The sequence below is a fragment of the Phyllobates terribilis genome, unplaced genomic scaffold (genome assembly GCF_046119375.1).
Source record: "Phyllobates terribilis strain yellow unplaced genomic scaffold, ASM4611937v1 Scaffold_1__5_contigs__length_1240528914, whole genome shotgun sequence".
Lineage (NCBI taxonomy): Eukaryota > Metazoa > Chordata > Amphibia > Anura > Dendrobatidae > Phyllobates > Phyllobates terribilis.
This window is the reverse complement of record NW_027362761.1, coordinates 760247407-760535764: the sequence shown is the minus strand read 5'-3', so window position 1 is coordinate 760535764 and position 288358 is coordinate 760247407. Positions and strand designations below refer to the sequence as shown.

Sequence of the window (288358 nt, the reverse complement as noted above, 5' to 3'; positions counted from 1 at the left end):
TGCATGTAAATACAACCGAAATCTTTGAGTGTGATGGTGCAATATGTGAGCATTTAGGGCCACACATTAAAGTTTTGCCTAGGGCCCCACTTTGCCTAAAACCGGACCTGTGTTTAACACATTGTTAATTTGTTATCCAACAATCTTCTTCATAATAAAACTATTCACTTTATTCCACTAGGTTAAAATCATCAGAACAGAGGATAATAGAAAGACTTAAAGGGGTTGTACGATCTTAAACTACAAGTCTGCAGTCATTCTAAGTGACTGTAGACTTGAGGATTCTCTGGTGCCGACGCCAGGAGCAGCAATCATGTGACTGCAAGTACGCGATATGCATACTCCCGGCCACATTCAGACTAGACTGTTTCCAGCCTGGCTCAATACATTTGGATACTGTGGTCATATGACCGCCGTACCTGGCACTGGCACCGGAGAATTTTCACAGCATGCAGTGCGTTCTATATGAGGATACACAAGTCTGCAGTCACGTAATACCGGACAACCCCTTTAATGTGATTCAGACCAAACAATTGGTCCTTGGTCATAACCATTTTTGAACATACACCTAAGACTTATTTTTTGATGCAGTGTTTCACAATCCAGACCTCAAAGAACACAAAAAGGATGTCATTAATATTGCACTAGTGCTTTAAAAAATATCTCCTGACATGTTTAGAATGTACTTCCATTCACAATTGTTAGAGCTTGACTTTTGTGCTTTTTTTGTTATTCCTCCTGAAAATATATGAATGTATTGGTAACTGTGTGTATCTATTCCTCTTGCCAATAAGGGAGCAGGGAGCATTAGCCTGTATCACTGTCCAATCAGTGGTGACAATATCAGGTTGTGTAAAGGTATATCCTATAGACAAGAGAAATGGAAACTTGGGAACTTATGCATACTTATCCATATTTACTATAGCAGACATGTCAGAAGAATTGATACAGTAGTGTTCAAAATAATAGCAGTCCAATATGACTAACCAGATTAATCACTGTTTTTGGCATAAATTATATTACCACATGTCAAACAATTTACCAGTTGGTGCAGTAGATTCTAAGAAAACCAACAGACTCCGCATTTATGATCTGCATGTTTTTGAGTCTGTGTATTTGAATAATTAATTGAAAGGCGGTGTCTTCAAAATAATAGCAGTGTGGAGTTCAATTAGTGAGGTCAATTATTCTGTGAAGAAACAGATGTGAATCAGGTGGCCCTTATTTAAGGGTCAAACCAGCACATGTTGTACATGCATTTCTCCTTGAAAGCCTGAGAAATATGGGTCGTTCGAGACATTAAACAGCAAGGAGGTATCTCTAAAACGTAACCTTTACTAATATTCAGAAAACGTATACGTATACATCCGAGACTCCCTTAATTCCTATTAACATTAGGACCCAAAGTGACTCCTTTAGTGTATCAACAATCTTCCGTCACTTGGAAGATATATCCAGTCCTTAATGTTAGTAAACATAAACCATAATCTAAAGTGCTACTGTTGAATGGAGAGGGTAAAACTTATAAAGAAGTGAAGACAATGATAGGCTGTTCAGCTAAAATGATCTCCAATGCTTTAAAATGGAAAGCAAAACCAGAGAGACGTGAAAGAAAATGGAAGAGTAGCCAATGATCAGCTCCAGGATGATTAAAGACAGTCTCAAGTTACCTGTGAGTACTGTGACAGTTAGAAGACGCCTGTGTGAAGCTAATTTCTTAGCAAGAAGTCCCTACGAAGTCCCACTGTTAAATAATAAGACATGTCCTGAAGTGGATACAATTTGACAAAGAACACATCAACTGGCCTAAAGAGAAATGGAGAAACATTTTGTGGACTGATGAAAGTAAAATTGTTCTTTTTGGGTCCAAGAGCAGCAGACAGTTTGTCAGATGACCCCCAAACTCTGCATTCAAGCCACAGTACACTCTGAAGACAGTGAAGCATGATGGTGCAAGCATCATGATATGGGCATGTTTCTCTTACTATAGTGCCGGACCTATTTACTGCATACCAGGGATCATGGACCAGTTTGCATATATTATAATACTTGAAGAGGTCATGTTACCTTACGCTGAAGAGGATATGCCCTTGAAATGGGTGTTTCAACAAGACAACGACCCTATTCACACCAGTAAATGAGCAAAATCTTGGTTCTAGTCCAACAAAATTGAGGTTATGGAGTGACCAGCCCTTAATCCAATCCGATAGAACACTTGGGGGTGACATCAAAAATGCCGTTTCTGAGGCAACGCCAACAAATGCCAAAAAATTGTGGGATGTAGTCAAACATCCTGGGCTGGAATAACTGCTGACAGGTGCCAGAAGTTGGTTGACTTTAGGCAACATAGAAGTGAAGCAGTTCTAAAAACTGTAGGTGTACAACTAAATATTACGTTAGTGATTCACAGGAATGATAAGCCCTCAAAAAAAGAGTACATATTGTGAGTTTGTAAAGACAAGTGAAGACACTGCTATTTTTTAGAACAGCCCAATGTTCAGTTTTTGTTATTTTCTGTAAAGTAGTTAAAATTATCTTCATTTCTCTTCATGTTTTGAATTAGAAAACATTGTGCAATGTTCCAAATACATGGAAATAAAAACTAGTATAAAGATTTTGTGCTTAACTCATGTTTTTGAACACATTGATATTATTTTGAACACTACTGTATATCCTCTTTAATTTACTAAAGCTAGCACATTTATGGAAAATCCTCAAGGCATGACCTGTTAGGGCTGTCTAATGAGTAGATTGGGAAATACAGGTACTTTTTCATCTTTATGATTCCCTTTCACCTATCATCAGGTTATTTTTTAAAGTGCCATTGTTTTTGATTGGGAAAAGTTATAGTAATCTTTCCATGGGCAACAGCAGAACCCCAACAGAGCATAAAACAAAACATTTGTGAATAGACCCTAATATAATATGATCTTTTCATACGAATATCATCACATGATACAGATGTCCATTGGAATTACGTATGTTGTGATGAGCTGTTTTTGCAAACATTTTTTTGATTTTGTAAATATATTTTACGTCCATTTGACTGTTCAGACAACACTTCTCTGTTTTCACAATACTTGCCACTGAATTGAGTATTGTCTTCCAGTGTATTGGATCACTTTTGAATTTTGGATCGCCATACTTGTAGCCCCCTGAATGATTGGGAAAGTTTTGTGTACATAAATTCCAGGTTATGGCCAATCTTTTCTATTAGTTCAAGGCGTATATATTTCTGCATTTATAAGTACTGTATATACATAGAACTAAAGCATGGTTTATTGGATTGTTTAAAGACTATCATGTCATATTCGATCCGTGAAGAATGTTTGTTAATTATGCTTTGGATTATTAAGGCCTCCTTACCTTTGAAGATACGAGTTGCTTATCCGTACTGCTTGATAATCTTCTCCTCCTTCTGGAATCCATTTTATGGATCTATCTACACCAAATCCAACATGTCCTTCTGCACCTGAAGATATGGGCATTCTTCACAGAATTATTTGCTAAATAGGACAAATCTGTTAATCTCATTGGATAAATAAAAAAAAAAGTTCTTAAATGGATATCAACATCCAAAGCATACTAAATAAAACTGCTCAAAATAAATGAACTACTGATGAAAAATTCTTGTTACAGCATCAAGTAAAAAAGGCAGAAAAATCCAGGAGAAAATAAGTGTCTCCGTTACCGATAGTAAAGAAAATCTTAAATGTCTTGCTGCAAAGTAAATAAATATAATATGTCCTTAGGCTACAGGCAGAGATGGAGATTTTTCTGCTTTGTGACCTGCCACACACTGTGTGAATGATGTGTAGTGACAGTAAAGTGGTGTGTGTCTACAGTCTGTGAGCCGTCTTGCAGGCATTCCTTTGCTAGCAGTCTGTTTGTTAGTGTTGCTTTGACTACAGAGGCTCCGCGCGAGGTTTTAGTTACAACACCATGTGCATTACCAGCCAGGAAGACCTGTTGTTCACAAATGACTGAAGTTAAGAAGCTGCACTGGCTAAGCTTTAATCTTTAATCCCCTAAACCATAATGGAATCCATTTCTCTTCTTAATGACATTTACAATACGGAGTGAACAGAAATGTGATAGACTGCTGGCTACACGACGGGATTGGAATTTTTTGGTAAATACCAGATAGGCCAGTGAAAAGTGAACTGGTCCACCCACATGATCAACAATCAGCACATCAGCATAACACTCTCTTCACTTGCCCTCTCAATCTTTTCTCCTGAGACAGAAGTCCTGCCACAAGAGATTAGAAGAAAGGGTCTGATGCCTGGCAAATAGCAAAATTGGCTTACAGTTTCACACTGATGCTAATCGGTTCCCAGACTTATTATCTGTAAGCCTAAACCAATCTGTATGAGCCGCCATGGAGAAGGTACACGTCGCAATGTCTGAGCAGGTCATGTGTCTTCTTCCCCCTGAGCATATAAATCGCGTTCCGAATTATTATGCAAATTGGATTTAGGTATCATAAAGATGTAATTTTTTCTTTTTCAAATAATCTCATGGATAGCATTGTGTCTCAGGGCCCTATGGATCACTGAAATCAATCTCAGACACTTGTGTTAATTAGCTTGCCAGGTGAGCCCAATTAAAGGAAAACTACTTAAGAAGGATGTTCCACATTATTAAGCAGGCCACAGGTTTCAAGCAATATGAGAAAGAAAAAGGATCTCTTTGCTGCCGAAAAAGCGTCACACAGGGCAATGCCTTGGACAAGATTTGAAAACATTAGATATTTCATAAACATAAGCGTCATCATCGTACTGTGAAGAGATTTGTGGCTGATACAGAGCACAGATGGGTTTGTGCAGATAAAGGCATAATGAGGAAGGTTTCTGCCAGAAAAGTCATCGAATTAAGAGAGCAGCTGCTAAAATACCATTACAAAGCAGCAAACAGCTATTTGAAGCTGCTGGTGCCTCTGGAGTCCAGCGAACCTCAAGGTGTAGAATCCTCCAGAGGATTGCAGTTGTACATAAACCTACTAATCAGTCATCCCAAAACAGTGCTCATAAGCAAAAACCGTTGCAGTAGACTGAAGACATAGAGTGAGGAAAATAAGTATTTGATACACTGCCATTTTTGCAAGTTTTCCCACCTACAAGGAATGGAGAGGACTGTAATTTTTATCGTAGGATTTGAATTTTTATGTTTTTTTCCATTTTTTTCATACATATACTGTATTTTTTAATTATTACTTTTCACTGTTCTTAATAGTCCCCTTAGAGAATTTGAAGCTGCAAGTATCTGATCGCTTGTGGTATATACAGCAATGCCACAGCAGGGCTTCAAAGGAGCTCCGTAATGACAAGCATGGAGTTCTTCAACAGACCCTCTGCTGTCATAGCAAGCCATCGGAGACCCACGATCATGTCACAGCCACACCGATGGTCGCTTGGATTGACGCTCACCAATGCCGGTGCGTGTTAAATGCCATTGACAGAGTCTGACAGCGGCATTTAACAAGTTAATAATTGCTCCACCCGTGATTGTTAGAGGCAGGTCCTTGCTGTAATAAACAGCCATGACCTGCCTGGTATGGGGCGTGTGGAGACACGAGGGTTAGAGGGTGCTTTAGTCCGCTGGCCTGTCTGTCTTTAGAAAAACTGCACAGGCTGGGGCTCATCCCACTGAACGTCCACTTCTTCCCCGTGGGCAGAACACAACTCAGACAACACAGGATGAGGGTACCACACTCCGGTAAGACTTTATTGGGTTAACAACAGTTATCAGCATATAGTACATTCCCAGCAAGGACACAAGATGGTGCAAGTGACAGAATCTCACCCTTGCTCTAGCTCGCCAGGGATTAGAACCTCCGTGACTTATGGGCATCCAGGTCCTACTACCCAAGCAGCAGCATCCCGCTTTTGGTGGGCAACTGCTGAGAGGAGGTAGCGGCAAGCTTAAGAAACTGACCGAGATATGTGGCCAGGTGACTGGATTGTCCCAACCTGGGTTATCCAAACGGATGTGTGAGCTCAGTGTTGGGTTGTGGAGCAGTTCGGTAATTCACCAGCTAGAATCATAGGCCCTAGGCTGAAGTCCTGTAGAATCACACCAGTGACAGGAGCAGGCCACTTTTTATATACCTCAGCTCCCATTTCAGGGCATTTTGCCCCACAGGATTGAGGGGGGGGATAATCATGGCTGCTCCCTCATTATTCGCTAGATCAATTAGACTGCATAATTGTCCTCCAAATGATGCAGACTCGTACACCGCAAGGGGCTGATGCAATCCGTGATCAGCAGGTATTCCACAAATTAGCATGCCAAAAGGGGCATCAGACAGTCTCACATGAAACAATGGCTCGTGTCCCTTGACTTACTGAACAAAGGAATAGTATGTGTGGCATAATTAAGAATAATTCACCCTTTCCCCTCTGCACATGTGGCCAGATTTTCCGCATTGACGTTGAGTCGTCACAGGGCGGGCTCACCCCATGAGCCGGCTCCATACACCTGCTTCCGTCATGCGCCAAATATGTACGGCGCATGTTGTAAAGGGGTTAAATAATGCTGCAATTGACCCCCATCTACAGAATTAAAGGAATCACTTGTGTTTAGTGTATAGACTTGTGTGTCTATTTGTGGAGATGGAGTATGATGGGTTCTGTCCCACACAATCAGCTTTAGACCATTAGCAAATTTAGTAGTTGACCACACAGCAGATCCACTCTCCCAGTATCCTCTCCTAATGTACAATAAAACCTTTATTGGCACCACAATATAATTATCACTCCTAGAATATTTTTGTTTTTTTTGGCCATAAACGTATTTACATAGTATAGTATCCTCTCCTATAACAGAAATTGTGCCACAGGAGACTGAAAGAGTGGGTCGGTGATAGCAACACGGATTCAAAGTCTCGCACTGACACTGAATGACTCATACTTACAGTACGGGTCCTTTTATATAGATATGACTGCCACTTTTACTGATCAACAGTCATTTGAACGACTGTTTACACGGGCAGACCCAAGCAAATGATGCGCACTGAGCAATCTATACTAAATTGCTTGGTGCACATAGGTTGCCAATGCGAGTCCTGTTTGCACTGGACAATGCACTATCGAGTACAGTGATCTTTTATGCTGCAAAAAAGATCATTTCACCCTCATTTTGCTTGCTCATCAGGTTATCGGCCTATTTACACTTCAAAATAATTGCGAAACAAGCGTTTTTAATAACGCTTGTTGACGATTATCTTCCAGTGTAAATGCCTCTTAAGTCCTCCATACTGATTAGATAAAAGCAAAATCAGCCTATTTTGGGCTGTTGGAATACAGTTGCCTTTTCCTTTTGTCTTGCAAGATAGATAAGAGAATAAAGAATTTTATATTTGGCAAACTTTGTTTTATAGTGCTATTTACTAGGGGGGCTCCATCTTTATGGCACTCTCTATTGCAGATCATTGCCCGTATAGCGCTATTTGATGCACTTTAAAGGGGGTACTATTTGTATGTTGTTATTAATCATGGAGTAATATGTTGCTATTTACTGGGCAGCACTTTTGGGTGCAGTATGTGTATGACACTATTTATTGTATCAGAAAAAAATGACCGGCACTTCCAAAACAAGAAATAGGTGTGTACAGGTGCTTACTAGGAGCAGCTACCTCCATATATAACTAACAAACAAATTAGCGCACTGCAATGCTAAGTATGTGAACATGAAATATATGACATTTGAATATCATTACTGCTCTAGAAAATAGAAATAAATTCATGTGTACCTGGTAGCCACGTTAAGGCGTTTCTTGTCATACCAGGAACCTGCCTGTGTGAACTCCTCTCTAAGAGACATATACGTCTGCTTGTGTGTGGGAATGCAAGATCCTGCTGCAATTAAAACCACCTGTAGCCCAGTGGCTACCAGGTACACATGAATTGGCCAATTTATGTGCTAAGATTTCTCATTTATTTCTATTTCCTAGAGCAATAATTCTATTCAAATTTTATATATTTCATGTTCGCATCCTTAGCGTAGCAGTGTGCTACTTTGTTTGTTAGTTATACGTATATGGAGGTAGCGGTTCCTAGTAAGCCCCTGTTCACACCTATTTCTTGTTTTGGATGTGCCGGTCAGTTTTTTCTATTTCAATGTATAAGCTTTGACTGAGCACTCCGCCTCTAGGCCACAGGCGGTTTTAATTGCAGCAGGTTCTTGCTTTCCCATATACAAGCAGGCTTATGTCTCTTAGAGAGGAGTTCACACAGGCAGGTCCCTGGTATGAGGAGAAATGCCTTAATATGGCTACCAGGTACACATGAATTGGCCAATTTATGCGCTAAGATTTCTCATTTATTTCTATTTCCTAGAGCATAAATATTATGTTTATATATATATATATTATATATTATGCATATATTTCATGTTCGCATAGCGTTGCAGTGTGCTACTTTGTTTGTTGACTATTTATTGTATAACACTGTCTTTTACTGCAGTACACATTATGGAGGTACTGAGCCACCCAGTAGACATATTATTGAGTAAGTGCAGAATCTCACTATTAGTGGGTGGCATCAGGATAGGAGGTTTGTGAAAAGGGTGGGGATGTGCTTGAAAGACATGTAACAAAAAATGTCTGTGTGGCAAACTCAGAGTCTTGTCCAAAGTGGGAGAAGTTGTCATGGCAGTCTGCACCAATTAGAGGACATGTGTGAGTCACTGGATTTAATTGTTGAATTTGCTTTTGTCTGATCTGTATTTTATTATTTTGTCCAGTCTTCAGCATGGTGATAATCTGCAGACCTTCTTCATGGCTTCGGATCACTATATGATCACTATATTTAGCCTTAGGTCCCAATTCATAAAAGCTTTCACTCCAGAATTGTGACTTTTCAAAAAAAGTTTCAAAAATCAGGTGCAATTCAGAGTTGCGCCTAACTTTTGCAACTTTTGGCATCTTAACTCGAGTTTCTCTCAGCTCCACTAAAGTAGGTGAAGCTGGGACGGGTTGGGGGACGTGGAGTGGAGCGTTACGCCACAGGTTGTCGTTTAATTCAAGATGGGCTGTGGCATTCCGTAAGCCAGAAATCTCACTCCCGTGACACACACCACTCAGGAGCTCCAGATTCATGAAGAGGCGTGCACCACTTCCTGAATCAGAAGTGTCTGACTCCAGAATGCACCCTCATCAAGAATGGCATGAACAGCGCCGGTCTTGATGAGTCAGGCACTTAGTATTAAATGTCATGTAACAAGTGATACATGTAGTGGACTTACTAAGCCACAATCCATTTGGCACAACCTAACCCCAGATGTAGAACCTAAACCCTTTAAGCCCTATTTAGGGATCTAGACTTAGTTGGAAGAAGGCACCAGTTCACCTTCCTCAGTACAGTCTCAGATTAGTGTCATGCAGCAATTAAAAGTGTAGTCGAATTTCGAGATCAGAACAAAGGATCAATCCTATAATTGGAGAACAAAAGTCACATAAAAGTGGAATATAGCTCTTGATTGCTACCCCGAAAATGATCATCTTTAGCAGAGCTGCATGGCCTTAGCTCTGCATGGCCTTACTCTGAGACACACCTTCCACATGTAATTAATGGGTTTGTTCCCGGGGTGAGCCAAAGGAGAACAATTCATCAAAATTCATCAAATTCATCATTTTATGCCAGAAAACGGTCATAAGCTGCTTTGAAAGGTCACAAAAATTTTTGGACGAACATAAAAATGTTGACACCTGGCGTTTTTTCACACCATTTTGAAGCAACTCTGCCAAAATGGGTGGAGCTGGAGTGGAGTCGGGATCAGGATGGGTCGTGGCTATGTCTTCCCACAACTAACACTGTACCTCAACAAAGTTATAGTGCCCCTTTTATACCTCCACAAAGTAATAGTTCTCCCTTTGTAGAAGGGAGAAGTGCAGAAGTCATGATCCTTTTTCAATGGCCCCATTTATGCCTCATACAATAATTATGTCCCTATTTTTAGTCCCATACAATAATTATGTCCCTCTTTGCGCCCCATGCAATAATTATGTCCTTCTTTGTGGCCCATATTACAATAATCATGTCCCTTTTTGAGGCTCCATACAAGAATTTTGTCCTTCTTTGTTCCCAATACAATAATCATAATAATCTTGTCCCTCTTTGCAGCCCCACACAATACTTATTTCCCTATTTTTGCCCCCATACCACAATCATGTCTTTATTTGTAGCCCTATAAAACAACATGTCCCCCCTTGCAGTCCTATATAATAACTAAAATAATACCTAATTAGTGCCTTCTGATGCTCCAATTTTTAATAAAAAAATCATGCCCCACCACGCTCCCAGGACCAGCATGAACATCCTCCTTCTTATCCTGCAGCCTATAGCCAGGCACAGGTGACATCATCATGCTGCCCTACTAGTTCAGACTTTCCAGAACTAGTGACAGAGCAAGGAGCCAAGGGCTCACTGTTCCACCACAGTGTTTAACTGTATCCATGGAATGAAAACGTGGATACAGTGAAAAGCACTGGCCAGGAATTCAGGCCCCCTTTTCCTCACTGTCAATTTCCCTGCAACAGTAATCATTATGCCCCTACAATTGCTGAACTCTAAATATTAAGGAGATGACATCATTGATTGCACAGTTGACACTACTCATAGATTTGGTGGTCTCTTTGTAGAGTCAGAGTAGGCAACTTGTATCCTTGGTGAGAAGCTGTGTCTAATCTAAAAATAACACATACACCTTATAGCCTGATGCATGATGCTTTCATTGATCACTTTCCACTACTTGTACAGGCAGCCAAGGATATGCAAGGTGGATTTCCAGCAGGTTGGAATGTTGCAGTGGCAGACCGTAATATAGCTGCAAGTCCAAGCAGGCATTCTTAGCCATATAAGTCTGGCTGAAATGCACACACACTCTCCTGGCCAAGGGCACCACCTTCTTTAAGCCGCTATATCTTCAATCCAAGCAATGCAGGAAGAATGTGTTAGATTGCCCAACTGCAGTGCAGTCACAATATTCCTGCCATTCAGAGGCATAGCAAGGGTTTTGGCTCAGGGGGCAAACCTTCTGGGTGGGCCCCTAACCAGGTAACCCTGATTACAACTATGGTGGAGCTCCCAGATAGTGGATTAGTGGATGTAGGAGAACCTCAGCAGATGACCGTGCTGTTACTAAAAAAAATCTCTATACAAAGGCCAACACTGATAATACTGCTATATGGTGACCATATAGTGGTAGATACCAGTCCTGCAGAACACTAAAGAGATTACAGTACAGTTATATATAGTACCTTACGGGTGACGTTCTTTCTGATGAAATCGTTCACTTTTTCCTTATTTTCCATCTGGCCCAGACCGACACGACAACTTCTCCATCCAGGACTCATAAGCCGAGGTTATAACAAAGACACATTTGACTCCTTATGTGGCGCCCTTGAGGGTTCAGTCGCCACAGAGGTACTGCACCTCACCCAGAGGTGTGGTGTCTCCTTCTCTCAGGTAAGGAGGGAGTGCTGCCCGGAACCCCAACTCCTGCATTCAACACTACACTGCTCCAGGCCGGCTGACAGGGCAAGATGCATGTGCACAGTGCTGAGCCCTGTCCCTGGCTGGAGTGGGGTGAACCCAAAGGTAGGGGGTACCAGTAGTGGGTGTGGGTGGAGGAAGCAGTTTAGGGGAGCACCATAGAAGGAGGTATATAGAGGGAAGCCATCTTAGAGTGGCAGGTTAGTAGGACAGAACAGTGAGGACAGTCAGTCAGGGAGCAGAGTCTCTCTAGGAGCTCTGCTCCACAAGTAGGGCCTAGTGCTAGTGTGGCGCCCCTGAGGGTTCAGTCGCCACAGAGGTACTGCATCTCACCCAGAGGTGTGGTATCTCACTCTCAGGTAAGGAAGGAGTATGGCTCGGGACCCTAACACCTGCATTCACTACACCACATTTCCAGGGGACAGGGCGAGATTGCTCCTACGGGAGAGCACAGTCCCTGATCCCTGGCTCGAGTGGGGGGAACCACCTAGAGAGGGGGAACCATGTAGTGAATGGGGTGGAGGAAGTAGATCCTGGGAGCACTTGAGTAGGAGCAGTATAAAATAGAGACACCATCTTAGATCAGTGTGAAGTGGAGTCAGTCCAGTCAGAGGAGGAGAAGTGACAGGAGCAGAGGCTCTGTATGAGCTCTGCTCCAGAGGCGGGCCTAGTGTTAGAACCTTGCTGTTAGGTTTTTTTTCCTTTGCTGGTCACATGACCTTGTTGGCCTATTTAATCCTGCTCCGCCCTTCTGGCTTTGCTGGACTTCATTGTATATCTACTTTCTAGCTAGCCTGTGCTCTGTATCTAGCTCTGTTAGTTTGCTTGGTCTACGGACCTCTATGTTCTATCTATTTTGTTTGTTCGTCTGTCTGCTACTATTTCTGTTAGGAGGTGTCCCATATTCCTCCCAGTCCTTAGTACTTGTAGGGATTCCCTCCCCACATCTATAGGTCTCCGTACAGACTAGATTAGGACTTTAGCAGGTCTGATCGCAGGATCAGGTTCCCTGTTACATCGTAGGGATTCAGCTGAGTCCTATAGTAGGGACAGATCTCCTCTCTTCCCTTAGCTTTGGTAGCAGAACATAACAGTAAGTCCAGCCTGCAAATTCTCTAAGGAAAGATTTTTTTTTTTTTTTTTTTGTTCCATCATGGTGTCGGTTCAGGATTTGACTAAACACCTGCAGGGACTCTCTCTGGAAGTGGCCGAGCTCCGTCAGCACGTGAGTAACTGTCCTGGAGCATATTTCTTGGAGCCTAAGGTATGTTTGCCGGATTTATTTTTTGGTGAACATCGAGAATTTTTTTCATTTAAAAATGCTTGCTTATTGTATTTTCGTTTGAGACCCAAGTCCTCTGGGGATGAATCCCAGCGCGTAGGGTTCATAATGTCACTTTTGCGCAAAGAGCCTCAGGAGTGGGCTTTTTCTTTGCAACCTAGTGATACATGCTTCAGATCAGTGGATAGTTTTTTTTCTGCTTTAGGATTATTATATGATGATCCTGACCGTGTGGCATCAGCTGAGACTGAGTTGAGACGTTTAAAACAAGGATCAGGTAATGTGGAAAAATATTGTACTCATTTTCGTCGTTGGTCCACTCAAACAGGGTGGAACGATTCTGCTCTGAAAAGTCTATTTCTTGCTGGGCTCAGTGAAAGGGTTAAAGACCTGCTAATTGCTTATCCTACACCTGAGGATTTGCAACAGGCTATGCAATTAGCTATACGGGTGGATAGAAGACTGCGTGCTAGGGTTAATGAGAGCAAATCCTCTGCTATGTCAGTTTCTGGTTATGAGAATGTGTGTACTAACAGTGGTGAACCGATGGAGATTGGATCGGTGGCACCTCGCTCTCAAGAAAAAGACCGTCGTTTTTCGGAAGGCTTGTGTTTCTATTGCGGAAAATCTGGTCATTTGATTAAAGGCTGTGAGCTTCGTATGAAGAAAGAAAAAAAAATGGTCAGTCACGCCCGTATTGCCTGTTTAAATTCCAAGGGTATATTTTTAGCTGCTTCCACGATTGCTCAGGAAAAATTAATGGAATTTCGGGTGTTTGTTGATTGCGGGTCTACACTGAATGTAATTGATGGGGGATTCGTGGAAAAACTCAATTTAAAACCTGAACCTTTATCATCCCCCATTGCTGTGGTTTCTGTGGATGGCTCCCCTTTGAAGAATATTACTCTCAAGGTCAGTGAATTTCCTCTCACTATTAATGGTGTTCACCATGAGAAATTGGATTTGGTAGTGTTGAATAACTTGCCTTCTCCAGTAATATTGGGTTTGCCCTGGTTAAAATTTCACAATCCTGTACTGGATTGGTCTACCAGTGAAATTAAATCCTGGAGCCATAAATGTTATGACAAGTGTTGTAACGGGCGTATTGCAGCTTTGGATAGGGGAGAATTGCCTGTTCCTATTCAGGATTTTTGGAGAGTTTTTTCTGAGAAAGAATCGCAGGTTTTGCCTCCCCATAGAGACTATGATTGTTCTATTGAATTTGTCCCTGGAGCGATTCTTCCTAAAAGTCGTTTATTTAACCTTACTATTCCTGAGAGGAAGGCTTTGGAGAAATACATACAGACAAGTTTGGCCGCCGGTCACATTAGGCCCTCTAAGTCTCCTGTGGCGGTTGGATTTTTTTTTGTAAAAAAAAAGGACGGCGGTTTACGTCCTTGTCTGGATTTTCGTGAGATTAACAAAATTACGGTACGCAATCCTTACCCACTGCCATTGATTCCTGATCTGTTTAACCAGTTATTGGGGGCCAAGTGGTTCTCTAAAATTGACCTTAAGGGGGCATACAATCTGTTGCGCATGAAGGAGGGTGATGAATGGAAGACTGCTTTTAACACTCCTGTGGGTCATTTTGAGAATCTGGTTATGCCTTTTGGTCTTACTAATGCTCCTGCATTTTTTCAGAATCTGATTAATGACATCCTTAGACCTTTGATCGGTAAAAATGTGGTTGTGTATTTGGATGACATTTTGATTTATTCGCCAGATCTGGAGTCTCATTGGCGGAGCGTGCGTGAGGTATTACAGTTATTAATGGACAATTCGCTTTTTGCTAAGCTGGAGAAATGTGAGTTCGCTGTACAGAGAATTAGTTTTTTGGGCTACATTATCTCCAGCCAAGGTTTTGAGATGGATCCGGTTAAGGTTCAGGCTGTGCAGGAATGGCCTAGGCCTATTGGTTTGAAATCGATACAGAGGTTTTTGGGTTTCGCCAATTACTATAGAAAATTCATAAAAAATTTTTCTAGTATTGTCAAACCTCTGACTGATCTCACCAGGAAAGGTGCTGATGCGGTTCAGTGGTCTTCTGAGGCCATTGAAGCTTTTGTGTATCTCAAGGAGAGGTTCACCTCTGCTCCCATCCTTATGCAGCCTGATGTTACTAGGCCGTTTTTGGTTGAGGTTGATGCTTCCTCTGTGGGGGTTGGCGCAGTATTGTCTCAGGATAACGGGGATGGATTACATCCCTGTGCCTTTTTTTCAAAAAAATTTTCGGAGACTGAATTGAATTACGATATTGGTAATCGGGAATTATTGGCTATTAAACTCGCATTTGAACACTGGCGCCACTTCTTGGAAGGTGCGGAATTTCCCGTTCAGGTTCTTACGGATCATAAAAATCTGATATATCTTGATGCTGCCAAGCGCCTGAATGCCCGTCAGGCTAGGTGGGCACTGTTTTTCTCGCGGTTTAATTTCTCCGTTACTTACATCCCTGGTACTAAGAATGTTAAGGCGGATGCCTTGTCTCGCAGTTTTTCTCCCATAGTCGGTGCTGAGAAAGAGGAGAACATTTTACAAGAAGGTGTTGTGATAGCTGCTTTAGACTCCGTTTTGGAAGATGAGATTCTTAAAGCTCAGGAGAATGCCCCATCTAACACTCCTCATGGGAGGTTGTTTGTGCCTGGGACCTTTAGGAGAGATTTGTTTGTTGAGTGTCACGAATCTCGGTTGGCAGGTCATCCCGGAATCTCTGAGACCAAGAGACTGGTGGGTCGCAGTTTTTGGTGGCCTGGATGGCAGAAGGAAGTCATTAAGTGGGTGCGCCAATGTACTATATGTGCTAGATCTAAGTCCTCACATACTCCTGCTGCGGGGTTACTTTGTCCTTTGGAGAATTAATCCGGTCTTTCATGTCTCTCTGTTAAAAAAAGCTGTTGTGTCGGATGGTGACGCCTCTGCCTCTGTTCCTCCGGTGGTGGAGGACGGGGAATATGAAATTTCTCGCATCCTTGACTCTAGACGGTATAGAGGTAGTTTGCAGTATCTTGTGGCCTGGAAAGGTTTCGGACCCGAGGATAACTCTTGGGTGAGGTCAGATGATGTTTCCGCGTCCAGACTTATCAGAGCGTTTCACAGGAGATTTCCTGATAAGCCTGGTCCTAGGGGATCCGGAGGATCCTCTTAGAAGGGGGGGTACTGTTAGAACCTTGCTGTTAGGTTTTTTTTCCTTTGCTGGTCACATGACCTTGTTGGCCTATTTAATCCTGCTCCGCCCTTCTGGCTTTGCTGGACTTCATTGTATATCTACTTTCTAGCTAGCCTGTGCTCTGTATCTAGCTCTGTTAGTTTGCTTGGTCTACGGACCTCTATGTTCTATCTATTTTGTTTGTTCGTCTGTCTGCTACTATTTCTGTTAGGAGGTGTCCCATATTCCTCCCAGTCCTTAGTACTTGTAGGGATTCCCTCCCCACATCTATAGGTCTCCGTACAGACTAGATTAGGACTTTAGCAGGTCTGATCGCAGGATCAGGTTCCCTGTTACATCGTAGGGATTCAGCTGAGTCCTATAGTAGGGACAGATCTCCTCTCTTTCCTTAGCTTTGGTAGCAGAACATAACACCTAGCCAGTGAGGCCCAGGACTGAAGGAGAAGCAAGGAGGAGAGAGAGCAGGAAAAGGCTCCAGGAACAAGAAGAGAAGGGACCCCAGGGGTACGGGCCGTGCAGAAGGCCACCCGTACGCCCGCTGCTACCAGGAAGTAGAGGGGTCAGGCCAGATAAGAGGAACCTGTCCCTCAACAAGCGGAGAAACAGCAAGGCTCAACTAGAAACCGGAGGCTGCAGCATTTTATGTACCGTAAGCCAAAAGTCCACACCAGTCTCACTAAGAAGGTAGCCACATAGGACCCAGGGGACGGAACACACGTCGCCCGCCAAGGCCCGAGGGTACCGGATAGAAGTGTCACTGGGTGTGAGGTGCAGGGAGAAGGCCAGAGAAAGGACACACAGAAGGGGGTCCTGTTAAATACTCCGGAGTTACCTGGGGGTCAGCTGAACCCCTCACTGAGTGAGCACAGAACGACGTGGGCCATTACATGGGTCCCTGTAACAAGAACTGCAACAACTGTGAGTAAAGATCTTGGGACTGCATTACACGGACTCTGTGTTCATTACTGACTCCCTGCACTACAACCACCATCATCCACACACACTGCCCTGAAGCTACACTCTTCCTGTGGGGAGTTATACTACCCTTGCTGCCAAACCACCAGCTTCAGAGGACTGTTCCGCAGCGGCGGCCTCATTAGCCGCACTCCACAGGTGGCGTAGTTGGACATTATAAAAACCTATATACAAATTATCCTTGGATTGACTGCCCTGGGTCACGGACCGGGTCACCGCCACAGTGACTACAAACCCCAGCGTCTACCGGCCCGGCTCTGGGTACCCCACGGCCCAGGGGGCGCGTCACTAGAGGCCCAGGAGGGGAGCAGAGGAGAAAGGCTTCGTTTTACAGAAGGGATCCCAGGACGGCACCCGTACGCCCCGAATCTGTCAGGAGACAGAGGGATCGTAGGCCGCAAGAAGGGGACCGGCCCCTGGACCAGCCGTGTTACTCCAGGTCTCGGCTGGAAAAACCGGAGGCTTCTGGCTTTTATAGTCCAATTGCCAAAGCCTCATTCTAATCTCCATGAGGGTCAAGCAGGTCCGGGAACTCCAGTTAGACAGGAGGGTCTTCGGAGCACCCGAGGGGGACTGGGGGTGGGGAAGCGCAGGGCAGGAGGGAGAAGACCCAGCGTGAAGAAGGTCTAGAGAGGAACACAAGAAAGCGGGGTTCCGTCAGGTGCTCCTAACCTACCTGAAGAAGAGCTGAACCCCGGTCTGGTAAACGCAGCGCGACGTGGGAGGCTGACACCCATACAGTGCACCTGTGGAACTTACATAAGAACTGTGAGTAAAGACTCGGATGACTGCACCGCACTGCCTCCGTCCATTATTTCAGCTGCGCCATCTTTCCCCCCCTGCACTACAATGCCCAGCGCAACCAACAACACCTACACTGCCCTGGAGCTAGCTCTTCCTGTGGAGAGCCACACCTGCTGCAGTAACATCAGCTTCAGAGGACTGCTCCGCAGCGGCGGCTCCCTTTGGTCGCATTCCACAGGTGGCGTCACGAACACTTCCTAAAACTACAAACCCCTTACAAATAATATTTCCCCTTTTTGTTGACCGCCCTGGGCCACGGACCGGGCCAGCCACCGTGATATCCCCCCCCAGCATCCATAGGCCCGGCTGCCGAGTACCCCACGGCTCTGGGGGCGCGTCACTTACATTTCAGGCACCGTCCCCATCTATTCCCAACCTGCACAAACTCCTCATCCTGCTGATACCCCAATACTGAGCCGCTGCTGCAGTGTCCCTATTACTGCACCTGCTGTGTGGTACTGTGCGCCCTCTAAATGGTAAAACAAACCTCTAGATTATAGAAATTCCCTAGAAAACAAAGCCCACATTGTGCCCCATATAAAGTAATAGTACCCTCTGTGTGCCCCTTTGACAGACACAATAACCTGAGTTCCCCTATAACGATAAATGCCCACTTAACATTTAATAATGTCCTGAGTCTCCCCCCATGTACAGCTCCCCTCTACAGAGTATGATGCTCTCCTATACACAGTATAAAGCCACCTCACTGTATAGTACCCCCGACACAGTATACTGACCCCTTAGTAGCCTCCAAACTGATGGCTCCAACACTGTATGATGGCCTCCACACTGTGCAAAGACCCCACATTATCTCCCAAACTGTTAAACAATTTACTGACGCCATAAAGAAAGATAATACGGACTCGTCATAGGGAAAGCTCCCGAATATAAATACACATAATCAAAAGAGACAAGGAGCCATTAATCCCCAATATAAAATAAATATATGAGAAAAAATGTAATATTAAAAAATATACATTTTATTACAACTTACTCAAATAAAATTAGTAGTCATAATTATACAAACATGGATAATTGTAGGGTGAAGACACAGAATGTGACAACACAAACAGGACACATATCAATCATATAGGCAAAAAAGAGTAGTAGAACCATATAATTATGCAATGTAATGACAGGACAACGCTAACCCAAAAGTACTTGGAGTTATAATATCCCCTTATTTAAATATTCATATAAATGCTACCTAATCCTAGGAGTGCAAGTTTCAGAGGTAACAATATTAGCAGAGTCCTGACTAATTCAAATAGAGAATAAAGTGACACAGTGCAACCTATTTGCAATCAGTAAACATGAAGATACAAGCTGTAGCTAATATAACATTTGGCCAGCTATTGCTTACCCATGATTGAATGGAACTGCCACGTGTATCAAAAAGCCCCCACACTGTATAATGGCCCCCTACATATAGTATAATGCACCAGATAGTTATCAATATAGTATAATTCTCTCCCCATAGGCCTCTGTAGTATAAAACACTCCCCATAGGCAGACTCTATATAGTATAATGAAACCCCATAGGCCTCCATACAGTATAATGTACTCCCCATAGGCAGACTATATAGTATAATGTACCCCCATAGGCCTCCATATAGTGTATAATGCACCCCCATAGGCAGACTCTATATAGTAAAATGCACCCCATAGGCCTCTATAGTATAATGCACACCCATAGGCCTCGATACAGTATAATGTACCCCCATAGGCAGAGTCTATAGTAAAATGTACATCCATAGGCAGAGTATATAGTATAATGCACCACCATAGGTAGAGTATATAGTGTGATGCACCCGCATAGGCAGAGTATATAGTATGATGCACCCCCATAGGCAGAGTATATAGTATGATGCACCCCCATAGGCAGAGTCTATATAGTATGATGCACCCCCATAGGCAGAGTCTATAGTATGATGCACCCCCATAGGCAGAGTATCCCCATAGGCAAAGTATATAATATAATGCACCCCCATAGGCAGTCTATATAGTATGATGCACCCCCATAGGCAGAGTATATAGTATGATGCACCCCCATAGGCAGAGTATATAGTATGACGCACCAGCATAGGCAGAGTATTTAGTATGATGCACCCGCATAGGCAGAGTATATAGTATGATGCACCCCCATAGGCAGAGTATATAGTATTATGCACCCGCATAGGCAGAGTATATAGTATGATGCACCCCCATAGGCAGAGTATATAGTATGATGCACCCGCATAGGCAGAGTATTTAGTATGATGCACCCGAATAGGCAGAGTATATAGTATGATGCACCCCCATAGGCAAAGTATATAGTATGATGCACCCCCATAGGCAGAGTCTATATAGTATAATGCACCCCCATAGGCAGAGTATATAGTATGATGCACCCCCATAGGCAGAGTATATAGTATGATGCACCCGCATAGGCAGAGTCTATAGTATAATGCACTCCCATAGGCAGTCTATATAGTATGATGCACCCACATAGGCAGAGTATATAGTATAATGCACTCCCAGAGGCAGAGTCTATAGTATAATGCACCCCCTTAGGCAGAGTCTATAGTATAATACACCCCCATAAAAATACATTACAATACTCACCTCTCCTCCTTGTTCCCTGCGCTGCTCCGAGCTTCCGCACATCTCAGAACAGCGGGCGCCAAGTGAGGACATCATCGCGCCCGGTCAGTGTCTGCATCAGAGGACTGATGGGAGAGGGAGCATCGCGCTCCCTCTCTCATCATTGAACTTGGGGTGACTGGCGGGGGGCCCGATGCTGACACCGGGGGGCCCCCCTCCTGCTCAAGGGCCCCATAGCGGCCGCCTGGCAGTGCAGGAAAATCACGTCACCCTGCTCTGCCACAGAGTGTAGCTGTATCAGTAATAGTAAAATGCACCCCATAGGCCTCTATAGTATAATGCACACCCATAGGCCTCCATACAGTACAATATACCCCCATAGGCAGAGTCTATAGTAAAATGTACATCCATAGGCAGAGTATATAGTGTGATGCACCCGCATAGGCAGAGTATATAGTATGATGCACCCCCATAGGCAGAGTATATAGTATGATGCACCCCCATAGGCAGAGTCTATATAGTATGATGCACCCCCATAGGCAGAGTCTATATTATGATGCACCCCCATAGGCATAGTATCCCCATAGGCAAAGTATATAATATAATGCACCCCCATAGGCAGTCTATATAGTATGAGCATCGCGCTCCCTCTCTCATCATTGAACTTGGGGTGACTGGCGGGGGGCCCGATGCTGGCACCGGGGGGCCCCCCTCCTGCTCAAGGGCCCCATAGCGGCCTCCTGGCAGTGCAGAGAAATCGCGTCTCCCTGCTCAGCCACAGAGTGTAGCAGTATCAGCTTGCTGTGCATGCCCATACAGTTGCACTAGCGTAGCTCCGGGTGGGCCACAGCCCCCTCTGCCCCCCCTGTAGCTACACTGTTGCTGCCATTGTTACTGACTACATTGTCCAGTTGTAATTGGTTGAGCGACATCCAGCGAAAATATTTTGCTAGATTAAAAGGGACAAATCCTCCGTTGTGTAGCTTCTGTCATACATGCTCATCAGTTGTAAGACAGCATGGCAGCGCTCCATCTTGCTACACAATGACAATTCTATAGAGTGGCCAGTGTTCTGCACCACATTACAATACAAAGTAAGAATAGTTTTCTTGGAGCAATAAATGGTACCGTCAGGTGGGAATTCAGTTGGCACACAAGCAGAAGACTAGATCTGGTGTTTCCTGACCACACAATCAGGTATGGCTAACTGATGATGGACCGGAGGAGGAGTGCTACTAGCAATAGATGATGAAGATGTCGACGGTAATGATGACAATTACTGGATACTACTTGTGAATGACAAAACCAAAAAATTGAGCCACAGCATATGTTGGTATAAGTGCAACGTATAGGTGTGCATTCACACTGTGGCCATTTAACAAGCATGACCTAAGATTAAAAAAAAATGAGCAGATAAAATAATTAAAAATCATCACCCACTCGCGCTATACAATTGCTAGAAGAAATGCAGCTGCTGGTAGTAGAGCAGGTTTCGTGTGATCACATGCCTGTGGGAATAAATGTAGTGAATGGAGTATATACTACCGCGCTCAAAGACGTCAAAAATAAATGTCTGAAAGAATCTAGAACACCAGGGTAAACATATGTCAGGACTCGTAATCCGGCTAATGCCGTAATAGACCTACCTAAAATAGTGTCAATAATAAAATGGAAAAAAAAAAAAAAATCCCTGCACCTGCAATCCCCTATTGTGCTGCTATACGGATCACAGAGGCAACTGATAAAACCATTCAATTAGACACTACATATGGAGCAATGCAATGGATAGCACGATGGTTAAAGTACCTGTGGAGTTTGCTTTGTCCTCCTATATTGTGCTGGGTCCTGGAATCTCCGTATAATGCCTGGCGGTGAAAAAGTCTGTAATGGGAGCGTCCTCCCAGAGATGCCCCGTGCCATGAATATTCAGCTGGCGCTCGACCTGCGGCGTGCCCCAGCCGGAAGATACGCCGCTAGCTGATGCCGCACACGGGGGGGGAGTAGTTAGGGTGACGTCACTGCTCAGAGAACCTCAGAGCGGCCACAAAATCCAACGCGTATCAAAGGAATCACTGTCCTTCTTCTTCAGGGCTAAAAATGAGCAAATACCCTGCAGTAAGTAAACAGTAATAGTACATGTAAGTAACATAGGGTATTTAGTTAGCGTCTATGTTTTTTTTATCAAAACAATGCTATCTAAAATCCATCCCACCACGACAAGGTGTACCCCATTCGGAACTGTAACTAACTCTTGTGGCCAAACTTAGAATACTGTGTACAGTTTTGTGGGATCTAGCTCTAGGTCTATAAGAAGGACATAGCTGAACTAGAGTGGATTCAGAGAAGAGTGACCAAGGTTATTAAGGGAATGGGTGAACTGTAATACCAAGACAGGTTATCAAACTTGTGGTTATTTGGTTTGAAAAAACAAAGACTTAGGGGAGATCTTTCTTTCATGTGCCAGTGTTAAATAAAATCTGTCAGCAGGATTTGCTGAGTAATCTGAGGGAGGACAGCATGAGGTAGGGGTTAAAACACTGAACTCCAGGATGTGACACATGTCAGGCTTTGTGGTGTTGTTTAATTAGACTGAAGGATTAATTACCTGATGATTAACATTGCTGGGACCATCAGGCACATGGGCAATCGTCCGGCTCCGCCCCTTCCTGTGATAAGCAGCTCACTGTCTATAGACTATTTACATACTGAGCCTGGGGAGCGGGGTTATCTTTCTCAGCTCTGCTGCACTGCTAAATCTAAAAGCTCAGATTGCACCCCGTAAACTAAGTGATACACTGTTGGATTCAGGGTCTCTTTGCCTACATCATTTTGCTCTCAGATGAGTTAGCAAAAACCTGCTGATAGGTTCCCTTTAATGAAGGCCCTCTAGATGCTACTCCCAGTCACAGACTGGAGTAATTTTTCTAGCATAAGAAATGTCTTCAGTTTTAATAAATTTGACAGGCGGGCATAGACATGCCCTGTCACAGCCTAGCTTCTTTGCATCTTTGCCTATTTTGCCGTAGCTGACGGAATATGGCTAGAAAATGACCTGTTTAAAAAAGAGAGATTAACAAAGGGCCTCATCTCCATAAGAGGAACCCTCTTAGAGTGAAAGGTTGTGAGGATTTGACAGCGTATTTGTTTTACTTATAGCATTTAAGTAAAGTACTTAATTTGAAGTAAAGTTATTGCAGGAGACTGTGTAGAGCCTGTTCAGTATTTTGGTTTGTGTATGGGGGAAGTCTTCTTGCTAACACATGCCCTCTAGTGGTCATTATAAATATGACCAGTAGATTCTTCAAAACTATTGCACATGTGCTACTTACGATGTACAAAAAATATCATTAGATAGTATATTTACCATTACCTACAGTGGCATATAAAAGTTTGGGCATGCCTGATCAGAATTACTGTTATTGTGAACAATTAAGCAAGTTAAAGAAGAAATGATCTCTAAGTTAAAGATGACACATTTCCTTTGTATTTTAGGCAAAAATATATACATATATTGTCATTTTTTACATTTTAAAAATTACAGAAAGGAAAATGGGCCGATACAAAAGTTTGTGCATCCTTGGAGATTTATGAGCTCAGATAACTTTGACCAAGGTTTCAGACATAATTAGCCTGTTAGGGTTATGGCTTATTCACTATCATCGTTAGGAAAGGCCAGGTGATGCAAATTTCCCAGCTTTATAAAAACCCAGCCTGCTCTAACCTTATGCCAAAAAACAGCAGCATGGGTTCTTCTAAGCAGCTGCCTAGCACTCTAAGGCCACAGCCCCACTATCAGTATTTGGTCAGTATTTTTTCTCAGGAGTGGGAGCCAAAACCAGGAGTGGGTGATAAACACAGAATTGGTGACTTGTTTCTATTATACCTTTTCTCCAGTGGCGTACCGCCAATGGCGGCAGACCACGCCACTGCTATGGGGCCCGTGGCTGTAGGGGCCCGTGAGCCGGGAGGGCCCCAAGCAGCGTGGGAACAAGGAGCATACGTGAGTAGTAGGTTGCGGCAGTGGAGGAGCAGGGCACACGTAGTACCCCTGCCGCAGCTACTATGTGTGCCCTCTGCTAAAGGGACATGAATATTCCCTCTTCTCCACTCCCATGGGCGTGGAGAAGAGGGAATATTCATTCTCTTCAGCAGCGGGCACAGAGGAGCGCTGAGCTGCGGCTCCTGTCAGTGCCCGCTGCTAAAGAGAAAGCATATTCACACTTCTTCAAGTCCATAGTCCCGGCGTGGAGAGGAGTGAATGTGCCAGCAGCAGCATCAGCAGCTCACCTCTGTGTCGCAGAGCGCGCGCAGCTCAGATACCGACATGAGCTGCTGCAGACAGGACGCAGCGCTGGAGCAGAGGTGAGGAAGGAAGGTGAGTATAAGTGTTTATTGTTTTATGTGTGCAGTGATTGGGGGATGAGGGGGCCACACATGCCTGGATACTTGGATTGAGGAGGCCACACATACCAGGATTTGGGGATTGAGGAGACCATACATACTGGGAATGGGGGATTGAGGAGGCCACACATACCAGGATTTGGGGATTGAGGAGACCATACATACCGGGAATGGGGGATTGAGGAGGCCACACATACCAGGATACTTGGATTGAGGAGGCCAGACATACCAGGAATGGGGGATTGAGGAGGCCACACATACCAGGATACTTGGATTGAGGAGGCCAGACATACCAGGAATGGGGGATTGAGGAGGCCACACATACCTGGATTTGGGGATTGAGGAGGCCAAACATACCAGGATTTGGGGATCGAGGAGGCCACACATACCAGGATTTGGGGATTGAGGAGGCCACACATACCAGGATTTGGGGATTGAGGAGGCCACACTTACCAGGATTGGGGGATTGAGGAGGCCACACATGCCAGGATTGCGGGATTGAGGAGGCCACACATACCAGGATTTGGGGATTGAGGAGGCCACACATACCAGGATTTGGGGATTGAGGAGGCCACACATACCAGGATTGAGGGATTGAGGAGGCCACACATACCAGGATTTGGGGATTGAGGAGGCCACACATACCAGGATTTGGAGATTGAGGAGGCCACACATAACAGGATTTGGGGATTGAGGAGGCCACACATACCAGGATTGGGGGATTGAGGAGGCCACACTTACCAGGATTGGGGGATTGAGGAGGCCACACATACCAGGATTGTGGAGGCCACACATACCAGGATTGGGGGATTGAGGAGGCCACACATACCAGGATTGGGGGATTGAGGAGGCTACACATACTAGGGATTGGGGGATTGAGGAGGCTACACATACCAGGGATTGGGGGATTGAGGAGGCTACTCATACCAGGGATTGTGGGATTGAGGGGACCACACATACCCGGGATTGGCGGATTGAGGAGGCTACACATACCAGGGATTGTGGGGGCCACACATACCAGGGATTGTGGGATTGAGGGGGCCACACATACCAGGATGGGGAAATTTACCAGTAGCTGCTGCATTTCCCACCCTAGGCTTATACTCAAGTCAATAGGTTTTCCCATTTTTATGTGGCAAAATTAGGGGCCTCGGCTTATATTCGGGTCGGCTTATTTAAAATATACGGTATTTTAAAATCAGTGAGTACGTGGTGCCCATAATACTGCAGGACTGTGGTGTGCATTATACTATATGGGGGCTGCATTTTACCCTATGGGGTGTGTAATATACTGTATGGAGGACTATGGGGAGTGCATTATATTCCATGGAGGACCATGGGAAGTTCATTATACTATATGGAGGATTATGGGGGGCGCATTATACTATATGGAGGTTTATGGGGGGAGCATTATACTATATGGAGGATTATGGGGGCGCATTATACTATATGGAGGATTATGGGGGGAGCATTATACTATATGGAAGATTATCGGTGGTGTATTATACTATATGGAAGATTATCGGTGGTGTATTATACTATATGGAAGGCTATGTTGGGCCATTATAATATTTGAGGGCTATGTGGGGGGCCATTATACTGTATGAAAGCAATTATACAGTGTGAAGGTTTGTGTGGGGTTCATTATACTGTTTGGAGGGCTGTGTGGGGGCCATTATACTGTTTGGAGGGCTGTGTGGGGGCCATGAGAGTGTATGGAGGGCTCTGTGGGGTTCACAGTTGGGGGATTATATTGTGTTAGGGTCACCACCATACTTTGCCATGGGAGTTGAAGTGGGGTACAATAGGGTCATTATGCTGTGCATGTGGAGGCTAATGTGGAGGAATGCACCATAGGGGTATCATACTGTTTGGGGGGCACTTTTGTTTGCCCCATAAAGTATGATGCCATGAAAGAGGAATCTAGGACTTCAGAAGGAGGAAAATTACTATGTAAAGGCTGGAAAGTTATGAGATCTGCTCTTCTGTGACACAGACAAATATTTATTTTTTTGGGGGGGGGGCCCAATTAGAGCTTCTGCTATGGGGCCCCATGACTTCTATGTATGCCCCTGCTTTTCTCTGATTGTTCCTCACCTGGTTTTGGTTCCCACTTATGAGAAATAACTCCTGACCATATACTGATAGTCGGGCCGTGGCCTAAAAATGAAAATGGCGGAGGCCCACAAAGCAGGAGAAGGCTATAAGAAGATAGCAAAACGTTTTCAAGTTGCCCTTTCCTCAGTTCTAAATGTAATTAAGAAATGGCAGTTAACAGGAACAGTGGAGGTCAAGATAAGGTCTGGAAGACCAAGCTAAATTTCAGTGAGAACTGCTTTTAGGATTGCTAGAGAGGCAAATCAGAACCTCCGCTTGACTGCAAAAGACCTTAAGAAACGTTTAGCAGACTCTGGAGATGTGGTACATAGTTCTACTGTTCAGAGACACCTGCACAAATATGACCTTCATGGAAGCATCAGAAGGAAACCTCTCCTGCACTCTCACCATAAAATTCAGCCTCAGAAGTATGCAAAAGAATATCTAAACCATCCTGATGCATTTTGGAAACAAGTTCTGTGGACCGATGAGGTTAAAATAGAACTCTCTGGCCATAATAATCAAAGGTATGGTGTTAGTCACCATTATTTGCACCCCTTCATTTTTTTCATAGAATGTACAATATGTTCGCAATAAATAAAAAGAAAATTCGGCACTCCAAAATTTGATGCAAAAGTGACAAAATCATAATTTTGCAGACTGCACTGAGTAGAATACTGGTAAGACTATTTTTCTTATATCCTCTTTTATATACAACATATTATGATGTTCTGTGTCGTCCTACTATTTTGATATATTGTAATAATCAGCCCTATAACATACAGTACAGACCAAAAGTTTGGACACACCTTCTCATTTAAAGATTTTTCTGTATTTTCTTGACTATGAAAATTGTACATTCACACTGAAGGTATCAAAACTATGAATTAACACATGTGGAATTATACACTTAACAAAAAAGTGTGAAACAACTGAAAATATGTCTTATATTCTAGGGTCTTCAAAGTAGCCACCTTTTGCTTTGATGACTGCTTTGCACACTCTTGGCATTCTCTTGATGAGCTTCAAGAGGTAGTCACCGGAAATGGTCTTCCAACAATCTTGAAGGAGTTCCCAGAGATGCTTAGCACTTGTTGGTCCTTTTGCCTTCACTCTGCGGTCCAGCTCACCCCAAACCATCTCGATTGGGTTCGGGTCTGGTGACTGTGGAGGCCAGGTCATCTGGCGTAGCACCCCATCACTCTCCTTCTTGCTCTTACATAGCCTGGAGGTGTGTTTTGGGTCATTGTCCTGTTGAAAAATAAATGATGGTCCAACTTAACTCAAACCGGATGGAATAGCATTCCACTGCAAGATGCTGTGGTAGCCATGCTGGTTCAGTGTGCCTTCAATTTTGAATAAATCCCCAACAGTGTCACCAGCAAAGCACCCCTACACCATCACACATCCTCCTCCATGCTTCACGGTGGGAACCAGGCATGTAGAGTCCTGGTTCCCCACTGTTAAAGAAAATGAATATTCACTGCTCCCCACACCCATAGGCAAGGCGAGCACTGAATATTCATTCTCCTTAATAGCCGGCACACATCGTAGCTGCAGCACGGGCGTGGGTGAATATTCATGCCCTTTAATAGCGGGCACACGCGTTCGCCCGGCATCAGCAGGAGCCGCGCTGCAGCTACGCTGTGTACCGGCTATTAAGGAGCATAAAGTCACTGCTCCCCGCACACACAGTCCCGGTGTGTGGAGCAGTGACTTCCGCCAGCTGATCTCTCCTTGTGAGCCTCGCATGGCAATGATGTCATGCACGGCTCACGTGGCGAGATCAGTGTGGACAGACAGGACGCAGCGCTGGAGGAGAGAGAAGAAAGGTGAGTAAGAGTGTTTGTTTATTTTTTATATGCAGCGTGATGGGGATTAGGGGGACCATGCATACCAGGATAAGGATGAGGGGGCCATACATACCAGGATAAGGATGAGGGGGCCATGCATACAGGATAAGGATGAGGGGGCCATGCATACCAGGATAAGGATGAGGGGTTCCATGCATACCAGCATAGGGATGAGGTGTGCCATGCATACCAGGATAGGGATGAGGGGTGCCATGCATACAAGGATAAGGATGAGGGGTGCCATGCATACCAGGATAAGGATGAGGGGTGCCATGCATACCAGGATAGGGAATGCTGTGCCATGCATACCAGGATAGGGATGAGGGGTGCCATGCATACAAGGATAAGGGTGAGGAGTTCCATGCATACCAGGATGGAGGGGGTGCCATGCATATCAGGATGGAGGGGTGCCATGCACACCAGGATGGAGGGGTGCCATGCACACCAGGATGGTGATGGGGGCCACGTATATAAGGAAGGGGGGGCATATATACCAGGATGGGGAATATTATCAGAATTGGGGGACATTACCCCTATACCAGTGTCAGCAGCAGACCCCCTCCCCCTTAACAGTGCATCGTGACCACATTTTTTGCTTACATTTTTTTTTTCTCTTTGTCTCCTCTAAAACCTAGGTGCGTCTTATGATCCAGTGCGTCTTATAGTCCGAAAAATACGGTACTTCATGCTATATATGGTGCATTTATCCTTTATGTCTCTAACAAGACTGTATTTCATTTTTTATGCTATTTATTTCTATTATATGGTTTGTTTGTTTGTTTTTGCATGATGAACTATTGCATCCACATTTATCATTTGTATGTATATTTTACTTTATTCTGTTGTTCATTATTCTTAGTTCTGAAGAAGGCCAACATAGGCCGAAACGTTAGAATGGCAATCAGTGGACACTTTATGTAATAAAAAGATTTTTTTACTTTTGCATCAAATTTTGGAGTGACGAATTTTCTTTTTATTTATTGTGGAGTGGAAACCTATTCGTGCACCCTTATAGGAGTGCCACGCAGCCTTCTATTTTTGAACAATATCTTCAGAAATAAATGGAAATGTACCAAAGTTATAGCCTCAGAATTTTTTAATTAGTGGTCCAAAGTAATTGCAATTTCAAAGAAGAAACAGAATAAGCAGCATGTGCCGCAATAAAGGCATCCCTAATTAATACTTAGTTGCACACCCTTTGGCATTGATGATAGCCTCCAAACATTTCTTGTAGCCATCTATAAGTTTTTTGCACTTCTCAGCTGGAATTTTCTCCAAATCTTTTTCAAGCTCTTGAATGTTTGCAGGGCTCTTTTTCCCAATGGCAGATTTCAGCTCACCTAAAAGATTTTCAATGGGATTGAGGTCAGGACTCATTGCTGGCCATTTTAAAACAGTCCATTTTTTCTTTTTCAACAATTCCTGTGTAATTTGGGATGTGTGGTTTGGGTCATTGTCTTGCTGGAGTACCCATGATCTTCGACTCAAACCAAGTTTTCTTATACTGGGTAGGACATTTCGCTCTAAAATCTCTTGATAATTCTCTGATTTCATGATTCCTGTGATACGGTCAAGCCCTCCAGTTCCAGATGCAGAAAAGCAACCCCACAGCATTTTGGATCCTCCACCATGCTTAACTGTTGGTAAGATGAGCTTATAAGCTTCATCGCGCCTTCTGTAAACAAACTGTTGCTTTGCATTGCCAAAAAGCTCTATTTTTGTTTCATCTGTCGACAGAACATTTTCCCAGAAGGATTATGGTTTATCAAGGTACTCTTTGGCAAAGATCAGTGTAGCGTCGGCGTCCCTGCCTCCTGCTAGGCAGGGACGCTGTTCCACTCACCTCTCCACTCCGTGCCCGGCGTCCTCCTTCCGCTCTGCTGGCAGCGCGCGCAGCTTCCCGGCCACTGTGCTTAGGGCGCGCGCGGGGGCGCGCTCCCCCTCTCTTAAGGGGGCCGCGCGCGCCGTCCTAAGGAGTCCCCGGCCAATGGCCGGAGGACCTCACCATATATAAGGCACCTCCTCCAAAATGGAGGTGCCCGAGCAATGTTGTTGCAAAGCCTTCACTCTGCTTCAGCCCTCAGGTCCCGTTACCAGTTACCTGCCAGTCACCTGCCAGATTCCTGCCTGTTACCTGCCAGTCACCTGCCAGATTCCTGCTTGTTACCTGCCAGTCACCTGCCAGATTCCTGCTTGATACCTGCCTGATATCCGTTTACCTGCTTGCAAGCCTGCGGTCCGACGGTCTGCCTTCCGACACCTGTCAGTCTGTCTATGGACCAGCCTGCCCGCTCACCTGGGAGCGCTCATCTGCTACCTGCCTGCTAGCCTACCTGGAGGCTCCGCCGTCACTTGCCGTGACCACCTGCCTGTCCAGAGACTCTTGCCTGCTCACCTGGGAGCGCTCACCTGCTACCTGTCTGCTAGCCTACCTGGAGGCTCTGCCGTCACTTGCCGTGACCACCTGCCTGTCCAGAGACTCTTGCCTGCTCACCTGGGAGCGCTCACCTGCTACCTGTCTGCTAGCCTACCTGGAGGCTCTGCCGTCACTTGCCGTGACCACCTGCCCGTCCAGAGACTCTTGCCCGCTCACCTGGGAGCGCTCACCTGCTACCTGCCTGCTAGCCTACCTGGAGGCTCTGCCATCACTTGCCGTGACCACCTGCCTGTCCAAAGACTCTCGCCCGCTCACCTGGGAGCGCTCACCAGCCACCTGCCTGCTGTCCTTCTACCCAGAGACTGTCCCTGTCACTTGCCGTGAATACCCGTCCTTCTACTCAGAGACTGTCCCTGTCACTTGCCGTGACTACCTGCCCTTCTACCCAGAGACTGTCCCTGTCACTTGCCGTGACTAACTGTCCTTCCACCCAGAGACTGTCCCTGTCACTTGCCGTGACTACCTGCCCGTCTTCCCTGGGAGCCACCCGCTTTCTTACAACGACCGCCCCCTTGTGTAGTTGCTCAGAGGTTCCGCCTCCCAGACCCGTTACAATCAGTCGTTCCTTTTTATGTCTTTTCTTCAGCAATGGTTTCTTCCTTGGCTTTCGCCCATAAAGCTCTGCTTGGTTTAGTGTGCGGCATATGGTACTTGTTGAAAGCATGACCCCAGACTGTTCCAGGTTGGCTTTCTGGTCTTTGGTTGTTTTTTTCCACCATTCGCACAAACCTTTGAAGACATCTCTTGTCAATTTTCCTCTTTCTCCCGCGTCCAGGGAGGTTCTTGACAATTCCATGCTTGGCAAACTCTTAATAACATTGCACACTGTTGAAACTGGGATACCAAGGTCTTTGGAGATGGCCTTATACCCTTTGGAAGTTTTATGTTTGCTAATAATATCAATTCTGATGTCGTCAGACAGCTCCTTTGTCTTCACTATTGTGACAAAGGAGCAGGGCTTTCCATGTGGCTTTTTAAAACACTGAAGTCATCATTCTTTGGTTAATTCATGTCACATGGGCACCGACCATTAAGCACAGGTAAATCTCTTTTGTGATTTACCACAGGCGAGTAAAAAGTCAAAAGGCGCAAGCTGAAGGTTTTACAATGGCACAATCAGTCCCCTGATCTGAACATCATTGAAATCTGTGGCTAGACCTCAAAATTGTAGAGCATGCAAGATGATCCAGGAATCTCACAGAACTGGAAGAATTTTCCAAGGAAGAATGGATGAAAATCCCTCATACAAGAATTGAAAGTCTCTTGACTGGCTACAAAAAGCATTTACAAGCTATGATACATGCCACTGTATGCTTAAAAGCACTACTTTTGTGGAGGGTTTTGAAGAGCATTATTTATTTAGCATTGGTTGACGTTCTCAAAACACAGTACAATCAGCAAGACACTGAGCTTTGTTGTGCTACAGAGATATTGGGTTGACAGTGTGGTGAAATGTTTTTACCATTATGCAACACAATGTACACATATCGTTAATAAAAATAAAGGTGTGGATAAACAAAAAAGTAAAATGTTGCAAAAGTTAAATGCAGGCGTGAAAGAAATATGCCTTAAAAAATAGAAGTGATTGCATTTTGTTAATTGCTAAAATAAAACTTCAAAGTGAATAAATAAAAGAGAAATCTAAATCAAATTCCTCTCTCCCCCCCTCACACTTTTCCACCCATACTGTACCATCACACTTCCCCTCACACTTTTGCTCCATGGTGTCACCTCATTCTTTTTCCCCCATACTGTCCCCTCACACTCACCCCCATGCTATCACCTAACACTTTTCCCCATACTGTTTCCTTAAACTTTCCCCTCATACTGTCCCGTCAAACATCCTCCTCATACTGTACCCTCACACTTCCCCCTGAAGTGTCACCTCATACTTTTCCCCCATACTGTCCCCTCACACATTTCCACCCATACTGTCCCCTCAGAGTTATTAGTTACACTTCCCCCAATATTGCCCCCTCATGCTGTCTCCTCAACTTTCACCCCCTTGCTGTACTTCCCCCCATACTGTTGCCTTATATTCCTCCCCATATGGCTCACTTACACTTCCCCTCCCTTTCCATACTGTCACCTTCCACTCCCCCTCATAATGTCACGTCACACTTACCCCTCCATACTGTCCCCTCACACTTTTCCCACATACTATTCCCTCATACTTTCACCTCTTACTTTTTTCTACCATACTTTCCCCTCACACTCACTCCCATATTATACCCTAATATTTTTATTCCACACTGTCCCCTCACACTTTCTCTCCTATAATGTTTCCTTATACTTTGCTCCCTCGTACTGTGACCTCACACTCCCCCCCAACACAGTTCCCTCACACTTTTCTGCCAATATTGTCCCGCCACACTCGCCATACTGTCACCTCACATTCTCCCCACCCATACTGTCCCCTAACACTTTACACCTAATATTGTCCCCTCACACTTTCCCCCATACTGTCCCTTCACACTTTTGCCTCATAGTGTCACCTTATACTTTTTCCCCCATACTGTCCCCTCACACTCAACCCCTACTGTCCCCTAATACTTTCCCCATATCTTCTCCTCACACTTTTCTACCCTCGTATTCTCTCCTTATACTTTGCCACTTCATACTTTCCACTCACACTTTCACCACTCATAATGTACAATCACACCTCCCCTAATTGTGTCCTATCATACTTTTCCTCCATACTATCCCCTCACATTTCCCTCACACTATCCCGCACACTTTCCCCATGCTGTCCCCTCACACTTTCCCCAACCATACTGTATCCTCACACTTTCTCCCCATACTGGTCCCTCACACTTCCCCCCATAATGTCCCCTCACACTTCCCCCCATATTGTCCACTCATACTCATCCCACCACCCATACTGTCGCCTCACACTCTCCCCACCCATACTGTCCCCTAACACTTGTCCCCCCAATATTGTCCCGTAATTATTTCCCTTCACATTTACACCAATTCTGTCCCCTCAGACTTTCCCCCCATTCTGTCCCCCTCACACTCCCCCCCCCCTATTCGGTCCCTTCACACTTAGCTTCCCCTCCCATACTGTCGCCTTCTACTTCTCATAATGTCACCTCACAATTACCCTCCCATACTGTCTCCTTACATTTTTCCCCCATACTGTCCCCTGGCAAGATTTCCCACCCTTAATAAAAAAAACTCCATTGGAGCACTTACTTTATCTCCATCCTCCTCCTCTGCTGCACAGGGGTGACATCATCGGCGTAATTAGGTGACTTGATGACACTAGTTATGTCACGTTGACAACGGAAGTGTTGGCGGTCAGAGCTTACATTGTACTTGAGCCTGAAATATCCAAGTACAGTTGAATGCAGGCAACCAGCCTTTTACATGTTCTGAGAACCAGCTATCAGTTTAGCACAGCTGAATCCCACTTCAGTTGGGGTGTGCAAAATGCAGCGCATTGGAGACACCTCAGACCACCGCATTAGGTAGCTCAACAGCGCCTCCTGCTGCTTGCACTAGGGGCAAAAGCTGTCCCTGCCCCCTCCACTAGTTTTTCTCCTGACTGTGCCATGTATGAGATGCAGGCATGGCGCTCTATGTTTATTTTGTTGAGAATTATGCAGGCTGGTTCAGATCACAGGTCACCTGTGCAGGGTGCCGATAAGCTCCATTTTAGATGTGTCCAGAGTATAAAACAAGAGAGCAAATGCACCTCATGGTCAAAAAAAGTAGACGCTAGTTAAAGGGAACTTGTCATGTAAAAAAAATCTATTAACCTACAGATATGATGGTGATCTGTACCTGCCCAGTGCCCACACTGAGAGCCCAGCTGCTAGGAGGAAATGAACTTTATTTCTCCCGGCAGCGTTTGGCTTTCAGTTATAGAGGTGGCGTCAATCTGTGCATACAGAGCGGTGCCTGTAACCACTCCAAAAGCAACAAATGTGAATATCTCTGTAATGGAGTAATGCGGGGCAAAATGGAAAAAGGCAGAATCAGGGGAGATCACTGATTTTTACAAAGTGTTTAGCAAAATTTTTTGAGCAAGTGACAGGTCCTCTCTTAGAAAAAGCAATAAGCTGCAAGATTGGGGTGGAAGGGGATCCTGCGCCAATGATAATAAGTTGCGGCATGGTATAGAGGATAGTATGTAATCTGTTACTGCTCTGTTATGTCATTTCAGCCAGTTCGCATCTATATAAAAGCAAACTAAATAGTTTGTTAAAGTAGCTGTCCAACTTTGGGGATATTTTTTTTCTTACCTGAAAGCATATATTTTGGGCCAGAAATATTTTTTTTCCATTGGGTTTCAACTCTTTGGCTTTTCAGACTCTTTATTTCACAGTACATTCAACTATGAGTATAAATCAGCTGAGCGAAGCGCAATAAAAGACAAATTAAAGAGTTAAAAACTCTCCTGTCAGCTAGAACAAACTCACTGAAGAATTTTCATTCTGCAGCCAGCAATAGACAGTGCACACGGAGGCTATAGAAGGTAAACAATGCAAAATTTTTAATCAAACCAACTGCAAAAGTGATTTTTTATTCCGAACTAAAAGAATTTAGATACAACTAAAAAAAATCGAAAGTGGACAACCCCTTAAAATAAATATTGAGATGTTGCCTTTGTCTGTATTTGGTGCATTAAGTATGATGACAAGCACTGCTCATGTTCTGGGGAAGGGAACCACTCTATGGGCCCACTTGAAGATTCGCCTGTTCCCTTTTGAGCCAGTCTGAGCCTTTCTCCAACATATATTTTATCTTAATAACTGTTATTGGAGCAGAGATGCTAACTAGTAATACCAGATTCCTGCCCCAGTCATTTCTATCATACAGTTTATTGTCCTATGGCTTTTACAGCTGAAAGCTGCATTTAATTACATTGATTTTACTGTGAGCATCATCCTCAATCTCCATAGTGTTTGATGTCTAAAAACTTCATTGTGTGAATGGAGAAGGTTGAACATGTTACATAACATTGCAGTACCTCAAATGCATAGTCACAATTGGTGATCCCAGAAAAAAAATCTTATATATCTGTTGGCAGCGGATTCATCTCTGTACTGTCCAACCGTTCAACAGTGAATATATATTTATTCAGGAACAAAGATAAAAAAGCTTACAACTGGTATTTCTTATAGCTTAGGATCTTAGCATCTTATCTGTCAGCTTGCAAAGTGAAAGTAAGAGTGTGATCCAGCTACACACACAGTGAACAGGAACTTCCTGGTTCCATTTTTTTAACAGTGCTTTACTGACAATTATTATTATTACTGACTATTGATGGAGACAGAAATTCATGCACTATTAAAAAGTAGTAAATAGTAGTTGATGCAATATATACACACCCACTCAACAACTACTTATCCTGTTAGTCCCATAGTTGTTCTGAATTCTTCAAATTTGGCTCTTGGAAGTGGCTTTGTCATAACATCAGCTATTATCTGGTCAGTCTCACAATAAACTCAATTATGCCACGTTCTATCAAATCACGCAGGTGATGATGTTTAACATCAATGTGTTTGGTTCTCACATTGATCTTCTCACTGCATGCAAATTTAATGCATCCCTGGTTGTCTTCATAAACCACAGTCGGTTGAGTAGATGGCTTACCAAGATCACTTAACAATTAGTTTAACCAAGTGACCTCTTGACTTTACGCGTGGACTGCAGACACATACCCTGCTTCTGTAGATGACAAGGGTATAGACAACAAAAAACACGCAGGGATTGCCTGCCATACATGGGCTATCCCCCATGTTTTTTTTTGGGTGTCTAACAGCCGCAAAACATGTTAGTCATCTTGAGCATCTCACTCGAGCACCCACGATACTTGGTGCATACCCGAGCACCCGATGCAAACTCAAGTAACGAGCAGTTGCGCTCAACACGAATGACAAGATATTGAATATGATGACCCAATGTTATTAAATTCTGTGTCGTACCTCTGGGTTCAAAATGCTCACTATACCCCTTGGTAAAATCCTTGAGGGGTGTAGTTTACAAAATGGGGTCATTTGTGGGGGGTTTCCACTATTTAGGCACGTCAGGGGCTCTCTCAACGTGACATGGTGTCCACTAATTAGGCCAGCAAATTTTACAATCAAAAAGTCACACAGTGCTCCTTCCCTTCCGAGCCGTGCCGTGCGCCCAAACAGTAGTTTTCCCCTACATATTGGGTATCGGCGTGCTCAGGAGAAATTGCACAATAAATGGTGTGGTCCATTTTCTCTTGTTACCCTTGCGAAAATAAAAAAAAATTGGGGTCTGAAGTAAAACTTGTGTGAAAAAAGTTAAAAGTTAATTTTTTCCTTCCACATTGCTTAAGTTTCTGTGAATCTTGTGAAGGGTTAATAAACTTCTTGAATGTGGTTTTGAGCTCCTTGAGGGATTCAGTTTTTAGAATGGTGTCACTTTTGGGGATTTTCTGTCATATAGACACCTAAAATTCACTTCAAATGTGATGTGGTCCCTAAAAAAATGGTTTTGTAAATTTTGTTGGAAAAATGAGAAATCGCTGATAAAGTTTTAACCCTTATAACTTACTAACAAAAAAAAATTGTTGCAAAAATGGTGCTGATGTAAAACAGACATGTGGGAAATGTTATTTATTAACTATTTTGTGTGACATATCTCTCTGATTTAAGAGCAAAAAAATTAAAAGTTTGAAAGTTGCGAAATTTTCTAAATTTCCTTTTTTTTCACAAATAAACGGCAGTCATATCGAAGAAATTTTACCACTATCATGAATTACAATATGTCACGAAAAAACAAACTCAGATCAGTGGGATCCATTGAAGCGTTCCAGAGTAATTACCTCATAAAGTGACAATGGTCAGAATTGAAAAAATTGACTCCGTCACTAAGGGGTTAATCACTCTAGCAGAAAACATGGCTGATTAACCCTTGATCACTTTGTGTGCTAGAACATTTTCCCTATGTTTATATTACTGGAGCTAACAATCTCAGTTCTACATATCTCCCATCCAGTACTTTGCTAGTGACTTTGTCACACATTCCATACTTATTCAGAATTGAGTTCAGGGTCGGAATGGCATAGCAGGATACAGGTGAAATGAAGAAGGAGAGGGAGAGGAAGAGGAAAAAATTTTTTTTACGAACACCGGCCCTTTAAAAGCTCGGGAGGCAGGGGCGCGCACACGCACGCAGACCTAACCTGCCACGATGACCATGGCCGGCGTCACCCCTCGGCAAGTCCTGGGGCCCTGGGGGGAAAGGACACTGGTATGTTATTGGGCCCATGAGTCAGGGGAGGGAAAGTCCCCCCTCTCGAGGAAGAACGAGAGCTCCCCCACCTCCATATGCAGTATTGTATGGGGCCAAATACCGTATGCAGCATTCCATGTGGCCAAAGACCGTATGCAGCATTCCATGTGGCCATATACCGTATGCAGCATTCCATGGGGCCAAATACTGCATGCAGCATGCCATGGGGCCAAATACCATATGTCGCATTCCATGTGGCCAAATACCATATGCAGCATTCCATGTGGCCAAATACCATATGTCGCATTCCATGGGGCCAAATACCATATGTCGCATTCCATGTGGCCAAATACCGTATGCAGCATTCCATGTGGCCAAATACCGTCTGCAGTATTGCATGGGGCCAAATACTGTATGCAGCATTCCATGTGGCCAAATACTGTATACAGCATTCCATGTGGCCAAATACCATATGCCGCATTATATGGGGCCAAATACCGTATGCAGCATTCCATGTGGCCAAATACCGTATACAGCATTCCATGTGGCCAAATACCGTATGCAGCATTCCATATGCCCAAGTACCATATGCAGTATTGCATGGGGCCAAATACCGTATGCAGCATTCCATGTGGCCAAATACCGTATGCAGCATTCCATGGGGCCAAATACCGTATACAGCATTCCATGTGGCCAAATACCGTATGCAGCATTCCATATGCCCAAGTACCATATGCAGTATTGCATGGGGCCAAATACCGTATGCAGCATTCCATGTGGCCAAATACCATATGCCGCATTCCATGGGGCCAAATACCGTATGCAGCATTCCATGTGGCCAAAGACCGTATGCAGCATTCCATGTGGCCAAATACCGTATGCAGCATTCCATGTGGCCAAAGACCGTATGCAGCATTCCATGGGGCCAAATACCATAAGTCGCATTCCATGTGGCCAAATACCGTATGCAGCATTCCATGTGGCCAAATACCGTCTGCAGTATTGCATGGGGCCAAATACTGTATGCAGCATTCCATGTGGCCAAATACTGTATATAGCATTCCATGTGGCCAAATACCATATGCCGCATTATATGGGGCCAAATACCGTATGCAGCATACCATGTGGCCAAATACCGTATACAGCATTCCATGTGGCCAAATACCATATGCCGCATTATATGGGGCCAAATACCGTATGCAGCATTCCATGTGGCCAAATACCGTATGCAGCATGCCATGTGGCCAAATACCATATGCAGCATTCCATGGGGCCAAAATACCGTATGCAGCATTCCATGTGGCCAAATACCGTATGCAGCATTCCATGTGGCCAAATACCGTATGCAGCATTCCATGGGGCCAAATACCGTATGCAGCATTCCATGTGGCCAAATACCATATGCCGCATTCCATGGGGCCAAATACCGTATGCAGCATTCCATGTGGCCAAAGACCGTATGCAGCATTCCATGTGGCCAAATACCGTATGCAGCATTCCATGGGGCCAAATACCATATGTCGCATTCCATGTGGCCAAATACCGTATGCAGCATTCCATGTGGCCAAATACCGTCTGCAGTAATGCATGGGGCCAAATACTGTATGCAGCATTCCATGTGGCCAAATACTGTATATAGCATTCCATGTGGCCAAATACCATATGCCGCATTATATGGGGCCAAATACCGTATGCAGCATTCCATGTGGCCAAATACCATATGCCGCATTATATGGGGCCAAATACCGTATGCAGCATTCCATGGGGCCAAATACCGTATGCAGCATTCCATGGGGCCAAATACTGTATGCAGCATGCCATGGGGCCAAATACCGTATGTAGCATTCCATGGGGCCAAATACCGCATGCAGCATTCCATGTGGCCAAATACCGTATGCAGCATTCCATGGGGCCAAATACTGCATGCAGCATTCCATGTGGCCAAATACCGTATGCAGCATTCCATGTGGCCAAATACCGTATGCAGCATTCCATGGGGCCAAATACCGTATGCAGCATTCCATGTGGCCAAATACCGTCTGCAGCATTCCATGTGGCCAAATACCGTCTGCAGCATTTCATGTGGCCAAATACCGTATGCAGCATTCCATGGGGCCAAATATTGTATGCAGCATGCCATGGGGCCAAACACCCTATGTCGCATTCCATGGGGCCAAATACCATATGCAGTATTGCATGGGGCCAAATACCGTATGCAGCATTCCATGTGGCCAAATACCATATGCAGCATTCCATGGGGCCAAATACCAAATGCCGCATTCCAAGTGGCCAAATAACGTATGCAGCATTCCATGTGGCCAAATACCGTATTCAGCATTCCATGTGGCCAAATACCGTATTCAGCATTCCATGTGGCCAAATACCGTATACAGCATTGCATGGGGCCAAATACCGTATGCAGCATTCCATATGGCCAAATACCGTATGCAGCATTCCATGGGGCCAAATACCGTCTGCAGCATTCCATGTGGCCAAATACCGTATGCAGTATTGCATGGGGCCAAATACTGTATGCAGCATTCCATGTGGCCAAATACTGTATGCAGCATGCCATGGGGCCAAATACTGTATGCAGCATGCCATGGGGCCAAATACCGTATGCAGCATTCCATGTGGCCAAATACCGTATGCAGCATTCCATGGGGCCAAATACCGTCTGCAGCATTCCATGTGGCCAAATACCGTATGCAGTATTGCATGGGGCCAAATACTGTATGCAGCATTCCATGTGGCCAAATACTGTATATAGCATTCCATGTGGTCAAATACCATATGCCGCATTATATGGGGCCAAATACCATATGCAGCATTATATGGGGCCAAATACCGTATACAGCATTCCATGTGGCCAAATACCATATGCCGCATTATATGGGGCCAAATACCGTATGCAGCATTCCATGTGGCCAAATACCGTATGCAGCATTCCATGGGGCCAAATACTGTATGCAGCATGCCATGGGGCCAAATACCGTATGTAGCATTCCATGGGGCCAAATACTGCATGCAGCATTCCATGTGGCCAAATACCGTATGCAGCATTCCATGGGGCCAAATACTGCATGCAGCATTCCATGTGGCCAAATACCGTATGCAGCATTCCATGTGGCCAAATACCGTATGCAGCATTCCATGGGGCCAAATACCGTATGCAGCACTCCATGTGGCCAAATACCGTCTGCAGCATTCCATGTGGCCAAATACCGTATGCAGCATTCCATGGGGCCAAATATTGTATGCAGCATGCCATGGGGCCAAACACCCTATGTCGCATTCCATGGGGCCAAATACCATATGCAGTATTGCATGGGGCCAAATACCGTATGCAGCATTCCATGTGGCCAAATACCATATGCAGCATTCCATGGGGCCAAATACCAAATGCCGCATTCCAAGTGGCCAAATAACGTATGCAGCATTCCATGTGGCCAAATACCGTATTCAGCATTCCATGTGGCCAAATACCGTATGCAGCATTGCATGGGGCCAAATACCGTATGCAGCATTCCATATGGCCAAATACCGTATGCAGCATTCCATGGGGCCAAATACTGTATGCAGCATGCCATGGGGCCAAATACCGTATGTAGCATTCCATGGGGCCAAATACCGCATGCAGCATTCCATGTGGCCAAATACCATATGCAGCATTCCATGTGGCCAAATACCGTATGCAGCATTCCATGTGGCCAAATACCGTATGCAGCATTCCATGGGGCCAAATACCGTATGCAGCATTCCATGTGGCCAAATACCGTCTGCAGCATTCCATGTGGCCAAATACCGTATGCAGCATTCCATGGGGCCAAATATTGTATGCAGCATGCCATGGGGCCAAATACCCTATGTCGCATTCCATGGGGCCAAATACCATATGCAGTATTGCATGGGGCCAAATACCGTATGCAGCATTCCATGTGGCCAAATACCATATGCAGCATTCCATGGGGCCAAATACTGTATGCAGCATTCCATGTGGCCAAATACCGTATTCAGCATTCAATGTCGCCAAATACCGTATTCAGCATTCCATGTGGCCAAATACCGTATGCAGCATTGCATGGGGCCAAATACTGTATGCAGCAGTGCATGGGGCCAAATACCGTATGCAGCATTCCATATGGCCAAATACTGTATGCAGCATTCCATGTGGCCAAATACTGTATGCAGTATTGCATGGGGCCAAATACCATATGCAGCATTCCATGGGGCCAAATACCGTATGCAGCATTCCATGGGGCCAAATACCGTATGTAGCATTCCATGGGGCCAAATACCGCATGCAGCATTCCATGTGGCCAAATACCGTCTGCAGCATTCCATGGGGCCAAATACTGCATGCAGCATTCCATGTGGCCAAATACCGTATGCAGCATTCCATGTGGCCAAATACCGTATACAGCATTCCATGTGGCCAAATACCGTATGCAGCATTCCATGGGGCCAAATACCGTATGCAGCATTCCATGTGGCCAAATACCGTCTGTAGCATTCCATGTGGCCAAATACTGTATGCAGCATTCCATGGGGCCAAATATTGTATGCAGCATGCCATGGGGCCAAACACCCTATGTCGCATTCCATGGGGCCAAATACCATATGCAGTATTGCATGGGGCCAAATACCGTATGCAGCATTCCATGTGGCCAAATACCATATGCAGCATTCCAAGTGGCCAAATAACGTATGCAGCATTCCATGTGGCCAAATACCGTATTCAGCATTCCATGTGGCCAAATACCATATGCAGCATTGCATGGGGCCAAATACCGTATGCAGCATTCCATATGGCCAAATACCGTATGCAGCATTCCATGGGGCCAAATACTGTATGCAGCATTCCATGTGGCCAAATACTGTATATAGCATTCCATGTGGCCAAATACCATATGCCGCATTATATGGGGCCAAATACCGTATGCAGCATACCATGTGGCCAAATACCGTATACAGCATTCCTTGTGGCCAAATACCATATGCCGCATTATATGGGGCCAAATACCGTATGCAGCATTCCATGTGGCCAAATACCGTATGCAGCATTCCATGGGGCCAAATACTGTATGCAGCATGCCATGGGGCCAAATACCGTATGTAGCATTCCATGGGGCCAAATACCGCATGCAGCATTCCATGTGGCCAAATACCGTATGCAGCATTCCATGGGGCCAAATACTGCATGCAGCATTCCATGTGGCCAAATACCGTATGCAGCATTCCATGTGGCCAAATACCGTATGCAGCATTCCATGGGGCCAAATACCGTATGCAGCATTCCATGTGGCCAAATACCGTCTGCAGCATTCCATGTGGCCAAATACCGTATGCAGCATTCCATGGGGCCAAATACCATATGCAGCATTCCATGGGGCCAAATACTGTATGCAGTATTGCATGGGGCCAAATACCGTATGCAGCATTCCATGTGGCCAAATACCAAATGCCGCATTCCAAGTGGCCAAATAACGTATGCAGCATTCCATGTGGCCAAATACCGTATTCAGCATTCCATGTGGCCAAATACCGTCTGCAGCATTGCATGGGGCCAAATACCTTATGCAGCATTCCATATGGCCAAATACCGTATGCAGCATTCCATGGGGCCAAATACTGTATGCAGCATGCCATGGGGCCAAATATCGTATGTAGCATTCCATGGGGCCAAATACCGCATGCAGCATTCCATGTTGCCAAATACCGTATGCAGCATTCCATGTGGCCAAATACCGCATGCAGCATTCCATGTGGCCAAATACCGTATGCAGCATTCCATGTGGCCAAATACCGTATGCAGCATTCCATGGGGCCAAATACCGTATGCAGCATTCCATGTGGCCAAATACCGTCTGCAGCATTCCATGTGGCCAAATACCGTATGCAGCATTCCATGGGGCCAAATATTGTATGCAGCATGCCATGGGGCCAAATACCCTATGTCGCATTCCATGGGGCCAAATGCCATATGCAGTATTGCATGGGGCCAAATACCGTATGCAGCACTCCATGTGGCCAAATACCGTATGCAGCATTCCATGGGGCCAAATACCGTATGCAGCATTCCATGTGGCCAAATACCGTATTCAGCATTCAATGTGGCCAAATACCGTATTCAGCATTCCATGTGGCCAAATACCGTATGCAGCATTGCATGGGGCCAAATACTGTATGCAGCAGTGCATGGGGCCAAATACCGTATGCAGCATTCCATATGGCCAAATACTGTATGCAGGATTCCATGTGGCCAAATACTGTATGCAGTATTGCATGGGGCCAAATACCATATGCAGCATTCCATGGGGCCAAATACCGTATGCAGCATTCCATGGGGCCAAATACCGTATGCAGCATTCCATGTGGCCAAATACCATATGCAGCATTCCATGGGGCCAAATACCGTATGCAGCACTCCATGTGGCCAAATACAATATGCCGCATTCCATGGGGCCAAATACCGTATGCAGCATTCCATGTGGCCAAATACCGTATGCAGCATTCCATGTGGCCAAATACCATATGTAGTATTGCATGGGGCCAAATACCGTATGCAGCATTCCATGTGGCCAAATACCGTATGCAGCATTCCATGGGGCCAAATACTGTATGCAGCATGCCATTGGGCCAAATACCGTATGTAGCATTCCATGGGGCCAAATACCGCATGCAGCATTCCATGTGGCCAAATACCGTAAGCAGAATTCCATGGGGCCAAATACCGCATGCAGCATTCCATGTGGCCAAATACCGTATGCAGCATTCCATGTGGCCAAATACCGTATGCAGCATTCCATGGGGCCAAATATTGTATGCAGCATGCCATGGGGCCAAATACCCTATGTCGCATTCCATGGGGCCAAATACCATATGCAGTATTGCATGGGGCCAAATACCGTATGCAGCATTCCATGTGGCCAAATACCATATGCAGCATTCCATGGGGCCAAATACCGTATGCAGCATTCCATGTGGCCAAATACCGTCTGAAGCATTCCATGTGGCCAAATACCGTATGCAGCATTCCATGTGGCCAAATACCGTATGCAGCATTCCATGGGGCCAAATACCAAATGCCGAATTCCATGTGGCCAAATAACGTATGCAGCATTCCATGTGGCCAAATACCGTATTCAGCATTCCATGTGGCCAAATACCGTATGCAGCAGTGCATGGGGCCAAATACCGTATGCAGCATTCCATGGGGCCAAATACTGTATGCAGCATGCCATGGGGCCAAATACCGTATGCAGCATTCCATGGGGCCAAATACCATATGCCGCATTCCATGGGGCCAAATACCGTATGCAGCATGCCATGTGGCCAAATACCGTATGCAGCATTCCATGGGGCCAAATACCATATGCCGCATTCCATGGGGCCAAATACCGTATGCAGCATTCCATGTGGCCAAATACCGTATGCAGCATGCCATGTGGCCAAATACCATATGCAGCATTCCATGTGGCCAAATACCGTATGCAGTATTGAATGGGGCCAAATACAGTCTGCAGCATTCCATGTGGCCAAATACCGTATGCAGCATTCCATGTGCCCAAGTACCATATGCAGTATTGCATGTGGCCAAATACCGTATGCAGCATTCCATGTGGCCAAATACCGTATGCAGCATTTCATGGGGCCAAATACCGTATGCAGCATTGCATGCGGCCAAATACCATGTGCAGTATTGCATAGGGCCAAATACCGTATGTAGCATTCCATGTGGTCAAATACCATATGCCGCATTCCATGGGGTCAAATACCGTATGCAGCATTCCATGTGGCCAAATACCGTATGCAGCATTCCATGTGGCCAAATACCGTATGCAGCATGCCATGTGGCCAAATACCGTATGCAGCATTCCATGTGGCCAAATACCATATGCCGCATTCCATGGGGCCAAATACCGTATGCAGCATTCCATGTGGCCAAATACCATATGCCGCATTCCATGGGGCCAAATACCGTATGCAGCATTCTATGTGGCCAAATACCGTAGGCAGCATGTCATGTGGCCAAATACCATATGCAGCATTCCATGTGGCCAAATACCGTATGCAGCATTCCATATGCCCAAGTACCATATGCAGTATTGCATGTGGCCAAATACCGTATGCAGCATGCCATGGGGCCAAATACCGTATGCAGCATTTCATGGGGCCAAATACCGTATGCAGCATTGCATGCGGCCAAATACCATGTGCAGTATTGCATGGGGCCAAATACCGTATGTAGCATTCCATGTGGTCAAATACCGTATGCAGCATTCCATGTGGCCAAATACCGTATGCAGCATTCCATGTGGCCAAATACTGTATGCAGCATTCCATGTGGCCAAATACCGTATGCAGCATTCCATGTGGCCAAAGACCGTATGCAGCACTCCATGTGGCCAAATACCGTATGCAGCATTCCATGGGGCCAAATACCATATGTCGCATTCCATGTGGCCAAATACCGTATGCAGCACTCCATGTAGCCAAATACCGTCTACAGTATTGCATGGGGCCAAATACTGTATGTAGCATTCCATGTGGTCAAATACCATATGCCGCATTCCATGGGGCCAAATACCGTATGCAGCATTCCATGTGGCCAAATACCGTATGCAGCATTCCATGTGGCCAAATACTGTATGCAGCATGCTATGTGGCCAAAGACCGTATGCAGCACTCCATGTGGCCAAATACCGTATGCAGCATTCCATGGGGCCAAATATCATATGTCGCATTCCATGTGGCCAAATACCGTATGCAGCACTCCATGTGGCCAAATACTGTATGCAGCATTCCATGTGGCCAAATACTGTATGCAGCATGCCATGTGGCCAAATACCGTATACAGCATTCCATGTGGCCAAATACTATATGCCGCATTATATGGGGCCAAATACCGTATGCAGCATACCATGTGGCCAAATACCGTATGCAGCATGCCATGTGGCCAAATACCACATGCAGCATTCCATTGGGCCAAAATACCATATGCCGCATGCCATGGGGCCAAATACCGTATGCAGCATTCCATGTGGCCAAATACCGTATGCAGCATTCCATGGGGCCAAATACCGTATGCAGCATTCCATGTGGCCAAATACCATATGCCGCATTCCATGGGGCCAAATACCGTATGCAGCATGCCATGTGGCCAAATACCGTATGCAGCATTCCATGTGGCCAAATACCATATGCCGCATTCCATGGGGCCAAATACCGTATGCAGCATTCCATGTGGCCAAATATCGTATGCAGCATGCCATGTGGCAAAATACCATATGCCGCATTCCATGGGGTCAAATACCGTATGCAGCATTCCATGTGGCCAAATACCATATGCAATATTGCATGGGGCCAAATACCGTATGCAGCATTCCATGTGGCCAAATACTATATGCCGCATTCCATGTGGCCAAATACCATATGCAGCATGCCATGTGGCCAAATACCATATGCCGCATTCCATGGGGCCAAATACCGTATGCAGCATTCCATGTGGCCAAATACCGTATGCAGCATTCCATGTGGCCAAATACCGTATGCAGCATTCCATGTGGCCAAATACCGTATGCAGCATTCCATGTGGCCAAATACCATATGCAGTATTCCATGTGGCCAAATACCGTATGCAGCATTCCATGTGGCCAAATACCGTCTGCAGCATTCCATGTGGCCAAATACCGTATGCAGCATTCCATGGGGCCAAATACCGTATGCAGCATTCCATGGGGCCAAATATTGTATGCAGCATGCCATGGGGCCAAATACCCTATGTCGCATTCCATGGGGCCTAATACCATATGCAGTATTGCATGGGGCCAAATACAGTATGCAGCATTCCATGGGGCCAAATACCATATGCAGCATTCCATGGGGCCAAATACCAAATGCCGCATTCCAAGTGGCCAAATAACGTATGCAGCATTCCATGTGGCCAAATACCGTATTCAGCATTCCATGTGGCCAAATACCGTATGCAGCATTGCATGGGGCCAAATACCGTATGCAACATTCCTTATGGCCAAATACCTTATGCAGCATTCCATGGAGCCAAATACTGTATGCAGCATGCCATGGGGCCATATACCTTATGTAGCATTCCATGGGGCCAAATACCGCATGCAGCATTCCATGTGGCCAAATACCGTATGCAGCATTCCATGGGGCCAAATACCGCATGCAGCATTCCATGTGGCCAAATACCGTATGCAGCTTTCCATGGGGCCAAATACCGTATGCAGCATTCCATGTGGCCAAATACCGTATGCAGCATTCCATGTGGCCAAATACCGTATGTAGCATTCCATGGGGCCAAATACCGTATGCAGCATTCCATGTGGCCAAATACCATATCCTGTATTGCATGGAGCCAAATACCGTATGCAGCATTCCATGGGGCCAAATACCTTATGCAGCATTCCATGTGGCCAAGTACCGTATGCAGCATTCCATGTGGCCAAATACCGTATGCAGCATTCCATTTGGCCAAATACCGTATGCAGCATTCCATGTGGCCAAATACCGTAAGCAGCATTCCATGGGGCCAAATACCATATGCCGCATTCCTTGGGGCCAAATACCGTAAGCAGCATTCCATGGGGCCAAATACCGTAAGCAGCATTCCATGGGGCCAAATACCATATGCCGCATTTCATGTGGCCAAATACCGTATGCAGCATTCCATTTGGCCAAATACCGTATGCAGCATTCCATGTGGCCAAATACCATGTGCAGTATTGCATGGGGCCAAATACCGTATGCAGCATTCCATATGGCCAAGTACCATATGCAGTATTGCATGGGGCCGAATACCGTATGCAGTATTGCATGGGGCCGAATACCGTATGCAGCATTCCATGGGGCCAAATACCGTATGCAGTATTCCATGGGGCCAAATACCATATGCAGCATTCCATGGGACCAAATACCATATGCAGCATTCCATGGGACCAAATACCGTATGAAGCATTCCATGTGGCCAAATACCGTATGCAGCATTCCATGTGGACAAATACCGTATGCAGCATTCCATGTGGCCAAATACTGTATGCAGCATGCCATGTGGCCAAATAAAGTATGCAGCATTCCATGTGGACAAATACCGTATGCAGCATTCCATGTGGCCAAATACCGTATGCAGCATTCCATGTGGACAAATACCGTATGCAGCATTCCATGTGGACAAATACCGTATGCAGCATTCCATGTGGCCAAATACTGTATGCAGCATTCCATGTGGCCAAATACCGTATGCAGCATTCCATGTGGACAAATACCGTATGCAGCATTCCATGTGGCCAAATACTGTATGCAGCATGCCATGTGGCCAAATACCATATGCCGCATTATATGGGGCCAAATACCGTATGCAGCATTCCATGTGGCCAAATACCATATGCAGCATTCCATGTGGCCAAATACCATATGCAATATTGCATGGGGCCAAATACCGTATGCAGCATTCCATGTGGCCAAATACCATATGCAGCATTCCATATGGACAAATACCGTATGCAATATTGCATGGGGCCAAATACCGTATGCAGCATTCCATGGGGCCAAATACCGTATGCAGTATGCCATGTGGCCAAATACCGTATGCAGCATTCCATGTGGCCAAATTCCGCATGCAGCATTCCATGTGGCCAAATACCGTATGCAGCATTCCATGTGGCCAAATACCGTATGCAGCATTCCTTGGGGCCAAATACCGTATGCAGCATTCCATGTGGCCAAATACCATATGCAGCATTCCATGTGGCCAAATACCGTATGCAGTATTGCATGGGGCCAAATACCGTATGCAGCATTCCATGTGGCCAAATACCGTATGCAGCATTCCATGTGGCCAAATACCATATGCAGTATTGCATGGGGCCAAATACCATATGCAGTATTGCATTGGGCCAAATACCGTATGCAGCATTCCATGTGGCCAAATACCGTATGCAGCATTCCATGGAGCCAAATACCATATGCAGCATTCCATGTGGCCAAATACCGTATGCAGTATTGCATGGGGCCAAATACCGTATGCAGCATTCCATGTGGCCAAATACCGTATGCAGCATTCCATGTGGCCAAATACCATATGCAGTATTGCATGGGGCCAAATACCATATGCAGTATTGCATGGGGCCAAATACCGTATGCAGCATTCCATGTGGCAAAATACCATATGCCGCATTCCATGGGATCAAATACCGTATGCAGCATTCCATGTGACCAAATACCGTATGCAGCATTCCATGTGGCCAAATACCATATGCAGTATTGCATGGGGCCAAATACCGTATGCAGCATTCCATGTGGCCAAATACAGTATGCAGCATTCCATGTGGCCAAATACCATATGCCGCATTCCTTGTGGTCAAATACCGTATGCAGCATTCAATGTGGCCAAATAACATATGCAGTATTGCATGGGGCCAAATACCATATGCCGCATTCCATGTGGCCAAATACCATATGCCGCATTCCATGTGGCCAAATACTGTATGCACCATTCCATATGGCCAAGTACCATATGCAGTATTGCATGGGGCCAAATACCGTATGCAGCATTCCATGGGGCCAAATACCGTATGCAGCATTCCATGGGGCCAAATACCGTATGCCGCATTATATGGGGCCAAATACCGTATGCCGCATTATATGGGGCCAAATACCGTATGCAGCATTCCATGTGGCCAAATACCGTATGCAGCATTCCATGTGGCCAAATACCGTATGCAGCATTCCATGTGGCCAAATACCGTATGCAGCATTCCATGTGGCCAAATACCGTATGCAGCATTCCATATGCCTAAGTACCATATGCAGTATTGCATGGGGCCAAATACCGTATGCAGAATTCCATGTGGCCAAATACCGTATGCAGCATTCCATGGGGCCAAATACCGTATGCAGCATTCCATGTGGCCAAATACCATATGCCGCATTCCATGGGGCCAAATATTGTATGCAGCATGCCATGGGGCCAAATACCCTATGTCGCATTCCATGGGGCCAAATACCATATGCAGTATTGCATGGGGCCAAATACCGTATGCAGCATTCCATGTGGCCAAATACCATATGCAGCATTCCATGGGGCCAAATAACGTATGCAGCATTCCATGTGGCCAACTACCGTATGCAGCATTGCATGGGGCCAAATACCATATGCAGCAGTGCATGGGGCCAAATACCATATGCAGCAGTGCATGGGGCCAAATACCGTATGCAGCTTTCCATATGGCCAAATACTGTATGCAGCATTCCATGGGGCCAAATAACGAATGCAGCATTCCATGTGGCCAAATACCGTATGCAGCATTGCATGGGGCCAAATACCGTATGCAGCAGTGCATGGGGCCAAATACCGTATGCAGCATTCCATATGGCCAAATACTGTATGCAGCATTCCATGTGGCCAAATACCGTATGCAGCATTCCATGGGGCCAAATACCGTATGCAGCATTCCATGGGGCCAAATACCGTATGCAGCATTCCATATGGCCAAGTACCATATGCAGTATTGCATGGGGCCGAATACCGTATGCAGCATTCCATGGGGCCAAATACCGTATGCAGTATTCCATGGGGCCAAATACCATATGCAGCATTCCATGGGACCAAATACCATATGCAGCATTCCATGGGACCAAATACCGTATGAAGCATTCCTTGTGGCCAAATACCGGTGGCAGCATTCCATGTGGCCAAATACCGTATGCAGCATTCCATGTGGACAAATACCGTATGCAGCATTCCATGTGGCCAAATACTGTATGCAGCATGCCATGTGGCCAAATACCATATGCCGCATTATATGGGGCCAAATACCGTATGCAGCATTCCATGTGGCCAAATACCATATGCAGCATTCCATGTGGCCAAATACCATATGCAATATTGCATGGGGCCAAATACCGTATGCAGCATTCCATGTGGCCAAATACCATATGCAGCATTCCATGTGGCCAAATACCGTATGCAATATTGCATGGGGCCAAATACCGTATGCAGCATTCCATGGGGCCAAATACCGTATGCAGTATGCCATGTGGCCAAATACCATATGCAGCATTCCATGTGGCCAAATTCCGCATGCAGCATTCCATGTGGCCAAATACCGTATGCAGCATTCCATGTGGCCAAATACCGTATGCAGCATTCCTTGGGGCCAAATACCGTATGCAGCATTCCATGTGGCCAAATACCATATGCAGCATTCCATGTGGCCAAATACCGTATGCAGTATTGCATGGGGCCAAATACCGTATGCAGCATTCCATGTGGCCAAATACCGTATGCAGCATTCCATGTGGCCAAATACCATATGCAGTATTGCATGGGGCCAAATACCATATGCAGTATTGCATTGGGCCAAATACCGTATGCAGCATTCCATGTGGCCAAATACCGTATGTAGCATTCCATGGGGCCAAATACCATATGCAGTATTGCATGGGGCCAAATACCGTATGCAGCATTCCATGTGGCCAAATACCATAAGCAGTATTGCATGGGGCCAAATACCGTATGCAGCATTCCATGTGGCCAAATACCATATGCAGTATTGCATGGGGCCAAATACCATATGCAGTATTGCATTGGGCCAAATACCGTATGCAGCATTCCATGTGGCCAAATACCGTATGTAGCATTCCATGGGGCCAAATACCATATGCAGTATTGCATTGGGCCAAATACCGTATGCAGCATTCCATGTGACCAAATACCGTATGCAGCATTCCATGTGGCCAAATACCATATGCAGTATTGCATGGGGCCAAATACCGTATGCAGCATTCCATGTGGCCAAATACAGTATGCAGCATTCCATGTGGCCAAATACCATATGCCGCATTCCTTGTGGTCAAATACCGTATGCAGCATTCAATGTGGCCAAATAACATATGCAGTATTGCATGGGGCCAAATACCATATGCCGCATTCCATGTGGCCAAATACCATATGCCGCATTCCATGTGGCCAAATACTGTATGCACCATTCCATATGGCCAAATACCGTATGCAGCATTCCATGGGGCCAAATACCGTATGCAGCATTCCATGGGGCCAAATACCGTATGCCGCATTATATGGGGCCAAATACCGTATGCCGCATTATATGGGGCCAAATACCGTATGCAGCATTCCATGTGGCCAAATACCGTATGCAGCATGCCATGTGGCCAAATACCGTATGCAGCATTCCATGTGGCCAAATACCGTATGCAGCATTCCATATGCCTAAGTACCATATGCAGTATTGCATGGGACCAAATACCGTATGCAGAATTCCATGTGGCCAAATACCGTATGCAGCATTCCATGGGGCCAAATACCGTATGCAGCATTCCATGTGGCCAAATACCATATGCCGCATTCCATGGGGCCAAATATTGTATGCAGCATGCCATGGGGCCAAATACCCTATGTCGCATTCCATGGGGCCAAATACCATATGCAGTATTGCATGGGGCCAAATACCGTATGCAGCATTCCATGTGGCCAAATACCATATGCAGCATTCCATGGGGCCAAATAACGTATGCAGCATTCCATGTGGCCAACTACCGTATGCAGCATTGCATGGGGCCAAATACCGTATGCAGCATTGCATGGGGCCAAATACCATATGCAGCAGTGCATGGGGCCAAATACCGTATGCAGCTTTCCATATGGCCAAATACTGTATGCAGCATTCCATGGGGCCAAATAACGTATGCAGCATTCCATGTGGCCAAATACCGTATGCAGCATTGCATGGGGCCAAATACCGTATGCAGCAGTGCATGGGGCCAAATACCGTATGCAGCATTCCATATGGCCAAATACTGTATGCAGCATTCCATGTGGCCAAATACCGTATGCAGCATTCCATGGGGCCAAATACCGTATGCAGCATTCCATGTGGCCAAATACCGTATGCAGCATTGCATGGGGCCAAATACCGTATGCAGCCGTGCATGGGGCCAAATATCGTATGCAGCATTCCATATGGCCAAATACTGTATGCAGCATTCCATGGGGCCAAATACCGTATGCAGCATTCCATGTGGCCAAATACCGTATGCAGCATTCCATGGGGCCAAATACCGTATGCAGCATTCCATGTGGCCAAATACCATATGCAGTATTGCATGGGGCCAAATACCATATGCAGCATTCCATGGGGCCAAATACCGTATGCAGCATTCCATGTGGCCAAATACCATATGCTGTATTGCATGGAGCCAAATACCGTATTCAGCATTCCATGGGGCCAAATACCGTATGCAGCATTCCATGTGGCCAAGTACCGTATGCAGCATTCCATGTGGCCAAATACCGTAAGCAGCATTCCATGGGGCCAAATACCATATGCCGCATTCCTTGGGGCCAAATACCGTATGCAGCATTCCATGTGGCCAAATACCATATGCAGCATTCCATGTGGCCAAATACCATGTGCAGTATTGCATGGGGCCAAATACCGTATGCAGCATTCCATGTGGCCAAATACCATGTGCAGTATTGCATGGGGCCAAATACCGTATGCAGCATTCCATGTGGCCAAGTACCATATGCAGCATTCCATGGGGCCAAATACCGTATGCAGCATTCCATGTGGCCAAGTACCATATGCAGCACTCCATGGGACCAAATACCGTATGAAGCATTCCGTGTGGCCAAATACCGGTGGCAGCATTCCATGTGGCCAAATACCGTATGCAGCATTCCATGTGGCCAAGTACCGTATGCAGCATTCCATGGGGCCAAATACCGTATGCAGCATTCCTTGTGGCCAAATACCATATGCCGCATTATATGGGGCCAAATACAGTATGCAGCATTCCATGTGGCGAAATACCGTATGCAGCATTCCATGTGGCCAAATACCGTATGCAGCATTCCATGTGGCCAAATACCGTATGCAGCATTCCATGTGGCCAAATACCGTATGCAGCATGCCATGTGGCCAAATACCATATGCAGCATTCCATGTGGCCAAATACCGTATGCAATATTGCATGGGGCTAAATACAGTCTGCAGCATTCCATGTGGCAAATACCGTATGCAGCATTCCTTATGCCCAAGTACCATATGCAGTATTGCATGTGGCCAAGTACTGTATGCAGCATTCCATGTGGCCAAATACCGTATGCAGCATTTCATGAGGCCAAATTCCGTATGCAGCATTCCATGTGGCCAAATACCATATGCCGCATTCCATGGGGCAAAATACCGTATGCAGCATGCCATGTGGCCAAATACCATATGCCGCATTATATGGGGCCAAATACCGTATGCAGCATTCGATGTGGCCAAATACCGTATGCAGCATTCCTTATGCCCAAGTACCATATGCAGTATTGCATGTGGCCAAATACTGTATGCAGCACTCCATGTGGCCAAATACCGTATGCAGCATTTCATGGGGCCAAATACCGTATGCAGCATTCCATGTGGCCAAATACCGTATGCAGCATGCCATGTGGCCAAATACCATATGCAGCATTCCATATGCCCAAGTACCATATGCAGTATTGCATGTGGCCAAATACCGTATGCAGCATTCCATGTGGCCAAATACAGTATGCAGCATTCCATGGGGCCAAATACCGTATGCCGCATTCCATGTGGCCAAATACCATATGCAGCATTCCATGTGGCCAATTACCGTATGCAGCATTCCTTGGGGCCAAATACCGTATGCCGCATTCCATGTGGCCAAATACCGTATGCAGCATTCCATGTGGCCAAATACCATATGCCGCATTCCATGGGGCCAAATACCATATGCAGCATTCCATGTGGCCAAATACCGTATGCAGCATTCCTTGGGGCCAAATACCGTATGCAGCATTCCATGTGGCCAAATACCATATGCAGTATTCCATGTGGCCAAATACTGTATGCAGCATTCCATGTGGCCAAATACCATATGCAGCATTCCATGTGGCCAAATACCGTATGCAGCATTCCTTGGGGCCAAATACCGTATGCAGCATTCCATGGGGCCAAATACCATATGCCGCATTCCATGGGGCCAAATACCGTATGCAGCATTCCATGTGGCCAAATAACATGTGCAGTATTGCATGGGGCCAAATACCGTATGCAGCATTCCATGTGGCCAAATACCATATGCCGCATTCCTTGGGGCCAAATACCGTATGCAGCATTCAATGTGGCCAAATAACATATGCAGTATTGCATGGGGCCAAATACCGTATGCAGCATTCCATATGGCCAAGTACCATATGCAGTATTGCATGGGGCCAAATACCGTATGCAGCATTCCATGGGGCCAAATACCATATGCAGCATTCCATAGGGCCAAATACCGTATGAAGCATTCCATGTGGCCAAATACCGGTGGCAGCATTCCATGTGGCCAAATACCGTATGCAGCATTCCATGTGGCCAAATACCGTATGCAGCATGCCATGTGGCCAAATACCATATGCAGCATTCCATGTGGCCAAATACCGTATGCAGTATTGCATGGGGCCAAATACCGTATGCAGCATTCCATGTAGCAAAATACCGTATGCAGCATTCCATGTAGCAAAATACCGTATGCAGCATTCCATATGGCCAAATACCGTATGCAGCATTCCATGTGGACAAATACCATATGCAGCTTTCCATGTGGCCAAAAACCGTATGCTGCATTCCATGGGGCCAAATACCGTATGCAGCATTCCATGTGGCCAAATACCATATGCCGCATTCCATGGAGCCAAATACCGTATGCAGCATTCCATGTGGCCAAATACCATATGCAGCATTCCATGTGGCCAAATACCATATGTAGTATTGCATGGGGCCAAATACCGTATGCAGCATTCCATGTGGCCAAATACCGTATGCAGCATTCCATGGGGCCAAATACTGTATGCAGCATGCCATGGGGCCAAATACCATATGTCGCATTCCATGGGGCCAAATACCATATGCAGTATTGCATGGGGCCAAATACCGTATGCAGCATTCCTTGGGGCCAAATACCGTATGCAGCATTCCATGTGGCCAAATACCATATGCAGTATTCCATGTGGCCAAATACTGTATGCAGCATTCCATGTGGCCAAATACCATATGCAGCATTCCATGTGGCCAAATACCGTATGCAGCATTCCTTGGGGCCAAATACCGTATGCAGCATTCCATGGGGCCAAATACCATATGCCGCATTCCATGGGGCCAAATACCGTATGCAGCATTCCATGTGGCCAAATAACATGTGCAGTATTGCATGGGGCCAAATACCGTATGCAGCATTCCATGGGGCCAAATACCGTATGCAGCATTCCATGTGGCCAAATACCATATGCCGCATTCCTTGGGGCCAAATACCGTATGCAGCATTCAATGTGGCCAAATAACATATGCAGTATTGCATGGGGCCAAATACCGTATGCAGCATTCCATATGGCCAAGTACCATATGCAGTATTGCATGGGGCCAAATACCGTATGCAGCATTCCATGGGGCCAAATACCATATGCAGCATTCCATAGGGCCAAATACCGTATGAAGCATTCCATGTGGCCAAATACCGGTGGCAGCATTCCATGTGGCCAAATACCGTATGCAGCATTCCATGTGGCCAAATACCATATGTAGTATTGCATGGGGCCAAATACCGTATGCAGCATTCCATGTGGCCAAATACCGTATGCAGCATTCCATGGGGCCAAATACTGTATGCAGCATGCCATGGGGCCAAATACCATATGTCGCATTCCATGGGGCCAAATACCATATGCAGTATTGCATGGGGCCAAATACCGTATGCAGCATTCCATGTGGCCAAATACCATATGCAGCATTCCATGGAGCCAAATACCGTATGCAGCATTCCATGTGGCCAAATACCATATGCAGCATTCCATGTGGCCAAATACCATATGTAGTATTGCATGGGGCCAAATACCGTATGCAGCATTCCATGTGGCCAAATACCGTATGCAGCATTCCATGGGGCCAAATACTGTATGCAGCATGCCATGGGGCCAAATACCATATGTCGCATTCCATGGGGCCAAATACCGTATGCAGTATTGCATGGGGCCAAATACCGTATGCAGCATTCCATGTGGCCAAATACCGTATGCAGCATACCATGTGGCCAAATACCGTATGCAGCATTCCATGGGGCCAAATACCATATGCAGCATTCCATGTGGCCAAATACCATATGCAGTATTGCATGGGGCCAAATACCGTATGCAGCATTCCATATGGCCAAATACTATATGCCGCATTCCATGTGGACAAATAATATATGCAGCATGCCATTTGGCCAAATACCATATGCCGCATTCCATGGGGCCAAATACCGTATGCAGCATTCCATGTGTCCAAATACCGTATGCAGCATTCCATGTGGCCAAATACCATATGTAGTATTGCATGGGGCCAAATACCGTATGTAGCATTCCATGTGGCCAAATACCGTATGCAGCATTCCATGTGGCCAAATACCGTATGCAGCATTCCATTGGGCCAAATACTGCATGCAGCATGCCATGGGGCCAAATACCATATGTCGCATTCCATGGGGCCAAATACCGTATGTAGCATTCCATGGGGCCAAATACCGTATGCAGCATTCCATGTGGCCAAATACCGTATGCAGCATTACATGGGGCCAAATACCGTATGCAGCATTCTATGTGGCCAAATACTGTCTGCAGCATTCCATGTGGCCAAATACTGTATGCAGCATTCCATGGGGCCAAATACCGTATGCAGCATTCCCTGTGGCCAAATACTGTATGCAGCATTATATGGGACCAAATACCGTATGAAGCACTCCGTGTGGCCAAATACCGGTGGCAGCATTCCATGTGGCCAAATACCGTATGCAGCATTCCATGTGGCCAAATACCGTATGCAGCATTCCATGGGGCCAAATACCGTATGCAGCATTCCTTGTGGCCAAATACCATATGCCGCATTATATGGGGCCAAATACAGTATGCAGCATTCCATGTGGCGAAATACCGTATGCAGCATTCCATGTGGCCAAATACCGTATGCAGCATTCCATGTGGCCAAATACCGTATGCAGCATTCCATGTGGCCAAATACCGTATGCAGCATGCCATGTGGCCAAATACCATATGCAGCATTCCATGTGGCCAAATACCGTATGCAATATTGCATGGGGCCAAATACAGTCTGCAGCATTCCATGTGGCCAAATACCGTATGCAGCATTCCTTATGCCCAAGTACCATATGCAGTATTGCATGTGGCCAAATACTGTATGCAGCATTCCATGTGGCCAAATACCATATGCCGCATTCCATGGGGCAAAATACCGTATGCAGCATGCCATGTGGCCAAATACCATATGCCGCATTATATGGGGCCAAATACCATATGCAGCATTCGATGTGGCCAAATACCGTATGCAGCATTCCTTATGCCCAAGTACCATATGCAGTATTGCATGTGGCCAAATACTGTATGCAGCACTCCATGTGGCCAAATACCGTATGCAGCATTTCATGGGGCCAAATACCGTATGCAGCATTCCATGTGGCCAAATACCGTATGCAGCATGCCATGTGGCCAAATACCATATGCAGCATTCCATGTGGCCAAATACCGTATGCCGCATTCCATATGCCCAAGTACCATATGCAGTATTGCATGTGGCCAAATACCGTATGCAGCATTCCATGTGGCCAAATACAGTATGCAGCATTCCATGGGGCCAAATACCGTATGCCGCATTCCATGTGGCCAAATACCATATGCAGCATTCCATGTGGCCAAATACCGTATGCAGCATTCCTTGGGGCCAAATACCGTCTGCCGCATTCCATGTGGCCAAATACCGTATGCAGCATTCCATGTGGCCAAATACCATTTGCCGCATTCCATGGGGCCAAATACCATATGCAGCATTCCATGTGGCCAAATACCGTATGCAGCATTCCTTGGGGCCAAATACCGTATGCAGCATTCCATGTGGCCAAATACCATATGCAGTATTCCATGTGGCCAAATACTGTATGCAGCATTCCATGTGGCCAAATACCGTATGCAGCATTCCTTGGGGCCAAGTACCGTATGCAGCATTCCATGGGGCCAAATACCATATGCCGCATTCCATGGGGCCAAATACCGTATGCAGCATTCCATGTGGCCAAATAACATGTGCAGTATTGCATGGGGCCAAATACCGTATGCAGCATTCCATGTGGCCAAATACCATATGCCGCATTCCTTGGGGCCAAATACCGTATGCAGCATTCAATGTGGCCAAATAACATATGCAGTATTGCATGGGGCCAAATACCGTATGCAGCATTCCATGGGGCCAAATACCATATGCAGCATTCCATAGGGCCAAATACCGTATGAAGCATTCCATGTGGCCAAATACCGGTGGCAGCATTCCATGTGGCCAAATACCGTATGCAGCATTCCATGTGGCCAAATACCGTATGCAGCATGCCATGTGGCCAAATACCATATGCAGCATTCCATGTGGCCAAATACCGTATGCAGTATTGCATGGGGCCAAATACCGTATGCAGCATTCCATGTAGCAAAATACCGTATGCAGCATTCCATGTAGCAAAATACCGTATGCAGCATTCCATATGGCCAAATACCGTATGCAGCATTCCATGTGGACAAATACCATATGCAGCTTTCCATGTGGCCAAATACCGTATGCTGCATTCCATGGGGCCAAATACCGTATGCAGCATTCCATGTGGCCAAATCCCATATGCAGTATTGCATGGGGCCAAATACCGTATGCAGCATTCCATGTGGCCAAATACCATATGCCGCATTCCATGGAGCCAAATACCGTATGCAGCATTCCATGTGGCCAAATACCATATGCAGCATTCCATGTGGCCAAATACCATATGTAGTATTGCATGGGGCCAAATACCGTATGCAGCATTCCATGTGGCCAAATACCGTATGCAGCATTCCATGGGGCCAAATACTGTATGCAGCATGCCATGGGGCCAAATACCATATGTCGCATTCCATGGGGCCAAATACCGTATGCAGTATTGCATGGGGCCAAATACCGTATGCAGCATTCCATGTGGCCAAATACCGTATGCAGCATACCATGGGGCCAAATACCGTATGCAGCATTCCATGTGGCCAAATACCGTATGCAGCATTCCATGGGGCCAAATACCATATGCAGCATTCCATGTGGCCAAATACCATATGCAGTATTGCATGGGGCCAAATACCGTATGCAGCATGCCATGTGGCAAAATACCATATGCCGCATTCCATGGGGTCAAATACCATATGCAGTATTGCATGGGGCCAAATACCGTATGCAGCATTCCATGTGGCCAAATACTATATGCCGCATTCCATGTGGACAAATAATATATGCAGCATGCCATTTGGCCAAATATCATATGCCGCATTCCATGGGGCCAAATACCGTATGCAGCATTCCATGTGTCCAAATACCGTATGCAGCATTCCATGTGGCCAAATACCATATGTAGTATTGCATGGGGCCAAATACCGTATGTAGCATTCCATGTGGCCAAATACCGTATGCAGCATTCCATGTGGCCAAATACCGTATGCAGCATTCCATGGGGCCAAATACTGCATGCAGCATGCCATGGGGCCAAATACCATATGTCGCATTCCATGGGGCCAAATACCGTATGTAGCATTCCATGGGGCCAAATACCGTATGCAGCATTCCATGTGGCCAAATACCGTATGCAGCATTACATGGGGGCCAAATACCGTATGCAGCATTCTATGTGGCCAAATACTGTCTGCAGCATTCCATGTGGCCAAATACTGTATGCAGCATGCCATGGGGCCAAATACCCTATGTCGCACTCCATGGGGCCAAATACCATATGCAGCATTCCATGTGGCCAAATACCATATGCAGTATTGCATGGGGCCAAATACCGTATGCAGCATTCCATGTGGACAAATACCGTATGCAGCATTCCATGGGGCCAAATACCAAATGCCGCATTCCATGTGGCCAAATACCGTATGCAGCATTCCATGTGGCCAAATACCGTATGCAGCATTCCATGTGGCCAAATACCGTATGCAGCATTCCATGTGGCCAAATACCGTAAGCAGCATTCCATGTGGCCAAGTACGATATGCAGTATTGCATGGGGCCAAATACCGTATGCAGCATTCCATGGGGCCAAATACCGTATGCAGCATTCCATGTGGCCAAGTACCGTATGCAGCATTCCATGTGGCCAAATACCGTATGCAGCATTCCATGTGGCCAAATACCGTAAGCAGCATTCCATGTGGCCAAATACCGTATGCAGCATTCCATGGGGCCAAATACCGTATGCAGCATTCCATGTGGCCAAATACCATGTGCAGTATTGCATGTGGCCAAATACCGTATGCAGCATTCCATATGGCCAAGTACCATATGCTGTATTGCAGGGGGCCAAATACCGTATGCAGCATTCCATGTGGCCAAATACCGTATGCAGCATTCCATGTGGCCAAATACCGGGTGCAGCATTCCATGTGGCCAAACACCGTAAGCAGCATTCCATGGGGCCAAATACCATATGCCGCATTCCTTGGGGCCAAATACCGTATGCAGCATTCCATGTGGCCAAATACCATATGCAGTATTGCATGGGGTCAAACACCATATGCAGCATTCCATGAGGCCAAATACCGTATGCAGCATTCCATGTGGCCAAATACGATATGCAGTATTGCATGGGGCCAAATACCGTATGCAGCATTCCAAGGGGCCAAATACCGTATGCAGCATTCCATGTGGCCAAGTAGCGTATGCAGCATTCCATGTGGCCAAATACCGTATGCAGCATTCCATGTGGCCAAATACCGTAAGCAGCATTCCATGGGGCCAAATACCATATGCCGCATTCCTTGGGGCCAAATACCGTATGCAGCATTCCATGTGGCCAAATACCATATACAGTATTGCATGGGGCCAAATACCGTATGCAGCATTCCATGTGGCCAAATACCATGTGCAGTATTGCATGGGGCCAAATACCGTATGCAGCATTCCATATGGCCAAGTACCATATGCTGTATTGCAGGGGGCCAAATACCGTATGCAGCATTCCATGGGGCCAAATACCGTGTGCAGCATTCCATGTGGCCAAATACCGTATGCAGCATTCCATGTGGTCAAATACCGTGTGCAGCATTCCATGTGGCCAAATACCGTATGCAGCATTCCATGTGGCCAAATACCGTATGCAGCATTCCATGTGGCCAAATACCATATGCAGTATTGCATGGAGCCAAATACCGTATGCAGCATTCCATGTGGGCAAATACCATATGCAGCATTCCATGTGGCCAAATACGTATGCAGCATTCCATGTGGCCAAATACCGTATGCAGCATTCCTTGTGGCCAAATACCGTATGCAGCATTCCATGTGGAAAAATACCATATGCAGTATTGCATGGGGCCAAATACCGTATGCAGCATTCCATGTGGGCAAATACCATATGCAGCATTCCATGTGGCCAAATACGTATGCAGCATTCCATGTGGCCAAATATCGTATGCAGCATTCCATGTGGCCAAATACCGTATGCAGCATTCCATGGGGCCAAATACTGTATGCAGCATGCCATGGGGCCAAATACCGTATGCAGCATTCCATATTGTCAAATACCGTATGCAGCATTCCATGGGACCAAATACCATATGCAGCATTCCATGTGGCCAAATAGCGTATGCAGCATTCCATGTGGCCAAATAGCGTATGCAGCATTCCATGTTGTCAAATACCGTATGCAGCATTCCATGGGGCCAAATACCATATGCAGCATTCCATGTGGCCAAATACCGAATGCAGCTTTCCATGTGGCTAAATACCATATGCCACATTCCATGCGGCCAGATACCCTATGCAGCATTCTATGTGGCCAAATACCGTATGCAGAAATCCATGTGGCCAAATACCGTATGCAGCATTCCATGTGGCCAAATACCGTATGCCGCATTCCATGTGGCCAAATACCGTATGCAGCATTCCATGTGGCCATATACCGTATGCAGCATACCATGGGGCCAAATACAGTATGCAGCATTCCATGTGGCCAAATACCGTATGCAGCATTCCATGGGGCCAAATACCGTATGCAGCATTCCATGGGGCCAAATACCGTATGCAGCATTCCATGTGGCCAAATACCGTATGCAGCATTCCATGTGGCCAAATACCATATGCCGCATTCCATTCCATGTGGGCAAATACCATATGCAGCATTCCATGTGGCCAAATACCGTATGCAGCATTCCATGTGGCCAAATACCATATGCAGCATTCCATGTGGCCAAATACCGTATGTAGCATTCCATGGGGCCAAATACCGTAAGCAGCATTCCATGTGGCCAAAAACCATATGCAGCATTCCATGTGGCCAAATACCGTATGCAGCATTCCATGTGGCCAAATACCGTATGCAGCATTCCATGTTGTCAAATACCGTATGCAGCATTCCATGGGGCCAAATACCATATGCAGCATTCCATGTGGCCAAATACCGTATGCAGCATTCCATGTTGTCAAATACCGTATGCAGCATTCCATGTGGCCAAATACCGAATGCAGCTTTCCATGTGGCTAAATACCATATGCAGCATTCTATGTGGCCAAATACCGTATGCAGAAATCCATGTGGCCAAATACCGTATGCAGCATTCCATGTCGCCAAATACCGTATGCCGCATTCCATGTGGCCAAATACCGTATGCAGCATTCCATGTGGCCAAATACCGTATGCAGCATTCCATGTGGCCAAATACCGTATGCAGCATACCATGGGGCCAAATACAGTATGCAGCATTCCATGTGGCAAAATACCGTATGCAGCATTCCATGGGGCCAAATACCGTATGCAGCATTCCATGGGGCCAAATACCGTATGCAGCATTCCATGGGGCCGAATACCGTATGCAGCATTCCATGGGGCCAAATACCGTATGCAGCATTCCATGGGGCCAAATACCATATGCAGCATTCCATGGGGCCAAATACAGTATGCAGCATTCCATGGGGCCAAATACCGTATGCAGCATTCCATGGGGCCAAATACCGTATGCAGCATTCCATATGGCCAAATACCATATGCAGCATTCCATGTGGCCAAATACCATATGCAGCATTCCATGTGGCCAAATACCGTATGCTGCATTCCATGGGGCCAAATACCGTATGCAGAATTCCATGTGGCCAAATACCGTATGCTGCATTCCATGGGGCCAAATACTGTATGCAGCATTCCATGTGGCCAAGCACCATATGCAGTATTGCATGGGACCAAATACCGTATGCAGCATTCCATGTGGCCAAATACCATGTGCAGTATTGCATGGGGCCAAATACCGTATGCAGCATTCCATATGGCCAAGTACCATATGCAGTATTGCATGGGGCCAAATACCGTATGCAGCATTCCATGGGGCCAAATACCATATGCAGCATTCCATGGGGCCAAATACCGTATGAAGCATTCCATGTGGCCAAATACCGGTGGCAGCATTCCATGTGGCCAAATACCGTATGCAGCATTCCATGGGGCCAAATACCGTATGCCGCATTATATGGGGCCAAATACCGTATGCAGCATTCCATGTGGCCAAATACCGTATGCAGCATGCCATGTGGCCAAATACCGGTGGCAGCATTCCATGTGGCCAAATACCGTATGCAGCATTCCATGGGGCCAAATACCGTATGCCGCATTATATGGGGCCAAATACCGTATGCAGCATTCCATGTGGCCAAATACCGTATGCAGCATTCCATGTGGCCAAATACCGTATGCAGTTTTGCATGGGGCCAAATACCGTCTGCAGCATTCCATGTGGCCAAATACCGTATGCAGCATTCCATATGCCCAAGTACCATATGCAGTATTGCATGGGGCCAAATACCGTATGCAGCATTCCATGTAGCAAAATACCGTATGCAGCATTCCATCGGGCCAAATACCGTATGCAGTATTGCATTGGGCCAAATCCTGTCTGCAGCATTCCATGTGGCCAAATACCGTATGCAGCATTCCATGTGGCCAAATACCATATGCAGCATTCCATGTGGCCAAATACCGGTGGCAGCATTCCATGTGGCCAAATACCGTATGCAGCATTCCATGGGGCCAAATACCGTATGCAGCATGCCATGTGGCCAAATACCGGTGGCAGCATTCCATGTGGCCAAATACCGTATGCAGCATTCCATGGGGCCAAATACCGTATGCCGCATTCTATGGGGCCAAATACCGTATGCAGCATTTCATGTGACCAAATACCGTATGCAGCATTCCATGTGGCCAAATACCGTATGCAGTTTTGCATGGGGCCAAATACCGTCTGCAGCATTCCATGTGGCCAAATACCGTATGCAGCATTCCATATGCCCAAGTACCATATGCAGTATTGCATGGGGCCAAATACCGTATGCAGCATTCCATGTAGCAAAATACCGTATGCAGCATTCCATCGGGCCAAATACCGTATGCAGTATTGCATTGGGCCAAATCCTGTCTGCAGCATTCCATGTGGCCAAATACCGTATGCAGCATTCCATGTGGCCAAATACCATATGCAGCATTCCATGTGGCCAAATACCGGTGGCAGCATTCCATGTGGCCAAATACCGTATGCAGCATTCCATGGGGCCAAATACCGTATGCCGCATTATATGGGGCCAAATACCGTATGCAGCATTCCATGTGGCCAAATACCGTATGCAGCATTCCATATGGCCAAATACCGTATGCAGCTTTCCATGTGGCCAAATACCATATGCAGCATTCCATGTGGCCAAATACCGTATGCAGCATTCCATGTGGCCAAACACCATATGCAGTATTGCATGGGACCAAATACCGTATGCAGCATTCCATGTGGCCAAATACCATGTGCAGTATTGCATGGGGCCAAATACCGTATGCAGCATTCCATGTGGCCAAGTACCATATGCAGTATTGCATGGGGCCAAATACCGTATGCAGCTTTCCATGTGGCCAAATACCATATGCAGCATTCCATGTGGCCAAATACCATATGCTGCATTCCATGGGGCCAAATACCGTATGCAGAATTCCATGTGGCCAAATACCGTATGCTGCATTCCATGGGGCCAAATACTGTATGCAGCATTCCATGTGGCCAAGCAGCATATGCAGTATTGCATGGGACCAAATACCGTATGCAGCATTCCATGTGGCCAAATACCATGTGCAGTATTGCATGGGGCCAAATACCGTATGCAGCATTCCATATGGCCAAGTACCATATGCAGTATTGCATGGGGCCAAATACCGTATGCAGCATTCCATGGGGCCAAATACCATATGCAGCATTCCATGGGGCCAAATACCGTATGAAGCATTCCATGTGGCCAAATACCGGTGGCAGCATTCCATGTGGCCAAATACCGTATGCAGCATTCCATGGGGCCAAATACCGTATGCCGCATTATATGGGGCCAAATACCGTATGCAGCATTCCATGTGGCCAAATACCGTATGCAGCATGCCATGTGGCAAAATACCGGTGGCAGCATTCCATGTGGCCAAATACCGTATGCAGCATTCCATGGGGCCAAATACCGTATGCCGCATTATATGGGGCCAAATACCGTATGCAGCATTCCATGTGGCCAAATACCGTATGCAGCATTCCATGTGGCCAAATACCGTATGCAGTTTTGCATGGGGCCAAATACCGTCTGCAGCATTCCATGTGGCCAAATACCGTATGCAGCATTCCATATGCCCAAGTACCATATGCAGTATTGCATGGGGCCAAATACCGTATGCAGCATTCCATGTAGCAAAATACCGTATGCAGCATTCCATCGGGCCAAATACCGTATGCAGTATTGCATTGGGCCAAATCCTGTCTGCAGCATTCCATGTGGCCAAATACCGTATGCAGCATTCCATGTGGCCAAATACCATATGCAGCATTCCATGTGGCCAAATACCGGTGGCAGCATTCCATGTGGCCAAATACCGTATGCAGCATTCCATGGGGCCAAATACCGTATGCAGCATGCCATGTGGCCAAATACCGGTGGCAGCATTCCATGTGGCCAAATACCGTATGCAGCATTCCATGGGGCCAAATACCGTATGCCGCATTCTATGGGGCCAAATACCGTATGCAGCATTTCATGTGGCCAAATACCGTATGCAGCATTCCATGTGGCCAAATACCGTATGCAGTTTTGCATGGGGCCAAATACCGTCTGCAGCATTCCATGTGGCCAAATACCGTATGCAGCATTCCATATGCCCAAGTACCATATGCAGTATTGCATGGGGCCAAATACCGTATGCAGCATTCCATGTAGCAAAATACCGTATGCAGCATTCCATCGGGCCAAATACCGTATGCAGTATTGCATTGGGCCAAATCCTGTCTGCAGCATTCCATGTGGCCAAATACCGTATGCAGCATTCCATGTGGCCAAATACCATATGCAGCATTCCATGTGGCCAAATACCGGTGGCAGCATTCCATGTGGCCAAATACCGTATGCAGCATTCCATGGGGCCAAATACCGTATGCCGCATTATATGGGGCCAAATACCGTATGCAGCATTCCATGTGGCCAAATACCGTATGCAGCATTCCATATGGCCAAATACCGTATGCAGCTTTCCATGTGGCCAAATACCATATGCAGCATTCCATGTGGCCAAATACCGTATGCAGCATTCCATGTGGCCAAACACCATATGCAGTATTGCATGGGACCAAATACCGTATGCAGCATTCCATGTGGCCAAATACCATGTGCAGTATTGCATGGGGCCAAATACCGTATGCAGCATTCCATGTGGCCAAGTACCATATGCAGTATTGCATGGGGCCAAATACCGTATGCAGCTTTCCATGTGGCCAAATACCATATGCAGCATTCCATGTGGCCAAATACCATATGCTGCATTCCATGGGGCCAAATACCGTATGCAGAATTCCATGTGGCCAAATACCGTATGCTGCATTCCATGGGGCCAAATACTGTATGCAGCATTCCATGTGGCCAAGCAGCATATGCAGTATTGCATGGGACCAAATACCGTATGCAGCATTCCATGTGGCCAAATACCATGTGCAGTATTGCATGGGGCCAAATACCGTATGCAGCATTCCATATGGCCAAGTACCATATGCAGTATTGCATGGGGCCAAATACCGTATGCAGCATTCCATGGGGCCAAATACCATATGCAGCATTCCATGGGGCCAAATACCGTATGAAGCATTCCATGTGGCCAAATACCGGTGGCAGCATTCCATGTGGCCAAATACCGTATGCAGCATTCCATGGGGCCAAATACCGTATGCCGCATTATATGGGGCCAAATACCGTATGCAGCATTCCATGTGGCCAAATACCGTATGCAGCATGCCATGTGGCAAAATACCGGTGGCAGCATTCCATGTGGCCAAATACCGTATGCAGCATTCCATGGGGCCAAATACCGTATGCCGCATTATATGGGGCCAAATACCGTATGCAGCATTCCATGTGGCCAAATACCGTATGCAGCAGTCCATGTGGCCAAATACCGTATGCAGTTTTGCATGGGGCCAAATACCGTCTGCAGCATTCCATGTGGCCAAATACCGTATGCAGCATTCCATATGCCCAAGTACCATATGCAGTATTGCATGGGGCCAAATACCGTATGCAGCATTCCATGTAGCAAAATACCGTATGCAGCATTCCATCGGGCCAAATACCGTATGCAGTATTGCATTGGGCCAAATCCTGTCTGCAGCATTCCATGTGGCCAAATACCGTATGCAGCATTCCATGTGGCCAAATACCGTATGCAGCATTCCATGTGGCCAAATACCGGTGGCAGCATTCCATGTGGCCAAATACCGTATGCAGCATTCCATGGGGCCAAATACCGTATGCCGCATTATATGGGGCCAAATACCGTATGCAGCATTCCATGTGGCCAAATACCGTATGCAGCATGCCATGTTTCCAAATACCGGTGGCAGCATTCCATGTGGCCAAATACCGTATGCAGCATTCCATGGGGCCAAATACCGTATGCCGCATTATATGGGGCCAAATACCGTATGCAGCATTCCATGTGGCCAAATACCGTATGCAGCATGCCATGTGGCCAAATACCATATGCAGCATTCCATGTGGCCAAATACCGTATGCAGTTTTGCATGGGGCCAAATACCGTCTGCAGCATTCCATGTGGCCAAATACCGTATGCAGCATTCCATATGCCCAAGTACCATATGCAGTATTGCATGGGGCCAAATACCGTATGCAGCATTCCATGTAGCAAAATACCGTATGCAGCATTCCATGGGGCCAAATACCGTATGCAGTATTGCATTGGGCCAAATCCTGTCTGCAGCATTCCATGTGGCCAAATACCGTATGCAGCATTCCATGTGGCCAAATACCATATGCAGCATTCCATGTGGCCAAATACCAGTGGCAGCATTCCATGTGGCCAAATACCGTATGCAGCATTCCATGGGGCCAAATACCGTATGCCGCATTATATGGGGCCAAATACCGTATGCAGCATTCCATGTGGCCAAATACCGTATGCAGCATGCCATGTGGCCAAATACCATATGCAGCATTCCATGTGGCCAAATACCGTATGCAGTATTGCATGGGGCCAAATACCGTCTGCAGCATTCCATGTGGCCAAATACCGTATGCAGCATTCCATATGCCCAAGTACCATATGCAGTATTGCATGGGGCCAAATACCGTATGCAGCATTCCATGTAGCAAAATACCGTATGCAGCATTCCATGGGGCCAAATACCGTATGCAGTATTGCATGGGGCCAAATCCTGTCTGCAGCATTCCATGTGGCCAAATACCGTATGCAGCATTCCATATGCCCAAGTACCATATGCAGTATTGCATGGGACCAAATACCGTATGCAGCATTCCATGTAGCAAAATACCGTATGCAGCATTCCATGGGGCCAAATACCGTATGCAGCATTCCATGGGGTCAAATACCATATGCAGTATGCCATGTGGCCAAATACCGTATGGAGCATTCCATGTGGCCAAATACCATATGCCGCATTCCATGGGGCCAAATTCCGTATGCAGCATTCCATGTGGCCAAATGCCGTATGCAGCATGCCATGTGGCCAATACCGGTGGCAGCATTCCATGTGGCCAAATACCGTATGCAGCATTCCATGGGGCCAAATACCGTATGCCGCATTATATGGGGCCAAATACCGTATGCAGCATTCCATGTGGCCAAATACCGTATGCAGCATGCCATGTGGCCAAATACCATATGCAGCATTCCATGTGGCCAAATACCGTATGCAGTTTTGCATGGGGCCAAATACCGTCTGCAGCATTCCATGTGGCCAAATACCGTATGCAGCATTCCATATGCCCAAGTACCATATGCAGTATTGCATGGGGCCAAATACCGTATGCAGCATTCCATGTAGCAAAATACCGTATGCAGTATTGCATTGGGCCAAATCCTGTCTGCAGCATTCCATGTGGCCAAATACCGTATGCAGCATTCCATGTGGCCAAATACCATATGCAGCATTCCATGTGGCCAAATACCGGTGGCAGCATTCCATGTGGCCAAAAACCGTATGCCGCATTATATGGGGCCAAATACCGTATGCAGCATTCCATGTGGCCAAATACCGTATGCAGCATGCCATGTGGCTAAATACCATATGCAGCATTCCATGTGGCCAAATACCGTATGCAGTATTGCATGGGGCCAAATACCGTCTGCAGCATTCCATGTGGCCAAATACCGTATGCAGCATTCCATATGCCCAAGTACCATATGCAGTATTGCATGGGGCCAAATACCGTATGCAGCATTCCATGTAGCAAAATACCGTATGCAGCATTCCATGGGGCCAAATACCGTATGCAGTATTGCATGGGGCCAAATCCTGTCTGCAGCATTCCATGTGGCCAAATACCGTATGCAGCATTCCATATGCCCAAGTACCATATGCAGTATTGCATGGGACCAAATAACGTATGCAGCATTCCATGTAGCAAAATACCGTATGCAGCATTCCATGGGGCCAAATACCGTATGCAGCATTCCATGGGGTCAAATACCATATGCAGTATGCCATTTGGCCAAATACCGTATGGAGCATTCCATGTGGCCAAATACCATATGCCGCATTCCATGGGGCCAAATACCGTATGCAGCATTCCACGTGGCCAAATACCGTATGCAGCATTCCATGGGGTCAAATACCATATGCAGTATGCCATGTGGCCAAATACCGTATGGAGCATGCCATGTGGCAAAATACCATATGCCGCATTCCATGGGGTCAAATACCATATGCAGTATTTCATGGGGCCAAATACCGTATGCAGCATTCCATGTGGCCAAATACTATATGCCGCATTCCATGTGGCCAAATACCATATGCAGCATGCCATTTGACCAAATACCATATGCCGCATTCCATGGGGCCAAATACCGTATGCAGCATTCCATGTGGCCAAATACCGTATGCAGCATTCCATGTGGCCAAATACCATATGTAGTATTGCATGGGGCCAAATACCGTATGCAGCATTCCATGTGGCCAAATACCGTATGCAGCATTCCATGTGGCCAAATACCGTATGCAGTATTACATGGGGCCAAATACTGTATGCAGCATTCCATGGGGCCAAATACCGTATGAAGCATTCCATGGGGCCAAATACCGTATGCAGCATTCCATGTGGCCAAATACCGTATGCAGCATTCCATGGGGCCAAATACCGTATGCAGCATTCCATGGGGCCAAATACTGTATGCAGCATGCCATGGGGCCAAATATCCTATGTCGCACTCCATGGGGCCAAATACCATATGCAGCATTCCATGTGGCCAAATACCGTATGCAGCATTCCATGTGGCCAAATACCATATGCCGCATTCCATGGGGCCAAATACCGTATGCAGCATTCCATGGGGCCAAATACCGTATGCAGCATTCCATGGGGCCAAATACCGTATGCAGCATTCCATGGGGCCAAATACCGTATGCAGCATTCCATGGGGCCAAATACCGTATGCAGCATTCCATGTGGCCAAATACCATATGCAGCATGCCATGTGGCCAAATACCACATGTCGCATTCCATGGGGTCAAATACCGTATGCAGCATTCCATGTTGCCAAATACCGTATGCAGCATGCCATGTGGCCAAATACCATATGTCGCATTCCATGGGTTCAAATACCATATGCAGCATTCCGTGTGGCCAAATACCGTATGCAGCATTCCGTGTGGCCAAATACTATAAGCAGCATTCCATGTGGCCAAATACTATATGCAGCATGCCATGGGGCCAAATACCATATGCCGCATTCCATGGGGCCAAATACCGTATGTGGCATTCCATTTGGCCAAATACCGTATGCAGCATTCCATGTGGCCAAATACCGTATGCAGCAGTGCATGGGGCCAAATACCGTATGCAGCATTCCATAGGGCCAAATACCGTATGCAGCATTCCATGTGGCCAAATACCGTATGCAGCATGCCATGTGGCCAAATACCATATGCCGCATTCCATGGGGCCAAATAACGTATGCAGCATTCCATGTGCCCAAATACCGTATGCAGCATTCCATGTGGCCAAATACCGTATGCAGTATTGCATGGGGCCTAATACCGTATGCAGCATTTCATATGGCCAAGTACCATATGCAGTATTGCATGGGGCCAAATACTATATACAGCATTCCGTGGGGCCAAATACCGTATGCAGCATTCCATATGGCCAAGTACCATATGCAGCATTCCATGGGGCCAAATACTGTATGCAGCATTCCATGTGGCCAAATACCATATGCCGCATTCCATGGGGCCAAATACCATATGCCGCATTCCATGGGGCCAAATACCGTATGCAGCATTCCATGTGGCCAAATACCGTATGCAGCATTCCATGGGGCCAAATACCGTATGCAGCATTCCATGTGGCCTAATATCGTATGCAGCATTCCCTGTGGCCAAATACTATATGCCGCATTCCTTCCATATGGCCAAGTACCAAATGCAGTATGCCATGTGGCCAAATACCATATGCCGCATTCCATGTGGCCAAATACCGTATGCAGCATTCCATGTGGCCAAATACCATATGTCGCATTCCATGGGGCCAAATAGCATATGCAGCATTCCATGTGGCCAAATACCGTATGCAGCATTCCATGTGGCCAAATACCGTATGCAGCATTCCATGTGGCCAAATACCTTATGCAGCATTCCATGGGGCCAAATACTGTATGCAGCATGCCATGGGGCCAAATACCATATGTCGCATTCCATGGGGCCAAATACCATATGCAGCATTCCATGTGGCCAAATACCATATGCAGTATTGCTTGGGGCCAAATACCGTATGCAGCATTCCATGTGGCCAAATACCATATGCAGCATTCCATTTGGCTAAATACCATATGCAGTATTCCATGTGGCCAAATACCTTATGCAGCATTCCATGTGGCCAAATACCGTATGCAGCATTCCACTTGGCCAAATACCGTATGCAGCATTCCATTTGGCCAAATACCAGATGCAGTATTGCATGGGGCCAAATACCGTATGCAGCAATCCATGTGGCCAAATACCGTATGCAGTATGCCATGTGGCCAAATACCATATGCAGTATTACATGGGGCCAAATACCGTAAGCAGCATTCCATGTGGCCAAATACCGTATTCAGCATTCCATGTGGCCAAATACCGTATGCCGCATTCCATGTGGCCAAATACCGTTTGCAGCATTCCATGTGGCCAAATACCGTATGCAGCATTCCATGGGGCCAAATACCGTGTGCAGCATTCCATGGAGCCAAATACCGTATGCAACATTCCATGTGGCCAAATACCATATGCAGTATTGCATGGGGCCAAATACCGTATGCAGCATTCAATGTGGCCATATACCGTATGCAACATTCCATGTGGCCAAATGCCGTATGCAACATTCCATGTGGCCAAATACCATATGCAGTATTGCATGGGGCCAAATACCGCATGCAGCATTCAATGTGGCCATATACCGTATGCAGCATTCCATGGGGCCAAATACTGTCTGCAGCATGCCATGTGGCCAAATACCATATGCCGCATAATATGGGGCCAAATACCATATGCATTATTACATGGGGCCAAATACCGTATGCAGCATTCCATGTGGCCAAATACCGTATGCAGCATTCCATGTGGCCAAATACCGTATGCAGCATTCCATGGGGCCAAATACTGTATGCAGCATTCCATGGGGCCAAATACCATATGCAGCATTCCATGGGGCCAAATACCATATGCAGCATTCCATGTGGCCAAATACTGTATGCAGCATGCCATGTGGCCAAATACCATATGCCGCATAATATGGGGCCAAATACCGTATGCAGCATTCCATGTGGCCAAATACCGTATGCAGCAATCCATGTGGCCAAATACCGTATGCAGCATTCCATGTGACCAAATACCGTATGCAGCATTCCATGTGGCCAAATACCATGTGCAGTATTGCATGGGGCCAAATACCGTATGCAGCACTCCATATGGCCAAGTACCATATGCAGTATTGCATGGGGCCAACTACCGTATGCAGCAATCCATGGGGCCAAATACCGTATGCAGCATTCCATATGGCCAAGTACCATATGCAGCATTCAATGTCGCCAAATACCGTATGCAGCATTCCATGGGGCCAAATACCGTATGCAGCATTCTATGTGACCAAATACCATATGCCGCATTCCATAGGGCTAAATACCGTATGCAGCATTCCATGTGGCCACATACCGTATGCAGCATTCCATGTGGCCAAATACCGTATGCAGCATTCCATGAGGCCTAATACCGTATACAGCATTCCATGTGGCCTAATACCGTATGCAGCATTCCATGTGGCCTAATACCGTATGCAGCATTCCATGTGGCCAAATACTGTATGCAGCATTCCATGGGGCCAAATACCGTATGCAGCATGCCATGGGGCCAAATACTGTATGCAGCATGCCATGAGGCCAAATACCATATGCCGCATTCTATGGGGCCAAATACCGTATGCAGCCTTCCATGTGGACAAATACCGTATGCAGCATTCCATGTGGCCTAATACCGTATGCAGCATTCCATGTGGCCAAATACTGTATGCAGCATTCCATGGGGCCAAATACTGTATGCAGCATGCCATGGGGCCAAATACCATATGTCGCATTCCATGGGGCCAAATACCTTATGCAGCATTCCATGTGGCCAAATACCATATGCAGTATTGCTTGGTTCCAAATACCGTATGCAGCATTCCATGTGGCCAAATACCATATGTCGCATTCCATGTGGCCAAATACCGTATGCAGCATTCCATTTGGCCAAATACCGTATGCAGCATTCCATGTGGCCAAATACCGTATGCACCATTCCATGGGGCCAAATACCGTATGCAGCATTCCATGTGGCCAAATACCGTATGCAGCATTCCATGGGGCCAAATACCGTATGCAGCATGCCATGGGGCCAAATACCGTATGCAGCATTCCATTTGGCCAAATACCGTATGCAGCATTCCATGTGGCCAAATACTATATGCAGCATTCCATGTGGCCAAATACCGTGTGCAGCATTCCATGGGGCCAAATACCATAGTTACGTAGTTACATAGTTTATAATGCCGAAAAAAGACAAGCGTCCATCCAGTTCAGCCTATTTCTTTTACAGTATGCAGCATTCCATGTGGCCAAATACCATATGCACCATTCCATTTGGCCAAATACCGTATGCAGCATTCCATGTGGCCAAATATCATATGCAGCATTCCATGTGGCCAAATACCGTGTACAGCTTTCCATGGGGCCAAATACCGTACGTCGCATTCCATGTGGCCAAATACCGTATGCAACATTCCATGTGGCCAAATACCATATGCAGCATTCCATGGGGCCAAATACCGTACGCCGCATTCCATGTGGCCAAATACCGTATGCAACATTCCATGTGGCCAAATACCATATGCAGTATTGCATGGAGCCAAATACCGTATGCAGCATTCCATGTGGCCAAATACCATATGCAGCATGCCATGTGGCCAAGTACCATATGCAGTATTACATGGGGCCAAATACCTTAAGCAGCATTCTATGTGGCCAAATACCGTATGAAGCATTCCATGTGGCAAAATACCGTATGCAGCATTCCATGGGGCCAAATACCATATGCAGCATTCCATGTGGCCAAATACCGTATGCAGCATTCCATGTGGCCAAATGCCATATGCAGCATTCCATGGGGCCAAATACCGTATGCAGCATTCCATGTGGCCAAATACCGTATGCAGTACTCCATGTGGCCAAATACCGTATGCAGCATTCCATGTGGCCAAATACCGTATGCAGCATTCCATGGGGCCAAATACCGTATGCAGCATTCCATGTGGCCAAATACTATATGCAGCATTCCATGTGGCCAAATACCGTGTGCAGCATTCCATGGGGCCAAATACCGTACGAAGCATTCCATGTGGCCAAATACCATAGTTACATAGTTACATAGTTTATAAGGCCGAAAAAAGACAAGTGTCCATCTAGTTCAGCCTAATTCTTTTACCGTATGCAGCATTCCATGTAGCCAAATACCGTATGCAGCATTCCATTTGGCCAAATACCGTATGCAGCATTCCATGGGGCCAAATACCGTATGCAGCATTCCATGGGGCCAAATACCGTATGCAGCATTCCAATTGACCAAATACCGTATGCAGCATTCCATTTGGCCAAATACCGTGTACAGCTTTCCATGGGGCCAAATACCGTACGTCGCATTCCATGTGGCCAAATACCGTATGCAAGATTCCATGTGGCCAAATACCATATGCAGCATTCCATGGGGCCAAATACCGTACGCCGCATTCCATGTGGCCAAATACCATATGCAGTATTGCATGGAGCCAAATACCGTATGCAGCATTCCATGTGGCCAAATACCGTATGCAGCATTCCATGTGGCTAAATACCATATGCAGTATTACATGGGGCCAAATACCGTATGCAGCATTCCATGTGGCCAAATACCATATGCAGTATTGCATGGGGCCAAATACCTTAAGCAGCATTCCATGTGGCAAAATACCGTATGCAGCATTCCATGTGGCAAAATACCGTATGCAGTATTCCATGGGGCCAAATACCATATGCAGCATTCCATGTGGCCAAATACCGTATGCAGCATTCCATGTGGCCAAATGCCATATGCAGTATTGCATGGGGCCAAATACCGTATGCAGCATTCCATGTGGCCAAATACCGTATGCAGTATTGCATGGGGCCAAATACCGTCTGCAGCATTCCATGTGGCCAAATACCATATGCAGTATTGCATGGAGCCAAATACCGTATGCAGCATTCCATGTGGCCAAATACCGTATGTAGCATTCCATGTGGCCAAATACCGTATGCAGTATTGCATGGAGCCAAATACCATCTGCAGCATTCCATGTGGCCAAATACCGTATGCAGCATTCCATGTGGCCAAATACCATATGCAGTATTGCATGGGGCCAAATACCGTATGCAGCATACCATGTGGCCAAATACCGTATGCAGTATTGCATGGAGCCAAATACCATCTGCAGCATTCCATGTGGCCAAATACCGTATGCGGCATTCCATGTGGCCAAATACCGTATGCAGCATTCCATGTGGCCAAATGCCATGTGCAGTATTGCATGGGGCCAAATACCGTATGCAGCATTCCATATGGCCAAATACCGTATGCAGCATTCCATGTGGCCAAATACCGTATGCAGCATTCCATGTGGCCAAATACCATATGCACTATTGCATGGGGCCAAATGCCGTATACAGCATTCCATATGGCCAAGTACCATATGCAGCATTCCATGGGGCCAAATACCGTATGCAGCATGCCATGGGGCCAAATACCATATGCAGCATTCCATGGGACCAAATACCATATGCAGCATTCCATGGGACCAAATACCATATGCAGCATTCCATGTGGCCAAATACCATATGCAGCATTCCATGGGACCAAATACCATATGCAGTATTCCATGGGACCAAATACCATATGCAGCATACCATGTGGCCAAATACCGTATGCAGCATTCCATGTGGCCAAATACCATATGCAGTATTGCATGGAGCCAAATACCGTATGCAGCATTCCATATGGCCAAATACCGTATGCAGCATTCCATGTGGCCAAATACCGTATGCAGCATTCCATGGGGCCAAATACCGTATGCAGCATTCCATGGGGCCAAATACCATATGCAGCATTCCATGGGGCCAAATACCGTATGCAGCATTCCATGTGGCCAAATACCGTATGCAGCATTCCATGGGGCCAAATACCATATGCAGCATTCCATGGGGCCAAATACCGTATGCAGCATTCCATGTGGCCAAATGCCATGTGCAGTATTGCATGGGGCCAAATACCGTATGCAGCATTCCATGGGGCCAAATACCATATGCAGCATTCCATGTGGCCAAATACCATATGCAGCATTCCATGTGGCCAAATACCGTATGCAGCATTCCATGTGGCCAAATACCGTATGCAGCATTCCATATGGCCAAATACCGTATGCAGCATTCCATGTGGCCAAATACCGTATGCAGCATTCCATGTGGCCAAATACCATATGCACTATTGCATGGGGCCAAATACCGTATGCAGCATTCCATATGGCCAAATACCGTATGCAGCATTCCATATGGCCAAATACCGTATGCAGCATTCCATATGGCCAAATACCGTATGCAGCATTCCATATGGCCAAGTACCATATGCAGCATTCCATGGGGCCAAATACCGTATGCAGCATGCCATGGGGCCAAATACCATATGCAGCATTCCATGGGACCAAATACCATATGCAGCATTCCATGGGACCAAATACCATATGCAGCATTCCATGTGGCCAAATACCATATGCAGCATTCCATGGAACCAAATACCATATGCAGTATTCCATGGGACCAAATACCATATGCAGCATACCATGTGGCCAAATACCGTATGCAGCATTCCATGTGGCCAAATACCATATGCAGTATTGCATGGAGCCAAATACCATCTGCAGCATTCCATGTGGCCAAATACCGTATGCAGCATTCCATGTGGCCAAATGCCGTATGCAGTATTGCATGTGGCCAAATACCATATGCAGTATTGCATGGGGCCAAATACCATATGCAGTATTGCATGGGGCCAAATACCGTATGCAGCATACCATGTGGCCAAATACCGTATGCAGTATTGCATGGAGCCAAATGCCGTATACAGCATTCCATATGGCCAAGTACCATATGCAGCATTCCATGGGGCCAAATACCGTATGCAGCATGCCATGGGGCCAAATACCAAATGCAGCATTCCATGGGACCAAATACCATATGCAGCATTCCATGGGACCAAATACCATATGCAGCATTCCATGTGGCCAAATACCATATGCAGCATTCCATGGGACCAAATACCATATGCAGTATTCCATGGGACCAAATACCATATGCAGCATTCCATGGGGCCAAATACTGTATGCAGCATTCCATGTGGCCAAATACCATATGCAGCATTCCATGGGGCCAAATACCGTATGCAGCATTCCATGTGGCCAAATACCGTATGCAGCATTCCATGGGGCCAAATACCGTATGCAGCATTCCATGGGGCCAAATACCGTATGCACCATTCCATGTGGCCAAATACCGTATGCAGCATTCCATGGGGCCAAATACCGTATGCAGCATTCCATGGGGCCAAATACCGTATGCAGCATTCCATGTGGCCAAATACCATATGCAGCATTCCATGGGGCCAAATACCGTATGCAGCATTCCATGTGGCCAAATACCGTATGCAGCATTCCATGGGGCCAAATACCGTATGCCGCATTCCATGGGGCCAAATACCGTATGCAGCATTCCATGGGGCCAAATACCGTATGCAGCATTCCATGGGGCCAAATACCGTATGCAGCATTCCATGTGGCCTAATATCGTATGCAGCATTCCATGTGGCCAAATACCGTATGCAGCATTGCATGGGGCCAAATACAGTATGCCGCATTCCTTCCATGTGGCCAAATACCAAATGCAGTATGCCATGTGGCCAAATACCATATGCCGCATTCCATGTGGCCAAATACCGTATGCAGCATTCCATGGGGCCAAATACCATATGTCGCATTCCATGTGGCCAAATACCGTATGCAGCATTCCATGTGGCCAAATACCGTATGCAGCATTCCATGTGGCCAAATACCGTAGGCAGCATTCCATGCGGCCAAATACCGTATGCAGCATTCCATGGGGCCAAATACTGTATGCAGAATGCCATGGGGCCAAATACCATATGTCGCATTCCATGGGGCCAAATACCATATGCAGCATTCCATGTGGCCAAATACCATGTGCAGTATTGCTTGGGGCCAAATACCGTATGCAGCATTCCATGTGGCCAAATACCATATGCAGCATTCCATGTGGCCAAATACCATATGCAGTATTGCATGGGGCCAAATACCGTATGCAGCATTCCATGTGGTCAAATACCGTATGCAGCACTCCACTTGGCCAAATACCGTATGCAGCACTCCATTTGGCCAAATACCATATGCAGCCTTGCATGGGGCCAAATACCGTATGCAGCATTCCATGTGGCCAAATACCGTATGCAGCACTCCGCTTGGCCAAATACCGTATGCAGCATTCCATTTGGCCAAATACCATATGCAGTAATCTATGTGGCCAAATACCGTATGCAGCATGCCATGTGGCCAAATACCATATGCAGTATTACATGGGGCCAAATACCGTATGCAGCATTCCATGTGGCCAAATACCATATGCAGCATTCCATGTGGCCAAATACCGTTTGCAGCATTCCATGTGGCCAAATACCGTATGCAGCATTCCATGGGGCCAAATACCGTATGCAGCATTCCATGGGGCCAAATACCGTATGCAGCATTCCATGGGGCCAAATACCATATGCAGCATTCCATGGGGCCAAATACCGTAAGCATCATTCCATGAGGCCAAATACCGTATGCAGCATTCCATTTGGCCAAATACCGCATGCAGCATTCCATGTGGCCAAATACAGTGTGCAGCATGCCATGGAGCCAAATAACGTATGCAGTATTCCATGTGGCCAAATACCATATGCAGCATTCCATGTGGCCAAATACCATATGCAGTATTGCATGGGGCCAAATACCGTATGCAGCATTCCATGTGGCCAAATACCGTATGCAACATTCCATGTGGCCAAATACCATATGCAGTATTGCATGGGGCCAAATACCGTATGCAGCATTCCATGTGGCCAAATACCGTATGCAGCATGCCATGTGGCCAAATACCATATGCATTATTACATGGGGCCAAATACCGTAAGCAGCATTCCATGTGGCCAAATACCGCATGGTATTTGCATTCTGTGCAATTTAAGGGTGTGGCATCCCCTTTGTTGAGCTGACTGGTATATATGTAGCTTACCACGGGCCTAGGTGGTCTGGAGTTGGGACCCGGTCCTATTTGTCTACCCTTTTATATGCATTACTTCAACTTTGATATACAGTAAGGTTTTTAATATAGGCAGTATAGGTACCGTCCCAATTTAGGGTCACCTTGCCGCTGGTGGGACGGCTTGTATACTTTTTTTGATCAAAAATAGTTCACTAAGTACCCTATATTTATTATGCAACTTTGCTTTACATTTATATATAATGATGGTAGGGTATGAGATATATTTTTGTCTTTTGTAGGTTTTGCTTCTTTTTGCTAGTGTGAACATGCTCCTATTTCTTGCATGTCTACCATCTTAGACCTCAGTTCACATTGCTTGGTTTTTTGTCTTGTTTGCATTCTGTGCAATTTAAGGGTGTGGCATCCCCTTTGTTGAGCTGATTGGTATATATGTAGCTTACCACGGGCCTAGGTGGTCTGGAGTTGGGACCCGGTCCTATTTGTCTACCCTTTTATATGCATTACTTCAACTTTGATATACAGTAAGGTTTTTAATACAGGCAGTATAGGTACCGTCCCAATTTAGGGTCACCTTGCCGCTGGTGGGACGGCTTGTATACTTTTTTTGATCAAAAATAGTTCACTAAGTACCCTATATTTATTATGCAACTTTGCTTTACATTTATATATAATGATGGTAGGGTATGAGATATATTTTTGTCTTTTGTAGGTTTTGCTTCTTTTTGCTAGTGTGAACATGCTCCTATTTCTTGCATGTCTACCATCTTAGACCTCAGTTCACATTGCTTGGTTTTTTGTCTTGTTTGCATTCTGTGCAATTTAAGGGTGTGGCATCCCCTTTGTTGAGCTGATTGGTATATATGTAGCTTACCACGGGCCTAGGTGGTCTGGAGTTGGGACCCGGTCCTATTTGTCTACCCTTTTATATGCATTACTTCAACTTTGATATACAGTAAGGTTTTTAATATAGGCAGTATAGGTACCGTCCCAATTTAGGGTCACCTTGCCGCTGGTGGGACGGCTTGTATACTTTTTTTGATCAAAAATAGTTCACTAAGTACCCTATATTTATTATGCAACTTTGCTTTACATTTATATATAATGATGGTAGGGTATGAGATATATTTTTGTCTTTTGTAGGTTTGGCCAAATACCGCATGCAACATTCCATGTAGCCAAATACCGTATGCAGCATTCCATGGGGCCAAATACCATATGCAGCATTCCATGTGGCCAAATACCATATGCTGCATTATATGGGGCCAAATACCGTATGCAGCATTCCATGTGGCCAAATACCGTATGCAGCATTCCATGTGGCCAAATACCGTATGCAGCATTCCATGTGGCCAAATGCCATATGCAGTATTGCATGGGGCCAAATACCGTATGCAGCATTCCATGTGGCCAAATACCGTATGCAGCATTCCATGGGGCCAAATACCGTATGCAGCATTCCATGGGGCCAAATACCGTATGCAGCATTCCATGTGGCCAAATACCGTATGCAGCATTCCATGTGGCCAAATACCGTATGCAGCATTCCATGTGGCCAAATGCCATATGCAGTATTGCATGGGGCCAAATACCGTCTACAGCATTCCATGTGGCCAAATACCGTATGCAGCATTCCATGGGGCCAAATACTGTATGCAGCATGCCATGGGGCCAAATACCATATGTTGCATTCCATGGGGCCAAATACCTTATGCAGCATTCCATGTGGCTAAATACCGTATGCAGCATTCCATGTGGCCAAATACCGTATGCAGCATTCCATGTGGCCAAATACCGTATGCAGCATTCCATGTGGCCAAATACCGTAAGCAGCATTCCATGTGGCCAAATACCGTATGCAGCATTCCATTTGGCCAAATACCGTATGCAGCATTCCATGAGGCCAAATACCGTATGCAGCATTCCATGGGGCCAAATACCGTATGCAGCATTCCATGGGGCCAAATACCGTATGCAGCATTCCATGTGGCCAAATACCGTGTGCAGCATTCCATGTGGCCAAATACCGTGTGCAGCATTCCATGGGGCCAAATACCGTACGCCACATTCCATGTGGCCAAATACCATAGTTACATAGTTACATAGTTTATAAGGCCGAAAAAAGACAAGCGTCCATCCAGTTCAGCATATTTCTTTTACCGTATGCAGCATTCCATGTGGCCAAATACCGTATGCAGCATTCCATGTGGCCAAATACCGTATGCAGCATTCCATGTGGCCAAATACCGTATGCAGCATTCCATGGGACCAAATACCGTATGCAGCATTCCATTTGGCCAAATACCGTATGCAGCATTCCATGTGGCCAAATATCATGGGCAGCTTTCCATGGGGCCAAATACCGTACGCCGCATTCCATGTGGCCAAATACCATATGCAGCATTCCATTTGGCCAAATACCGTATGCAGCATTCCATGGGGCCAAATACCGTACGCCGCATTCCATGTGGCCAAATACCATATGCAGCATTCCATGGGGCCAAATACCGTACGACGCATTCCATGTGGCCAAATACCGTATGCAACATTCCATGTGGCCAAATACCATATGCAGTATTGCATGGGGCCAAATACCTTATGCAGCATTCCATGTGGCCAAATACCGTATGCAGCATGCCATGTGGCCAAATACCATATGCAGTATTACATGGGGCCAAATACCGTAAGCAGCATTCCATGTGGCCAAATACCGCATGCAGCATTCCATGGGGCCAAATACCATATGCAGCACTCCATGTGGCCAAATACTGTATGCAGCATGCCATGTGGCCAAATACTGTATGCAGCATTCCATGGGGCCAAATGCCATATGCAGCATTCCATGGTGCAAAATACCGTATGCAGCATTCCATGTGGCCAAATACCGTATGCAGCATTCCATGTGGCCAAATGCCGTATGCAGTATTGCATGGGGCCAAATACCGTCTGCAGCATTCCATGTGGCCAAATACCGTATGCAGCATTCCATGTGGCCAAATGCCGTATGCAGCATTCCATGTGGCCAAATACCGTATGCAGCATTCCATGGGGCCAAATACCGTATGCAGCATTCCATGGGGCCAAATACCGTATGCAGCATTCCATGTGGCCTAATACCGTATGCAACATTCCATGGGGCCAAATACCGTATGCCGCCTTCCATGGGGCCAATTACCTTATGCAGCATTCCATGTGGCCAAATACCGTATGCAGCATTCCATGGGGCCAAATACCGTATGCAGTATTGCATGGGGCCAAATACCGTATGCAGCATTCCATGTGGCCAAATACCATATGCCGCCTTCCATGGGGCCAATTACCTTATGCAGCATTCCATGTGGCCAAATACCGTATGCAGCATTCCATGGGGCCAAATACCGTATGCAGTATTGCATGGGGCCAAATACCGTATGCAGCATTCCATGTGGCCAAATACCATATGTAGTATTGCATGGGACCAAATACCGTATGCGGCATTGCATGGGGCCAAATGCCGTATGCAGCATTCCATGTGCCCAAATACCGTTTGCAGCACTCCATGTGGCCAAATGCCGTATGCAGCATTCCATGTGGCCAAATACCGCTTGCAGCATTCCATGGGGCCAAATACCGTATGCAGCATTCCATTTTGCCAAATACCGTATGCAGCTTTCCATGTGGCCAAATACCGTATGCAGCATTCCATGGGGCCAAATACCATATGCCGCATTCCATGGGGCCAAATACCGTATGCAGCATTCCATGTGGCCAAATACCGTATGCAGCATGCCATGTGGCCAAATACCATATGCCGCATTCCATGGGGCCAAATACCGTATGCAGCCTTCCATGTGGCCAAATACCGTATGCAGCATTCCATGTGGCCTAATACAGTATGCAGCATTCCATGTGGCCAAATACCGTATGCAGCATTCCATGGGGCCAAATACTGTATGCAGCATGCCATGGGGCCAAATACCATATGTCGCATTCCATGGGGCCAAATACCATATGCAGTATTGATAGAGGCCAAATACCGTATGCAGCATTCCATGTGGCCAAATACCATATGCAGTATTGATAGAGGCCAAATACCGTATGCAGCATTCCATGTGGCCAAATACCGTATGCAGCATTCCATGTGGCCAAATACCGTATGCAGCATTCCATGTGGCCAAATACCGTATGCAGCATTCCATGGGGCCAAATACCGTATGCAGCATTCCATGGGGCCAAATACCGTATGCAGCATTCCATGTGGCCCAATACCGTATGCAGCATTCCATGTGGCCCAATACCATATGCAGCATTCCATGTGGCCAAATACCGTGTGCAGCATTCCATGGGGCCAAATACCGTACGCCGCATTCCATGTGGCCAAATACCATAGTTACATAGTTACATAGTTTATAAGGCCGAAAAAAGACAAGCGTCCATCCAGTTCAGCATATTTCTTTTACCGTATGCAGCATTCCATGTGGCCAAATACCGTATGCAGCATTCCATGTGGCCAAATACCGTATGCAGCATTCCATGTGGCCAAATACCATATGTAGTATTGCATGGGGCCAAATACCATATGCAGTATTCCATCGTGCCAAATACCATATGCAGCATTCCATGTGGCCAAATACCATATGCAGTATTCCATGGGGCCAAATACCGTATGCAGCATTCCATGTGGCCAAATACCGTATGCAGCATTCCATGTGGCCAAATACCGTATGCAGCATTCCATTTGGCCAAATACCGTATGCAGCATTGCATGGGGCCAAATGCCGTATGCAGCATTTCATGTGGCCAAATACCGTTTGCAGCACTCCATGTGGCCAAATACCATATGCAGCATTCCATGGGGCCAAATACCGTATGCAGCATTCTATGGGGCCAAATACCGTATGCAGCATTCCATGGGGCCAAATACCATATGCAGCATTCCATGGGGCCAAATACCGTATGCAGCATCCCATGTGGCCAAATACCGTATGCAGCATTCCATTTGGCCAAATACCGTATGCAGCATTGCATGTGGCCAAATACCGTATGCAGCATTCCATGTGGCCAAATACCGTATGCAGCATTCCATGTGGCCAAATACCATATGCAGTATTGCATGGGGCCAAATACCGTATGCAGCATTCCATGTGGCCAAATACCATATGTAGTATTGCATGTGGCCAAATACCGTATGCAGCATTCCATGTGGCCAAATACCGTATGCAGCATTCCATTTGGCCAAATACCGTATGCAGCATTCCATGAGGCCAAATACCGTATGCAGCATTCCATGGGGCCAAATACCGTATGCAGCATTCCATGGGGCCAAATACCGTATGCAGCATTCCATGTGGCCAAATACCGTGTGCAGCATTCCATGTGGCCAAATACCGTGTGCAGCATTCCATGGGGCCAAATACCGTACGCCACATTCCATGTGGCCAAATACCATAGTTACATAGTTACATAGTTTATAAGGCCAAAAAAACACAAGCGTCCATCCAGTTCAGCATATTTCTTTTACCGTATGCAGCATTCCATGTGGCCAAATACCGTATGCAGCATTCCATGTGGCCAAATACCGTATGCAGCATTCCATGTGGCCAAATACCGTATGCAGCATTCCATGGGACCAAACACCGTATGCAGCATTCCATGGGGCCAAATTCCGTATGCAGCATTCCATTTGGCCAAATACCGTATGCAGCATTCCATGTGGCCAAATATCATGGGCAGCTTTCCATGGGGCCAAATACCGTACGCCGCATTCCATGTGGCCAAATACCATATGCAGCATTCCATGGGGCCAAATACCGTACGACGCATTCCATGTGGCCAAATACCGTATGCAACATTCCATGTGGCCAAATACCATATGCAGTATTGCATGGGGCCAAATACCTTATGCAGCATTCCATGTGGCCAAATACCGTATGCAGCATGCCATGTGGCCAAATACCATATGCAGTATTACATGGGGCCAAATACCGTAAGCAGCATTCCATGTGGCCAAATACCGCATGCAGCATTCCATGGGGCCAAATACCATATGCAGCACTCCATGTGGCCAAATACTGTATGCAGCATGCCATGTGGCCAAATACTGTATGCAGCATTCCATGTGGCCAAATGCCATATGCAGCATTCCATGGTGCAAAATATCGTATGCAGCATTCCATGTGGCCAAATACCGTATGCAGCATTCCATGTGGCCAAATGCGTATGCAGTATTGCATGGGGCCAAATACCGTCTGCAGCATTCCATGTGGCCAAATACCGTATGCAGCATTCCATGTGGCCAAATGCCGTATGCAGCATTCCATGTGGCCAAATACCGTATGCAGCATTCCATGGGGCCAAATACCGTATGCAGCATTCCATGGGGCCAAATACCGTATGCAGCATTCCATGTGGCCAAATACCATATGCCGCCTTCCATGGGGCCAATTACCTTATGCAGCATTCCATGTGGCCAAATACCGTATGCAGCATTCCATGGGGCCAAATACCGTATGCAGTATTGCATGGGGCCAAATACCGTATGCAGCATTCCATGTGGCCAAATACCATATGTAGTATTGCATGGGGCCAAATACCGTATGCGGCATTGCATGGGGCCAAATGCCGTATGCAGCATTCCATGTGCCCAAATACCGTTTGCAGCACTCCATGTGGCCAAATGCCGTATGCAGCATTCCATGTGGCCAAATACCGTTTGCAGCATTCCATGGGGCCAAATACCGTATGCAGAATTCCATTTTGCCAAATACCGTATGCAGCTTTCCATGTGGCCAAATACCGTATGCAGCATTCCATGGGGCCAAATACCATATGCCGCATTCCATGGGGCCAAATACCGTATGCAGCATTCCATGTGGCCAAATACCGTATGCAGCATGCCATGTGGCCAAATACCATATGCCGCATTCCATGGGGCCAAATACCGTATACAGCCTTCCATGTGGCCAAATACCGTATGCAGCATTCCATGTGGCCTAATACAGTATGCAGCATTCCATGTGGCCAAATACCGTATGCAGCATTCCATGGGGCCAAATACTGTATGCAGCATGCCATGGGGCCAAATACCATATGTCGCATTCCATGGGGCCAAATACCTTATGCAGCATTCCATGTGGCCAAATACCATATGCAGTATTGCTAGAGGCCAAATACCGTATGCAGCATTCCATGTGGCCAAATACCGTATGCAGCATTCCATGTGGCCAAATACTGTATGCAGCATGCCATGGGGCCAAATACCATATGTCGCATTCCATGGGGCCAAATACCTTATGCAGCATTCCATGAGGCCAAATACCATATGCAGTATTGCTAGAGGCCAAATACCGTATGCAGCATTCCATGTGGCCAAATACCGTATGCAGCATTCCATGGGGCCAAATACTGTATGCAGCATGCCATGGGGCCAAATACCATATGTCGCATTCCATGGGGCCAAATACCGTATGCAGCATTCCATGTGGCCAAATACCATATGCAGTATTGCTAGAGGCCAAATACCGTATGCAGCATTCCATGTGGCCAAATACCGTATGCAGCATTCCATGTGGCCAAATACCGTATGCAGCATTCCATGTGGCCAAATACCGTATGCAGCATTCCATGGGGCCAAATACCGTATGCAGCATTCCATGGGGCCAAATACCGTATGCAGCATTCCATGTGGCCCAATACCGTATGCAGCATTCCATGTGGCCCAATACCATATGCAGCATTCCATGTGGCCAAATACCGTGTGCAGCATTCCATGGGGCCAAATACCGTACGCCGCATTCCATGTGGCCAAATACCATAGTTACATAGTTACATAGTTTATAAGGCCGAAAAAAGACAAGCGTCCATCCAGTTCAGCATATTTCTTTTACCGTATGCAGCATTCCATGTGGCCAAATACCGTATGCAGCATTCCATGTGGCCAAATACCGTATGCAGCATTCCATGTGGCCAAATACCATATGTAGTATTGCATGGGGCCAAATACCATATGCAGTATTCCATCGTGCCAAATACCATATGCAGCATTCCATGTGGCCAAATACCATATGCAGCATTCCATGGGGCCAAATACCGTATGCAGCATTCCATGTGGCCAAATACCGTATGCAGCATTCCATGTGGCCAAATACCGTATGCAGCATTCCATTTGGCCAAATACCGTATGCAGCATTGCATGGGGCCAAATGCCGTATGCAGCATTTCATGTGGCCAAATACCGTTTGCAGCACTCCATGTGGCCAAATACCATATGCAGCATTCCATGGGGCCAAATACCGTATGCAGCATTCTATGGGGCCAAATACCGTATGCAGCATTCCATGGGGCCAAATACCATATGCAGCATTCCATGGGGCCAAATACCATATGCCGCATTCCATGGGGCCAAATACCGTAAGCAGCATTCCATGGGGCCAAATACCGTATGCAGCATCCCATGTGGCCAAATACCGTATGCAGCATTCCATTTGGCCAAATACCGTATGCAGCATTGCATGTGGCCAAATACCGTATGCAGCTTTCCATGTGGCCAAATACCGTATGCAGCATTCCATGTGGCCAAATACCATATGCAGTATTGCATGGGGCCAAATACCGTATGCAGCATTCCATGTGGCCAAATACCGTATGCAGCATTCCATGTGGCCAAATACTGTATGCAGCATGCCATGGGGCCAAATACCATATGTCGCATTCCATGGGGCCAAATACCTTATGCAGCATTCCATGAGGCCAAATACCATATGCAGTATTGCTAGAGGCCAAATACCGTATGCAGCATTCCATGTGGCCAAATACCGTATGCAGCATTCCATGGGGCCAAATACTGTATGCAGCATGCCATGGGGCCAAATACCATATGTCGCATTCCATGGGGCCAAATACCGTATGCAGCATTCCATGTGGCCAAATACCATATGCAGTATTGCTAGAGGCCAAATACCGTATGCAGCATTCCATGTGGCCAAATACCGTATGCAGCATTCCATGTGGCCAAATACCGTATGCAGCATTCCATGTGGCCAAATACCGTATGCAGCATTCCATGGGGCCAAATACCGTATGCAGCATTCCATGGGGCCAAATACCGTATGCAGCATTCCATGTGGCCCAATACCGTATGCAGCATTCCATGTGGCCCAATACCATATGCAGCATTCCATGTGGCCAAATACCGTGTGCAGCATTCCATGGGGCCAAATACCGTACGCCGCATTCCATGTGGCCAAATACCATAGTTACATAGTTACATAGTTTATAAGGCCGAAAAAAGACAAGCGTCCATCCAGTTCAGCATATTTCTTTTACCGTATGCAGCATTCCATGTGGCCAAATACCGTATGCAGCATTCCATGTGGCCAAATACCGTATGCAGCATTCCATGTGGCCAAATACCATATGTAGTATTGCATGGGGCCAAATACCATATGCAGTATTCCATCGTGCCAAATACCATATGCAGCATTCCATGTGGCCAAATACCATATGCAGCATTCCATGGGGCCAAATACCGTATGCAGCATTCCATGTGGCCAAATACCGTATGCAGCATTCCATGTGGCCAAATACCGTATGCAGCATTCCATTTGGCCAAATACCGTATGCAGCATTGCATGGGGCCAAATGCCGTATGCAGCATTTCATGTGGCCAAATACCGTTTGCAGCACTCCATGTGGCCAAATACCATATGCAGCATTCCATGGGGCCAAATACCGTATGCAGCATTCTATGGGGCCAAATACCGTATGCAGCATTCCATGTGGCCAAATACCGTATGCCGCATTCCATGGGGCCAAATACCGTAAGCAGCATTCCATGGGGCCAAATACCATATGCAGCATTCCATGGGGCCAAATACCGTTTGCAGCACTCCATGGGGCCAAATACCATATGCAGCATTCCATGGGGCCAAATACCATATGCCGCATTCCATGGGGCCAAATACCGTAAGCAGCATTCCATGGGGCCAAATACCGTATGCAGCATCCCATGTGGCCAAATACCGTATGCAGCATTCCATTTGGCCAAATACCGTATGCAGCATTGCATGTGGCCAAATACCGTATGCAGCTTTCCATGTGGCCAAATACCGTATGCAGCATTCCATGTGGCCAAATACCATATGCAGTATTGCATGGGGCCAAATACCGTATGCAGCATTCCATGTGGCCAAATACCATATGTAGTATTGCATGTGGCCAAATACCGTATGCAGCATTCCATGTGGCCAAATACCGTATGCAGCATTCCATTTGGCCAAATACCGTATGCAGCATTCCATGAGGCCAAATACCGTATGCAGCATTCCATGGGGCCAAATACCGTATGCAGCATTCCATGTGGCCAAATACCGTATGCAGCATTCCATGGGACCAAATACCGTATGCAGCATTCCATGGGGCCAAATTCCGTATGCAGCATTCCATTTGGCCAAATACCGTATGCAGCATTCCATGTGGCCAAATACCGTATGCAGCATTCCATGTGGCCAAATACCGTATGCAGCATTCCATGGGACCAAATACCGTATGCAGCATTCCATGGGGCCAAATTCCGTATGCAGCATTCCATTTGGCCAAATACCGTATGCAGCATTCCATGTGGCCAAATATCATGGGCAGCTTTCCATGGGGCCAAATACCGTACGCCGCATTCCATGTAGCCAAATACCATATGCAGCATTCCATGGGGCCAAATACCGTACGACGCATTCCATGTGGCCAAATACCGTATGCAACATTCCATGTGGCCAAATACCATATGCAGTATTGCATGGGGCCAAATACCTTATGCAGCATTCCATGTGGCCAAATACCGTATGCAGCATGCCATGTGGCCAAATACCATATGCAGTATTACATGGGGCCAAATACCGTAAACAGCATTCCATGTGGCCAAATACCGCATGCAGCATTCCATGGGGCCAAATACCATATGCAGCACTCCATGTGGCCAAATACTGTATGCAGCATGCCATGTGGCCAAATACTGTATGCAGCATTCCATGTGGCCAAATGCCATATGCAGCATTCCATGGTGCAAAATACCGTATGCAGCATTCCATGTGGCCAAATACCGTATGCAGCATTCCATGGGGCCAAATACCGTATGCAGTATTGCATGGGGCCAAATACCGTATGCAGCATTCCATGTGGCCAAATACCATATGTAGTATTGCATGGGGCCAAATACCGTATGCGGCATTGCATGGGGCCAAATGCCGTATGCAGCATTCCATGTGCCCAAATACCGTTTGCAGCACTCCATGTGGCCAAATGCCGTATGCAGCATTCCATGTGGCCAAATACCGTTTGCAGCATTCCATGGGGCCAAATACCGTATGCAGCATTCCATTTTGCCAAATACCGTATGCAGCTTTCCATGTGGCCAAATACCGTATGCAGCATTCCATGGGGCCAAATACCATATGCCGCATTCCATGGGGCCAAATACCGTATGCAGCCTTCCATGTGGCCAAATACCGTATGCAGCATTCCATGTGGCCTAATACAGTATGCAGCATTCCATGTGGCCAAATACCGTATGCAGCATTCCATGGGGCCAAATACTGTATGCAGCATGCCATGGGGCCAAATACCATATGTCGCATTCCATGGGGCCAAATACCTTATGCAGCATTCCATGTGGCCAAATACCATATGCAGTATTGCTAGAGGCCAAATACCGTATGCAGCATTCCATGTGGCCAAATACCGTATGCAGCATTCCATGTGGCCAAATACCGTATGCAGCATTCCATGTGGCCAAATACCGTATGCAGCATTCCATGGGGCCAAATACCGTATGCAGCATTCCATGGGGCCAAATACCATATGCAGCATTCCATGTGGCCCAATACCGAATGCAGCATTCCATGTGGCCCAATACCATATGCAGCATTCCATGTGGCCAAATACCGTGTGCAGCATTCCATGGGGCCAAATACCGTACGCCGCATTCCATGTGGCCAAATACCATAGTTACATAGTTACATAGTTTATAAGGCCGAAAAAAGACAAGCGTCCATCCAGTTCAGCATATTTCTTTTACCGTATGCAGCATTCCATGTGGCCAAATACCGTATGCAGCATTCCATGTGGCCAAATACCGTATGCAGCATTCCATGTGGCCAAATACCATATGTAGTATTGCATGGGGCCAAATACCATATGCAGTATTCCATCGTGCCAAATACCATATGCAGCATTCCATGTGGCCAAATGCCATATGCAGTATTCCATGGGGCCAAATACCGTATGCAGCATTCCATGTGGCCAAATACCGTATGCAGCATTCCATGTGGCCAAATACCGTATGCAGCATTCCATTTGGCCAAATACCGTATGCAGCATTGCATGGGGCCAAATGCCGTATGCAGCATTTCATGTGGCCAAATACCGTTTGCAGCACTCCATGTGGCCAAATACCATATGCAGCATTCCATGGGGCCAAATACCGTATGCAGCATTCCAAGGGGCCAAATACCGTATGCAGCATTCCATGGGGCCAAATACCGTATGCAGCATTCCATGGGGCCAAATACCATATGCAGCATTCCATGGGGCCAAATACCATATGCCGCATTCCATGGGGCCAAATACCGTAAGCAGCATTCCATGGGGCCAAATACCGTATGCAGCATCCTATGTGGCCAAATACCGTATGCAGCATTCCATTTGGCCAAATACCGTATGCAGCATTGCATGTGGCCAAATACCGTATGCAGCATTCCATGTGGCCAAATACCATATGCAGTATTGCATGGGGCCAAATACCGTATGCAGCATTCCATGTGGCCAAATACCATATGTAGTATTGCATGGGGCCAAATACCGTATGCAGTATTCCATCGTGCCAAATACCATATGCAGCATTCCATGTGGCCAAATACCGTATGCAGCATTCCATGTGGCCAAATACCGTATGCAGCATTCCATTTGGCCAAATACCGTAAGCAGCATTCCATTTGGCCAAATACCGTATGTAGCATTCCATTTGGCCAAATACCGTATGCAGCATGGCATGCTGCCAAATACCGTATGCAGCATTCCATGTGGCCAAATACCGTATGCAGCATTCCATGTGGCCAAATACCGTATGCAGCATTCCATGTGGCCAAATACTGTATGCAGCATTCCATGTGGCCAAATACCGTAAGCAGCATTCCATATGGCCAAATACCATATGCCGCATTCCATGTGGCCAAATACCGTAAGCAGCATTCCATATGGCCAAATACCGTATGCAGCATTCCATGGGGCCAGATACCATATGCAGCATTCCATGTGGCCAAATACCGTATGCAGCATTCCATGGGGCCAGATACCATATGCAGCATTCCATGTGGCCAAATACCGTAAGCAGCATTCCATATGGCCAAATACCATATGCCGCATTCCATGGGGCCAAATACCGTATGCAGCATTCCATGGGGCCAGATACCATATGCAGCATTCCATGTGGCTAAATACCATATGCAGCATTCCATGTGGCCAAATACCGTATGCAGCATTCCATTTGTCCAAATACCATATGCAGCATTCCATGTGGCCAAATACCGTATGCAGCATTCCATGGGGCCAAATACCGTATGCAGCATTCCATGGGGCCAAATACCATATGCAGCATTCCATGTGGCCAAATACCATATGCAGCATTCCATGGGGCCAAATGCCGTATGCAGCACTCCATGTGGCCAAATACCGGATGCAGCATCCCATGGGGCCAAATACCATATGCAGCATTCCATGTGGCCAAATACCATATGCAGCATTCCATGGGGCCAGATACCATATGCAGCATTCCGTGTGGCCAAATACCGTAAGCAGCATTCCATGTGGCCAAATACCATATGCAGCATTCCATGGGGCCAAATGCCGTATGCAGCACTCCATGTGGCCAAATACCGTATGCAGCATTCCATGGGGCCAAATACCGTATGCAGCATTCCATGGGGCCAAATACCATATGCCGCTTTCCATGGGGCCAAATACCGTGTGCAGCATTCCATGGGGCCAAATACCGTGTGCAGCATTCCATGGGGCCAAATACCGTATGCAGCATTCCATGTGGCCAAATACCGTATGCAGCATTCCATTTGGCCAAATACCGTATGCAGCATTCCATTTGGCCAAATACCGTATGCAGCATTCCATGTGGCCAAATACCGTATGCAGCATTCCATGTGGCCAAATACCGTATGCAGCATTCCATGGGGCCAAATACCGTATGCAGCATTCCATGTGGCCAAATACCATATGCAGCATTCCATGGGGCCAAATACTGTCTGCAGCATGCCATGGGGCCAAATACCATATGTCGCATGCCATGGGGCCAAATACCATATGTCGCATTCCATGTGGCCAAATACCATATGCAGTATTGCATGGGGCCAAATACCGTATGCAGCATTCCATGTGGCCAAATACCGTATGCAGCATTCCATGTGGCCAAATACCGTATGCAGTATTGCATGGGGCCAAATACCGTATGCAGCATTCCATGTGGCCAAATACCATATGTAGTATTGCATGGGGCCAAATACCGTATGCAGTATTCCATCGTGCCACATACCATATGCAGCATTCCATGTGGCCAAATACCATATGCAGTATTCCATGGGGCCAAATACCGTATGCAGCATTCCATGTGGCCAAATACCGTATGCAGCATTCCATGGGGCCAAATACCATATGCCGCATTCCATGTGGCCAAATACCGTATGCAGCATTCCATGTGGCCAAATACCGTATGCAGCATTCCATGTGGCCAAATACCGTATGCAGCATTCCATGTGGCCAAATACCGTATGCAGCATTCCATGTGGCCAAATACCGTATGCAGCATTCCATGTGGCCAAATACTGTATGCAGCATTCCATGTGGGCAAATACCGTATGCAGCATTCCATGTGGCCAAATACCGTATGCAGCTTTCCATGGGGCCAAATACTGTATGCAGCATGCCATGGGGCCAAATACCATATGTCGCATTCCATTGGGCCAAATACCATATGTCGCATTCCATTGGGCCAAATACCGTATGCAGCATTCCATGTGGCCAAATACCATATGTAGTATTGCATGGGGCCAAATACAGTATGCAGCATTCCATGTGGCCAAATACCGTATGCTGCATTCCATGTGGCCAAATACCGTATGCAGCTTTCCATGGGGCCAAATACTGTATGCAGCATGCCATGGGGCCAAATACCATATGTCGCATTCCATGGGGCCAAATACCATATGCAGCATTCCATGGGGCCAAATACCGTATGTAGCATTCCATGTGGCCAAATACCGTATGTAGCATTCCATGTGGCCAAATACCGTATGCAGCATTCCATGTGGCCAAATACCGTATGCAGCATTCCATGGGGCCAAATACCGTATGCAGCATTCCATGTGGCCAAATACCGTATGCAGCATTCCATGGGGCCAAATACCGTATGCAGCATTCCATTTGGCCAAATACCGTATGCAGCATTCCATGTGGCCAAATTCCGTATGCAGGGGTGGATTAAGAGTAGCAAGGGCCCCGGGCAGTTTAGAAGGCGCGGGGCCCCCCCACACACACACACACACCTGATGTATCACATGTCACATGATCCCCTGTGATAGATCATGTGATAGTTCACGTGAAATTAATTTGCCACAATATTAATATATTAATTATAATATTTTTTTTAGGCTGTGTGCCCACTATGCCTTTTTTAAGCGTTTCCGCAGCGGCAATTCAGCTGGAGAAACGCTTAAAAAACGCTTGGTAGAAGGCCTGCCATGTTCCCCAATGATAATCCACATGTGCTGTGCACATGCTGCGGAAATTTCCGCTGTGGATTATCATTGTGGAAAAATCCGCAGCATTACCAATTATTTTGCGGAAGCGCGGAATTTTCGCCGCCATTGACTTGCATTGGAACGCATGGAATCCGCATCACTGCATCTGCAGATGTGGATTCCATGCGTTTCAATGTGCGGATGGTACCCGGGTTTGGAGAAGAGGAGAGTCTCCTCCGGACCCGGGTACCATAGAAACTGTAAAAAAAAGAATAAAATAAAAAATAAATATTATACTTACCTTCTGATGGCCTCCGGTGTCTTTATCCGATGCGTCCTGGCTGCCGGCAGCTTGCGGTAGACTAAAGGACCTGCCGTGACGTCATTTAGTCATGTGACGGGTCACGCGACCGCTGACGTCGGCAGGCCATCAGAAGGTAAGTATATATTTATTTTTTATTTTTTACCATTCTTTTACGGTCACATGGATTTATATAGTGTGACCAAGTTGTCAAGCACTTTCCAAGTGATGCTAAAATCGCTTGGAAAGCGCTTGACAACCCGCTTGCGGAAATGCATGTGAAGAACGCTTCACTTCCGCTTGTCCCTGGCAGGAAATCCGCACACGTTTTTTCTGCCAGGGAGAGCAGAAACGCTCAAAAAAAATCCAGAGCATTTCTGCATCGTGGGCATATAGCCTTACATTAGTTGTACGGCTTAATATTTAGCACACGTAGCCGTCTATACACAGCAGGAGGCCGCAAGGCGCCATCTATACACAGCGGGAGGCCGCATGTAGCCATCTATACACAGCGGGAGGCCGCACATAGCCATCTATACACAGCAGGAGGCCGCATGTAGCCATCTATACACAGCAGGAGGCCGCATGTAGCCATCTATACACAGCAGGAGGCCGCACGTAGTCATCTATACACAGCAGGAGGCCTAACGTAGTCATCTATACACAGCAGGAGGCCTAACGTAGCCATCTATACACAGCAGGAGGCTGCACGGCGCCATCTATACACAGCAGGAGGCCGCACAGCGCCATCTATAAACAGCGGGAGGCCGCACGCAGTCACGCGCACAAACATATACAGACACGCATAAACACATTTGAAACACAAAAATACATATAAACAGACATCACACAATGATATCTGCCTGCACACACACACACTCACACTCACACACACACACACTCACCATCCCCCGGCTCGGCTCCCGTCGTCCAGCTCCTCTCCGGTGCAGCAGTGCAGCGCACACTGCGTGACATCACTCTAGCAGACACGGCCGCGCACAGGGCCATATCTCCTAGCAGTGACGCGGCCGGGCCAGCACTGCACCTGTTAACTTCCCTGTGTGCTGGCCGAAGAAGAAGTAGCGGCCGTGCGCCGCTGCTGGGGGAGCGGTCCGGGGGCCCCCCCACCTCTGACTGCCGGCGCCGCGCATATTATAATGAGGGCAATCTGGCCATGGACCGCCCGGAGCCCCGGGTCCCCTGGAGTCTCGGGGCCCTGGGCGGTAGCCCAGATTGCCCTATTATAATCCGCCTATGACTGTATGCAGCATTCCATGTGGCCAAATACCGTAAGCAGCATTGCATGGGGCCAAATACCGTATGCAGCATTCCATGGGGCCAAATACCGTATGCAGCATTCCATGGGGCCCATTATACACTGTCTCTAGCATTACATGGGGCCCATTATACACCATCTACAGCATTACATGGGGCCCATTATATACTGTATGCAACATTACATGGGGCCCATTATACACTATCTACAGTATTACATGGGGCCCATTATACACTATCTGCAGCATTACATGGGGCCCATTATACACTATCTGCAGCATTACATGGGGCCCATTATACACTATCTATCTGTAGCATTACCTGGGGCCCATTATACACTATCTGCAGCATTACATGGGGCCCATTATACACTATTTGCAGCATTACATGGGGCCCATTATACACTGTGTGCAGCATTACATGGGGCCCATTATACACCATCTGCAGCATTACGTGGGGTCCATTATACACCGTCTGCAGCATTACATAGGGCCTATTATACACCATATGCAGCATTACATGGGGCCCATTATATACTGTATGCAGCATTACATGGGGCCCATTATACACCATCTGCAGCATCACATGGGGCCCATTATACACCATCTGCAGCATTACATGGGGCCCATAATTCTGTATGGAGGACCATGTGGGGCCCATAATTCTGTATGGAAGACCATGTCGGGCCTATAATTTTGTATGGAGGACCATATGGGGCCCATAATTCTGCATGGAGGACCATGTGGGGCCCATAATTCTGTATGGAGGACCATGTGGGGCTCATTATTCTGTATGGAGGACCATGTGGGGCCCGTAATCCTGTATGGAAGTGATCACTGTATTGTGGTATTATTTGGACACACCTTCTCATTTAAAGATTTTTCTGTATTTTCATGACTATGAAAATTGTACATTCACACTGAAGGCATCAAAACTATGAATTAACACATGTGGAATTATATACTTAACAAAAAAGTGTGAAACAACTGAAAATATGTCTTATATTCTAGGTTCTTCAAAGTAGCCACCTTTTGCTTGGATGACTGCTTTGCACACTCTTGGCATTCTCTTGATGAGCTACAAGAGGTAGTCACCGGAAATGGTCTTCCAACAATCTTGAAGGAGTTCCCAGAGATGCTTAGCACTTGTTGGCCCTTTTGCCTTCACTCTGCGGTCCAGCTCACCCCAAACCATCTCGATTGGGTTCAGGTCTGGTGGCTGTGGAGGCCAGGTCATCTGGCATAGCACCCCATCACTCTCCTTCTTGGTCAAATAGCCCTTACACAGCCTGGAGGTGTGTTTGGGGGTCATTGTCCTGTTGAGAAATAAATGATGGTTCAACTAAACGCAAACCGGATGGAATAGCATGCCGCTGCAAGATGCTGTGGTAGCCATGCTGGTTCAGTATGCCTTCAATTTTGAATAAATCCCCAACAGTGTCACCAGCAAAGCACCTCCACACCATCACACCTCCTCCTCCATGCTTCACGGTGAGAACCAGGCATGTAGAGTCCATCCGTTCACCTTTTCTGCATCGCACAAAGACACGGTGGTTGGAACCAAAGATCTCAAATCCTCAGAAGCAGAGGTTACTCTTGGTCTTCCTTTTCTGGGGCGGTCCTCATGTGAGCCAGTTTCTTTGTAGCGCTTGATGGTTTTTGCAACTGTACTTGGGGACACTATCAAAGTTTGCCCAATTTTTCGCACTGACTGACCTTCATTTCTTAAAGTAATGATGGCCACTCATTTTTCTTTACTTAGCTGCTTTTTTCTTGCCATAATACAAATTCTAACAGTCTATTCAGTAGGACTATCAGCTGTGTATCCACCAGACTTCTGCACAACACAACTGATGGTCCCAACCCCATTTATAAGGCAAGAAATCCCACTTATTAAACCTGACAGGGCACACCTGTGAAGTGAAAACCATTTCCGGTGACTACCTCTTGAAGCTCATCAAGAGAATGCCAAGAGTGTGCAAAGCAGTCATCAAAGCAAAAGGTGGCTACTTTGAAGAACCTAGAATATAAGACATATTTTCAGTTGTTTCACACTTTTTTGTTAAGTATATAATTCCACATGTGTTAATTCATAGTTTTGATGCCTTCAGTGTGAATGTACAATTTTCAAAGTCATGAAAATACAGAAAAATCTTTAAATGAGAAGGTGTGTCCAAACTTTTGGTCTGTACTGTAGCTGTAGGGTGGGCCCCTAAAGTCAATTCCCCCTGTGGGCCCAGACACCCCAATCCGACCCTGATTGAGTTGATTTTAGCACTTTGGTTTAGAAGAAAGCTTCCATCTTTTTCCTTTTGGACCTGAATTTCTAGATAATATGTCACATTTCCAAGATCTTTAATTTCAAAATGCTGATTTAGAATTGTAGTCATCTTTGAAATTTCTATTTCCTCTTGATGAACCATAATCACATTGTCTACATATAAGAGAATAAACATCCACTTTCCGTCCAACCATAAAGAGATTTTTGTAGTTTGCAAATGAGATTCTCTTCACCCTCTTTGATATAATCCTCGGGTTGAGTCATGTACATGTCCTCTTCAATTTCGCCATTTAAAAAAAAGCCGTTTTGATGTACAAATCTCTGACAAACATCTTTTGTACAGCAGCTATAGCCAATAGAGTCCTGAATGTGGTCTACTTAGCAACTGGAGAAAATGTGGCATCATAATCTTTACCATATTTCTGAGAATATCCTTTACTAATCTTGGTTTAAATCTGTGAACCTTGCCTTCAGAGTCATTCTTGGTCTTAAAACCCCATTTACATTTAATTGCTTTCTTGCCTTATGGTAGTTTGGTGAGTTTCCAAGTTTCCAAACTAGAATTGACGCTTAGCTGGCATACCCTTGTTTGATCTCGACGATCTCCTGAGTTCAGGTTTACCTGATTTTTCCGTTGCTTCTTCAGTGGTTGAAGAACTTAAACAAACTTCTACATTCTTTTTCTTGCTATTTTGAAATTGTGACTGAGATTGTTGTTGCTTCAGCTGGACTACTGGTATGATGTCATGAAACTTGAGCGACACGAAATTCTCATGAATCATTACATCTCTGCTTATTGTGACCTTGTTCGTTTCTGAGTGTAGGATTCTATATCCATTCTGAGTTGTACTGTAGCCCACCAGGATACATTCTTTTGCATAAGATTCTCACTTGGTACATTTTTCTTTGGGAATATGTACAAATACTTTACTTCCGAATATTCTTATGTGTTGTAGTTCAGGCATCTTGCTGTTCCATTGCTCCAATGGCGTTTTCTCAGTAACTTTACCTGTTAGTCTGTTTTGAATATAGCAAGCTGTCATGATTTCTTCACCCCAATATGTTGTTGGCAAATCTTCGTCAAATAGCATATTTCTTCCACTTTCACAAAGTGTCCGGTTCCTTCTTTCTGCTATACCATTTTGTTCAGGGTTGTGTAGTACAGTGGTCTGAAACAAGATTCCATTTTTCCTTAAAATGGTTTGTGTATCATTACTTGTATATTCAGTTCCATTATCTTCAAGCAGATTTTATGGCATTCTTCCAAATTTGTTATATACTTCAGAAAGATATATTTCAAGTTTCTCTGGAACTTCATCTTTGCTGTGAAGCAGATAAACAACTGCATATCTTCAATAATCATCGATAAATGTGAGAAAATATATCTTCTTTCCAGGAGTTTGAGTACTTATTGGACCACAAACATCTGTGTGTATTAAGTCCAGAAGCTGTTCTGGTTTTGTAGTACTATTCTAACGAAAGGATTTTCTTGTCATTTTCCCTTTAAAACAGCTAGAACATTTCATTGTCTGATTACACAGATCTGCTGTAATTCCATCAGCAAGCTGTTTTCGAACTAACTTTCTTATTGCTTCTGGGTCTCTATGTGCAAGACGCCAGTGCCATACATGGATACAATTCTTGTGCCGTTCATGTTTAGGAGTGTATACGCTTTCCTTGCATTTTAGCTGATAAAACCCATCTTTGATTTTTTTCCTTCTGCTAGTGTGTGACCTTCTTTTCAGATGATACAGCAGTCATCTTTAAATGTAACTTAATTTCCTTGTCTTGTGAGTATGTTCACAGATAACAGATTGCTTTCAATACTAGGGATATAGAGCACGTTCTTTACTGGGATCTTTATGCTTTGTGTTGGGGAGACTTGACAATTAATGTAACCATCTCCTATTCCCTCTGAATTCATATACTGACCAGAGAAGATCACGTTCTCTGACTTATTTTGCTCAAGGTCAGAGAAGAAGCTTGCATCATTAGTCATATGATTAGTTTCCCCAGAATCTATACACCATGCATGGTTTGATGTACTTGCAATAACAGTAAACACAGCTTCAGTACTTGAAGTGTCATGTTCTTCAGTAATGGTACTTTGACCCCTTTGATTATTTTGCTTTTTCAGCTGATTCATTCTAGATTTCCAGACTCTCTAGTCTGCCTTTTGTAGCATCGGCGTCTCTGCCCCGTACTAGGCAGAGACGCCGTCCCTCTCACCTCCCCGCTCCTGGCGCGGCGTCCTCCAGCGCTTCTCTCCCCGCTGCTTCCGGCACGCGCTCCTTCCCCGGCAGTGTGCTTAGGGCGCGCACGCGCTCCCCCTCTCTTAAAGGGACCGCGCGCGCCGTCCTAAGGAGTCCCCGGCCAATTGCCGGAGGACCTCCCATATATAAGGCACCTCCTCCAAAATGGAGGTGCCCGAGCAATGTTGTTGCAAAGCCTTCACTCTGCTTCAGCCCTCAGGTCCCGTTACCAGTTACCTGCCAGTCACCTGCCAGATTCCTGCTTGTTACCTGCCAGTCACCTGCCAGATTCCTGCCTGTTACCTGCCAGTCACCTGCCAGATTCCTGCCTGTTACCTGCCAGTCACCTGCCAGATTCCTGCTTGATACCTACCTGATATCCGCTACCCGCTTGCAAGCCTGCGGTCCGACGGTCTGCCCTCCGACTCCTGTCAGTCTGTCTATGGACCAGCCTGCCCGCTCACCTGGGAGCGCTCACCTGTTACCTGCCTGCTAGCCTACCTGGAGGCTCTGCCGTCACTTGCCGTGACCACCTGCCTGTCCAGAGACTACTGCCCGCTCACCTGGGAGCGCTCACCTGTTACCTGCCTGCTAGCCTACCTGGAGGCTCTGCCGTCACTTGCCGTGACCACCTGCCTGTCCAGAGACTCTTGCCCGCTCACCTGGGAGCGTCCATCCGCTACCTGTCTGCTAGTCTACCTGGAGGTTCTGCCGTCACTTGCCGTGACCACCTGCCTGTCCAGAGACTCTCGCCCGCTCACCTAGGAGCGCTCACCAGCCACCAGCCCGCTGCCCTTCTACCCAGAGACTGTCCCTGTCACTTGCCGTGACTACCTGCCCCTCTACCCAGAGACTGTCCCTGTCACTTGCCGTGACTACCTGCCCGTCTTCCCTGGGAGCCACCCACTTCCTTACAAGGAATGCCCCCTTGTATAGTTGCTCAGAGGTTCCACCTCCCAGACCCGTTACACCTTTAGGTGCCCTGATTTCTTGCAGGCAAAACACTCACGCGTTTCCTTCAAATTACTTTTATTTTTGGTTAGATCTTGAGTTTTTAAACTGGATTCTGCCTGGATACCCCACTACTGCTTACACTTTCTGTCTTTTGCTTATACTCACCTACAAGCTTTCCTCTGACATACTCAAATGTGAGCTCATAATGTGAACTTGCATCTAGTGCAGTTCCATAGCTTTCTGGTAGACCGCTTAGTAGTAGTACAGCAACATGGAAATTCTTTAGATGTTCCCCAATGCCTCGCAGGAGCTCCACAATCTTTAGAGTATTTCTTATGTAATTCTGCATATCTTGGCCTTTATTTAGCTTAGACTAATACATCTTTCTCATTAAATAGAGCTTATTGCTGAGATTTATCCTTTCATGCACTTTCTGCAGCTGTTCCCACATTTCTTTTGCAGTTTCACATTTACATGCATGCACAATCTGATCATAATCTATGCTGAGGGAGATAGTGCTTTGTGACTTTTGATTCTTCTCTTCTTATTCTTCTTGTAATGGGTCAGGTCTAGACTCCTGTGTGTATTTCCACGTACCTTATTTTATCAGCAGCCTCTTTACCCTGAATTTCCAGGATTGGTAGTTATGGTTAGTCAGATTTGGCAATGTGAAATTCACAGAGTTGCTGCAGGCAGCCATCTTTGCTTCTCCTTCTTAGTACACTGCTGATCTCTCTCTTCTGGGCTGTTCTCTGGGTCTTTGGGTTTCTGGGTCTCTGGGACCATAACCTGTTGGCTGCAAATTAATTGCTGTACTGTCCAGCCTTTCAACAGTGAATATATATTTATTCAGGAACAAAGATAACAAAGCTTACAACTGGTATTTCTTATAGCTTAGGATCTTAGCATCTTGTCTGTCAGCTTGCAAAGTGAAAGTAAAATGTGCTCCATCTGCACACACAGTGAACAGGAACTTCTTGGCTTCTTTTTTTTTTTAACAGTGCTTTATTGGCAATATAACACTATTGCCGGAGACAGAAACTCATGCACTATTAAATAGTAGTAAATAGTGGTTGATGCAATATGTACAATAATAAGCATTATTCCAGCACCATTCCATCATGGGATGAAATTACTTAACCCAATGTATGTTTGTGTCTTTTAGTTTTTTTCTCCCATTATTCCAAGAGTAGTAACTTTTTATTTTTCCTTTGACATAGCCATATGTCAAGGGCATGGTTTTTGTGAGACGAGTTTTAGTTTTGAATAACGCCATTCATTTTTTTATACAATTTACTGGAAAATGGAAAAAAAAATCCAAGTGTGGTGCAATAATGAAGAAGAAAATACAATTCTACAAAAACAAACAGCAAAGAGCTGCCAGCGACGCTGATGAGTGTTGTCATCACTACCTGGCACCTTTGAATAGTGTTCACTTTACTGCTATTCAGTTGCCGGAGCCGATTTGGGGAACATGGAGCTTCGTGGGAACATTTTTGGTAATAATTTGAACGAGGGACTGTCTCTTGTCTTTGTTTCTGTTTTTCAAGTATTCATTTCTGGACAACATCAGATTCAGTGGATTACGGCGGACCTACATGAGATTTTTTTTATTTTTTTTCAATAAATTGGTGAACAAGGGATAGTGTGGGGGAGTCTTTATTCAAATAAAGTTGTTTTTTTTCTGTGTATGTGTTTTTATTTTTGATTATTGGGTTAGTAATGGAGGTGTCTGATAGACACCTCTCCATTACTAGCCCAAGGGCTTGATGACAGCTGTGATTTTTGATAAATCACATCTTTCATCAATCCCACTACCATTACCCCAATTGCCACCGCACCCGGGTAATCAGGAATAGCCAGGCAAAGCGCCAGAATTAGTGCATCTAATATGATGCGCCAAATCTGGGGTGGCTGTGGGCTGGTATTTTTAGAATTGGTAGAACCCAAAACCAGGGACCTTCCCAGCCTGATAATATAAGCCCACAGCTGTCTGCTTTACCATCTGCTTTACCATTGCTGGTTATCAAAAATAAGGGGGACCCAATGTCATATTTTTTTAATTATGTATTTAATAGGTTAAATAAGGCACAACACTCTTTAGTGCCACATGAAAGGCCCTAAGAATGTACATTACAAAGGGTGACAACAGGGGGGCGGGTGGGGGGGGGGGTTGGGCTCTATATGAGATTATACTACAGGAGAGGGGGCAGCTCTACAAGTGATTATACTACAGGAGGGGCCTTGAGTGCTACATGAGACCCAAGGCTAAGGCCCACATACTCATTAGCCTAACAATTGTCGATAACGGGTCTGTCTAATGCGTATGGGAGGCGCCCATTTTGAACATATTGTTCTCCCTGAGATAAGCCAGCAGCAGTCGGCGGCTTTCTACTAAAGAACATTGGTGGGCTCGGCTGAACTAGCGCTCCTCTGTATGGGAGATGGCTGTCTGCCTAACAATCTGCCAAAGCATAATTTGGTTGACAACCATCTAATATATATAGCCTGCTTAGGGGTGGGCCACATCACCCATGGGGGAGTGCATTGTGCTTGCACCCCAAGCTAAAATTTGCCAGCCAGCGCCTGGTAATGTATCAGGAAGAGTTTAAAGGATTAAAATTTTGAAGACTCATGGCCAGAATAGATCATTCCCACCGATCAGCTGTTATCTGCTCTGGTGGTGCTGGATATAAACAATGAACAGAGCCAGGACAACATGACTATACATTGTTTATGGTCGCTCCCATGTAAGCACTTTATCTCCTATTAAACTGAACAGGAAATAGGGTGCAGTACCCAGGAGCGGCCACTAAACAATGTACAGAGTGGTGTTGTTGTGACTGTTCATTGTTTATATCCGCCACCACCAGAGCAGATAACAGCTGATCAGAGGGAATGCCGGGTATCAGTCCCCCACAAATCTGATAATGATAAGCTAATCTAAGGAGAGATCATCAATATTTTAGTCCTGGACAAACTCTTTAGAGAATATAAAGCAAGAAGCAGCACATTCATGTTGTGACTCTCATTTGGATTGAATCTAGAGTTAGAATATATGGAACACCAATGACAATAATAACAGGTCAGATATATTGAATACTCTTACTGACAAAACTATAAGATGAACTAGTAAAGTAAAAAAAAAAAATGAAAAAAGCAAAAATAAAAAGTCTAGCAACATTAGGATTCTATCAAACATCTTAATAGAAGAAAATACATAGAAATTTAGTTTAGGGAAAAATGAGTTGACAATGTTTATTTTTGGTGCTTGTTTATGTTATGTGACTTTGATTTGGACATTTTTATGTATTTCGGTGTGCTTCCACTAGGGGGAGAACCAACATTATTAAATAATTGTGATTTCCAAGAAAATCCTCAGGAAATCGCGTTTCCGCTCTTTTGCAGAATGTTAAAGGCTCTGTTCACATTTGCATTATGGTTTCTGTAATGAATAGAAGCCATGACAAATTGCTGAATCTGTCCCTACATGGAACAACAAACCTCTTAAATAGTATGGTTTGTCGGCTCGGACACATTTATGATTATAAAGGCACACATACACATTAGACAGTCCCGCTGATGTCGAAGAGTTCGGCCAGCACTCTACAACGCCAACTGTCTATAACATGAGGACCACCTTGTGTACAGCCCTGTGCAGAGATTTCAGTAGAAATGCCTAGATGATAAGCACATTGCAATTTTGTTTAATAAAGTCATGGCCCTGTTTCAATGGTGAATGTGACCTACAACGACACTATTTAATGGCCCGAATTTATTAATATTGGTATATTTTTCACCAATAAAACTGAAGATTGTATTGTAGTTGCAAGAATTGCATCTAATGTTTGAAGAGGCGTACGCCTTCTAATAAACTGCTGAATTTGGTTTGAATTTCTTTTTCACTCCTGCTACAGTCATAGATTTACATCAATAACTTGTGCTGTTTTTAACTTTTGCCTTTAATAAATGAATCAGAAAGTACATGTACGACGTAAGCAAAGACAGTTTACAATGTTTCTGCAAATCTGTAGTCATTTTTGATGTGACTTTTTAACCTGATATAAATGAGGCCTATGCATCTAACTCCTTACCTATTATACAGAGAAACCAAAGTAGTACCTCTGTGATACAGGTTCAGAGCTAGGTTTTATTCATGGCATGTTGGTGCATACCTCGGATATGTACAGTTGTATAGGATAAGTACTGTATACTGTAACCTTCGTTTAGGTTTTAATGGAATAGATGTGTACAAAAGAAAATTACACTTCCGTCAGACTGCATTACATCGAAGTGCTATGTATACAGTACAGACCAAAAGTTTGGACACACCTTCTCATTTAAAGATTTTTCTGTATTTTCATGACTATGAAAATTGTACATTCACACTGAAGGCATCAAAACTATGAATTAACACATGTGGCATTATATACTTAACAAAAAAGTGTGAAACAACTGAAAATATGTCTTATATTCTAGGTTCTTCAAAGTAGCCACCTTTTGCTTTGATGACTGCTTTGCACACTCTTGGCATTCTCTTGATGAGCTTCAAGAGGTAGTCACCGGAAATGGTCTTCCAACAATCTTGAAGAAGTTCCCAGAGATGCTTAGCACTTGTTGGCCCTTTTGCCTTCACTCTGCGGTCCAGCTCACCCCAAACCATCTGGATTGGGTTCAGGTCTGGTGACTGTGGAGGCCAGGTCATCTGGCGTAGCACCCCATCACTCTCCTTCTTGGTCAAATAGCCCTTACACAGCCTGGAGGTGTGTTTGGGGTTATTGTCCTGTTGAAAAATAAATGATGGTCCAACTAAACGCAAACCGGATGGAATAGCATGCCGCTGCAAGATGCTGTGGTAGCCATGCTGGTTCAGTATGCCTTCAATTTTGAATAAATCCCCAACAGTATCACCAGCAAAGCACCCCCACACCATGACACCTCCTCCTCCATGCTTCACGGTGGGAACCAGGCATGTAGAGTCCATCCGTTCACCTTCTCTGCGTCGCACAAAGACACGGTGGTTGGAACCAAAGATCTCAAATTTGGACTCATCAGACCAAAGCACAGATTTCCACTAGTCTAATGTCCATTCCTTGTGTTCTTTAGCCCAAATAAGTCTCTTCTGCTTGTTGCCTGTCCTTAGCAGTGGTTTCCTAGCAGCTATTTTACCATGAAGGCCTGCTGCACAAAGTCTCCTCTTAACAGTTGTTGAAGAGATGTGTCTGCTGCTAGAACTCTGTGTGGCATTGACCTGGTCTCTAATCTGAGCTGCTGTTAACCTGCGATTTCTGAGGCTGGTGACTCGGATAAACTTATCCTCAGGAGCAGAGGTGACTCTTGGTCTTCCTTTCCTGGGGCGGTCCTCTTGTGAGCCAGTTTCTTTGTAGCGCTTGGTGGTTTTTGCAACTGCACTTGGGGACACTTTCAAAGTTTGGCCAATTTTTCGGACTGACTGACCTTCATTTCTTAAAGTAATGATGGCCACTCATTTTTCTTTACTTAGCTGCTTTTTTCTTGCCATAATACAAATTCTAACAGTCTATTCAGTAGGACAATCAGCTGTGTATCCACCTGACTTCTGCACAACACAACTGATGGTCCCAACCCCATTTATAAGGCAAGAAATCCCACTTATTAAACCTGACAGGGCACACCTGTGAAGTGAAAACCATTTCCGATGACTCCCTCTTGAAGCTCATCAAGAGAATGCTAAGAGTGTGCAAAGCAGTCATCAAAGCAAAAGGTGGCTACTTTGAAGAACCTAGAATATAAGACATATTTTCAGTTGTTTCACACTTTTTTGTTAAGTATATAATTCCACATGTGTTAATTCATAGTTTTGATGCCTTCAGTGTGAATGTACAATTTTCATGGTCATGAAAATACAGAAAAATCTTTAAATGAGAAGGTGTGTCCAAACTTTTGGTCTGTACTGTATGTAGCCTGCTAAAGGGAACATTAAAACCACATCCTAGTTATCACTGAATGAAATATTCCAGTTGCAAATCTTTATTCATTACATAGTGAAATGCGTTGAGAACAATAAAATATAAAAATGATCAGTTTAAATCAAAATCAATATCCCATGGAGGTCAGGATTTGGAATGATACTCAATATCAAAATGGAAAATCAAATTACAATCTGATCCAACTTTAGTGGAAATGCTTCAAGATAATGAAATGAGGCTCAGTATTGTGTGTGGCCTCCACGTGCCTGTATGACCTCCCTACAAAGCCTGGGCATGCTCCTGATGAGGCGGCGGATGTTCTCCTGAAAGATCTCCTCCCAGACCTGGATTCAAGAGTCAGTCAACTCCTAGACAGTCTGTGGTGCAACGTGGCGTTGGTGGATGGAACTAGACAAGATGTCCCAAATGTTCTCGAATGGATTCAGGTCTGGGGAACGAGCAGGCCAGTCCAAAGCATCAATGCCTTCGTCATGCAGGAACTGCTGACACATTTCAGCCATATGAGGCCTAGCATTGTCATGCATGAGAAGGAACTCAGGGCTAACCGCACCAGCATATGGTCTCACAAGGGGTCTGAGGATCTCATCCCTGTACCTAATGGCCATCAAGGTACCTCTGGTCTGTGCGGCCCTCCAAAGAAATGCCTCCCCACACCATTACTGACCCACTGCCAAACCGGTCATGTTGGAAGATGTTGCAGGCTGCAGAACGTTCTCCGCGACGTCTTCAGACTCTGTCACATCTGTCACATGTGCTCAGTGTGAATCTGCTGTCATCCGTGAAGAGCTCGGGGCTCCAATGTGGAATCTGCCAATCTTGGTGTTCTCTGGCAAATGCCAATTTCCCTGCACGGTGTTGGGCTGTAAGCATAACTCCCACTTGTGGACATCGGGCCCTCATACCACCCTCATGGAGTCATGTTTCTGACAGTTTGAGCAGACACATGGATATTAGTGGCCTGTTGGAGGTCATTTTGCAGGGTTCTAGCACTGCTCCGTCTGTTCCTCCTTCCACAAAGGAGGAGTTAGTTATCCTGCTGCTGGGTTGTTGCCCGCCTATGGCCCCCTCCACATCTCCGGGTGTACTGGCCTGTCTCCTGGTACCTGTTCCATGCTCTGGACACTGTGCTAACAGACACAGCTACCCTTCTTGCCACAGCTCGCATAGATGTGCCATCCTGGATGAGCTGCACTACCTAAGCAACTTCTGTAGGTTGTAGACACCGCCTCATGCTACTGTACCTCTAGGGATGAGAGCAATGACAAAATGCAAAAGTGACCAAACCACTCCTTTATAGGGGGTGTCTTGCTAATTGTCTATCATTTCTACCAGTTGTCTATTCCATTTACACAACAGCAGGAGAAATTGATTCACAATCAGTATTGCTTCATAACTAGAGAGGTTGATTTTACAGAAGTGTTATTGACTTACATTGTGGTGTTTAAGTGTTCCCTTTATTTTTTGAGCAGTATATATATATATATATATATATATATATATATATATATATATATATATTAGTTAGAAACTGCAAAAAAAGATATTTGATTCAAAGTTGTGACAGTATAACAAAGTTAAGAGGTATTCTTAAGTCTGCTGTCATTCTCTTAAAAAAAAAGTTTTTATCTTTCATAGTGTGTAGCTCGTGGTCATGGAGCTTGACCACCAGTGCCTCTTCGGAACCTTGCCAAGTGTGCACAGAAGTTACAGTCCAAAGGAGGGTTTAACTCCTAACATACCAGTCAGCTCTCTCCAGCCCATTGCTTTTTATACAGCATTTCATTTCTCAACTCTCTCCCTTTCCCTTTGAGCTCCTGATAAGCTGTTGTTACAAACAATAAGAAAGCACAGCAGCACACTGCAAGGGCCAATACATATGGAGACACTAAGAACATAAGAGCTAAACTGCATTATTGCTAAATAAAATGTACCTACAAAAAATGAAGGCTCTTAGAGCATAAATTGGCCAATTCATGTATGTCCATCAACCATGACAAGGTAGCCTCCGCATGATGGGTAACTAACCTCCTAAACATGGCTCTCTTGGGCTATAAGCCTACAATATAAATGGGAGGATGGGTGGAGTGCAGAGTCAGAAAAGGAGGCAGTCAAAACTTCCATAGTAAACTGCAAAGAACAAAAAACCTGACCAGCACCTCCATATAGTTTTTTTACTGACCACAATGAAAAACAACTGAAAACAATGTACCCATTATTAGGAAGTGGGTCTCCCATTGTGTTTGCCTATGCAGTGAATGCAAGGGTTAACAAAAATTGGGAGGCACTCCAATGCCCCATGGAAGAGACGTAGAGGGCCTCATGAAAAAATGTTCCCATTATTAGGAAGTGGGTCTCCCATAGTGTTGGCCTATGCAGTGAATGCAAGGGCTGCCAAAAATTGGGAGGCACTCCAATGCCCCTTGGAAGAGACGTAGAGGGCCTCATGAAAAAATGTTCCCATTATTAGGAAGTGGGTCTCCCATAGTGTTGGCCTATGCAGTGAATGCAAGGGCTGCCAAAAATTGGGAGGCACTCCAATGCCCCTTGGAAGAGACGTGGAGGAGGGCCTCATAAAAAAATGTTCCCATTAGAAAGGAGCGGGTCTCCTATAGTTGTAATTCCCATGCATGAAATGTATGGGCTGACAAACATTTACCCCTGGGGGTATACATGAACATACTGTATAAAATATTTTTTTTTTACGGGCATCATAAACACCCTTTAAAAAAATTATGCGGGTGTTGCACCACAGATCACGGTCACCCTGGTGATATGGTGGTGGAGGATGAGGATGAAGAGTAGGAGGAGGACAAGAGCAAATAGCCAAAATCAGGAAGAGTATACCCATGTGTGGGTGTGTAGAGGTGCATGGGAATACACATCCCAAAAAAGGATTTGAGTTTATGTTACGTTCCTATCAATCGGTGGTGTTGAGAAGTCTGGCCCAATCCAGCCCTTGTTCATTTCTATAAGAGTCAGCCTGTCAGCATTTTCAGTTGACAGGCAAATGCACTTTTCAGTTATAATTCCACCAGCGGCACTAAAAACCCGCTTTGATAAAACGCTAGCGGCAGGGCAGGCCAGGATCTCCAAGGCGTAGAGAGACAGTTCATTCCACGTATCCAGCTTGGATACCCAATAATTATAAGGCACAGAAGAATCATGGACGACGTTGGCATGGTCGGCAAGGTACTCCCTCAGCATCTTCCCAAACTTTGAACTCCTTGTGAGAGTACCCCGCGCCTCAGGGCCTGTGCGATGGCAGGGTCTGAGAAAATTCTCCCAGAACTTTGACAGTGTTCCCCTGCCTCTACTGGATTGGAGTTGTGTCTCTCTCGCCTGTAGTCCTTGGTTTTCCAATGAACTGTGACTTCTGCCGCCAGCGTTTTCAGATGGGAATTTTTTTAATAGTTCCGCAACAAGGGCCTTCTGGTACTGCCCCATTTTTGTAGACCTGTCCGCCTCAGGAATAAGAGATATAAAGTTCTCCTTGTAGTGTGGGTCTAGAAGTGTCACAAACCAGTAATGACTGACACCCAAAATTTTGAGAACTCGAGGGTCCTGGGAAAGGCAGCATAACATAAACTTAGTCATGTGTGCCACACTGCTAACAGGCAAGACTTCCGTGTCCTCACCAAGAGGACGACTGACCATGCTCTCCTCCTCCTTCTCTCTGTCCTCAGGCCATCCACGCTGAACAGACGGTTTTGCAGGTAGTACCGTCTATAGCGCATGAAAATAGCTCCTGTTCTTCCTCCTCCTCCTCATTGTCACCCAATCCACGTTGGGATGAGATGAGGCTGGGCTGTGTGTAATCACCCTGTATGGTTCCTTGCTCTATCTCATCGTGCTCCACCTGCAATGCATCCTCTTTGATTGTGAGCAGAGAGCGTTTCAGAAGAAAGAGAAGCGGGATGGTGACGCTAATTATGGTGTCATCGCCGCTCACCATCTAGTTGGAGTCCTCAAAGTTTTGGAGGATGGTACATATGTCTGACATCCATGTCCACTCCTGAGGTCTTATGTGTGGAGTCTGAACTGAATACCGATGGCCTTGTTGATGCTGGTACTCAACAACTGCCCTCTTCTGCTCACAAATCCTTCCCAACATCTCTAGTGTGGAGATTTCCAACGCGTGGGGACATCACACACCAGTCTGTGAGCCGGAGGCTGCAAACGCTGCTGAAACATGGCAAGGGCGGCGGAAGCTGTAGGTGACTTTCTAAAATGGGCAAACAGGCGGCGTACTTTAACAAGCAGCTCCGAGTAGGATTTTAGAAACCGCTGAACTACGAGGTTAAGCACATGGGCCAGGCATGGTAAGTGTGTGAGCGCGCCTCACCTCAGAGCTGCCACCAGGTTCCGGCCATTGTCACAGACGATCATGCCTGGCTGTAGGTTCAGTGGTGTGAGCCACAGATCTGCCTGCTCTTTCAGAGCTGTCCACAACTCTTCAGCATTGTGCGGTTTGTCACCTAAGCATATTAGCTTCAGCATAGCCTGTTGCCGCTTGGCCGAGGCAGTGCTGCAGTGCTTGGTGACTGATGTTGTCATTTTGGAGATGGAGGCTAAAGAGGAGGAGGAGGATGAGGTGCAGAAGCTGTAGACTGTGGGGGTAACCCTGTCTAACCTGGGTCCCGCAATCCTTGGCATCGGGAAGACGTGTTCCGTCCCAAGGTCCAACTGGGTCCCGGATTCTACTATGTTAACCCAGTGTGCCGTCAGCGAGATGTACCGTCCCTGCCCACAAGTACTTGTCCACGTGTCCGTGGTTAGGTGGACTTTCCCGGTAACTGCATTGTTGAGGGCACGGCTAATGTTTTGGGACACGTGCCTGTGTAATGCAGGAGAAATAGTGGCGTCTGGGGACCGAGTACCGAGGGACGGCCGCTGCCATCAGGTTGCGGAATACTTCCGTCTCCACAAGCCTAAAAGGCAACATTTCGAGCGCAAGCAGTCGCGAAATGTGGAAATTTAGTAGTGTGGCCTGTGGGGCATTCCCGGACAACTGAACGCTGCCCTGGGACAAGGATGTGCTTCCTGATGCTGCTACTTGAGAGTGTGCAACAACAGGTGCAGGGCAGGAGGTATTTTCGCATGCACCATGGACAGGGGATTGGCTTGCATGCACAACAGCGGAAGAAGCAGTGGTGCCTCCCGCAGACACTGTTCCTGGATCCTGGGGTTCGGCCCACAAAGTCGGGTGCTTTGCTGCCATGTGCCTGATCATGCTGATGGTGGTCAGGCTGGTAGTTTTGCCACCCCTGCTGATGCTGGCCTGGCAGGCGGTGCAAATGGCCTTTTTTGGGTTATCGGCAGTCTTTAAAAAACAACCAGACTCGGGAAGACCTAACAGTTGTACTGGCAACTTGCTTCGTGTTGGTGTTATGGGGAACGGTTGCCTGCCTTCGGTCTGTGGCGACCACACTGCTTCTTCCTGCCTGTTGGGGTGCTCTGCCTCCCTCCCTCTGAGTGCTGTCCTCGCTCTGCATGTCCTCCTGCCAGATTGGGTCAGTTACTATATCATCCACCACCTCGTTTTCCACTACCGCACCCTGGTCCTCCTCCTGACTTACTGGAAATTGTGTCTCATCATCGTCCACCTCTTGTGACACTTTCCCACCGTCACCTTCGTGTGACTGTGGCTGCTCAAATATTTGGGCATCGCTACATGCGATCTCCCCTTGCCCCGCTTCAAGTGGACCGGGCAAGATTCCCTGATGCTCACTAAAACAAACATATACTACCACCCCAACAAGTTTCCCCATTACTGGCCTCCTCAGGAGGCTGGGGCTATAATGCAGTAAGAAATGGGGTTACTCACCTTTTAAAGACTTTGCTTTGTTATCATAGGTCCATTTAGTGCAAATAGGTAACCTGCTTCTATGCATCCAATCAGAACCACCATTCATTTCGCCAATCTTAGTTTATAATAAAGATACAGCCTATCACAGTCAGAGATACTAAATGTGCTTACCTTATTTTCAAATCACGTTCCTTAAACTGGGCCAGGAACCAATTCGGATCATAGGTCACAGATTTCCAACGTCACCCGCCGACAGCATAATTACTATGGCGAAACTTGTTGTGGGTGGTAGTATATGTTTGTTGAGAGTTTGGCTATGTGTTTGGGATCATCATCTTGCTGAAATGTCCACCCTCGTTTCATCTTCATCATCCTGATAGATGGCAGCAGATTTTTATCAGGAATGTCTCGGTACATTTCTGCATTCATCTTTCCTTCAATAATACTTTTTCCCTGTGTCATTTCTCATTATTACACAAAATTATGGACATCAATGGTTTGATTTCTTTGCCTGTGTGGATTGGTTGGGTTGTTACCTACATCTGGTGAGAATTTCATGTCAATAGCACCTTTAGGAATATATTTATAATTACTTTGAATATTGGTGATGTGTTTAATACTTATGTTACCTGCTGTATGTTTATACACAAATATTTCTGGGGCCCCTTATATTAATCACTATGGCAGGCACTGCACTAAATAAGGAAAGTGCCTCTGACTGTGGTGGCCCCTCCCCAGGCCATGGCGATTGGTGGTCCCCTCTGCTGCCCCTTAATGGCCAGAGAAATAAGAGGTCCCCGAATAAAGTGAAAGGGACGGCTGTCACAAGTCATCCCATAGGTATATAAACACGGAGATGTTCCACCCTCCTTCCTTTTCCTCGATGGTCCTGGAATCAATTGTCCTGGAAGTGCTGCAATGGAGGGGTCAGCTAATTGAGGTCCTGCGCGCTGGGCTTGCAGTGGGGCGAGCGCTGGTTACAGGCCCTCATTTCTGGGCTCAGCGCTCATCCTCCTGTCCCCAGTTCTCAACCCTCTGATTATTCAGTACCTCCGCTCCTAATGCCCACTCCCGTCATGCCAGCCTGTCCCCCGCCGCATCCTCACGTTGTGGTACGTGCGCCGCTGGCGGTCCTGTCGTCCCCGCTCCTCCGGCTCGCTCTCACGGCGCCACATGGCCTGCTGCAATCCCACCACACACGCAGATGGCGCACATGTTGCGGCCTCCCAAGCCCCCCAGCCCGGCGTCTCATACTGCGGCTCAAGCAGTGGCGGCACCGGCGGCTGGTATGGCGCCGACTCCAGACCCGCGCCCGCTGCCGGTGTCCACGGTGATTCAGGAGATGATGCTACCCCTCACGTCGTCAGACTCACCTCTTCTGTCCCTGTCTGCTGCGGCGCACTCCCACTCTCCAGAGTGCTTCAGGCATAGCACGCCACTGTCTCGCTGAAGCCGCCGGCCACAGTGTGAAAAGTCTCCGTCCCCTCAGCACAATAGAGAGGCAGAGCACAGCGCTGGCTGGGAATTCTCAGCCAGGCGCTGTGCTCTCCAGCCCCCTCAGGCACCCGCCCAGAGAAAAGCCACCATTACAAATAAAAATAAACGTACCCAAAACAGCACTCATAACAATACCCCACTGGCATGCACTGCGGGGCATGCATTGACCTCTGCGCCCCATGAGATGACAGTATACGTCGGCAGCAACTTTTGCAATGCAGGGGACACATTTAACCCCGCGTCCCCCGTAACTACAGCAGCGCAGGCCCCATCCGATCCCCTCAGTTTCAACGTGCCCTTTACACCCACCAGCTGGCCACAATTAGTACCCACATGCCCCAGCAGGATACCCGTAAGCGTAGCAGAACCCCCCCCCCCACGGAGAGAGAGACACCAGGCGCACTCGTCGCAGTTCCTCTGAAGATACAACCACATCCTCACACATGTTGGCGAGGGAAGCGGTCGACACATTCACGGCGGAGATCGGCATCCCAAAGAAGGGGTCACAGATCTCGGTCCTCGAGGTGGCGCTCACCATCTTCAACATCCGAGATGTCGAGCACATTGGCGAGCCCCGACAGCCGGTCGCATCGATCCCATCCTTCGGGGGACAGAAGCAAGAAAAGGGCAACCTCTACAGCTTCCAGCCTGCACAAGCCAACGACATCACGCAGGACTTCAAGCAGAGGAACGCCGCTCATCACGAACGACACTGGTGCCGGAGTTCCTCCATACATTGGAGTCCCTCCTTCAGGCATGGGTGAGTGCGACATAACGGGAACGGGAAATAGCAACACCTACTTGATAGCGGCCCTTAAGGCTATAGTGGACCAACTATCCGTGCCACCAGGCACGACAAATAATACGACAAAAATGACACCGCCATCAGCCAGTGTGCATAAGGACGCATTCTTTTGCAGAATTAGCCCATTGGGATCATACATAGATGAGGAAACCAAAACAAAAATATGGAACAACGAGTACATCGACATATGGTCACTTGTATCCGCTGACCTGTATACTATCGACAAAGAGAGAAGGATAGCCGACAGACCATTAGAGAAGCATAGACAAAAGGTCGCAAAAACAGTGAACAACTGGTTACAAGCGTTCTCTGTGCTGGGTTGCATTATGGGCCAAAAACATCCGGAACGCTGTTCGGAACTATTCATATACCAAGATACGGTGTATAACTCGTACAAAGCCTACGGCTGTTCAGCATGGTGGCGCTACGGCGAAGAGTTCCAGAGGCTGTTGGCCATGCAACCACAGCTAGGTTGGGGGGGTAAAAGCAACCGACATCTGGCTGTGACTGATGCTGTCACAAAAGCATCATCCCTTTCCAACAGCGGCTACTGGACAACCGACAACAGCAGGTCAAAATTCAGTGGTCGTACGAAGACCAGGGGACTGCTGGCAGTATAACGAGGGACACTGTCGCTTATTCGGCTTATGCAGATACAAACACGAATGCTCAGCCTGCGGGGGAGCCCACCCCGCAGCAAAATGTTTTCGCCGGCAAGCAAAGTATCAATTAAACTTTCACAGTCAGAATCCAAGGACCCCGGTGAGTGTAACCGTGATGGGCCCCTGGCTAGACTGATATCCTAAAAAGGATGTGGCGGGCAGTTACGTTTTGGTTTCACACACGTTTTTTTATCCCATTCAAGCTCAATAAATCGCCCACCTTTTCACATAACCTAAAATCAGCAAGAGAGCACCCCAAAATACTTAGAAAAAATATCCAAAAAGAAGTAGCTCTAGGCAGAATAGCGGGCCCCTTCCAAAAATCACCATTCAGTGAGAGTTTCCCTGTTGGGAATAATCCCCAAAAAAGAGCCAGGTTCATTCCGCCTTATCCAACATCTGTCGTACCCCAAAGGATAGTCCGTGAATGACGGAATTTCGACGGAAGACGCCTCAGTCTCTTACGCGTCCTTCGACAGAGCAGTAACGTTAGTATGCGATGCGGGGCCAGGAGCGCTGCTCACAAAATCAGACATAGAATCCGCCTTTTGCCTACTACCGGTACACCCAGATTGCTACCACCTGTTGGGATGCCAAGTGGACAACGACTACTTCTATGACACTTGCCTCCCTATGGGTTGTTCAATATCTTGCTCTTACTTCGAGCTATTCAGTTCCTTCCTGGAATGGGTGCTAAGGTACGAAACCGGCAATAGGTCCGTCACACATTACCTAGATGACTTCTTATTTGTCGGACCCAAAAACTCAAACCAATGCCAATCACTACTGAACGAATTTAAAAATATCTTGCAACAGTTCGGAGTTCCACTCTGCCCAACAAAAAACGTAGGCCCCCCAATAAAGCTGTCGTTCTTAGGCATGGAAATTGACACTATGGCAAGGTCGTTCCGCCTCCCGACGAAAAAAATACAAAAAACATTACACCTGATCGAGGGATTATGCGCAGTACGGAAAGTAACACTACAGAAGATGCAAGTGTTACTAGAGCTCCTCGTGTTTGTGAGCAGGGTGATGGCAGTCGGCAGGGTCTTTTCTCGTCGCTTATCGCTCGCAACAAAAGGGGCTTCAAAACCGAGTTATAGAATCAGAATCAACAGCCAAATACGGGCGGACTTAGAAGTGTGGAAAACCTTCTTACAGTCATTCAACGGTCACACATTATTCATGTCAGCAGAAACATCCAACAATGACCTAAAATTATTCACTGGGGCAGCAGAATCGGGCAGTTACGCAGTGATACTAGACACCTAGTGGAACACGGGCCTATGGCTCCCTTATTGGGCTGAGCAAGGACTAACAAAAAAACAGACGCTCTTCACTCTATCCTATAGTGGCAGCACTAGAACTATGGGGCACACGCCTAGCGAACAAAAACATCTGTTTCCTAACAAAAAACACCAGCCTGGCGCACTGCATAAACAAGATGGCATCATTGTCCCCTCCAGTGCTAGGCCTCCTATGCCGGCTAGCACTACTGTGCCTAAACCACAATATATAGCTCCGCGCTAGCTACGGCACGGAGTGGAATAACGCTACTGCTAATGCATTATCACAATTTAATTGGCAGATTTTCAGAGAGCTCCTCTCCAATGCCCATCCGTCGGGCTCCCTCTGCCCCCCTTCCCTCTAGATCTAGTGGCGAATAACTGATGCCATTAATCCAAGCATCAGTCGCGCCATCTATGTGGCGGCAAGCATACGGTAAGGCGTGGGAAGAGTGGACACGATTAGTGGCAGGCAGATGAGTTGACCAATGCGACCAAGCCAGATTAGAAGTCACCATCGAATTTCTCCTCCAGCTAGGGAAGAGAGGCATATCAGGGGAGTCGGCGCAGCAGTGGCTGGCCGGAGTGGCATTTTATTTCTAACTAATGAATTAGGGAGACGTGACAAAAAGATTCATCATCAGACAAGCCTTAAAAGGGTGTAAAAGGGCTCAGCCAAGCAAGGAGTGTAGACGTCCCGTGTCAGTAAGATTGCTTTCCCACATCATATCCCTAACATCAGTAACATGCCACTCCCAATTTAAAGGGACACTCCTGACTGCCACATTTGCAATTGCATTCTTCAGGGCACTACGCATAAGCGAATTAGTCCCTCGATCCAAAAATAGCGCCAGCGGAGGCTTAATATATGAAGATGTAGTCATAGCCAATAACGTTATAAGCTTATGCATACATAAATCCAAAGTGGACCCAGCTGGCAGGGGCACTTGGGTGCTGTTACACCCCACAAACGGGGCTGTTTTGTCCGGTTACAACAGTCAAAACATACAGTGCATTGTGGTGGCAGCATCATGTTTTGGGCCTGCTTTTCTTCAGCAGGGACAGGGAAGATGGTTAAAATTGATGGGAAGATGAACGGAGCCAAATGCAGGACCATTCTGGAAGAAAACCTGTTGGAGTCTGCAAAAGACCTGAGACTGGGACGGAGATTTATCTTCCAACAAGACAATCATCCAAAACATAAAGCAAAATCTACAATGGTTATGGTTAAAAAATAAACGTATCCAGGTGTTAGAATGGCCAAGTCAAAGTCCAGACCTGAATCCAATCGAGACTCTGTGGAAAGAGCTGAAAACTCAGAGAATTTCAGCCTCTCGATGTGCAAAACTGATAGAGACATACCCCAAGCGACTTGCAGCTGTAATCGCAGCAAAAGGTGGCGCTACAAAGTATTAACTCAAGGGGCCGAATAATATTGCACACCCCACTTTTCAGTTAATTTGTTAAAAAGTTTAAAATATCCAATAAATTTCGTTCCACTTCACGATTGTGTCCCACTTGTTGTTGATTCTTCCCAAAAAAGTTAGAATTTTATATCTTTATGCTTGAAGCCAGAAATGTGGCAAAAGGTAGAAAAGTTCAAGGGGGCCAAATACTTTCACAATGCACTGTATCTAACTATCAGGCCACAAGGCAATTTCTTCCTATGCCACATCAACGGATCTCCACTAACGAGATACCAGTTCCAATCAATATTTATTAAATGCCTAACAACTGCAGGGAACCACCCTAAAGATTACGGGACAAACTCATTCCGCATAGGCGCAGCCACAGAAGCAGCAAAAGCAGGACTGCCAGAAACAGAAGTTCAGAGGATAGGGCGATGGCAATCCGCGTGTTTTGCAAGATACATAAGACCGGACTTGTTAACCTAACGCGGTTTGTTTTCTTCCAGGTGACACAAAGCCAACAGTTTGGGTAGTAGGCCACTCATTTGTATACTGGGAAGAAAAAAGTGCAAAAGGAGGAATTTGGGGTTCTGGTTAACAAAATTCAATTGGAGAGGCATAAGAGGCATGCGGTTGCCACAGGTACTCCTATAGTGGTCGATATAGGGAGAGAGGCAAGAGGTCAGGTCATCCTGGTCATATATGCCAGGGGAAACGACCTCTGCCATCACAAGAGTGCAGAATTAATCACAATGATGAAGTTAGGTACGGAGCGCTTCAGAGCATTTTTCCCCAAACTGACAATAGTGTGGTCCGAGATCATGCCGAGAGCGGTGTGGCGAGGTGCACGAGACAGCGCGGCCATCGAGCGCATGAGGCGGATAATCAATGCATGGATGGCAAAATTCGTAAGGGACAGAGGCGGACTAGTGATACGGCACCGTCAACTGGAAGGGGACAACGCAAACCTTCTAAGGCCCGATGGAGTGCACTTCACGGGCATTTGACTATATTCTTGTCAGGGCTCCAAGACGGAGTCAAGCAAGCAATAAACGAGATGGGTGGGGGTCGGAGTCCTACATATGGGTACGCAGGATCCTCCGTGTTGTGGAAATAAAGAAAGGACATTTTGGAGAGTGCCGCTTGTTGGCTGATTTGCCTCTGACGAGACACAGGGCATTTGGCAACGAGCTGGTTTGAGAAGTTAAATGCATTTCTAACTAAATAATTTAATAAAGCTGCCTGTGACCGATCCTCACCCATCAAGTTGTATCTGGTATATTATTGGCAAGGGAAAGGGGGGCAGTAGGGGGACTAAGCATGTGTCGGTGTTTGGTTGGGATCCCCCCAGTCTGGAAGGCACTGCACTAAATAAGGAAAGTGACTTTGACTGTGGTGGACCCTCCCCAGGCCGTGGCGATTGGTGGTCCCCTCCGCTGCCTCTTAATGGCCAGGGAAATAAGAAGTCCCCGAAGGGACTTGAGAAAGGCAGAGAAATCTGCCGAAACGTTGCTGTTAATGGATCAGTAAAGCCACTTTTTTTTCACTTTAATTTTTGGAGTGCTGCCTGTTTTTTTCTAATTTTCTATTTGTAGAAGGTTTGGACATCACCTTAACAGGTTTTATTGCACCCGGCATCTTTTGGTAGTGCTGCCAAATTTTCTTTAATTATATATATATATATATATATATATATATATACAGTACAGACCAAAAGTTTGGACACACCTTCTCATTTAAAGATTTTTCTGTATTTTCATGACTATGAAAATTGTACATTCACACTGAAGGCATCAAAACTATGAATTAACACATGTGGAATTATATAGTTAACAAAAAAGTGTGAAACAACTGAAAATATGTCTTATATTCTAGGTTCTTCAAAGTAGCCACTTTTTGCTTTGATAACTGCTTTGCACACTCTTGGCATTCTCTTGATGAGTTTCAAGAGGTAGTCACCAGAAATGGTTTTCACTTCACAGGTGTGCCCTGTCAGGTTTAATAAGTGGGATTTCTTGCCTTATAAATGGGGTTGGGACCATCAGTTGTGTTGTGCAGAATTCAGGTGGATACACAGCTTATAGTCCTACTGAATTGACTGTTAGAATTTGTATTATGGTAAGAAAAAAGCAGCTAAGTAAAGAAAAACGAGGGGCCATCAAGCGCTACAAAAAAACTGGCTCACATGAGGACCACCCCAGGAAAGGAAGACCAAGAGTCACCTCTGCTTCTGAGGATAAGTTTATCCGAGTCACCAGCCTCAGAAATCGCAGGTTAACAGCAGCTCAGATTAGAGACCAGGTCAATGCCACACAGAGTTCTAGCAGCAGACGCATCTCTTCAACAACTGTTAAGAGGAGACTTTGTGCAGCAGGCCTTCATGGTAAAATAGCTGCTAGGAAACCACTGCTAAGGACAGGCAACAAGCGAAGAGACTTGTTTGGGCTAAAGAACACAAGGAATGGACATTAGACCAGTGGAAATCTGTGCTTTGGTCTGATGAGTCCAAATTTGAGATCTTTGGTTCCAACCACCGTGTCTTTGTGCGCTGCAGAAAAGGTGAACGGATGGATTCTACATGCCTGGTTCCCACCGTGAAGCAAGGAGGAGGAGGTGTGATGGTGTGGGGGTGCTTTGCTAGTGACACTGTTGGGGATTTATTCAAAATTGAAGGCATACTGAACCAGCATGGCTACCACAGCATCTTGCAGCGGCATGCTAATCCATCCGGTTGCGTTAAGTTGGACCATCATTTATTTTTCAACAGGACAATGACCCCAAACACACCTCCAGGCTGTGTAAGGGCTTCTTGACCAAGAAGGAGAGTGATGGGGTGCTACGCCAGATGACCTGGCCTCCACAGTCACCAGACCTTAACCCAATCGAGATGGTTTGGGGTGAGCTGGACCGCAGAGTGAAGGCAAAAGGGCCAACAAGTGCTAAGCATCTCTGGGAACTCCTTCAAGATTGTTGGAAGACCATTTCCGGTGACTACCTCTTGAAGCTCATCAAGAGAATGCCAAGAGTGTGCAAAGCAGTCATCAAAGCAAAAGGTGGCTACTTTGAAGAACCTAGAATATAAGACATATTTTCAGTTGTTTCACACTTTTTTGTTAAGTATATAATTCCACATGTGTTAATTCATAGTTTTGATGCCTTCAGTGTGAATGTACAGTTTTCATAGTCATGAAAATACAGAAAAATCTTTAAATGAGAATGTGTGTCCAAACTTTTGGTCTGTACTGTATATATATATATATATATATATATATATATATATATATATATTGTATCTCCTTTCATTGCATCATATTTCTCTTTCTTTCATTATAGCGACACTTTATATAATATATATTGTCACTTTATTATTGTGAACCCACAATATTCTGATCTCAGTGAAGACCTGTGTGTGATTATGCAAGCAAAGTATAAGTTATTACATGTCTCACACTGGTAACACCTCATTTTATTTAAAATAAGCACAGGAGGCAGATTCTCTGGGAGATCTATGTCCGGCCCATAGTCCTGAACAGCTCATTTGCATATAAGAAAAATGTGGATTTCTCTGAAATAAAACATTGGATTGCAGATATCAAGGTATCATTTTATTCAGCGTCCTATGACCTACATGCCCATATAGATGGCTTAGGATGGTGGATCCTATTGACAGATTCCCTTTAAATATGTTTGGACACCTTGCATCATCAAAACAAGTGTGCAGTGAATTCTTTCAAGTTTTACATAATCTGGCTAAGAAAGGAATTCAGACAGACAGGGCCAAAGACTACAATGAAATATACTTGTGTTATTTCTGGAAGTGTCTGTTTGTTCAGATGGCTTCTGTGCTCCTTTGAACAGACGAACACTTTCAGAAAAAAAACACAAATAGAGATCATTTGAATTTTGTGTCTTGGCAGTCAATGGCCCTGTCAGGGGTTCCTCAGAATCCCATTTTAGGGGGATTCAGGCAGAACCCGAACACACTGCAGAAATTCAGTGTTAACAGGAGCTAAGTTTTCCGGAGTCCAGGTGTTTATGTCCGAGTATTGCCTAGACTGGATTCCATTATATTTACTTCTCAGCTGAAAACAGGACATGCTTTGTATAGGTTTGTAACCTGAGACTATAAATCAAGTCTTGTATTCACTGGCATCAAAGAAATATTTTAACAATTATGAGGAAATGAAACAAAGTATATTAAAAAGTTGTAGAACTTTTCATTTATATACTGTACTTTATAAGCATAAAGCCAGAAAAACTTGTGCAAAGACTTGATTTCATTCAGCAACAGCAATGTCATTTATTTCTTACAACGGCTTTGCGACACTTTTTAGGCGGATTTCAGGTGGAATGTGTGCACATCCCCTTATAGTTTGCTACTCTCGCGATTTACGGAAATCTCTGGACTAGAAATGAAAGTGCACCCAATGACTTTAAAGGAAATCTGTCACTAGGTTTTTGTCACCTAATCTGACAACTGCATGATGTAGAGACACAGACTCTGATTCCAGCGATGTATCACTTACTAGATGGGTTGATGCAGTTTTGAAAAAAATCACTATTTTATCAGCAGGAAGAATAAATAAAGGAAGATTAATGTCTAGCTTGTGAGTGCTGGGATTCAGGCCACATTCACATGTTCAATATTTTGGATCAGTATTTGTAAGCCAAAATCAGGAGTGGAACAATCAGAGGAAAAGTATAATAGAAAAATGTGCACCCACTATTAGTTTTGGCTTATAAATACTGATGTAAAATAATGACCAAATACTGGACGTGTGAACGTGGCATTATAATAGGACCGGACATAAACTTTCTGGGCCTTGGTGTAAAACTGTAAGGCTATGCTCACACGGAGTAAACTCAAGAAAATTCCGATATGTATTTGCTCAGCACTCCGTGGCAGAAATCCAGGACAAAACCTTGGGTTTCTGCCATGGATTCACAGTTTGAACTGCCTTGGTTTGTCCTATTTAGTTTCCCAGAAACCACTTCAATAAATGAAATATAACTTGAAAGCTTTGAAAATGGCATGGAAAAAAAACCCAAGAACATATGAATGGCAAAGTGGTCTTCAAAGTGAAAATAATTCTACACTTTTTGCATTGGGCATTTCATGTGGATTGTGCTTCAAAGAGGCACAACTATATAGATGTGCAGCATGTATATACTAAGAGGAAGAGAGATGACTTATAGAGGCTCTTTAAACTGAGCCTAGTAATAGGTTACGATTTTGCTCCTCCATGGTGGCATTGGTTAAAATCTGTATATTTAGTAAACCATGGCATGCATAGTGCGGAGTCTGAACACCATAGCAAATAAACCGAGCTCAGACCTCTACTACAATGTTGTATGAAATCAGTCTTTCTAACATGGTTTTGAAAGGGTTGTCCGAAACTAAGTGAATTTCATACTATATATCTAACTATTTAACCGCCTACCGACAGATGACGGCTCCCCGACTTTGATGCCTCTAACAACCGTAGGTGAAGCAGAGCTCTGCCCGCAGCTGTTAACCTGATAAATGCTGCTGTCAATCTGTGACATGATCACGGAGTACCGATGGGTTGCCATGACGGACGGGGGTGTCATGACAGTACTCTTGTTAAAGCCAACCTGTAGCTAGCATTTGTTGAAGTCCGTGATTTTTGCTATACATAGCAATACTGTTGTAATGCTATGCATAGTAGAAGCAATCAGTCAATCGCTGGTTCAAGTTCCCTAAGGGGACTAACAAATAAGTTGAAAGTGAAAAAATGTTTTTAAAAATAAAAACAAAATACACATATTTGGTATCGCTGTGTTCGTAAAAGTCCAATCTATCAAAATCTAAAATAAATTAACCCGATCAGTAAAAGGCGTAATGAGAAAAAAATCGAAACACCAGAGTCACTTTTTTTGGCCATCGCAACACTGCAATAGAATGCAATAAGAGAAGATCAAAAATCGTATCTAGTCCAACATGGTATGAATAAAACCGTCAGCTCAGGGCGCAAAAAATAGGCCCCATAGACCAAAAATTTAAAACGTTGCGGGTCTCTGTAAATGGTGACACAAGTAAAATGTTATTTTTTTTACAAATTTATGATTTTTTTTCACCACTTAAATAAAAAAAAACTATGCATGTTTGGTATCTATGTTATCATACTGAGCTGGAGAATCATATTGCCAGGTCAGTTTTATCAAAATAGTGAACAAGATAAATAAAAAAAAATTTAAATTGAGGAATTTCGCTTTTTTACTATTTCACCACACTTGGGAGTTTATTTTCCATGCTTCTCAGTAAATCACATGATAAAATGGAAGGTGTTATTCAAAGCTACAACTTGCCCAGCAAAAAAACAAGCCCTCATGTGGCTATGTGGACAGAAAAGTAAAAAAGTTATAGCTCTTGGAAGAAGGGGAGGAAAAAACGAAAAAACCATCCCGTCAGGAAGATGTTAATAATCTAACCAATTATCTATTGTACTTCAATTCAAAATTCCCTACCGTTCTCTTTCTACTCTTAACTTTCTGGCTGTATTTTTTTTCTTACTTCTGATGATGATTAATTTGAGTTTCCCAGCATACACTGTGTATTCTCAAATGCATTACTATCATGGGGGCTGTGGCTGCCCTCATTCACACCACATACTGTTCTGCCCTGAAACAAATTATCATCCGGTGCGGTGCTGTGGTCACTTACCATAGCTTCTGTCGCCACCATCCCCTGATGATGTCCTTTTTCAGTAGCAGTATTACAGAAGTGGCCGCAGCTTCTTTCACGCTCTCCAGCATGTTCAGTCCACACTGCTTCTGTCACTGGCACCTCATTCACTGAAACAAGGCTTCATCAGGGGATGATAATAAAAGCAGGGTGAGTGTCAGCAGTGCCGCCCCACAATTTCTGTCACCGCCTTGAAAAGAATTGTCATTAGGAGGTGTTGATAAAAGCCGGGAGAGTGACAGCAGCGCTGCTCCCTGATGATGATTTGCTTCTGGGTGGTGACAGAAATGCGATGGCAGCACTCACCCTGCTTCTATCACCGTCCCCTGATGACATCTTGTTTTAATGAACGAGGTGGTGGAGACTGAAGCAGTGTGGACTGAAGATCTTGGGCGGCATTTGAGAATCTGCGATCACTTTTGCATCACAGCTATTGAAACAAGACTTCATCAGAGAGCGGCGGTGAAAGAAGCTGTGGTAAGTGACCTCAAGGCCGACACCTGATGATACTTCGTTTCAGGGTGGAAAAAGGAGCAGTGGGAGTGAAAGCAGCCCCAGCCTTATCATGACGATCCATTTGAGAATACTCAGTGCATGATGGGAGACTAAACAAATCGTCATTGGAACTAAGAAAAAAATAACACACACAGAAAGTTGGCGTAGATAGGGAATTGCGAAGTGAAGTACATTAGAAAAGTGGTTAGATTAATAAATAAAATAGACAGCCCCTTTAAGTAAATAATAGGCACTTTAGTAGTGCACTTAAAAGTCAGATTTGTGTACCAAATATTTTCTAAAACAACAACTGGGATAGCCGTGGGACAAGAATGCGTGTATATTTTAATGGGGAGGGAGGAAAAATCTGCTGCCAAGCCAAAATTCCACATACCCGATATCTCTTTATACTTAGAAGGTCACCATAAATATGTGATCATCAACTGATGCATTCGCTGTGGTTATGGCTGGCCTTTATCTCACATGTCTGGCCAGCTTAGAATATTGGGTATTTTGGTTTATGGAGATGTATAGTTTCCTTGTCATTATGCATTTTTTTTGCTACAAACATTCACTTAAACAGAAAAAGTACACATTACTGCCACAAGCATACGGATTTTTGTGAGATGTATAAAATTTAATGTGCTTTTTGATCTGAATATTTAAAAAGAAAATGATGATTGTTTTCATTCAAGTCAAATACCAGTGAACTTTAGTGGACTTTGTTTTACATTGAAGAAGCATATTGTCACAATACTACCATGTTACATGTTATGGCTTATAAGTGCATGGCAAGCAAATCCCTGAGAAGCCATTAACGTAGCCATTTGTTGAATTCCCGCCACTGATATATATAACAGCTGAATGATAGCTATACAGTGGAGCAAGCACATTTACCCAACACCAATAACAATCTTTATTGTCCATAAAAGTCCACCTTTAAATTAAAACTCAAAGAAACAAAATAAAAGTTCCCGTCGATGCAGGACATCCATTTCTGCCATGAACCATACGCGGCAATAAATTAATAAATTCTTCATGTTTCCTGTAAAAAAAAAGAAGACAGATATTAGGAAAGAAATTAAAAAAACAAAAATAAATGTCAATGCTAAGTCTCCTACATTAGCACCAGGAAAGGTAAAGCTCTAAGGCTGTGTGCCCACGATGCGGATTTAATGTGTTTCCGCAGCGCCATTTCCACCGCGAAAATGCATTAAAAAAGCTTGTTAAGTTGTCTGCCATGTTCCCCAATGATAATCCGCATGTGCTGTGCACATGCTGCGGAAATGTCCGCTGCAGATTATCATTGCGGAAAAATCCGCGGCACAAGCATTAATTTTGTGGAATCGAGGCGAAATCGCTGCCACTGAATTGCATTGGACCGCAAAACATCCGCATGACTACATGTGCACATGCGGATATTATGCGATTCAATGCGCAGATGGTACTCGGGTCTGGAGAAGAGGAGACTCTCCTCCAGACCCGGGTACCATAGTACCTGTAGTTAAAAAAGAATTAAAATTAAAAAAACCATATACTTACCTTCTGATGGCCCCCTGTCTGCTCCCGGTGGCGCTGCTGGCTCTTCAGCTGCTCGCGGTGGTGTAAAAGGACCTTCCATGACGTCATTTAGTCATGTGACAGGTCAAGCGACTGCAGACGTCGGCGGTTGCGTGACCTGTCACATGACTAAATGACGTCATGGAAGGTCCTTTTTAGAGCACTGCGAGCCGCCAAAGATACCGGATGCACCGGAGAAGGAGACCGGGGGCCAGGTGAGTATGATTTTTTTTTTATTTTTCAACATTTTATTCTTTTTTTTACTATTGATGCTGCATTTGCAGCATTGTAACTTGGTCAGACAACATAAATCCATGGCGGTTGCATGGATTTATATAGTGTAACCAAGTTGTCAAGCACTTTTCCAAGTGATGCTAAAATCGCTTGACAACCCGCATGCGAAATCGCATGTTCAAAATGCTTCACAAACGCTTCTACCTGACAGAAAAAAAACGCATGTAAAATCCACATGCATTTTTTCTGCAAGGGAGATGCAGAAACGCTCCGCAGCATTTCTGCATCATGGGCACTTAGCCTAAGGCTACGTTCCCACGATGAGCTTGAAAAAATACAGTTCCTTTTCATTTCAATGTTAATCGTCTGTGATGTTCATATGAGGAATTTTTGAGGTTCTTTTTACCCCGGGTTTTTAAAGGGCCTGGTGGAATAAAAAAAGAAAGCGCATGCCACATCTTTTATGCGGATCTTGATGGAAACCTTTCCAAACTAGGCACTGTCCATGGCCCTCTTCACATGTCCGTGTTTCCGGTACATGTGGTGTCCATTTTCACACATACTGGAGACACGTACACACGCAGACCCATTATGATCTATGGCAGCATGGATGACAATACGTACTGCACACGCACACACGGATAACACACATGGGACGCTGGTGTCCCACGTACCGCAATATAATGCAAAATAGAAATTAAAGATGGTCAGAGCAGTGTCTCTGGTGGTCACATGCAGAAATCCGCTCTGACGGAAGAGTAAAGGCTGCAGCTGATCAGCGGCCATTGGTTGGCTGCTGTGATCCCATGACACTGCTTATGTGTTGTGAACACCAGTGAATACTGTGCCGTGTGATTAAACAACAGCAATATGTGATAGAAAAACTGAGATCAGAGGTTCCAGTGATTTCTATGACTGGTAGGACCCCAGCCATGTATTGCAGTCATTGTCCTGCTCCTTATCTCAAGGTGCACAGTGGCAGCCCCCATACGCTGCCCCCCATATGCAATGAAAGCTATGCGCACGCAGAGGTTTTTCAAAAACTGGTTTTCAAGTGGGAAAAACGCAGCTTCTTTGGTGGACTTTTTCATTTTCTGAAGCGCTTTTGAGGAATTTTTGAAATATTTTGGAAGAGGTTATTTCCTGAAACATTTTTTGCAGCCTTTCACGTCCGCTTAAAAAAAACGTACACGTGAGACTGTCAGTTTTTACTATCCGTGTGGTTATCTTTTGGTCGTCTGTGTGTACCATCCGTGTGTACATTGCTACTGCAATGCCCTGCACATGGGGTAAGTGACATAGCTAATCAGAAGAACTATACTACATTTCTAATTGTAGGTATTTACTAATATTATTATTACTACACCTACTACATATTAGAATAGGATCATATGACCACATTTGTGACCTACCGAATTACACAGTGTCTGCAGCCTGGAGTGGAGATCGCTTTCTCAATGTAAGGCCACGGCCCCACTATCAGTATTTGGTCAGTATTTGGTCAGTATTTTTTTCTCAGGAGTGGGAGCCAAAACCAGGTGAGGAACAATCAGAGTAAAGGTATAATAAAAACAGGTCACCAATTCTGGATTTATCACCCATTCCTGAGAAAAAATACTGACCAAATACTGATAGTGGGGCTGTGGCCTTATTCTTATAGACTGAGGCTATGTGCCCACGTTGCATAAATGAAGTAGAAAATTTCTGCTTCATTTCTGCAATTAAAAACGCATGCGGAATTCCACACGCGTTTATCACGTGATTTCCACCTGCAGAATTGCCTTGCGTTTTTAAAGCATTGCAAAAGGAAATTCCGCATGCGGAAAAGCAAGATTAATGAACATGCTGCGGATTTTTGAATGTAGCATAAACGCTGCAGCATGTGCATAGAACATGCGGAATCCCCTTGGGGACCATGGGGTGCGGATTACCATGCGTTTCACAAGCGTTTACGCTGAGGAAATTCCGCAGCATAAACGCTTGAAAAACGCTACATGGGCACACAGCCTGACATTGAAAAAGCTAAAACAGTCACCTCCGCTCCATACAGCAGACACTGTGTGATTCGGTGGGTCACAAATGCGCATGTGCATACACATTACGATTTGCTACAAAAGGGGAAAATAAGAAACAAAAATTACCAGAGTGCTCCTTTAAGATCTAAGGCTTCAATCAGATGTAAAAAAAGAAAATGGTATGAGTGTTAGTGTTTTGGATCTGAGTTTCATCAGTGTTTGGTCCGTGTCAGTTTTTGCCATCAGTGTTTGGTCAGTGTTAGTTTTTACCATCAGTGTTTGGTCAGTGTTAGTTTTTGCCATCAGTGTTTGGTCAGTGTCAGTTTTTGCCATCAGTGTTTGGTCAGTGTCAGTTTTTACCATCAGTGTTTGGTCAGTGTCAGTTTTTACCATCAGTGTTTGGTCAGTGTCAGTTTTTGCCATCAGTGTTTGGTCAGAGTCAGTTTTTACCATCAGTGTTTGGTCAGTGTCAGTTTTTATCATCAGTGTTTGGTCAGTGTCAGTTTTTGCCATCAGTGTTTGGTCAGAGTCAGTTTTTACCATCAGTGTTTGGTCAGTGCCAGTTTTTATCATCAGTGTTTGGTCAGTGTCAGTTTTTACCATCAGTGTTTGGTCAGTGTCAGTTTTTGCCATCAGTGTTTGGTCAGTGTCAGTTTTTGCCATCAGTGTTTGGTCAGTGTCAGTTTTTACCATCAGTGTTTGGTCAGTGTTAGTTTTTGCCATCAGTGTTTGGTCAGTGTCAGTTTTTGCCATCAGTGTTTGGTCAGTGTCAGTTTTTACCATCAGTGTTTGGTCAGTGTCAGTTTTTGCCATCAGTGTTTGGTCAGTGTCAGTTTTTGCCATCAGTGTTTGGTCAGTGTCAGTTTTTACCATCAGTGTTTGGTCAGTGTCAGTTTTTACCATCAGTGTTTGGTCAGTGTCAGTTTTTACCATCAGTGTTTGGTCAGTGTCAGTTTTTATCATCAGTGTTTGGTCAGTGTCAGTTTTTGCCATCAGTGTTTGGTCAGTGTCAGTTTTTGCCATCAGTGTTTGGCCAGTGTCAGTTTTTACCATCAGTGTTTGGTCAGTGTCAGTTTTTACCATCAGTGTTTGGTCAGTGTCAGTTTTTACCATCAGTGTTTGGTCAGTGTCAGTTTTTGCCATCAGTGTTTGGTCAGTGTCAGTTTTTACCATCAGTGTTTGGTCAGTGTCAGTTTTTGCCATCAGTGTTTGGTCAGTGTCAGTTTTTGCCATCAGTGTTTGGTCAGTGTCAGTTTTTACCATCAGTGTTTGGTCAGTGTCAGTTTTTACCATCAGTGTTTGGTCAGTGTCAGTTTTTGCCATCAGTGTTTGGTCAGAGTCAGTTTTTGCCATCAGTGTTAGGTCAGTGTCAGTTTTTGCCATCAGTGTTAGGTCAGTGTCAGTTTTTACCATCAGTGTTTGGTCAGTGTCAGTTTTTGCCATCAGTGTTAGGTCAGTGTCAGTTTTTACCATCAGTGTTTGGTCAGTGTCAGTTTTTACCATCAGTGTTTGGTCAGTGTCAGTTTTTACCATCAGTGTTTGGTCAGTGTCAGTTTTTGCCATCAGTGTTTGGTCAGAGTCAGTTTTTACCATCAGTGTTTGGTCAGTGTCAGTTTTTATCATCAGTGTTTGGTCAGTGTCAGTTTTTGCCATCAGTGTTTGGTCAGAGTCAGTTTTTACCATCAGTGTTTGGTCAGTGCCAGTTTTTATCATCAGTGTTTGGTCAGTGTCAGTTTTTACCATCAGTGTTTGGTCCGTGTCAGTTTTTACCATCAGTGTTTGGTCAGTGTCAGTTTTTGCCATCAGTGTTTGGTCAGTGTCAGTTTTTGCCATCAGTGTTTGGTCAGTGTCAGTTTTTGCCATCAGTGTTTGGTCAGTGTCAGTTTTTACCATCAGTGTTTGGTCAGTGTCAGTTTTTGCCATCAGTGTTTGGTCAGTGTCAGTTTTTGCCATCAGTGTTTGGTCAGTGTCAGTTTTTACCATCAGTGTTTGGTCAGAGTCAGTTTTTGCCATCAATGTTTGGTCAGAGTCAGTTTTTACCATCAGTGTTTGGTCAGTGTCAGTTTTTACCATCAGTGTTTGGTCAGTGTCAGTTTTTACCATCAGTGTTTGGTCAGTGTCAGTTTTTGCCATCAGTGTTTGGTCAGTGTTAGTTTTTGCCATCAGTGTTTGGTCATTGTCAGTTTTTACCATCAGTGTTTGGTCAGTGTCAGTTTTTACCATCAGTGTTTGGTCAGTGTCAGTTTTTACCATCAGTGTTTGGTCAGTGTCAGTTTTTACCATCAGTGTTTGGTCAGTGTCAGTTTTTGCCATCAGTGTTTGGTCAGTGTCAGTTTTTATCATCAGTGTTTGGTCAGTGTCAGTTTTTACCATCAGTGTTTGGTCAGTGTCAGTTTTTGCCATCAGTATTTGGTCAGTGTCAGTTTTTACCATCAGTGTTTGGTCAGTGTCAGTTTTTACCATCAGTGTTTGGTCAGTGTCAGTTTTTACCATCAGTGTTTGGTCAGTGTCAGTTTTTGCCATCAGTGTTTGGTCAGTGTCAGTTTTTATCATCAGTGTTTGGTCAGTGTCAGTTTTTATCATCAGTGTTTGGTCAGTGTCAGTATCACGGATGTCAGAATAAGGCTTATATTTGGCAATTGATCACCAGCACAATTGTGCTAATCAAAAATGCTTGTGTAGTTTGATCTCACAATTCAGCTTTTTTTACAGCCAAAATGATTTCTCCCACTTAATCTTTGTGCGCCTTATTACTCAGTGAGCCTTCTAATCTGCAGTATGGCGCATACTTTCGCAGGTGATCCTCCAGCTCTAATGCTGAGCGACTTCCTGCTGTATTGTTCTGCAAGCATACTTGCAGCATAGGACGTCAGGAATGTGCAGGTTATTGTTACCAGATTATTCCAGGACTAGAGCTACAAGACCTTCCAAACAATGTTATCAATTCAAAATTGTGCGGCAGTCATAAAGTTACTTTTCCTCCATAGAAAAACTTAGGAAAGTTACACTGTGTTTCTGATTTTAACCGTGACTCATGGACCATATAACCCTAGACTTTATGTGGTTGTTATAATTAATTTATGTTCTCATTGGTGTTTCTGCCATCTGTACTGTAATCTGTGCTGCTGAGGAACTCTGGACAGAATCAGTCTCCTTCTCCTCCTTGCAGCTGTCAATTCGCTTCCAAAAGTGTTCTCAACTACTCTACCATGTTTCTACAGAGACTCAGCATCTTCATCTCAAGGAGGAAGAGAGGATCATTATAGAAAGAACTGACAGTGGGCAGAGTGACCATTGGTGTCCATCTGTTCTCAACTAAGTAGGTGGAGGTGCGCAGTGCTAGACATGTTCAACACCAAGTAAACATCACACCTCTTCACTACATCATTTTTACCAGTATGTAAAGAGCGAACATTGTTAATTTTAATGATGTATACATTAAATGTGATGTTTAGCAAAACAAGCTAAATAAAATCATACTTAGTACTTCTTCTATGAATTTTATTACCATAGAATATGACACATATACTACATCATGTGGTTTATAGGGAATATGTAATTTCACGGTCTAAACTATATCTGGGAGTTCCATTTTAATACAGTTTTTTCTTCGCGTCAACCTATACCATTACTCTTCAAAAAAAGCTCAGATTACTATATTTATGCTGCTCTATTTGCCCCTCCAAAATATTGCAATTTCTATTCTACATGAAAACATTAACGTTGGTCACTTAAAAATATTGTTAAACGTATTTAGTGTTAGGCCATGGCCCCACTATCAGTATTTGGTCAGTATTCGGTCAGTATTTTTCTCAGGAGTGGGAGATAAAACCAGGAGTGGGTGATAAATGCAGAATTGGTGACTTGTTTCTATTATACATTTTCTCTGATTGTTCCTCACCTGGTTTTGTCTCCCACTCCTGAGAAAAATACTGACCGAATACTGACCAAATACTGATAGTGGGGCCGTGGCCTTAAACTAAATTACCAATTTCCTCCCACCAGGAGATAATTGAAAATACTATTTACTTATTCACTATTTGTAAGCCCACCCAAAAGGGATACTGTGATTTTTTTCACACTCATTAGTCCGTGTGAAAAATCACTGGTGTGCAAATGTATACTGGTTACTATTGGATCAGTGTGCTGACCGTTGAAAACATGTACAGCACACTGATGAAAAATAAGGGCCTTAAACCCGGTCTACAGCAGTGGTCCAATCTGTGGCTCTCCAGCTGCAGCGAAACATCTGCCGTCATGGCATGCTAGGAGACATAGTTTCGCAGCAGCTGGAGAGTCATAGGTTGTAGACGGCTGCAGAAAAGTAATATCTTGTGAGTGGAATTAAAATTACAGCAGTTTAGGAAGGAAAAATAACCGTATTCCTTAATCCTACATGTGGATAACTCATTTTGGATTATGATGGGGCTGAGATACAGTAAGGTGCAAAAGTTGTGGGCAGGTATGGATAATGTGCTGCAAAATAGTGATAAAAAGTGATAATAGTTTATTTTAATCAATTAGCAAAATGTAAAGTGAATGAACCCAAAAAATCTAAATCAAATCAATATTTGGTGTGACCACCTTTTGCCCTCAAGACAGCATTACAGTTTTTGAAAGAACTCGGTAGGGAGGTTGTTCAAAACATAATAGAACTAACCACAGATCTTCTGTGGATGAAAGCTTGCACAAATCCTTCTGTCTATTCCTACCAAGACTCAATGCTGAGATCAGGGTTCTGTGGTGGCCATATCATCACTTCCAGGACTCCTTGCTCTTCCTTACGTTGAAGATAGTTCTTAATCATATAGACTATGTTTGAGGTCGTCCTGCTAATCAAATGCTAATCAAATTCCTCACTGGTGGTATGATATGACGGATAAGTATCTGCCTGCATTTCTCAGCATTGAGGACATCATTATTCCTGACTAAATTCCCAACTCCTTTTGATGAAATGCAACCCCAAACTTGCAAGGAACCTCCACCATGCTTCACTGTCACCTGCAGACACTCATTATTGTACTGCTCTCCAGTCCTTTGTCGACAAACTACCTGTTACAGCCCAATATTTTACATTTTGACTCATTAGACCAGAGTGCCTGCTGCCATTTTTCTGCACTCCAATCCCTATGTTTTCATGAATAGTTGAGTCACTTGGCCTTGTTTCCATGTCTAAGGTGTGGCTTTTTGGCTGCAATTCTTCACTGAAAACCACTTTTGCCCAGACTTCTGAGACCAGTAGATGGGTGTAGCTGGGTTCCATTAATTGCTGCCAGTTCTGTGGTGATGGCACTGCTAGACATTTTCCCATTTCAAAGTCAAGTTAGCATGATGTGTCTTTCATCTGCTCTATTGAGTTTCCTTGGCCAACTACTGCATCTACGGACCACGACATTGCCCATTTTTTGGTGTTTCATCAAAGGAGTCTTGTTGCTGACCTCAGCCTTGCCATGGGTGTATGAACTGTGACATGTAAAAAGAACAAAGGCCTGAAAGTGAGGATATTGCCCCCCATGTGTCCCTTGTTTCAACATCATCAAGTCTAACTACATTAGGAGACACAAGGGTTTGAACAAGCCTACATCCACACAAGATCTGTAATTGGTTCTCCAAGATGTTTGGAACACCCTCTCTGCTGAGTTTCTTCAAAACTGTGTACCTAAAAGAATTGGTTTGTTTTGAAGGAAAATGTTGATTTAGTTTAGAATTCTCGTGTGTTCATTCACTTTGCATTTTGTTAATTGATAAACTGCTCAACTAACATATTCCCATGTTCAAAAGTGAGCAGTCCCCCTATGTGACTGCAGACTGCTGAATTGTGACAGTGTGTGGTGTGCACGATGTCACGATGTGTGCACGATGTCACGATTCCCTGGTATTGCCTGAGCGAGTGAGCAGTCACGTAATTGCAGTCACATCCGACTAGATGTATGCAGCTTCTCTCCACAGAAGTGAATTGAGAGGAGCCGGACACATCTAGGTGGCATTAGACCACAATTACAAATTGTGTTAATGCATTGGCAATACCGGGGAATCGTGACAGCATACTCACCACACTCTGTCATGATTCAGCAGTCTGGAATCACAGAGTGACTTTGTCCCAAACCTGGACAACCCCTTTAAGGCCTAACTACACACATGACTTCCAGAATAGCCACTTACCTTAAAGCTTTGAAGTGAAATTGGTGCCTGTCTGTTAATAAGATTTGTGCCTTTGCTGCATTCCAATATGTCACAATATCCCAGTTCTTTGATAAAACTTTTGGGTGCTTTGATTGTCTTTTTCCTTCCTTAATATCTTTGATTTCATAGTTCACCAATACTGCAGCAGAGAAGCGGGATATTGGGATGTCACTTGGAGCAGGGGCTGATCACTGTAGGAGTGGGGGGATAAACCAGGGCGACGTTCACTCGTTCACTGCCATTTTTAGGACAGATTATTTCCTTTATCCCTTCTGGTCTTGGCTGAGTCAGTAACTCTCCTACAAAAGGAACAGATAAAAGTGATATTAGCAGACATTCATTATTATTTTAATTAGACTTTTTTTTAATTAAGATACTTTAGAGATAGAGTTAAAAAGAGCTTGCAAAGCAGTTGCTGGAAGTTTTACATGTGGGATTTAAAGGGAACTTGTGATATTAAACATGCTGAATGATGCGGGAGAAGCTGGGGAGAATGATATATAGGATTATGGGGAAAGATTCAGTAAAACTTGTTTCATTCAATGAAATCCACGCTCTTTTTTGACTTCGTAGTCAAGCAGGAGGTCCTATTCAGTGACTGACAGCTATCTTTGTATGCAAAAATATACAGGAAAGGCTGTCAATAAGTAATCAGAACCGCCCCATTGACTGCAGGGATTTCAATGAGTAAAATATATTAGCGATTTGGATATCTTCGTGCCGCACACAGTGATGTTGCCCAACAGCAGAGGGGAGGCATTGGGCCTTGGCGGTCTCGTGACCCGTCACATGACTAAATGACGTCATGGCAGGTCCTTTTACACAACCGCGAGACACCGGGGAGACCGGACGCATCGGAGAAGGACACCGGGGGCATCAGAAAGTAAGTATAATATTTATTTTTTACCATTCTTTACGGTCACACTATATAAATCCATGCTGTTTGCATGGATTTATATAGTGTGACCAAGTTGTCAAGCACTTTCCAAGTGATGCTAAAATCGCTTGGAAAGCGCTTGACAACCCGCATGTGGAAATACAAGTGAAGAACGCTTCACTTCCGCATGTCCCTGGCAGGAAACCGCATGTACAATCCGCATGTACAATCCGCATGTACAATCTGCATGTACAATCCGCATGTACAATCTGCATGTACAATCCGCACGTACAATCTGCATGTACAATCCGCACGTACAATCCGCATGTACAATCCGCATGAATTTTTTCTGCCAGGGAGATGCAGAAACGCTCAGGAAAAATCCGGAGCATTTCTGCATCGTGGGCACATTATGGCAGCATTACCAAAATCTTCACAAGCCTCCATTTGTGGCTAAAACGCTGTTACATGAGAGAAATGCAGAGACTTTCCACTTAACATTAGTCTTGTGTTACAGAATAATCAGATAATTCCCTCTGGAGATTTCATCCAAAGCTGTAACTAATACCATGTTAGGACACTTTTCCATGCTGTTTACAGGGCGACCAGACATATAACTATTGTATTTCTGGCAATGGTTATTTACTGAGCAATTTCAGCATTAGCAGTTGGGACATAAAACAATAGCAATGGGTGACAATAAGTCCTGAGGAATGTACCAGTATGCCAACAAGGCACACAAGTGCTCTCAAGAACCAGCGCTGTTCACAGCTTACAAGTCAGGCATGAGGTGACCTTTGACCTGTTAGACCCTACATTTGGGTCAAAGACATGTGATGCACTGTCAAAAAGTATGATCATTTTGGTATGCCTTTGTGATCCAGAGAGAGAGTCCCACATTCTGGACTCTGTCCTGCTGTATCCTTTCCCCTGTTCAACAGTGTCTCACAAATTTTGACAACTGGAGGATCTTTAGAACTTGAAAAGCTGCCAAACATTAAAAGGAATCTGTCACCAGGCATTTGCTATGTGATTTGAGAGCACCACAATGTAGGAGCAGAGACCCTGATTACAGTGATGGTTCACCTACTGGGCTGTGTTTTGCTGTTTCAATATAATCAGTGTTTTATTAGCAGACTATCACTACAGGACAACTGGCCTTGTGCCTCCTAGTCCAACCACATCCCCAGCACTGATTAGCAGCTCTGTCACTTTCTGTACACAGAAAGCTGTGGTTTGGGAGGGAGTATACACCGCTCAACAACTGAGCTCTGCTAGATCCACAGGATAGAAAACTGTGACTCTATCATAACTGCTGAATTCAGTAAACTAAGTTATACATAGCTGGAATCAGAGTCTCTACCACTACCTCATGCTGCTCTTAAATTACATAGCAAAACCAGCTGACAGATTCCTTTTAAAACTAGACACATCCATGAGATGTTCTTCATTTGACCAATGAGGGCAATATGGCTCTGCAGCACGAGCAGTATGGCTCTGCAGCACGGGCAGTATGGCTCTGCAGCACGAGCAGTATGGCTCTGCAGCACGGGCAGTATGGCTCTGCAGCACGAGCAGTATGGCTCCGCAGCACAAGCAGTATGGCTCTGCAGCACGGGCAGTATGGCTCTGCAGCACAGGCAGTATGGCTCGGCAGCACAGGCAGTATGGTTCTACAGTAAGGGCAGTGTAGCTCTGCAGCACGGGCAGTGTGAGAGTGCTGTAGGCACTAACTGGCTCTGAAATGAGAGCCATGGTGTGAGTGGGCTCTCCAGGTACTACAGACAACTGACAAGCATGTACAATTTTGGCTGCACCTGGGATAAGGCTGGTTCTGTCATGGGAACCCCTATTTAACATTGGAAAAAATTGGGCACTTTGTATTCAGGCAGCATATAGCGCCATGTACACAAGTTACATTTCCATATGGACACTGTGTAAAAGACACTATGTAGTCTTTTACTCTATTTTTGTCGTATCTGTTTCTTCCTTTGCAGTGTACTGGCAGTCATTACAAGTTTGCCACTATGTAGTTATTTATTTAATACTATGGAGTTGGGGAACATACAAGTGCTTCTCACTAAATTAAATATCATCAAAAAGTTAATTTATTTCAGTTCTTTAATACAAAAAAAGTGAAACTCATAAATTATATGGAGTCATTACAAACAGAGTGATCTATTTCACGTGTTTATTTCTGTTAATGTTGATGATTATGGCTTACAGCCAATGAAAACACTATTATCTCAGTAAATTATAATAATTAAAAAAAAAAACACCTGCAAAGGCTTCCTACGCGTTTAAAAAGGTCCCTTAGTCTGTTTCAGTAGGCTCCACAATCATGTGGAAGACTGCTGACTTGACAGATGTCCAGAAGGCAGTCATTGACAGACTCCACAAGGAGGGTAAGCCACAAAAGGTCATTGCTAAAGAAGCTGGCTGTTCACACAGTGCTGTATCCAAGCATATTAATGGAAAGTTGAGTAGAAGGAAAAAGTGTGGTAGGAAAAGGTGCACAAGCAACCAGGATAACCGCAGCCTTGAAAGGATTGTTAAGAAAAGGCCATTCAAAAATTTGGGGGAGATTCACAAGGAGTGGACTGCTGCTGGAGTCATTGCTTCAAGAGCCATCACACACAGATGTATCCAGGACATGGGCTACAAGTGTCACATTCCTTGTGTCAAGCCACTCGTGACCAATAGACAACGCCAGAAGCGTCTTACCTAGGCCAAGGAGAAAAAGACCTGGACTGTTGCTCAGTGGTCCAAGGTGTTGTTTTCAGATGAAAGTAAATTTTGCATTTCATCTGGAAATCAAGGTCCCAGAGTCTGGAGGAAGAGTGGAGAGGCACACAATCCAAGCTGCTTGAGGTCTAGTGTGAAGTTTCCACAATCAGTGATGGTTTGGGGAGCCATGTCATCTGCTGGTGGAGGTCCACTGTGTTTTATCAAGACCAAAGTCAGCACAGCCGTCTACCAGGAAATTTTAGAGCACTTCATGCTTCCCTCTGCCGACAAGCTTTTTGGAGATGGAAATCTCATTCTCCAGCAGGACTTGGCACCTGTCCACACTGCCAAAAGTACCAATACCTGGTTTAAAAACAACAGTATCACTGGGCTTGATTGGCCAGCAAACTCACCTGACCTTAACCCCATAGAGAATCTATGGGGTATTGTCAAGAGGAAGATAAGAGACACCAGACCCAACAATGCAGACGAGCTGAAGGCTGCTATCAAAGCAACCTGGGCTTCCATAACACCTCAGCAGTGCCACAGGCTGATCGCCTCCATGCCACGCCGCATTGATGCAGTAATTGATGCAAAAGGAGCCCCAAGTATTGAGTGCATTTACTCAACATACATTTCAGTAGGTCAACATTTTGGATTTTAAAATCATTTTTCAAGCTGTTATAAAGTATTCTAATTTACTGCGATAATGACTCTTGTGTTTTCATTGGCTGTAAGCCATAATCATTGACATTAACAGAAATAAACACTTGAAATAGATCACTCTGCTTGTAATGACTCTATATAATATATGAGCTTCACTTTTTGTATTGAAGAACTGAAATAAATTAACTTTTTGATGATATTCTAATTTAGTGAGAAGCACCTGTAGATGCAGATTTGTCTAGGAACTGGAAGATCAATCACACTAATCACACATAACATTTAAAAACATACAATACATATTATTCGCTCTCCAGCCTTTCATAATTAGCCCCACAATACAATTGTTTAGTTCGCAAACGTGATATTCCTCTTCTCTTTATTTTATGATTTTAGCAATATTGATTGACACCTTTGAATAAGATAGCACGGCTGTCTGCATTAGGCCTTAATGGTTCTCATATGTACTTGTAGTGTGCCGATGACCATCCCATGCTTGACTGAACCCTCCAAGGGGCGGCAGGGAATTGGATGCCCCCACCCCGCTGTTCTGCTCTTAGTAAATCATTCCTATTTATAGAAGAAGCAATTCCGCTGACAATGCAATTTCCGAATTTCATATTTATATGGCTCCAAAGCTGAGCTTCTGTTTAGCATCAGTAAGGTTTGTCTTCGCATGTGACTGTGCCTTGTATTTACTGCCATATTGTAGCCTATGTTAGCATACAACATAGCCCTCAGGAAAGGTGCCTACTGCAAAAGAGAATGTAAGGGGAGTATTATATTCTGCACCAGATGTCACCATTACGTCAGACATTCTCGACAGTATAACATACATCCCTGTGATGACATTGCTGGAGCACGACTGGACTTGTTTTCTGACCTACGGTATCCTGGTATTTCTGCAATGTACTGAATATGTTAGCATGCCAGGCATATGACTAGAAACTGCTATTTTATGAAAAGTGATTTATATGACACTTTCCAAAAGCAAGTACTGAGAAAACGGAGGGTCATTTCTGGCACAACCGACTTGGTAAAATTTACGCTTTATTAGGTGAAATTGAACATTCATTTTAAAACAGAAACTTCAACACTCAACGCGTTTCTGGCGTACTAAGACACCCTTACTCATAGGACTAAGCCAGGCTTCCAGCATGATCAGCTCCAACCTTCCCTGTTCCCCTCTCCTCTATATAGTACAAGTACTGTTGACCTAAAATTACATCAGATTTTCACACAAGCCCTAAAAGTAGATATTAGACCTTTTTATTGAGGAAAATGATCCAATATCACAAGTCTGTGAGTGGTAAAAGTATGTGAACCTTTAGGATTATTAGATAATTTGAAGGTGAAATTAAAGTCTGGAGTTTCCAATTAATAGGATGATAATCAGGTGAGAGTGGGTGACCTGTTTTTCTTCAAGAAGACCTGTAAGAAGATAAAAAGTTGCCATTTTTTGGTTCTTATTTTATTCTAACTGCTCCCCTTAATATTCGGTGTTGTGTTTTAAATACAGTAAGTGGTTCCAGAGATAAGGGCATTTTTATTTGGTCCTAATTTCTATGGTCTTTACCAAGTGGCTATGACTCAAAGAATTCTCGGGGGGCATGTTTTTAGGCTCTGTAATATTAGCCTTTAGCAGCATAAAAATTAGCACTAAATAAAAAGGCCCATATCTCTGTAACCGTATGGCAAATTAAAAAACAAAACACAATAAAACATAACAAAAATTGAATACTCAGAGGAGATGCTGGGAGAAAATAACAGCAAAACTATCTACTTCTGACCTGGTGACAAGACTTTTTTAAAGAACAGAGAAATCTGATTTACCAAAATCTGATCTTCACAACCAACGCGTTTGGCAAAGTGTATCATGGCACAAACAAAGGAGATTTTGAGAAACTCAAAAAAAGAGGAATTGATGTTTATTAGAATAGAAAAAAATACAAAACCATATCTAAAGAGTCTGGACTCCACTGATCTACATTCAGACAAATTGTGTACAAATGGAGAACATAAAGGACCATATTAATCTTCCCAGGTGTGATCGACCAACAAAGATCACGGCGAGGTCACAAAGGACCCAAGGTAACTTCTAAGAAACTAAATCTCTCGCTCACATTAGCTAATGTTAATGTTCAAGCCTCTACCACAAGGAGGACACTGATCAATAATGGTGTCCATGGCAGGATTACAAGTAGACAGCCGCTGCTTGCTCTCCAAAAAGAACTTTACTGTAAATCTGTTTTTTAGTTTAAATGAGAATTGCCTACTATGTTTGGAAAAAGAAAAACCCTGAATTACAGGATAAAAACCTCATACCATCTTTGAAACATGGCGGTGGTGGTTTTGACCTGTTTTGCTGCATCTGGACCAGGATAGTTTGCCATCATTGATGGAACAATGAATTCAGAATTTTATCAGCAAACTCTAAAAGGAAAATGTCAGGACATCCGTCCATGAGCTGAATCTTAAGAGAATGTGGGTTTTACAGCAGGACAGCGACAAAAGTCGTTCTACAAAAGAATGGTTAAAGAATAATACAGTAGAGTTTTGGAATGACCAAGTCAAAGTTCTGACCATAATCCTATAGTGTTGTGGAAGGACCAGAAGCAAGAAGTTCATGGGAGAAAACCCATAAACAGGACAGAGCTGAAGCTGTTTTGTAGGGAAGAATTGGCTAAAATTCCTTCAAGTGGATGAATAGGACTAACCAACAATTACCAGAAACATTTAGATGCAGTTATTGCTACACAAGGGGGTCACAGCAGGTACTGAAAGCAAAGGTTCATGTGCACTGCTCAAAAATAAAGGGAACACTTAAACAACAGAATATAACTCCAAATATATCAAACTTCTGTGAAATCAAACTCTCCACTTAGGAAGCAACACTGATTGACAATCAATTTCACATGCTGTTGTGCAAATGGAATAGACAATAGATGGAAATTATTGGCAATTATCAAGACACCCTCAATAAAGGAGTGGTTCTGCAGGTGGGGACCACAGACCACATCTCAGTACCAATGCTTTCTGGATGATGCTTTGGTCCCTTTTGAATGTTGGTTGTGCTTTCACACTCGTGGTAGGATGAGACGGACTCTACAACCCACAGAAGTTGCTCATGTAGTGTAGCTCATCTAGGATGGCACATCAATGCGAGCTGTGGCAAGAAGGTTTGCTGTGTCTGTCACCGTAGTGTCCAGAGGCCGGAGGCGCTACCAGGAGACAGGCCAGTATACCAGGAGACGTGGAGGGGGCCATAGGAGGGCAACAACCCAGCAGCAGGACCGCTACCTCCGCCTTTGTGCAAGGAGGAACAGGAGGAGCACTGCCAGAGCCCTGCAAAATGACCTCCAGCAGGCTACAAATGTGCATGTGTGACACCCCAGGGGTCTGGTTGTCACAGTGATAGAGATATTACGTCTGAGAGCAGGTGGGAGGTCCTTTGGTCAGGGATCCTGTGCATGCCACACCTCCTGCCCAGCCTTGGGAGGGGAAGAACTTCCCCTGTATAAACCCGGGGCTGAGGCAGAGTTAGTGAGTCCAGGAAGAGTAGAGACAAGAGCAGCATAGGAAGCAGCAGAGTCACAAGGAGTCAGGGGCTGGCAGCTAAAGAGCTCGCCCTGACTAAGAAGATTCTTTACCGGACCCGGAGTCCGAGGCTGTGGGGACTAACTTCTACCCAGCAGCAGAATCCGTCAGGCAGGGGATTTCAGGTCCCCTGGCTCAGAAGCCCGAAGGCCCGGTCACACGCGTGGGACCAGCACCGCCATCGTGGAGCGGAAGCCATTAGAAGGCCCCGAGTCACCGGCCATACGGGTGAGCACCACACGGTACACTCAGGGACGTGGGCTACTTACATCAGCTTCTAGCAAGGTAGCCAGAAGAGTACAGTCAGCTTGGGAGGCCTACAACTACGCCTGGCCAGGGGAGATCCCATCTGCTCAAGGACTGACCAGGCCCCGTTCGCTAGCAAGTACTCCGGGAGGGTCTATCGTTGTTACCAGTAAAGACCCTGAACGCTACCATACCGTCTCTGAGTGGTTCCTGCTACCCCCATCATCCACGTCGGCTGCCCTGAGGCCATACCCCTCCCGTTGGGGGTTATACTATCACGCTGCACCATCCTTCCACCGGCCTCAGCGGTCTGCCCTGCAGCAGCAGCCCCCTGGCTGCATTCAACGGGTGGCGTAGTCATCAACCATTTTCTACCGCTAACAGACTGCCGTCCAGTTTGACTCCCTGGGCACGGACCGGGTCACCGCCACGAGACTACAACCCTAAACAGATCCGGCTCCGGGTAAGCTCCCGCGTGCGCAACGCAGCGCGACACAGGCCCAGGGGCGCGTCAACTTTGGCGTAGTCGGCAGGATCACGTGCCCGCAACCACCGGGTACTGCGTGCCTGAAAAGCAAAGACTGTTCAAACTTACCAGTGGTGAAGATTCCCGCCATCGGTGAAGATTCCCGCCATCCGGCGCCATCTTCAGCCTTCTTCCCGCCATCGGTGAAGTTTCCCGCCATCCGGCGCCATCTTCAGCCTTCTTCCCGCCATCCGTGGAGTTTTCCCGCCATTGGACGCCATCTTGAGGACGCCGCGCGGGAAGAAGAGGGGCGTGGACTCCGAAAGCGCGCGAGAACTGAAGCCCCGCCTCACGTCCGGACGTTGCGTAAGGTCCTGGAAGGAGCCCAGCAGACGCCGACGTCACAGGAGCGCGACGGAAGGTCCTCAACCCTGACGATCCACTGCGGAGCCGCGGCCTACGGAACAGGATCATCGCAAGGTAGGCCACGGTCCACTAGGGGGGAGGAAGATGTCGGATACGGAGGAGAGCTCCACTGCCTCAACCCCCGCCAGCGCTACCGCTGTTGCAGTTATGCCCTTCACCATGCCCTATATCCCGGGAGCAGCTTGGCTACCCCAGTACTCAGGGGAGTCACATACCCTGCATGACTTTAGAGAAAAGCTGGATAGCCTCTTCCAGGTGTACCCCCTCACAGAAGAGCAAAAAGTGAGCATCCTGGTGGCCCAACTAACTGGGGCAGCCAAAAGGGAAGTAAAATCCTGGCCACCTGGGAGGAAGACTGTCGCAGGGATACTAACCCGGCTGAAGGACACCTTTGATACCCGCACCTCAGCCGAGATTAAACTTAGATTCTACGGGTGCAAGCAGCGAGCGCATGAGAGTATAAGGGACTATGCACTCAACCTACAAGAGGCCCTGAGGGCCATTAAGCAGACCGACCCTAATGGAGTGGGAAACGAGGACAGGCTGTTGACCGAACAATTTATAGAGGGTTTATATTGCAATGCCCACCGCACCCAGTTGCGGGCAATGGCCTTACAGGACCCTCATCTAGAATTTGCACAGTTCAAGGACAGAGCCATCCGGGTGCTCCGAGAACCGGCACCAGGTGGCGTTGTGACCCACAGACGCCCCACTACCACTTACTACCAGGAGGCGGCGCCCTTGTCAGCAGGGCCTGTGGGAGCTGATGCGCAGGCTTTGGACAATGACCCGGCTCCAGACCTACACCATCAGGTCCAAGAGCTAGCTAAAAGCGTTGCTGCGCTAACCCGAACTGTGCAGTCTTTACAGGTTTCCACTCCAGGGAAGATCCAGCTGGCATCCGGACCGGAGGACATCCCGTGGCGTCGACCAAGGAGGACCCCACCGGCCAGAGGAAGACCCAGTGACCGATACAGCGAGGACGGACGACCCATCTGCCGCCGCTGCAATCAACCCGGACATATGGAAAGGTACTGTTCTTTAAACGGGCACAACCTGGGGTAGAGGGCCAACCCCCAGGAAAAAGATCACCAGGCCCATCGAACTGGCGCGACAGATATGTGGGAGGACGTCCAGTCTTGCCTGTGGTACTGGATGGCATTCCCATGAGTGCCCTACTGGACACCGGGTCACAGGTCACCACCATCCCGTACGTGCTCTTCAAGCAGTACTGGAATGACTCGGATATTACCCGCTACCCTGACGACGACTTGAGTATCATCGCCAGCAATGGTCAGCCCGTGCCACAGATCGGATTTAAAGAGGTGACCATCAAAATTGGTAGAGTCGAACTGGCCGCACAGGGACTGATCATTGTAGATATTGACAAACATGAGAGTCACCCAAAAATAACTCTAGGAACTAATGTAATTGAAAATTGTCTTGCAGAGGTGATTTTCCTTTTACAGCAGGTTGCCAAGAATGCCAGCTCCGGCGAGCAGCGGGTGCTCCAGAAAGAGATCCGGGCACTGATGCAACGGCAACAAGTGGAACTCTCCGGCGGTGAGATTGGTAGCGTAAGAATGTGTGACCCTTTTCCTATTGCCATGCCCCCAAAAAGTGAAATGATGATTTGGTGCCGGGCAGCTATTGGTCTGAGAGGTAGAGATTACCAGGCAATGGTAGAACCAGTTTACTCAGACAGTAGGCCCACCATTTTGACAGCACGGGGGGTGGTCAATGTACGCCATGGGAGGGTGCCCGTTCGCATAATAAATATCGGGGAGAGGGAAGTGTACCTGCCCCGGTATGCCACGCTAGCCAAATTATATACCACTAATCAAAATTCTATACAATCTGTGGAACCCTTGCCTCCATCTCACCCGGAGGAAGGTAACGGCTCTAAGAAAGACATGGAGGACTGGTGTCAGCAACTACATCTGGGTACTGACTCCACTCCCTCACACCAGAAACAAGGAGTCTATCGGGTGGTTCAAGAGTATGAGAGAGTGTTTAGTAAACACCCGTTAGACTTCGGGCGAGTCAAGGGGGTAGAACACCGCATCCCCACGGGAGATCATCCTCCCATAAAAGAGAGGTATCGACCCGTACCCCCTGCACATTACCAACACGCCAAGGGGATGCTTAGAGACATGAAGGAGGCTGGGGTAATCCGGGATAGCTGTAGCCCCTGGGCAGCCCCACTAGTTTTAGTCAAAAAGAAAGACAACACCATGAGGATGTGTGTAGATTACCGGAAAATCAACCGTATCACACACAAGGATGCGTACCCCTTACCAAGGATAGAGGAGTCATTGGCTGCTTTAAGATCTGCTAACTTCTTCTCTACCTTGGATCTCACTAGCGGGTACTGGCAGGTTCCTGTAGCAGAGGCGGACCGGGAGAAGACCGCATTCACCACCCCGATGGGACTTAGCGAGTTCACCTGCATGCCGTTCGGACTCTGCAACGCCCCAGGAACCTTCCAACGATTAATGGAGTGCTGTCTGGGCCACAGAAACTTCGAGACGGTCCTGTTGTACCTGGACGATGTCATCGTATACTCCAAAACTTATGAGGACCACCTGAAACACCTGGCGGAGGTGTTCGAAGCTCTGGCGAGTTACGGCCTAAAGGTGAAACCCTCCAAGTGTCACCTCCTGAAACCAAAGGTGCAATACCTGGGACACGTGGTGAGCGCTGACGGAGTGGCTCCCGACCCCGATAAGATCACCGCAATTAAGGGATGGCCAAGCCCCTCCAGCGTAAAAGAAGTGCGGCAGTTCCTAGGGTTGGTAGGCTACTACCGAAGGTTTATTCCCGGTTTCACCAAAAAGGCAGCACCTATGCAGGACCTCCTGATAGGCCAGTCCCGGAAGGCCAAGAACCAGAAGCCGCCCTTCAAATGGGAAAAGCTAGAAGAAGAGTCCTTCCGCCAGCTGAAGATGGCCCTCACGGGGGATGAAATCTTGGCGTACCCGGACTATAGCCAGCCCTTCATCCTCTACACCGACGCCAGTAACATCGGGCTAGGAGCCGTACTGTCCCAGATTCAGCAGGGGAGAGAACGAGTAATCTCCTATGCCAGCCGAAAACTGCGACCCACCGAAAGGAACCCCGAAAATTACAGCTCATTTAAGCTAGAGTTCCTGGCCGTGGTATGGGCAGTCACCGAGCGCTTTAGGCATTACCTCGCTTCTTCCCGGTTCACCGTATACACGGATAACAACCCGCTGACACACCTGGACACGGCAAGACTCGGTGCCCTGGAGCAGAGGTGGATGGCCCGTCTGTCCAACTACGAGTTCACAATTAAATACCGGGCAGGGCGCTCCAATACCAACGCGGACGCCCTGTCCAGGATGCCCAACCTGCCGGACGGAGGAGAAGATCCGGAGGGACTGGAAGAAGTTGAACTCCCTGCGTTCCACCGTCATGGGACTATCCAGTATTCCCACCGGGTAAGGAGTAAGCAGGCTGCTACGTTGAACCCCTTACCTCACTACAACTGGGCGGAAACGCAAGACAGCGACCCTGCCGTCCGACTGGTGAAGGAGATGCTGACTCGCCCGGAGGCTAGCCTGGAATCAGACGCTCCAGAGGAAGCCAAACAACTATGGGCAGAGAAGAGTCGACTGTTCCTTTACAAGGGGAAGTTGTGCCGCAGAATGGTTAACTCCAGGACGCATGAACTACTCTGGCAAGTAGTGGTGCCACGAAGAGACGCAGCCATGGTGATGGAGGCATACCACGACGGAGCTGGACACTTCGGGTGGAAAAAGCTGGAGTTCCTGCTGCGCGAGCGGTTCCACTGGGTAGGCATGAGGGGAACCATCGAGAAGTGGTGCAGAGACTGTGGCCCGTGCAATCTGAGAAGGAAGGACCGGGCCAGCCAGAAGACTCCCCTGCAGTCCATCGTCACCCGGCAACCGTTGGAACTGGTAGCCTTGGATCATGTAAAACTGACCCCCAGCAGAAGTGGCTACGTCTACGCGTTAACCATCGTGGATCATTACTCCCGGTTTCTGGTTGTCGTCCCCGTCAAGGACTTAACGGCTCGAACAGCAGCTAGAGCCTTCCAGCAGCACTTTTGCCGTCCACACGGGTACCCGGACCAAGTGCTGACGGACCAGGGACCTGCCTTTGAAGCGGAGGTCTTCCAGGAATTCTGCAATCTGTATGGCTGCCGGAAGATAAGGACGACACCCTACCATCCGCAAACTAATGGACTTTGTGAGAAAATGAACCAGGTGGTAATGGATCTTCTAAAAACGTTGCCCCTGGAAGAACGCAGTCTGTGGCCTGAGAAGTTGCCCGATCTGGTGGACCTATACAACCACATCCCGGTAGGTTCCACCAACTGTACCCCGGCTTACCTAATGAGGGCAAGACCTGGTAAGTTACCTGTTGACCTGGAAATGGGAGTCCTGACGCCCGAGGACACTTCACCAGAAACGGACTGGGACACAGAGAGGCAGCAGCAGTACCGGAAAGTACAGGAGAGCGTGGAGCGAAGTCTCTGTCAGGCTAGGGAAAGACAAGAGAAGACTTACAACCAGTATGCTCCCGCTGTTCCCCTGGTACCCGGAGAGCAGGTCTTGAAGAGGAAGAGACGGCTCCACAAGTTGGACGACCAGTGGGAGAAGGACCCGTACACCGTACTGCCCTCAAGCCACGAGAACCCGAAGGTCTGTACCATCAGTAAAGACGGAGGGGAAACCACAGCCATTGTATCCCGGGACCACCTGAAGAAGTGCCCCGAACAACTGAGGAACCCTGAGGAGGAACAGGAAGACCATCGACCCGTGGAAGAAAGGGAAGATATGGTTAGTACCGTGCTCGGGGACTTCCCTCGGTCTTGGACTCAAGTCAATGGTGCAGTTGTGGTACCCGTACTCACCTTCCTCCAACCATCATCCCAAGAACCTACGGAGCAACGGGTAGAGCTGGAAGAGCAGCCGGTCCAGGAGGCAGAAGACTCCACCCAAGCGGAACAGGAGAATCCACCCTCTGCTTATAGTGAGCCTGCCGTACCCCTAGTGAGACAAAGAGCCGGTAGACAGCTGCCCAGTTTACCCTTGACAGCTCTTACACCCTGTAGTTCAGGGCCAGACAGTCAGCTCCGTAGGTCCACTAGGGCCACTAGAGGCCAGTTACCCGCACGTTGGAGGATCTAAATGTTTAAGTTGTTTTACAATGTTTACCTGTTTATTGTTGCTTGTGTGTAATTTTGTGTTTCTAGTTGTTTTTAGGAGTCTTCGGTGGATTTACCGGGAATCCTTTGTATATAGTTGGAGCGTAACCCAGGATGGACTAGAGACTGTTAAGGACTCGGGGTAGGACAGACCCCTACCTGGTTACGTCTCCCTGTGTTGGTGAAATGGACACCTTTGCTTTTCTTCAAAGACTGCACCCGGTTGCGGACATCCGTAACCATCTTATTGTGTTTCCTTATTGTATTTTATTGTTCTTTGATATACCTTGTTATATTTTTCTAAAAAGTGTTTAGTCCCGGAGTACTAAATTTCACTAGGGGGGAGTGTGACACCCCAGGGGTCTGGTTGTCACAGTGATAGAGATATTACGTCTGAGAGCAGGTGGGAGGTCCTTTGGTCAGGGATCCTGTGCATGCCACACCTCCTGCCCAGCCTTGGGAGGGGAAGAACTTCCCCTGTATAAACCCGGGGCTGAGGCAGAGTTAGTGAGTCCAGGAAGAGTAGAGACAAGAGCAGCATAGGAAGCAGCAGAGTCACAAGGAGTCAGGGGCTGGCAGCTAAAGAGCTCGCCCTGACTAAGAAGATTCTTTACCGGACCCGGAGTCCGAGGCTGTGGGGACTAACTTCTACCCAGCAGCAGAATCCGTCAGGCAGGGGATTTCAGGTCCCCTGGCTCAGAAGCCCGAAGGCCCGGTCACACGCGTGGGACCAGCACCGCCATCGTGGAGCGGAAGCCATTAGAAGGCCCCGAGTCACCGGCCATACGGGTGAGCACCACACGGTACACTCAGGGACGTGGGCTACTTACATCAGCTTCTAGCAAGGTAGCCAGAAGAGTACAGTCAGCTTGGGAGGCCTACAACTACGCCTGGCCAGGGGAGATCCCATCTGCTCAAGGACTGACCAGGCCCCGTTCGCTAGCAAGTACTCCGGGAGGGTCTATCGTTGTTACCAGTAAAGACCCTGAACGCTACCATACCGTCTCTGAGTGGTTCCTGCTACCCCCATCATCCACGTCGGCTGCCCTGAGGCCATACCCCTCCCGTTGGGGGTTATACTATCACGCTGCACCATCCTTCCACCGGCCTCAGCGGTCTGCCCTGCAGCAGCAGCCCCCTGGCTGCATTCAACGGGTGGCGTAGTCATCAACCATTTTCTACCGCTAACAGACTGCCGTCCAGTTTGACTCCCTGGGCACGGACCGGGTCACCGCCACGAGACTACAACCCTAAACAGATCCGGCTCCGGGTAAGCTCCCGCGTGCGCAACGCAGCGCGACACAGGCCCAGGGGCGCGTCACATGTGTCTGCACAAACAGTTAGAAACCGACTCCATGAGGGTGGTATGAGAGCTCGACGTCCACAGATGGGGGTTGTGCTCACAGCCCAACACCGTGCAGGATACTTGGCATTTGCCACAGAACACCAAGATTGGCAAAGTCGCCACTGGCGTCCTGTGCTCTTCACAGATGAAAGCAGGTTCACACTGAGCACATGTGACAGACGTGACAGAGTCTGGAGACGCCGTGGAGAGCGATCTGTTGCCTGCAACATCCTTCAGCATGACCGGTTTGGCAGTGGGTCAGTAATGGTGTGGGGTGGCATTTCTTTGGAGGGCCGCACAGAGGTAGCCTGACTGCCATTAGGTACCGAGATGAGATCCTCAGACCCCTTGTGAGACCATGTGCTGGTGCGGTTGGCCGTGGGTTCCTCCTAATGCAGGACAATGCCAGACCTCATGTGGCTGGAGTGTGTCAGCAGTTCCTGCAAGATGAAGGCATTGATGCTATGGACTGGCCCGCCCGTTCCCCAGACCGGAATCCGATTGAGCACATCTGGGACATCAGGTCTCGCTCCATCCGCCAACGTCACGTTGCACCACAGACTGTCCAGGAGTTGGCGGATGCTTTAGTCCAGGTCTGGGAGGAGATGCCACAGGAGACCACCCGCAACTTCATCAGGAGCATGCCCAGGCGTTGTAGAGAGGTCATACAGGCACGTGGAGGCCACACACAATACTGAGCCTCATTTTGGCTTGTTTTAAGGACATTACATCAAAGTTGGATCAGCCTGTAGTGTGTTTTTCCACTTTAATTTTGGGGGTGACTCCAAATCCAGGCCTCCATTGGTTAATAAATGTGATTTCCATTGATGCTTTTTGTGTGATTTTGTTGTCAGCACATTCAACTTTGTACAGAACAAATTATTCAATGAGAATATTTCATTCATTCAGATCTAGGATGTGTTATTTGAGTGTTCCCTTTATTTTTTTGAGCAGTGTATTTTGGCCACTCACAGACAAACTATTGGATTATTTTTGTAAAAAAAAAAAAAAATGACAAAGTCTCACATTTTTACTCACTTTCCATATTTCCTAACAATTTAAAATACAGATCACATTCTTCCAACCATTTTACTTATATTTGGAGCAGAGATTGTGAATTAAAATAAATTTAATAGAATACGTTGCAAGCTGTAATATCAGACATATAAGTTGTAAAACTCAGTTGTGCTGTTTGTTTGCATAAGGGCTCGCTCACACGAGTGTATAACTTGGACGAGTGCTATGTGATGTTTATCGGATAGCATTAGGACTAATGGGGCAGGGCAGATCCACCTTTTTTTTCTTAGGCCGCATGAGAAAAGAATCGCAGCATGCTGCAAATGGCTCCGCAAAACGGATATCAAGCACCCATTCAAGTCTATGGGTGCGTGTAAAGCATCGGACTGTAATCGGATGTCATCAGAGTGCAGTCCGATTTACGTGGACACAGACAATAGAGAAGATGGAGAAATTAAGTTCTCCATCTTCTCCGCACCTGTGATACAATTCTCTCATGCGAGAGTTTGAGCCATGTGTCATTACTATAATGGAATAATTGGAAGAGAGAATCATGCTCTATGCATGTACACGGTTTATTTCATGATGTGTTCTGTATTATACCCGGTATCAGTGCTATCTATATATTTTGAAAATCTTTAATAACAGATTAAACATAACCCAAAGACCAAGCTGGATGAACTATGCATTTTTCCTTTTCATTTTTTGTAACTACTATGTGATGGATATCCAGAAATAAGGAGAAGCATAATTTAAGTACTGTATATATTACATTACTCTATTAGCTAGTGAACAGCCCCTGCTTCTTCTTTGTGGGACCCAGCACCTCTCAGACCTTTTACATAGGTTGGAGCTGTGGATTATGTCCTCTGTTTACAGGGAATCTGTCACCAGGTTCTTGCCACAATAGAGCAGCATAATGTAGGGGCAGAGACCCTGATTCTAGCCATGTATCTCTAACTGGGTTGCTTGTAGTTTTGATAAAATCACTGTTTATTAGCAGGAGATTCTCATTAGAGGACTAGTAAACCTGCTGTCAGGTAGTCAAGCATATTCATGAGCTTTCCACTCCCACCACTGATTGTCAGCTTTCTGTGTACACTGTACATGGGCAGAAAGCAGTCAATCAGTGGTGTGGGTGGGTTATACAGAGCTCAGCATTCAGAGAACTGATAAAACTGTCACAGAGAAAACAGGGATTTTATCAAAATGATAGCAAGAAGCCCAGTAAGTGACACATCGCTGGAATCAGGTTCTGTGCCCCTACATCATGCTGCTCTCAGATGGGGTAGCAAAAACCTGGTGACAGATTCCCTTTTATTTAGTCCTCTCCCAGACATCTGTCAACATCCTTTACAATGAAGAAATGTAAACTTGTAGAAACATACTGTAAAAGAAAATACTGACAAGCACCTCATTGAAAAATGAAACAAATGTACAGATACAAACACACACATGTGAATAATTTTGAACTGTATTACTGCTATACATACTGTAAATACAATATTGAAATAATCAGCTCAGTTTGATCAATTTGTGTGAGCCCATCTGCTAGCGACAAGGCGACGTTTTTAGATGGGAACTCATGCTAACAAACTTACCTCTTCTGAGCATAGGCCTACAAATTGTAAGGACAGGTAGGATCTACAATTTGATCAAGCTGTGCAATTGAAACAGACTTTAAAAAGCCAGTGGTTTTTTTAACCCTGTAAGGGTATGTTCACATTAGGCATTTTTTCAGCGTTTTTTTTCTGCACCAAAACCTGATCTCTTAGCAGGCAGGAAGCAGCAGAAAAAGCAGGTTTTGCTTGTTTTTTTGCTGCATTTTTTTCACTGTCCATTTGTCTCTTTATGAATGCTGTTAAGGTTCAGTGAAAAAAAAAATTACTTACTTATTCAACTTCATAAGGGTTGTGGCACAAAAAAAGCAGCAAAACTTGATAACTGCGTTTTTGCAGCGTTTTTTCAGCATTTTTTTCACTGCCCATTACTTTCAATGGGTGAAAAACAATGCAAAACTGATGAAAAAACTCTGAAAGAAGTGACATGCTCTATTGTGCAAAAAAACATACAAAGCACAAAATACTGATGACACAAAAACCAAGGTGTGTGCATGAGATTTCTGCAATCTCATAGACTTTGCTGGTGCTGTAAAACGCAGCTGAAAATTTGCATAAAAAAAAACGCATCAAAAACGCCTAGTATGAACATGGCCTAAAGGGTTTCTCCTGTTGAATTGAATTTTAGAAAAATCTGATTACTAACACAGAAGAAAAAAGTATATATTAAGATAGAAAACTACCCCTGGTGCCTATTAATAATCTTCATCCCAGTCAATCTACACTTGGCATTGTCCCCCCACCCTCCTAACTCAAAGATTATCTCAATGAGATGGATGCATTTCAGTCTCTAATCTGCTAATTGTAATACAGGATCAGGGCATTACAAAAGGAAAGTTATTATCGAAGGAAAGAGCTTTGTTGGCTTCCCAGGAATTAATTTTTGGGCTGTGTCCAGTTCACAATAGACAGGTGGCCAGAAAGCCTATTCAATTCTGGCAAATAACGAGCAACTAGACTAGGTCAACCATGGATATTAGATATGCAAATAGTGCTCTTGATTGTTATGGAACAATTAAGGTAAAACATGTGTCCAAAGCATTCACTTTATCTTAAGTATCTTAAGGCTGTGTGCCCACTATGCGTTTTTCAAGCGTTTTTGCCGCGGAATTTCTGCAGCGAAAACGCTTAAAAAACGCTTGGTAATACGTGCCCCACGGTCCCCAATGATAATCCGCTTGTGCTGTGCACATGCTGCGGGAATTTCCGCTGCGGATTATCATTGCGGAAAAATACACAGCATGTCCATTAATTTTGCGGACACGCAGCATAATTGCCTCCATTGACTTGCATTGAAACCCTTAATATCCGTATGACTACATGTGCACATGCGGATATTAAGCGATTCAATGTGCGGATGGTACCCGGGTCTGTAGAAGAGGAGACTTTCCTCCAGACCCAGGTACCATAGTACCTGTTAAAAAAAGAATTTAAAATAAAAAATAAAGATTATACTTCCGTTCCGATGGCCCCCGATGTTTTCTCCGCTGTGTCTGGTCTGCTGTATGGGTCGCAATGGTGTGAAAGGACCTGCCATGGCGTCATTTAGTTATGTGACTGCTGACGTCGGCGGTCGCGTGACCGGTCACATGACTCAATGACATCACCGCAGGTCCTTTAACACCACCGCAACCCATACAACAGACCGGACGGAGCGGAGAAAACACCGGGGGCCATCGTAAGGTAAGTATAATCTTTATTTTTTACCATTCTTATTCTTTTTTCTTTTAACTATTACTTGGTCACACTATATAAATTCACGCCGGTTGCATGGATTTATATAGTGTGACCAAGTTGTCAAGCACTTTTCCAAGTGATGCTAAAAGCGCTTGATAACCCACATGCAGAAATACATGCAAAAAAGCTCGACAAACCCTTCTACCTGGCGGGAAAAACACATGTAAAAACCGCATGCGTTTTTCCTGCCAGGGAGAAGCGGAAAAAATATGCAGCATTTCTGCATCGTGGGCACATATCCTTAGTATAAAATACAATTTCATCGATCGTGATGTAAGGGTACTCCAACATAAATTTGGAGCATGGGACAAGGTTCAACCAAGCTCAGCAGTTTAACCAGGAAATACCAATCAGCACCAGTGATTCCCATTATGGGAGAAGCCCCCAAAATAATTTTCTCCCAGGAACCCCTACGACTGTTCCTTCTTCATCAGAGCTGTGTGTATGGTAATGCTTTTTATTATTTTTCTATATGCATCTCCTGAATGGAGATAAGACGAGTAAAAAATTCTGTCATCAAAGCTTCACAATCAGTCCCAGTCATCTCTTAGTAGACAAAAGAAGACTTCTCTGCACCCATGAAGTGCATTCTACATGCACGTAATAGAGTAGTGTACAATGGAGAACATCTTCTAAACACAGCGAAGAACAAATCCTTTATGAATGTTCATGGTCCTTACAGTACATGTCCATAGAGGTTTTATTGTGAGTCAGCGTTATAGCCTTCTGGCTATGCTGCCTATTATTGAGATGAACAATTCATTCTACAATCTTGTAGAAGCTCAATTGAAAGGGTGCAAAGTCTGGCATAGAGCCCATACAAGATAACAGCAGACTGCAGATATGCTTTAAGAAATGAAAAACCTTAATGGTCTAGCTTTATCTCTAGGACTACTGTGGAGGAAAGATAATTTTATAGGTATACTTTGTAAAAAAAAAAATATATATATATATATTATTTGGAACATTCTCTAGATGTTGGGCAAACCACAAAATTTCATGAGATCTCACTTTACACAATAGGGGAAATATTGTTTTGAGAATGTTTTTGGAGAATATGTCACAGTGTTCTAGCATAATATATGTTGGATCTGAAAAGCTGCTCCAGGAAAGCCGTCTACATAAAGGTGGTCACTAGTGATGAGCGAGTATGCTCGGTTAGCCCTTTCGGCAAGTATGCTCGCGCGAGTATCTTCAGCGTACTCGGTGACATGTTTCAATCACCCCCGTGCGCATGATTTGCGACTGTTTGATAGCTTTAATACATGTGAGGAATGCTTAAGAAACAAGCATTCCTCACATGTATTAAAGCTGTCAAACAGTCGCAAATCATGCACACGGGAGTGATTCAAACATATCACCGAGTACGCTGAAGATACTCGGTACTCGCAGGAGCATACTCGCCTAAAGGGTTAACCAAGCATACTCGCTCATCACTAGTGACCACACAAGGAGGCACCAGTAACTTGTTTTCTACACTTTACTGTCACAAAGAATGTAGCAGAGTGCATACAGAATAACAATTGCGATTACAGTTAAATATTAAACTTTGCAGCCAATTAAAGAAACAGGCTGAACTGAACAGCAGTTAACAATCACTCAAGGAACTGGCTTTTGGCTTGTGTTCTGAAGCCCAAGAGTAATGATTCATAGTACACATGAAACCTATGTCATTCTTCTTGGGAACTGCTAGCAGTAGAGGAAAAATCAGGAGGTATAATTAGTAAATATCTTCATACACACTTTAAAAGGGGTTTCCCATTAACAAAATATATCACCCATCCGCAGGATAAGTGATAAATGTATAAACCTTAAAAGTTGCCCACTACTCGGACAACCCCTTCTCAATCACTGTTTCCCCAAGTAAAATAATAACTATACTCACCTCCGGTGACGGCACCGTTCCAGCGATGTTGGAACTGGCTCTCCGGTGGGCTTCTTCACTCTCTCCTCTTTCGGACAAATCAGACATCTGTGAGAGAGCAGCCGCAGCTCTCACCTCCCCTGGATGTCAGCTACGTCCGAAGGCTAGATTGGCGCCAGCACCGGAGGTGAGTATAGGTATTACTATTTTACTTGGGGAAAACAGTGATTGAGAAGGGGCTGTCTGAGTAGTGGGCAACCCCTTTAAGGCACATAATCATGAGACTGGGTGTCCTAAAGTCCCTTGTGTAGTGAACATTTGTGACCATGACTCCTAAAGATCGTGAATAGAAGAGTGGTAGCACTTTTTCACTGCCACTTCATCCATCTTAGGAACTCCACCAGTTTTTGGAACTGGTTTGGGTCTCAGCAGCCAGAAGCCTCAGCGATCATACATGTACCATTTATCCTGAGCATAGATGATAAATCTTATTCATGTGACAGCCACTTTAAGTGTTGATCTCATCATGAATCACACAGGTGATGAAAATGCCATAAAATGTAATAAACAGGATACACATTTCATTGGTGGAATCCTTAGGAAGTCTGATTGGTATGACAGGCTGACCAGAACGCTATTCGATTACATTTAGTTTATTTTATTCATTATTTAGAGAGAAAAAATTGTTTGCAAGCATCATCACTTTTTGTGTTTCAAGAAAACAGAGCTTTGTGCAGACTAACCTCCTGAAGAAACCAAAAGTCATATATCATTATACATTAAACGTCTGCTTTGTGCACTCTAAATAATTGTATTTAGTCTCAGATTTCCAAGCTGTAAAATCACAATTATCACTACCCCAAGTTTAATGTTTTCCTAATGGGGAAAAACTTGCAATGCAAAATACTTTACAACTTTAACAATTTCAGACATTGTGGTACACAATGTTATGTTCTTCATGATGTCAGATGTGCACAACAGCCGCGGCAGGTGCCAACAGCTGGGCAGCCACAAATCAGAGTGTCTTAGAAGTCCCTCATTGCTATTGTTTCAACACACAAGACACAAGGCTTCTTTGCTTGTCCTGGCAGCATTTTCTTGTGGAAGACCATGACTTTTTCTGGTTGTGGTAAAAATCCTTATTACACACAGTTTTGTAGTGGATTTACAATATTTCACTGCATTCCTCATCTATTCTCAAGAGCTCCAGCTCTAGGAGCATTATCAGAACAAATAGGGGCTTCTATCAGGGTCTCTTCATGCAATTTGCTGTAATATTTACAAGCCTTTCTTTTTCATTTCCCAGCCACCTGGAATGGTGCTCTGTACAGGAAGCTTCACGTTCCATCTAGCACAGTGCATCATTTCCTGTGACAGAAGATAAATGATTTCCCTTCATTGTGATTTTTGTTCTTTTTATAGAGCGGTTCTGCTTTCAACTTTTTCCAAGATATTCATTTTTATGGATTACACTGCACTTCCACTAAGTGGACAGACCATGAATGGTGATGCTCAACCACTTACATTCTTCAAATAAACATGAGTTTTGTCTGACAAAAAGAAGACCTCAAAGTTATCCGATTAAAAAGTATACAACTAGAGTAACAGTTTTCTACAAGCTCACTTGTATAAGGACCGAAAAAAAAAGTTATTTCCAGGAGAATAATAAGTATCCATTGGGCGTTGTGAAATACAACACCATTCCACCATAACCATCATCAGTAGTATGAGTAGAACATGAAACGTTTACGACAATTTTGGTACCTCTCATACACAGGAATAATGCGCAAAGTGAAGTTACAGCACAGGAATAATGCACACAGTGAGGTTACAGCACAGGAATAATGCGCAAAGTGAAGTTACAGCACAGGAATAATGCACACAGTGAGGTTACAGCACAGGAATAATGCGCACAGTGAGGTTACAGCACAGGAATAATGCACACAGTGAGGTTACAGCACAGGAATAATGCGCACAGTGAGGTTACAGCACAGAAATAATGCGCACAGTGAGGTTACAGCACAGGAATAATGCGCACAGTGAGGTTACAGCACAGGAATAATGCACACAGTGAGGTTACAGCACAGGAATAATGCGCACAGTGAAGCTACAGCACAGGAATAATGCACACAGTGAGGTTACAGCACAGGAATAATGCGCACAGTGAGGTTACAGCACAGGAATAATGCGCACAGTGAGGTTACAGCACAGGAATAATGCTCACAGTGAGGTTACAGCACAGAAATAATGCGCACAGTGAGGTTACAGCACAGGAATAATGCGCACAGTGAGGTTACAGCACAGGAATAATGCACACAGTGAGGTTACAGCACAGGAATAATGCACACAGTGAAGTTACAGCACAGGAATAATGAGCACAGTGAGGTTACAGCACAGGAATAATGTGCACAGTGAGGTTACAGCACAGGAATAATGCGCACAGTGAGGTTACAGCACAGGAATAATGCGCACAGTGAGGTTACAGCACAGGAATAATGCGCACAGTGAAGTTACAGCACAGGAATAATGCGCACAGTGAAGTTACAGCACAGGAATAATGCTCACAGTGAGGTTACAGCACAGGAATAATGCACACAATGAGATTACAGCACAGGAATAATGAGCACAGTGAGGTTACAGCACAGGAATAATGCGCACAATGAGATTACAGCACAGGAATAATGCACACAGTGAGGTTACAGCACAGGAATAATGCGCACAGTGAGGTTACAGCACAGGAATAATGCGCACAGTGAGGTTACAGCACAGGAATAATGCACACAATGAGATTACAGCACAGGAATAATGCACACAGTGAGGTTACAGCACAGGAATAATGCGCACAGTGAGGTTACAGCACAGGAATAATGCACACAATGAGATTACAGCACAGGAATAATGCGCACAGTGAGGTTACAGCACAGGAATAATGCGCACAGTGAGGTTACAGCACAGGAATAATGCACACAATGAGATTACAGCACAGGAATAATCAGCACAGTGAGGTTACAGCACAGGAATAATGCGCACAATGAGATTACAGCACAGGAATAATGCACACAGTGAGGTTACAGCACAGGAATAATGCGCACAGTGAGGTTACAGCACAGGAATAATGCGCACAGTGAGGTTACAGCACAGGAATAATGCGCACAGTGGGGTTACAGTACAGGAATAATGCACACAATGAGATTACAGCACAGGAATAATGCACACAGTGAGGTTACAGCACAGGAATAATGCGCACAATGAGTTTACAGCACAGGAATAATGCGCACAGTGAGGTTACAGCACAGGAATAATGCACACAGTGAGATTACAGCACAGGAATAATGCGCACAGTGAGGTTACAGCACAGGAATAATGCGCACAGTGAGGTTACAGCACAGGAATAATGCGCACAGTGAGGTTACAGCACAGGAATAATGCGCACAGTGAGGTTACAGCACAGGAATAATGCGCACAGTGAGGTTACAGCACAGGAATAATGCGCACAGTGAGGTTACAGCACAGGAATAAGGCGCACAGTGAGGTTACAGCACAGGAATAATGCACACAATGAGATTACAGCACAGGAATAATGAGCACAGTGAGGTTACAGCACAGGAATAATGCGCACAATGAGATTACAGCACAGGAATAATGCGCACAGTGAGATTACAGCACAGGAATAATGCACACAGTGAGGTTACAGCACAGGAATAATGCACACAGTGAGATTACAGCACAGGAATAATGCGCACAGTGAGGTTACAGCACAGGAATAATGCACACAGTGAGGTTACAGCACAGGAATAATGCGCACAGTGAGGTTACAGCACAGGAATAATGCACACAGTGAGGTTACAGCGCAGGAATAATGCGCACAGTGAGGTTACAGCACAGGAATAATGCACACAATGAGATTACAGCACAGGAATAATGAGCACAGTGAGGTTACAGCACAGGAATAATGCGCACAATGAGATTACAGCACAGGAATAATGCACACAGTGAGGTTACAGCACAGGAATAATGCGCACAGTGAGGTTACAGCACAGGAATAATGCGCACAGTGAGGTTACAGTACAGGAATAATGCACACAATGAGATTACAGCACAGGAATAATGCGCACAGTGAGGTTACAGCACAGGAATAATGCGCACAATGAGTTTACAGCACAGGAATAATGCGCACAGTGAGGTTACAGCACAGGAATAATGCGCACAGTGGGGTTACAGTACAGGAATAATGCACACAATGAGATTACAGCACAGGAATAATGCACACAGTGAGGTTACAGCACAGGAATAATGCGCACAATGAGTTTACAGCACAGGAATAATGCGCACAGTGAGGTTACAGCACAGGAATAATGCACACAGTGAGATTACAGCACAGGAATAATGCGCACAGTGAGGTTACAGCACAGGAATAATGCGCACAGTGAGGTTACAGCACAGGAATAATGCGCACAGTGAGGTTACAGCACAGGAATAATGCGCACAGTGAGGTTACAGCACAGGAATAATGCGCACAGTGAGGTTACAGCACAGGAATAAGGCGCACAGTGAGGTTACAGCACAGGAATAATGCACACAATGAGATTACAGCACAGGAATAATGAGCACAGTGAGGTTACAGCACAGGAATAATGCGCACAATGAGATTACAGCACAGGAATAATGCGCACAGTGAGATTACAGCACAGGAATAATGCACACAGTGAGGTTACAGCACAGGAATAATGCACACAGTGAGATTACAGCACAGGAATAATGCGCACAGTGAGGTTACAGCACAGGAATAATGCACACAGTGAGGTTACAGCACAGGAATAATGCGCACAGTGAGGTTACAGCACAGGAATAATGCACACAGTGAGGTTACAGCGCAGGAATAATGCGCACAGTGAGGTTACAGCACAGGAATAATGCACACAATGAGATTACAGCACAGGAATAATGAGCACAGTGAGGTTACAGCACAGGAATAATGCGCACAATGAGATTACAGCACAGGAATAATGCACACAGTGAGGTTACAGCACAGGAATAATGCGCACAGTGAGGTTACAGCACAGGAATAATGCGCACAGTGAGGTTACAGTACAGGAATAATGCACACAATGAGATTACAGCACAGGAATAATGCACACAGTGAGGTTACAGCACAGGAATAATGCGCACAATGAGTTTACAGCACAGGAATAATGCACACAGTGAGGTTACAGCACAGGAATAATGCGCACAGTGAGGTTACAGCACAGGAATAATGCGCACAGTGAGGTTACAGCACAGGAATAATGCGCACAGTGAAGTTACAGCACAGGAATAATGCGCACAGTGAAGTTACAGCACAGGAATAATGCTCACAGTGAGGTTACAGCACAGGAATAATGCACACAATGAGATTACAGCACAGGAATAATGAGCACAGTGAGGTTACAGCACAGGAATAATGCGCACAATGAGATTACAGCACAGGAATAATGCACACAGTGAGGTTACAGCACAGGAATAATGCGCACAGTGAGGTTACAGCACAGGAATAATGCGCACAGTGAGGTTACAGCACAGGAATAATGCACACAATGAGATTACAGCACAGGAATAATGCACACAGTGAGGTTACAGCACAGGAATAATGCGCACAGTGAGGTTACAGCACAGGAATAATGCACACAATGAGATTACAGCACAGGAATAATGCGCACAGTGAGGTTACAGCACAGGAATAATGCGCACAGTGAGATTACAGCACAGGAATAATGCACACAGTGAGGTTACAGCACAGGAATAATGCACACAGTGAGATTACAGCACAGGAATAATGCGCACAGTGAGGTTACAGCACAGGAATAATGCACACAGTGAGGTTACAGCACAGGAATAATGCGCACAGTGAGGTTACAGCACAGGAATAATGCACACAGTGAGGTTACAGCGCAGGAATAATGCGCACAGTGAGGTTACAGCACAGGAATAATGCACACAATGAGATTACAGCACAGGAATAATGAGCACAGTGAGGTTACAGCACAGGAATAATGCGCACAATGAGATTACAGCACAGGAATAATGCACACAGTGAGGTTACAGCACAGGAATAATGCGCACAGTGAGGTTACAGCACAGGAATAATGCGCACAGTGAGGTTACAGTACAGGAATAATGCACACAATGAGATTACAGCACAGGAATAATGCACACAGTGAGGTTACAGCACAGGAATAATGCGCACAATGAGTTTACAGCACAGGAATAATGCACACAGTGAGGTTACAGCACAGGAATAATGCGCACAGTGAGGTTACAGCACAGGAATAATGCGCACAGTGAGGTTACAGCACAGGAATAATGCGCACAGTGAAGTTACAGCACAGGAATAATGCGCACAGTGAAGTTACAGCACAGGAATAATGCTCACAGTGAGGTTACAGCACAGGAATAATGCACACAATGAGATTACAGCACAGGAATAATGAGCACAGTGAGGTTACAGCACAGGAATAATGCGCACAATGAGATTACAGCACAGGAATAATGCACACAGTGAGGTTACAGCACAGGAATAATGCGCACAGTGAGGTTACAGCACAGGAATAATGCGCACAGTGAGGTTACAGCACAGGAATAATGCACACAATGAGATTACAGCACAGGAATAATGCACACAGTGAGGTTACAGCACAGGAATAATGCGCACAGTGAGGTTACAGCACAGGAATAATGCACACAATGAGATTACAGCACAGGAATAATGCGCACAGTGAGGTTACAGCACAGGAATAATGCGCACAGTGAGGTTACAGCACAGGAATAATGCACACAATGAGATTACAGCACAGGAATAATGAGCACAGTGAGGTTACAGCACAGGAATAATGAGCACAGTGAGGTTACAGCACAGGAATAATGCGCACAATGAGATTACAGCACAGGAATAATGCACACAGTGAGGTTACAGCACAGGAATAATGCGCACAGTGAGGTTACAGCACAGGAATAATGCGCACAGTGAGGTTACAGCACAGGAATAATGCGCACAGTGGGGTTACAGTACAGGAATAATGCACACAATGAGATTACAGCACAGGAATAATGCACACAGTGAGGTTACAGCACAGGAATAATGCGCACAATGAGTTTACAGCACAGGAATAATGCGCACAGTGAGGTTACAGCACAGGAATAATGCACACAGTGAGATTACAGCACAGGAATAATGCGCACAGTGAGGTTACAGCACAGGAATAATGCGCACAGTGAGGTTACAGCACAGGAATAATGCGCACAGTGAGGTTACAGCACAGGAATAATGCGCACAGTGAGGTTACAGCACAGGAATAATGCGCACAGTGAGGTTACAGCACAGGAATAATGCGCACAGTGAGGTTACAGCACAGGAATAAGGCGCACAGTGAGGTTACAGCACAGGAATAATGCACACAATGAGATTACAGCACAGGAATAATGAGCACAGTGAGGTTACAGCACAGGAATAATGCGCACAATGAGATTACAGCACAGGAATAATGCGCACAGTGAGATTACAGCACAGGAATAATGCACACAGTGAGGTTACAGCACAGGAATAATGCACACAGTGAGATTACAGCACAGGAATAATGCGCACAGTGAGGTTACAGCACAGGAATAATGCACACAGTGAGGTTACAGCACAGGAATAATGCGCACAGTGAGGTTACAGCACAGGAATAATGCACACAGTGAGGTTACAGCGCAGGAATAATGCGCACAGTGAGGTTACAGCACAGGAATAATGCACACAATGAGATTACAGCACAGGAATAATGAGCACAGTGAGGTTACAGCACAGGAATAATGCGCACAATGAGATTACAGCACAGGAATAATGCACACAGTGAGGTTACAGCACAGGAATAATGCGCACAGTGAGGTTACAGCACAGGAATAATGCGCACAGTGAGGTTACAGTACAGGAATAATGCACACAATGAGATTACAGCACAGGAATAATGCGCACAGTGAGGTTACAGCACAGGAATAATGCGCACAATGAGTTTACAGCACAGGAATAATGCGCACAGTGAGGTTACAGCACAGGAATAATGCGCACAGTGGGGTTACAGTACAGGAATAATGCACACAATGAGATTACAGCACAGGAATAATGCACACAGTGAGGTTACAGCACAGGAATAATGCGCACAATGAGTTTACAGCACAGGAATAATGCGCACAGTGAGGTTACAGCACAGGAATAATGCACACAGTGAGATTACAGCACAGGAATAATGCGCACAGTGAGGTTACAGCACAGGAATAATGCGCACAGTGAGGTTACAGCACAGGAATAATGCGCACAGTGAGGTTACAGCACAGGAATAATGCGCACAGTGAGGTTACAGCACAGGAATAATGCGCACAGTGAGGTTACAGCACAGGAATAATGCGCACAGTGAGGTTACAGCACAGGAATAAGGCGCACAGTGAGGTTACAGCACAGGAATAATGCACACAATGAGATTACAGCACAGGAATAATGAGCACAGTGAGGTTACAGCACAGGAATAATGCGCACAATGAGATTACAGCACAGGAATAATGCGCACAGTGAGATTACAGCACAGGAATAATGCACACAGTGAGGTTACAGCACAGGAATAATGCACACAGTGAGATTACAGCACAGGAATAATGCGCACAGTGAGGTTACAGCACAGGAATAATGCACACAGTGAGGTTACAGCACAGGAATAATGCGCACAGTGAGGTTACAGCACAGGAATAATGCACACAGTGAGGTTACAGCGCAGGAATAATGCGCACAGTGAGGTTACAGCACAGGAATAATGCACACAATGAGATTACAGCACAGGAATAATGAGCACAGTGAGGTTACAGCACAGGAATAATGCGCACAATGAGATTACAGCACAGGAATAATGCACACAGTGAGGTTACAGCACAGGAATAATGCGCACAGTGAGGTTACAGCACAGGAATAATGCGCACAGTGAGGTTACAGTACAGGAATAATGCACACAATGAGATTACAGCACAGGAATAATGCACACAGTGAGGTTACAGCACAGGAATAATGCGCACAATGAGTTTACAGCACAGGAATAATGCGCACAGTGAGGTTACAGCACAGGAATAATGCGCACAGTGAGGTTACAGCACAGGAATAATGCGCACAGTGAGGTTACAGCACAGGAATAATGCGCACAGTGAAGTTACAGCACAGGAATAATGCGCACAGTGAGGTTACAGCACAGGAATAATGCACACAATGAGATTACAGCACAGGAATAATGCACACAATGAGATTACAGCACAGGAATAATGCGCACAGTGAGTTTACAGCACAGGAATAATGCACACAATGAGTTTACAGCACAGGAATAATGCGCACAGTGAGGTTACAGCACAGGAATAATGCGCACAATGAGATTACAGCACAGGAATAATGCGCACAGTGAGGTTACAGCACAGGAATAATGCGCACAGTGAGGTTACAGCACAGGAATAATGCACACAGTGAGGTTACAGCACAGGAATAATGCGCACAATGAGTTTACAGCACAGGAATAATGCGCACAGTGAGGTTACAGCACAGGAATAATGCACACAATGAGTTTACAGCACAGGAATAATGAGCACAGTGAGGTTACAGCACAGGAATAATGCGCACAGTGAGGTTACAGCACAGGAATAATGCGCACAATGAGTTTACAGCACAGGAATAATGCGCACAGTGAGGTTACAGCACAGGAATAATGCGCACAGTGAGGTTACAGCACAGGAATAATGCGCACAGTGAAGTTACAGCACAGGAATAATGCGCACAGTGAGGTTACAGCACAGGAATAATGCACACAATGAGATTACAGCACAGGAATAATGCGCACAATGAGTTTACAGCACAGGAATAATGCGCACAGTGAGGTTACAGCACAGGAATAATGCGCACAGTGAGGTTACAGCACAGGAATAATGCGCACAGTGAAGTTACAGCACAGGAATAATGCGCACAGTGAGGTTACAGCACAGGAATAATGCACACAATGAGATTACAGCACAGGAATAATGCGCACAGTGAGTTTACAGCACAGGAATAATGCACACAATGAGTTTACAGCACAGGAATAATGCACACAATGAGTTTACAGCACAGGAATAATGCGCACAGTGAGGTTACAGCACAGGAATAATGCACACAGTGAGATTACAGCACAGGAATAATGCACACAGTGAGGTTACAGCACAGGAATAATGCACACAGTGAGGTTACAGCACAGGAATAATGCACAACATGTTTGAGCAGCTCTGTGTTTTCAAAGCTGTTCAGTTTTCTGGCATAAAAGCTTTGATGAATCAGGGCCACAATGATTTCAAAGTACAGGGATGATGCACAGCACAATGTCATATCACCGCACAGGCATAATTCATACAATTGAAGGTCAATATTCCCATTGTTACATCACAGCAGAGCAAGAAAAACACGATATCTCCCTGTAAGTAAACATGATGTCATAGTTACATAGGTTGAAAAAAAGACCTAGGTCCATCAAGTTCAACCTTCCTCCCCCAATTATACATTTTGTCACTAATTTAACTATAACCCACAATGTTATGTGTATTGAGGAAATCCTCCAGCCCCTTTTTTAAAAGCTGTTAGTGTCGGCCTGCTCTGACTGTAAAGAACCCTTTTCTATTTAGCTGCAGGAATCGCCTTTCTTCCACCCGTAATGAGTGCCCCCTGCTCCTTAGTATGGTCTTTGGAAGGAATAAGTCATGTGCTAGTCCTTTGTACTGGCCACACATATATTTATACATGTAAATGAGATCCCCTCTGAGACGTCTTTTTTTCTAAGCTAAACAAGCCCAACTTTTCCAACCTCTCATCATATGAGAGACCTTCCATCCCTTTCAACACTATTTCAAAAGTACCGTAATTTGGTCATAAAAATTATATTTTTGGGCTAATTTATGATTTTTTTCGCCCATGTGCTGCTAGTGCACGTTTTTTCACATGGACATCAGGTAGAAAAAATTGCAGCATGTGCTAGTCTAGTGTGATTTACTGTCCATACTAGTGCACGTAAATAGTAGGCAGCTCCTGCACTCGTCTGCTGAGCAGACAAGCACATGGAGCTGCAGACAGAGCCAGCTACATCTGCAATTTCATGACGTGACTGGTCTGCAAAGTTTGCTGCTCATCTGAACTTAGCCTTCTGTGACAACACAGCTTTTCTTCTTAATTATGCCAGGCATACATTCCGTAGGCCAGGTACCATACCTTTATTTTTATGTTGACTTTTGAACTTGTGTTCTTCTTTGGTTGATCAACAGACTATTGTTTGTATAAACCCAAATGTTGATCACTTGAGTTGATATTTGGTAATTGATGAATGGCTGTTATTTACATCTTATATCAGCGCCTACAATGTATCGTCGGCTAGTTTTTCAATACAGGGACTCAGGATCTTTCAACAATGGATGTTTGCTAGATATGTTAAATACCATTGTAGGGTGTTTGCCAGTCAACATTGGGGGATGAGCTGTAGATACTCGAGCACTGTGAATTAATATCATGATCCCTGACCCTTGACCTGTGGATGTGTGCTTGAAAGGTCAATTGTGAACTATTTAAGGGGCATTTGCCTCTGTATCAAAGAGACTTTTACAAAAAGACAGCCAAGAGAGACTCTTCAGCACAGCAACCAGGGCACATGGCTCCACCAAGAGGAATACAGATCTGCCTCATTGACTATCACTGAACTCTCAGAGACGTTATTAAGAAATCCAGGTTGGGACAATCAGCTCACCTGGCCACATACCTCACTACTCTATTCCCGGATGCCAGCAGAAGGATGAAACTCCGTAACTTGCGCCATCTTGGGTATTAGCTGGGACTGTTCTATATGTTATTGTCTGTTTGGTGGTTCAATAAAGTATTGCCACACTGTTTTACCCTCACCGTGTGTTGTCTGAGTATTATTACGCCCACGGGAGACCCCGTGTCCCCACACCCTCCATATTTGCTGGATCATTTCTAAATACATTTCCTATCAATAGTGTGAAATGATATTGCAAGTTACAGATATGAGTGAACATGGAAATGCTTAAACAGGTGTTCTCAAGTTTGGAAGTTATCCCTCATACATGGAATAGGGAATAACTTCCAGATAGCTGGGAGTTCAACTCCTGGGATCTTCAACTATACCGAAAAACAGGACTCTAAAAAGCCCCATGTGAGTGGAGCAGTGGTCGATCATGAGCACTGACACTCCATTCAATCTTAATGAGCTAATGATAGCTAAGCACTGTGTTTGGCCGATTTTCGGCACTCCCGTCAGAATGAATGGAGGGGAAGTGGACATGATCGACCTCTGCTCCATTCATACAGAGCTCTTTAGATTCCTGGGATCGGTGGAGGTCCCAGCGGTCAGGCCCTCAGCGATTGGGAAGTTATCCCCTATCTCATGCTTAGGGGAAAACTTCCAAACTTGAGAATACCCCTAGAAGGAGAACATTTTACTATGAGTTCTTACAACTATATTAAATAATTAAATTATGGTAACAATGAAATACCATGTTAATACCGGCTCATAAATAATTTCTTAGGTAGTGCTTCTTTTGTCTATATCTAGTACTGGGTATGTGAAGCCATTCATTTACGATGAATCCATCAGCTTAACTGGTGCCTTCCTTTTAATCTATTGTGGAGCAGCAGTTGCCAGGAAACATTTCCTCGAGCTGGCAAGTCATCACGCTGCAGCTCGGCGTCCTTCAGCATATGACTGGGGGTCTATGCGGATTATTTGGGAATAGAGCAAGTGTACTCATTAATGTGACACTAAGCTTCTGCTGTAGACACTTTTTTTTCCACATAAGTGTGATCATATGGCTCAGTCGAAACAGTATGTAAATTTCTGAATGAAGCTACAGTCATAGTGCTGTACTGGGGACTTTACTTTTAACAGCACAGACTTTCCCCGTAGCTTTTAAATTTTTGTGATAGCAAAAGATTTTGAAATGATATTTTTTTTGAGACCTGAAAAATTGCAGTGTAAGGGCTCGCATTCATCTGCATAAATAAAACTGCTTCGATGTCGATCCAGAAAAGTAGGACGAGAATCATGCAAGTACAATGCGATTTTTCTCAAGTAGCATCCGTATGCAATGCATTTTTAACATGATCTTTTACATACAGTCATTCTCTGACACTTGAAGCTAGCTTTCTAACTAATAAAACAATCTTATATACAGATATAGATACGGTAAATAAATCTCAGTGATATATGTAATCATTGCTTTGCATGTGTAGTTTTCTGTACTTGTTTTTAGCTAATAAATAAAAGAAAAAAATGGCGTGGCGTCACACTTATTTTTAATAACCAGCTAAGGGAAAGAAGACATCTGTGAGCTGGTCTTAATAGTATGAGAAAGAGCCAATATCCATTCATTTTCTGAGCCTATTAATATGAGCTCGCAGCTCTCTGCTTAACCATTACTGGTTATTAAAAATAGGGGGACCCCAAGTCATTTATTTTTGGGTCTCAACCTTTATAATAACCAGTAAAGGTTACGCAGACAGCTATAAGCTGAAATTAATAGGCTGGGAAGATCCATGGATACTGGCCCCTTCCCAGAACAATAACACCAGCTCACCACTGTCTGCTTTCCCTCGGCTGGTTATTAAAAATAGGGGGATCCCATGCCATTTTTTTCATTATTTATTTAATTATTAGCTAAATACAAGTACAGAAGACTACACACGCAAAGCACCGATTATATATCTCACTGACATATTTCTATTTATTCTATTCTGACAGTTCGAGCTGTGAATTTAGTGAACTTGGCTGATGAAATGTTGGGTTTCCTCTGAGGTGCCTGCGTAAAAATCGAACGGCATACGCATGGTCCGTGTGACTTTTTTTTTCCTCACACCCATTGACTTACATTGGCGAGTCTCGTCCAATATACGCGGCCGCTCGAATGAGATGGTAATTGATGTTGTGATTTGCAGAATAGGATAACAATTTTTTACAAAGCAATAAATGTACAGAGTTGAAAGGTGACTAGGTGGAATAAAATAGTATTACACTGCTGAGTCTTGGTTAAAAAAAAAAATGCCGCATCGCCAAGACTTCTGGCCGTGTACATGCCCTAGAGGTCACTGCGCGCCATAAGGTTGTGATGTTGACGTCATGTCCTTATGATGGGCAGTAGTAACCTCTGAAGCCTTGACATGGCCAGAAGTTCTGGTCTATACTGAAAAGGCCAGGAGATGTGGCGCACAACGGTGGAAAGAAAATGACTGTATGGCTGCAGGGTGTCCCGCGCAGTCAACGTTGAGGTGAGTATTCGTTTTTTCCCCCAGCCCTGTTCCAACTTACATACATATTCGGGTTATGAATAGTGATGAGCGAGTATGTTCTGTTAACCCTTTCGGCGAGCATGCTTGGGTGCTCATGATTTGCGACTGTTTGACAGCTTTAATACATGTGAGGAATGCCTAAGAAACAGGCATTCTTCACATGTATTAAAGCTGTCAGTCGCAAATCATGAGCACGGCTTGACAGAAACATAACACCCGAGCACGCTGAAGATACTCGGAAAACACCCGAGCATGCTCGTAAATCTCGAGTAACGAGCATGCTCGCTTTTCACTAGTTATGAATAAACCTACAGAACGCATATAGTTTGTAACCTTGGGCCTGCCTGTTCTTCAAAAACATGTCGTCTTTTTCTAAGCTAGGCCAAGTATATATCAATACCCCTCGTACAGTTCCATAAAAGAATGGCCATGCTCAGAGTTCAGCGTAGATCTGTTGCTACTCATGAGCAGGTATTAGAAAATGTCAACCACATGCATGGATGGCTGCACTTTCTGCCCTGTCTGAACTTACTTCATAGGCAAGTAAGGAGCAGCTGACAGGCTAAGAGCTATCAGTGCTAAGGGCTAAGCTGATAATTGATGTTGGATAAGGTTTTGGACATTAGGGCCAATGCATTTTTACTATTTGCATTGGTTGTTTCCTTTATGTTATTTAGTGCATGGCAAATACATAGGAATAAAAGCAGGCATGCATTAATAAATTGATGCAAATAAAATACAGGATGCAGTATTATTGCTTTCACTGCGAAATATGGGAAATAGAGCAATCCTCTGTTTTATATACTCAGCCTAAGTACAAGAGAAATATAGCACATGCATGTTATCCAAATAGACGTAATGCTAATATCCAACCTGGTGGTAACATTTATCACAGAAATGATCTCTTTAGTTTGTGACTCCCAACGGGATTGCCCAGCTACAAAGTAAGTAAGCAGATTTACCCTGCCGCTGAAATTGTAGGTTATACTGATCAGCATTTTGGATATGTGTCAGAAGGTGTTAGATGAGAGGTGTCTGTTTTCCTTGTACAGTAGACAGCAAGCATGAGCCAAATTTAAATGGCATTTAATTGGCAGCAGGATTAGTTGCCTAGCCTGAGCACCTAATCAGCATTTTTAGCACCTCTATGTTTGTGGACCTGGAACATGGAAAGGTTAAAGGGAAAGTGAAGGGGGGTCTTCAGTTCTCAGTTTATTTTCGTTTCAGGGGTTTCTAATTTCTACTGTGTTTGTGATACTGTTAAGTACCACTGGATGAAAATTTACACGGCAAGACATCTGTGTCTTTACAACAGGGGCAGGCAAGGTGATACTAATAGAATGCACTGAAACATAGAAAATGTGTGTAATGCATTGGCTCCGTCAAGATGCCATCTACTCAATAACAAGGTGTTATCTATGGATTGAATTATTATACTGATCTTATACATCAGTATTAGTGATTGCATTCTAGACTAAGGTTTTAAATGGGTCCCCTGTTTGGCATAGCTCCTACCTTCTAATATGCTGCAAGAGTCGCAATAAAATCTAAATATAAGCAATATATGGATGCCCATGGGACACTGGCGTCTCCTTCAATCAGTGGTGCCAACTGGAGGAAAGCCACTCACTGACATCGCTGTCCTTAAGTGCCACCTAGATCTCCTTTTCACAGGAATTTGGCAGCCATGAACTCTGTATTTGCAATGCCAGTGAATCAATCCTAACTATATACTCAGGTTTGGGTGAAATGTCTAGATACTTTATTACATTTTCTAGGACTTTTTCTTGTCTAATTCCCTATTACTTTTTAAACTAATAATGAATAATTATCATTTCTCTGAAATAACATACATTTTCAAGTTGAATATACTCAAAGAGGACTTTTCACCATTTCTTACATGCTAAACTGACCAGATCTCAGATGCATAGATATTATCTCCCAAAGAAGGCTTTCTCTATGTGATATGTTCAGACTAAGGTGTCTGACGCCTAGGTTACACAGATCTCATTTCCTGCACCTACTGTGATTACAAGTGCCATCAGGAGAGCAGAGCTGTGTGTCATTACATACACTGCTCTGCATCTATCACAGACAACTGTGCTCTTCTCCACCTGCCCTTGTATTCTCACATCATGCAGAGCAGTACATGTAATGACACACAGCTCTGCTCTCCTCTGGGCACTTGTAATCAGATAATGCAGAGGGTGTATGTAATAACGCACAGCTCTGCTCTCCTCCTCCTGCACTTGTAATCACAGTAAGTGCTGGCATTACATAAACCCTCTGCATTATCTTATTACAAGTGCCCAGAGGAGAGCAGAGCTGTGCGTCATTACATACACCCTCTGCATTATCTGATTACAAGTGCCCAGAGGAGAGCAGAGCTGTGTGTCATTACATAAACCCTCTGCATTATCTGATTACAAGTGCCCAGAGGAGAGCAGAGCTGTGTGTCATTACATAAACCCTCTGCATTATCTGATTACAAGTGCCCAGAGGAGAGCAGAGCTGTGCGTCATTACATAAACCCTCTGCATTATCTGATTACAAGTGCCCAGAGGAGAGCAGAGCTGTGCGTCATTACATAAACCCTCTGCATTATCTGATTACAAGTGCCCAGAGGAGAGCAGAGCTGTGCGTCATTACATACACCCTCTGCATTATCTGATTACAAGTGCCCAGAGGACAGCAGAGCTGTGCGTCATTACATAAACCCTCTGCATTATCTGATTACAAGTGCCCAGAGGACAGCAGAGCTGTGTGTCTGGGATATGTGCAGAGTGGTGTATGTAATAACACTCAGCTCTGCTCTCCTTCCAGATGAGAGCTGCAGAGTGTCACATTACCGATTCTGCATCTATTCCAGGCACAAGGACATTTATTCCCCAATGTCTAGCATAGATGCCGAGTAGTGTAGGTAATGTCTTTACAGCTCTTCTCTGGGGGTGTTTTGATTGGGCAACGTCATACAGTGGAAAAAATAAATGTCCCCATGAGAAGAATCTCTGCTAATGCCCCCTGGATGTCAGGGAAATTAGCATATACATTTTAAAAGCTAATATCTCTGCAATGGAGATGAGAAATGAAAAAATAAAACATACTAATCAGATCTATCAACTACTTTATCATTATGTGGCCAGTTTAGCATATAAAAATGGTGAAAGGTCTTCTTTAAAGAGGTGTACTTCAATCTTCATGCGTGCACCACTACCCAGTCTTTCTACTTAAAAGGGGACAGTGCGCTCTTGCTGATTGACCAGGAACATGGCTGAGTCACCTAGACGAGCGGCCTGCCCAAACTGTTTTCTCTTCAATGCTGCTAGCAGAGACTGCATTGGAGAAGTGCAGGGGCACTGAAGCTGGCTGAATCCAGCAATCCCCTGCCCAGGAGCTGTGGTATGATCAGACCATGTTCCTGCACGGTCAGACACAGCCATTACACAGTTCACAGCAGGGGCACATTTATAAGATTATCTCAGCACAGGAACATTTTATTTAAACACATCCAATTGTGGAAATTATTATTATTCCAATATATAGTGATTAGAATGTACTTTTTCGTGTGACAAGCCCTTTAAGAAAGTACAGTTATATGAAAAAGTTTGGGCACCCCTATTAATCTTAAGCTTAATGTTTTCTTAAAATTGGTGTTTTTGCAACAGCTATTTCAGTTTGATATATGTAATAACTGTTGGACACAGTAATGTTTCTGCCTTGAAATGAGGTTTATTGTACTAACAGAAAATGTGCAATCTGCATTCAAACAAAATTTGACAGATGCATAAGTATGGGCACCCTTATCATTTTCTTGTTTTAAATACTCCTACCTACTTTTTACTGACGTACTAAAGCACTTTTTTTGGTTTTGTAACCTCATTGAGCATTGAACTTCATAGCCAGGTGTATGCAATCATGAGAAAAGCTACTTAAAGTGGCCACTTGCAAGTTGTTCTCCTGTTTGAATCTCCTCTGAAGAGTGGCATCACGGGCTCCTCAAAACAACTGTCAAATGATCTGAAAACAAAGATTATTCAACATACTTGTTCAGGGGAAGGATACAAAAAAGCTGTCTCAGAGATTTAACCCGTCAGTTTCCACTGTGAGGAACATAGTAAGGAAATGGAAGAACACAGGGACAGTTCTTGTTAAGGCCAGAAGTGGCAGGTCAAGAAAATAATCAGAAAGGCAGAGAAGAAGAATGGTGAGATCAGTCAAGGGCAATCCTCAGACCACCTCCAGAGAGCTGCAGCATCAATTTGCTGCAGATGGTGTCACTGTGCATCGGTCAACTATACAACGCACTTTGCACAAGGAGAAGCTGTATGGGAGAGTGATGCGAAAGAAGCCGTTTCTGCAAGCACGCCACAAACAGAGTCGGCTGAGGTATGCAAAAGCACATTTGGAGAAGCCAATTTCTTTTTGGAAAAAGGTCCTGTGGACTGATGAAACCAAGATTGAGTGGTCATACAAAAAGGCGTTATGCATGGCGGCAAAAATACACAGCATTCCAAGAAAAACACTTGCTACCCACAGTAAAATTTGGTGGAGGTTCCATCATGCTTTGGGCCTGTGTGGCCAATGCCGGCACCGGGAATCTTGTTAAAGTTGAGGAACGCATGGATTCCACTCAGTATTAGCAGATTCTTGACAATAATGTTCAAGAATCAGTGATAAAGTTGAAGTTACGCAGGGGATGGATCTTTCAGCAAGACAATGATCCAAAACACCGCTCCAAATCTACTCAGGCATTCATGCAGAGGAACAATTACAATGTTCTGGAATGGCCATCCCAGTCTCCAGACCTGAATATCATTGAACATCTGTGGGATCATTTGAAGAGGGCTGTCCATGCTCGGCGACCATCAAACTTTACTGAACTGGAATTGTTTTGTGAAGAGGAATGGTCAAAAATACCTTCATCCAGGATCCAGGAAATCATTAAAAGCTACAGGAAGCGACTAGAGGCTGTTATTTTTGCAAAAGGAGGATCTACTAAATATTAATGTCACTTTTCTGGTGAGGTGCCCATACTTATGCACCTGTCAAATTTTGTTTGAATGCAGATTGCACATTTTCTGTTAGTACAATAAACCTCATTTCAAGGCAGAAACATTACTGTGTCCAACAGTTATTACATATATCAAACTGAAATAGCTGTTGCAAAAACACCAATTTTTATAAAACATTAAGCTTAAGATTAATAGGGGTGGCCAAACTTTTTCATATAACTGTATAGCACCAATGGATGAGTAGTTGCTCAGCAGCTAAATATATACAAAATTGTACTTAAAAGTAATTTGAAAATGTAGAATTTAACAAAGGAGACATTTACTGCGGACAAATACACTTATATCTATTGCCTCATTACATTTTCTCATGCTCCTTCTTTTCCATGGCAAAAAAACATACATGAAGAAGACAAAAGGTCAAAAGGTTCTACTTCAGCAAAATATACATATCTACGTGATCTCCATTACTAATACAATTCAGAACAAAGATATATCAAATCGTATTACTGTCTTTCTACTGGTTCCCAACACTTTGTGATTCAATACATTTTTTATAATGATATTTCTATCTGGTCTCAATAAATCAATGTGAAACTTTAAAGACACGTTCAGTATTTGGTGAATTTTTTACCTTGGTATTTAGTAAGCCAAAACCAGGAGTGGAACAGTCCGGCGGCGCATGAGCAGATTGAGATCTCAGCTTGTCATTGAGCCGAGATCTCGATCTGAGCATGCTCCGGCGGCTATTTTGCCAAAGCACAGCGCAGTTCTATGTACGGATTAGGGAATCTCGTCTCCGCTCACTGCCAACTTCTGGAGGACGGGGCCGCAGCATTACTCCGCTACCACCGCCACCGCCTTGAATCAGCGACACTTCTTCTGAGGATGGGGCCGCAGCATCGCCCTGCTACCGCCGCCACCACCACCGCCTTGGATCAACGACACTTCTTCTGACCCCGGCCCTTACTGACACTCACTTTGCATTGCGGCAGGCTGTCAGTCAGGGTCGGGCCGCGGTTACAGTGGACGATCTGTATTCTCAGAGCGGTGACTGAACCAGCGCCACCCCCGCCCCAATGACTGAACGCCGAATGCTGGCGGGGAGAATAAAGTTCATTTTCTCCCCACTGCATTCGGCTGCATGCAGGCCCCGGGTAGCGTAATAATTCTGTTAACCTGCAGATTAACCGCATATTTGCAGGTTAACAGCGTTATTTCTGGTGACAAGTTCCCTTTAATGTATTGCAATCATCATGTTATCCAGCTCTGTGTACTTACAATTGCTCATTTTACCTTTCTACCCAGCTAATTCTTCTGTTTTCTCCTATGTAGAAACAGGAAGTCTATTGTCCCTGCATAAATCATTCCCCTCTACAACTCCTGACCCAGCTGCTCCACTCCTCCCCCCTGCCAGGGACTTCTGCAGTGACTCATGACTCATGCAGGGAAAACTGACCTCCTATTACTACATAGAGCTTAGAAGGTTTCAGCTAGTCAGTTTTTAATCACTTGATGTGAAAGACCTAATGGAAAACAGAAGAATTAACAAGAATTAACTGGGTAGAAAGGCAAAATGAGCAATTGTAAGTATACAGTGCAGTATAATATGATGACTGCAATATATTAAGAGGATAAAAACATTCAGAGCCTATGAAGCTGGCCGGATTGCCCTTCAGTCATGATTGCGCTTCTTCCATGCTGCATCTGCAAGCAGCCAGGAAGACAGCTCAGTTTGGACCAGTGGCGCAACCATGCCGCTGGTCTGAACTGTCAATCTTCAGGACTGTTCCTGAAGATAGAACATTAGAACAAACCTTTAATTGTGAATGTTAAGGGTTAATGCTCTTTTTGGTCTCTCTAAAGTGTATTTTAAAAGGAATCTGTCACCAGGCTTTTGCTATGTAATCTGAGACCACTACAATGTAGGAGCAGAGACCTTGATTACAGTGATGTGTCACTCACTGGGCCGTGTTTTGCTGTTTCAATACACTTATTGTTTTATCAGCAGGAGATTATCACTACAGGACAACTGGCCTCGTGCCTCCTAGTCCAACCACACCCCCAGCGCTGATTAGCAGCTCTGTCATTGTACAATGTACACAGAAAGCTGTGATGTGGGTGAGGTTATACACAGCTCAACACATGAGCTCCGCTAGATCTGCAGAAAACCGTGACTCTGTCATAACTGCTGCATCCAGTAAACATATCACTGGAATCAGGGTCTCTGCCCCTACATCATGTTGCTGTCAGATTACATAACAAAAACCTGCTGGCGGATTCCCATTAACATTGTGGGCTATTTTAGTTTTTTTAAATCCAATTTAGAAGACTCAGAGATTTACCAGTTTTTGTATAATATTTGTTTCATAATTCACTATGACTTATTGACATCATTTTACCATAGCTGGTGAAACCTATAAAAAACACCTTTAAAAGCCAATTCATCCCTTCTTGTTCTGATGTGTAATACCTCACTTTAACAAGGTTTCTACTGTTAAAGCCAAAGAAAATACTCAAAATGCTCATATAACACACCTATGCACAGAAGCATGACACATTACCAATGATGAATATATCATACCATTACTGAGATCTTCAGAAATACAGTATGAACCATATTGCATCTCAAGCAAAGCAGCGAACAGGCCAAGTGACCCTTCTAATAGGTCAGATGAGCCCGAGCTCACTGTACTACACAAGTCGAGTCGCTAGCAGACGTACTTCAGTTTCTTCTTGCTGCTAGTAATATTGGGAAGAAGAGAATTTTTGAACCTGGACCCTTTAGTATGTGCAAGGTTAGCTCTTGAGGCTGTGTGCCCATGTAGCGTTTTTCAAGCGTTTATGCTGTGGAATTTCCGCAGCTGAAACGCTTGTGAAACGCTAGGTAATCCGCACCCCATGGTCCCCAAGGGGATTCCGCATGTTCTATGCACATGCTGCGGATTTTTCCGCAGCGTTTATGCTGCGTACAAAAATCCGCAGCATGTCATTTAATTTTGCGGAAGCGCCGCCATTGACTTGCATTGAGACGCATAGAATGCGCGTCTGTACATTTGACAAGCGGATTCTATATGCGTTTCAATGTGCGGATGGTACCCAGTTCTGGAGGAGAGAAGACTCTCATCCAGACCTGGGTACCATTGTACCTGTAAAAAAAAGAATAAAATAATAAATAAAGTTTATATTCACCTTTCCGAAGGCTTCTCTGCATGCCGGCATCGCTGAAGGACCTGCGGTGACGTCACAGTCATGTGACCGCAGGCCCTTCACCACTCTGTCTCGCGATATGCCGGCAGCCGGGAACCAAACAGGAACGAGCGCTGCTGCACACGCCGGGGCCTCGGGGGTGAGTATAGCTTTATTTGTTTTAATTTTTACGGTTCACACTGTATAAATCCATGCTGTTTGCAGGATTTATATAGTGTGACCTAGTTGTCAAGCACTTTCCAAGTGATGCTAAAATCGCCTGGAAAGCGCTTGTCAATCTGCATGCGGAAACGCATGTGAATCCGCATGTGGATCCGCATGTATTCTGCAGGAAAAACGCATGCACAATCTGCATGCGTTTTTTCTGCCAGGGAGATGCAGAAATGCTGCAGAAATTTTCTGCTTCATTTCTGCATCGTGGGCACATAGCCTGACTTGCACATACTACGAATTGTACAGTTATATAGAACAGATGGAGGGTTATTTGTATACTAAAGCTAGCAAATCAGTCAGTTAACATTTTTTGTTCATATATACATAAGCAGCATCAGAAAAAAAAACAGCGTAGATGGGGGGATAATTATCAAATTAATGCTACGGAAAATTAGAAAAGTCACCTATAGCATCAATCTACAGTATATACATCAGGGGTGGGCAATAGTTTTTCCAAGGGGCCACATTTGGGACCATGATTATTATGGAGAGCCAAATTAATAGGCTGAAATTAATTCTGCTCAATGTCAAAAACATATTAAGTATAATTATTTTATATTAATTGTATCACTTAATATTGAGCACAATTAAGTATGCTGACATCCCCTATATACCATATGAACCCACATACAGCCCCTATACCATACAAGCCCATACACAGCCCCCTATATACAGTATGAGTCCCCACAAAGCCCCTCTATATTCAGTATGAGCCCCACATAACCGCCTATATACAGTATGGGCCCCACATAGCCCCCCTATATACATTATGAGCCCCCACATAGCCCCCTATGCAGTATGAGCCCTCACATAGCCTCTCTATATACACTATGAGACCCCCACATAGCCTCTGTATATACAATATGAGCCCTCACATATCCCCTCTATATACAATATGAGTCCTCACATAGCCCCCTATAAACAGTGTGAGCTCCCACATAGCCCCTATATACAGTATGGGCCCCACATAGCCCCCTATATACATTATGAGCCTCGACAAAGCCCCTATACCATATGAGCTCCACACAGCCCCTCTATATACAGCATGACCCCACATAGCCTCCTATATACAGTAGGAGATGAGTCCCACATAGCTTCCTATATACAGCATGAGCCCCATATAGCCTCCAAAAAATTAACATGAGCCCCACATAGCCTCCCATACACAGGATGAGACCATATAGCCTCCCATATACAGCATGAGCCCCTTATAGCCTTCTATATACAGCATGAACCCCACATAGCCTCCCATGTACAGCATGAGCCCCACATAGCCACTCTATATACATACAAACATTCCATGCACATGCAAAAAAACAACACATGCTCACCTTGCTCCCTTTCCCTTGGTGCTCTGCTCTCTCCGATGCACTGACTCTCCACAGTGCACAGCCGTCGCGATGAAGTGATGTCATCATACGCTGATTGGTGCCAGCAACAATCCTAAGCACACCTCCACATCATCAAAAAAATGGCTCCATCAGAAGACCAAAGCTTTGGAATGGCCCAGCCAGCAGGGCTGTGGAGTCGGTAAGCCAAACCCCCGACTCCTCAATTTCCCTGACTCAAGACTCCGACTTCACAGCACTGCCTCACTACTGAGCATGTACATAAAGTGCAGCACAGATTCATGTCAACTAAAAGCCGAGATCCTTAGATCAGGAATAGATCAGACATTTATAGGACATTTCATAACTTTCCCAAATTCTTATGAAAACATTTATAGCACATTCTGCATTGTATTACTCTACCCAATTTATTATATATTTTAGAAGTCGGTCCATTTTATATCGACTCCGACTCCACCAAAATGGACACCGACTCCACAGCCCTGCCAGCCAGAGCACAGACCTGAATCCAACTGAAAATCTGTGAGTTGTCCTGGAGAGGGCGCTGTACACAGGAAATGCCCTCACAATCTGACAGATTTAGAGCAGTACTGCAAGGAAGAGTGCCATGCTGATAGATTCCTATGCAGAAAGAATGAATACTGTCATAAATTCAAAGGGTAGTTCAACAAAGTATTAGTTTAACGGTGTGCACATTTATGCAACCAAATTACTTTAGTTCTTTATTTGTCTTTTCCAACCTGAAAAGATTTCCATTTTTTTAATTGAATTGTACAGACTATAGGGGACATTAAAGGTGAAAAAAATTCTGAAATCATTCTTCTTGGTATAATTTTTTACATGACCAAAACCTGGCATTTTAACAGAAGTGTGTAGACTTTTTATATTCACTGGAAATCTTCACACCTTTATAGATTATTGACTTTTTATCCATTTTTCTTTACAAGTGCTTTCAATATTTTATTGCAATACCCTTGACAATTCCTTTAAATATGGCATTAAATCAAACAGACAACACATGGATAGCAATGGTTAATGTCTGTCAGTTGGACACTCTGAGAAAGCATAAGGTCGTTCAATGACGCATTTATTTGCATATCTCTTGAGCAAACATAGATGACAGCTTTCTATACAAGCAACAATTGTACTCTAGTGGCCTTTTAGTATATTACTTGGCCGCTGGCATACATCCAGGGCACAGTTCATACTTCTGGAGTGAGAAACGTGCAAAGACTCGGGTATGACACAAGGACAAGGTTCAAATATGCTGTAACCAGTAATTAGAAACTATTTATGATTGTACAGTATTTATGGGAAATTACATACAACATTCTGAATGATGGTGAAAAGTGAGGTTTGCCCCAGAAACTATAAAATCATTGCCCCAGCAACTGTAAAATCATTGCCCCAGCAACTGTAAATCATTGCCCCAACAATTGTAAAATGATTGCCCCAGCAACTATAAAATGCATTGCCCCGGCAACTGTAAATGCATTGCCCCAGCAACGGTAAATGCATTGCCCCAGCGACTGTAAAATCATTGCCCCAGCGACTGTAAAATCATTGCCCCAGCGACTGTAAAATCATTGCCCCACCAACTGTAAATGCATTTCCCCAGCAACTGCAAATGCATTGCCCCAGCTGTAAAATCATTGCCCCAACAACTGTAAAATCATTGCCCCAGCAACTGTAAAATCATTGCCCCAACAACTGTAAATGCATTGACCCAGCAACTGTAAAATCATTGCCCCAGCAACTGTAAAATCATTGCCCCAACAACTGTAAATGCATTGCCCCAGCAACTGTAAAATCATTGCCCCAGCAACTGTAAAATCATTGCCCCAACAACTGTAAACGCATTGCCCCAGCAACTGTAAAATCATTGCCCCAGCAACTGTAAATCATTGCCCCAACAACTGTAAAATGATTACCCCAGCAACTGTAAATGCATTGCCCCAGCGACTGTAAAATCATTGCCCCAGCAACTGTAAAATCATTGCCCCAGCAACTGTAAATGCATTGCCCCAGCAACTGTAAAATCATTGCCCCAACAACTGTAAAATGATTGCCCCAGCAACTGTAAAATGATTGCCCTAGCAACTGTAAAATGCATTGCCCCGGCAACTGTAAATGCATTGCCCCAGCAACTGTAAAAGCATTGCCCCAGCGACTGTAAAATCATTGCCCCACCAACTGTAAATGCATTGCCCCAGCAACTGTAAATGCATTGCCCCAGCAACTGTAAAATCATTGCCCCAACGACTGTAAATTCATTGCCCCAGCGACTGTAAAATCATTGCCCCAGTAACTGTAAATGCATTGCCCCAGTAACTGTAAAATCATTGCCCCAACAGCTGTAAAATCATTGTCCCAGCAGCTGTAAAATCATTGCCCCAGCAGCTGTAAATGCATTGCCCCAGCTACTGTAAAATCATTGCCCCAACAACTGTAAATGCATTGCCCCAGCAACTGTAAAATCATTGCCCCAGCAGCTGTAAATGCATTGCCCCAGCAACTGTAAAATCATTGCCCCAACAACTGTAAAATCATTGCCCCAGCAACTGTAAAATCATTGCCCCAGCAGCTGTAAAATCATTGTCCGAGGCGGCTCTAAAATCATTGCCCCAGCAGCTGTAAATGCATTGCCTCAGCAACTGTAAAATCAATGCCCCAACAACTGTAAAATCATTGCCCCAACAACTGTAAAATCATTGCCCCAGCAACTGTAAATGCATTGCCCCAGCAACTGTAATATCATTGCCCCAACGACTGTAAATGCATTGCCCCAACGACTGTAAATGCATTGCCCCAGCGACTGTAAAATCATTGCCCCAGCAACTGTAAAATCATTGCCCCAACAACTGTAAAATCATTGCCCCAGCAACTGTAAAATCATTGCCCCAGCAGCTGTAAAATCATTGTCCGAGGCGGCTCTAAAATCATTGCCCCAGCAGCTGTAAATGCATTGCCTCAGCAACTGTAAAATCAATGCCCCAACAACTGTAAAATCATTGCCCCAACAACTGTAAAATCATTGCCCCAGCAACTGTAAATGCATTGCCCCAGCAACTGTAATATCATTGCCCCAACGACTGTAAATGCATTGCCCCAACGACTGTAAATGCATTGCCCCAGCGACTGTAAAATCATTGCCCCAGCAACTGTAAAATCATTGCCCCAGCAACTGTAAATGCATTGCCCCAGCAACTGTAAAATCATTGCCCCAATAGCTGTAAAATCATTGCCCCAGCAGCTGTACAATCATTGCCCCAGCAGCTGTAAATGCATTGCCCCAGCGACTGTAAAATCATTGCCCCAACAACTGTAAATGCATTGCCCCAGCAACTGTAAAATCATTGCCCCAGCAGATGTAAATGCATTGCCCCAACAACTGTAAAATCATTGCCCCAGCAACTGTAAAATTATTGCCCCAGCAGCTGTAAAATCATTGCCCCAACAACTGTAAATGCATTGCCCCAGCAACTGTAAAATCATTGCCCCAGCAGATGTAAATGCATTGCCCCAACAACTGTAAAATCATTGCCCCAGCAACTGTAAAATCATTGCCCCAACAACTGTAAAATCATTGCCCCAGCAACTGTAAAATCATTGCCCCAGCAGCTGTAAAATCATTGTCCGAGGCGGCTGTAAAATCATTGCCCCAGCAGCTGTAAATGCATTGCCTCAGCAACTGTAATATCATTGCCCCAACGACTGTAAATGCATTGCCCCAACGACTGTAAATGCATTGCCCCAGCGACTGTAAAATCATTGCCCCAGCAACTGTAAAATCATTGCCCCAGCAACTGTAAATGCATTGCCCCAGCAACTGTAAATGCATTCCCCAGCAACTGTAAAATCATTGCCCCAATAGCTGTAAAATCATTGCCCCAGCAGCTGTAAAATCATTGCCCCAGCAGCTGTAAATGTATTGCCCCAGCGACTGTAAAATCATTGCCCCAACAACTGTAAATGCATTGCCCCAGCAACTGTAAAATCATTGCCCCAGCAGCTGTAAATGCATTGCCCCAACAACTGTAAAGTCATTGCCCCAGCAACTGTAAAATCATTGCCCCAGCAGCTGTAAAATCATTGCCCCAGCAGCTGTAAAATCATTGTCCGAGGCGGCTGTAAAATCATTGCCCCAGCAGCTATAAATTCATTGCCCCAGCAACTGTAAAATCATTGCCCCAGCAACTGTAAAATCATTGCCACAACAACTGTAAAATCATTGCCCCAGCAACTGTAAAATCATTGCCCCAGCAACTGTAAAATCATTGCCCCAGCAGCTGTAAATGCATTGCCCCAGCAACTGTAAAATCATTGCCCGAGGCGGCTGTAAAAACATTGCCCCAACAGCTGTAAAATCATTGCCCCAGCAACTGTAAAACCATTGCCCCAGCAACTGTAAAATCATTGCCCCAACAACTGTAAAATCATTGCCCCAGCAACAGTAAAATCATTGCCCCAGCAACTGTAAAATCATTGCCCCAGCAACTGTAAAATCATTGCCCCAGTAGCTGTAAAATCATTGCCCCAACAACTGTAAAATCATTGCCCCAGCAGCTCTAAATGCATTGCCCCAACAACTGTAAAATCACTGCCCCAACAACTTTAAAATCATTGCCCCAACAACTGTAAATGCATTGACCCAGCAACTGTAAATGCATTGCCCCAACAACTGTAAAATCATTGCCCCAGCAACTGTAAAATCATTGCCCCAGCAACTGTAAAATCATTGCCCCAGCAACTGTAAAATCATTGCCCAAGGCGGCTGTAAAATCATTGCCCCAACAGCTGTAAAATCATTGCCCCAGCAACTGTAAAATCATTGCCCCAGCAACTGTAAAATCATTGCCCCAACAACTGTAAAATCATTGCCCCAGCAACTGTAAAATCATTGCCCCAGCAGCTGTAAAATCATTGCCCCAACAACTGTAAAATCATTGCCCCAGCAGCTGTAAAATCATTGCCCGAGGCGGCTGTAAAATCATTGCCACAGCAGCTGTAAATGCATTGCCCCAACAACTGTAAAATCACTGTCCCAACAACTGTAAAATCATTGCCCCAACAACTGTAAATGCATTGCCCCAACAACTGTAAAATCATTGCCCCAACAACTGTAAATGCATTGCCACAACAACTGTAAAATCATTGCCCCAGCAACTGTAAATGCATTGCCCCAGCAACTGTAAAATCATTGCCCCAGCAACTGTAAAATCATTGCCCCAACAACTGTAAAATCATTGCCCCAGCAACTGTAAATGTATTGCCCCAACAACTGTAAAATCATTGCCCCAACAACTGTAAATGCATTGCCCCAACAACTGTAAATGCATTGCCCCAACAACTGTAAAATCATTGCCCCAACAACTGTAAATGCATTGCCCCAACAACTGTAAAATCATTGCCCCAACAACTGTAAATGCATTGCCCGAACAACTGTAAATGCATTGCCCCAACAACTGTAAAATCATTGCCCCAACAACTGTAAAATCATTGCCCCAACAACTGTAAATGCATTGCCCCAGCAACTGTAAAATCATTGCCCCAACAACTGTAAATGCATTGCCCCAACAACTGTAAAATCATTGCCCCAACAACTGTAAATGCATTGCCCCAACAACTGTAAATGCATTGCCCCAACAACTGTAAATGCATTGCCCGAACAACTGTAAATGCATTGCCCCAGCAACTGTAAAATCATTGCCCCAACAGCTGTGAAATCATTGTCCGAGGCGGCTGTAAATGCATTGCCCCGGCAACTGTAAAATCGTTGCCCCAGCAACAGGGACATTTTAAGGGAAAATCCAGAAAAAAAAAATCTTTCCTGTATAATTAATCATTATAAAGTCATCACTCCCCAATGAATAATTTGTAATGCTCTCTGCTGGTTAGACAGACACTGCAGGAAGCAGGTGACAACTACTAATCTCCATGCTTGTGTGGGAAGCTGTATTGTCACCCACTGATACTGCTGACATACTACAAGCCCAGAGAGAATGGGCGCTGATCATTATTGTATGACTTTAGGGTGCAGAGAGGGAGAATGTTGCTGCTATTATTATTATTAATAATAATGATGATAATAATTATTATTAGTAATAATCAGGACATTATCATTATGTGTGTGGCAATGTTCAGAAATAGCTATTAGACTAACATTGGCTGAACCCATCAATATCAACGGGTTTGGTTGACAATCTAATATGTATGGGGGCCAAGTAAGGACCTTACATGTCCAATTTTGGACTGATGATCCTTTTTTTCTGTAGAGATAAGCCCCCGCCAGAGATGTCTCGCAGGGGCTCTCTTATAGAGAACACAAGGAGCGCTCGGCGGAGTGAGTGCTTCTGTGTATGGGAGAGTTGGGTGAGATAACTGCTGGCCATTGTTTGCCTGACATCAATCTAAGACAGTGTTCCCTAACTCCGGTCCTCAGGAGCCACCAACAGGTCATGTTTTCAGGATTTCTTTAGTTTGGATCAGGTGATAATTACATCATCTACACAGGCAATAATCCCATCACCTGTGCAATACTAAAGGCCCCGTCACACTTAGCGACGCTACAACGATCCCGACAACGATACGACCTGTCAGGGATTGTTGCTGCGTCGCTATGTGATCGCTGGTGAGATGTCAAACTGGCAGGCTCACCAGCGATCAGGGGAGCAGCGACATCGTGGGAAGAATCTTTCCACAATGTCCTGATCCTGGTTACCAGCCTGCTGAAGCAGGAGCAGGCTGGTAACCATGATAAACAGCGGGTTACTAGGGGAACACACGCACCTAGTAACCCGCTGTTTATCATGGTTACCACTCTGCTACGGTGAGCAGGAGGTTGCCGCTCACCATAGCAGAGTGGTAACCATGATAAACAGCGGGTTACTAAGTGCGCGTGTGCCCCTAGTAACCCGCTGTTTATCATGGTTACCAGCCTGATCGTTGGTCCCGCTGGTCACACACAGCGATGTGTGCTGACCAGCGGGAGGGCAAAGACCAAAAAAAGGTCCAGGACATTTTTCAGCGATCAGCGACCTCACAGCAGGGGCCTGATCGCTGCAAAGTGTCACACATAGCGACATCACTGGTGAGGTCACTGTTGCGTCACCAAAACCGTGACTCAGCAGCGATCTCGCTAGCGATCTCGCTATGTGAGATGGGGGCTTAAGGAAATCCTGAAAACATGACCTGTTGGTGGCTCTTGAGGACCGGAGTTGGAGATCACTGTTCTAAGGCCTCCTTCACATGTCCATATAAAACCGGTAAACGGAAAAAGAGTATCGGTGTCATCAGTGTTTTGGATCGGTGTCATCAGTGTTTTTCCGGTATGACAAAAGCAAAATAAATTACCAAGCCTCTCCTATACTTTGCAATATGTAACATGTACAGCACAGGGATGTCATCCGTGTACTGTACGTGTTTATCACAGACCCATAGACTTGTATTGGTCCTTGTCATCCGTGGACATGGACATGTGCACAGCAGCATAGGTTATAATGGGTGCATGTGGCATCCGTGAGAAAAACCTATACCACACATACTGCAAACACGGACATATGAAGGAGGCCTAATGTGTATGGGGGGCTTTAGCTTGTTTCCTTACGTTTTCTAGCTAGGTGTCATACAAAAGCAGCCATGATTATCAGTGACATGAATGGATATGTAACATATTATACAGCCGGCTATGTATGAAAAAGAGTTTGTTTTTTGGTTCGGCAAAGAAGTCTGATTGATCCCACACATTTCTGGGTAAGCGGCCTGACCTTGCTACACATGACAAGAATAATCAATTTCTCTTTCAGGTAGGAGATAACCTTTTCCCTCAAGGTTTGGGACTTTCCCATGAATGTTGGTATGTTATTAGAAGGATCATGCACATATTGTAATGATCATAGTCCCTAACATTACCCCAGAAGTCCCCTTCCACATCACACTGATAGTGAGTGCAGGAAGAATGGACTCTGGCTACATCACAGTGTGGGATATTTCTGGATAATGGCTTTATGAGAACAGATAGCTTTATATACAGTATCACACTTCATTAATTATTAAGCCTGCAGATTCCCTATTCGGTCTCAGGACAGAGACGCTGAATATGCATCTCTTCCGTACCACAGAATTCAGACCTGCAGTATAATAAATATGGATGGCACACTGGCGAAGAAAATCTGTGCAGAATTCAGGGCACATTTCATAATCTGCTCATTATGCTGGGGAAAGAAATAGATTTTACCCTGTGCAATACATAGGGAGAAATCCACGGCAAATCTGCAAGAATATCAGCATATAACAACACACTTTAGTCCAAATTTAGGTGATTTTTCACAATGATAATCTGAGTTATAGACAGTAATTTCTATGCGGAATTATCCACTATTTTTTAAGTGGTGGTCAAGTCTGGACATAAGTGTAGGCTATGTAGGATACTTGAGGAGGGATGAATCATTCAGCTCTGAATTAAATACTAGACAAATAAAGTAATCCCCTATGCCCAGAATTTATATCAAAGAATAAAATTAGTCATTCATTCTTACTGCAGCCCTTACTGGAATAATCTGATTTTTCATAATGAGGAATTTCCCCTGCTCATTGACACTCAGTTTTTGGCTCTGATTACTTACTAAAAATGTAAAAACTTTCCAGCATACTTACACAATTGTGATGCTTCAGTATGGAAGCTGTATTATTGCATTGATTCTCTGACAATTCTCAAATATAATGCTATTGGTATTTCTCACTTCAACCCTGCTGTTCTGTTCGTATTGGCTATACACTTGTATATATACTTTATTTCGGGTCAAACAGACCTAAACAAAATAGCAGGGTTAAGGGCGCAGTCAGACGGCCCTATAAATCGGACCAAGATCGGAGCGCAGTGCACGGACTGGCCGGCAGCTCTCCCAACCCCAACGTGACAGCTGCATGTATTTTTATGCAGCTGTCACGCTCGGCACGGGCGAGCTGCCGTCCAGTCCGTGCACTGTGCTCCAATTTACACACCCTAACAGCAGCAGATAATTCAGGATGTTGACTAACAAATCAAACTCTTCCCTGCTGATCTATAGGCCATATATTCAGACTACAGCAGCAGGTATATTTCCTCGCTTATTTAGAGAGGACTAGTCGGTTAAATATTCTGCCCTATGTAAGGGCTGAATATTACAGCTACAGAGTAACTAAAGCGGCACAAAAAAATGTTTTTCCATTTGGCTACTAGGAATTCTAAAAGAATTTACTAGGTTATTATATAGTACTAGATGGTGGCCCGATTCTAACGCATCAGGTATTCTAGAATATGTATGCGGCCGACCGGGCGCGACTAATCAGCGAAGCAGTATTTAAATGGGTTGTGCACTACTTTAAATTAACCCCCCAATGTATCCCCCCGGGGCCCCTAATGAATTTTGCAATTACGTCATGTTGTCAATACTGCTTGTGACAACATCGCTGACCATGCACAGCCAGCACGTAATTCCCCCGGCTGCAGCCGGCTCTTGCTTCCGAGGGAGGACCGGGGAGCGAGGCCGCCGGTCGGGGTACTTCTGCTGCGAGCAGCCGGGAGATGACCGGCTAGAGCTGGTCATCTCTCGGCTGCATCACCGCTCACCTCCGTGCGGCAGATGAGCCGCTAATGGCCGTCATCTTGTTCTGAAATCCCGCGTCGCTGATTGGCCGCGGCCGGACCAATCAGCGACGCGGGATTTTCTGGAGGGACAGACAGACGGGATAAGCCGATTATATAGTAGATGAGTCCATTGTATTTGTTAAGGAAGCACTCCTCCTGCCTTTCAATATTTAGTACACAGGCTTCTGCGTAAATGTACAACCCTTGAGGGAGAGAAGAGGAGTATGGACTTCTAAACTATATGCCCTGGAATATTCTCTTTAGAACACCTAGTAGCCAAACGGCAAAACATTAAAAGGGTTGTCCAGTCCTTTTATATTGATGGTCTATCCTTAGGATAGGTCATCAATACCAGATCGATGGGGGAGCGACACTCTGCACCCCTGCCAATAAACTGTTCCCAGTGTTGGCCGGATGTGTCAATTGCAGAGTAGCACAGCTTCGTCAACGGTACTGCACATCTGCGCCTATTTGACTGAATACGAGTAGATCTGCAGTACCCCACTGCAGCCACTATGCAGTTTGCAAAGCTGTGCTGTTCCGCTTCGCAACTGATCACATTCGGCCGGCTGCGGGAACAGCTGATCGGCAGGGGTGCCGGATGTCGCTCCCCCACCCATCTGGTATTGATGACCTATCTTAAGGATACACCATCAATATAAAAGTACTGGACATCCCTTTTAATGTTTTGTCGTTTGGCTACTAGGGATTCTAAAGAGAACATTCCAGGGCACATAGTTTAGAAGCCTGGTGGTTGCGATTGACAGGCTTCTGTGTATATTCATTTAAAGGGGTTGTCTGGGAAGAAACTATTAATGACTTTCATGTGAATGGGACATAAACAGCAGTATCCAGCAGGGGCCACTAAACAATGTATGGACCTGCTATGTTCTTGTTATATCCGGCAACTGCTTGAACAGTGTGAGTGCTGGCTGTTGGACCCCAATGATCTGATATTAATTATCTATTTAGTTGATAGGTCATCAATTCATTAGTCCTGCACATCCTGTTTAATTGTAATATGCTGCTCTTACAAAACGGTAGGATATTGAGTTGACAGATCCATTCTAAAGTTCTCTAAGGGTTATTAATTTTCCATGTTTTATAAATGAAAACCTATTAAACAATAAATTGGAAATACTACAAATAAAGGATCACTCCATGGTCTGATGAAATCCAATTGGTAAACTCAACCAGCAGCACTCCAGTGTTTTGTTTTTTTTTTCAGCGCTGGAGTGGTGGTTTAAGCGCTGGAGTGGTGCTCACCCTGCGGCGTCTTCCCCGGTTTTCAGCACTGCTCCAGTCCCATGGCGCCATCTTGTGAGCGCAGCTTCTGACAGCTGGAAGTCAGAAGCTCTGCTCACAAGCTCTCAACACAAGTCCTTGAGAGCTAGAACGAGGCTCTCAGAGTTTTATTGAAAAGTGACCTCCAGTGCCTGCTGGAGCGCGCCGGCAGGTCACTTTTCACAGGAGATGAACCGGAGCGCCGGGGAAACTGATGAAGGCTGCAGAAGGTGAGTATATGATGGGGCAGGGGACTTACATTTAAAGCGCCACTCCAGTGGTGCAATAAAAAAAATGCTGGAGTGGTGCTTTAGAAACAGATCTGTCAAGTCTCCTCCTTTGTAGCGTACCATAGAGTAGTGATGAGCTCTGGGATATGAAGCTTTCCATGATTTGATTCACTAATAATCATTGTAAATAACGGAGAGGCAAATTTTCAAGAATTAAAGGGAGCAGTGCTTTCAATAAATCAGATGGATTAGGAATTGTCTGCTTTAATTTACAGCTGGGGGATCAGTCCTCACTGTGTTTATAACAAGGCTGGTTGGGTAGGAATGATGGACCCACATTGCTCCCTCCAATATAACTGGGCAAAGTCCATACTATTCTTCATTTACACAGCACCATTTACACAAATATTCTGCACCATCATACAACTGCTGTAAGCAAAGTCAAACTATCATAAAACATGGTCCTTCTCTTGGTTTATAAAGGTTTCCCACTAAAAAATACTGCTGAGTGTACAGAAATTACAAGACTAGAGAGGTGTGAACTTTTTATTAAGCGATGTGTTGTGCTGTACAAAGAGTATACAGTTTTATGGCTTTACAGGTTTAGAATCTTGTCTTATCCTCCTAATGGCCTGGGTTAGCCAAGGTCGACAGCAATGATTGCGTGTAAACAAGTATTACAATTCCTATAATGCGAGACACAGCCCGCCAGCCAGGTAGCCCTAGAACTGGGGGCCTAACTGCTGCCTACCTTTTTGAGTTGTATGTGCTGATCAAAAAAAAAAAGAAAAGGTAACTCCTGAAGGTAACTCTTATTTGATCTTGGTTATTCTGAAAATTTTTGTCTACTACTATTTTCATAAAATTGCTCATGGAGGTCTTGCAAAAAAAATACATACTCACCTACAGGAAATCTGTCTTTCCTCTGTACTGTAGTCTGTGTCCCTTGCCGGTTTCTTCACTTCTCCTTCTGATGTTGGACCTCACCTGGCTGCTGCAGTCACTCAGCGGCCACTTATTGGCGGCAGCAGTCACATGACCCCTATCAAGAGACAGGTAGAAGTCCAGAGGAACAGCAAGGATCTGGTTGGTGAGTATGTATGGTTTTGTTTTTTTAAAACCACCATGGGTCCATTTTTAAGTAGTGAACTACCTCTTTAAAGGGGATGTCCACAACTTTTACATTAAAGGGAACCTGTCATCACAATTTACGAGCCTCCTTTTTTAAAGTTCACGCACATTCATCTCCCGGCAGTCTTCATCAAAATGGCGCAGGTGACAGCGCATGCGCAGATGGAGTTCTTGGCTCGTCATTTTGCTGAAGACCACTGGGACATGAATGTGTGCAAGTGCCGTCTGTGACAAGGGTGGCGCTAGTGCGAACTTCAAAAAAGGAGGCAAGTACAAATGCAGAGGGGACAAGGCAGAGCCGAAAACCCTGCCCACAGTTCTGTCCCAATGCATGAAAAGGATATTGCACCAAATCTTCTAATGTGAAGTAAACAAGAACCTGAATGTGGATTTCTTCCCTACAGGTATGTATTAAATCAGTATATTAGCGCCATTATGACCATACCTTTATTTTAACATACTAAATTGTGATGACAGGTTCTCTCTAATAATCTATCATTAGGATATATCAGCAATATCAGATAAGGGAGGGGCTACCGACACCCGCACTGATCGGCTGTTATCACCTCTGCATTGATTGGCTGTTATCACCTCTGGCAGGGGCGATGTACAGTGTACGGAACGGAATACCACAGATCCGTACACTGTCAGTGATTGGTCCTGGGTACTGCAGATCGGCTCCTGTTTCCATTGATGTATGTGCCGTACACTGTTTTCATCCGGATGCCACCCGACGTGATAACAGCTGATCATGTTGGTGCCAGATGACTGACCCCCAATAATCTTGTATTTATGATCTATGCTATGGATAGGTCATCTATATAAAAGTACTGTATAACTCCTTTAAGATGGTAGTTACCTCATTGCTATTAAAACAATAGCTGTCAGACCTTACAATTTATTAACGTGTCTGTTAAGATTCCAGAACTCATCCTTCAGCTAAATGAAACCATCAACCAAGGAATTCGAAGAACCCCCGAGCATAAACCAACAAGACATAATACTGCACAGTGTATACCTTCTAATGACCAAGAATAAATAATATGAAACTAGGGGGTCTCTTACAACACCCTGGCAGTAAAATGAAGAGCATTCCTGAGAGCATAGCTCTGTATTTTTAGATGTGTGCCTCGCAGGATGTTCTTTTCCAGACTAATTCATTATTCATGCAGCAAGCAACAATCAGTCGTGATTAACAAAGTCAACTGCAGAGTGAGGTCATTCCTTCCCATCTAATTCCTTCACTTCACTGTCTATGGAGAGCTTGAAGATGTTGCAATAGTCTGGCTAAATGTTAGGAGATTTTCTTTTGATCCGTGAAATCTATTTTAGTTTTATTAAAGTTTGCAAAACTAAAGATCCATTTAAGGTGCATGATTATCGAGAATTAGCGTTCCTAGAAACACTTGTTTCATGATAATCGTGCACTGTAAATAGACTGCAGATCACCTGGTGAACGTGCAAAACACTATGAAATAGGGAACTTATCTAGATGTGTGGTGAGCACCTTGAACCCTCAGGTGCTTCACAGAAGTTTATAACATTGAGCCGTAAAAATAACATTTTCACATTTTTCCCACAAAAATGTTTTTCAGCCCCCAATTTTGCGTTTTCATAAGAGTAACAGGAGAAATTTCCCCATACCATTTGTTGTGTAATTTCTCCTGAGTACGCCGTTACTCCATATGTGGGGGAAAACCACTGTTTGGGCGCACGGCAGGGCTCGGAAGGGAAGGAGCGCCATTTGACTTTTTGAATGTAAAATTTGCTGGAATAATTAGCGGACTCCATGTTGCGTTTGGAGAGCTCCTGATGTGCCTAAACAGTGGAAACCCTCCACAAGTGACATCATTTTGGAAGCTAGACACCTTAGGGAACTTATCTAGATGTGTGGTGCTTCACAGAAGTTTACAACATTGAGCCGTGAAAATAAAAAAAATTTCCCGCAAGAATGTTTTTTAGCACAAAATTTTGCATTTTCACATTTTCACAAGGGTAACAGGAGAAAATGGACCCCAAGATTTGTTGTGCAATTTCTCTTGAGTATGCAGATACCACGTATGAGGTAAAAAACTACTTTTGAGGCACAGTGCAAAGCTCAGAAGGGAAGAAGCACCATATTGGAGTTCAGATTTTGTTGGACTAGTTTGAGGGTGCCATGTCACATTGGTAGAGCCCCTGAGGTGCCAGATCAGCTGAACACCCCCATAACTGGCCTCATTTTAGAAACTACACCTCTCAATCAATTCATCTAGGGGTGCAGTGATCATATTGACACCACAGGTGTGTCACATAAATTTTACACCATTGGGCAGTTAAGAAAAAATAGTTACATTTTTACCACGAAAGTTTTGACATTTTCACACTGGGAAATGGGTAAAAATGGCACCAAAATTTGTCCCACAATTTCTGCTGAATGTAGAAATACCCCATATGTGTCTGTACAGTACTGCTTAGCCACGGGGCGAGAGTCGGTAGGGACGGAGCGCTTTTTGCCTGCTGGAGCGCAGATTTTCCTAGAATAGTTTGCGGACTCCATATACAGAGACCCTACGTGCTAGAAGAGCAGAATCCCCCTCAAGTGACCCCATTTTGCAAATTATACCCCTTTGTGAATTTATCTACAAGTGTAGTGACGATTTTGACTCCATGGGTGTTTTCCAGAAACAAGCAGAAGTGGATGTTGCTAAGTGAAGATTGCAAACTGCCGTTGTAGTGACCAGTACTTTGTAGTGACCAGTATATTAAGCCAGGCTCGTTCATCTGGAGACATGCACCCATAAATTAGGCGGGCTCTCGTCGCTACAGGAATGCCAAACATGTTGACGTTAACTGCGGTTTAGACACACACTGGAGCGCAGAATGGAGGGGGACATTTTGATTTGGGAGCACAGAATTCACTGGATTTCTTTTGGAGGGCGAAGAGCCATTTAGTTTTTCCAGAGCCTTTGTGCTACCAGTAATGTGGAAGCCCCTATATTATTGTTAACAGATGACAGACCTGAGTGGGGGCTTTTTTTGTGAATGGAGTTGAAGCTTTTATTGGGAACATTTTACATAACATTTCGGATCACGTTTTTCCTGCGCTCTACACTGAGCACTTATATCGGGGTTTCCATCTAAATCTCCAAGTGATGTGATTCAGATGAAATCCCCGAGGGATCCATTCACTATAATGAGGCAGCAGTTAGTCTGGATTCCGTCTGGCCTCTGTTCAGCGGCGTCCTTCTTTTCAGAAGTGCGCAGAACTGTGGCCGACGGCACTTTTATGCACGCCTAATAAAAAGACAGACACCGTGGCCTCCATCTGCCTCATTACAGGGAATCTTCCGCCGGGGGTTCCGTCTGAATCACATACTTCAGAGATTTACACGGAAACCTTGGTGTAAGCGCTCAGCGCACAATAAATGTGAGCCGAGCCTTACTGCAATCTTTGGGAGGCAGAATGAATAAATCAACAGCATGTGAAGAATTGATTTTATATATTTTTTTATGCCTTTCCTCGTGCGGTATAAGTGATTAGACAACTTTATTCTTCGGGTCGGTGCGATTACAGCGATACCAGATTTATATTGGGTTTTTATGATTGGCTGCTGTCACACACTAAAAGACGATTTTTATTGTAAAAACAAGTTTTTGCATTGCCATATTTTGAGAGCTATAATTTTTCTATATTTTGGCCGACAGTCATGTAAGGGCTTATTTTTTGCGGGAGGAGTTGACGTATTTATTGGTACCATTTTCGGGCACATTACATTTTTTGATCGTTTTCTATTCCGTTTTTTGAGAGGCAGAATGAACAAAATCCAGCAATTTAGGAATTGTTTTTTTGGGTATTTATTAATGCCGTTCCGCGTGTGGTAAAATTGATAAGGCAGATTTATTCTTCAGGTCGGTGCGATTACAGCGATACCACATTTATATTTTTTTTTATGTTTTGCCGCTTTTACACAATAAAAACTATTTTATAGAAAAAATAATTATTTTGGCATCGCTTTATTCTGAGAGCTGTAACTTTTTTAATTCTCTGCTGACGGAGCAGTATGGAGGCTTGATTTTTGTGGGACAAGATGACGTTTTCAGTGGTGCCATATTTATTTACAGGTGTCTTTTTGATCGCGTTTTATTCCACTTTTTGTTTGGCGGTATGATGATAAAGCATTGTTTTTTGCCTTGTTTTTTCCACTTTTTTTTTACTGTGTTCACTGAAGGGGTTAACTAGTGAGACATTTTTATAGGTAGGGTCGTTACGGACGCGGCAATACCAAATATGTTTACTTTTATTGTTTTTTTTTTACACAAATAAATATATTTATTGGATGAATATTTTTTCTTTGGTTTTTCTTTATTTTGTGATTTTTTTTAATATATTTTTTATAATTTTTATTAAATGTTTTATAAATTTTTTACATTGTCCCAGGGTGGGACATCATTATGAAACTGTCAGATCGCTGATCTGATGCTCTGCAATGCATCTGCACTGCAGAGCATCAGAGCAGCGTCTGACAGGCCACCTTCTTGCAGGACTCTGCAGGACCCTGTGGCCATCTTGGGACCGGGGGTCACCATGGAGACCAACACAATGCGATCACATCGCGTTGTGTTGATGGGATCACAGAGGGAACCCATTCCCTCTGCGATGCCCTGCGATATCGCTGTCACTACTGACAGCGGCATCATAGGGGTTACACGCCCACGATCAGTGCTAGCACCGATCGTGGGCGGTGCTGCTGGGTGTCAGCTCTCACACAGAGCTGACACCTGCATGTGATTGCGGCGGTGATCACCGCGCCGTACATGTACTGCTCTTTGCGGGATGGCAGCTTCCGCAGAGCAGTACATGTACGACCCATGTCGGGAAGGTGTTAAAGGGGTTTTCCCACAAACAAAATCATTTTTAATCAACCTCTTAATCAAAAGATCTTTGTATAATAATAAGTTCCAAAACTGGATGTGATTAAAAAAAATGATCATACCACAGCTCCTGGGCAGGGAAACAAAAGAGTATACAGACAGGACAGCAGGGGTTCACAGCTACTGATTTCTGTTAGGTAAAACATTGCTTAAAAACAGGCAGTGAAATGTTTTCCCTTACAAAAAGAATAATTTGTGATCCCCTGTTGTCCTGTCTGTATACTCTTTTTCTCCCTCCCTGCCCAGGAGCTGTGGTATGATCAGACCATGTTCCTGCACGGTCAGACACAGCCATTACACAGTACACAGTAGGGGAACATTTATAAGATTATCTCAGCACAGGAACATTTTTTAACACATCCAATTGTGGAGATTATTATTATTTCAAGATTTATTATTTAAAATGTTCTTTGTTTGTTGGACAACCCTTTTAAATAACCGTCAATCAGAAAACAAGTAGCTGATCAGCGGTTGTTTCGAATCTAGAAATATGTACAGTTCTTAGTCATGGCAAAATAGCAAGTCAGTTCCTTGTTCCCTTTATATGTCTGAACTAAATGACTTCTCTAAAGAAGTCTCCTCCATCACCTGCAGTTTTCAGTACAGGAAATCTGTGCAGTCTGACACAAAGAAGTGGGGAGCGGTTGAAACAGCAGAAGAACCTGTAAGTGCCACAAAATCATATTCCTGACACATTTATTATAACAAAGATAAAATGGACAACCCCATCAAGAACAGAAGCAACTTGAATACAAAAGATGGTAAAAAATTGAGTTGCTGACACTTGGTGTGTGCAATAGAGCAGCTCATCGGGGCACATATAGAGACTAGCACAATAATCATAGTACTGCTACACCCAGGTGAGGCAACTAGAAAGTAACTCAGCACATGCACTTCAATAGAGCAGCCCCAGCTCCACCTGCCCCAAATGTGTTTACCAGTGAAATGTCCAGTATCAATTGACCATATGTAAGCTACAGTATATCCTTTCGATCTGGATTTTTCTGTTTTTACAGTATGCAAACACTGTTGTCTGCTGCGATTCCATCCTTTAAAAAATATGTGTTGAAAAAACATCTTTGAAAAATGCCGAATCTGTTTCTTTAAAAAAAAAAAAAAACAAAAACAAACAGATGCAACATATATTTAAAAAAACATTTATTTGCTTTAAAATATATCCATTTGTATCAGTTTGCAAGAGATCAGCTTTCTTTTTGTTTAGAATATAAAAAACGTGTGGCTTTCAGGAGTTACATAAACGTGATATGAAACAGGTCTCAAATGGTAGTTGGTTCTGCCAAAATAAGCGGCCTTAACACTTGTATATATGTGTGCTTTGACAGAATCTCTGAGCAGTTTTTACCCAGAAACATGGATAAAAGAATTGTCTCACAGCGGTTACATGCTTAAAGGGTTTGTCCATTTTCAGAAAAGTTGGTCCCAAACTATATAAAATACCTAAAATAAACTCAGAAGGTACTCACCCACCCTAGGTCCAGTGCTGTCTCCCCACCCTACTCCAATCCCAGTGTTTTGTCTATGTCACCGCTCTAGCCAGTCATTAAGCTCAGCATCATGTGCCGTCAGCCTCGTCACCACTGCAGTCACTATACTGGGCCTGGAGCAGCGGCGGGGAGCTGGTGCTGGACCCAGGCGGGGGAAGACCTCCTGACTTTGGTATTTTAGGCATTTTACACTGTTTAGGGAAAACTTCTTGATAGTGGACAAGCCCTTTAACTTGGCACCTAGTAGAGTTATACTAAACAGTCCAAAGTTAGCACAGGACAAGTCTTAACAAAAAGGATTGACATGCCACAACGTCCCATCTTTGTGAATGTTCCCCGCCCTCATGCCCTTCCTGTTAGGTATTGTACTAATGTCACAGTAATTGTTCACAGTTTACTGGCAGACTGACATCACTGAGCCGGAATGTCTCATCACAGCTTCTCACTTTCAGTCCTTCTTATTGATTTTCATAAGCAGATGAAATGCTCCCTGATGAAACCTAACTGCATAATATAAATTGATACTTTCCCTTCTCGCTCGGTTCGGCAAATACCTTCCCTAAGAAAACTGACCATGTACATGAGATCTTTAGTGATATACTGCAATCAAAGCTTGCTTGTAAGAGTTCAGCTCTTTGGTAGACGCCAGGTCCACACAGGTACGAAGCTTCTTAGTGCAAACTGGAAAGTTTATTGGACTTCATAAACTTTCAGTAAAAGGGAAAACAAACGGCCTTTCCTTCAGCGTAACAGCGAACCAAAAACAAACAGAAAATAAACAGGTAATTTGCTATCACGAGCTCGCCAGCTCAAGTAGGTGTCTAAGGCCATGGTCACATGTTCAGTATTTGGTCAGTATTTTACATCAATATTTGTAATGTCCAAAACCAGGAGTGGAACAATCAGAGGAAAAGTATAATAGAAACAAGTGCACCAATTCTGTATTTATCCCCCACTCCTGGTTTTGGCTTACAAATACTAAGGAAAAATACTGACTAAATACTGATAGTGGAGCCGTAGCCTTAGGCCACAGCCCCACCATCAGAATTTGGTCAGTATTCGGTCAGTATTTTTTCTCAGGAGTGGGAGAAAAAAACAGGTGAGAAACAATTAGAAAAAAGATATAATAGAAACAAGTCACCAATTCTGGATTTATCACCCACTCCTGGTTTTGGCTCCCACTCCTGAGAAAAAATACTGACCAAATACTGATAGTGGGGCCGTGGCCTAACTCTGAGTCTCTGGCAGAGCCAGAACAACATTGGAGGTCATTACACCTACACTCACAGACACTCAATGAGGCAGCAGAACTGCCTTATAAAGGCTGTATCACACCCAGAGATGCAGATATGGGAGCAGCCAGTCCCACCCATCTCTTTGACTGCTCCTAAACCTGGCCTTTACTACACCCTATTAACTCTCTCAGTACTATATGTGCTGGAGCCTGCTCAAAAAAATAAAGGGAACACTTAAACAACAGAATATAACTCCAAGTAAATCAAACTTCTGTGAAATCAAACTATCCACTTAGGAAGCAACACTGATTGACAATCAATTTCACATGCTGTTGTGCAAATGGAATAGACAATAGATGGAAATTATTGGCAATTATCAAGACACCCTCAATAAAGGAGTGGTTCTGCAGGTGGGGACCACAGACCACATCTCAGTACCAATGCTTTCTGGCTGATGTTTTGGTCACTTTTGAATGTTGGTTGTGCTTTCACACTCGTGGTAGCATGAGACGGACTCTACAACCCACAGAAGTTGCTCAGGTAGTGCAGCTCATCCAGGATGGCACATCAATGCAACCTGTGGCAAGAAGGTTTGCTGTGTCTGTCAACGCAGTGTCCAGAGGCTGGAGGCGCTACCAGGAGACAGGCCAGTACACCAGGAGATGTGGAGGGGGCCGTAGGAGGGCAACAACCCAGCAGCAGGACCGCAAGGAGGAACAGGAGGAGCACTGCCAGAGCCCTGCAAAATGACCTCCAGCAGGCCACAAATGTGCATGTGTCTGCACAAACTGTTAGAAACCGACTCCATGAGGGTGGTATGAGGGCCCAACGTCCACAGATGGGGGTTGTACTCACAGCCCAACACCATGCAGGACGCTTGGCATTTGCCGCAGAACACCAGGATTGGCAAAGTCGTCACTGGCGCCCTGTGCTCTTCACAGATGAAAGCAGGTTCACACTGAGCACATGTGACAGACGTGACAGAGTCTGGAGACGCCGTGGAGAGCGATCTGCTGCCTGCAACATCCTTCAGCATAACCGGTTTGGCAGTGGGTCAGTAATGCTGTGGGGTGGCATTTATTTGGAGGGCCGCACAGCCCTCCATGTGCTCGCCAGAGGTAGCCTGACTGCCATTAGGTACTGAGATGAGATCCTCAGACCCCTTGTGAGACCATATGCTGGTGCGGTTGGCCCTGGGTTCGTCCTAATGCAGGACAATGCCAGACCTCATGTGGCTGGAGTGTGTCAGAAGTTATTGCAAGATGAAGGCATTGAAGCTATGGACTGGCCCGCCCGTTCCCCAGACCTGAATTCGATTGAGTACATCTGGGACATCATGTCTCGCTCCATCCACCAACGTTACGTTGCATCACAGACTGCCCAGGAGTTGGTCTTCCTTTCCTGGGGCGGTCCTCATGTGAGCCAGTTTCTTTGTAGTGCTTGATGGTTTTTGCAATTGCACTTGGGGACACTTTCAAAGTTTGCCCAATTTTTCAGACTGACTGACCTTCATTTCTTAAAGTAATGATGGCCACTCGTTTTTCTTTACTTAGCTGCTTTTTTCTTGCCATACTACAAATTCTAACAGTCTATTCAGTAGGACTATCGGCTGTGTATCCACCAGACTTCTGCACAACACAACTGATGGTCCCAACCCCATTTATAAGACAAGAAATCCCACTTATTAAACCTGACAGGGCACACCTGCGAAGTGAAAACCATTTCCGGTGACTACCTCTTGAAGCTCATCAAGAGAATTCCAAGAGTGTGCAAAGCAGTCATCAAAGCAAAAGGTGGCTACTTTGAAGAACCTAGAATATAAGACATATTTTCAGTTGTTTCACACTTTTTTGTTAAGTATATAATTCCACATGTGTTAATTCATAGTTTTGATGCCTTCAGTGTGAATGTACAATTTTCATAGTCATGAAAATACAGAAAAATCTTAAAATGAGGTGTATCCACACTTTTGGTCTGTACTGTACATATATATCTATATATTTAAAATACATTTAGTATAACTTGGCTGAGCCTGTAACTTAAGAAGATATTGATCAGTTTTTGGTCTCTGGTGAGACATATTCAATACTCACCCCATAATCCCACTTCCTCATTACATTACTTTTTCTGTATGTAGCCTGATTATTATCATGAGTACAGTTATTTTTAGAGATACAGTCTGGAAATGTAAATTTAAATTTTCCTATATTATTACTTGCCATTACATTTTTCATTTCCACCATCTGTTAGCCTATAGGCACATTTTAGCATACAAGTAACAGTGCTCGCTACGTCAGGTCACTATACATTTCTATTGATTGGTGTCAGGGGGCCGGCCGGGTCCTTGGACAAACGGGGCGGGGGCCCACTCAGTGGCGTACTGACAATGATGGCAGACAACACAGTTGCTATGGGGCCCATGAGTTGGGTGGGGTGGGGTGGTGCCAGCGCTGGCACTGGGACCCCCCACATCGTGCTTTCAACTGTTTCGGCTTCCTGGATGCTGATACAGTTGAAAACAATGCTGTGAGCGGAAGCTGTCAGCTGACGCTCCCTCTCCTATCATTCCCCCTCTGCGTCTGAGCTCTGTGATGTCTCAGCGCAGAGGGAGCGATTATATCACTACAGTGCGCCCTCTGTGCCAAGCAGTGCAGAGCGTCAGAAGACCGGAGACTGCAGAGACCGGAGCAGGGGTGTGAACGGGGAGAGGTATTTGTTTATTTATTTTTAATGTATGTAGCAATATATGGGGCCCTTTATACTGAATGGAGCAATATATGGGGCCCATTATACTGAATGGAGCAATATATGGGGCCCTTTATATTGAGTGGAGCAATATATGGGGCCCATTATACTGAATGGAGCAATATATGGGGCCCATTATACTGAATGGAACAATATATGGGGCCAATTATACTGAATAAAGCAATAAATGGGGCCCATTGTACTGTATGGAGCACTATATGGGCATCATGAATCATGGTATGTGTTACAGGAGCCAACTGAGACTCTTTTGCCCGGGGCACACAAAAACCTGGTGCCGGCCCTGATTGGTGTCATAAAGGATTACTTACACAGCAAACATTTGGGATGTCCTATACACTCTCCATAGAGGTATATGACTTTTTGGATGGTAGCATTATCGAGTTGTACATTGTCAGTCTCTGGCCTGAAAATACAATTGAGCTAATATTCTGTAGTATATAACACAGTTACATTTTCAGTCCTTGTATAGTAGCTATATCTGCTGTTAGCCATCATCAGACTTTCCTTCTTGTTCTTCATAAGGCATGGATATTTCCTGGCTAAAATGCTACGTCTCTGATGAACACAGCTTATATTGACTGAGCAAAGATGGAAGATTCAATGTAGAATGACTTGAATTATCATTTGGCTTGTCCAGATAAAGTTTGTTATACTAAATAATGAAAATGTTTTCTGAGAAGTGTAATTACCACTTAAGACTTAACCCCTTGCCGTACATGTAAGGCGCAAGTCAGTAGATTTCTGCTATATACAGTGATGCTGCTTCAAGTCCCCTAAGGGAACTATTAAGAAAAGTGAAAAGTAAAAAAAATGTTTTAAAAATAATGAAAAAAAAAAAAAAAAAATTAAAATCACTCACCTTTACCCCCATTAAAAATAAAGATATAAAAAAATACACTTATGGGGTATCACCGTGTTCAGAAAAGTCCGAACTGTCAAAGTATAAAAATAATTAACCCAATTGGTAAACACCGTAAACAAAAAGAATGGCAAAATTATGTTTTTTGGATAGCTGTAATTCCACAAAAACTGCTGTAACAAGCGATCAAAACGTTACATTTATCCCAAAATCGTATCAATAACAACATCCTCTCACCCTGCAAAAAATAAGCTGTCACACAGCTCCATCAACTGAAAAAAAGAAAACGTTACGGGTCTCAGAATTTTTTTGCAAGCTTCTGATTTGTTTTTTACCACTAAAATAATAAAAAACTGGACATGTTTGGTATCGCCGTAATCACACTGGTGAGCAGAATATTACTGCCAGGTCATTGTTACCACACAATGTACACCATACAATTCCCAAAAAACAATGTCAAAATTGCGTTTTTTTTCACAATTTCACCGCATCTAATACAGGGATGTCAAACTCAAACACACAGAGGGCCAAATTTAAAAACTTGGAAAAAGTCGCGGGCCAACCAGTATACAGTATAATGGGCCCCACAAAGTCCTCCATATAGAACAATGGGCCCCACATAGTCCTCCATACAGTATAATGGGCCCCACATAGTCCTCCATACAGAATAATGGCCCAACATAGTCCTCCATACAGAATAATGGGCCCCACATAGTCCTCCATACAGAATAATAAGCCCCACATAGTCCTCCATACAGAATAATAGGCCCCACAAAGTCCTTCATACATAATAATGGGCCCCACATTGTCCTCCATACATAATAATGGGCCCCACATAGTCCTCCATACAGAATAATGGGCCCCACAAAGTCCTCCATACAGAATAATGGGCCCCACATAGTTCTCCATACAGAATAATAGACCCCACATAGTCCTCCATACAGAATAATAGGCCCCACAAAGTCCTTCATACATAATAATGGGCCCCACATTGTCCTCCATACATAATTATGGGCCCCACATAGTCCTCCATACAGAATAATGGCTCCACATAGTCCTCCATACAGAATAATGGCTCCACATAGTCTTCCATACAGAATAATGGCCCCACATAGTCCTCCATACAGAATAATGGGCCCCACATAGTTCTCCATACAGAATAATAGACCCCACATAGTCCTCCATACAGAATAATAGGCCCCACAAAGTCCTTCATACATAATAATGGGCCCCACATTGTCCTCCATACATAATTATGGGCCCCACATAGTCCTCCATACAGAATAATGGCTCCACATAGTCCTCCATACAGAATAATGGCTCCACATAGTCTTCCATACAGAATAATGGCCCCACATAGTCCTCCATACAGAATAATGGGCCCCACAAAGTCCTCCATACAGAATAATGGGCCCCACATAGTCCTCAATACAGAATAATGGCCCAACATAGTCCTCCATACAGAATAATGGGCCCCACATAGTCCTCCATACAGAATAATAAGCCCCACATAGTCCTCCATACAGAATAATAGGCCCCACAAAGTCCTTCATACATAATAATGGGCCCCACATTGTCCTCCATACATAATAATGGGCCCCACATAGTCCTCCATACAGAATAATGGGCCCCATAAAGTCCTCCATACAGAATAATGGGCCCCACATAGTTCTCCATACAGAATAATAGACCCCACATAGTCCTCCATACAGAATAATAGGCCCCACAAAGTCCTTCATACATAATAATGGGCCCCACATTGTCCTCCATACATAATTATGGGCCCCACATAGTCCTCCATACAGAATAATGGCTCCACATAGTCCTCCATACAGAATAATGGCTCCACATAGTCTTCCATACAGAATAATGGCCCCACATAGTCCTCCATACAGAATAATGGGCCCCACAAAGTCCTCCATACAGAACAGAATAATGGGCCCCACATAGTCCTCCATACAGAACAGAATAATGGGCCCCACATAGTCCTCCATACAGAATAATGGCCCCACAAAGTCCTCCATACAGAACAGAATAATGGGCCCCACATAGTCCTCCATACAGAATAATGGGCCCCACATAGTCCTCAATACAGAATAATTGGCCCCACATAGTCCTCCATACAGAATAATGGGCCCCACATAGTCCTCCATACAGAATAATGGGTCCCACATAGCCCTCCATACAGAATAATTGGCCCCACATAGCCCTCCATACAGAATAATGGGCCCCACATAGTCCTCCATACAGAATAATGGCCCCACATAGTCCTCCATACAGAATAATGGGCCCCACATAGTCCTCCATACAGAATAATGGCCCCAAATAGTCCTCCATACAGAATAATAGCCCCACATAGTCCTCCATACAGAATAATGGGCCCCACATAGTCCTCCATACAGAATAATGGGCCCCACATAGTCCTTCACACAGAATAATGGGCCCCACATAGTCCTTCATACAGAATAATGGGCCCCACATAGTTCTCCATACAGAATAATGGGCCCCACATAGTCCTCCATACAGAATAATGGCCCCACATAGTCCTCCATACAGAATAATGGGCCCCACATAGTTCTCCATACAGAATAATGGGCCCCACAGTCCTCCATACAGAATAATGGGTCCAAATAGTCCTCCATACAGAATAATAGCCCCACATAGTCCTCCATACAGAATAATGGGCCCCACATAGTCCTCCATACAGAATAATGGGCCCCACATAGTCCTTCACACAGAATAATGGGCCCCACATAGTCCTTCATACAGAATAATGGGCCCCACATAGTTCTCCATACAGAATAATTGCCCCACATAGTCCTCCATACAGAATAATGGCCCCACATAGTCCTCCATACAGAATAATGGGCCCCACATAGTTCTCCATACAGAATAATGGGCCCCACAGTCCTCCATACAGAATAATGGGTCTAAATAGTCCTCCATACAGAATAATGGGCCCCACAGTCCTCCATACAGAATAATGGGCCCCACAGTCCTCCATACAGAATAATGGGCCCCACAGTCCTCCATATAGAATAATGACCCCACATAGTCCTCCATACAGAATAATAGGCCCCACAAAGTCCTTCATACATAATAATGGGCCCCACATTGTCCTCCATACATAATTATGGGCCCCACATAGTCCTCCATACAGAATAATGGCTCCACATAGTCCTCCATACAGAATAATGGCTCCACATAGTCTTCCATACAGAATAATGGCCCCACATAGTCCTCCATACAGAATAATGGGCCCCACATAGTTCTCCATACAGAATAATAGACCCCACATAGTCCTCCATACAGAATAATAGGCCCCACAAAGTCCTTCATACATAATAATGGGCCCCACATTGTCCTCCATACATAATTATGGGCCCCACATAGTCCTCCATACAGAATAATGGCTCCACATAGTCCTCCATACAGAATAATGGCTCCACATAGTCTTCCATACAGAATAATGGCCCCACATAGTCCTCCATACAGAATAATGGGCCCCACAAAGTCCTCCATACAGAATAATGGGCCCCACATAGTCCTCAATACAGAATAATGGCCCAACATAGTCCTCCATACAGAATAATGGGCCCCACATAGTCCTCCATACAGAATAATAAGCCCCACATAGTCCTCCATACAGAATAATAGGCCCCACAAAGTCCTTCATACATAATAATGGGCCCCACATTGTCCTCCATACATAATAATGGGCCCCACATAGTCCTCCATACAGAATAATGGGCCCCATAAAGTCCTCCATACAGAATAATGGGCCCCACATAGTTCTCCATACAGAATAATAGACCCCACATAGTCCTCCATACAGAATAATAGGCCCCACAAAGTCCTTCATACATAATAATGGGCCCCACATTGTCCTCCATACATAATTATGGGCCCCACATAGTCCTCCATACAGAATAATGGCTCCACATAGTCCTCCATACAGAATAATGGCTCCACATAGTCTTCCATACAGAATAATGGCCCCACATAGTCCTCCATACAGAATAATGGGCCCCACAAAGTCCTCCATACAGAACAGAATAATGGGCCCCACATAGTCCTCCATACAGAACAGAATAATGGGCCCCACATAGTCCTCCATACAGAATAATGGCCCCACAAAGTCCTCCATACAGAACAGAATAATGGGCCCCACATAGTCCTCCATACAGAATAATGGGCCCCACATAGTCCTCAATACAGAATAATTGGCCCCACATAGTCCTCCATACAGAATAATGGGCCCCACATAGTCCTCCATACAGAATAATGGGTCCCACATAGCCCTCCATACAGAATAATTGGCCCCACATAGCCCTCCATACAGAATAATGGGCCCCACATAGTCCTCCATACAGAATAATGGCCCCACATAGTCCTCCATACAGAATAATGGGCCCCACATAGTCCTCCATACAGAATAATGGCCCCAAATAGTCCTCCATACAGAATAATAGCCCCACATAGTCCTCCATACAGAATAATGGGCCCCACATAGTCCTCCATACAGAATAATGGGCCCCACATAGTTCTCCATACAGAATAATGGGCCCCACATAGTCCTCCATACAGAATAATGGCCCCACATAGTCCTCCATACAGAATAATGGGCCCCACATAGTCCTCCATACAGAATAATTGCCCCACATAGTCCTCCATACAGAATAATGGCCCCACATAGTCCTCCATACAGAATAATGGGCCCCACATAGTTCTCCATACAGAATAATGGGCCCCACAGTCCTCCATACAGAATAATGGGTCTAAATAGTCCTCCATACAGAATAATGGGCCCCACAGTCCTCCATACAGAATAATGGGCCCCACAGTCCTCCATACAGAATAATGGGCCCCACAGTCCTCCATATAGAATAATGGCCCCACATAGGGGTGGTGGTACTGATGTCGGGGGCCAAATATAACAACCCTGCGGGCCAGATTTGGCCCACGGGCCAGAGTCTGACATGTATGATCTAATAGGATACACTGGAGATTCTGCAGACAGCACATGCAGGAGAGTATTATAACACTGCAGCTAATCGTGTAGGGACAATCCACAATAACACTGGACTTATAATAAGGCAGACATGATATCTTCATCGGCATATCCGCCTTTCAGAGAAATAAGGATGGAGAGACTTGATAAGGAAGTGTCTGATGAATCAATGAGGATCAATGATGATCCACTAGTTCTCAGAAAGTCAGATACACAGGAATGCATGTACAGGATTGAAAGTCAGACCAAGAATACATGACACAACTGCCCATAATAAAGGGGTTCACAATGTATGAATGCAACAAAAAATCTACATATGGAATAGAACAAAAGTGTCACAAAGTCTTCTAGTTATGCTGTTCTGTTTAGCAAATATGGGCCTAACTCCCTGGAATCTAATACAAAATGGATTCATCGTGGCTCCTATAAGATCAAAACTTTTAAAGCCAGTTGTCACGTACACACTTCTCAGTGTAGCATCGGTGTCTCTGCCTCCTACCGAGCACAGACGCCGTTGCCCTCACCGCCGCGATCCCGGTCCGACGTCTTCCTGTTATCCCGCTGCTGAGGTGTGCACTGCTTAGGGCGCGCGCTCCCTCCCTCTTAAAGGGGCCACGCGCCGTCCTAAAGAGTCCCTGGCCAATGACCGGAGGACTGCCCCTATATTAAGCACCTCCTCCAAAATGGAGGTGCCTGTGCAAGGGGGTTGTTTGTGTGCTAACACTCTCCTCAGCCCTCAGGTTCCTTGCCTGCCAGTCTGTCTAACAGTCCTGCCCGCCAGTCTGTCTAACAGTCCTGCCCGCCAGTCTGTCTATCAGCCGTGCCCGCCAGCCTGCCTGGAGAACCTGCCAGTTACCTGCCGTGCCCGCCAGCCTGCCTATCCGGAGCACCTGCCAGTTACCTGCCGTGCCCGCCAGCCTGCCTACCCGGAGCACCGGCCAGTTACCTGCCGTGCCCGCCAGCCTGTCTACCCGGAGCACCTGCTAGTTACCTGCCGTGCCCGCCAGCCTGCCTACCCGGAGCACCTGCCAAATTACCTGCCGTGCCCGCCTGCCTGCCCGAAGCATCTGCCAAGTTACCTGCCATACCCGCCTGCTCGTTTACCCGGAGTACCTGTCTGGCTATCAGCCGTACCCACCTGCTTGTCTACCCGGATCACCCGCCAGCCTACCTGCCGTGCTCATCCGCTGTACCGGTCAGCTCCTGTCATCTGACCCGTACGAGTCACCTGCTCTCACACAAGGTCGGTCCCAGAGTGGCACCTGGTTCACCTGCCTGGTCCCTCCTTGGTTCACGGAGTCGAATAAGCCGCCGTGTGACCTGGGTCGGTCCAAGTAGGCACTTAGTTACGCCCCTCTGGTCCTCCTTGCATCAAAGCACAGAGGTTCCACCACCCGGATCCGTAACAGTTTGCACAGGCCATGGAATCCGGTGGCTCCCAGGCTCCTTCGCTCTCTGACTTGTACCAGGAGGTCTCTCGTCAGAGACCCAACAGGAGACTATCCTGTCCTATCTGCGGACAGTCAACTCCCGCCTGGACACGCTGTCTACTCCGACGGTGTCCATCTCTAATCGAGCGGCACCCACTCCGGCGGAACCTCTACCCTGTGGCGCTGTGGCACCCAGCTTTGGGCCCCGGCTTTCTGCGCCTCCACGTTTCGCTGGTGACCCTGTCCTATGTCGGGGCTTGATAAATCAGTGCACGCTGCACTTTGAACTTCTGGCACACCAGTTCGTCTCCGACCGGGCCAAGGTGGCATTCATCATGTCTCACCTCACCGGAGAGGCGTTGGCGTGGCTTAACCCTCTGTGGGAGAGAGGGGATCCTCTTGTGTCCGATCTCCAGGCCTTCCTCGCGGCTTTCCGAAAGGTGTTCGATGAACCTGGACGAAGATCTTCTACTGCCTCCTCACTTCTCCGACTCAGTCAAGGGAGTCTTTCTGTGAGACGGTATGCCGTGCATTTCTGCACCCTCGCATCTGAACTGGCCTGGAATAATGAGGCACTGGTGTCCACCTTTTGGGGGGGCCTTTCTGGACGGATCAAGGATGAGCTAGCAGGCCGAGACATACCTCCCACCCTGGACGACCTGGTGTATTTAGATACCCGGATCGACATCCGCTTTCAGGAATGTGCTAAGGAGACAACCCGGGAGAGAAGACCTCCGCGTCTCGCTCCAACCTTCCAAAGGCCTGTCTCGCAACCAGCAATCCCCCAGGTGTCTTCTCCAGAGCCAATGCAAATTGACCAAGCCAAGATGGTCAAGTCTCGCCAGGAGACACGCCGCGCCGAGGGGAGTTGCTTCTACTGTGGCAGTTTAGAGCATCTGATCCGTTCCTGCCCGGAGAGACCGGGAAACTCCAGTGTCTAGGACCGCTCAGAGAGGTCATCCTAGGCAAGAGTTCTTCCTCTCTGTCCTTGTCTCTGTCCGTTTCTGGCCTCAGTGGTGAGACCCGCTTCTTCGAGACTGCGATTCTGGATTCCGGAGCCGCAGGGAATCTCATTCAACAGGCCGTTGTGGTGCGTTATCAGATTCCTACCATACGTCTGGCTGAACCTTTGGCGGTTTCCTCAGTGGATGGGAAGCTTCTTCCGGAAACCATCTTGCTGGTCACTGAGCCTGTAACTCTTCAGGTGGGAATGCTGCACTCGGAGAAGATCTCCTTTCATGTGCTGTCCGGTCTCTCTCATCCCCTCTTGCTTGGTCTGCCCTGGTTACAGAGACATGAGCCCGTCCTGAATTGGAGATCTGGTGAAGTGCTCCGTTGGGGTCAGGAATGCCATGAATCCTGTATGGTTCCCATTCGTCCTGCTCGACCCCCGTCTACGCTGGCTAACCTACCTGGCCTGCCGGCACCCTACTGGTCCTATGTGGACGTCTTTGACAAAAAGGAGGCTGAGACACTGTTACGGATCCGGGTGGTGGAACCTCTGTGCTGCGGTGCAAGGAGGGACCCAGAGGGGCGTAACTAGGTATCAACTCGGAGCGACCTAGGTCGTAAGGCGGCTCAATCGACTCCGTGACCAGGGAGGGTCCGAGCAGAGGGACCAGGTGCTACTCTGGGGACGACCTTGTAAGGGAGCAGGTGACTCCCACGGTACAGACGGCAGTGACTGACCGGTATAGAAGATGGGCACAGCAGGCAGGCTGACGAGTGATCCGGGTGGATGGACTGGCAGACACGGCAGGCGACAGGCGGGAGCCTCTAGGTAGGCTGTCAGGTGGTCACGGCAAGTGACGGGCAGGAGCCTCCAGGTAGGCTGACAGGTGGTCACAGCAAGTGACAGCAGGAGCCTCCAGGTAGGCACGGCAGGTAGCAAGCAGGAGCCTCCTGGTAGGCACGGCAGGTAGCAAGCAGGAGCCTCCAGGTAGGCACGGTAGGTAGAGGGCAGGTGCTTCCAGGTAAGCAGGCGGGCAAAGCCCATAGACAGACTGGCGGACTGAATGGAAGACAGACTGTCGGGCTGGAGAGTAGTCAGGCTGGCGGACTGGTAGTCAGGCTGGCGGGCAGGACTAGTAGTCTGGTAGCAGCGGGACCTGAGGGCTGAAACAGAGGTAAGTACACTGTGCAACAACTATTGCTCGGGCACCTCCATTTTGGAGGAGGTGCCTTACAAATGGGAGGACCTCCGGCAATTGGGCGGGGACTCCCCAGAACGGCGCGCGCGGCCCCTTTAAGAGGGAGCGTGCGCGGCCGCTTTAAGAGGGAGGGAGAGCGCGTGCGCCCTAAAGCACAGTGCCCGGGAAGCTGCGCGCGCCGGCAGCAGGAGGAAGAGGAGCGCTGGAGGACGCCGGGCGGGGAGCGCAGCGGTGAGAGGGACGGCGTCTCTGCCTGGCAGGAGGCAGAGACGCCGATGCTACAGACACTACCACCTCATAGGCCATATGATTGCCCCATCAACCTAATACCTGGTGCTTCACATCCTCGTGGGCAAATCTACCCCTTGTCGGTGGCCGAGACCCGTGCTATGTCTGAGTACATTGAGGAGAATCTTGCTAGGGGATTTATCCGGAAATCCACCTCTCCGACTGGAGCAGGATTCTTCTTCGTCAAGAAGAAAGACGGCTCGATTCGTCCTTGTATTGACTATAGGGGTCTTAACCAGATTACCATCAAAAATAAATACCCTCTGCCTCTCATCTCGGAGTTGTTTGACCGCCTAAAAGGCGCGAAGATCTTCACCAAGCTCGATCTTCGGGGGACGAACAATCTGGTCCGGATTCGCCAGGGAGACGAGTGGAAGATGGCATTCAACACCCGAAACAGTCACTACAAATACCGTGTGATGCCCTTCGGTCTCTGTAATGCTCCAGCTGTCTTCCAAGAGCTAGTTAACGACATCTTCCGAGATCCCCTGTATTCCTGCGTGGTGGTGTACCTGGACGACATCTTAGTGTTCTCCCCGGATCCGCCCTCACACCGGAGGGATGTTCGTCAGGTTCTGCTGAGGCTCCGGAAGAATCGCCTGTATGCTAAATGCGAGAAATGCCTCTTTGAGCAGACCTCCTTGCCGTTTCTTGGTTACATAAGACCGGTCTGCGGATGGATCCCGAGAAGGTGTCTGCCGTCTTAAAGTGGCCCCGACCGGAGGGATTGAAGGCGATTCAACGGTTTTTGGGTTTCGCAAACTATTACCGCCTCTTCATTCCTCATTTTTCCTCCCGGACTGCTCCCTTCTCTGCTCTCACCCGTAAAGGAGCAAATCCCAGGGAGTGGTCTTCCGAGGCGTAGAAAGCCTTCGTCTCCCTAAAACAAGCCTTCTCCTCCGCTCCAGTGCTACACCATCCAGATTGCAACAAGCAGTTCTTCATGGAGGTTGATGCCTCCTCCTCCGGGGCCGGAGCAGTGCTCACCCAGAAATCCTCGTCCGGGAGAATGGTAACCTGCGGCTTCTTCTCCAAGCTCTTCTCCTCGCCCGAGCGCAACTACTCCATAGGAGATCGAGAGTTGCTGGCCATCAAATTAGCGCTGGAGGAGTGGCGCTACTTGCTGGAGGGGGCTCTGCACCCGGTGGTCATCTACACTGACCATAAAAACCTCGCTTATTTGCAGAATGCCCAAAGACTAAACCCACGTCAGGCCAGATGGTCACTATTCTTCTCTCGATTCTGCTTTACTCTTCACTACCGCCCGGCAGACAAGAACATTAAAGCCGATGCACTATCCTGTTCATTTTTGTCTACCAACCAGGAGGAGGAGTCTCTACATATCATAGACCCCTCCAAAATAATGACTGTTGCTCGGTTTGACCTGTCTCATCTACCTCCCAGTAAGTCCTTTGTAGCGGTTCAGGATCGGAAGAAGGTTTTACTGTGGGGTAATTCGTCCAAACTGGCTGGTCACGCCGGCCAGAGGAAGACATTTCTGCTCATTGCCCGACATTATTGGTGGCCCACCCTGCGCAAGGATGTTGCGGAATTTGTCGCGGCTTGTTCCTCTTGTGCCCGTAACAAGATACCTATGCACCTCCCAGTTGGTCGTCTTCTTCCTCTTCCCGTGCCTTCTGCTCCGTGGCAACATATTGCAATGGACTTCATCACGGATCTCCCTGTTTCTGTCGGTTGTACTGTCATTTGGGTGGTCGCTGACCGCTTTTCTAAGATGGCCCACTTCATTCCCCTACCTGGTCTTCCGTCTGCACCGGTGCTGGCTAAGGACTTCATCCATCAAATCTTCCGTCTTCACGGCCTACCCCTCCACATTGTCTCGGATCGCGGAGTTCAATTCACTTCGCGCTTCCGGAGAGCCACGTGCAAGCTGCTGGATGTCTCCTTGGATTTTTCTTCGGCCTATCATCCTCAGTCCAATGGCCAAGTGGAATGCATCAATCAAATCCTCACCAGTTTTCTTCGACACTTTGTCAACGCTCACCATAACGATTGGGTTGAGCTCCTGCCCTGGGCCGAGTTTTCCTATAACAACCATGAGAACGAGTCTTCTGCTAAAACTCAGTTTTTTGTGGTCTACGGTCAACACCCCCGGATTCCGTTTCCGGTCTCCTCTTCAGTGGACAATCCTGCCGCGATGTCTCTCGTCAGCGAATTTTCTGCAATTTGGGAAGACACTAGATCTGCGCTTCTTCAGTCCTCGGAGCGGATGACGAAGCATGCTGATACGAGATGTCTTGATTCCGTCCGGGAGACAAGGTCTGGCTTTCTTCCAAATATGTTCATCTTAAGATACCATCTTACAAGTTGGGTCCGTGGTTCATCGGTCCGTTCGAGGTTCTGAACCAAATTAATCCGGTGGCTTACAAGCTGAAACTCCCGGCCTCCTTAAGGATTCCCAACTCCTTTCACGTGTCTCTCCTCAAACCGGTTGTCCTTAATTCTTTCTCTGACAATCCCGGTACCACTGCAGCTCCAGTCTCCGCTGACGACGTCTTTGAGGTAGAAAACATTTTGGCCACCAAGAGGGTAAGAGGAAAAACTTTCTTTCTTGTGGATTGGAAGGGGTTTGGCCCTGAGGAGAGGCCTTGGGAGCCCAGGGAGAACATTCATGCCCCTCATCTTCTAGAAAAATTTCTCGCTGGCTTAAAGAAGAGGGGGCATAAAGGGGGGTACTGTAGCATCGGCGTCTCTGCCTCCTGCCGGGCAGAGACGCCGTTCCCCTCACCGCCGCGGTCCCGGTCCGACGTCTTCCTGTTCTCCTGCTGCTGAGGTGAGCACTGCGCGCAGCTTCCCGGGCACTGTGCTTAGGGCGCGCGCGCTGCCTCCCTCTTAAAGGGGCCGCGAGCTCCCTCCCTCTTAAAGGGGCCGCGCACGCCGTCCTAAAGAGTCCCCGGCCAATGGCCGGAGGACTTCCCCTATATTAAGCACCTCCTGCAAAATGGAGGTGCCTGTGCAAGGTTGTTGTTTGTGTGCTAACACTCTCCTCAGCCCTCAGGTTCCTTGCCCGCCAGTCTGTCTATCAGCCGTGCCCGCCAGCCTGCCTATTCGGAGCACCTGCCAGTTACCTGCCGTGCCCGCCAGTCTGCCTACCCGGAGCACCTGCCAGTTACCTGCCGTGTCCGCCAGCCTGCCTACCCGGAGCACCTGCCAGTTACCTGCCGTGCCCGCCAGCCTGCCTACCCGGAGCACCTGCCAGATTACCGGCCATGCCCGCCTACCCGAAGCACCTACCAAGTTACCTGCCATACCCGCCTGCTCGTTTACCTGAAGTACCTGTCTGTATATCCGCCGTACCCGCCTGCTTCTCTACCTGGATCACCCGCCAGCCTACCTGCCGTGCTCATTCGCTGTACCGGTCAGCTCCTGTCATCTGACCCGTACGAGTCACCTGCTCTCACACAAGGTCGGTCCCAGAGTGGCACCTGGTTCACCTGCCCGGTCCCTTCTTGGTTCATGGAGTCGACTAAGCCGCCGTGTGACCTGGGTCGGTCTGAGTAGGCACTTAGTTACGCCCCGATGGTCCCTCCTTGCATCAAAGCCCAGAGGTTCCACCATCCAGATCCGTAACATTCAGCATGTGATGTAGAGTGCACCTGCAAGGGTTAATTTATCTCCTCTCACTCAATCCAGCAGTCAACCTGTGTTTTAGGCTATAGAGTGAGCATAAATCACACCCTGACACATTCACCACACTCTGGTTTCTTAACTCCCTACCACCACTCATCAAACACAGGGGGGGAATGAGTCCCCAAACTATGTTACTGTCTGACAATCAAAAAGGTCAAGCACTCTCTTAAAGGCTATTGGTTCTTTAAAGCGTTCAAGGATCAACTTATTAAAGATTGTAAGCTTTAATATAAAAATATACAGTGCTTATGACGCGCCCCTGGGCCTGCTGTGTCGCGCAGCGTCTCGCGCACGGGGGCTTACCCGGAACCGGATCAGATGAGGGTTGTAGTCTCCGAGTGGCGGGGACCCGGTCCGTGCCCAGGGGGTCAGACTCAGTGTGTGGCAGTCTTGATAGATGTTATTTGAGTGTCGACTACGCCACCCGTTGATTTGCAGCTATGGAGCTGCCGCTGCAGGGCAGACCGCTGAGGCCGGTGTAGAATTGTGCAGCGTGATAGTATAACCCCCAACGGGAGGGGTATGGCCTCAGGGCAGCCGACGTGGAAGATGGGGGTAGCAGGAACCACTCAGAGACGGTGTGGTGTAATTCAGGGTCTTTACTGGTAACAACGATAGACCCTCCCGGAGTACTTGCTAGCGAACGGGGCCTGGTCAGTCCTTGAGCAGATGGGATCTCCCCTGGCCAGGCGGAGTTGTAGGCCTCCCAAACTGACTGTACTCTTCTGGCTACCTTGCTAGAAGCGGATATAAGTAGCCCACGTCCCTGAGTGTACCGCGTGGTGCTCACCCGTATGGCCGGTGACTCGGGGCCTTCTATTGGCTTCCGCTCCACGATGGCGGTGCTGGTCCCACACGTGTGACCGTGCCTTCGGGTTTCTGGGCCTGAGGACCTGAAATCCCCTGCCGGTCGGCTTCTGCTGCTGGGTAAGAGTTAGTCCCCACAGCCTCGGACGCCGGGTCCGGTAAGAAAGCTTCTCAGTCAGGGCGAGCTCTGCAGCTGCCAGCCCCTGACTCGTAGTAGTATTGCTCCCACTGAGCTCCAGCTGTTTCTTCCTATGACTGTCTCTTGTCTCTACTCTCCTTGACTCCTAACCCTGCTTCAGCCCCGGGTTTTTATAGGGGAAGTTCTTCCCCTCCCAAGACTGGGCAGGAGGTGTGGCATGCACAGGATCCCTGACCAAAGGACCTCCCACCTGCTCTCAGACATAACATCTCTATCACTGTGGCAACCAGACCCCTGGGGTGTCACATTCCCCCCTAGTGAAATTTAGTACTCCGGGACTAAACATATTTTAGAAAAACATATAAAGATGGTCACGGCGTGTCCGCAACCGGGTGCAGTTTTGAAAAGCAAGGTGTCCATTTCACCAAAACAGGGAGACGTAACCAGGTAGGGGTCTGTCCTACCCCGAGTCCTTAACAGTCTTTAGTCCGTCCTGGGTTACGCTCCAACTATGTACAAGGATTCCCGGTAAATCCACCAAGGACTCCTACAAATAACTAGAAACACAAAATTATACACAAGCAACAATACACAGGTAAACATAAATAAAACAATTTATACACTTCAAATCCTCCACCGTGCGGGTAACTGGCCTCTAGTGGCCCTAGTGGACCTACGGAGCTGACTGCCTAGCCCTGAACTACAGGGTGTAGGAGCTGTCAAGGGTAAACTGGGCAGCTGTCTACCGGCTCTTTGGCTCACTAGGGATATGGCAGGCTCACTGCAAGCAGAGGGTTGATCCTCCTGATCTGCTGGTGTGGAGTCTTCTGCCTCCTGGACCGGCTGTTCTTCCAGCTCTACCTGTTGCTCCGTAGGTGCTTGGGATGCTGGTTGGAGGAAGGTGAGTACGGGTACCACAACTGCACCATTGACTTGAGTCCAAGACCGAGGGAAGTCCCCGAGCACAGTACTAACCATATCTTCCCTTTCCTCTACGGGTCGATGGTCTTCTTGTTCCTCTTCAGGGTTCCTCAGTTGTTCGGGACACTTCTTCAGGTGGTCCCGGGATACAATAGCTGTGGTTTCCCCTCCGTCTTTACTGATGGTACAAACCTTCGGGTTCTCGTGGCTTGAGGGCAGTACGGTGTACGGGTCCTTTTCCCACTGGTCGTCCAACTTGTGGAGCCGTCTCTTCCTCTTCAAGACCTGCTCTCCGGGTACCAGGGGAACAGCGGGAGCATACTGGTTGTAAGTTTTCTCTTGTCTTTCCCTAGCCTGACAGAGACTTCGCTCCACGCTCTCCTGTATTCTCCGGTACTGCTGCTGCCTCTCCGTGTCCCAGTCTGTTTCTGGTGAAGTGTCCTCGGGTGTCAGGACTCCCATTTCCAGGTCAACAGGTAACTTACCAGGTCTTGCCCTCATTAGGTAAGCCGGGGTACAGTTGGTGGAACCTACCGGGATGTGGTTGTATAGGTCCACCAGATCGGGCAACTTCTCAGGCCACAGACTGCGTTCTTCCAGGGGCAACGTTTTTAAAAGATCCATTACCACCTGGTTCATTTTCTCACAAAGTCCATTAGTTTGCGGATGGTAGGGTGTCGTCCTTATCTTCCGGCAGCCATACAGATTGCAGAATTCCTGGAAGACCTCCGCTTCAAAGGCAGGTCCCTGGTCCGTCAGCACTTGGTCCGGGTACCCGTGTGGACGGCAAAAGTGCTGCTGGAAGGCTCTAGCTGCTGTTTGAGCCGTTAAGTCCTTGACGGGGACGACAACCAAGAACCGGGAGTAATGATCCACGATGGTTAACGCGTAGACGTAGCCACTTCTGCTTGGGGTCAGTTTTACATGATCCAAGGCTACCAGTTCCAACGGTTGCCGGGTGACGATGGACTGCAGGGGAGTCTTCTGGCTGGCACGGTCCTTCCTTCTCAGGTTGCACGGGCCACAGTCTCTGCACCACTTCTCAATGGTTCCCCTCATGCCTACCCAGTGGAATCGCTCGCGCAGCAGGAACTCCAGCTTCTTCCACCCGAAGTGTCCAGCTCCGTCGTGGTATGCCTCCATCACCATGGCTGCGTCTCTTCGTGGCACCACTACTTGCCAGAGTAGTTCATGCGTCCGGGAGTTAACCATTCTGCGGCACAACTTCCCCTTGTAAAGGAACAATCGACTCTTCTCTGCCCATAGTTGTTTGGCTTCCTCCGGAGCGTCTGGTTCAAGGCAAGCCTCCGGGCGAGTCAGCATCTCCTTCACCAGTCGGACGGCAGGGTCGCTGTCTTGCGTTTCCGCCCAGTTGTAGTGAGGTAAGGGGTTCAACGTAGCAGCCTGCTTATTCCTTACCCGGTGGGAATACTGGATAGTCCCATGACGGTGGAACGCAGGGAGTTCAACTTCTTCCAGTCCCTCCGGATCTTCTCCTTCGTCCGGCAGGTTGAGCATCCTGGACAGGGCATCCGCGTTGGTATTGGAGCGTCCGGCCCGGTATTTGATTGTGAACTCGTAGTTGGACAGACGGGCCATCCACCTCTGCTCCAGGGCACCGAGTCTTGCCGTGTCCAGGTGTGTCAACGGGTTGTTATCCGTGTACACGGTGAACCGGGAAGAAGCGAGGTAATGCTTAAAGCGCTCGGTGACTGCCCATACTACGGCCAGGAACTCTAGCTTAAATGAGCTGTAATTCTCGGGGTTCCTTTCGGTGGGTCGCAGTTTTCGGCTGGCGTAGGCGATTACTCGTTCCTTCCCCTGCTGGATCTGGGACAGTACGGCTCCTAGCCCGATGTTACTGGCGTCGGTGTAGAGGATAAAGGGCTGGCTATAATCCGGGTACGCCAGGATTTCGTCCCCCGTGAGGGCCATCTTCAGCTGGCGGAAGGACTCTTCTTCCAACTCCTCCCATTTGAAGGGCGGCTTCTGGTTCTTGGCCTTCCGGGACTGGCCTATCAGGAGGTCCTGCATAGGTGCTGCCTTTTTGGTGAAACCGGGAATAAACCTTCGGTAGTAGCCTACCAACCCGAGGAACTGCCGCACTTCTTTTACGCTGGAGGGGCTTGGCCATTCCTTAATTGCGGTGATCTTATCAGGGTCGGGAGCCACTCCGTCAGCGCTCACCACGTGTCCCAGGTACTGCACCTTTGGTTTCAGGAGGTGACACTTGGAGGGTTTCACCTTTAGGCCGTAACTCGCCAGAGCTTCGAACACTTCCGCCAGGTGTTTCAGGTGGTCCTCATACGTCTTGGAATATACGATGACATCGTCCAGGTACAACAAGACCGTCTCGAAGTTTCTGTGGCCCAGACAACACTCCATTAGTCGTTGGAAGGTTCCTGGTGCGTTGCAGAGTCCGAACGGCATGCAGGTGAACTCGCTAAGTCCCATCGGGGTGGTGAATGCGGTCTTCTCCCGGTCCGCCTCTGCTACAGGAACCTGCCAGTACCCGCTAGTGAGATCCAAGGTAGAGAAGAAGTTAGCAGATCTTAAAGCAGCCAATGACTCCTCTATCCTTGGTAAGGGGTACGCATCCTTGTGTGTGATACGGTTGATTTTCCGGTAATCTACACACATCCTCATGGTGTTGTCTTTTTTTCTGACTAAGACTAGTGGAGCTGCCCAGGGGCTACAGCTATCCCTGATCACCCCAGCCTCCTTCATGTCTCTAAGCATCCCCTTGGCGTGTTGGTAGTGGGCAGGGGGTACGGGTCGATACCTCTCTTTTATAGGAGGATGGTCTCCCGTGGGGATGTGGTGTTCTACCCCCTTGACTCGCCCGAAGTCTAACGGGTGTTTACTGAACACTCTCTCGTACTCCTGAACCACCCGATAGACTCCTTGTTTCTGGTGTGAGGGAGTGGAGTCAGTACCCAGATGTAGTTGCTGACACCAGTCCTCCTTGTTTTTCTTAGAGCCGTTACCTTCCTCCGGGTGAGATGGAGGCAAGGGTTCCACAGATTGTATAGAATTTTGATTAATGGTATATAATTTGGCTAGCGTGGCATACCGGGGCAGGTACACTTCCCTCTCCCCGATATTTATTATGCGAACGGGCACCCTCCCATGGCGTACATCAACCACCCCCCGTGCTGTCAAAATGGTGGGCCTACTGTCTGAGTAAACTGGTTCTACCATTGCCTGGTAATCCCTACCTCTCAGACCAATAGCTGCCCGGCACCAAATCATCATTTCACTTTTTGGGGGCATGGCAATAGGAAAAGGGTCACACATTCTTACGCTACCAATCTCACCGCCGGAGAGTTCCACCTGTTGCCGTCGCATCAGTGCCCGGATCTCTTTCTGGAGCACCCGCTGCTCGCCGGAGCTGGCGTTCTTGGCAACCTGCTGTAAAAGGAAAATCACCTCTGCAAGACAATTTTCAATTACATTAGTTCCTAGAGTTATTTTTGGGTGACTCTCATGTTTGTCAATATCTAAATGATCAGTCCCTGTGCTGCCAGTTCGACTCTACCGATTTTGATGGTCACCTCTTTAAATCCGATCTGTGGCACGGGCTGGCCATTGCTGGCGATGATACTCAAGTCGTCGTCAGGGTAGCGGGTAATATCCGAGTCATTCCAGTACTGCTTAAAGAGCACGTACGGGATGGTGGTGACCTGCGACCCGGTGTCCAGTAGGGCACTCATGGGAATGCCATCCAGTACCACCGGCAAGACTGGACGTCCTCCCACATATCTGTCGCGCCAGTTCGATGGGCCTGGTGATCTTTTTCCTGGGGGTTGGCCCTCTACCCCAGGTTGTGCCCGTTTAAAGAACAGTACCTTGCCATATGTCCGGGTTGATTGCAGCGGCGGCAGATGGGTCGTCCGTCCTCGCTGTATCGGTCACTGGGTCTTCCTCTGGCCAGTGGGGTCCTCCTTGGTCGACGCCACGGGATGTCCTCCGGTCCGGATGCCAGCTGGATCTTCCCTGGGGTGGAAACCTGTAAAGACTGCACAGTTCGGGTTAGCGCAGCAACGCTCTTAGCTAGCTCTTGGACCTGATGGTGTAGGTCTGGAGCCGGGTCATTGTCCAAAGCCTGCGCATCAGCTCCCACAGGCCCTGCCGACAAGGGCGCCGCCTCCTGGTGGTAAGTAATAGCTGGGCGCCTGTGGGTCATAACGCCACCCGGTGCCGGTTCTCGGAGCACCCGGATGGCTCTGTCCTTGAACTGTGCAAAGCCCAGATGGGGATCCTGTAAGGCCATCGCCCGCAACTGGGTTCGGTGGGCATTACAATACAGTCCCTCTATAAATTGTTCAGTCAACAGCCTGTCCTCGTTTCCCACTCCATCAGGGTCGGTCTGCTTAATGGCCCTCAGGGCCTCTTGTAGGTTTAGTGCATAGTCCCTTATACTCTCATGCGCTCGCTGCTTGCACCCGTAGAATCTAAGCTTAATCTCGGCTGAGGTGCGGGTATCAAAGGTATCCTTCAGCCGGGTTAGTATCCCTGCGACAGTCTTCCTCCCAGGTGGCCAGGATTTTACTTCCCTTTTAGCTGCCCCAGTTAGTTGGGCCACCAGGATGCTCACTTTTTGCTCTTCTGTGAGGGGGTACACCTGGAAGAGGCTATCCAGCTTTTCTCTAAAGTCATGCAGGGTATGTGACTCCCCTGAGTACTGGGGTAGCCAAGCTGCTCCCGGGATATAGGGCATGGTGAAGGGCATAACTGCAGCAGCGGTGGCGCTGGCGGGGGTTGAGGCAGTGAAGCTCTCCTCCGTATCCGACATCTTCCTCCCCCCTAGTGGACCGTGGCCTATCTTGCGATGATCCTGTTCCGTAGGCCGCGGCTCCGCAGTAGATCGTCAGGGTTGAGGACCTTCCGTCGCGCTCCGGTGACGTCGGCGTCTGCTAGGCTCCTTCCAGGACCTTACGCAACGTCCGGACGTGAGGCGGGGCTTCAGTTCTCGCGCGCTTTCGAAGTCCACGCCCCTCTTCTTCCCGCGCGGCGTCCTCAAGATGGCGTCCAACGGCGGGAAAACTCCACGGATGGCGGGAAGAAGGCCGAAGATGGCGCCGGATGGCGGGAAACCTCACCACTGGTAAGTTTGAACAGTCTTTGCTTTTCAGGCACGCAGTACCCGGTGGTTGCGGGCACGAAATCCTGCCGACTACGCCAAAGTTGACGCGCCCCTGGGCCTGCTGTGTCGCGCAGCGTCTCGCGCACGGGGGCTTACCCGGAACCGGATCAGATGAGGGTTGTAGTCTCCGAGTGGCGGGGACCCGGTCCGTGCCCAGGGGGTCAGACTCAGTGTGTGGCAGTCTTGATAGATGTTATTTGAGTGTCGACTACGCCACCCGTTGATTTGCAGCTATGGAGCTGCCGCTGCAGGGCAGACCGCTGAGGCCGGTGTAGAATTGTGCAGCGTGATAGTATAACCCCCAACGGGAGGGGTATGGCCTCAGGGCAGCCGACGTGGAAGATGGGGGTAGCAGGAACCACTCAGAGACGGTGTGGTGTAATTCAGGGTCTTTACTGGTAACAACGATAGACCCTCCCGGAGTACTTGCTAGCGAACGGGGCCTGGTCAGTCCTTGAGCAGATGGGATCTCCCCTGGCCAGGCGGAGTTGTAGGCCTCCCAAACTGACTGTACTCTTCTGGCTACCTTGCTAGAAGCGGATATAAGTAGCCCACGTCCCTGAGTGTACCGCGTGGTGCTCACCCGTATGGCCGGTGACTCGGGGCCTTCTATTGGCTTCCGCTCCACGATGGCGGTGCTGGTCCCACACGTGTGACCGTGCCTTCGGGTTTCTGGGCCTGAGGACCTGAAATCCCCTGCCGGTCGGCTTCTGCTGCTGGGTAAGAGTTAGTCCCCACAGCCTCGGACGCCGGGTCCGGTAAGAAAGCTTTTCAGTCAGGGCGAGCTCTGCAGCTGCCAGCCCCTGACTCGTAGTAGTATTGCTCCCACTGAGCTCCAGCTGTTTCTTCCTATGACTGTCTCTTGTCTCTACTCTCCTTGACTCCTAACCCTGCTTCAGCCCCGGGTTTTTATAGGGGAAGTTCTTCCCCTCCCAAGACTGGGCAGGAGGTGTGGCATGCACAGGATCCCTGACCAAAGGACCTCCCACCTGCTCTCAGACATAACATCTCTATCACTGTGGCAACCAGACCCCTGGGGTGTCACACTTACAATAAATATATAAAAAGGTAAAAATAAAACGACACACAAATATGCAAAACAGTTATAAAATAAAAAGGGAGAGAATAACAGGAATACCTAAATGTTTCTGTCTGTAGCTATCCTCTGTTTTCCTGAGGGAAGGAAAAGTAAATTATGGAGCACATCAGCCTCCTAGGCAGCCCCCACATGTGAACCCTTTCTCTTTGTATCACCCAGCTTTTTATAGTCCTGACTGTGGCACCCCAGGGGTCTGGTTTCCACAGTAATGTAATGTTATGTCTGAGAGCAGGTGGGAGGTCCTTTGGTCAGGGATCCTGTGCATGCCACACCTCCTGCCCAGTCTTGGGAGGGGAAGAACTTCCCCTGGATAAACCCGGGGCTGAGGCAGGGTTAGTCAGTCAAGGAGAGTAGAGACAAGAAACAGTCATAGGAAGAAACAGCAGAAGCTCAGTGGGAGCAATACTACTACGAGTCAGGGGCTGGCAGCTGCAGAGCTCGCCCTGACTGAGAAGCTTTCTTACCGGACCCGGCGTCCGAGGCTGTGGGGACTAACTCTTACCCAGCAGCAGAAACCGACCGGCAGGGGATTGCAGGTCCTCTGGCCCAGAAACCCGAAGGCACGGTCACACGCGTGGGACCAGCACCGCCAACGTGGAGCGGAAGCCATTAGAAGGCCCCGAGTCACCGGCCATACGGGTGAGCACCACACGGTACACTCAGGGACGTGGGCTACTTATATCCGCTTCTAGCAAGGTAGCCAGAAGAGTACAGTCAGTTTGGGAGGCCTACAACTCCGCCTGGCCAGGGGAGATCCCATCTGCTCAAGGACTGACCAGGCCCCGTTCGCTAGCAAGTACTCCGGGAGGGTCTATCGTTGTTACCAGTAAAGACCCTGAATTACACCGCACCGTCTCTGAGTGGTTCCTGCTACCCCCATCTTCCACGTCGGCTGCCCTGAGGCCATACCCCTCCCATTGGGGGTTATACTATCACGCTGCACAATTCTACACCGGCCTCAGCGGTCTGCCCTGCAGCGGCAGCTCCATAGCTGCAAATCAACGGGTGGCGTAGTCGACACTCAAATAACATCTATCAAGACTGCCACACACTGAGTTTGACTCCCTGGGCACGGACCGGGTCCCCGCCACTCGGAGACTACAACCCTCATCTGATCCGGTTCCGGGTAAGCCCCCGTGCGCGAGACGCTGCGCGACACAGCAGGCCCAGGGGCGCGTCAACTTTGGCGTAGTCGGCAGGATTTCGTGCCCGCAACCACCGGGTACTGCGTGCCTGAAAAAGAGACTTTTCAAACTTACCTGTGGTGAAGATTCCCGCCATCCGGCGCCATCTTCAGCCTTCTTCCCGCCATCGGTGAAGTTTCCCGCCATTCGGCGCCATCTTCTGCCTTCTTCCCGCCATCCGTGGAGTTTTCCCGCCATTGGACGCCATCTTGAGGACGCCGCGCGGGAAGAAGAGGGGCGTGGACTCCGAAAGCGCGCGAGAACTGAAGCCCCGCCTCACGTCCGGACGTTGCATAAGGTCCTGGAAGGAGCCCAGCAGACGCCGACGTCACAGGAGCGCGACGGAAGGTCCTCAACCATCCACTGCGGAGCCGCGGCCTACGGAAGAGGATCATCGCAAGGTAGGCCACGGTCCACTAGGGGGGAGGAAGATGTCGGATACGGAGGAGAGCTTCACTGCCTCAACCCCCGCCAGCGCTACCGCTGCTGCAGTTATGCCCTTCACCATGCCCTATATCCCGGGAGCAGCTTGGTTACCCCAGTACTCAGGGGAGTCACATACCCTGCATGACTTTCTGGATAGCCTCTTCCAGGTGTACCCCCTCACAGAAGAGCAAAAAGTGAGCATCCTGGTGGCCCAACTAACCGGGGCAGCCAAAAGGGAAGTAAAATCCTGGCCACCTGGGAGGAAGACTGTCGCAGGGATACTAACCCGGCTGAAGGACACCTTTGATACCCGCACCTCAGCCGAGATTAAGCTTAGATTCTACGGGTGCAAGCAGCGAGCGCATGAGAGTATAAGGGACTATGCACTAAACCTACAAGAGGCCCTGAGGGCCATTAAGCAGACCGACCCTGATGGAGTGGGAAACGAGGACAGGCTGTTGACCGAACAGTTTATAGAGGGACTATATTGTAATACCCACCGAACCCAGTTGCGGGCAATGGCCTTACAGGATCCCCATCTGGGCTTTGCACAGTTCAAGGACAGAGCCATCCGGGTGCTCCGAGAACCGGCACCGGGTGGCGTTGTGACCCACAGGCGCCCTGCTATCACTTACCACCAGGAGGCGGCGCCTTTGTCGGCAGGGCCTGTGGGAGCTGATGCGCAGGCTTTGGACAATGACCCGGCTCCAGACCTACACCATCAGGTCCAAGAGCTAGCTAAGAGCGTTGCTGCGCTAACCCGAACTGTGCAGTCTTTACAGGCTTCCACCCCAGGGAAAATCCAGCTGGCATCCGGACCGGAGGACATCCCGTGGCGTCGACCAAGGAGGACCCCACCGGCCAGAGGAAGACCCAGTGACCGATACAGCGAGGACGGACGACCCATCTGCCGCCGCTGCAATAAACCCGGACATATGGCAAGGTACTGTTCTTTAAACGGGCACAACCTGGGGTAGAGGGCCAACCCCCAGGAAAAAGATCACCAGGCCCATCGAACTGGCGCGACAGATATGTGGGAGGACGTCCAGTCTTGCCTGTGGTACTGGATGGCATTCCCATGAGTGCCCTACTGGACACCGGGTCACAGGTCACCACCATCCCGTACGTGCTCTTTAAGCAGTACTGGAATGACTCGGATATTACCCGCTACCCTGACGACGACTTGAGTATCATCGCCAGCAATGGCCAGCCCGTGCCACAGATCGGATTTAAAGAGGTGACCATCAAAATCGGTAGAGTCGAACTGGCAGCACAGGAACTGATCATTGTAGATATTGACAAACATGAGAGTCACCCAAAAATAACTCTAGGAACTAATGTAATTGAAAATTGTCTTGCAGAGGTGATTTTCCTTTTACAGCAGGTTGCCAAGAACGCCAGCTCCGGCGAGCAGCGGGTGCTCCAGAAAGAGATCCGGGCACTGATGCGACGGCAACAGGTGGAACTCTCCGGCGGTGAGATTGGTAGCGTAAGAATGTGTGACCCTTTTCCTATTGCCATGCCCCCAAAAAGTGAAATGATGATTTGGTGCCGGGCAGCTATTGGTCTGAGAGGTAGGGATTACCAGGCAATGGTAGAACCAGTTTACTCAGACAGTAGGCCCACCATTTTGACAGCACGGGGGGTGGTTGATGTACGCCATGGGAGGGTGCCCGTTCGCATAATAAATATCGGGGAGAGGGAAGTGTACCTGCCCCGGTATGCCACGCTAGCCAAATTATATACCATTAACCAAAATTCTATACAATCTGTGGAACCCTTGCCTCCATCTCACCCGGAGGAAGGTAACGGCTCTAAGAAAAACATGGAGGACTGGTGTCAGCAACTACATCTGGGTACTGACTCCACTCCCGCACACCAGAAACAAGGAGTCTATCGGGTGGTTCAAGAGTACGAGAGAGTGTTCAGTAAACACCCGTTAGACTTCGGGCGAGTCAAGGGGGTAGAACACCACATCCCCACGGGAGACCATCCTCCTATAAAAGAGAGGTATCGACCCGTACCCCCTGCCCACTACCAACATGCCAAGGGGATGCTTAGAGACATGAAGGAGGCTGGGGTGATCAGGGATAGCTGTAGCCCCTGGGCAGCTCCACTAGTCTTAGTCAGAAAAAAAGACAACACCATGAGGATGTGTGTAGATTACCGGAAAATCAACCGTATCACACACAAGGATGCGTACCCCTTACCAAGGATAGAGGAGTCATTGGCTGCTTTAAGATCTGCTAACTTCTTCTCTACCTTGGATCTCACTAGCGGGTACTGGCAGGTTCCTGTAGCAGAGGCGGACCGGGAGAAGACCGCATTCACCACCCCGATGGGACTTAGCGAGTTCACCTGCATGCCGTTCGGACTCTGCAACGCACCAGGAACCTTCCAACGACTAATGGAGTGTTGTCTGGGCCACAGAAACTTCGAGACGGTCCTGTTGTACCTGGACGATGTCATCGTATATTCCAAGACGTATGAGGACCACCTGAAACACCTGGCGGAAGTGTTCGAGGCTCTGGCGAGTTACGGCCTAAAGGTGAAACCCTCCAAGTGTCACCTCCTGAAACCAAAGGTGCAGTACCTGGGACACGTGGTGAGCGCTGACGGAGTGGCTCCCGACCCTGATAAGATCACCGCAATTAAGGAATGGCCAAGCCCCTCCAGCGTAAAAGAAGTGCGGCAGTTCCTCGGGTTGGTAGGCTACTACCGAAGGTTTATTCCCGGTTTCACCAAAAAGGCAGCACCTATGCAGGACCTCCTGATAGGCCAGTCCCGGAAGGCCAAGAACCAGAAGCCGCCCTTCAAATGGGAGGAGCTGGAAGAAGAGTCCTTCCGCCAGCTGAAGATGGCCCTCACGGGGGACGAAATCCTGGCGTACCCGGATTATAGCCAGCCCTTTATCCTCTACACCGACGCCAGTAACATCGGGCTAGGAGCCGTACTGTCCCAGATTCAGCAAGGGAAAGAACGAGTAATCGCCTACGCCAGCCGAAAACTGCGACCCACCGAAAGGAACCCCGAGAATTACAGCTCATTTAAGCTAGAGTTCCTGGCCGTGGTATGGGCAGTCACCGAGCGCTTTAAGCATTACCTCGCTTCTTCCCGGTTCACCGTGTACACGGATAACAACCCGTTGACACACCTGGACACGGCAAGACTCGGTGCCCTGGAGCAGAGGTGGATGGCCCGTCTGTCCAACTACGAGTTCACAATCAAATACCGGGCAGGACGCTCCAATACCAACGCGGACGCCCTGTCCAGGATGCCCAACCTGCCGGACGGAGGAGAAGATAAGGAGGGACTGGAAGAAGTTGAACTCCCTGCGTTCCACCGTCATGGGACTATCCAGTATTCCCACCGGGTAAGGAGTAAGCAGGCTGCTACGTTGAACCCCTTACCCCACTACAACTGGGCGGAAACGCAAGACAGCGACCCTGCCGTCCGACTGGTGAAGGAGATGCTGACTCGGCCGGAGGCTCGCCTTGAACCAGACGCTCCGGAGGAAGCCAAACAACTATGGGCAGAGAAGAGTCGACTGTTCCTTTACAAAGGGAAGTTGTGCCGCAGAATGGTTAACTCCCGGACGCATGAATTACTCTGGCAAGTAGTGGTGCCACGAAGAGACGCAGCCATGGTGATGGAGGCATACCACGACGGAGCTGGACACTTCGGGTGGAAGAAGCTGGAGTTCCTGCTGCGCGAGCGGTTCCACTGGGTAGGCATGAGGGGAACCATCGAGAAGTGGTGCAGAGACTGTGGCCCGTGCAACCTGAGAAGGAAGGACCGTGCCAGCCAGAAGACTCCCCTGCAGTCCATCGTCACCCAGCAACCGTTGGAACTGGTAGCCTTGGATCATGTAAAACTGACCCCAAGCAGAAGTGGCTACGTCTACGCGTTAACCATCGTGGATCATTACTCCCGGTTCTTGGTTGTCGTCCCCGTCAAGGACTTAACGGCTCAAACAGCAGCTAGAGCCTTCCAGCAGCACTTCTGCCGTCCACACGGGTACCCGGACCAAGTGCTGACGGACCAGGGACCTGCCTTTGAAGCGGAGGTCTTCCAGGAATTTTGCAATCTGTATGGCTGCCGGAAGATAAGGACGACACCCTACCATCCGCAAACTAATGGACTTTGTGAAAAAATGAACCAGGTGGTAATGGATCTTCTAAAAACGTTGCCCCTGGAAGAACGCAGTCTGTGGCCTGAGAAGTTGCCCGATCTGGTGGACCTATACAACCACATCCCGGTAGGTTCCACCAACTGTACCCCGGCTTACCTAATGAGGGCGAGACCTGGTAAGTTACCTGTTGACCTGGAAATGGGAGTCCTGACACCCGAGGACACTTCACCAGAAGCAGACTGGGACACAGAGAGGCAGCAACAGTACCGGAAAGTACAGGAGAGCGTGGAGCGAAGTCTCTGTCAGGCTAGGGAAAGACAAGAGAAAACTTACAACCAGTACGCTCCCGCCGTTCCCCTGGTACCCGGAGAGCAGGTCTTAAAGAGGAAAAGACGGCTCCACAAGTTGGACGACCAGTGGGAGAAGGACCCGTACACCGTACTGCCCTCAAGCCACGAGAACCCGAAGGTCTGCACCATCAGTAAAGACGGAGGGGAAACCACAGCCATTGTATCCCGGGACCACCTGAAGAAGTGTCCCGAACAACTGAGGAACCCTGAAGAGGAACAAGAAGACCATCGACCCGTAGAGGAAAGGGAAGATATGGTTAGTACTGTGCTCGGGGACTTCCCTCGGTCTTGGACTCAAGTCAATGGTGCAGTTGTGGTGCCCGTACTCACTTTCCTCCAACCGTCATCCCAAGCACCTACGGAGCAACGGGTAGAGCTGGAAGAACAGCCGGTCCAGGAGGCAGAAGACCCCACACCCGCAGACCAGGAGGATCAATCCTCTGCTTGCAGTGAGCCTGCCATATCCCTAGTGAGCCAGGGAACTCGTAGACAGCTGCCCAGTTTACCCTTGACAGCTCCTACACCCTGTAGTTCGGGGCCAGACAGTCAGCTCCGTAGGTCCACTAGAGCCACTAGAGGCCAGTTACCCGCACGCTGGAGGATTTAAAGTGTATAAATTGTTTTATTTATGTTTACCTGTGTATTGTTGCTTGTGTATAATTTTGTGTTTCTAGTTATTTTTAGGAATCCTTGGTGGATCTACCGGGAATCCTTGTACAATTAGTTGGAGCGTAACCCAGGATGGACTAGAGACTGTTAAGGACTCGGGGTAGGACAGACCCCTACCTGGTTACGTCTCCCTGTTTTGGTGAAATGGACACCTTGCTTCCCCTCAAAGACTGCACCCGGTTGCGGACACGCCGTGACCATTGTTATGTGTCTCTTTATTATAATGTTTTGGTTGTACTCTGTTATGTTTACAAAAATGTGTTTAGTTCCGGAGTACTAAATTTTACTAGGGGGGAATGTGGCACCCCAGGGGTCTGGTTTCCACAGTAATGTAATGTTATGTCTGAGAGCAGGTGGGAGGTCCTTTGGTCAGGGATCCTGTGCATGCCACACCTCCTGCCCAGTCTTGGGAGGGGAAGAACTTCCCCTGGATAAACCCGGGGCTGAGGCAGGGTTAGTCAGTCAAGGAGAGTAGATACAAGAAACAGTCATAGGAAGAAACAGCAGAAGCTCAGTGGGAGCAATACTACTACGAGTCAGGGGCTGGCAGCTGCAGAGCTCGCCCTGACTGAGAAGCTTTCTTACCGGACCCGGCGTCCGAGGCTGTGGGGACTAACTCTTACCCAGCAGCAGAAACCGACCGGCAGGGGATTGCAGGTCCTCTGGCCCAGAAACCCGAAGGCACGGTCACACGCGTGGGACCAGCACCGCCAACGTGGAGCGGAAGCCATTAGAAGGCCCCGAGTCACCGGCCATACGGGTGAGCACCACACGGTACACTCAGGGACGTGGGCTACTTATATCCGCTTCTAGCAAGGTAGCCAGAAGAGTACAGTCAGTTTGGGAGGCCTACAACTCCGCCTGGCCAGGGGAGATCCCATCTGCTCAAGGACTGACCAGGCCCCGTTCGCTAGCAAGTACTCCGGGAGGGTCTATCGTTGTTACCAGTAAAGACCCTGAATTACACCGCACCGTCTCTGAGTGGTTCCTGCTACCCCCATCTTCCACGTCGGCTGCCCTGAGGCCATACCCCTCCCATTGGGGGTTATACTATCACGCTGCACAATTCTACACCGGCCTCAGCGGTCTGCCCTGCAGCGGCAGCTCCATAGCTGCAAATCAACGGGTGGCGTAGTCGACACTCAAATAACATCTATCAAGACTGCCACACACTGAGTTTGACTCCCTGGGCACGGACCGGGTCCCCGCCACTCGGAGACTACAACCCTCATCTGATCCGGTTCCGGGTAAGCCCCCGTGCGCGAGACGCTGCGCGACACAGCAGGCCCAGGGGCGCGTCACTGACCATAGGCTCATATTTAAAAGACAAGATGGAGGCCCGATGCTATCGCATCGGGATGGCGGTAATGTCACGATGGGGGCAGGCTTTGCAGCGTTGGGAATCTCTCCCCCCCATGTGCTCACCCACCTATCCACTCTCTCTTTCCCCCATGTGCTGACTTCTCCCATCTGTGCTCTCTTCTTTGACCTGTCTACCCCATGTGCTATCCCCCTTGTCGGCTGTCTCTCTCCTTCCTGTGCTGTGTTCTCTCCTCATGTGCTGTCCCATTTGACCTGTCTCCCCCCTGTTCTCTGTCTCTCTCCCCCCTGTGCGCTTTCTCTCTCCTCATCTTCTCTCATGTGATCTCTTCTTTGACCTGTGTACCCCATGTGCTATCCCCCTTGTCTGCTGTCTCTCTCCTTCCTGTGCTGTGTTCTCTCCTCATGTGCTGTCCCATTTGAGCTGTCTCCCCCCTGTTTTCTGTCTCTCTCCCCCCTGTGCGCTTTCTCTCTCCTCATCTTCTCTCATGTGATCTCTTCTTTGACCTGTGTACCCTATGTGCTCTCCCCCTTGCCTGCTCTCTCTCTCCACCCCTGTGCTGTCTTCTTCCCTCATGTGTTCTCTTGTTTGAGCTGTCTCCCCCCTGTACGTTGCGCATCTGCCGCCGGGATCAGCTTAATGATTCATTGCGCCTGCGTGGAATTTGCGCAGGCGCAGTAAATCAGACAGCCGCCATCTTTGTGCAGGCAGATAGCGGCGGTCACATTAAAAGTGTGCATGCGCTCCTCCTGTACAAAGATGGCGGCGGTCAATGAATCATTTGGCTGATCCCAGCGGCGCCGTGTGGGGCGTGTTTGTGACGGTGTTCCGCTGGTGGTACCGCGCAAGAGGCTGGTACCACCAGCGGTTTCCATATTGAGACACCCATCACTTGGGTGTCCCAATATGGCGGTCAACGAATTTCCGTCGCTTGGAATTCTGGGATCCGGACACATCTGGACGGAAGCGGATGTGAAGATATTACAAGGTAAGAATATATTAGATAACCCGGATTGGCTCATTTAAACTTTGCTGTCTATGAATGCATAATGAGCCAAGTTGTGGTTTTTCAAATAACTGTGTCTTCCCCCCTCTCTACCTCTTCATTTACAAATTAGTATATGGAAAAAAAATAATCAAAACGTTGTGTAACCATCAATAGGAAATATTCCTTCTAGTTACAACCATCTGTATAGCTCTGTGAAGCTGCCATGTTTGATACCTCTATATGTTCCCAAGAGATTCCCCCTGTGGTCCTAAGTCCTGCATAAGAGCAGGCAGATGCTATATCCTTTGTGTGGAGGCAATAAGTGGATGCATATTAACCAGTTGTTCTATTGACATTATAGTTTACCTTAGAATCATATACCATACTTCCTTCACACCAATGTGAACAGATGCAAAGGTAAAAAAAAACTGTTTAAGTCACTTACTAAACCCATTCACAAAAGAAGAACTCAAGGATTGCTCCTGACTCATCTAATGATTTCTGGTGACCCCACCCATATCCAAAATGACTTCATATAATGAAAAACACTAGTCAACGCCCCAAATTACGTAACAGCTTTTTTATTATAAGAAGAGACTATATAAAGCAACATGAAAAGAAAATAATGATGGTACCTAATCCCAAGGCCTATTGTAGCTCAATTTCCACTGCAGTTGGATGCAGTTTATTAATGTATGTGGCAAGCAGTATCAGATGAAGATAGGGAAACTGTAATGTTGGGAATACTGACTAGAACTCAGATAGTGAGTATGGTGACATCATCTAATGCACAAAAAAATGAAAATGATTGCGTCTTCACAAATACAGAGTAAAACAGCAACGTTTTGACCCAAGTCAACAGATGGGTCTATGGTCTACAACTGGAGAACAACCCATCTGTTTTCTAGGATCGAAACGTTGCTGTTTTACTTTATATGTTATGAGGGCTCGTTCAGACAGGCGTATAATACAGACGTGTGCTGTCCGAGTAAAAATCAGACAGCACACTCACCAATGTAATTCAGTAGGGCAGTTCAGATGACAGTTTTTTCACAGGGACACTTGCAGCATCTGACAAGACTCGCCTATAAAAGTCTATGCGTGCACATCCCAAACGGAACATCCGCATTGCATCCAATATTTACAGATACATGGCCAGTATTAACCTAGGAAACTGTATTTGATCATTTACATTTTAAAATTTTGATTTATAAAAACTAATGGCACAAGGATGTCGCATGGGCATAAATTACGGACATATGAATGCCAACACGGGTGACAATTCGGATGAAAATCATTTGGTTTTTCATACATTTGTATGAACCCGGGAGAAAGGAAACATTTTTTGTATTGTGGATGCTGTCGCCCGACTTGTTCATTGTTAAGTTTCTAAAGAGGATTGGGGATCATCTTGACTTTGGTTAATGTTTCATGGCTAGGGCTGTCCTACTAATATTTTTTACTGGCTGTAACTGTTTGTCCTCATGATCACGTCTACACACTAATCTATGATCATCTAACTAAGGTTGCTTTCACATTGCGTTTAGGCACCTGTTCATTGGCCCCGTCAGAGTTTACGTCAGAACCCCTGCAAAACGGCATTCGGATATTTGTGCCAACGGGGCCATAGACTATACTGGTGCCGACAGAGGGAACGTACGCTCTGCCGTTTATCATTTTCGAGGGTATACGCCTACTGGAGGTGGACACCCAGACGCAGTCTACTACGCATATGTCCGAATCCCATTTTGAGGGGGCTTTGGACATAAGCCCTGAAGGGGCCACTGAACGGGTGCCTAAACTCAATGTGAAAGCACCCTTCTATTAGCAGATGTTGATAAACTTACATTTACTTACAATTCTATTTTAAAAATTTGATTGCCATGTTGGTCATGCAAATTTTCAACAAATCATAGTATATATGACAATGCCTTTTCAATGGGAGCAATTGGATGAGGTATCATATATAGTCGTGAAATGCTGATGGGTAACCTGATAAATTTGGGACAATTAGTCTGCAAATCTACTGAAGATCCAAAAGAAACCTGCATCTACCGGAGGTAAAAGAAGAGGAAATGATAGGAAGTGACTATACAGCAGGCCTTTCATGGGGCATTAGACCAGTCTCTAAGTAAACCATGCCAAGGTCACGCACTGCACACTAACACTGCTAATGCATTTGTGCAATGTGCATAACTAGCAGTGCAGCAAGATGGTCTAATGTTACATGACATCAAATGAGACAGAAAATAGAAGGGTATGTTAATGGTCACATCTATACTGAAGACTATGAGAGCTCTCTCCCAGACACAAGCCTTCTAGCAGCCACATAGTGCAGACATCTGCCCTGGATTTTCAGCTCAATATTTTCATTATGTCAAACTCAAGTGGGATTTTCCTCTATACGGGAAGGTCGTGAGTTGGTGTCTAGTTTCACAATTACTGATTGGGTTCTCAAGTTCTACATTATAGAGGACGTCTAACATCCCCACCTACAAATGAACAAAACAGAAGAACCGTAATTAAGGGTGGGAACAAGGCGCAGTGCTATATAAAGCTAATACTGTGGCTAGTCTACGCAGCTTTTATATCTGCAAAAGATGGAAACTCTGTGTAATGAAGTGATGGAGAAATGCCAGGAATCGGAGAATGGGACATTTAATTCTACATCCTGCTGGGTTACTCACGGGCAATATTTGTGGAAGGTTACAAAGGTGTAAAAAGGAGTAAATGAGACACTTTTCACCGATAAACCCCATTTATGGACTAATTTGTGCAGCATCATTAGTGAAAGGTCAGTAGAGCCATATAATAATATAGTACATAGTGAACAAATTACTACAGATTTTGAGACAGTTTACTTTTTTTTAGAAGAACAAGACAATAAGTACCTCCATAATCCCCCAAAGAAAACAACCTAAAAAGTCAGATGCAAGAAGTAAATTAGCACATTGGCTACATTGCTGTTGTCATTTAGCGGCTACACTAGCTTGAAATTCCGTTCATGGAAGTGGAAAAAAATAAATGTCTAAAGGAAATGTAACTATAAATTCCAAACCACTTGTAATTAGAAATCATGCTCATTTTGTCTAATGAGGTAATAAAAAAAACATAAAATGGCTGCTATCTTGTTACAAGGTCAGGTGTCTGTGAGCATGTGCAGTAGGAAGCTCCACCGCTTCCTTTGATGTGTAGGAAGATGTGATCCCAGTTAATATTCTGAGAATACTGGAGATACCAGGGGTGCTGAAGTAAGAAGAAAGTGCTGCTCACACTGCTGTCACCAGGTCCGTCTTATCTAGTATTGGAGATACTAGTGGTGTTACGGTAAGAATCGGCCACTCACATTGCTGTCCACCTTGTCTTTCTTATCTAATACTGTAGATACCAGGAGTGCTGAGGTAAGAAGAGGCTGTTCACACAGCTGTCCACCCTGTCTATCTGATCTAATAGCGGTGATTCCAGGAGTGCCAAGGTAAGAAGAGGCTGCTCACACTGCTGTCCTCCCTCTCTTTCTGATTTAATACTGGAGATACCAAGGTACTGAGGTAATAAGAGCCTGGTCACACTGCTGTCCACCTTGTCTTTCCGATCTAATACTTGAAATTCCAGGAATGCTGTGGTAAGAAGAGGCTGCTCACACTGCTTCCACCCTGTCGTTCTGATCTAATACAGGAGATTCCAGGATTGCTGAGGTAAGAAGAGGCTGCACACACTCCTATCCACCCTGTATTTTCTGATCTAATACCAGAGATACCAGGAGTGCTGACATGAGAAGAAGCTGCTCACACCGCTGTGCTCCCTCTATTTCTGATCTAATGCTGGAAATTCCAGGAGTGCTGAGGTAAGAAGAGGCTGCTCACACTGCTGTTCTCCCTCTCTTTCTGATCTAATACTGGAAATACCCGGAGTACTGAGCTAAGAAGAGGCTGCTCACATTCCTGTCTACCCTGTCTTCCTGATCTAATATTGGAGATACCAGAGATGCTGAAGTAAGAAGAGGATGCTCACACTGCTGTATATTATGTCTTTCTGTATGCTCAGTGACTGCGGCAACCTGGAAGCAGTGCATGGTATAGCATATCTCCAGGTCACAGCAGAAGAGCTCCCTACTCAAAGGCACCTGTCCTATTAACATTTTAATACATGTTTCTCTCAATGTAACAAGATGGCAGTTATTTAAATTCTATAGTGATTTGCTAATTAAATCTATTCAAGAATTTATTACTAATGACATTTTAGTTATTTATTTTTGTTCCATTCCCATAGAAACCATTTAAAGGGGTTACATTTCCCCACTTGTTGTTGAAATCGCTTCAGCAGTCAAAAGCATGTGACCACTGCAGCTGATCACTGAGCATGAAACCGCTGCTGCTTCCAGTGATTGGCTGCAGTGGTCACAAGATTGGAGACGAGGTAGTGAGGAATAGCTGGAGCAACAGTTGGTGAATAAAGCTAATTTTGTTATTCTTAACAAGACAAGCCTAAGGATTATAAAAACTTGAACATGGACAACCTCTGCACTAGACTTACAAGCATCATTTGGTGCTTTCTTTTCACTGCAGGAGAAATGTAGGAACTTGCTACGCAGTTTGTGGGTGTATCTAAAGACAAACCCAAAGCCATGTCATGTAATATATTTATTCATAGCCCCCACACCATCACCCAAAAAACAATACTGCGGCTATACAGCTAGTAGTACGGTTGAATAAGGTACTGCTGTAACATCAAGGTGCATAATTTTTTTCCATCTGGTGCAGCAAATGCTGTCTTACCTGTTTTATAAGTGCGGCGATAATACCATATTACTGTCACTACTTCCCTCTTAGCTACAATAAACACCGGTGTCACACCTAGTCTCACTGAACCTGCACATAACAGGAGTACAAGGAACGCTTGGGCTGAAATGTCAACTATGCGTGTAAAATGAGCTTTACAGACACTGGTAATTTATGTCTTTGTCATCCATTGATCTGCCCACCAGACATGAAACACCATTATTTCACTGTCAGACACTTGGCACAGATGAAAAAAACCTGTGCAATGTTATTTAGAACAAAAAGAAAACTATCCTTGAAGGACATGTTAGAAAATTGCACATACAGTAATGCGGTACTCTACGTCTCTTATTAGAACGAGCGATAGATTTGGTAAGGGAGCATGGTGGAGAAATAAAGGGGCTGTCCGCTCACTACACATCTGGAGGCGGGCAGCACTGTCCTCATATATGATGTATATCAGAAAATGTGCACAATCGGCAGGTACTGCGCACGTCTACTTTTTATTGGAAAGCTCTAATATCCTGGAAGAAAACAGTGAAAGGTCCTACTTAGAGACAGCAAGCAGAGGTGTTAAAAACTGTGGAATTCCTACAGAAAGTATATTGGAAGACTGTGTGAAGTCACTTTAATTTGCTGAAACTAGAATAACCCCTTCTGCTAAATTTTATGAACTGCCATCCTCTGACATGTAAAGTCCTGAAACCTCGAAACGGCAAACTGCTCCCTGTTCCTTTGAATCGGTACTCAAAAAATGACAATGTTCATTCACTGATTAAAGGGGGTGTCCAGGATTAAAATGTTGATGGCCTATGAATATGAGCTTGGTGGGGGTCCCACACCTGGCACTTCCACCTGACGGCTGACATCTTCTTCAGAAGTGGCTCAATGTAAGCAATATACGACGTGGAACCCCACAGTTACATACATTGTTAATTGGCTGCTGCCAGATACTACAGTATATTTCCCTTTAAAGGGAATCTGTCAGCGGGTTTTTGCTATTTAATCTGAGAGCAGCATAATACAAGAGCCTGAATACAGTGATGTGTCACTTATTAGGCTGTATGCTGTAGTTTCAATACAATCAGTGTTTTATCAGCAGAAGATTATCACTGCCTGACTAGGTCTCATGTGCAGGGCAGTCAGGCAAATCTGTGTAACCCCACCTCTGATTAGCAGCTTGCTTGCAATGTACGCAGAAAGCTGCCAATCAGTGGTGTAGGCGTGGTTATACACAGCTCAGCACTGCTACATCTACAGCAGAAAAAGCAGGGATTCTATCAAAACTACACCCAGCAGTCCAGTAAGCGATACATTGCTGGAATCGAGGTCCCTTGCCCTATATTGTGCTGCTCTTAGATTACATAACAAAAACCTGCTGACATCCACTACCTGCGGCATATTTACAATGGACGGTCCTGGGGCACCATGATGCTACACATTGTCCATTCTTTATGGAGCAGATTTAAGCTAGTGGCCATGCGATCGATCGGGCAGCTGTATGTCGAGTGCCAGGGTAGCAGAGACTGTCCAACACCCAGGAGATATAGAAGAAACAGTTTTAACCGCTTCTGTCTTCTCCAATTTCCTATACACACACCATTTAATTAACCCTATTTATAGAACAGAGTCAGCGGCAAAACTGGAAGAAAAACTATCACAAAACATGCAAATAATAAAGTTACAGCTGTTAAATAAATGGCTAAAATGTGTCTGATCCAGAAGGACCAAAATACCCTGGCCCTGAACAGTTAAAAGACCACAACTGATTCCAACATGCTGAACTATATTCTCCTTAGATTGGACCCTGAGAGTCAATGTTGGAAACCACCCTGATATTCATGTTGTTCCGGAGCTTGGCTGCAGAAAAAGGACACATATATACTGATGCATTCAAAATGGACTCCCCATTAGGCTAGGGTCACATGACTGATATTCTCTCATCCGAGAAAATTATGCTAATCACACTGATCAGAGTTTGCAATTTTCTCGTATTTGGAGGATTTAAAAAAAAAATCTCTATCGTCTCCGTTCAATCTGTCTGTGAAAATCGGACTGCACTCAGATGTCGTTTGAGTGCGGCCTGATGTTTTCTATGGACCAATAGACATGAATGGGTAAGTGCCATCCGATTATTGGAGGCAACTTGTGCATGCTGCGACTTTTTCCTGGGACCAACTAGGTACGAGGAAAAGATCAGACATGTGCACAGCCCCACTGAATAACATGGGTGTGTCAAAATGACAGATAGAGCTCATCTGATTTATACGGCTGTCTGACTGCGCCCTCAGGCTACAGATCATGTACATTCCCTATTCATAGGACGGTAATTGGGATATTTGTTATTCAGATCAGTAATAAGGTAGAACAGTAATTTGTTTCTAGGGACACATGAATATTGTCGTATTTATTTCATACAAGTGTCCATATTCCCCTGTGTGTGATATATGGCACATAGCACAGTTTTATATTAGGGGCCATATATGTCTCGTGACAGCAGTTCTCTGTAAAGTTGTGCAACTTGTCTGCGAGTTGCAGAGTTCTGAATCTGTTGTAGATAAAACATCCAAGTTGCATGTCACAGCGACCTGCACTGAAGTCTATGGCGAGTGTGTCCCTTGTGACTCGTGACAGAAAATCCAACTCATTTGCAAACATTTGTGATTCAACGAGACGCCACAGCAAACCATTAGATGCGATATTGCAAGGCAACACTGCAAAGCGTAGCAGACAGAAGTAGCTAAAAGTACTAAAGCTATATAGGCACTCTGCTCTGGTCCTGGGCTTCCATTGCCTGTGAGTGGCAGAGCGTCCTCCTAGAAGCATTTCCAAAGAATAAACAGCGGGAATTCCTTTGTGCTCTACTAGTCAAACCAAAAAAGTCTATTCAGCCCAGAGCTTTCAGTATGATCAGGATCACAAAGTGCTGTGTACACACACAGAGCTGCAAGACAATGCCCAGAACAAGCAATTCTTTATTGAACGCTGCCTGTCACAGCCGCTACATAATGGGAGTCATGTCTATGCATTTGTCTTACATCCGCCGGACCTAGCCAAGGTCACAAATGCCAAACTAGACCGCAGTGCCTCTATATGTTTCACATGGTCAAAGAGAGAGGCCAAGGGGGTCATACTTAGGGGCTACCCCACTGTGCGGGAGGGCACACAAGTAGTGATCACATAGTGTCTATATATGTATGTACACACAGTATGACAGTATGCCTAGCTGTGGCCGGCACACTCAAGCTGACTTTAATCCAACACCAAGTTATTCGAGGAATCTCTAAGGCCTACTGCCAGAGCGAGGAAATGTTTAGTCTTGAGCTGCGCAGTAAATCATCCGTGTAAGAATGAGGTTCCTGAGCGCAGCAGTAGTTCTGTATCTAAGGAGCTCCCAGATCCTTCTCCCTCTGACAACTTCATATAGCAACACTTCTAGCAACTGTGCAGCTGTAGTGGCCTTGGTATCCAGATCTAATTATTACAAATACAAATATTATTACTAACCCAGTAGCCTTATACATAATTGAATCTTTACATTAAAGGAATAAGTATTATTATTATTTATTTATATAACACCATTGATTCCATGAAGAGATTACATACAAGATACATACCGTATATAAATTACAGTAAGCAAACTAACAATAATAGAATTATTCTTATTATTATGTCTAAAAGATCTCTAAATCTATATGACTTGTGAGCAGAACTAGAATATAAACTTTGATCCCTTTGCCTGAAAATCTAGCAAGTGAGCATATAAGAAACAACCTTTCATAGTTTCTATCACATTTATATTTTCATGTACAACTTGGAAGTCCTGTTGTAGCCCTTTCTAAATGACCTGCTCATGGCACAGGGAATAACAGGGACATTATTCAGAACTACTGGAATGGGTATGTGTAGGCAATGTAGTTCCATAGGTACCAGTAAATAGGGAAAGACATAGGAGAGCATATAATACAATTACCAATGAACATTCAGTGATAGTTAAAGCGAATCTATCACCAAGTTTTTGCTCCCCCATCTGAGAACAGTATAAGAGAGATGCAAAGACCCTGATTTCAGCAATGTATCACTTACTGGTCTGCTTGCTGTAGTTTTGATAAAATCATTCTTTTTTCTGCTGCAGACCTAGCAGTTCTCTAAATGCTGAGCTCTGTATAACCCCACCCACAACACTGATTGGCAGCTTTGTGTATACACTGTGCATAGGCATAAAGCTGCCAATCAGTGATGGGGGCAGCAATAGAGTGAGCTATTGAATACTGAAGACTATATTGCTACAGGATTACTAGTCCTCTCATTTAATCTCCTGCTGATAAAACAGTATTTTATCAAAACTGCAGCAAGCAGCCCAGTATAGGGCCCCAAACACAATAGATAGCTGCCTGGAAAATGATGGTGTGGCTGATCGTTCAGCCGACACCTATCGCTCCTGAATCCTCCGTAAACAGAAGAGTTCTTTCTTCTGAGCGCTCCTGTCTTCTCTACTAGAGTCACCGCCAGACTAATCTGGCAGTGGGTTATTTTGTTGAAGGATGAGCAGTCTGAAATTGGACATGCCGGATCCTTAGCCCTTAGCCCCCATACACATTAGTCTGCCAGCCAAGCCCACAGAAATTGGCAGGTTCAGATGACGTTAGGTTAATGTGTATGTTAAGTGACCCAGAGCTGAGGTCACAGTCTGATCCTCTACAATATGCTGCTCTCAGATAAGGTAGCAAAAGCCAGAGGTGACAGAGTCTCTTTAAGGAGTAGCCATTAAACACTGTTATACCTGTGGCAGTTTTGGAGCAGTCTCTCAGAACACTTTAGCTTATGTTATTATATTGATTTATGTTGATAGGACATAACATGCCGATACCAAAAACTCTACCGCATACATACAGCCGTACTGACAACAACATGTATTCCGCACCTTTAGGCTAGGGTCACAAGATGAGAGAGAATCGGTCCGATTGTGCTAATCACACTCTGATCAGAGTGTGATCTGATTTTCTCAGTTGTAGAGATTTAAAAAAAAAAATTCCCATCTTCTCAGTCAGTGAAAATCGGATTGCACTTGGATGTCATTTGAGTGCAGTCTGATTTCTTTCCACAGGCCCATAAACATGAATGGCCGAGTGCAATCCGATCGGATGCAACTCATGGATGCTGCAATTTTTTTCTTGGACCGACTCGGACATGTGCATGGTGCCACAGAATACCATGGGGGGCGAGTACTATCCATCAAAATAACGGATAGCACTCGTCCGATTTTTATGGTCATATGAGCTGGCCCTTAGGTTGGCAATGTGCTACAGGAAAGAACCTACAAGTTTTTGCCCCACATAATGGTACATCGCCCATTATATTCCTGGTGTCAGTTCTACAAGTCAAAAGATTTCTTAGGCGACCTCTCACATCACAACAGGGTTTGCTTTGTCACCAAGGAAAAGTGTGGATAGTCTGGATTGTCTGTGTGTGGTGTCTAGTAGACCAGCAGCTGGCCGGAGTAGACTGCGGTGCCTGGGGCTTGAACACTGGAGAGGTGGCATTGAGACTTAGGCCAGACTGGGCTTGTTCATCAAGAAAGCATCGGTGACCTACTGGCCGGAGCGGCTCTTCTATAGCAATAGAGGCAGTGGACTGGAGTGTGTAAAGTGTGAGGTAGAGCTGTGGAAATGCATGCACCTGGCAGGTGAGGGCACTCATCCTGATTTCACAGAGCAAGGCCTGGAGAATGTCTTGGTGGAAGCTGAGGAGCAGTGGGCTGAGTAGTGGACAGAAGGATTCTAGCTCAAAGCAGGGCAGTTTGCAGAACTGTGATGAGTGCCACCAAAGTGGTCTGGGCTGAGGATATATTGTCAGCCAGGGGACAGCTCGTTTCTGGGGTCGTGAGAGAAGTCAGCCTAAAGTGGTGTCAATGTGGGTTGGGTGGGCGCAGACTTACACAAAAGAGAGGTCACAGCAGCATGTAGGAGAGGCTGTGAAAGACATTAGTCCAGGAGGAACAGAAGAGAAGCTGAAGGTTGGAGGCCCAGAGGCCTGTAGACTGTCCTGAGGTGCAGTGGAGTAAGAACATTGTAGGAGGGGTCTGTTCAAGAATGGGTCCTTGGAATTAGGCAGGGAGTACCAATGACCCTCCTCTAGTTTGTTGTCTGTTCAAATTCCAGAAAGTTCCTAAACTAGATTGCAACCACTAAGCTTTAGTGCCCACTGGGAGACTTGTAACGATCCAGCTTGCTGTGCCATTGTAGTGTGAAAAGGACAAGTAAAAGGATTATGTTTTAACCAACTATTTCTTTAAAAAGGAACCACTTGACCACCCTCTTATACATGTAATTGCCACAACAGTGAATTGTGATTTAATCCCAACGTTTTCCCTATAGGTCAAAAGGAGAAAAACACCACATAACTGCCAATAAACTTAGATGAGTAGTTGACTAATATTAATTTTACAGACTTGTATCAGACTTCACAGGAGCATACCGTCCATATCATTATAATAAGAACACTGATATTTTGTAAAAAATATATATATATATATACAGTACAGACCAAAAGTTTGGACACACCTTCTCATTTAAAGATTCTTCTGTATTTTCCTGACTATGAAAATTGTACATTCACACTGAAGGCATCAAAACTATGAATTAACACATGTGGAATTATATACTTAACAAAAAAGTGTGAAACAACTGAAAATATGTCTTATATTCTAGGTTCTTCAAAGTAGCCACCTTTTGCTTTGATGACTGCTTTGCACACTCTTGGCATTCTCTTGATGAGCTTCAAGAGGTAGTCACCGGAAATGGTTTTCACTTCACAGGTGTGCCCTGTCAGGCTTAATAAGTGGGATTTCTTGCCTTATAAATGGGGTTGGGACCATCAGTTGTGTTGTGCAGAAGTCTGGTGGATACACAGCTGATAGTCCTACTGAATAGACTGTTAGAATTTGTATTATGGCAAGAAAATGCAGCTAAGTAAAGAAAAACAAGTGGCCATCATTACTTTAAGAAATGAAGGTCAGTCAGTCCGAAAAATTGGGCAAACTTTGAAAGTGTCCCCAAGTGCAGTTGCAAAAACCATCAAGCACTACAAAGAAACTGGCTCACATGAGGACCGTCCCAGGAAAGTAAGACCAAGAGTCACCTCTGCTTCTGAGGATAAGTTTATCTGAGTCACCAGCCTCAGAAATCGCTGGTTAACAGCAGCTCAGATTAGAGACCAGGTCAATGCCACACAGAGTTCTAGCAGCAGACACATCTCTACAACAACTGTTAAGAGGAGACTTTGTGCAGCAGGCCTTCATGGTAAAATAGCTGCTAGGAAACCACTGCTAAGGACAGGCAACAAGCAGAAGAGACTTGTTTGGGCTAAAGAACACAAGGAATGGACATTAGACCAGTGGAAATCTGTACTTTGGTCTGATGAGTCCAAATTTGAGATCTTTGGTTCCAACCACCGTGTTTTTGTGCGACGCAGAAAAGGTGAACGGATGGACTCTACATGCCTGGCTCCCACCGTGAAACATGGAGGAGGAGGTGTGATGGTGTGGGGGTGCTTTGCTGGTGACACTGTTGGGGATTTATTCAAAATTGAAGGCATACTGAACCTGCATGGCTACCACAGCATCTTGCAGCGGCATGCTATTCCATCCAGTTTGCGTTTAGTTGGACCATCATTTATTTTTCAACAGGACAATGACCCCAAACACACCTCCAGGCTGTGTAAGGGCTACTTGACCAAGAAGGAGAGTGATGGGGTGCTACGCCAGATGACCTGGCCACCACAGTCACCAGACCTGAACCCAATCGAGATGGTTTGGGGTGAGCTGGACCGCAGAGTGAAGGCAAAAGGGCCAACAAGTGCTAAGCATCTCTGGGAACTCCTTCAAGATTGTTGGAAGACCATTTCCGGTGACTACCTCTTGAAGCTCATCAAGAGAATGCCAAGAGTGTGCAAAGCAGTTATCAAAGCAAAAGGTGGCTACTTTGAAGAACCTAGAATATCAGACATATTTTCAGTTGTTTCACACTTTTTTGTTAAGCATATAATTCCACATGTGTTAATTCATAGTTTTGATGCCTTCAGTGTGAATGTACGATTTTCATAGTCATGAAAATACAGAAAAATCTTTAAATGAGGTGTGTCCAAACTTTTGGTCTGTACTATGTGTATATATATATATAAAAAATGTCCTACCATAGGATCCTTTAATCAGTTTTAGAATTTTATATATATATAAACACTGCAGTGGTTCCCTCCAGTAATGGAAGTGAAGATGTCTGTCCATCAGTCACCTGAGTGCTGCAGCCAATCGCTGGCCTCTGCAATGACTTCCGTAAGTGCAGCATGTGACTGCTGGGCCAGTGATTGGCTGTAGCAATCAGTAGACTGATGGATAGAATGTCATCACCATAGGACCAGGAGGGACCTTTTGAGTAGCAGAATATTCAAGGGTAAGTAATTGTTATTTATTTTAGCAATTTGTGACATCAAGGCCAATTTTATGTAAAAAACCCTTAAAAGCCTAACCCCAACCTCAAACCAATTTTGTGCGATGTAATAAATAGATTTTCTGTAACATATGACTCTAATAAATGATCTCTACTCAAGTTCTTCCTATTGTATATTCTGTTGCCTCCTTCAGTTTTGTTGTCTTTAACTACTTGTGTCAAAAACCAGGCTGATTGTTCTAAAGTCATATTGCAGAGCTATGGTATTACTAGTAAACATTCAGAGCCTAAGTGGAGTAGGTCTTTAAAATGATGCTAAAGACAAAACACAGCTTTTGCCAAAGTCTAGGTCTCTGCCAATGTAAAATAACTAAAAACAGAATTTATGTGAGAGGTCGGTGAGAAATTGGACGTGAGCATCTTTACTCCAGACAAAAGCTGGAAAATAACTGAGAACGCCACAAATAATGGCTTTTAATTAGCAGAATGTGACATTTTCACCTACAGTAACATTTCTAGTAAATATTTCTATACAGTCAGTACACTAAACTAAGTTACAAATTGCAAAATATCAACAAAAACATGAATTTCTTTATCTATAGAAATGGGTCATATCTGGTCACAGACTAGTTGTGTTAGACATATGGATCACTGAGACCTCCCTATCTGTATTACTACTGGAGTCATGTGCCATTAGACTTGCATCGTCCAAACCTGCCAATAACGATATGAAATCCCATGACAACGGATTGTTGAGAGGATCAGGATGCCTGATTTCGGACTGCGAATCCTTTTGTTCTCCCCGAGATAAGCCGCCATCAGACATGTTTGACAGCGGATCTCTCATAGAAAACACAGGAGCACTTGGCTGACTGAGTGCTCCAGGACAATGGACAGACAGCCGAGATGGCAGCTGGCCACTCGATTGACCAAACCATAGCTCGACCGAAAGCCATCGAGTGTGTATGGGGGGGGAGAGGGGGGATTTAGAGCTGAGAAAATGTGCTGAAAAGTGAAAACAAACTAGAGCAGGGGTGCACAAACTTTTTTGGTCCAAGGGTCACAAAGCTACAATGGATCACTCCCTAAGGCCACATTAAAACTTAAAGGGGTTTTCCGGCCTTAGGGTACATACAGTGACTGCAGACTTGTGAATCCTCACATCGCTCGCATTGCACAGTGTGAGCATTGTCTGGCGCCGGGAGCAGCAGCATGTGGTTACATGCCGACTAGACGTGCGCGGCCTCGCTCAATGCAAGTGAATTGAGTGAGGATGGACACATCTAGTCGGAATGTGGCCGGAAATATGCAAATCGCATACTTGCGGTCACATGACCGCCTTCTCACGGCACCAGAGAGTGAGAACAGCACTGGAAAATCCTCACAGTGCGCAGTGCGAGTGCTGTGAGGATTCACAAGTCTGCAGGCACAGTCACAGTAGTCTTATACCTAAGGCCGGACAACCCCTTTAATGATGTATTCTGAGTTGACAACAAACGCCATAAAAATCTGATCAGTAGGTTGTTCCATGGTTGGGACTTTTAGTTATGCAGTGACTTTCGTTTGTAACTCCAGGGCAAAGCAGTCATGATTCACACAAGCGCAGAAATCTCCATTGTAATCTATGATAGTTACCTAAACAGCCAATTGTTTTACATCCATCATAAACTAGGATGGAGAAAGCCAAATCAGTACTTTAAAAAATATATATTTGTGCACAGAACAGAGAGGAATCACAAATATGGAGGTGCCAAAAATGACTAATGGCATGTGCACCTCTGTAGTGTAGAGGATATTGTCTGTATAGATACATGGGACTTAGTATTAGAATTAGTTGGCCTCTTTTGTTATCTGATTCTATTCTGTAATATTTCACTTTGGACTTGGCATTAGGCTATTCTATACTCCTGCCGTAGCTTGCATGTAGTTCATGATCACATGTGCTTAGTTGTCAGTACATAGTCATCTGCTGATCACAGGCTGTGGAAACGTTTTATCTAACTTATTCTGTAACAAAACTTCTCAGTGTCAATGACCTCCTATAAAACAGGAAAGCGTCCTAATGATGGTCTTATGAGACACGTCACAGCTGTTCCCAAGGCAGAATAGTGTGTGTGTGTGTGTGTGTGTGAGAGTGAGTGAGTGAGTGAGTGTGTGTGTGTGTGTGAGAGAGTGAGTGAGTGAGTGTGTGTGTATGTGTGTGTGTGTGTGTGAGTGAGTGTGTGTGTGTGAGTGTGTGTGTGTGTGAGTGAGTGTGTGTGTGTGAGTGTGTGTGTGTGAGAGAGTGAGTGTGTGTGTGAGTGTGTGTGAGAGTGAGTGAGTGTGTGTGTGAGAGTGAGTGAGTGTGTGTGTGTGTGTGTGTGTGTGAGTGTGTGTGTGTGAGAGAGTGAGTGTGTGTGTGAGTGTGTGTGTGTGTGTGTGTGTGTTCACACGTTGGTGATGCAGGGCAATTTTTGCGGTTTAGCATAAAAAACAATGCACTTTACTGTGATTGCCAAAAAAAACTGCAACATGTGAATGCAGACTTATATTTTACCAGATGCACATTACAGCAAACAACCTAGAATTTCCTAATGTAATTTACTGACATTAAAGTAATATGCTGGTACTGCATACATATATCATAGTAAGGCTAGGGTAACATGAGTGTGTATTCTCTCATCCCAGAAATTCGGGTCAGTTATACAAATTAAACTCTGATCGGAGTATGACCGTTGTGTGCTCCGATTCTCTCAGATGAGGAGAAGATGGAGAAATCAATGTCTCCATTTTCTCAATTGTGTCAGTCTATGGAAATCAGACTGCACTCAGATGTCATCCGAGTGCAGTCCGATGTTTTCACCGGACAGACTCTGGGAATGTCAGGCATGTGCGCCGTCCCATAGAATAACATTGGTCCGATAATACTCTGACTTCACGTGTCCTTGTAATGTAATGGGCAGCACATTCATGCAACACAGATGGTATTGGCCTGCTGTCTGTTAAATCACAGACCCTTTTTTTTTCTCGGACCAATAGCCTACAAAAAACGGGCACATGAAAAGGTCCATAGATAATGTCTGCAAAAAAATAAAATACTGTAGACCATAGCTGAAAATTGCAAGTGTACATTAGGCGTTAGGGGCCATAAATGTGCTCCCTTCATATCCCTTTTTCAGGCACCCAAATCAGCCATGTGAGAGGACATTGCTATACAGCACCACAGATCTCAGCTATGTGGTTCTCCATATGTTGTTTACAGATGATTCTACTCAAACCTGAGTTTTCACTGCTACTTCTATGTTCACTGCTGATAAAAAGAAGTTTTCATCTCTTTTAAACTATGATCAACTTAAAGGGATCTAAACCTTTTACACATAAATCCCTTTATCTGTGACATGGCTGTATGAACCATAATACCATGCAGCATTGTTATCCATGTTGGTGTAATCCGTTATCTAAACAATGGATAGTTTCATTCTGGTTGTCATGGAAATGGCTGTGTTTACAAATACATGGTCTACAATAGATTGCCGTGATCATAACCATGGCAACTAGAAAAAAAACAACCATCGGTTGTATTTCTGCCTTTTTTCCTAAGACATTCAGACGAGAAGTCCGGATTTGGACATCTCAGTTTCTTCCGCACCATACTCTTATGTAACCCACTGTAATATACACATCTCTTCTCAAAAATCAAAGTAATGCAGAAATAAGCAGCATTGCCTATACAAGGGTTCCAGATAAAAGCAATATCTTACCTGGGAAGGTGTGCGGATTGGGTGATCCTCTCTTAAGGCACTTGGAGCATAGAACATGTACTGTGTAATACAGGCCGGGCCACTCTTGTAATAGTGTATTCAGCTCCTCTACCAAGGGGGTTATTGCCTGCCATGCAGTCCAGATATTAGGCAGTGAGGCATGGCTGGCAATAGACAAAATGTCTGACTGTAAGGCTCCTTTTGATGGTCGAAAGCTCACCACAACTGGCACTTTTCCCCTGTAGGCAAAGATCTGGAATTTACCATCCGAACGGTGCACTATATGACTATTAATCTGGACGCTAAAGCGGGCAAACAAGCCAGGTGGGAATATAAATGGAAAGCTGTATTCTATCTGAAGCTGCTCTACCGCAAGAGATTGTCCTGATATGTTTGTACCATTGATCCAGGCCTCGGCATGAGGCACCTCGTTCTTTACATAGCATGGGAACTTATACCAAGCAGTGGCCCCATTCAATGGTTTGGACTTGGGTTTATTGATACAGTAACACAGCCCCATCTTCTCCAAAAGTTCTAGTATGAGCTGCAAGTCTTGTTGGGTTTTGATATGAGGCTTAAGTAGTAATTTAATGACGTGAGTGGGCAATAGTCCGTGAAGCAAAAACCCTTCCACATAATGATGTAATTGGGTAGCCCTCAAGTCGTCCACATTAGCGTCGCTCATAAGTTTCTGTAATAAGACAGAGGCGTCCCTCTGGAAAAAGACATTCAAGATGTCAATCAGTTTTGTCAGATTATGAAAAACATACTCTTTAAGAGTGGCATTGTCTTCAAAGTAGAGCAGCTTGCCGCTCTCGTGTAAATAAGACAGGGCACTTTGCAGCCTGTCCTCGGTAAGGCCGGCCTGTAGGCCGAGACGTGCCGAATCCCACCAGGTCAGCCAGAGCTCCTGAGGTTTAAAGTGCAATTCTTCCAGCATTTGCCAAGATTTGGGAAGAACTCGATGCAAATTTGGGAAAATCTCCCTGTGTTCTGCGACAGAAAGAAGCTTTTCCCTCAAGCGCCTAATGTTGGAATAATTGTGGCAGCTAACACAGAGGACAGGGGAGAGAATCTGAAGACGATTATTCATTAAGTATTGGAACTGGGCTTTCTTCCTCCTCAGATTTTTATCGCTGACACCATAAAAAGCTGTATGAGGGTTTGAGGCACGCATGTCATGGTCTTGGCTAAGAGCTTCATCAACAGTCTGTGCCAGGTTTTGTAAGGTCTCCGAATCCTTCTTCTCCTGCAGAGCTATCTGATGGTGGATATCAAGGCATTTCTCTTCAATGTCTGTCTCCTCACATAAATCTGCATGAGTCCCTACTATGCATACAACTGCATGTGGTACCTTGGCACTGATAAAATGTAGAAAATAGCCTACAGACGTATAAAACTGCTTAGAAACATAGGACCTTAGATTAACGGCTAGGATGTATAAAGCACCGGGGGAAAGGAAGAAAGGGTTAATAATGTCGTAGCTCTGGTCCCCAGCTAAATCATACACTATAAAAGTCAGTCCTCGCTCAGCATCAGCTGTCCAGTTAGTGACCTCAATCCCCGTATTGCCCAGTATGCAGCTGGCCTGCTGGCCGTCCGTCAGGCAATGCCTCAGCACAGTTTTGCCTGCATCCTTTAGGCCAGTGAGGACTAATTTTAACCTTGGCTTCACCGCAGGTTGTGAATGGGCAAGTTCTTTCTGATAAGCAGCAATGTAAGGGATCCCTTTCATACACACCTCATAAGGAGGCTGAATTAAAGGGTTGTCTTTGATCTTCCAGATATTGACTTTGGACAGCTTCCCAAAGTTATCTGGGAGAATTGCTATTTGGTTACCTTGCAATACCAGCTCCTCCAGTAAGCCCAGTTCCACAATGGTGTCTGGCAAGTACCTAATCCTGTTGTTATCCAGCCACAGAGTGACCAGCCTGAAGACGCTGGAGATGCCCTCTGGCAGCACAGTCAGCTTATTCCGGCTCAGGTAGACCTCCTCCAGGTCCTGGAGCACTAGCAGGGTCCTGGGGAAGTCCTGGAAGCTGTTGGAGGACAGGTTGATCATCCTCAGTCTCTGCAGGGACCCAAAGCCCTCAGGTAAGGAGGAGAGGTTGTTATTGTCCAGCATCAGGCTCTCCAGATGCTTCAGCTCACAGAAGGAGTCCGGTAAGGAGAAGAGTCCGGTGCTGCTCAGCCACAGGATCTTCAGAGGCTTCATGGCCTGTATGCCATCAGGAAGGGAGCCGGCGCAGCTGCTGCAGAGCATCTTGTTCCCAGAGAAGTCCAGCTCCTCCAGTGCAGGGAGCTGCAGGATCTGCTGGGGGAAGCTGCCCAGCTCGTTGTGGTCCAGGTCCAGGGCTCGCAGCCGGGACAGCCCCTGCATAGTGTCAGGCAGGTGGCTCACACGGTTGAAGCTGACGTCCAGCTCCTCCAGGTGGCCCAGGGCGCCGATCTGCCGGGGCAGGGTGTGCAGCTGGTTGTGGCTCAGGCACAGCTTCTTCAGCTGGCTCAGCAGCCCCACCGCCTCGGTCAGGCAGGCCAGCCGGTTGTGGCTCATGTCCAGCTCGGTGAGCCTGCCCAGCTGGTACACGGCGGAGGGCACGCTCAGCAGCTTGTTCCTGCGCAGGATCAGCACATGCAGCTTGCCCGCAGACAGGCTCCGCAGGCCATCGGGCACGTCCTCCAGGGAGTTGTTGCCCAGGTTCAGCACCTCCACATCGCCCAGGTCCTCGGGCAGGACGAGCTTGCTCTGCTCGCCACAGCTGAGGGTGAGCTGGCGCAGGCTGCTCCGCAGCTTCCTGGAGCGCAGAGCCGCGTCCCTCCATAGGCGGGCAGTCTTCAGGTCACAGGCATCCTTAGGTGCTGCTGCCATCATCATGGAGACGGGGAGGGGGCGCCTGTCAGTGATGCAGCATGGTGCACCAGTCACCGCGATGGTGGCGCCGCCTCAGGACTGCCGGGAGGAGCAGGGGGCACGCAGGAGCCCGCTGACAGGGTGGCATGCTTCTTCATGAGAGAATGCCAGCCGGGGGCTAGGACTGGCTGCCCACCGGCCAGGGCAGGGCAATGGTGGCAGCTGGGCTGTGCCGCAGGGAGGGGAGGATGGAGGGACGGCTCCAGCTATTGTCTCCGCTGATGTCCTTGTGAAGGCGGAGTGTCGGCAGCGGCGGCGGCTGGAGTGTCAGTGCTGCCTCCGTGGAGATGACTCTTAACCTGCTCCTCTCTCCTCCCTAGAAAATCACAGGGTGGGGACTGTCTGGGGAAGAGAAATAGCCCACGAGTGGAAGTGCGCGTCCTGCTCTGTGGAGGCGAGGCGCCACCTAGCGCTCACAGCTATGGTGACATGGTAGTGTATGGAGAGTGCTGTGCCAGGAGGTGCCTCATCCACTCTGCCCGCTGCTGCTAGCCTGTGTGACTTGTAAGCCAAGGCTACTGAGTACAGGCACATGTACGTGTAAGAGTGCAGGCACACGTATGTGTAAGAGTGCAGGCACACGTATGTGTAAGAGTGCAGGCACACGTATGTGTAAGAGTGCAGGCACACGTATGTGTAAGAGTGCAGGCACACGTATGTGTAAGAGTGCAGGCACATGTACGTGTAAGAGTGCAGGCACGAGTATGTGTAAGAGTGCAAGCACGAGTATGTGTAAGAGTAGAGGCACACGTATGTGTAAGAGTGCAGGCACGAGTATGTGTAAGAGTAGAGGCACACGTATGTGTAAGAGTAGAGGCACATGTACGTGTAAGAGTGCAGGCACGAGTATGTGTAAGAGTGCAGGCACGAGTATGTGTAAGAGTGCAAGCACGAGTATGTGTAAGAGTAGAGGCATACGTATGTGTAAGAGTGCAGGCACGAGTATGTGTAAGAGTAGAGGCACACGTATGTGTAAGTAGAGGCACGTACGTGTAAGAGTGCAGGCACGAGTATGTGTAAGAGTGCAAGCACGAGTATGTGTAAGAGTGCAAGCACGAGTATGTGTAAGAGTAGAGGCACACGTATGTGTAAGAGTGCAGGCACGAGTATGTGTAAGAGTAGAGGCACACGTATGTGTAAGAGTAGAGGCACATGTACGTGTAAGAGTGCAGGCACGAGTATGTGTGAGAGTGCAAGCACGAGTATGTGTAAGAGTAGAGGCACACATATGTGTAAGAGTGCAGGCACACGTATGTGTAAGAGTGCAGGCACGAGTATGTGTAAGAGTAGAGGCACACGTATGTGTAAGAGTGCAGGCACACGTATGTGTAAGAGTGCAGGCACACGTATGTGTAAGAGTGCAGGCACGAGTATGTGTAAGAGTGCAAGCACGAGTATGTGTAAGAGTAGAGGCACACGTATGTGTAAGAGTGCAGGCACACGTATGTGTAAGAGTGCAGGCACGAGTATGTGTAAGAGTAGAGGCACACGTATGTGTAAGAGTGCAGGCACACGTATGTGTAAGAGTGCAGGCACGAGTATGTGTAAGAGTAGAGGCACACGTATGTGTAAGAGTGCAGGCACACGTATGTGTAAGAGTGCAGGCACGAGTATGTGTAAGAGTAGAGGCACACGTATGTGTAAGAGTGCAGGCACACGTATGTGTAAGAGTGCAGGCACGAGTATGTGTAAGAGTAGAGGCACACGTATGTGTAAGAGTGCAGGCACACGTATGTGTAAGAGTAGAGGCACACGTATGTGTAAGAGTAGAGGCACACGTATGTGTAAGAGTGCAGGCACACGTATGTGTAAGAGTGCAGGCACGAGTATGTGTAAGAGTGCAGGCACGAGTATGTGTAAGAGTGCAAGCACGAGTATGTGTAAGAGTAGAGGCACACGTATGTGTAAGAGTGCAGGCACACGTATGTGTAAGAGTGCAGGCACGAGTATGTGTAAGAGTAGAGGCACACGTATGTGTAAGAGTGCAGGCACACGTATGTGTAAGAGTGCAGGCACGAGTATGTGTAAGAGTAGAGGCACACGTATGTGTAAGAGTGCAGGCACACGTATGTGTAAGAGTGCAGGCACGAGTATGTGTAAGAGTAGAGGCACACGTATGTGTAAGAGTGCAGGCACACGTATGTGTAAGAGTGCAGGCACGAGTATGTGTAAGAGTAGAGGCACACGTATGTGTAAGAGTGCAGGCACACGTATGTGTAAGAGTAGAGGCACACGTATGTGTAAGAGTAGAGGCACACGTATGTGTAAGAGTGCAGGCACACGTATGTGTAAGAGTGCAGGCACGAGTATGTGTAAGAGTGCAGGCACGAGTATGTGTAAGAGTGCAGGCACACGTATGTGTAAGAGTACAGGAACGAGTATGTGTAAGAGTGCAGGCACACGTATGTGTAAGAGTAGAGGCACACGTATGTGTAAGAGTACAGGAACGAGTATGTGTAAGAGTGCAGGCACACGTATGTGTAAGAGTGCAGGCACACGTATGTGTAAGAGTGCAGGCACATGTACGTGTAAGAGTACAGGCACGAGTATGTGTAAGAGTGAGGGCACACATATGTGTAATAGTAGAGGCACACGTATGTGTAAAAGTAGAGGCACACGTAAGAGTAGAGGCACACGTACGAGTAAGAGTGCAGGCACGAGTATGTGTAAGAGTAGAGGCACACGTATGTGTAAGAGTGCAGGCACGAGTATGTGTAAGAGTGCAGGCACGAGTATGTGTAAGAGTAGAGGCACACGTATGTGTAAGAGTGCAGGCACGAGTATGTGTAAGAGTGCAGGCACACGTATGTGTAAGAGTGCAGGCAAACGTATGTGTAAGAGTAGAGGCACACGTATGTGTAAGAGTACAGGCACGAGTATGTGTAAGAGTAGAGGCACACGTATGTGTAAGAGTGCAGGCACGAGTATGTGTAAGAGTGCAGGCACACGTATGTGTAAGAGTGCAGGCAAACGTATGTGTAAGAGTAGAGGCACACGTATGTGTAAGAGTGCAGGCACGAGTATGTGTAAGAGTGCAGGCATGAGTATGTGTAAGAGTGCAGGCACACGTATGTGTAAGAGTGCAGGCACGAGTATGTGTAAGAGTGCAGGCACGAGTATGTGTAAGAGTAGAGGCACACGTATGTGTAAGAGTAGAGGCACACGTACGAGTAAGAGTGCAGGCACGAGTATGTGTAAGAATAGAGGCACACGTACGAGTAAGAGTGCAGGCACGAGTATGTGTAAGAGTAGAGGCACACGTGCGAGTAAGAGTAGAGGCACACGTGCGAGTAAGAGTGCAGGCACACGTACAAGTAAGAGTGCAGGCACACGTACGAGTAAGAGTGCAGGCACACGTAAGAGTGCAGGCACGAGTATGTGTAAGAGTGCAGGCACACGTACGAGTAAGAGTGCAGGCACACGTACGAGTAAGAGTGCAGGCACACGTACGTGTAAGAGTGCAGGCACACGTACGTGTAAGAGTGCAGGCACACGTACGAGTAAGAGTGCAGGCACGAGTATGTGTAAGAGTGCAGGCACACGTACGAGTAAGAATGCAGGCACACGTACGAGTAAGAGTGCAGGCACACGTATGTGTAAGAGTGCAGGCACACGTACGAGTAAGAGTGCAGGCACGAGTATGTGTAAGAGTGCAGGCACACCTACGAGTAAGAGTGCAGGCACACGTACGAGTAAGAGTGCAGGCACACGTACGAGTAAGAGTGCAGGCACACGTATGTGTAAGAGTGCAGGCACACGTACGAGTAAGAGTGCAGGCACACGTATGTGTAAGAGTGCAGGCACACGTAAGAGTGCAGGCACACGTACGTGTAAGAGTGCAGGCACAGGTACGAGTAAGAGTGCAGGCACGAGTATGTGTAAGAGTGCAGGCACACGTATGTGTAAGAGTAGAGGCACACGTATGTGTAAGAGTACAGGCACGAGTATGTGTAAGAGTGCAGGCACGAGTATGTGTAAGAGTAGAGGCACACGTATGTGTAAGAGTGCAGGCACGAGTATGTGTAAGAGTGCAGGCACACGTATGTGTAAGAGTGCAGGCACACGTATGTGTAAGAGTGCAGGCACGAGTATGTGTAAGAGTAGAGGCACACGTATGTGTAAGAGTGCAGGCACGAGTATGTGTAAGAGTGCAGGCACGAGTATGTGTAAGAGTAGAGGCACACGTATGTGTAAGAGTAGAGGCACACGTATGTGTAAGAGTGCAGGCACGAGTATGTGTAAGAGTAGAGGCACACGTATGTGTAAGAGTAGAGGCACGAGTATGTGTAAGAGTGCAGGCACGAGTATGTGTAAGAGTAGAGGCACACGTATGTGTAAGAGTACAGGCACGAGTATGTGTAAGAGTGCAGGCACGAGTATGTGTAAGAGTAGAGGCACACGTATGTGTAAAAGTGCAGGCACACGTATGTGTAAGAGTGCAGGCACGAGTATGTGTAAGAGTAGAGGCACACGTATGTGTAAGAGTACAGGCACGAGTATGTGTAAGAGTGCAGGCACGAGTATGTGTAAGAGTAGAGGCACACGTATGTGTAAAAGTGCAGGCACACGTATGTGTAAGAGTACAGGCACGAGTATGTGTAAGAGTGCAGGCACACGTATGTGTAAGAGTGCAGGCACACGTATGTGTAAGAGTAGAGGCACACGTACGTGTAAGAGTACAGGCACGAGTATGTGTAAGAGTGCAGGCACACGTATGTGTAATAGTAGAGGCACACGTATGTGTAAGAGTACAGGCACACGTATGTGTAAGAGTAGAGGCACACGTACGAGTAAGAGTGCAGGCACGAGTATGTGTAAGAGTAGTGGCACATGTACGTGTAAGAGTAGAGGCACACGTATGTGTAAGAGTAGAGGCACACGTATGTGTAAGAGTAGAGGCACACGTATGTGTAAGAGTACAGGCACGAGTATGTGTAAGAGTGCAGGCACGAGTATGTGTAAGAGTAGAGGCACACGTATGTGTAAAAGTGCAGGCACACGTATGTGTAAGAGTACAGGCACGAGTATGTGTAAGAGTGCAGGCACACGTATGTGTAAGAGTGCAGGCACACGTATGTGTAAGAGTAGAGGCACACGTACGTGTAAGAGTACAGGCACGAGTATGTGTAAGAGTGCAGGCACACGTATGTGTAAGAGTAGAGGCACACGTATGTGTAAGAGTAGAGGCACACGTAAGAGTAGAGGCACACGTACGAGTAAGTGCAGGCACGAGTATGTGTAAGAGTAGAGGCACACGTACGTGTAAGAGTGCAGGCACGAGTATGTGTAAGAGTAGAGGCACACGTATGTGTAAGAGTAGAGGCACACGTATGTGTAAGAGTAGAGGTACACGTACGAGTAAGAGTGCAGGCACGAGTATGTGTAAGAGTAGAGGCACACGTACGAGTAAGAGTGCAGGCACGAGTATGTGTAAGAGTAGAGGCACACGTACGAGTAACAGTGCAGGCACATGTACGTGTAAGAGTAGAGGCACACGTACGAGTAAGAGTGCAGGCACTAGTATGTGTAAGAGTAGAGGCACACGTACGAGTAAGAGTAGAGGCACACGTATGTGTAAGAGTGCAGGCACACGTATGTGTAAGAGTAGAGGCACACGTACGTGTAAGAGTACAGGCACGAGTATGTGTAAGAGTGCAGGCACGAGTATGTGTAAGAGTATAGGCACACGTATGTGTAAGAGTAGAGGCACACGTATGTGTAAGAGTACAGGCACGAGTATGTGTAAGAGTGCAGGCACGAGTATGTGTAAGAGTAGAGGCACACGTATGTGTAAAAGTGCAGGCACACGTATGTGTAAGAGTACAGGCACGAGTATGTGTAAGAGTGCAGGCACACGTATGTGTAAGAGTGCAGGCACACGTATGTGTAAGAGTAGAGGCACACGTACGTGTAAGAGTACAGGCACGAGTATGTGTAAGAGTGCAGGCACACGTATGTGTAAGAGTAGAGGCACACGTATGTGTAAGAGTAGAGGCACACGTAAGAGTAGAGGCACACGTACGAGTAAGAGTGCAGGCACGAGTATGTGTAAGAGTAGAGGCACACGTACGTGTAAGAGTGCAGGCACGAGTATGTGTAAGAGTAGAGGCACACGTATGTGTAAGAGTAGAGGCACACGTACGAGTAAGAGTGCAGGCACGAGTATGTGTAAGAGTAGAGGCACACGTACGAGTAAGAGTGCAGGCACGAGTATGTGTAAGAGTAGAGGCACACGTACGAGTAAGAGTGCAGGCACATGTACGTGTAAGAGTAGAGGCACACGTACGAGTAAGAGTGCAGGCACTAGTATGTGTAAGAGTAGAGGCACACGTACGAGTAAGAGTAGAGGCACACGTATGTGTAAGAGTGCAGGCACACGTATGTGTAAGAGTAGAGGCACACGTACGTGTAAGAGTACAGGCACGAGTATGTGTAAGAGTGCAGGCACACGTATGTGTAAGTAGAGGCACACGTATGTGTAAGAGTAGAGGCACACGTAAGAGTGCAGGCACAAGTATGTGTAAGAGTAGAGGCACACGTATGTGTAAGAGTGCAGGCACACGTATGTGTAAGAGTAGAGGCACAAAGACGAGTAAGAGTGCAGGCATGAGTATGTGTAAGAGTAGAGGCACACGTATGTGTAAGAGTAGAGGCACACGTATGTGTAAGAGTAGAGGCACACGTACGAGTAAGAGTGCAGGCACGAGTATGTGTAAGAGTAGAGGCACACGTACGAGTAAGAGTGCAGGCACGAGTATGTGTAAGAGTAGAGGCACACGTACGAGTAAGAGTGCAGGCACGAGTATGTGCAAGAGTGCAGGCACACGTACAAGTAAGAGTGCAGGCACACGTACGAGTAAGAGTGCAGGCACACGTACGTGTAAGAGTGCAGGCACACGTACGGGTAAGAGTGCAGGCACACGTACGTGTAAGAGTGCAGGCACACGTACGTGTAAGAGTGCAGGCACACGTACGTGTAAGAGTGCAGGCACACGTACGAGTAAGAGTGCAGGCACGAGTATGTGTAAGAGTGCAGGCACACGTACGAGTAAGAGTGCAGGCACGAGTATGTGTAAGAGTGCAGGCACACGTACGAGTAAGAGTGCAGGCACACGTACGAGTAAGAGTGCAGGCACACGTACGTGTAAGAGTGCAGGCACACGTACGAGTAAGAGTGCAGGCACGAGTATGTGTAAGAGTGCAGGCACACGTACGTGTAAGAGTGCAGGCACACGTACGAGTAAGAGTGCAGGCACGAGTATGTGTAAGAGTGCAGGCACACGTACGAGTAAGAGTGCAGGCACACGTATGTGTAAGAGTGCAGGCACACGTACGAGTAAGAGTGCAGGCACGAGTATGTGTAAGAGTGCAGGCACACGTACGAGTAAGAGTGCAGGCACACGTACGAGTAAGAGTGCAGGCACACGTATGTGTAAGAGTGCAGGCACACGTACAAGTAAGAGTGCAGGCACACGTACAAGTAAGAGTGCAGGCACACGTAAGAGTGCAGGCACACGTACGTGTAAGAGTGCAGGCACAGGTACGAGTAAGAGTGCAGGCACGAGTATGTGTAAGAGTGCAGGCACACGTACGAGTAAGAATGCAGGCACATGTACGAGTAAGAGTGCAGGCACACGTATGTGTAAGAGTGCAGGCACACGTACGAGTAAGAGTGCAGGCACACGTACGAGTAAGAGTGCAGGCACACGTATGTGTAAGAGTGCAGGCACACGTAAGAGTGCAGGCACACGTACGTGTAAGAGTGCAGGCACACGTACGAGTAAGAGTGCAGGCACACGTATGTGTAAGAGTATAGGAACATGTATGAGTAGAGGCACACGTATGTGTAAGAGTAGAGGCACACGTATGAGAGAGTGCAGGCACATGTACGTGTAAGAGTATAGGCACACGTATGTGTAAGAGTGCAGGCACACGTACGAGTAAGAGTGCAGGCACACATATGTGTAAGAGTGCAGGCACACGTACGAGTAAGGGTGCAGGCACACGTCTGTGTAAGAGTGCACGCACACTTATGTGTAAGAGTGCAGGCACACGTATGTGTAAGAGTATAGGCACACGTATGAGTAAGAGTATAGGCACACGTATGTGTAAGAGTATAGGCACACGTATGAGTAGAGGCACACGTATGTATATGAGTGCAGGCACATGTATGTGTAAGAGTGCAGGCACATGTATGAGTAGAGGCACACGTATGTGTAAGAGTGCAGGCACATGTATGAGTAGAGGCACATGTATGTGTAAGAGTATAGGCACACATATGTGTAAGAGTATAGGCACACGTATGTGTAAGAGTATAGGCACACCTATGAGTAGAGGCACACATATGTATATGAGTGCAGGCACTTGTATATGTAAGAGTGCAGGCACATGTATGTGTAAGACTGCAGGCACATGTATGAGTAGAGGCACACGTATGTGTAAGAGTGCAGCCATACGTACGTGTAAGAGTGCAGGCACACGTATTTGTAAAAGTACAGGCACACGTATGAGTAGAGGCACACGTATGTGTAAGAGTATTGGCACACGTATGAGTAGAGGCACACGTATGTATATGAGTGCAGGCACATGTATGTGTAAGAGTGCAGGCACATGTATGAGTAGAGGCACATATGTATATGAGTGCAGGCACATGTATGTGTAAGAGTGCAGGCACATGTATGTGTAAGAGTGCAGGCACATGTATGAGTAGAGGAACACGTATGTGGTGTAAGAGTATAGGCACACGTATGTTGAAGAGTATAGGTACACGTATGAGTAGAGGCACACGTATGTATATGAGTACAAATAAACAAAGTAGCACTCTGCAATGCCAAGTATGCAAGCATGAAATATATGAAATTTGAATAGCATTACTGCTCTAGAAAGTAGAAATATATGAGAAATCTAGTAAGCACCTGTTCACACCTATTTCTTGTTTTGGAAGTGCCAGTCAGTTTTTTCTGTTTCTATGTGTAAGCTTTGACTGAGCACTCCACCTCTATGCCACAGGTGGTTTTAATTGCAATAGGATCTTACTTTCCCACACATAAGCAGACGGATGTCCCTTAGAGAGGTATTCACATTGGTAGAGTCCTGGTATTTTGAGAAACGCCTTATCACGGCTACCAGGTACACATGAATTGGCCAATTTATGCTCTAAGATTTCTCATTTATTTCTATTTTCTAGAGCAGTAATGTTATTCATATTTCATATATTTCATGTTCGCATCCTTAGTGTTGCAGTGTGCTGCTTTGGTTGTTAGTATTTTATGGAGGTGGCGGCTCCTATTAAGCACCTGTTCACACCTATTTCTTGTTTTGGAAGTGCCGTCAGTTTTTTCTGTGTGTATGAGTACAGACATGTGCGTTGTAGGGTTTTGTACTCAGCCGCGTTAGAGGTAGGCACTGGATACTGTCTCTTTAAAATGTCCAAGGCAGGTTTATTCAGGCTTCATAAACCGCACTTTCAAAGTAAATACAACACAGCCTTGTCCGGCACAAAGTAACGAATCAGGAAAATAAACAGTCCATATAGTACTGCGGGTTCGCCTGCTCACAATCAGTGTTCTGTAGCACAGACACGCTGGAGTTCTCCACACCTCCAGCCACAGATACTGAATGAGACCCTCTGTCTCCATTTTATACACCCGGGGGTGGGGATATGTGAGAAGCCAATTCCACCGGTCTCTTATGACTGCTCAAAAAAACAGGCCCTGGTACGCCCTATTAACCCTCTCAGCACTATGTGTGCTGGAGCATGCTTTCCCGATTTTACATCACTGAAGCTGCCAACGTCAGCAATACATATCTCCACTCAAGGTCATGTCCGGCGGCCATCTTACAATGTGTATGAGTACAGGCACATATATGTTGTATAGGAGTACAGGCACATGTCTGTGTATGAGTACAGACACATGTATCATTCCTGTACTGTAACATCACTGTGTGCATTATACTTATATAGTGACATCACTGTCTTATCCCACCATGTGCATGTTTCTCTCAATAACTGACATGAAATCAGAATAAACCTTTCCCATTTTAGGTCAATTAGGATTACCATATTTTTTAATATTTGTGAAATGCCAAAATAATGAGAGAGAGAGGATGTTTTAAGGCATTTTTATTACTTACTGCAAAGTCAAAAGTTTACATACACTAAGATTACTATGCCTTTAAACAATTCTGGACTGCCCATATGATGATGTCATGTGTTCGGAAGCTTCTGATAGTTTTTTTGGCAATATCTGAGTTAATTAGAGACACACCTGTGGATATATTTTAATGCACACCTTAAACACACTGCTTCTTTGTGTAGCATCATGGGAAAGTCTAAAGAAATCAGCCAAGATATCAGGAAGAGAATTGTGGACTTGCACAAGTCTGGCTCATACTTCGGTACAATTTCAAGATACAATGACTAATGATGAGCGACCATGTTCGTTACTGCTCGATGCTCGCCCGAGCATCTCACTGCTCGAGATGCTCGGTGCTCGCCGAGTATCTCCGGGGTTGCTCGGCGGGAGCTCGGGTCTCCTCCCTGCATGTTTGGCGCTCTTTAGAGCGCCAATGAACATGCTGGTAAAGCCTGCCACTCACTGTAATGCCGTAGCCATGTTGGTTGTGGCATTACAGTGATTGGCTGGCCGCACAGCGTCATCAGGTCTATATCAGACCTGGCACCGCCATGCTCGTCACAGTCACTCCGCAATCAGACAGTGTAGGGAGAGGTGCTGCTGAGCTAAGGAGAGATTTGCTTGTTTCTAGTTAGTGTAGGTGTACCAAACTATATTAGAGACACATATCCATCTCAACAAACAGTCCTTCTGAGGACTAATCCATCTGCAGAGATATCAGGCAGGCAGTGTATATAGGCAGGCAGGCCATGTATATAGCAGACTGCAGTGCATATAGCACAAGAGGCTCCATTCCAGTTCTGTCTGCTGCTGCTGTTAGATATTTCTAGAAATAGGCCCAGCCCAGGTCTCAGGGGCCAGGAATAATTTTTTTTTGGATCTTAATCCTCATTATTTGCTTAAAAAGCAATCCAAAGAACACCACTTTTCTGCGCCATTTGCTTGTTGGCACTGCAGAATACAGCCAGGTCCTTTTCATATTATAGCGCTAAAAATCCAGCTATTTAAAACTGGTTTGTCCGTCACACGGATCACATATAATTGCGCTGAAAATACTGCCATTTCTGGCCTCGATTAAAATTTTTTTTCAGTGTGTTAGTGAAGCAATTGACACCAGTTTGCTGTTCAAAATAGTTACCTACAGGCCAGGTATTTAAAACTGTGTTTTCTCCGGCACACGGATCACATATACGTTTTCAGAAAATACTGCCATTTCTGACCTCCATTAAAAATTTGTTTCAGTGTGTCAGTGAAGCTATTGACACCAGTTTGCTGTTCAAAATAGTTACCTACAGGCCAGGTATTTAAAACTGTGTTTTCTCCGTCACACAGATCACATATACGTTTTCAGAAAATACTGCCATTTCTGACCTCCGTTAAAAATTTTTTCTGTGTGTCAGTGAAGCTATTGACACCAGTTTGCTGTTCAAAATAGTTACCTACAGGCCAGGTATTTAAAATTGTGTTTTCTCCGTCACACGGATCAGATATACGTTTTCAGAAAATACTGCCATTTCTGACCTGCATTAAAAAAAAATTCCGTGTGTTAGTGATTCAATTGACACCAGTTTGCTGTTCAAAATAGTTACCTATATGCCAGGTATTTAAAATTGTGTTTTCTCCGTCACACGGATCACATATACGTTTTCAGAAAATACTGCCATTTCTGACCTCCATTAAAAATTTGTTTCAGTGTGTCAGTGACGCAATTGACACCAGATTGCTGTTCAAAATAGTTCCCTACAGGCCAGGTATTTAAAACTGTGGTTTGTCCGTCACACGGATCACATATAAGTTCGCTCCAAATTCAGTCATTTGTAGTGAGCGTGGAAGATATTGTCCTCCATTTAAAATGGGCAAGGGACGGGGAACTGGACGTGATGGTGATGATGGTGCATGCAGAGGCCGAGTCCATGGGCAAGCTGAAATTGTGCCACAACAAACACCCACATCTTCTCGCTCGACCTTCCTGTCCCAATTAATAGAGGACCGCAGAACACCACTATTGAACACAGAGCAGTGTGAAAAGGTTATTGGTTGAATAGCAGATAAAGCTTCCAGTCACTTAGCCACCACCACCTTGTCTTCCACACGGTCAAGTCTCAGTAGCCGTGAGTCTGGACCGCATATTCCTCACCTTGAACCTCCTTCCTCCCACCATGCCAAGTGCCCAGAGACAACTGATCCCACACTTGGACACTCCGAAGAGCTGTTCACTTTTCCATTTATAGATTCGGGCCTCTCGCCCGGTCCACTTGAAGCGGGGCAAGGGGAGATCGCATGTAGCGATGCCCAAATATTTGAGCAGTCACGGTCACACTATGGCGATGGTGGGAAAGTGTCACAAGAGGTGGACATTGATGAGACACAATTGCCAGAAAGGAGGAGGACCAGAGTGCGGAAGTGGAAGACGAGGTGGTGGATGAAATAGTAACTGACCCAACCTGGCAGGAAGACATGCAGAGCAAGGACAGCAGCACACAGGAGGAGGTAGGCAGAGCACCCCAACAGGCAGGAAGTGTGGTGGCCGCAGAAAGAAGGCAGGCAACCGTTCCCCGTAACACGAAGGAAGTTGCCATTACAACTCTTCCCGAGTGGTTGTTTTTTAATGACTCTGCCGATAACCCCAAAAAGGCCATTTGCACCACCTGCCAGGCCAGCATCAGCAGGGGTGGCAAAACGACCAGCCTGACCACCACCAGCATGATCAGGCACATGGCAGCAAAGCACCCGACTTTGTGGGCTGAACCCCAGGGTCCAGGAACAGTGTCTGCGGGTGGCACCACTGCTTCTTCCACTGTTGTGTATGCAAGCCAATCCCCTGTCCATGGTGCATGCAAAAATGCCTCCTGCCTTGCACCTGTCATTGCACACTCTCAAGTAGTAGTATCAGGAAGCACGTCCACGTCCTTGTCCCAGCGCAGCATTCAGTTGTCTATACCCCAGTCCTTTGAACGCAAGCGCAAATACGCAGCCAACACCCCACAGGCCACACTACTAAATTCCCACATTTCGCGACTGCTTGCACTAGAAATGTTGCCTTTTAGGCTCATGGAGACGGAAGCATTCCGCAACCTGATGGCGGCAGCCGTTCCTCGGTACATCTCGCTGACGGCACACTGGGTTAACATAGTGGAAGCCGAGACCCAGTCGTACCTTGGGACTGAACACGTCCTCCCGACGCCAAGGATTGCGGGCCCTCAGCCTCCTCCTCCTCTTCAGCCTCCATCTCCGAAATGACCACATCAGTCACAAGCTGGAAGCACTGCAGCACTGCCTCGGCCAAGCGGCAACAGGCTGTGCTAAAGCTAATATGCTTAGGTGACAAACCGCACAATGCTGAAGAGTTGTGGACAGCTCTGAAAGAGCAGGCAGATCTGTGGCTCACACCACTGAACCTACAGCCAGGCATGGTTGTGTGTGACAATGGCCGGAACCTGGTGGCGGCTCTGAGGCAAGGCAAGCTCACACACATACCATGCCTGGCCCATGTGCTTAACCTCGTGGTTCAACGCTTTCTAAAATCCTACCCGGAGCTGCCGGATCTGCTTGTTAAAGTACGCCGCCTGTGTGCCCATTTTAGAAAGTCACCTACAGCTTCCGCTGCCCTTGCCATGTTTCAGCAGCGTTTGCAGCTTACGGCTCACAGACTGGTATGTGATGTCCCCACGTTGGAACTCTACACTGCAGATGTTGGGAAGGATTTGTGAGCAGAAGAGGGCAGTTGTTGAGTACCAGAATCAACAAGAATCAACAAGGCCGTCCTTATTCAGTTCAGACTCCACACATAAGACCTCAGGAGTGGACATGGATGTCAGAGATATGTACCATCCTCCAAAACTTTGAGGACTCCACCAAGATGGTGAGCGGCGATGACGCCATAATTAGTGTCACAATCCCGCTTCTCTGTCTTCTGAAACGCTCTCTGCTCACAATCAAAGAGGATGCATTGCAGGCAGAGCACGATGAGATGGAGCAAGGAACCATACAGGGTGATTACACACAGCCCAGCCTCATCTCATCCCAGCATGGATTGGGTGACAATGAGGAAGAGTAGTAGGAAGGACAGGAGCTAGTTTCATGAGCTATAGACGGCACTACCTGCACAACTGTCATACCGTCTGTTCAGCGTGGATGGCCAGAGGACAGAGAGGAGGAGGAGGAGGAGGAGAGCATAGTCAGTCATCCTCTTGGTGAGGACACGGAAGTCTTGCCTGTTAGCAGTCTGGCACGCATGGCTGAGTTTATGTTACGCTGCCTTTCCCATGACCCTCATGTTCTCAAAATTTTGGGTGACAGTCATTACTGGTTGGTGACACTTCTAGACCCACGCTACAAGGAGAACTTTATATCTCTTATTCCTGAGGCGGACAGGTCTACAAAAATGGGGCAGTACCAGAAGGCCCTTGTTGCGGAACTATGAAAAAAATTCCAATCTGAAAACGCTGGCGGCAGAGGTCACAGTTCATTGGACAACCAAGGAGTACAGGCGAGAGAGACACAAATGCAATCCAGCAGAGGCAGGGGGACACTGTCAAAGTTCTGGGACAGTTTTCTCAGACCCTCCCATCGCACAGGCCCTGAGGTGCGGGGTACTCTTACGAGGAGTGCAAAGTTTGGGAAGATGCTGAGAGAGTACCTTGCCGACCGTACCAACGTCCTCTGTGATTCCTCTGTGCCTTATAATTATTGGGTATCCAAGCTGGATGCGTAAAATGAACTGGCTCTCTACGCCTTGGAAGTCCCGGGCTGCCCTGTCGCTAGCGTTTTATCAGAGCGGGTTTTTAGTGCCTCTGGTTGAATTATAACTGATAAGCTCATCCGCCTGTCAACTGAAAATGCTAACAGGCTGACTCTTATAAAAATGAACAAGGGCTGGATTGGGCCAGACTTCTCAACACCACCGCATGATAGCGTAACATAAACTCAAATCCAGTGTCTTTTTTTGGGAGGTGTATTCCCATGCATCTCTTCACACCCACAAATGGGTATACGCTTCCTGATTTTGGCTATTTGCTCTTGTCCTCCTCCTTCTCCTCATCCTCCACCACCATATCACCAGGGTGACCGTGGTCCGTGATGCAACACCCACATAATTTTTTTAAATGGTGTTTATGATGCCCGTAAAAAAAAAAAAAATTATACAGTATGTTCATGTATACCCCCCAGGGGTAAATGTTTGTCAGCCCATACACTTAGTGCATGGGCATTACATGTATAGGAGAACCGCTTCTTTCTAATGGGAACATTTTTTTTATGAGGCCCTCTAAGTCTCTTCCAAGGGGCATTAGAGAGCCTCCCAATTTTTGGCAGCCCCTGCATTCACTGCATTGGCCAACACTATGGGAGACCCTCTTCTTTATAATGGGAATTTGTCGTTACTGTGGCCCTGCTCTATGTGTCTTTAAATTGTTAGTGAGGTTTTCCTAAATTTGGTCAGCCGTTGGACTCACTGCATACCCTATAACTGTATAACAGACCCTCTCCTTTCTAATGGGAACATGCCGTACTTGTTACTGTGGCCCTGCTCTATGTGTCTTTAAATTCTTAGTGGGGTTTTTCCTAAATTTGGTCAGCCGTTGGACTCACTGCATACCCTATAACTGTATAGCAGACTCTCTCCTTTCTAATGGGAATTTGTCGTTACTGTGGCCCTGCTCTATGTGTCTTTAAATTCTTAGTGGGGTTTTTCCTAAATTTGGTCAGCCGTTGGACTCACTGCACACCCTACAACTGTATAGCAGACCGTCTCCTTTCTAATATGAACATGTCGCACTCGTAACTGTGGCCCTGCTCTATGTCTCTTTAAATTGTTAGTGGGGTTTTTCCCAAATTTTGGCAGTCCTTGCAGTCACAGCATGGGCTTTACTACTATAGGAGACCCTCTTCTTTATAATGGGAACATTGTTTTTACTGACACCCTCCTCTATGTCTCTTCAAAGGGGTATTGGGTTGCGTCCGAATTTTTGGCAGCCCTTGCAGTCATTCCATACACAATAACAGTATAGGAGACCCACTCGTTAATAATGGGAACAACAAAGCATAGCCGGCTGGTGGCTCTCTAACAATAACGAGGGCCGACTGCTGGCCTTTTAATAATAGTAAGGGCCGCCTGATGGCCCTATAAAAATAGGCTTTGTGACTTTCAGAGTCCCTCCATCATAAATGAAACAGGATGTGTCTGATGATTGCCAGATAAAGTTGTAAAATGTTAAAATAACATTTCCCGGTGAATGCATTTGTCTTAAAAAATAAAGTAAAAAAAAAAATCAGTAGGATCTTTCTTTAGTATAAAAAACAGAGTCGCCAATGTAACCTCAATGTAATCACATTGTTCAGCTCCTGCACCTCCTCCTCCATCTCCGAAATGACCACATCAGTCACAAGTTGAAAGCACTGCAGCACTGCCTTGGCCAAGCGGCAACAGGCTGTGCTGAAGATAACATGCTTGATGCTTAGGTGACAAACCGCCCAGCGCTGCAGAGTTGTTGAAAGTTGTAACAGAGCAGCCTGATCTGTGGCACTCACCGCTGAACATTCAGCCAGGCAAGGTTGTGTGTGACAATGGGCAGAACCTGGTGACGGGGAAATGACAGCCGGACTAGATACGGTTTCCCTCTATGCCAGTCCTTTCACCGAGCTAAAGAATATGGCTGTGGTGAAATACAACTCCCACTGAGAAGCTGTTTCAGATTGAAAAACATTGTGCCCACCAGAGGATTTGATTCTGAGGGCTCACCTTTCTCCCCCGCTCAAGAACCCCATAGCAGCTGCAAAGTTAGCACTATCATGAAATCTCCTGATGTAGAAGCCGGGGCACACCAGAGGATTCTCTGGTGGGACCGTCCAACCCTGCTGAGAAGCAGCCCTGGCTAAGAAAAGTGTGGGGGAAGGTTCCCGGACACTCTATGGCTGCTTTTTTAATGTGGATCGGACATGCTTATGCATGTTATTTCTCAAACCGCATTGCAGATCATGCCATTGCCCAAATCTGTAGTCATGAAATTAAATGCGCAAAGAAAGATGTTTGTGTGTCAAAGCACCACCAACTAGTTCGAGTTGATGTTGGATGGGCTGCCATTGCTTCTGCAACAAGCTGCATTAGAGGACTTCCTGGGAGAAAAAACCCAAAGTAGATACGGTTTCCCTCTATGCCAGTTCTTTTCCCGAGCTAAAGAATATGGCTGTGGTAAAATACAACTCTCAGCAAAAAAAGCTGTGGACTGGCTCCATACCGTCCCTGGCCACATTCACTTGACCACGTGTTTGTGGTTAGGCGGTCCTTCCCAATAAGTGCACTGTGGAGGGCACGGGTAATGTTGTGGGACCCGTGCTTGTGGAAGGCGGAGACGATACCCGGAGAAATAGTGGCGGCTGGGACCGAGTATGGACACCAGGCCGCCGCCGGCATGAGGTTATGAAAAGCTTCTGCTTCCACGAGCCTAAAAGGTCACATTTCAAGTGAAAGCAGCTTTAGAGGACTTCCTGGGAGAAATGACAACTGGGTAGATATGGTTTCCCAAGTCCTTTCACCAAGCTAAAGAATATGGTTGTGGTGAAATACAACTCAGCAAAAAAAGCTGTGGACTGGCTCCGTACCGTCCCTGGCCACATTCACTTGACCACGTGTTTGTGGTTAGGCGGTCCTTCACAGTAAGTGCACTGAGGAGGGCACGGGTAATGTTGTGGGACCCGTGTTTGTGGAAGGCGGAGACGACACCGGGACAAATAGTGGCGGCTGGGGACCGAGTATGGATACCCGGTCGCCGCAGCCACAAGATTGTGGACAGCTTCCGCCTCCATGAGCCTAAAAGGCCACATTTCAAGTGCAAGCAGCACTATAGTATTGCAGCCTGTGGGTGAGTGGGTGGCTGGCTGCATACTTGCGCTTGCATTCCATGGAATGGGGTAGGGACAACTGAACGTTGCAATGGGACAAGGATATGGATGGTGATTGTTGCAAGTCTGCAATGACAGGTGCATGGCGGGAGGCATCTTCGCATGCGCCAAGGATCAGTTCTGATGGGCACACTTTTAGGCAGTGACCCGAGAGTCAGAGATGCTTCCAGAGGTCTTCCCCATGCTGTTCCCATGTCTCCATGTCTTTTCAGCACTGTATGCATGTGTCTGATGATGTGTCACACACCACATGGCCAGATAAGGTTGTAAAATGTTAAAATGACATTTCCTAGTGAATGCATTTGTCTTGGTTGAAAGCAATGCAAAAGTGCAAAAGCGCATCAAAAAACGCTACGTGTGAACATAGCCCAAGGTGTGGAGGAGTATTTTTGTTTTTGGCTATTTATTTTGCCTTATATACAAGTCATTACTCTGGAAAGGATGTTCCTTAACATATTTCCCAGGAAAATCAATTTTGGTTTCATTTTTGTATGTTTTATTGTGAGTCCGTAAAAGTAGTGTAATACTCTGACAACGTTGTTGACAGCAGTGATCTGGGAGTCAGAGATGCTTCCAGGGGTCTTCCCCATGCTGTTCCCATGTCATTTCAGCACTGTTTCCAGTGATTTGGGCAATTTTTAGGCCCTCTGCAGATCGCCGGGGGGTGCCGCCTGAAAAATGCTCAAGTTTCCCATAGACTTACATTGGGCTCGATGCTCGGGTTGAGCACCCGAGTATTCCAATTAGCTCGACCCGAGCAACGAGTACCCGAGCATTTTAGTGCTCGCTCATCACTAGTCTTGACCAATGATCCGCTTCGGAGTTGACCACAAGCTCGTTACACTGCTCACGTGTTCTCTCCTTCTCATATCCTGACGCCAACTGAGTTCCCTCTTTGCCATCCCTTCCTTTTATATTTAGCAACGGCGCCACAGCTGTCCCCTTCAAGCTCTACCCATCTTTCAGTTCCTGTCTGCTCGCTTCAACCAGCAGATGGCGGCATTTGGTTGTGAGTGTTGTGGAATACTGATTGATCACATCTTCCGCTTTCCATCCCCCTACACATGCATAGCGCAAACTTTGGTATTAAAAAAATAATTAGGGGCAGTGCACTTTTTTTACCATTATTTAGAGACAGTTGGCAACCCACGGATATTGGTGTGGAGCAGAGGTGGGAGAACTAAGGAGAGTATATTTTATTTTATTTTATTTGTGTTTTTTTGTTTTTCATTTAGATAAGCCACGGCAACAAATTTCCGAGCAAAGCCGCACCAAAATTTGCACAATTTGTTATAAATATGCCGCTGTGGAATTCCTCTGGTAATTTTCCACAGGAATCCTGGAATGTGTGACCTTACATAAAAAAAAACTGCATGATAATATAAGATGCAAATACAGTGTCCTAAAAAGGGGTCACTAATGATGATACGTGACTGCAGCGATGGTGATTGGCCCTAGTAGTCAGATGAGATCATGTGAGAGACAGAGAATCAGAGATGTAATCATATTACAGGGTGGAATATCCTGATAAAACAGCTCCAATCTGGAGATAGATGATAGAAGAAGTCCACAGAACTAGTTAAATGACAGAATATGGCAACTAAATAGATATAATGGGACTTGTAGTACTACGTGACGTTGAAAGCAACCCACTGTGATCTAGACTCTGCCTGTGTCTCCATGCCGCAACAGCCATGACATGGCAGAGCACTGACAGACATCAGGACACGGATTACTATGTGCACACAATCTCTCGTCGCTGACTGCATTGTATATCACCCTCACCTTAAATGAATTATCCATTACTTTATATTAATAAACAAAAAAGAAACGGTAATAGAGTGCAGGACAAATATAATGATGAGAATGGATAAAATATAACTTTTATTCAAAATTAATTAAAAAAAAGCATGTGTATATGTGTTCCAATGCAATAGACAAAAAGAACCATGCGCATACAGTTGTGCTCAAAAGTTTACATACCCCGGCAGAATTTTTGCTTTCTTGGCCTTTTTTCAGAGAATATGAATGATAACAAATAAACTTTTTCTCCACTCATGGTTATTGGTTGGGTGAAGCCATTTATTGTCAAACTACTGTGTTTTCTCTTTTTAAATCTTAATGACAACAAAAAGCATCCAAATGACCCTGATCAAAAGTTTACATACCCTGGTGATTTTGGCCTGATAACATGCACAGAATTTGACACAAATAGGTTTGAATGGCTACTAAAAGGTAACATCCTCACCTGTGACCTGTTTGCTTGTAATCAGTGTGTGTGCATAAAAGCTGAGTGAGTTTCTGGGATCCAGACAGACTCTTGCATCCTTCATCCAGCCACTGATGTTTCTGGATTGTGAGTCATGGGGAAAGCAAAAGAATTGTCAACAGATCTACGGGAAAAGGTAGTTGAACTGTATAACACAGGAAAGGGATACAAAAAGATATCCAAGGAATTGATAATGCCAGTCAGCAGCGTTCAAACTGTGATTAACAAATGGAAAATCAGGGTCTCCGTAAAAACCAAACCACGATCAGGTAGACCAACAAAACTTTCGGCCACAACTGCCAAGAAATTGTTTGCGATGCAAAGAAAAACCCACAAATAACATCAGCTGAAATTCAGGACTCTCTGAAAACTAGTGGTGTGGCTGTTTCAAGATGCACAATAAGGAGGCACTTGAAGAAAAATGGGCTGCATGGTCGAGTCGCCAGAAGAAAGCCATTACTGCGCAAATGCCACAAAGTATCTCGCCTACAATACGCCAAACAGCACAGAGACAAGCCTCAAAACTTCTGGAACAAGGTAATTTGGAGTGATGAGACCAAAATGTAACTTTTAGGCCACAATTATAAACGTTACATCAGAGAGGTCAACATGGCTTATGATGAAAGGAACACCATTCCTACAGTAAAGCACGGAGGTGGATCACTGATGTTTTGGGGATGTGTGAGCTACAAAGGCACAGTAAACTTGGTAAAAGTTGAAGGAAAGATGAATGCAGCACATTATCAGCAAATACTGGAGGCAAATTTGCACTCAAGCTGTGCATGGGGCGTACTTGGATGTTCCAACATGACAACGATCCAAAACACAAGGCCAAGTCGATCTCTCATTGGCTACAGCAGAACAAAGTGAAGGTTCTGGAGTTTCCATCTCAGTCTCCTGACCTGTATATCATTGAGCCACTCTGGGGAGATCTCAAGCCCGCAGTTCATGCTTGACAGCCCAGGAATTTACAGGAACTGGAGGCTTTTTGCCAAGAAGAATGGGCAGCTTTACCATCTGAGAAAATAAAGAACCTCATCCACAACTACTACAAAAGACTTCAAGCTGTCATTGATGTTAGAGGGGGCAATACACGGTATTAACCACTTAACCCCCGGGGACGTATTAGTACGCATATTTGCGTACCCTCCGTTCAGTGAGGGCTGCTGCGCTGAGCCCTCACTGAACGGAGCACATGTCAGCTGATTCTTACAGCTGACATGTGCCCGCAACAGCCGCGGGTGGAATCGCGATCCACCCGCGGCTGTTAACCAGTTAAATGCTGCTGTCAATCTCCGACAGCAGCATTTAACGCGCGCTTCCGGGTAGCGCGTCATAAGCCCCGCCCACCGGCGACCCCGTCACGTGATCGCGGGTCGCCGATGGGCGTGCATGACAACCCAGGGTCTGCAGCAGACACCTGTGGTTGTCATGATCTTGTCGCTATGAGCGCCACCTAGTGGTCGGCGCTCATAGCACAGGACCATTTCTGCTGCATGCAGGGGACCTGCTCGTCCCCTGTATGTAGCAGAGGCGATCGGACAGTTGCTGCTTCTAGTCTCCTATGGAGACTATAGAAGCATGCAAAAGGTAAAAAAAAAAAGTTTTTAAAAATATAAAAAAAAATAAAAAAATAAAAAAGTTTAAATCACCCCCCTTTCGCCCCATTCAAAATAAAATATATAAAAAAAAACCCCACATACACATATTTGGTATCGCCGCGTTCAGAATCGCCCGATCTATCAATATAAAAAAAGAATTATTCCGATCGGTAAACGGCGTAGCGAGAAAAAAATTCTAAACGGCAGAATTACGTTTTTTGGTCGCCGCAAAATTGCAATAAAATGCAATAACGGGCGATCAAAACATCGGATCTACCCCAAATGTTATCAATAAAAACGTCAGCCTGGCACGCAAAAAATAAGCCATCAACCAGCCCCAGATCACGAAAAATGGAGACGCTACGGGTCTTAGAAAATGGCGCTATTTTTTTATTTTTTTTTTTACCAAATTTTGGAATTTTTTTTCACCACTTAAATATAAAAGAACCTATACATGTTTGGTGTCTATGAACTCGTAATGACCTGTAGAATAAGAAGGGCAGGTCAGTTTTAGCATTCAGTGAACGTGGTAAAAAAAATAAATAAAAAACAACTGTGGTATTGCACTTTTTTTGCAATTTTACCGCACTTGGAATTTTTTTCCCGTTTTCCCGTACAGGATATGATAAAACTAGTAATGGCGTTGAAAAGTACAACTCGTCCCGCAAAAAATAAGCCTTCACATGGCCATATTGACCAAAAAATAAAAACGCTATGGCTCTGGGAACAAGGGGAGCAAAAACGAAAATGCAAAAACGAAAAATGCTCCGGGGCTTAAGGGGTTAAGAACTGGGGTATGTAAACTTTTGATCAGGGTCAGGGTTTTTGGTTGTCAAAAGATTTAAAGAGAGAAAACACAGTAGTTTGACAATAAATGACTTCACCCAAGCAAAAAGTTTTTTTGCTATCATTCATATTGTCTGAAACAAGGTCAACAAAGCAAAAATTCTGCCGGGGTATGTAAATTTTTGAGCACAACTGTATGTGTTCCAATAGGGTGCCGCGGTAACCCCTTCCAAGAAGAGCTAATTTGGGTTGAGATGCAAACAATCTCCAATTTTCTGCTATAATTGGTCCAAATTAAATAAATACGATGCATCGGAGATAAGAAAATAACACACAGCCACTGTCTGTTAGTGTACAATTCTTGTCTGAATCTCAGATGCCCAGTCACAAGTCTTTATTACAACCACAGCGATAAGGAAAAGGGAATGGCTTTACATTACCTAATGAAGAACATATTTTAATTGGGGAAAGAAAGTATTTTAATTGGGAATAACAAAGTCGTAAATTATGAAAACTGCCGTAACATGAAAACTTAACACAAAGACACCTCTATATCAGATGCAACATCCTGTGTTATTGTTTTTATGAATAACACTTATAGAGCTAATACTAAAATACAAAATTATTAAAGATATATAGGTAGATTTAATTGTCTTAATAATAATCAAAGTAAAGTCTAAATATTTACCATAACAAGGGAAACCCCCATAAAAATAACTGATCACAAAGTAATCCTATTATGTTCACGCAATATAGAATACAATTAAATTCATATAATAAAGAGATCACAATGGCATGCCCAAAAAAATAAATAGGTAATTACGGTACCTATAGATGAGATATAATGTTATCCATGCTATAGTAGCCAGATAAAGTGTCTCACCCACCAAACACACCTGTCACGCATTTCACAAATACTTCAAAAAAGTTGTTAACTGGAATTTTTCTGGAGGAAGTTGGGAAAACTTTATTTTGTAACCTTCTTTTATGAATTCTTGAACCCACTGAATTTCGGTCACATCCTTCCATGCAAGGAACAAATGTTGCAATCTTCATCCTGTATTGCTGGCGTTATTGTCTCCCAGTGTTGGTATTAAACAAGAAAAACTCTTCCATCTTTGGGTTAACTCCATCTCCCTGATTTCGCTTTACCAGATGCGGTAGAGAATCGGGTTTACGAAATGAGAGAACTCTTCTAGACTTTTCCTCTAGAAATCCCTTTTGTTTTGTCGAAATCTTTCTCTAGCATGTCACCCAGAACTGGTCCAAACTCTTGAAGGCTTGAGAAGGAAATTGAGCACAGCTTATTCTTAGAATGAACGTCGATGGAACAGGTTTTTAGACAGATAGCCCTTCTTGCTGGGTTAGACAGTGCCCCATTCCTTGCTGAAAACCAAACTGATTCAGCTGAGGCATCCGCCTTGAAGTCCATAGCTAATTTTAGCAATGGCAGGGATTTAAGGATGTCTTCTCTGGATGTTTTCAATTTCTAATGGCTTTCTAGCTGGTCAAGCCAGAGATGCATGATCCATGCGACTGATGTAGTCGCAATATTTGCTCCTATCATAGCTGACGAGGATCCCAAGTACTTCTAAGCAATGTGTCTGCTTTCCTGTCCATTAGATCATTGAGATTTGAGGAATTCTCTAGGCCAGGGAATAGACGTCTTCTTAATTGCTTTAGCGACCGGAATATTAATCCTGAGAATTTTTTCTCACATCTTAACATCTGCTGGGTCGAATGGCAAACAATTTTTGAAATCTCATAACTAACCTCTTCCTAGCATCTTTCCATTCCTCCAGGATCATCTGTTAAATATTTTTGTTAACTGGAAAGACTATTCGTTCTAGTTTTTAGACCTGCAAACATCTAATCTTGGAAATAGCTAGGTTCGTTAAAATTTTCACTGCATGTGAAAGCTGATCTGTATTCTCAGCAGAGAAGTACATTTTCTTCACTTCTGGTATAGAAAGTGTAACTAATTCCTCTTGCTCTAGGTCATACCTGTCAATCCTAGCCCACAGGTTTTATTTGGCCCGCGACACCAGAACCACCACCCTATGTTTGACCATTATTCTATATAGAGGACTTTGTGGGGTCCATTATACTGTATACTGGTTGGCCTGCAACTTTGTCTAAGTTTTTAATTTTGATCCTCTGTGTGTCTGAGTTTGACATATCTGGTCTAGGTCTTCCCTATAGTAGTAAGATACATCTATTTCATCCTCTGGACTGGAATCTAAGACTATTCTCAGTCTTTTAAGAGGAATAAGAATAGCCACAGTAGTCTGGACTTCTCTAATTACGGCCCCTGTCTCATCCGTAATGGAAGATTGTTCCTGCTGTAGAAAAGCCAGGTAGGACAAGGTTATTTCGGGTTTGATTAGAGGCACCTGCATAGGTTTTTACTCAGGGCCGGCCCAAACGTATAGGCGAACTAGGCGACCGCCTAGGGCACCGACCCTAAGGGGGCGCCAGAGAAAAAATAGAAAAAATTATAAAAAATCTTTTCAAAAGGCAAAAAGTTTTAGGGATGGAAAGAAAAGTGTACATAAAATTTTTTACCATAAATTTAAAAGAAAAACCGTTGAGCTTCAATTTACGCACGGAAAGGAGGCGCTAAACTACGGACGTGAGTCGTTTGCATCGTCTGCTGACAGGTGTTTGATCCCGCGTGTTTATTTTGCTCCAAAGTTTTCAAATGTTGGCAAAGCAAAGCAAACAACCAAAAATGCACACACTACACTAAGGGGGCGCCCGAGAGAAAAAAATCTGTATACTTAAAAGGTAGGTGTACCATATGGCCTATTTATACGTAGTTTGGACTTTAGGTACTAGGTACTAGTTGGCGATTATATTGATAGATGTCATCAGCAGTCGATGCAGCTAGTGGGAGGAGTCTGTTTTGACGCATTGGCGTAGACTGCCTGGACTGCCAGTCAGGCCAGCTAAGGCAAGGGAGATAGTATCTACGTTTTTTGCATATCGGTGCGCGCGATTATAATATTTTCGAGGTATGTCTCTACTGTTTGCATGCTTTATCATGTGAGCCATTGCTGTTATTTTGTAAATTCATTAGACTCATTGTTCCATGAGGTTTCATGAATGCAAATAGAAAATAGGAGGTTTTTAGTAAATTTTTGGCCTAGGTTCTAAAGTGTTAGGCGCTGCGAGGTACAGTACAGACCAAAAGTTTGGACACACTTTCTCATTTAAAGATTTTTTTGTATTTTCATTACTATGAAAATTGTACATTCACACTGAAGGCATCAAAACTATGAATTAACACATGTGGAATTATATACTTAACAAAAAAGTGTGAAACAACTGAAAATATGTCTTATATTCTAAGTTCTTCAAAGTAGCCACATTTTGCTTTGATGACTGCTTTGCACACTCTTGGCATTCTCTTGATGAGTTTCAAGAGGAAGTCACCGGAAATGGTCTTCCAACAATCTTTAAGGAGTTCCCAGAGATGCTTAGCACTTGTTGGCCCTTTTGCCTTCACTCTGCGGTCCAGCTCACCCCAAACCATCTCGATTGGGTTCAGGTCTGGTGACTGTGGAGGCCAGGTCATCTGGCGTAGCACCCCATCACTCTCCTTCTTGGTCAAATAGCCCTTACACAGCCTGGAGGTGTGTTTGGGGTCATTGTCCTGTTGAAAAATAAATGATGGTCCAACTAAACGCAAACCGGATGGAATAGCATGCCGCTGCAAGATACTGTGGCAGTCTTGCTGGTTCAGTATGCCTTCAATTTTGAATAAATCCCCAACAGTATCACCAGCAAAGCACCCCCACACCATCACACCTCCTCCTCCATGCTTCACGGTGGGAACCAGGCATGTAGAGTCCATCCGTTCACCTTTTCTGCGTCGCACAAAGACACGGTGGTTGGACCCAAAGATCTCAAATTTGGACTCTCTCAGAGCAAAGAACAGATTTCCACTGGTCTAATGTCCATTCCTTGTGTTCTTTAGGCCAAACAAGTCTCTTCTGCTTGTTGCCTGTCCTTAGCAGTGGTTTCCTAGCAGATATTTTACCATGAAGGCCTGCTGCACAAAATCTCCTCTTAACAGTTGTTGAAGAGATGTGTCTGCTAATAGAACTCTGTGTGGCATTGACCTGGTCTCTAATCTGAGCTGCTGTTAACCTGCGATTTCTGAGGCTGGTGACTCGGATAAACTTATCCTCAGAAGCAGAGGTGACTCTTGGTCTTCCTTTCCTGGGGCGGTCCTCATGTGAGCCAGTTTCTTTGTAGCTCTTGATGGTTTTTGCAACTGCACTTGGGGACACTTTCAAAGTTTTCCCAATTTTTCACACTGACTGACCTTCATTTCTTAAAGTAATGATGGTCACTCGTTTTTCTTTACTTAGCTGCTTTTTTCCTGCCATAATACAAATTCTAACAGTCTATTCAGTAGGACTATCAGCTGTGTATCCACCTGACTTCTGCACAACACAACTGATGGTCCCAACCCCATTTATAAGGCAAGAAATCCCACTTATTAAACCTGACAGGGCACACCTGTGAAGTGAAAACCATTTCCGGTGACTACCTCTTGAAGCTCATCAAGAGAATGCCAAGAGTGTGCAAAGCAGTCATCAAAGCAAAAGGTGGCCACTTTGAAGAACCTAGAATATAAGACATATTTTCAGTTGTTTCACACTTTTTTGTTAAGTATATAATTCCACATGTGTTAATTCATAGTTTTGATGCCTTCAGTGTGAATGTACAATTTTCATAGCCATGAAAATGCAGAAAAATCTTTAAATGAGAAGGTGTGTCCAAACTTTTGGTCTGTACTGTAGGTATATTGTTTTGATTTTCAAAAATATTGGAAACATTGGAAATTGTTAAAGAAATTTGTGGTTTTTGTCTTAAAAGTAAAATCGTATTATATAATGTTCAGATAACAATTTTAATCGGCGCGTTAACTTTTAGGTAAATGCTGTGTGTTGTAACGAGTCATGGCTGATAAGAAGAAAAAACTTTCGGGGATCAGAACCATAAAAGAAAAGCTGAGGAGGAGAAATCACTTTCAAAAATCAAAGGGTCATTTTTAAAATATCTAAGCAATAGAAATGAAGACGCGGAATTCTAAACGTTGGAACAACAGGCTTCTGTTGCCTCGGAAATATCGAATGTGGAAATAGAATTTGTTTCTCATGCTGAAAATAGTGAACTACAACCATCAATATCTGGTGGTAGATCTGATCAAAGTACCAGTACTGACATGGAGGCTGGTACATCTATAGAAATACTACGCAAAGACTATTCGGACGATCCCGCTACATGGACCGTAATCAATGATGACTTACGCTTAGATGTAGTAAAACTCGGCCCCACACAAGTTAAAGATTTCGATTTTCCTTTGGACACTAATCATAGAAAATTTTCTTGTGTTCACTATAAACGTCGTCTTGTCAATGGTGAAAGTCTTGAACGCAATTGGCTAACGTATTCTATTCAGAAAAATTCAGTTTTTTGTTTTTGCTGCACGTTGTTTCCAGACTCATCACTTCAACTAGGAATCATCAAACGCTCAGCCTTAGGTACTGATGGTGTAAATGACTGGAAAAACATATCTGCTATTTTAGCCAGCCACGAAAAAAGCAAAGATCACATGATTAGCTTTCAAAAATGGAAGGAACTCGAAAATAGACTTAAGATGAACAAGACCATTGACGAAGAACACTTACGCAAAATTGAAGAGCAAGAAAAATACTGGCATCAAATTTTAGAAAGGTTGATAGCTCTAGTGAGGGTACTAGGTACGCAAAACTTAGCGTTCCATGGATCAAATGATGCATTGTTTGCATCTAATAATGGGAACTTTTTGAAATTTGTGGAGTATTTGGCTATGTTCGATCCCGTCATGTGTGAGCACATTCGGAAAATCCGGGACAAAGAGATTCATGCACATTATTTGGGAAAAACAATACAGAATGAGATGATTCAACTGCTAAGTAATGGTATTCAGGAAAAGATTCTTGACGATGTCAAAACTGCAAAATACTTTTCTGTAGTGCTGGATTGTACTTCTGACGTGTCTCATGTTGAACAAATGACTATCATTGTTCGGTTTGTTTCCACATCAGAAGACAAAAAGTTTGAAATTAAAGAGCACTTCTGGGGATTCATTCCTGTTTCTGATACAACTGGAGGTGGTTTGACTGCCGCTGTCTTGAACAAATTTGAAGAACTGTCGCTCTCTGTGGACAACTTACGAGGGCAAGGCTACGACAATGGGAGCAACATGAAG

At 45.8% G+C, this 288358-nt stretch overlaps 1 protein-coding gene across 1 annotated transcript; it reads right to left on the bottom strand.

Moving 5' to 3' along the window:
- Positions 1-130564: 130564 nt before the first annotated feature.
- MFHAS1 (multifunctional ROCO family signaling regulator 1) lies at positions 130565-259740 on the bottom strand. The gene is made up of 3 exons (XM_073636933.1): positions 256492-259740; positions 140327-140646; positions 130565-131400 (listed from the first exon to the last, which is right to left on the bottom strand). The coding sequence occupies exons 1-2, from the start codon at positions 259364-259366 to the stop codon at positions 140516-140518; spliced, it is 3006 nt and encodes a 1001-aa protein (XP_073493034.1). The 5' UTR covers positions 259367-259740; the 3' UTR covers positions 130565-131400; positions 140327-140515.
- Positions 259741-288358: the final 28618 nt, after the last annotated feature.

What these genes read in the sequence shown, in the direction of transcription:
- MFHAS1 (XM_073636933.1), bottom strand. Translation starts at nt 259,366, where the DNA reads ATGATGATGGCAGCAGCACCTAAGGATGCCTGTGACCTGAAGACTGCC. An exon ending in CAATCCGCACACCTTCCCAG is followed by an intron (nt 140,647 to 256,491) that starts GTAAGATATTGC and finishes TTCCTTTTGTAG; the next exon opens with GAGAGTTACTGACTCAGCCA.